The following is a 287,159-nucleotide window of genomic DNA, read 5'->3' on the forward strand; positions in this document are numbered from 1 at the left end:
AAAATAATTTGTATAGCACACATAAAATATATTAAAAACATGTAATCCGTTAATGATTGGGATCACTATTACAGTACTTAATTACAACTCGCAATATTCCGCTTTTTCGTTTCTTAATTTTAATTCACGACAATTTATCTTTTAATTACTCACCGCGAGAAACTTGTTCAACAGTACTTTCACTTGTTCGATAACATCAAGTCATGAGAAACACCGAAAATGTTTTGCATCTTCGAAAGCGAATATGACAAGATTAATCGTTAATAAATAAATGATAGCCTTGCGATGGCAATAAATTTGTACATCCGGTTTGTTACCTTATAAGGATATAGAATTTCTAATTAAAATGAAGTCGCACAATCTAGCACACATCAGAGACAAAATAAGGAGGATTATGAACCTCGTAAGGAACGTATTATCATCACGAGTCGTATTACGTATTGATTTTCTGAAAATTCGTATCAGGTAAGAGAAACGCAGAATATTTTGTATATATCGATAATATTACGATGTTTATTTAATTGCAGTAGATAGGATCTAAGTAGGGCCTCACATTTTTAATTAAAATCTTTTTTCCATGTAGTTAATAACGCACATACACGTACTTATGGCGTTACAGATACGAGAGAAATAAATATTTTAGTATATTTTTGTAACATTCCAATATTTACGTCATTCAGTTCCACGTTTTGTAAGCGACATAATGTCAAATAAATAAAGCACATATTCTTCGAGTATTTAATCATAGCACTAAATATTTTCAAAGATTTAGTATAGGAAATAATGTGATAGGATGTCAAATTATAATTATATTTATAAATACAAAAATATTGCTTTTTGTAAACATGGGATAAAACGGGGAGGCTTCGTTTACTTGTTATTTTTTATTTACATTCAATTCGCAATTTCAACCGATATACGATAAACATTGCCAGAAACTATTTTTACACGAGTTCGACCGTCTGGCTACGCCAATGTTTGATATCTTCGTCTAACTATTATCTTGAATGGAAAATGGAGAGTTTAGCTCCGAGGAAGATGAATGGTATGGAATAAATTGGAATGCAACATTGCTACTTTGTCGACGAGGAGACGAACGATGTGGAAGCACTTGATGTGACGGCGGGAGGGCGAATTAGGCTCGATCCACAACGCACACTGCAAACGTAACTAACTTCATATCATTCAGTGTCTTATGGTGCAACCGTATTACTGACGTTACCGATCTATGCGATTTCTGAAAAAGCAAAGGCTCGAAACAAGATCTTTTCGTTGCTAAAATTTCTATCACGTCGATAACTTTAACTAATACCATCTGTTGTATGAACAAATCTTAACATGGTTAGAGAAATTCACGTAGAAGGGGCAGGGCAAACGACCAGCACTGCGCGACCAAGCGAAGATCGCATTGGCGTAACAAACTTTGAATCGCTCATGCGGCCAGACGTAATGCTTACCTTAGTGTGCGGTAAAAGACCGACTTATAGTGTGATATATCGAATAGAGATTGCCATTTATAACTTGAACAGGACAGGGATCTGCCGAAGACAAGCTCCAGACATTGAAGGACTTATTTTTTTGTATTTCGTTCGACCGATCTCATCGCTGACGGGACGTGTCTTCTTTCTCGCACACTGATCCTCTCACCTTCACTCGTGTACCATCTTTCTGATACCTCTTTTCGTGCCCTTTTTACTTTGTCGAGTACTCACGTAGCCAAGCCTCTGGTTCCGTCTTGCATAAACGACGATGCACCGGAGCTAACCACTTATCTCAATGTCATTGCACTTACACCTCAAAACCGAAAGGTTCGTTGTCTCTTGAACTTTGATTTTTATCGTCTGAAATTTGAATACCAAATATTTACGAAAGTATGGAGTAATTACGATTATCTTAAATACGTACATGAAGTTAAAACTCGCTGCACTTTTTATTAGCGGATTCAATTAACATTAAATTAGTCTATACGATATGATCGGCCTATAACCTATAGTTTATAATCGATACGATAAAGGGTAGTTCGAAGACTTTCATATAATAGTGCCTCGAGAGCAACTACCGTATAAAAATGACAATAAAATGAACATTGTGATAGCTGAGCAAATCTTATATCTATTTTCACTAATATATACTATCAATAACATTGTCGCGAACAAGTCATTCCTGGACACCTTCACAAATTTTCTCTTTGTCACCTTCTTCGCGTTACTAAGCTATTGTTTTCATCAAATTACACATAAGTGAACTTCCTATGTATAAGCACTGGCTTTCTGTAATAGGGAAGGGATTACATATTCTATAAAAGACTGGTGTGTTTTGGTAAAATCTTTTCTAATAAATTATGTATATGTATGTATGTATATTTTCAAATATACAGACATACATATCTCGCAAATCATATTTCGGTCTTAAGACAGGGTGGCTTGACGTTAACAACAGTCAAAGAAGAAGAAGAGACTTTGTCGCAATCAAATGTTGCAACGTTAATCGTGGAATTAGAGAAATAGCAATATGATTCCTCTTTTGTTTTCCACGCTGAAATTTCATGACTCTAGTCGTCAGGATCCGTTTGGTCGGGTATCTTGCAGGCGATTAATCGCTTGTTTTACGGTCTGTGACCGTGTGTTGCTATTAGAAGACGCAGAGCTACAAACTTTGTGTGTAATTAGTTATGTCACTATGGTACTTAACAAGAGAAAATGATGACTACTAGGGAGTGTAATAAATTAAGCCTTTCTTACAAGAGTAACTAGTAATGCATGGGTTAAGAAGATTGATTGCTTTGCAACTGCGTTTTCGAGGAACTGACATTTGTTATAGTATCGTCGGTGCTGACGAACGAAGACTTCGGGCAACTTTACTATATCTTGGCATTTTTCTTTTAAAAAATCTGTAAAATAAAGGTAAAAACTGTACTAATACCATTCGGAAAGATCTGGACTTTTCATTTTGTAATTACTCAGAAAGAATTCCAAAAAGATAATGTATTCCATTAAGTATCATTTATAAACCGTATCCTATTATTACGCATTGCGCTACCTTCGATTCGTTGACGCATTCGTACAGTTCCGAAACCAAATATCGAATTGCTTCATTTATAAACTTGGCCGCCCGCGGCTTCGCTCGTACAGTATTTGGATTTATGTTTATTACTCATTGTTTGAACACCCTTTAAGAGTTGAATTTTAAAAAACGGTCCAACACACGTTTATTTATTTTTAACGAGGAGTTGATATGCCGAATTTCACGTTCCTAACTGTGGTGGACATAGAGATACGATTATCCTGTAGAAAAGTTTCACCCCTTTTTGTTCCTTTAGAGTCACATTTTTATTTCCACAAATCCTTTCTTATTCCATGTCCAAATTTCACGTATCTAGATACAGCGATTTAGGCTGAGCGTTGATGAGTTGATCAGTCACTTTTGTATTATATATACATACATAGAGATAATTGAAAATTCAACAATTACAATGCAAAGGGTCATACTCAAACCGTTTGTGTTTCACGCGGCTACGTGGAGCGGACGAGAACGAGGCAATCAATGAATGCGAATACCGGAGTCATGAGGACAAAAGGGTAAACGCGTGAACAAGCGGTAAAAAGAGAGGAAAAGAAGGCACGGTGACGGAGGAGAAGAAATACCGGTAGAATTTGTAACCTAAGACGGTGGAAGCATTGGCAAAAACCTCGACGTAACAGCGACATGAATGTGTAAACCGCAGCAAGGTATTTTATTCCAGAGCACAGAACAATTTACGATGTTGCATGCGTGTGTTAACATATGGCTACGAGATTGTTGTATGTTCTCCGATGGGCATTGCGCGAGAATGTATTGACCGAATCGTGCGTATACGTACGACGAACATGCGATCGTATGTGCATGTTTCCCGAAAAAGATCATCTTTGATAACACCTTATAAGTTAGCGAAGCGATAAGTAAAATTATAAATTGAAAGATCAAGCAGTGACATTGATTTGGTCAGGAGTCGATATTTTGTTTCTGAAACACATTTTTATTTTAATCCTTAATCAGTACATTCATTGCGTACATATCGTTCTTTAACGATCTTATGTTGAAATAACTTGATAATTATTAATAATTCGTGAATTATGAAAAATTGTACGAAACTGACAATATCGGCTACAATTCGTTATGGTTACATCGATGGATTAATACGTTCTTTGTATGCAAATTATAAACCAGTTCCTGAGACTACTTTTTTTTATTTAATACGAAAGTAAAAGTCTTAAATAGCAGTAGTGAATATAATCATCTTTTCATGCCAGATTATTATGTTTGAATTATCAGAGACGGTTGACGCGAACGATGTAACCTTAAACTTTGGATATACATCGATGGGACGTAATTACCATTATCGCTTCCTACGTCTCTGATAAGACACATTCTCGTTTCTGTACCACGAATCGTACTATCAATATCGTTTAGTTGGGTTGTTAATTAAATCTTGTTATGCATAGCTTTGGATTAAAATTAGCAACAAACGTAATACTCGCGAATTCAAATAAAATAAAATACTAATTAAATATTTATAAATATATTTATAAAATAAAAATATTAATCCTGCAACTAGGCTATTATACAGATTAACCTTTTAGTAATTATACACGTTTTATTATGGAATCATTTCTAAATATATTATACAAGGTATAAGATATCATTTTATATATTGGAAGAGAAATTTGACCATCTATGGAAGGACTGTATTTTATTCGTTGCTACTCTACGAGAAATACACCGAGCCTGTTACCTTCGGCATTAGAAATTCGAAGTTTTTCTAACGAACGATCTTTGCTTTAAAATGGTAAAACATAGTATATCCGTTTCTATAGATTTCGTCTAACAGTACACTGTATTCTTATTTCGTATAAAAAAGATGCCAAGTAATGAAAAATTTTAAGATATTAAAAAAATGACATTATTTGTAATATCATCACTTCTCTCAATTTTTCAATTTATGGAGTTGATCGTCATGGCTTCTGAACGGCTCAAACACATATCGATGATCGTTATTAGCACCTCTACTTGTCGAATGAAATAAAAATACTTATGTGTAATTGGAGTTCATATAATAGCGGCTCATGTTCAGATAAGTCAATTCGACCAATATAATTGGGCATTAATTGAGATTTCGTTTCAATAAATAGAATTTATACGACTATACGTAATTAATGGTCTCCGGATACGGAATAATTTCGTAAGTAAGTCGAAGAAAGTCAAAATATCGTTCAATTTCCAACTGAAGTCTGACATGTCTAAACTCTGAGTGTTGTGCCTTTCGAGTAACATTTTACAACCATGTGGCGTTCGTTCTTCGAGTAAACGGACACGCTTCGTTTGGAACGTATTCTGCTACCTGCAAAACAATTTATGAGACGCGTATTGTCCCTACACGACGTATATATTAAGTTGTCCGAAAAGTTTCTTACGTTTTACAAGGAGATAATAGATGCATAACATTTTTTGTTTTATATTATAAGTATGTTGTTATAAAATGGATCATACATAATTCAATGAAATAATATAAAATAAAAAATGTTGTGTATCTATTATTTCCTTATAAAACGAAAGAAACTTTTAGGACAACCTAATATATATATATATTACGATGATCCACGCACATTACGTTTCTCGTTCATGCAACGGGTATGTATAATGCACGCTAAACGAATCAAATCATATACAACCAGATCGGCGATCAACTATTTTTGCCGGTATAGTCACAGGTGATCGTCAGCCTGTCCAGTTCAACCGCGACAGAAAAGTTATACTTTCTCGCCGTGTGATCAATCATTACAATCGGCACTCTTTCTTTTTCTTTTCAACCTATTCCTAACTCGCGTTCACGACCCTTATTCATTTTGCAGGAATGACTATAATCGAGACGAAGATCAACAATACGCGCTGTTTCGCGACCATTTGCAGTGTTTGCGTAGCTTCGTGTGTGTCATCGATTCGAATTGAGGGAAACGCGTGCGAAGAAAAGAACAGGAATGAAAAGAGAAGAAACGAAAAAGTCAAACGATGTTATTAATTCGATTGCTACTCTTAAGATGAAAAGTTAGCAGCTTATGAGAAGAATTAATAAATAAAGTAAGATTTCAAAAATACATATCTATGTACTTCTTGTATATAAAAACTATGTAATTTTCGTATGTATTGCCGAAGAGTAGCAAAGGGCTATATGAATAATTTAAATTAGAATATTTTTCTCTAATGTAGCCTATTTTCCCAAATAATGGTGAAAGCAGCTTTTATTTAACGTTACACAACGTAATGACACGATGGCACGATACTGTTTTATCATTGTTCGAGTGACGAATGTGTATTCTACAAACCTTAATTTTATAGAAAGCATGTAGTTTCGAAAAGTCGACATTAAAAGCAATAGACAAATAATTGAGAATGATCCAAATATTCTGGCAACGAAGTGTTTCGCTCTCCCTTTATAACTTCGCTAACTGTGCCAGACATATGCACATGATATAATTGATACAACTGATTGTCAGTGTAAACACCAAATGAACAGGTGACAGATAACGTTGCCAAGTACAGGTTAAGACAGTGTATAAATTTGTTGTGTCTAATACCATACAGTATACAGTGACTAAACTTGGTCTGCGACGTAGTTATGTGCTGTATCTTTATATCATCACGCAATTTTATTTACCATTATCTTAATACACTATTAGTAGCAATCTTACTATACTTGTAATAGTTATTTATTATTTTCCATAATAGCTTCGCTGTTTCTTTTATTATATATCGATATTAAATCTTAACGAACTAGCTTATTTGTTGATAGGACTGTACTGACAATTACATTTTTAATATATGACATTTTTAATATAGTAAGATGTTAAATATGTTATAATTTGATTGTGAGTTCTTTCCTCTAAAAATATGTCTTATGTATTCTTACTTTCTTTTTATGTTTTTGAGAATAATTGCCAAAATAATTTCGAAATACATTGGACAAATTATGGCTATCATTCTCATCATAAATATAATATTTATCAAAAAAATCGGTGCTCAAAAAGATACTAATTAATATAGTAAACAATAAGTAAATGTTGTTTATTGAATTGTTAAATTATCTAGCTAGAAAACAATACACTCGAAACGATAAACTTAAATAACATGTAGCTCATGTCCGATAGCTTAGTATTCCACAGATTCTTGGAATCAACAATGATTCCAATGCACGACAGCAGTCGTCTAAATGCCGGCTTCGTTTAGGTGCGTCTGGTATTGACAAGAATACACGTAAGACACTTGTAATTTCATACCATCTCTACCATGTAACCAATCCACGTTAATCTAAAGGACTTTGACCTCGATTTGCGTAAATTCTGCAGAAAATAAACACTGCCCACACGAACAACTGACGCTCCAGTGCTCGTCAACTTTTTTTCTTTAACGTCGTTTATGGAGATAAAGCGAAACGGCACATCGCAGAGAAATACATTCACCTAGAAAACGTAGTCGATCGAAGGACATATTTTGTCACATTCAACATACTCGCGTGTACATCGATTGTTTTACTCAAAACAAACAATAAAAAAAAAAAAAGAAAAATAGTTTCGATATTTCTAATAACTTGAAATCACATGTGAAGTCGATTAAGTCAGCTATAAATGAATTAGATTATTTGGCAGAATATTTTCTTAGTCAAATCCTTGCAAAAATAAGAATTTACAATTAGGATTGGAATACCACGTTAAACATTCTATATGCAACGAAATACGGAATGGCTGTAAAAGTGATAAAATCTGATAAAAATTCATATTTCCACATACGTAGGTGACAATGCAGTTTATATGTCACCGAAATGTAATATACATTCAACATAAATTACATATAATTGAGAGGGATGCAAAGAGACACAAAGAAAATTGAAATGCACTGGTTCGAAAACGTATCTTTAAGCATCTGTGCGTGCATACGAACACGCATATGTACATAAACTTGTGTAAACGTGTAATACTGCATATACACATGTTGGTTGTTTATGAGTAACAAAAAGCCAAAAGGTAAGACAACATAGTAACTGGAAGGAAGGAAACACGTAAACCTTACAAATGGTGTGTAAGACCCGAAGGGAATGAATAAAACGGAACAAGATAAAGAAAAGAAACAGCATTTCCAAGAAAAAGTAAATATAGAGTTAAGAATAAAATAAAAGGAGATAGAGAAAAGAAAGAAAAAATTGTGATAAATAAGCAAAACAAACACGAAAACTATCAATGGACAAACAATGTGTTTGATGGCAAATATTGTTTGCAGCGCAATATACAGATTACACTTAAAGTATTTCAACGTTAAATATATAAGGTCTTTTCAAAGATCTAAATTCCATTAATATTTGGTCCTCGCTACATCGTGCAATTTTCTATTAAAAGAGAAATTTAAAGGCGTTTGGTTTTTACACGCGATTCTCGTGCAGTTCTCTAGATCGTCAAAATAGAATTGTCTACTATCACGCAAACATTAATCAATATCTTCTTGTACATGTACCTATTTTAAAAGTTATTTTTTAAACGGATTCATACAACTTTCTCCTGACTACGTATCTCATAACTTCGTTTATTAGCGTCATAAAAAATAGGATTGTTATCCTTGATATATCAGGTAAAGATTAATTACTTCGAAAGGTAATGCATTCCTCCAGTCGTAGTTTCTATCATGTACATTTTAATTATTTTGTATTGTAAAATATAGAATCAAATATTTGTATTACTATCTAACTAATAAAATTTATTATACAAGTTATTTACGTTGTATTGTGCAGGAAATTTTTTCACGAATTTGTAAAATACACATTATGGATCGAAAAACGTTAAAATATGATACTATAATAAATTCGAAAGTAATTTTAAAATACAATATTATATCATTAAAGACAATAAAATAATTTGGTAGAAACAAATTTTTAACATGTAAAAAATATAATTTAAAACAATCAAAAGAACACTTTTGCACTTATAATATCAAGAAACAATTCAATTGCCAAATGGTAAAATCGAAAATATGCCACTTTTCAAGTAGTCCTACATTTTCACATAATCGTCGAGTAGCAAATAAAATAAGGTAACTCTCGACTCGCCGCTACGCCCGAGTCTCTGCAGTTTTATTGGAGCCGAAATATCACTTCAATCACAGACGTCGAGATTCTCGTTCTTTTTTTTACAAAAATCTTTAGCCATTCGTATCGCACGAAATATGCTGCGTTATCATTACAGGCACGAAGTACTTTTATGCCGATTTTGCTAACATATCTTTCCTTCACAGTTTGGCCACCAGTAATTTATAATTTCATGGTAATTTATAATAAATTTATAAGTTTAAAACATTTGGTTACACAGATTGTTTCTTGATTAAATTAAAATCTTCCATAATTAAAAACGGATTGAAGATTTTGTAAATGCTAAATCTGATAAAAATAAATATACAGTCGGTCACAAAAAGATGTAGACACTGTACAAATTTAATTTCTGAGCACTGTATTTTCAATAAACGCACAAAGACCAACAAAAATGTACATCATTGTGTTACACTACATTATATAGATAATAGTGGAAAAATCTTTTGAGTGTTTAAATATTAAAATAAAAACTGAAAAAGGACGTATTTTTCCGTCACAAAAAATTTCGAACACAAGATATACATTCAAGAATTTCTTCATTAAGCGTTGCCAGTGTTTATATACAATGATCGTAAAGAATGCTTCGTTCAAGTTTGAGCACGCTAGATTGCAAGTGTATATTAGTTTTGTTTCCAATTTGTTTAGAACGAGTCGCAAAAGCTGGCATATTTACAAATTTTGAAAGACGAAAATTAGTGATATTTCACTGCGAAAAGAGAAAGTCAATTCGTGAAATAGCGAGTATGTTAAAGAAACGTTTGGAAGAAGAATGGAAACAAATCAGTGTTGATTATCTAGAAAATCTTATTTCCACTATGCCAATACGTTTACATCATATCATCAAATATATGGTAGACGCAACTAGATATTAAATATCCGCGAATAATTCTTACTATGTTTAGTTTTATATGTATAATTCAATTGCTTAGTTTTGTGTGTGTAATTACAATGGTATTAGTGTCCGAATTTTTTTGTGATCGACTGTATATATCTATATTCATATTTATTATTTTTCTTATTATAATCCACCAGTATCAGAATTGATTTTCGATAATTTCGATCTCAAAGACGCAGCACGTTCTGGAAGGCCAGTTGAGGCTAACGAACATCAAATAAAGGCACTGCTCGAAGCAAATCGTCGCATAACAACACGGGAATTATTAAAAAATTGAGTTTATATAACTAAATAAAACCGAATAAAAAGACCGTCTTCAATTCTCATACAAAAAAAAAAAAACAAAATTACATTCCAAACAACTCAATGGGCGAACCGCATCATCAAGTATCGTGTTTTTCAAAGCATCATCCCAAACGATAGAATTTAAGTAGTCACACACTCCAGTGTAATCACCACGTTTGAAATCGCACTTATAGGTAACATTATTATTAGTAAACGTTGCGTAGAGTGATGGATGAACGTGCAATTGCATAGTTAAGGCAGAGTAGTATAAATCACATTGGAGTAAGGGATCGACGGATATAGATATCACAACGTCATTGATGTTAGAGAAACTCAAATCCAAACAAGAGGCAACAGAGTTTCACGTATAGTTCATTTGGGCTAAACTGCAGAGATTAAGGTTGTTCACCAAATATTTGGGGGAAGACGCTATCCCTCGAGTAAAATCGAATTCGAATGGAATTTGACCACCCCACTTAACACAGGGCTGGTTGAAATCACCCGGTATAAATACGCAATTGTTAAAATACAGGTCAATAATCTTGATAATACTATTGGAAAAATCTGAGTATAGGGAGAGTGGCTATAGACAAGAATAACGAGAGAAAAGGTGCAGTAGAAAATGACAGTCATTGAAAATTAGAGTAATATATACCCAAACATAAATATAATAGTACACCAATACATACGAGTTGCGATGTTAACAGGGTCGAGAAAACAATGGCGAGTTACTGGAAAAAAGAGTTAAAAGGAAAAGAGCAAAAAAACTGACTAATAACTTGTGATCGCGTCAGCTAATTGGATCAGAAATTCCATTGATATACAGGTATATCAGAACATAGTGCAGACATCTAGAAGATATCATCACCATATTGAAGGGGTAAAATGTATATATAGTTTGAGCACTGAATGGCTATCGTGACAATAATACGTTAATAAACAGTCGTGAACTACCTACTAGTTCAGACGAAACTAATTTCATCTGCCAAATCTTTTGATCCACACGAAAATCGATAATTTTTAATTGCGCAAGATGTAATCAGATTAGTCAGAGAGATTTACAATTTAATTGGAAACAATTTGACGTAAGTGCTCCACGTAAAGATTTTTGTCACTGATCCGGCATCTGTGGAATGCGTAAAATCCGTTTCTACCGTAACGACAACAATTGTCGTGGTTCAATCAGTAAATTTAGTCGCAAGTAAAGTACTATCGGGATATCGCATGTGCACACGTATCTTTCGTTGGCTATCGCACGGTGAATCCACTCGGAGGACGTTTTACGATCGTCATTTCACCCCAACCACTAATCCTAACTTCCAACTCATCTAAACTCCACGTTCACCCCTGCAACGTCCCTATTTTCTCAAGTCAATAGTTAAGAACATTTGCTGTCCTGTCTTAATTACATATATGCATTGACCTATTTAAGTGACAAATATCGTAATGGACTCAAACCAAACTTTGTGATAATTTGAAAATTCTGTATGTGAGCAATGTATTTTGTGGATTGTTATACATTGTATGAGTTAAATTTCATACACACTTACAACGTAAGGTATTCGTTATAATATTTAGTGAGCAAAACAAATTTTTGCCTATGTTTCATTTAATTTATTATCATATACAAACAAAAGTACTGGCAAAGCAGGGATTTTCGTATAAAATTCTTTGTAAATTTATATATCTATGTATAAATTTATATAGACAAACACACAGCCTATATTGTTAGACAATGGATAATTTTTAGTACACCGCACTGTACGATCAATTTAGTGATCAAGTATACTCTTACGATTGCATATCGAAATCCTAGGAAAATCAATATTTTTATAAAATTAATTTGAAAAATAACAATACTGCAAAAAGCGTGTGTTAATTAGATAGACTTAGTTAAAGGATAAGAATCAGAATTTATGTAGGAATTTGTAACGATATTTATCTATTTAATAGTAGAAGAACAGTGGCTCGCATATCTATAAACTAAGAAAAAGATATATAAAATATTTTATTTCACATTGAACGATTGCTATAAACGCTTTGGTTAAGTACATATCTATAAAGCGAGAACGCTAGAACGAATAGAGGTATCGTTTATATAAAACGAAGGAAAGAGGGGTATTAAATATAAAGCTGATATATATATATATTTATATCAAATCGTTTTTGTACGGCAAGATTCGTTTTATGACTTGCAGCTTGTTCGCGACCACATTCGCACGTACGTACTCTGTTTCCAGACTTGCGATCTTAATATCATCGCTAAATAATATATAAAGTTACGTGAAGTGTGTCATTAAAATGCATGTCACGTCTATCGTGATAGATTTGAACGCTGAAAGGGAAATTCATTATTTGCGTTACAAGATGTGAAATACTGCGATATCTATGTATATTGCTTATAGTATATAAACAGAAATATTATGTATAATATATCTTTTCACACAAAATTAGAATATTTATAAATATTTTTAAATAGAAATATTTCTGGTCCCTTTGCAAAACAAAATGAATAGCTAATATTTAGGAAATCAAGTTTTATTGCTTTACAGGAATGTTATTATCCCAAGCTATGAATATTCCCTGTGTGAATAGAAGTAGCAAATTATAATATTTAACCTTTTCCTTGACTTCAGCTGTATTTATTTCGACCGTTAATACATTGCAACGTTTGAAAACGTACAAAGATTTACAGCAGTTGTAAGAAGTTAATGTATTGCATAATTAAATTAATCTTACATTTATGGGGAGAGTAATTATATTGTTACTCACTCAGGCGAATATTATCAAGGTTATGCACAGGTTACTTCACATTGGCTTCACGTAATTACACTTGATTTATTAATAAACTAAATTTATGGTATTATCGAAAAATCCATCTTTCTCCTATCGTGTAACTTAACATACTACGATATTTGAAATTTTATTCTACACACCATATTAACAAAATTTGCTGCGATACTAATCGAAGTTGATCTCGGTTGCGTTCGGTAGATCATCGAGTTCGTTTGCTGACGATAATTGATGCATTTAAAGACGCAACACTCTTCGCGCGCAAACGAGCTTCTTACTTTTTACCGACGACACATGCTTTTGTGCACGTGCGTCAGTCAGATAGATTCAATCGTAAAAACTTGACGTTCATCTAAACCCGCGTGCCACCTCCATTTATCCAACCACCACTCTCCAACGAAAGACCTCTCGCTCTCCTGAGAGCCGAGTGCCCAACGTGCCTCCTCCCAGTGCCAGAGACGTGCCCCCTCCCAGCCGGTACCCGCGGGCTACCATGCACCTCGTCGGCGTGCCGCTGCTACCAGCACTCTTAGTGAGTTACGGGCTGCATGCAAGTGCGCATTAAATGTGTCGGTAGTGTGTCGTATTCGTTCCACTCGCACTTTTCCACGTTTCACCATCTAGATTCTTCTCTCAGTATATTACCAAACCATCGCTTTTCATTCGAACGTATTCCACCCGATGGAGCTACGTCAGCCGGATACTCGGCATGCTTCTTCACGTTCCTGCACGCTGTTGTGCGATGTATCGTGATATTTCTTCGCTATAGTGTCAGAAAACTTTCCAAGAAGAGAAAGGGATTCGCATAAGGCAATACGGTCAATTTTCTATACAATCTCGTAGTCTCATATTTTGATGAACATCATCGACGAAAAAAGGTAAAACAAGAATCAATTGTAATGTATTCCAATGGAGGGAACTGCCGTTTCTCATTACATGAAGGGGAGAAGCAGAAGTAGGAGGAGAATAGAGTAACACACGGGCATGAGAAAGACGACGGTACGGGACGAGACACTTGAAGTGCGCGGCGCGCAGGCGGAAGTTGGACGTGCGTTGTTATGTTTTTTGCGGAACTAGATGTGCGACGTTGTTATTTGCCACGGATTTTTCGATCTGTCGTTTTCATTTCAGAACTAGTGCGTGGTGTTAATGAGATCATGATCTTTGTTTGAATTGTCTTTATCAATCGTTCGAATCAAAACAGAGAGATAATATGAAAAGACTGAGCAGTGCAACAGGCCAGCGAGACAGTGTAATAGAAACAATTAGGAAATAAGAGAAGGTGACAGAAAGAAGGAAAGAATATTTACCAACGAACCGGTGATTGCTATCGTATTACGTAGTTTTGCGTTTGTGTTGTTAATAGCAATGTGCATGCGTTGACGTATACGTGTACGAAAAAGACAAGACGGAATACAGAAACATGTCGGTCTGCTGCGCGCGCATGTGATTGTTCTCCCGCGAAAATGCAATACAAGGTTAGTATTCATCGTATAGTATCAACTAGTATACGTATTTTTATATAACGTGTGTAACGCGTTATTTTATCGAAAAAACTGTCATTCGGTGGACACATAAAATTATAATTCGAGGTTATGTGTAATATAGTGTTTTCTTGACGGTTGTGGTTTTACACTTCAAGCGTCAGCGTTCATTGGTTGCAAAGAACCTGAGAGTATAACAATCTCGTCAGAAGAAAATTTTTACTTCGATAACATTAGGTAAGATCATGGTATTTTGTATTTCTTTTTGATTTGCTTTTGGTTTCTTTTTATTCTAGTAAAGCGTTGATCATATTTCAAAGTAGTTATCAATTTCATGGCCGTTCATTTAGGCGTGTCGCTAAATTGTTGGTTTCTGTATACGGTAGCTGAGTCTTTATACATATTTTGTACACATAACCAGATGCGTTTGAGTTGGTAATAACTTCCCACGAATAATGCATCGCAACCATTCGTTTTCCCTTGCGCTATTGCAAAGTTTTGAAAAGGAGACACGACTGCAATATTATTGTAGCTATGTACACATATTCAAATAGATTCTTTAAGTGCTTCATGTGCAATATACACTTCATGATACGTAAGGAAATTGGGGAAAATTATCATTTACGTCATATAGTAGTATTCTACATACATATAATTCTGCATTCTATTCGTAATTGTAGTTTCAAGAAATTTAACGATTAACTTAAATGTATACTATCCGTAACAAAATTATAAAACATGTTTCGTGTTTCTTGGTATGTTATTTACCAAAAATTGTTGGTTAGTGCTTCTCGGTGTAATAAAGTGACTAAAAAATCAGAACGAACAAGTTACGATATGATTATTTCTTTGTCGACAAAATTTCTTGTGCTTCTAGCACCAGGTACAACTTTTTTCAACTTATTATATAGAATAAATTGTAATAATTATATTGTATAGAATAACGCGAAATTGATAGTGCTATATTTGTCAGCTTATCTGAATGTTTTGAGTTTTATACTACGAAAGAGTTGATTATTAAATACATAAACTAGCTTTAAAGGAGATTTAAAGCATTCGCTACATCGCATCATAAAATTATCAAAATTATCAGAGATACATCCTTTCAGAAGACATAGCGTACAGCCAGGTGTCTCGTTTCTGTTAAATACATATGTATGCTCTCGCAGAAAGATATTGAAATGGAAATAAAACGCTAAGTCGGAAACTATTTGTAATTATTTTATAATTTTAAATAATATCTATTTTCCAGCTGAAATTTTTACAAACCAAAAAAATCATTTCTAAAAATTTTAATTACGCTTTGATAATTTTGCAACACTATGCAATTATGTAACGATATTTATTAACATCATAGATCATATATCAGAGTATTTTTACAGAACTACTTTGCTATCAGTTAATATGTCTAATAAAAAAATATCCCGATACTACTTTTTACATAATACTATTTGTCATCAAAAGTGTTTTTTACATTTGCCACTAATATATTCTTATTTACAATTACAAAAATCATATGCTGCTTTATATAATCGAATTATAAATACAGTTGACCTTTGACCGATCACTCACGAATCGATCTATTCAACTTGTCTAAACTTTTTATCGTGACAAATAATGAGATTGAAAGAAAATGGAAATGTATTACTCATAGACTATTAATTGTAGTCAATTTAGCAGTTATGCTATTATGTGATAAAAATAAGAAAAAGATGCAAGAAAGAATGAAACAAATGAAGAATATAGAAAGATATCTTTCATTTATTATCGTAATATTTAAAACTATCTGTATTCTTAGCCATTTAATGAGTAAATAGAATAAGTAATATATGTTTTCTCTTCTTTATTACTTTCAAGCAGATTTCTTTTTTAATTATGGGAAATATTTTGTGTTTGACTAATTGTTAATGATATTAATAGATAATTAAAAGCAGATATAATGTTAAAATTTAAGAGCAGTTTCACCAAAGATAAATACACTTATCATTCAGTCAATTAATAAATTTTATAAGACAATACTATGTATTGTATATACTCAACATTGTGTATAAAAGTTAATTTGTTTAATAATGCTTTTTTTGTATTTTACTTTACTGTAAGAACACAATATTTTATTAATAGCATAGAAACTAATGCTTTTGATAAATAATAGATTATTTTAGATTCATTTTTAAGGAGTAACGTGTCACGTGTTTAAATCCCGCATTATTCAAAAGTTAAATATAGTTTTCAATGTTTTGAATATCTTAGTGCTAATCATGTGATGCACGTATTTGTTTCTGCAGAAAGCGTTCTTAGTAATCAATATGTGTATGTTACTTATTATAAATTTTAGATACATAGGTTTATGTTGCATTACAATATAGACGGCTAATGACTGTATGTATATCAGAAAATGTATCGCACTAACTGTAGTATATCACTTTTATATGTTTGTTATTCTATTTTATCTATATTTGTTAGCCATATTTGTTAACCTAGTTTGTTATCCATATTTGTTAAGCCATTAACCGAATCATCCTTTAACTAGAAATTTCTGGTGAAAATCTCTTTCGAATAATTACAAAACTAAAAGTTAATAAAAATAAATCTGTTTTAGTTAACAAAAGCGAAGATTTGTTTCACCATTAAATATTATAACGACTATGATATACGTATTTCGAATATCTTACATTACATAGATAAATATAGATAATTCATTTACTTCGGTTAATAGGTTAAACCGCGAGAAAATATTTCCTGATAAACATTTTTGCCCTATTGTTCGTATCGTATCATCGCTTACTAAACGCTATTGGAGCGTAGCTAAGTTGGAAGAGAGCAGGGACGATTAATCATGGTCTTGCCGAAACGAAGCGAGAATCTGCTGAATGTATACCTAACATGGCGCAACATGTATTTCTTGCCTCTGAGAGTGCGGTTTTTCGATGGAGTGAATCTTCACGGTGAAGATTCATTGAGAAACAAAAAGAAAGAAGAACCGAAAGAATTAAACTGGTCGATATATAAAAGAAGAAGAACGAACGAATGAAGTATTCGATTCGCGTTTCGTTCGAAATTGGCCGATACGGTTTGATATTGCAGAAAGAATCAAAGAGGAGCAAAGGCAGTCGATAAGAAGATTGCGACGTCACTTAAATAAATTTCTGTTAATGGTTTTTGATATTATATGATATATCCAAATCGCATGATAACGATAAATTAAAAAAAAAAAAACCGATAAGTAAAAAATTGTAGATACAATTGAAAGAGCATATTCTTTTTTGACAATTTTATAATTTTTTGTCAGATTGAATAATCGAATAATTTATAATTTGTAAATTTTACTCGTAAAGTCTTATTTCTTTTATTAACAAACTTGTTATTGCTACACAAAGATATTTATTAATACTAACAATTAATGACTTGTAAAATTTCGCCAACAATACTGATTGAATTGTGCAAGACAGCCCTGACCGTATAAAAATATACTTTTTTTTATTGTCACTTAATTGTTGAAAAAGTAAAATTAGTTTTTTTTTTATATAAGATTCTATTTTGATTCAAAATTGCACTTCAGAAAAATGTAAATAATGTTGGTTGATACAGTAGAATTTCTCTCTTTATTTATCTGAACGATTTTGATTTTAATTAATGCCCGGTTTACTGAACTACCGATTAAATTTATTTATTTGTGCATAAATACCTATTGAACGAAAAATCATAGTTATTTTCTGTAAAATCGTTGTTTCTCATTCAATAAACATTCAAAGAGGATGCAAATAATGAAAAGCTGTAGTTATACATTTATTTTATATCAATAAATTTTTAGTATCATATTCTTGTAGTCAGGGATATCTCAGAACACAGTCTGTTATCAGAACTGTTTTTTTATGACTGTTGCAAGTAATTTCTACAGATATTTATAGTGTGTTTTAATAGTGATAATTCACATTTTAAGACAAAATCTGGTTAAAGCAGAGTCTTCATATTTTTGAACAAATATATATACATACTTTTACGCGATTGCAGCGAAGTGTACCAACAAGAAACATAGTTGACGTTGGAGAAGACATTGTTTATTTCGTGACCGTTGCAGAACCGTGAAGAAGGTTACTCGTTTGTTTTCTTTTGTTGGGCTGGATCACCGCCGGCACCTTTGATGTTGGTACCCGAATTATGTATCATTTCTGTGAAAATGGAAAGGTTATAACTACGAAGAAGGCAGAGAAAGAGGAAAGAAATAAAACGGTAGTTCTGTGACACTTTATGTTTCCGGATTCTTGTTTTACCGGTCTATTAAAATATAATGTTATTTTCTCCGAAAAACGTTACATCTTAAGGCTTCTTTGTTATCTGAAAGAAATTGTAACGAGTTCGTGCAAAATGTTTATACTATGTCCAATGTTAATGGACAAAATTCAACCAGATAAAATACTCGCGAAAATTCTTTATTACCTTATTTTGTTCTTGCTCCTATTTGACACTCGCTACTTCACGCTTCTTTTATGTTGTTTTTACCGACTAACCGTTCCACTGCGCTTCCTGTCGCATTGTTTTTTAATAGCAATAATTGTAGGTAAGAAAATACGTTCCGAAGTATGACGATTACAAACGTATGAAAAATATGTACACGAACAATTGAGAGAGATCTTGAACTAAAGTGGAATATGTACCTTAGTGTATAGATACACATATAAATTTAATTGTAATTCCGATTTAATTTATCAATTTATCATTACAATTTTTTTAATGGAAATAATAAAGAATAAAATAAGAAGAAATAAAAAATTAGTCTTTGACTTTTACAGACAAGTATGAAATGTAATGTAGCGTTTACTATGTCGTGTAAATTAACGATTAAAATGTCTTTATTAGTTGAACACTCTAGTGCTAAATATTCTAGAATACCTGATTTTCTGAAATCGAAGCACTTATGCAACTGAATTGAAAGTTTTCACTTTTAAATATGGGAGTAGACTAACGTTTATGTATACAAGATACAAGCAGTTATCGATCCATATATGTATCGTGGAAACCGAGACTAGCATGTATTTTGTTACTTTGTCCAATACGATAAGATAACTTTTTTCAAATGATTCCACTATTGATAAAGATTTTTGCAAACGTTATTTGTAGTCATCGAATCATAGACAAATAGAAATTTTCGAAATTATTTCGTAAATCAAGCATAATCCATCATCACTATCCACCAGCATTTCGCAAAGTGCTTCGTACAATATTAATTATAAATAAAATAAAGAATTTCAGTCGCTATAATTATTGTTTAAAAGATTCTACCACTTTCTTTGAAATACAATTTATTTCGCTTTAAAAAATCATTGGTCCTTTTTGCTTTTTAATACTAATCTAGGTAATGTACCAGTTTTAAAAGAAATTACGCAACACAAAATGCTATATTATATAATACAATTTCATCGTTATATTAAATGTGATTTTACCTTATGATATAAAATATATAAAAGAATAAGGAATCAATACATCTAAAAATTATTAAATACTGACTAATTTTGAAAGATTAGTTGGTGAAGTGGAGAGAAGTTGAATATGAAAGTATTATTACTGTAATTTGAAATGTAATGTATAATTGAATTATATATATACATTACATATGAAAAATATAGTTTAAAAATATAAAATTCAGGCTTCTCTTGCATTAGAATAAAGCAAATCTACCAAAGAACTAAGATCAAATAAGAATTTATTTATTAAAGTAGACCTGAATTTTATATTTTTAAATTCTTTACGATGCATCTGACGATACATCTGAAAACATTTCCGAGACGCATTGTCATTCGGTCAGAATAAAACTGAAAGCGGCTTACCTGACTTTATTAACATCTAATATCGTTGCGGCCTTCACCATTTCATCTGATGATTTCCTTATATAAGACAATTTATAATCGTATATTAGACTATATGTTAGATACTTTGCGGTTAATAATTTAACTGTACCTCCCGTGTAAGTTTCCAACACTCGGCTTGTAAATGCCGTACTTTTTCAACGAGTAAACTAACTGCTTAATTGAATTCTGCGAATCTTGCGAATCTTTTCCTCGATACGCGAATAACGGGTCAGACTCGAAATATTCTCTGGTCACTGGGCGATCGGTGCTGACGCGCTGATTTGCAACGAGTGCACGTTGCCAGTCGAATTCGTCGCCAAGCTCTTCTTCGTTGCCACCATTGATATCTTTTTTCACAATAAATCAATTTTTTTATTGCACTATCACTCATCCTTGTACTATCGAATCGTCTAAAGTCGTCGTGCTCGTGTAAGACACCTTTAGCGAAATTAGGAAACTACCAAAGCTCAAATGCTCCTGCTTCGGTCAATAGAAGAACCAGAAATAAAATAAGCGCCACACGTTCGTGGGTTTAACGTCCCTTACGTACTATGGGCACTTCAGTTGACCAATACTGAATCCTACGACGACGGACTAGCTTGTTGATTGGCTATGCTTCAGAATTATAATGTGTATCCTGTGTATGATCACTGTGCAAAAGTCTGTGGCAATAATAGCAACAACGGCAACTTGCACAATCTCTTTTTTCTGTAGATCTTTCTGTAGATTTTTAGCTCGGAGTTACGTTTTATAGATACGAAAAAAGAAACTACTTGTGAGAAACTATTATACTATGTAGTTACACATTGTTCGTAATATATGTAGACATATATGTACATACAGGTCACATATGCTTAATATTCAATAGGTTTCAGATTTCAGTCGAAAATTTTGTTAAAGCCGCTGCTACATCCTCTCTAAATACGTACTTGGTAATACTTTTGTTTGGTTGTATAGCATTAGCACTAGTTTCATTTCCTATTGTATCTTTTCGATAAACCACTGTCTGCCGTTTCTATTAACCATTCATAAATTCTGGCAGGAAGCTTTTATTATGCAAGCATCGAACTTCGCGTTTAGCTTTACTGTATCTTGGCATTCATGCTATCTTTTCTTGTCGATGCTACTGTTTATCTCTTGATACATGTTTCTTTCCTTCAAACGAATTTTCTCAGCTTTTTTTGTTTTTAAACGAACAGCGAAATTACTGTATATATACGATGTCAGTTCTTGATGTTATAATAATGTAATATCAGTTAATGGAAGTTTTCAGGATATTTTTTCATATGGTATATATTATTAAACAGAAATAATAATAATTAAACACAAATATCAACGTTCAGACATAAAAGAAGTACCATGTGTTTAATTTGGCAACATTAGATTGGACGGTTCGGTTGTATAGTCTATCGGAATTTTTATCATTACTAGGTATTTCAGTGAAAGGTAAAGTTGTTCAATTAAGCGGTCCTTCGTTTAGCTGGAAGTAAATGCATTGGTACAATTAAAAAAATATCTCTAGATAATACTATTTGCCATCATCTCAGTTGATGAAGTTTGAACCGTGACCTTTTGAGTCGTCAATTGAGTAAACTTAACTTAAATAATCAATATAATGCAATGATACTGATGCGACGAATAAATTTCACGTATAGATATAATTGAACGAGATTGTTATTATAATCTTTTATAATATTTTATACATTTTGTATTATTTATAACATTTTATAAATGCCACTATCACTGTATGTTTAAGATAAAGTAATCCTTTACATAATACATGTATCGATCGTGGAAAACGCCATAACCTTTCAGAACTCCTAGTAGCTCCCGTAGATAGTAAAATATTAATTTGATTATTTGTGACACGATCTCACTTACTTATATACAAAAATCCTATCTTTTTTCATGTTGCAGAATGTGAAACTCGAATTGGATAGAAACGTACGGTACCGAGGATCGATTCTCCGCACCTCGAACGAATGATACATGTAACGTACATCCTTTCGACAAGCATAAAATATTAGAAGATTGACGAATCGACAGCCTAGCGTAGAGCTGTGCTTGGAACATCTCTTGGAAATTATTCTTTGTGACGAGAAGACTTCGAATCGAGGTCACCTATGTATCGTGAAGAGAACGAGCAAAACAGAACCGCAAACCTGGTTCCCCAGCAGTCAAATGGTGCAAACACGTTTGAGCATCTGGAACATTCGCAGGACAGCATGGAAAACGGGGACGAGGTGGTTTCCACACGGGTCCAAACGGACGCATCGTCGTCCACCAACAGCACGCCAAGACCACGTGCACCACGAAATTGTGCCCGATGTCGCAATCATCGGCTGAAGATCACACTAAAATCGCACAAGAGGTACTGCAAGTATCGTTATTGTAACTGTGAGAAGTGCAAGATCACAGCCGATCGGCAACGAGTGATGGCGCAGCAGACAAAGCTAAGAAGACAGCTGGCGCAGGACGAAGTCAAAGTCAGAGCGGCAGAAGAGGTTAGTCTTTTTCTTTTTCTTTGTAAGTACACTGGCGAGCATATAGATAGCAATATTTTGTTTTCATAATTCGTATAAAATATGTACTGTTTATTCCTAAAGTAATATTATTACGCTATAAGTAAAATATTTGCAAAACTGTAATAACTAATCAAATAATAAGAAGGTGTTGTAGGCAAAAATATATCTGAAATGTATGAACAAAAAATTATTTGCTTTATCGTTAGAAAGTTACTTACACCTATTTATATGCTTGCTAAGTATCATTGTGAACATTTTTTGTTACTCATATTAGTGAGATGCTTTCATTTTTTTGAGTTTTTTTTAACATAGATGGTTTTTGAATACTTTATGAATTCTACGAATATCTCTTCTATGAATTTTACGCTATGTATACTATGAAAATATCTCTTTTATAAATTTTACGAATTCTATGAGTATTCATCAATATTTGTGTATCTGTACAAATTAATTGAATATCTATACAAATTAAGATAAAATGCAGTCAATTCTTCTTAGATAGAATTATGTATTTGATATTCATGAATTCTGCTCAGTTTAGAGTCGAAATGTATTTAATGGCTTTGATCGGAATTTCAAAATTTATAGGTTTCCTATTGTCCTTATAATTTTGTATTATTGGAGTAGATTTAGGATTTTAGATCTTTCACTACGCAGAATTGTATCGATATCCATATATTTCAATATTTTGTGTGTTATTAAATTGTAGAAATTGAAGAAGACGAAAGTTTGGAGATCATATGAAACAGTAGGTACATTTTTAATTTACATATTAGAAATACGTACAGAATTTAAAGTTTACGTTATTATTTAAGATATAAAAACATCAATTTTTTATGTCTGCTTTCTACAATATAATAAACAGTATGTACTTGGTCACAATGTAAATTGAATGTTACACATATATCTATACATGCAATATCTTTTATTTACTTAGTATGTGAATATATCTATTAACCACTATACATATAAGAAAACATATATAGTTATAACTATGATAAAATTAATTGGAATTTCATTAATATCGTCTAATTGATTGTAGTATATATAACACTTGAAATAAAAGTTTCACGCGATGTTTTATAATATTTGAATAAAGGTGGAATTTTCATTCAATCACATATGAAAATACAACTTAAAATCATATATAAATAGCAACTACTTTTTAGAAAATTTACTTTAGAAATATTAACTAATACGTAATTTTGGTCTTTCTCTATTAAAAAGGTTGCACAAAGTGACAAACTTTTACAACAAATTTAAACAATTTAAAGGAAATCGAAGTATTTTTTAATTTTCCTAATTAAAATTAATCATTTTTAACAATAATTTTGTAAATAACTGTATTTATATATATTTCCGTGTTTTCATCTTGCTTCACATATAATAACATTCAAGACTCCGCGTTCCATTTGAAATTGATGGATAGAAGGTATCGTTACTTCACATTCTCGTTTCACTTTTCCCGCCCAGACGTTCTAACTGTTATCACGTCTGACAAAGCGAGTAGGCCAGATTGTATAAATCTCACGGAACATGCATGCCTTTCAGAAATAAATCATCTGATTAAGGAGTACATCATTGGTCTGAACCTTCGAAACGTTGATTTGTAATCGCTGATACTGTAATTGCACGAATAGAATTGCGAAAGGCTATGATTATTTCGTATTTCATCACGCTCTTAACACCTGGTTAGGATACTCGTAATACAAGGAAAATTGCTATTATGTTTCCTGTATATCTCTCAGCTGCTATAATTTCAAACAAGTCGCCTGTATCTTGTCAACCTCCGATCGTAATTGATCTTTCCTTAACAGGTGGATCCACTGCCATTTGGTGCAGAAAACGATCGAGTTTCGTCTATTCCTCAGCCAGCTATAAGTATCGAGGGTAGTTACGATAGCAGCAGTGGCGATTCACCGGTCAGCAGTCACGGTAGCAACGGCATACACACTGGTTTTGGTGGTGTCATCAGTATTCCTCCTTCCAGAAAATTACCGCCGATGCATCCCCATACCGCAACGATCTCCCACTTGCCGCAGTCGCTAACCAGTGAGTAGTAATAATCTTCCTACTATTATTCTATCTTTTGAGCATGCATATCGGTATTACGTACGATGAATTAGTTCCTGATATTGTGTATATTGTATTAATGATATCAACGTATTTTGCTATAAACTTGCTTTCAAATAGAATACGATTAGAACTATGTGCATAGAATTTGATATCAGACATTTATAGAGGTGACTGCATAGCAAAATATTACTGCAATATATTTTATCAAGAATAAACTGCATTTTTAGTTTTTTGTATAATAAAACCGCAAACTTCTTTAATGAAGCTTTAAAAGTTTCATTAAGTATCACACAAACGCGTAATAATCAAGGACTATTGTTTGAGAAACTCGTTTCGCCAATTCATTCGTTCCTCAGCATCTTCCGAATCACAGAACATAAATTACCATTAATATTCGAAAGCATCCATTAACACAATATTTACAATACGGGATCGTAGTATGGTTCACCCTCCATTTGCATTACTGGCTCATTCCCGAGCAGTAATTAAAAATAATTTTCCATTTTTTCTTAATATTTTTGTTTAAATTTTGCTCTGCTTAAGAAAAATAAGGTAACACGAAGGAATAAGAACTATTGGATGATATTCTAGAAACTTGGAAAAATATTCAAGAATTTTTTTGGATTGCATGGACTTAAACGAACCAGTATGCAGATGATGTCAGTAAAAATAAGATTACAGACGAAGGGGATGGGTATGGGAAGGATACATTTAATACGCATGCTCATAACCTATTTACTTCGATGTACTTGCCTGTTGATGAATATACATGTAATGTGTACGTAGATATGTACACATTGAAAACCGGGATTACCTACCTGTTGCTTGCGTTGACTTTTAGCTATGACTTTTAGCTCCCCTCTGCTTCACCTATGAAATTCACCCTCCATACATAGGGCAATTAGTCTCTATTGTTTTCATTATCTCGAGCTCAATAATAAGATTGGGGCCATTACTATTATACATACTATCACACATCTCGTTTCATGAAATGTTAAATTTGTTTATACACGAGTATACATTAGCATACATTACATTGAAAGTGATGGATTTCAATCCCATTAAATTATTGCAAATTCCATTTAACACATTAGCACATTACTGGTTTAAATTGTATGGGGTGTTTTGTTTGTTCCGAGTTTCTTTAAATCTCTTACATTAAAATAAAAATAAAAGTCCCTTAATACATTTTTTATATGGTTTTGATCATTCTGCTGTGCTTCAAGTAATTTCCCGCAGGTTATTTTAAAGTTGTTATAAATCAGACTGTTTCTGCGTATTTTAAATCATACACGTATACCGATCGCTTATATTGTTGCTAATTGTATTCTCATGTTCATTAATTGCGTGGCTGTTGATTAATTTGGTTTTCAATCTGACTTTCAAAATATTCGTAATTCTAACCTGATAAGTAAAATCTATTCTTGGGTAAAGGAGAGATAATTAAGTAAATGAACCGAATCATAAATTTAATTTGCATTTTGTGTTTGATATATTTTTATTTCTATATTTATTATATCGTTATATCTATTTTATTGATCTGAATTAAATTTAAAGTAAATCTGATTGTTTGGTAAAAGATGTTATGAAGAAGTAATGAAGACATTTTATTACTTGAGAGGATGCATAAAGTGTGAATCATTTACTGGTTAAAGAGCAATTGGTACTTTCTCATTGCTACTTTCACATATTTGTATCGCGTGCTTTTGATAGGTAATCTTATTTCGCTTGAAACAGTGTACCTACATACCACTTACAAAGTATAGATGTTCAGATAGTTTGAAACTACTACAATTGAAAACAATCTCAACTCCTTTCTTTCATCTCGCAGTTCCAATGTGTCAATCTTCAACCATTCGAAACTAGCACTAAAACGAAATAATTATAAAAATATTAACGACTAGATAAGGAGACCTCCCTTGTTGGGAGACTTTGAAACAAAGACCAGTATTCAGTAGTCGTTGTCAGAAGACTATTACTTAGCTGTGTATGCATATACGAGCTATTATATCGATTGCAATTACCGTATAAAATATTATTTGAAGACGTTCAGTTAATGAAAGATCATTATTCTTCTCGAACACAATTCGACCACTATATTCCACTTCCTCGAATCGAACGTTTGTTACTGATTACCTATAGCTTTCGCGTATTACGACTTTGACCGACGTCATCTTAACGACGAGAGACATAAAACGGACCAACTGGAGGAAGAATATTCTTATGGACCGAATCTTCAACGACATAACTTCAAACAGACTACTATTAACTCCGTTTTACAAATGAACAAGCTTTTAGAGCGAAAATTTGAGATAGAGTAATCGGTGTATCTGAGTTTATAAATTAAACGGTTCATAACACAAACGATTATTGTCCATGTTTGATTGTAAAAGCAAAATAACGTTTCGTAATATCTTTAATTTTTCTTCGATAGGTTTCGCTATTGAAGAGTTCGCGGCAATAAAGAGACTCAAAAGAAAGTCCAATATTTAAATACATATTCTGTAGATAATTTATTGTAATATCGATTTGCACCATGTTGCGAGTCTTGTTTCTGAATACTAGAATAGTTCTTTATAAAAAATCGAAAAATTTGGCAAGAGTGTTCATTGAAATACGATTCTCTTTAATTGTTAACGAGCTTTTCTAACGTGTTGTGACAAAATTATAACACGTGTCCTTCCACGCATATGTGATAATTTTTAAGTAATAATGTTAGAAAGTTGAGAAATTTATGGTCGAAAGCGATCTTCGATTCGGAGATTCGATGGCTCTAATTTGAACAAAAGCCTCGGAACGCTGGGTATAACCGAACGAACGTACTTATAACGTCGTTCACAGTGATCCCAACGAAATTCAAGCCACTCTTTCACTTGACAACCCGACCGAATGTTAACCCTGGGTTTACGAGCGTCCCCATTGGATGGTGAGTCGTTCAAAGCCGGCTAATATAATACGAACTTATAACCAAAGCCGAAACCTGGGAGCTCGCTCTTGCTTTTACGATCTGGCTCGTTTTTAAAAGTTATCGTTATTTTGCTCGCTTTCGGATGAAATAGTTTGTTCACGGACGTAAACGGTTCGAAGGAGGCTAAAGTCTGCGCGCGGACAAACCACACTAAAGTCGAATTGACGCGCCACCGGCTTGTTCCGATCTGTCTAGACGGATCTCAGCACGCGTCCCCTCGCAATATCTCAACGAGATAATGCATGGACATGATGCTAAAATTTTTTACGAGTTTGAAACAACAATCAGCCACTCGTAACTAAATTATTTCCTTTCAATGTTGTACGTCCGTTCATTCGTGCAGAAACTCCGATGTATGTTTTCTTTACCTGTGTACATATATCGATACTGCGTTCTGTTTTACTTCAGCTACCGATGAAACTAATGGCCAATTTTGTTTTGGTAACGTTGTTTTGCTTATCGAGCTACATTCTGATAAAATGAAACGAATCCTTATTAGAAATAAATTCAAAATACGGGCTTGATCGATATCGCGTTGAGTATTAAAATTGCTTTCTTATAAGGAATGATAAATATCGCTGTTATATTCTTTTACTGTAATCATCGTATAACACATCCACCGAAATTCGAGATCTATTACTTTTTCTCCGTGTTACCAATGCGATTTCGTTTATATCCCTCTTACAACCGGCTTTACGGTAAAAGTATCACGGCAAATAATATAAGAGACCATTTCAAACGCTGTGAAACTAGCTACACAAATAAAAGATTCGTGACTATTCCGGCTCCTCTAATAATCACTAATAATACAATTTTTCTTTGATCTATGTCGTTGTTCCGTGGTCCTTGCATGGGACACGGCCGATCCAAATTTTATGCTAGTCGTTCTCATAAAGAGTCATAAATCTGTTAATTGATTTCCAACTGACACGTTTCCACGGATCCACGATGATGAAATTAATACAAAGGGAACGGCGTCGCTGTATCATAGTTGGCAATGGAAAAGTGGCATGGATACTACAGCGATATCATGAAAAGTTGGGTAGAAGCGAACGGAGCATAGGGAATCGTTCCTTTAGCGCAGGGGTGATCATATGGGGCGAGTATATGGGGTTGTAAAGTCGGTCTTTACGAGCTTGCACTTTGAAGGCATCGAACACGGACTTTTAATAACGCGTGGCTCGTTGTTACGCCGAAGAAGGATATGTTTGGTGAAAACGTAACATCAATTCACCAACTGTACGTGTACAGAGGACGTTGCGCCGTCGCCATTTTGAATCCCATGTGAAGTCGTGCGTCTCGGCCATCTGACGCGTGACACTTACAACTTGCAACTGCCCGTTCTCATAGTTACCTCTCCTTCTTCAAGGGTCCTTTATAAATATTGTTTCTTTCTTTCTCTACTTTACAAGACACGCGTTTGTCAAGTGAGCACGTCGAAAAGCATTTAGTAAAAACCCGTGAACTTCATTGAGAATATTTCTACTTTCGATAGATAATATGGGAGCCCTTTTCATACTAGCATGATGCGCCGTAGAGATAGTAACTTCTACGTTTGTTTTGCCGAATAACCATGTCAAAGTAGATTCTATTAGGTCGTCCCATAAGTTCGTTCCGTTTTTCGAGCGGTTATGTATGTTAAGATTGTTTACATACCTTTCAGTTTCATGGAAAAATGTAATCCCCCCCTCGTTGTACAACTCCTTCCCATTTTTCAAGTGCATTGGTCCCTCATCGCCGTATGTTTATAAATCGACACATGAAATTGTATACACAAAAGTCGGCACGAACTTATGGGATGACCTAATATTTATGAAACAGAGCTTTTATCGCGTCACATCATGAATTCCAGGTAACCCATGCGACACGAAATATATGGAATATTTTAAAGCCGCAAGCAGAATTTATTCGCTCGCGATAATATTTTACAAGCGAGATAATTTCTGTATAGAGTAATTAGTGGTTCCGTGCGTGCAAAGGGACTTGTGAAATGCAAGAAAGAAAGAGGCATAGCGAGTGGCGCAGTATGGGAGAAATAACGTACGATCTTCATAGGCAGCTAGCCTGAGTTTAATCTGTCAATAAAATCAGAGCATGGTTCTTAACGTACAGCAAGCGTTTGATCGATTGTAGTAAAGATTAATGTTCAGTACTAGATCGTGCAAGATCTAGTTGATTGCTTAGCAAGAAATATTAATTCTTCGAATAACATACACGATTTCCACAAAGATAACGCTCGTGATAATAGGACGGATTTAATGCTTTTTTTTAATGCTTCCGTCTTCGTGTACATGTTTCTTCCAGCGTGTTCCAACCATCGTCGTACGATGCTGCCGATCGTGCGGCACGTTAGCATAATGCAATTAGGAGACCATAATATACACTTAATATAGACATACATGTATGATGTTATGTTTGTCGAATATACGTGTACCGGCTTAATTCTTGACCAAACATGCTCAAACTCAATTTTCTCCAAGATAAGATTTAAAACACAAAACTTTTATGCTATATTTGCGAATATAAAATAACTTTTGTCGATTCACTAATCTCGTGTAGCTAAGAATTACGAATTTCGAAAGATTTGGGAATTCACGTTATTTTTGACAATTTTCTAAACTCGATTTTTTTGACAATAGAGTTTCCAATGCGATTCAGTTATTCTTTTAATAGCCCTCACTTTGAGCCATATAATGCTCGAATGTCTCCTTAATTTCATTTGTACTACGATGTACGATTTACGATCGTTCTAATATCGATGGGAAACGTGAAACACGAGTTTACGCTCGAATTACCATCTTTCTAAGAATACGAGTACGATAATCGAAATAGAACGGTTTTGTGGTTTGTCTAAAAAAAAAATTTTCACTTTTGTCACGAAACTCTTGAAATTTTTATGACTTCGGACCTTCGCTCGTAACAATCACCTTCTCGAAATCCTAGCTCATAAATCTTTGTATCGGGCCGGAGTCGGCTCCTTTCTTCTTTTTTAGCTACCGCGATCGATGACGTACACATTGACCACTTACAAACTCTCATCAATTATTACCCTTTTATAGACCTTTGGTACGTTGAACTAAACACCGAAGGGGTAGCTTCTCTTATTACACGAAATAGCATGGTGCAGTGTTTTCAGGGGTCGTGTGGCACTGTGGGGTAGCATTTACGAGTTTCTTGGGTTACCGTTTTGGTGCGTGGTGTCATGGATACAATTGAGAATAGGTCAGGGCATGGAAATCCATCTTAAGCACCTTGATCCTCTCGTTTTACTTGTTAAAACGATCGAGGTTGGTTTTTGCTGTATGTGGTGTGATGAGTCAGTTTTTCGGACGAATTTATTTATCGACGAATGACTCTGTTGCATATCTCTTTGCATAATATCGTTACGTAAATAATAATTACGTTCTATTAAAATAATTTATTTATTTTCTCTGTTGTAGAGAAATGGGTTTTTTATTACAGGACGTAAAACATCTTACGTAAAATAAATTATTTACGTAAATAAAATATTTTAAGCGACCTTATATTAGTTCAGATGAAAATTCTCCCCTTAAGTAAAGATGTAAATTAATAAACAAAAAATGACATTGTATGTAGATACCTATATTCGTAAAAGAGATTAGCGTAGTTAGTCACATAGCGTCTTACTTTGATCGATGATAGTAGAAAGATTTCTTAATGATTCGAGCACGGAACAAGTTATTGTAATACACTTACACGAACAAAGAACGCATAAGACGGATGGTTTATGGCTTCATTGTATAAACACTATTAACAACCAATAATATCACGAATAATTACTGTTCCTCCCTTCACACGAAGATATTCTGTATAAGGGGAATGCAATTTACGATTAACACTTTTGTAATACAATTGGTTTGCGTTACGCTACTACTTTGTACAATAAATTGATCGACGCAGTCTTCATAGATGAATTATTTAATGTTATCGAACAGCTTAGACAACATAGATCCTAGAAGCAAATTTCATAATAAATAGTTAATTAAATTGTTACGAATAATTCCATACTTTCAAAGCTAACAGATGCTTAAGGCAGAATTTTCAACATTTCTCATATTTTTTATACATAATACGATAAATCAAGTATCAATGATTTTCTATTTCAGTATCTGTATATAAATATGTAATGATTATTCTATATACAACATTTCTATTGTTAATAACAAGAATTATGTGAAAATATAAAAGCTTCATTTGTTATGGTAACGGATCGACTGCCTGCGAAATCTCTATAATACAGAACATAACACGTTCTCCGTATGCTATTTTATTGCGACTAATCGGTGACTGTATGGAGAAAACTTGATATCGAATAGTTAGAAAATAGCATTAATAATTGATAAAATAATGCAATTACTGATTGCACATTGCACCATTGCACTTTAGAAAAAAAGCATGATCTTACGAATATAGTACTCTTTGAATCATTCATCTCTCCCCTTTGATATTTTTCTGTAATTGCACTTGTAACGGAGTCATAACATGAAACAGTTACATAGATTACCCCTGTACATATAGTATAATAAAGAATGATTCTTTAATACTTTGATGATACCCTCTATCAAAGAAGACAACGGCTTTATCGGAATCATACTCAATTTTAATACTCAACGCGCTATCGATCAAGCCCGTATTTTCTACAATGTCATTTCGAGTTTGATATCTAACAGGTGCTTAGTACGCTTTTACATCAGGTTTCGTTGTATTTTGACGGACTATAAACGAAGCTATAAGTATGCTGTAACGTTACCAATTCTGCGATATGTTTCTTAAATATATTGCGCTTATCGAATTGATGTAAAAATTACAGAACAATATGAATACCTATTTTGTGAAAAAGTATGTAGAACTTTCAATATTATGCATGCATTTCAATATATCAAATGCATGCGCATTCAACGCGTTAACATTGTCACCTTCGGTTTAAAACTTGTACATTTGATGAGTATTGTTTTACAGTAGCAATTATTCAGTTTTTATTATTATTGCATTATTCAGCTTTCGCAGCAACGTTCTCGATTCGATACCTACTGCATATAATCCCAGCCAAACATCGTAACTGGGGAAAAGGCAGTTTCACAAACGTAACTGATTAGAAATTAGAAAGTAACTATAAAACTGGCAACTACTTGGGAAAGTAATTTTAGTCACTGTCAAGCACAAGTCAGTGAAACAGTTCAGCAACTTCAATTTATAATACTTTGACAATATTTTCATACGTTACATAATTAAATAAATGTGACACGTTCACATTAGTATGGTTTTGTTAATAATTTGCATTGTATGTGATAGCATTTTAACGAAATAGATTTATTTTTGTGCTATTAATATGTTCTAGTAGAGAGAATTATATTTATATTTGAATGAATTTATGAAAGAGGATCAACGTTGTTACAAATAAGCTATGAAAGACCATTTCTACGGTTCTACAAAACTGATATATACTAAAGTTTAATTTTTTTCTATATTTTATACTTGTATTTCTTATATTCTTAATGTCATATTCGTTCAATTACCTGATTTAATCACTACAGCTTGCATTTTATGAAAATATCAGACAATTAAGTATTGATAGGTCCACTTTCAGTTTCCCATTTCGTTTTACACATCGATACTTTTACTATTTTTGGATTGCTTTTTACTTATTCTTCAGCATATATAGACCAACATTAAATATTCCAACGCGCTTTCTATTTTCTCTAACGTAGATAGTTTAACTCGAACGCATATCCGATAAAGCCGATAATTTTTTTGCTTCTGGCAATATGAATGTAGTGTAAAGTTATAAGTAGGAATTAAAAGTTCAAACATAAGCATCTATCTCTCCGGTTGTTTCACGTGGGCCAAGTTTTCTCGTTAACGTCGGTACCACTTTCACGAATTACCCCAAATGCCGAAGGAATTATTCGTTGCCGCATATATCGCATCTCTGTGACGCGTAAATTCGATAGAAAGTTCTTTTATGCCGAGATGATCTCTTTTAATGTTTAGACTCCGTTTGTCTGCAACCACTTTTCCCCGTTTCCTACGGATTTTAGTCCGCGTTCCAGGAAAACGTCCGGCTTCTAACCTGGACTATCCCAGGGATTCAGTTTATAACCGTAGACTCTACGAGGTTTTATTATGCCTCCCTTTTTCTTTCCCTCGGCCGACGCGACGCATTGTTACGTCACCTTCCGATCCTCCTAAACGATCTTCCCACTATCGCGGATTGAAAGTTAATATGTTTATTGATTGTACGTTTTGACAATTATGAGCGAAGGATTTATCGTATTTACGCGATGGAGATTGTTCACTCCTTGTTGATACTTTCAGGGCGGAATCTTTTAGCTTGCGAAAGAAAGTTCTTTTTTTTATTAATTACCAATAATAGACACATATCTCTTCAAGTAGTTTCGCAAAGAAGACATAATATATTTTAAAATTTGACCGTAGTTTTATTGGAAATTTATCGGTCAATTAATTAATCACTCGCTAAAGTACAGTGTTGCGTTTAGGTCAAAGAGATAATATTCGATTGAAATATAAATTGAGATTTCTCATTTTCAAGCATCTATTTTCCAATACATATGTGCTATTTGATAATAATAAATACTTATTGCCGCTTATTTTCTGTTATACTTTTGCGCATTCTTCAGAAGAAACTTTCCTTCATTTTCACTCCGTTCGAAATCTGTACCGATCCACTCCATTACATTCCATTTCGTATTGGTGAAAATAAAGTCAAATTACAATTCACATTTGAGGTTTCTGTAACAGCACGTGCCTAACATAAATGCACTGTGCATGCGTGTTGAATCTCTAATCAGCACTACAATCTGCCCAACGAAGCGAGACTAGAGACATTCGATTGTCACTGATCGGCAATCAATAGCCGCAGCGATTACGTTTTGTTTATGTCTATTCCTTCGTCTCGTTAGACGGTCTTATAGTTGTAATTGTGAAAGGGAGATAACTCTAGATTAGATTACTCGTTTGATAAACTAATAACAACGTAAACGAACAATCTTATTGGTGGCAAGTTTTTTTTATAGAAGAAAGTATTTTGATAAACAAAGATAGAATAGATAAAATTGGTATTTTTAAAATAATAAAATATCCTTTGAATCTCATTTATAAGTTGTACTTAAACATTTTTTCGTACAAACTTTAATATATGTGTGTACCCACATGTATCGAAGAAGATCGTAGTAATAAAAATATTATTTTCAATATATATACGCTATCGCGTGCGAATATCATCAGATATTTACCTGATCTTTCTTTCCCCTCATTTTTCCTTTCAGTAAAGCAAGGACGTTATTTAATAATAATAATAATAATATCAGAGTATCTTAGAATTCATTTCACATACTCTTTCCGACTTTTTTCGTTTGAGCGAAATTTTCCGCTTGCCTGACTCGTTTCTAACTGATGATTGACAGGTATACAATACATGCAACTGCTGGCAAGCTGAGTGCAAAGTGTATAAATAGGTAACTGCAAGTATTTAAATGTAAATAAGAACGCGAAGCAGGTCGAAGTAAAGTAACTGCGGTTACATTTAAAGCTTTCTGTTGCTCGGCTACACAATGTATGTCACGTGATGCTACCGCAGTTACCAGAAAACTTTGCATTAAAATATCGATTGCATGTGTTTCGTCCATTGTACCGAGGCATACGTCTTTTAATATCAGATCGTTTACGTAAATAGTTCATTTTAGATACAACTGCGATAAATCCATAACTACTTATTATATACAGGCAATGAATGTTCATCAAGTTATACTCGTCAAATTGTGTTCACGTCGATTTCTATTCCTTCGAAGGCGTATTCTTTAACTTTAAAAAGAAACGATTCTACGTTTTGTTCTATGTATAATGCATATGTTGTTCATAGCATATATCTTGTTTATTATAACTTAGCCAATTTAACAACATTAGAAGGTAATTAAAAACTGTAATAATATACAATGAATCATACAAGCATTTTACATTAGTTATATATAAAATATATAAAATTTTATTCATTGCTAAACTTAATAATACTGTGTTTTCTCTCCACTGAAACTTCAGTTAATATGAAAATACTGATAAGAATATATATGTATATAGTTAAATTATACTTGTCTTATGTAAATACAAAAATGCTGCCAAGTATTTGCAAAAGCGATTAAATAAATACATACCTGTAGGCTGAAGCTAAAACTGCAATACCATTTGAAATATAAATAAATTACTAATGCTTGCTAATCCCTTAGCTTATAATTTGATTATAACTGATATGAAATATAAACCGATTGTTGGAACAATTAAATCTAAGAACGTAAATAACGAAGATTAAATTTGCTTTGTACGATATCATTATTTTTATATTTCTCGTTGATTTTGTTTTTTATTATGGCAATTCGAATCCCCATGAAGACACTCATCTGCATTAATAGATTAATTTCAGTCATCTTCTCTAGTTACGAATTTAACGGTGGAAAAAATATAAGCTAAATTGCACGAAGAGACAAAGTAACATTTCTCATACGTCAAGCGTTCGTTTCCTGGCGTGACAAGCTTCGCCGTCTTCGATATCGCGTGTTCAGTCAGAAGAATCGATCGATGTTACTAAACGTACTTGGAAATCATCAATACTTAACTGTTCTTGGATTTTTACGCGTAAAAATTATAGGTTGTTTGATATAATTATATGCATACTATGAAAAGTACAAGACTGATGATTCATGAGACAGCTTATGACTTTTTTTTAGTATGTATGCATATGTTAGCAAAAATATACGATATAATAGAAAATATAAGGAACATCAATGTTCTGGGTCTGTTTTCTTCCTAAGTTTTCTTCCTAAACTCTCTTTTGATTTATCTTGATCTTAAGAACATAATGTGAAAAATTTGACATTTATAGTAAAGAGATTGACTATTAATAGACTTAAATATAATTCTTCACTCTTTTGTTAAAAGCAAATTAGTATCATACAGAGCTTCCTACTTGCTGTATATCGAAGGTGACTTTAAAATTTCAATTACTTAACAACTGTAGCTAAATATAGTATAATAGGATATTCCTAGACTGACATTGTAACGAATATGTATAACTTTGTCTTTCTCTGTTTCTTCAGATGAAACTGTCGTGCCAATTAAATTAATCCTTTGGCAGTGTAACAAAATAACGGGGAATTTAAAATGTATGACTTAGATAATACATAATTATACGTTTTTTTATCGTCAAGGTTGCTTGAATTTTTCCTTGATATTTGTAAAATAATCTAAAAATAATATTTTTATAAAATACTTAGTTTCAACCTTTTAAAAATATTAGTAACTACGCTACGTATTATGACACTTCAGATATGGAACTTACGCTACTACGCTACTTTATAGTTACAATGTGAATGAGTTAAGCAATTAATTTTAGTTAGTTATATATGACTATGCGATCATCATGCTTTAAATGAATGAATAAAATTCGTAACTTTTTATATCTTTCCCTTTATCATTAACATTGAAACAAAGAATTCGAAAGAAACACTTATTCCTAGTAAAACTATGCAATTTTTATCTGTTGGAACCTTATAATTATACTTTCTTCAGAATAGAGAGTGCGATTAAGTTAACAAGAGAATTTATTCCCTTCATTGTTTTTACAAGTTATATTAAATGGAATATGTGCTTGGAAACACAATCGATCGGAAGTGGTTGTAGGATACGAACTGATGCTTTTGCTTACCGCTTATACATTTTGTAGTAGTATAGCACAAACTGTTCATTGATATTCAAAGTTGTCGTAAATCAAGTTTTTCTAATTTGGGTACATTAATACGAAATATTATTTAATTAATAATGAAGTCGTATAGATTTCTTATACGGACCGAAAAAGTACTACAAGGCATATAAAAATATTTTTAGAAATGCTATTGGTATATTAGATTAGAAGTTAGCTTCAATTTTGTTTATTGTATATTTTTTGTTAGCTAATCAGAAGAAAACTACCTAAATAAAACCTTATTTTGTACGGTGATTATATGTCGACACATTCGAATTGAACATACTATTTGATAAAGAGAAGCTATTTGTAAATATTTCAAATTATGTAACAGATAAACTCGCGCAAGTTGCAAACTAGTGCTCACTGGTCACTTTTCACAAAAGTAGATCCATCTATTAAATTAATTGCCAGTAACACAGACGAAAAATAATATCTCACGAGAAAAATAATTAAGAAGGTAGTACTCCTGCTTTGGAAAATGAAATAATTAAAAAATTAATAACGTCAATCAATTTCATCGTCAATTGAACAATGCTCCTTGTCAATAGTTTTAAACTTGATATTAAAAAACAATATGTACGAATAACGTGTGAAATATCCATACGTATGGTCTTTTCACGCTATACATAGATCTATCCTCAATATGCAATAACACCGTTCGTAACAGTATCTGTTGCAATGGTACTTTTGAAGTTTCTTGCTTTTGAGTTTAATACATAGCTCAAAGAAAAGTTATTTACGTGAGCTTTTTACGTTATTAGACAGTTGTTTGAAATGTCGAAGTAGCGTTTCAAGCGAAAGTTTTACGATATTCAAACGTGTATGTGATACCACCCAGTATTTGTGCTTGTTGTTGCTGTTATGAGCTTATATATGTATATATACGCCCGTTATCACTGCCAACTATTCCACAACTAAGTTAACGCTTCTATTTTCTCGGTACTATTACATAGGTGCACACTCATATTTCGAACTGTGAAGTAGAATATTACTCTCGTGTTATTTTTAGAAACTAACTACATAAATACAGTTTCATTTCACTTATCGATAATTCTTATACGTTTCTAAATGTTACAATGTTTGTGCAATGGATAAATTATAAATATTTGTGGCTGTTAAATAAGTTGGCAAAGAACAAAAGAATTGATTCCTGTGTATCTTAAACTATCGACTTTGGATCTAAATCAGTCTTAAAAATAGCGTGGTTGTAGTTTGCAAGGTTTTGGTCAACCCGGCTAAAGGAAGGGTGGATTGTAAAGTTGGTCACAGTCTAGTGACTCGAGTCGGATCTCTTTTACGACGCGACAGGGTTAAATGATCTGTCACTTTCACCCTCGCTGTATCTGCTCTGCTCAGTGGGCAGCTTACTACTATCGCAAGAATGCCATAAAATATTATAGCTCCCATCAGTGTTGGCGATCCACACTTGCACATCAAGCAAGTAACTTACGACTCGTATTTCCAGGTTATCACTCTTTCTTTTCTGTGAATGTCTTCCTTTTATCATGTTGTCCTTTAACTGTTTTTATTCCTTATTTGTACACCTACTTACGTGTTAAAGCGAATTAAGATATCTCAAGTTAAACCTACAGAGGTTATAAAATTTTGAAGCCTTTCAATAGGTGTATGCCTTCTGCCATATAGAGTATCAATTTTGAAAGCTCATTTTAATTTATCATATCATAATTTTGAATGTTTTTACTGTCCTCGCTTTTATGATGAGATTAGATCAAGCCAGGAAGTAGGTAAAAGTGTAAAAGATAGATATATGATTTTTAAAGGGGACTACTTTCAGGATACTTCCAAGGCTTCAAGCATACAAGATATATGTATATATGTATATATATAAAAGCCTTTCACTTGCTCTCTGAGATAAATTTTACCTTTACTATAATTTCGATAGCGGTTATAATTTGTTTTACTTATACTTGTCGTTTTATAAAAATGACCTCAAATTCTAGTGTACTATATCGATAGCGGTTATAATTTGTTTTACTTATACTTGTCGTTTTATAAAAATGACCTCAAATTCTAGTGTACTATATCTTCTTTTTTCAAATATATGCGACAAAATGATTCAATTCTTCTCCAATCTTCTATAGTGATCAATATATCCCGGTAAAATTCCAGCGTTTTGTCAACGAGTGTTCCGGTAACCGAAAATCTACTGTAGTTACATCAAATATATAGACAAAATAAAATCTGATCACAGAGATCCTCGCGTGCTTTTACTAATTCTCTGATAAAATCGGAAGAAAAATCTCGCAGAAGGGTAGAGAATTCCAGTGAAAGGAACGCGGGCAAGCCGAGTCGGTTGATTTTCGTTGTTGCATAGCGCTGCCGCCGCGTCAGCCAACATCTCATGTCCAAAGAGTCCTAAAATCTTTACGGCCTTCTACTTACTTCTACTGTGCACCCGGAGGGCAACGATCTTCACGGCATCTCGGCCAGCCTTCACAGGGGTGTTTATGGTCTTTCGCTCTCTCGACTTGCATTGTACGTGGTGTGTCCGCGCAACGCTGGTATGTCTGCGTGTAAGATCGCTAGTTCGTCGCGACGCGGGATGTCGGGCGTCGCGTGACGTCATCGTTTTCATTTCACGAAACTGTTAATCCAGCCACGGAGGTGTATGCTTACTTATTGCTAACTTTTTTATCGCGCGTGAATTATTCGGTACTTTACTGTACGCCCGGACTATGCGTTTAAAATGCAAAAAGTTTACTATTTGCGAGAATTTTGCATTGTACGTACATATGTACCTACCTTCGAAGTGGCAGGAATCGAATGTTTCCAAATTGGGATAGTAATTTGTATGGTTACCAAATTTTCGAGAACCAAGTACATAACTATTTGGCAAGAGAACAAATCGAATATATAAAATAAGCTAATGAGAATGACGTGTAGTGTCACATATTTTATCGCAGGTGTACTGCGATACAGATACAGTGCAAGTCAGTTACACGACACTCACGCGAATTTTATATCTAAGTATTCCCTATATTCATTTTAATTAATTACTGATTGATTATACAAACAATAGCTAAAACTGAAGCTGTAAATAGTTTCAAAGAAACAATTATATACAAATCATATAACAAAGTCGTTATAACAAAGTGAAAATTGTCTTGCAAGTTAACAAAAAATAAAAAGAGAACTAATAGTAAATTACGGTAAAAAGCAACGACAATAAAAAATAAAAGGGATATTAGAATAACGAAAATTACTTTGCTAACTTATTCAGAAGAATTTACTAGGTACGTACATTATCTAAGATCTGTTTTAACTATCGCACAAACATCGCACATGCGTATCCCAAGTAATTTTTTAAAACGAACGAGGAATACGTTCGTCTGTTTGCAAGCAATGGCCAAAAGCGAGCAAGGATTTTATGCGAACGCTTGACAGGATAGAATTTTACTGCTTCCGAAATGTCGTGTCTCGTAAAAGCTGCCGCGTTCACGACCGTTCCTTCATTCGGCTCTTTCCACTGGAACTTATTGCGATTTCACGTTGACTATTTTTATAGGCGAAGAAGAATTGTTGCAAAGGGTTTCGGTTATACCGTTTTTATTGAAATACACGTAAAACGTCAAGTACAAAGCTTCCAGTGTAGCGAGGGGTTGCGTAGGCGATACGTCTGTAACTTTCCTTAGCTACGATCCTCTTGTCTTTAAAATGTCGATGGATACGTTAAAGTAGATATTAAAGAAGTTTCTGTCATGAATGAAGCGGGTGTGTAGGTTCTTATTCAGAGTTAGCAATAAGTATTTTGTTTGAGTGGTTGGCAAAATGAGGATTTTACAAAATTCTTTTATTCCTTATACTCCTCTTCGAACAATTTTCATAAATATCAATTAATTAATTCCTTTTACTTTATGGGTACCGCTAAAACTTCATGTCTCGCGATTTCTCAGTCTAAACTTTCAATTCAACGATCGTTTTCCCATTTTAGAGAAACTTAATCAACGTTGGGAAGCGATAGTGAGAGAGATTATTTTCATACGTTCGTCTATGTTAAATGAAATAATAAAAAAGATTTTTTTTTGTAACATGATCAAAAGGCGTCCCGCAAGGCGTAAAAGAGTGCGGAAAGTCTAAAAGCTTTTGTTTCGGATGGCAAGAGAACATCGGCCCAGTGAATGATATTCGGTGCGATACGACGTGTCTTTTGTCATTGAAACGGCCCCTCATCGGTGTACAGGCCAGGGTTTCAATTACGTGGCGATACAACGGTATCATTGCTACAAAGCCCGTTTCTAAACCATCCCTCGTGAGAGCTATGTGTGCCGCGACGTATGTCCATCGAACACACGACCAGTGGTCGAAATGTAGACGGGGGTTTCGCGTTCCTCTATGTAACACGAGATCCTCGCAGGGATCATCAAGCTGGAAATTCGCGAAATCTCGTGTTTACGCGCTTGTATGCGATCCCTGGCAAAATTCTAGCTCGTAGTTTTCTTTACGCATAGGCACTTGTGTTAGTTTAGAAATAATTTCTTTTCGTCAGATAATTTTTTTCGACAATTTTTTGTGCGTTCCCAAGCTCTTGGCGTATTCGAGCGATTTTGGCTTTGTGCTTTGGGATATCGAGCAAACTCGTCCAATGTGATTTACACAATGACATTTGAAAATGCATTCTACAAATATTTTTATTCGTGTCACGGGTTAAGTGAGCTTGCTATACAATTTATGTGGGATTTCTAACAATGTCACGGTTATAGCCTTTGTTCTTCGGATACCAGAGAGGATATCGAGTTAACGACCAATTTCATGCAATCAAACGCACATCTATAAAATGATATAATCGTATTCGTGTGGTCAGAATTGTCCCGAGAGAAAATTCTGTGTTAATCGGTTATCATTGTCGCTGATGGTGTTTGACCTTTGACATTGATCACGAAAGCCTTATTTCTCTTCTTTATTCTTCGGTTCTTACGATGATCGTACGAATATATGTATTATTAATCTCGATATGCTTGTTATTCTTCTAAGAAGGTAATAGCAATATTATTTTCGTACCTATTTTGCGATTTTTAGCAGTATCATTCACAATTAACGTTATTCTTCCATTACGATAGTTGGAATAATAAATGAATATATATAATAAGGTATAATATGAAAGTTTTCTTAACCCTATGATGATTGGTTAACTCGAAGCAACTTTCACGGCAAAAATTAACAAAATGTGGATTTTATTATGTTTGTAGAAAAATCTAATAGTTTCGGATATTTAAAATATGGAAGAATAAGAGTAATAAATAATAGAAGAATATGTTTGTAGTTAACACGTATATGACGCTAGTGTCGCTTCACTAGTTATTGCAGAGCTAATATATTCGATTTAAATTGCAAATAGAGAAGGAAATTATTCTGAAGAAAATTGCATAAGGATTCCGGGTTATTGAAGTTAGTTTACTGAACATCAAGATTTCATGTATACACGTTTGTGTCATCTCTAACTTGTTATTATTGGATTCATTGTCAAACGTGTCTAAATAGATTTTAATTCTTTTTTAATCTGGTAATAAAAAAGTTTTAATGCTAATCATTTTTTCCATTTTATGGTGTAAATATTATCCGTGCATAATAGGAGTTAATCCGATCCCGTAAAGATTGTTTCAATAGGTTACGATGTAAGAGAAAATATATTTTGCGAGTTAGTGGTGGTATAAACAAATTTGTTTCTCGTTTTAACATTTTGTGGATACTTCGCAATAAGTTGCAAATAAATAATGCAATAATACAGGAATTAGGATAAAAATTTATATCTATTGGAATGAATTTATTTGTATTCATATTTTCGAAGAAAATTCAAATAGACAAATTTTTCCATAACTATCCATATGTCATCCACCTCACCGATTTCGATGATTTGTATTCCATACTAACAGGTTTTCCACATGTATAAGTTACTAATTTTTTACAATGAACACCACGACAGGTTCATTAATATGTTAAAAAATGCGTAGTTCCATTAAAAGAATAAAACTGACCTTTGTTCGACGTCGCGCGCAGCTCTTGGCAAGTCGCGCTACTAGTTACAAGTGGAAAAGGGCCCTTACGGCACAGCGACCTCATTAAACAACGTCTAACCCAAACCTAATTCTTATCTTTTGTTTATAGCTTATATATGTTTGGGTTAGGTGTCGTTTTATCCAGCCGTCGGCAACCAAACTAAAGAGTATGCTGTCACGGACGCAAATTATTGCTAGAATTCGCTATAGTGGTACCGACAATATTTTACGAATATCTCGGAAACTAAGGTCGAGCAGCACATACACATGTTACATCTATAATTATGTTGAAAATGTCGATTTCTACAACATATTTAAAAATCATCGAAATCGGTGAAATGGATGAGATATCGATAATTACCAATTTTTGGATAGAAAGATTTCAATGGTACATTTTTTTATAAATCGAGCAGGAAATAACCAGAAAGATAATGAAATATCTATAACACTTAAATGCGGACTAAAGTGATCTTATTCTATTCAACAGTTTTTCTGATTGTAAACATAGATGTATGCATCTCGAAGACCAAACATTCTTTTAAGTCTTGTTTATTATTTATACCTTTCTCTTTATAAGTATACGAGAGTTTCTGTCGAAGTATGCTGCGTATGTAAAACAGTATTATCAGTCGGCATAATACTACGGGTGATTGGCTTCAGCAGTGTCATATAATTCGCGGACTCGTATCAAAGTTTTTGTTATCGGATATCGTTACGATCACTACCCCTTTCTTTTCTTTTATTCCTCTCAGACATTTTGCGAATTATACCCGCATGTTTCTTTTACGCCGTGTATATTCCAGCGTGGATATACGATATTATACTTCATATTACTGTATTATAATTCATGTTTCGTTGTATTCTGTGAAGCAGTTAATTGAGGGAGAGTCGTGCAGTATCTACTGGTATAGAGTACCAATATCGTTATATTTCTCGACTTTTTCGCCAGATATTAGTATTTTTATTCGAATAAACAAATGAATATAACAATTCTGTGCACTATATTTCAGAGGCATATAGTTTATTCCGTTGTTCGCGTTGTCCTGATACTTGTTTTTAATATTTTAAGCGTTGAAAGTTATCTTCTAGAGTTGATTATTTGTTTCTCAGGTAAGTGAATGAATTTTTTCTATTATGTATACTATATCTAGTCTGTTTAATGTAATTATCAGCTGCAGACTTGCAACTTCCTTTGTATATTATGAAACCTTTCTACATGTTTGTTGTCCAGTACTGACCAAATTAGTCGTCGACCGGTATAGACCAAATATTTTTTTTATAGGTTTAATTCGTTGGCAATTGCTATTCAATTACAGGATGTTTATTTAATCTTTTCTTCTACCTTTTCCCCGCAGAGAAACTGAAGTTCCAAAGTAGAAAAAAGCAAATGCACCTTTAAGAACGGAGCTTTGAAGTTACTTGTCGAAAATAAAATGATTCAAAGATACGTCGTTGAGGCTTTCGGAGTTCCAAAAACAACGAATATGAATTCTGAACACACAGACTGCACAGACTAGAAATATTAATTGTTTTACTTGTGATATATGTAAAAATAAAATTTGGGCAAAAATGTGTATTCTAATATGTAAATGTCTTTCTTAACATTGTTAATCAAATTTAAACCGAAAAATCTATTAATTAAATAATTAATCAGCGTTGGATGACGACTTTCCCTTTCCTACAAATTACAACACCTTTACTCTTGCAAATTGTCAATTCCTATTATTGAATTCCATAAAATTAATCTCCCTCCTTTTATTTTAAGTTTCATTTTTACTGGCATCTTACTCAAGATTAGACAAAGAAGCTTCGAGCAGTCGGTACTGCACGACATTCTCCTTTGACGATTTAATAGTTCATTCGTTTCTTTCATTTTGATGTTCAAGAACATAATCGCATTTTTATATTAATCGTATCAACGTTATTCATTGGTGTATGTTTATGATACTGAATAGTTAAAATACTTTTTTTACGATAAAAAAACGTTTAATGACTTGTTTCATAATCATTTCGCGTAGTAGACGATGACAAATTGGTTTTTATTAAAGTTAACTGAGATAAAGAAGAGTGAAGCGAAAGAAACTGCTAGCGAAATGACAAAGCAAACAATTTGCCTGTAATTATCGTAATAGTATACACCGATCTTAGGACAATTCTGATGATAGCACGTAATATTGATAAATATTTCTCATTAAACTGCCGTTTATTTCTTTCTGATAACAATGCATTTGCCTGAAGTTTTTTTTTATTGCAGACACTTTGGATATAAACCGGAACACTAAATTCTTGAATAAACTGGTAGACTATTATATTTCCGTGGTATTATAATCTTTCCCAGCGATACCATAAACTAGATATCACTATTACGTTTATGAGATGCTGTAAGCTTCTAAGTTTCCTTATTATACATATACAAGGCCAGAAGAAGGAGTATACTTATAACCTGTTATTTATATTCATTTATGCAAAATTGACAGAAGTCGTTAAAGTAAAAAAGTTACTGAATTAATTTATCTTGTAGCCTCGTAGTATTCTTAAATGGAAAATTTGAACTGCACGCAATTATTATTTAAAATGATTGTAAAACAATTTTATTACAGTAAATACTAAATACGCCAGGGAAGACAACTATCGAATGATTTTTTTAATATCAAAGTCAGCGTATCAAAATCGCAGCAAATGTTATAACTTTTTACTTAGATTTCATATTTTACTTGTACTTTGCTTCTTGTTCAAATGTAAAGTAGCGCGATCTTACGTGCCATTATGAAAGTTAGTCATTAAATTATGTGTTTTGAAAATCAAAATCATTCCTCTTGTTTTAAGGATCTCTATATAGATTAATTGCATGTATATACGTAGATACATACATTCAAGTTGTAATATGTATATGTTGAATTTAAACAATTGTTATCTTACAAATTTTTACTGAGAAATGATACGAAAGTAGCTCACAGTTTCGAGGATAGTCTGACTTTTTTAAAGTTCTGTTTCTTATTTTTGATTCCTATATTTCAAATTTATATGTGGGAAAGTTGTCTCGCACTGGGTATGAAAAAGGACGAGGTGATGGATCAGCGTCGAAAATGTGAATAGTTCTGCTTCAATCAGCGGTTTTCCGGATACGTATATGGAGATTTGATGAGAATGTGAAACATTTAAACAGGAAGGAATAAGATTAGCTTACTTGAAGAATTGGATACACAAGTTTTTTCCAAGGGTCGTGGGAACACGACGTAGTGATGTAATCGGAGCAAAATTAAACGGTATGGCGATTGACAGGATGCAATCTTATAAACTTCTTCTGTCCCCATGCGTTGGAGTGTGTTTACTCTTTAAATTCTTGGTACCGATTTTATCGACAAAGACTTGTTACAGTCCCACTCGTCGGTTCCTGCTCACGAAACTATTTATTTATCATTCGATCAGGAATAATTGTTTACGATGATTGAGCGGATTAAGTAACTTGGAACCTTTCACCACTGTTATATGAGCACTGTGTGTATTCGTATGCTGGCATGTGTTTCTTTTCTTTTTCAACCGTGCGACTCATTGGTGCACGAGTATGAAGCGAAATTATGCGTTGTCAGTTGTTTCTGATATTTTATGATTGATGACGGTTTAAAGTTACGATACTACTTCAGTAAATACAGTAAATGCTATGTGCGAATATTTTATCTGTTGAGAGGGTTGACTATCCGTAGATACACATTACACGCGTTTTCTCGTACTCCGTTTGCGAATTAGATCGTTTATATGCATGTGAAAATTCAATTTTCTTCTAAGAACACTTTAGAAGAACTGGAAGAAGCAAGTGTTTGAAAGCTTTTGATAAAAGTAAAAATCCTTTCGAAGAATTTTACTTGTCAACGATCTAACTTGTTTATGGATTAAAATCGTGATAACATGTGATGGGTGAAAATATGAATAAAAATAATAATTGTTAAAGTAGTAGTACCTACACCGATAGATTTGTTATGCATGTTCAATGCTCCAATTCATGTTGGATTTTGGAGAATTTTATAATCGTAGATTTTTTTATCGTAAACTTCAATTTGTTTCTTAATAAACGATAATTATGTTGTTATATGTAATTTGATAAATTTAAGATGAGAATATAATGATAAAATTCTTAAGAATTATCTATAAAAAGTTATTTAAAGAAGCGCAGAAAATAAGGAGATGATAACATTTCAAAATTGATCTATCGATTCTTTTATGTTTTCTATAATTTTCATCTTTTAATCGTTAATCCTCCATGGACTAAGGAAATAATAAGAAAGAAAAGTAAAGTGTGACATTCGCTGCAAACTCACATCAAATTTGGAGTCGATCAATTTTGCAGATCTTGTTACCAATGAATGCTAAACAAACGTGCACCTTCAGTAATTGTCATGTCCTTTGAACACTTACAGTTTTAATGATCCAGGAAATTTCAAACGTATGATGTATCGCGCGCAAATCAAATAATACTGAAAATTAGTAACGAACAAAAGACAGTTAATTCGCGCAGTAAATTGGAATCGGTATGGACGATAGTAACATCGATTTCAGTACACGATTATAGTAATTTTTCAAAAAGAACGGTTCGGTTTGCCGAAGTTAACCAGACATACTGACATACAGTTACATATTTATCTTCACTTGCACGTCAAAATATAATTAATCTCGCTGGATTTTAGTATCGAAAACTATCGTTGATTATCGCTATAGTTTAAACCACGAAATTTGCATTATTTTCCCTACTATATTAGGTATTATTGAACAGCGTGCTTTCTCAGACAGCTTTTAATTCCTCTTATATTATCGATTTACATATCATGGATCAATCGATGGAATGCTTTCGCCTTATTTGCATACGCCTCGCTTATACGTGTTTCAATCGCAAGTAATTTAAATATAAACCGTCTTGTGATAGCAAACAATCAAGTATTAAATCCGATATTCTCTTTAGCTGCTTCATGTACACGTCGTCGTGTACGTCTCGATGCGACACCATTATTTTGCAATATTAAATTGCGACAGGGAGAGCCTTCTGCATTTACGAAGTGTAAATACAGAGTTTCTGACGTTCATTGCCAAACTCGGCTCGTTAAACGGTAATTGTGCTTTTTAACTATTTTGGATTAACTCGTTCGAGCGAATAGCCAGAAAGGGGAGGGGGAGTTTCCCGATGATTTCTCGAAGGGGGACAAGAATGACCGAAACGCGGGACGCATCGTCGACTCGCCAGAAAACAAGAAGCACCGACGTGAAAACTAACGACCATAGTCGGAGTTCTTCTCCGGTCAGAGGGCAACCCCTCTACTTCTTTCTCACTCTTTTTCCCCTCTTTCTCTCAGTGTCTCTTCTCTTGCAGAATTTCATCCTCTCTCGCTCGCCCGTGTTTGCGTTCGCGTTCTCCACTCGTGTCTCGCTCTCTAACGAAGGCAGCATACCTCTTCCAAAGAGAGTGAGCACGCATACGCCGCGGGTACGAAGCTGCAGCACCTGGTTGGCCGGGTTCACCTGTGCACAGAAAAGGAGGGAACCAACGCCTGGCGTCCGGGTGGCGCGGCACCTGTGGTCCGCGTCGTGGTGTCTATCCGATAGAACGCCGGGGGATGGCAATACGGGAGAGGGAGACTCGGGTTTGCTTGGAAAAAGCGACAGACAGTGTAGTAGAAGGGGAGACAGCAACGGAACGGGGCAAAAGAGAGTGTACAGCGCAGAGCTATAGCGGCAGGAGGGGAGAACCATTTCCGCCTTTTAAAAACGATCCAGAAGGCCTCTTATATAGGCGGAGCTGTGGCGAGCGGACGCGCTACTATTGGCTGCCTTAATATCTAATATATCATGTCATAACGGCTGGAGAATTATTGTCCTTGTACATGTTCGCGAACGTTATACTCCACGGTTCCATTTCTCTTGCAGGAACTAACCGCCCCTCTACCGAATCGCTATTTTCCCACCCCTTGCGCGCAACGCTGTTATACACTGTAACATCAACGGGAGAAACGAGGCCGTTGTTCGTTGTTTAAAATCGATATTTACTTTACACGCGTCTACTTGCCGGTTACGTACGCGCACGCTCGGCTCGCGCTTTTCGGCGGCTTCCGGTCGGCGTGAACCGAAGACCACGTGCGATCACACAGATATGCATTTGTGTGCATGTACGTATATATATGTACTGTGAATAATGACTCGATCAGTGATGGAGAAATATATGTATCATGAAAATAAAATCATGTCAGTTCGCAGATTCTATCGAATCTGATCAAGTATAGCTAATAATTAAATTATATGTATCACGCATATACGTGCATTTTATTGAAATGTTCCAAAATATGAAAAAAATCATAGACACTTTACATTCGTACCGTACCGGTTTGTCTACATTTCAAGCAGAATTACCTGCGGACTTGTTTCAGCATTATCTTATTAACTTGTTGATATTTGCTCCGAAAAACGTAGAAGGTCGTAAGATCTTGCATAAAGAATATGTGTGTTCTTTTCTGAAAAATCTACCAAGTTATTAATCCGATGATAAATAAACTGCGAGCGTTGTCAAACGCGCAACGATGCATTTACATCGATACGTTTATTGCCAATCCGAAATTCATATAAATAGCAAAATGGATTTATACATGTGCATTAAAAATTAATCACGCGTGTCGCAGATTGTGCAATAATGTTTATGCTACAGTTTGCGTTTGGAATCCTTCCAAAACAAGGATTACGTATTCTTAACCTTCGTATTTCATATCTTTGTTACGTGTCACTATTTTTCTTTCTTTTTTTGAAATTTCTTTTCACACCTACAGGAATTCACATTAAGCGAATTCTTTGTTGACTTTTATCGATCGACAAATGGATCAAATAAAATGTATTTACAATAATGTACTAACATATCGTTACGTTGCTTGGTATTGCCGGTGGTATAGCTAAAAGAATTTCAAATATGCTTCTATTGAATGATAGAACTATTTATAATTTCATTAGTTTTATATCAGAGGACAAAATTATGATGCACTTACGCCGCTATTACCTTGGCCTTATTTTTACGATACTGGCTCATTTTCAGTTGTTTTGTGACGCTATAAGTGGAAGATCGTATTGCTTTCGCAAACACGCAGTGACACATCTCGCGTGAAGTCAGCCTTCTAACGTCCTTAATTTTCTTTGTAAATTTTAAAGAGCCTCATCTTCGCAACTTGAAGTTTTTAATCACCTATCAATCACCTATCAATGCCAAGTAGCGATACGATGTTTATTATTATGAATATGATCGTATATAATATGTCCGTAATATATCACAGGTATATGACATAATTTTGTACAATACAATATTTCTTAATCTTTTCAATGTTCAAACTTATAGAATAAAAAATTTAATTCGTTTTAACAATGTACGATGTTTGGATTGTGTCGCAGGTGAAAGCGTGGAAATCTTGCTGGAACATAGTACCAAGCTCGTAGAACTCTTCCAATATCCTTGGGAAGCGATATTGTTGATGTACATCAATTTAAAATATGCAGGAGCTAATCCCGAGGAAGTCGTGAGGCGCATGGTCGATGGTAAAGTATACTTTGTTCTGAACTTGCCTTCGTGTTCCGGTTATAGACGCGTTAAAATCATGGCATTTTCAATAAATCATACAAGTATATTATCGAATGTACAGAAAAGAATTTACCATTATAATACAACTTTATCTTTATCTAACACTCGACGATGGAAAGTAACAATTTCATCTTCTTCTCTCTAGCTTCCATAATCTTCTGTCCGAAAATCTACAAATTCTTTTTGCTCTTCGTAAATTTATGGCCTACTTGAACGCGTTATGGCAGCAGAAACATTTCACAGGCTTTTTTGTATGATTATTTGAATTTCGTAAAGTTTTCTTAAAAGCGATATCGAATAGAAGATTCTTTCCCCGAGTTTGTCGCGTGGAAACGAACCTTCTGCCTTCTTGAAGTTTTCATTGGAGAAGCGACAAAGATAAATTTAACTGTGATTCAACGATTGGAAGATAGTTTTCTTTTCTCGCACGTGGAAGTTGCAGGCTGATGAAATTGGCAATATTTAAAGCGATAAACTTCCTACACTATCGTGATGCTACATCGTGATATCATCGTTCAGAATTGATTTCATCGTTACATTGATTTCCAAATTTTTTGTTATTATTCTACAAAATTATGACATGCTGAGTTCCCCGAAAAATAATTCAGAATCGGGGACATGAACCTTTCAAATTGTTACGATAAAGAAATATTTCCGGACAAGATAGGATGAACAATCCGATTTAGCATCGCATAACGTATTATAGCGTCTTCGTTCGTTTTCGCGATATTTACGCTGCCAATCTCCTGCTGCTAATTTCGTTACGTTCGCGGTTCTCCACTTGTCACTAAGAAAATTTTCCACGTATGCGTCTCGCTGATTGAGCTACGAAATCATCGTTTTCGAAGATCCTTTATGGCCGAAAATGGTCCTTCGATGATTTCTATATTTGGTCCAACACCGCAAGATTCCTTATGATTTGGTCTACATAGGAAGATTTGGTTTAATATCACCGAGAAGATGTATGTTGAAATATGTACACTATATACATCTGCGAATAAGCCACGTAACATGATTTGAAATGGAATTCGAAGAATTTAAAGGTATGTATGATATTCACAGAAATGAGTAGATCGAAGATGTTTAATAATTAATTCATGTCCAAATCAATTTAAAATGCATTATTTCTGATTGAATAGCGTCAATTTCTGATCGAGGTTACATTTGCAATTTTTATATATATATATATATATATACATGTATTTGGTGTCATTTTAATCAGAAAACTTTCGCAAATACGTTAGGAAAAGTATAATTTAAAAAATATCAAAAATATCAGAAATAAAAAAGTTACATTATTGTCTTATGGAATATTACCGTTTCTTTAATGGACGATTGAATTTAGTTTAGATGTTACCTTTCAAAAAATATCTCTTCTGGAATTACTTTATGTCTGCAACATGTAAATTATGTTATAATTATAGGCAGAATAAAGTTCAAAAGGCATATGTTATTACAAATACTTTATCTACTTTTACGAGTACGTGCGTACAACGTGTTACTAAATTTCCAGATCATTTTTAAGATTATCTGTTATACGAGAGATTAAGTTTTTCGGTGTCATCGCATCGTAATTGATATTTTCTGTGTTCGTCGGTATTTTCTGAATCATCGTATAAATCAGTGTGTCATTGAAATATAATATTTTACACGCGAAGATTTGAGCTTGAGAAATCCCCGATTCAGTCAAATGGAATTTCCGACGATTATCAAGGTAGGATTTTATATATTATTTTGTAATTTGTACCTATGATTAATTAGGCAATATAATTATAAGAGTTGACGACGACGTATTATACAATATGAAAGGAAGGTAAATTAATCTCGTTACCACAGCTTTGAATTTAAATATTTTACGTGAAAATGATTTTTAATTGTTGAAACAAAGCACAAAACACCTAACGTAAAAGAACATACTGGTCGTAGTTAGCAATAAAATGTTTGATCTTTAATATTTCGAAAAATCTTATACAAGAGCGTCTTTTGGAATCAGAATATTTTTCGTTATATTACGAATAATATATTAACTTCATATTCTGTAATTTAATGTATTCTGATTCACTAATTGGGATAGATATATCTACGTATAATTAAGCTAACGATATAGATAAAATATATACGTACATTATAATACGTAATAATTTACAAACATCCTTCTATCAAAAGAATATTTCTCCAAAAGTGTCTCGTGATATATTTGCTGAATGAGTTACCCTGACAAGGGGTTGCTAATTAAATATATCCAAAAATTAAATCGCTTCTATTAAGATACGTGTTAATTCAATTCGCGAGGAAACTTGGACACATTAGCTGGATGGATGAGTATTTTCCAGATAACACGGGGTAGAATACCATGAAATGCGACATAATAACCGGTCGGGTGCGTTCACCCTCTACCTTCCTCTGTCTGACAAGAGTAGAAAATTATAAAGATGGGGCGATCAAGCAGGCGTGAAAAAGGTTGAGGCAGAATTTATTAAGTAGTTTACTTACTTGACTACTGTTTGCTCGAGCCAATCATTATAAATCGCTTAAGCGTGCGGTCTGTAGCTCGTAAGTCATAATATTGCCATCAGAAACCTGTGCTGGCCTGAGGCACGTATCATCGTTGATCATCGTGCCTCTGTCTTGTACACGAGCTCTTCCAAATAAGCTGCAAATAGACTGGCCAAATTGCCACTTCATTGTTTATTAAGGTGTCTTGATGAGTGACGTGAGATGGCTTCGCTACCCTGATGCGCTTTTTTGTTGGGCTTAACGAATTAGGTTCACGTTGCACATTTAGTGTGATAAATTACCACTCAAAAAGCATGTTATAAACTCAAGTAGAAATTGGCAATGATTAATTTTAATTCTGATGTTTGATCTTTTATTTGGATTTTTGTTAAGACTTTGTCTGCTGCGGTTGAAGCGTGGAACCACAGCAACATTTTAAGACATGCAAGGTGATTTTTTGAAATGGTATTTATAGTTGCCTCTATCGCTTACATAGGCTATCAGAGACACGCACGAACGAAGAAATTACATAAAATTACAAACTATGTACTGGGTAATTTAGAGTATTTTCACCTATTAAGAATCAAAGATGTGCGAACGCAACGTTACCTGTGTAATCTCTTTTCAATTAGTGTACATAATTGAATTCTATCGAATTCACATTGCAATTATGAAAAGGAATTTCTAGAATTTCTCCAACATTGTTTTGATTTTAGATCCTATAATACATGCATATTATGAAATTTGAAGAAATAAAACTACTTTATATAAATATGATAAAAAATTGCTCTTTTTGCATTATGGAAATCCTTTTTCTCGCTTTGATTTGTGTGATGGATTATTATTCCAATATATTTATCTTTTGCGTTTTGACAAACCATTAACATGTCCTACTTTATTAACCCTTAGCCATATTGTTGCGCTCGTACAACATTTGTACATTGTTTCACTGGTTGATGTTTAATGGATTAAGTAACTTAATAGCTCTCGTGCTGATTTTTATCGATCGCGCTTGTCTTTTTCTTTTTCTATATCTTTGCTTATTTTCTTTGTTCTTTTAAGGATGCGCATTCTTAATTTCTCTATGTACAGTATTCCGTATATAAGTACAGATACAGAAGACTTTGATAGTGGATGAAAATTTTCAATGGTTGGAGAAAAAACAGGAACAGAGCGAAAGTTTATTAAGCGAAAATTTATTACTCGCTATTGAAGCAAACGCTCGCGATCATTCGATTCGTAATACTTCAAATATTTCTACAATTCTATCTCTGTACACAATTTACTATTTAAAGATCACAATCTCTGATAATTAAGACGGTGAACCGTATCAAGCGTCTCTGAGACTTAATACGTAGCAACGACTAGTAGTAGTTCACTCTCAATTATCGGAATCGATATGCGCGAAGAAAGACTATCTAGGCTATCAATTACATTCAATAATGAAACAAGCCGTACTCGAATGATTTAAAGCAGACATAATATGGGACTGATAAATAACCGGTAAAAATCTCACCAGTTTACCACTATGTTACTATCATATACCCGAGTGCCATTAATTATTTCATTTGAAGCGTGTTGTAGATTTCGCGTATTTGTTCCCCGCGATACTACAGAAATAGTAAAAAGGAAAAGTTACAAATAAAAGTTGCATGCAACGCGTTCAGCTTATCGGTAAGAAAAATAGACTGCGCCTTGTGGTAGCTGGAAATAGATTGTACGCGTACTACGCTATTAGCTCGAATTGCGGTACGAGGGAACAGCAATTATGGTGAAGACGTCGTGTTTCATGCATGCCAACACCGTTCTAAGCTAGATATATATATATATATATACGTTCGCGCGGAACTGAAAGTCGGGTTGAATACTTTTAAGTCTACGTAGAAAGTCGCATTCCTGCCAGTTTGTTGGAAAACAGGTAGACGATTTACAGTTATAATTTGCTGCAGGTGGTTAAACTGTTGCTAAATATGCCGTTCGATTCACTCTCGAAACGTTTCGTCGTTTTCAATTCCGTTGGTTCGTTCATTCGCACCGAAATTAGTTTATCGGCCGCAATTAGATGTGCGATTGTGCCGTTGAGTTAAAGATTGCTTTATAGTTTAGTCGCTTAAACACGTTAAAGAGATGGTCAGACAAGGACACTTACGATTAGCAGTTAGCAGAGATTTTCACACCTGTGTATTACTTTATGCGTAATAGTGTTGGATTATATCGAATTATTTTATAAATAATTTCGTGTTTACGTATAAAAAATATCTTTGCACAGCTTAATCGCATACAACTATGCACTCTTCGTATCGAAAGAATCGACGAGGCTGTTTCCATTTTACGTAACTTCATGAATTCAACATCAACACTGAATTCACATATCTGAAGCACATATCTGTACGTACGAGCATTCTTATCGACTCGATTATCTCCGTTTAAATCCTCACTTTCTATCAACTGAAAAAAACATAACACAACTTTCAATATCTTTCGATACCACATATTCTTCACTATTCCGTCCAGTGTGTTATCTACGAAATCGCGAGACGTTAGTTGAATACTCGTGTGCGTGAAATACATGACTTGTGTGCAGTCCAGGACGCGCCAACTGAATGGCGAACCTTTACACCTAGCCACTTCAGGCAGAGATTAATGACGCCCGGTAAAAAGAAAAATGTTGTTGCTGGCGCAAGAACGCAGTTTGCGGTCAGCCTCGAGCAAATAAATATGGGCGTGTAACGTCGGTGTACACAAGTTATACCTTAATTATCCCGAAGCATTACCGCGACTAATGCCTTTAAAGAGAAGAGTAGAATGACGCTTGTCGTCACGCTGCGCCGGCGGAAATGTCGTTTTGTTCGTTGCTCCGTTCTGTTTCTCGTCCTGACGAGAGAATGCGACAGGTTGGATATCGAATTCGACATTCGCCCGTTCCAAAGAAACCAACGTCGTTCAAGCGGCACGAATAATTTCTGTCCCGAGAAATAAAAGGATAAGATAATTCCAGGAGTTACAGTCCTCATTTTTAACCTTTTCAAGGATGAATCTTTCAATGCCAAAGAAATAATTGCCCTCGCTCTTTTTTGGAGATAAGTAATGTATAAGTTATGCGCTAACATTAAATTCATATTAAATCATATTCCCATCAAAGGAAAATTGCCGGTGATGTGCTATCGTTTATTATTTTTTCCAGCGACTTCAATAGTCGATGGAGATTGTTAGATTTAAACGCTGCTCATCAAGGATCAAGCATACAAATAATACGTCAGATTTGCATAAATCTAAGGCTCATTGTCCATGAAGCGTTAGTCTACTAGACGTGACTATATGTCTATGCCGGTGTTCAGAGTACAAAGCGTACAGTAAGATATATTTTATCTCATTACTGAAACGTCGAGCCACGAGGAAGATGCTTTCGTTCTATATCAAGAGATTCGTTTATAGCTCCAACGTATACCTCGCTACTGACAATGTTAGCGCCAGTGATCACGATGAAAACGCGTAGCGACGAAAACAGTTCGCTGCTGTTTCGTGGACAGATGTACAAAGGTCGCTGCATAGAAGCATAGAGAAGCGTCTAATACGTGTCTATGAAGCGACGCTTCGTCGACAGTGAACTCGAAAAAGGGCTATCAGAGTGAGCTATTAGGATACGTAATTAATTTAGGCCTTGCTTTGAATAAAATGTATTGCTTATCACGGTACTACGATATCTCAATTTCTTTGTCTTCCATAGAACTGTAGGATTATTTATATAGAGCTAGATAATATGAATCGAACGAGAAAAGATTCTAAATGAAATATTGAGTTAAGATAACGTCAACTTACTTAACTTTTATAGTAGAAGTGAAGTAAGATATAGAACTCGTTCTTTTAAATCATGTAATTATCATAACATATCTTTATAAATACCTGCGAAAATGAGTAAAAATTTTGGATTGTGACTGTCCACGCTGTTACATCTAACACGTATAGACGTTAGACGTAATGGACGTTATTTTGTATTATGATGTTGCATACAGTCACTTAAGTGTATGTTGGTAGTAGATTTATGATTTCTTTGGAACGGAAATAGTTAACGTTGATACAACTTCGCTTAGAATGGAACGTTAAGAGTTAATTTTCTATGCGAAATATGTCTGTCGCGTGGGTCGTGCATAGCTAGCTTCGAGATTAAGTCACAAGACAAATTTATAAATTCACGTTCAAATCAATAGGGCGTAACATGAATATGGCAGGTTACTATTTTCTTATTCGTTGGTCAATTGAAAAGACCGATTCGATCTCAATTGTACATATTTCATGCAAACTAAGCACGTATTTGAAGTGGCAAGATAGATCGTAAGATTGGAAGCATTTTCTTGTTGGCTGTCATGTAAATTTATTGGTTAATATCTTCGTTATTTCGAAGAAAAAAATAAATACGGAAATCAAACGTTGCTTTTTCAAAAAGGAAGGTTAATGTTTTAAGAAAATTATCGAACCAAATGAAAATTTCTTTAGACTACTTCACCTTTAATATTTTATATATTCTTGTATATTCCTGCACATTCAAATTTCTCATAAGTGCATAAACATCTGCAGACTAATTATTACTCCCATCATACTTATTCAATTGTTGTCTTACAATAATACTAGAGATATTCGATAATCGCACAAAGAGGTCCTCTTCGTAATTACACGGTCGTCATCCCTACTATCAAGGTGAGGTTCACCTGACTCATCGCGAAACTCGACGGCTCGCCGCGATCGAGTAGTATAACATGATAATGTTTCATTTATTCCTTAATAGATTATCTCTTATATTCTTATATTTATATTAATCAATTCTGATGCATTGCTCGTATTTTATTTCTTTTGTTTTATATTCATCGAAGATTGCGAAACACCAATTATTGTTTCACAACAACGTGAATATTAATCCGGTGCTTGCATATATTATTTTACGTAATTGATTTAATTACATCTTTAATTTAATTTACCTACTTGCACAAAAACCAGGCAATGCTCCGCTCCGCATCGACGCGTTCGCCCATTAGAAATCCTATTTCAATCGACGTAATGTATTAAGGGAATAAAGCAAGGTCAGGTAGCGTTTAATAACCATCTGAAAGACCAGAACAAAATCCTTGGTACTTGTGGTATGTGAACAATATACATACAGTTTCTTCTATGTTCAAAATGATACAGCATCAGCTCTATCCAATTTTACGCTCTTAAGAAGAAAATTGAATGTCTAGACATATCTCTTTCGATACGTTCGTCGATATAAATAATACGGTCTAGGTATCGACTTGATTTTTAACATTATAGTGTTTTTAAACATCAACGAAAAGTGTATTATTTGCGGCAAAAAAATTTTAATGCGTCCTCTCCCGTGTTCCGTGAAATGGAACAAGTTGAAATTATTTATAATAAACATAAGAATTGTTTGTTCGATATAGAGTACTTTCTTAAGCTGAAGTCAATATATATAGCTTTTAGCTGTTATCAATATTTCTAGTTGTTCATAAAAAAATTGTTTCAAATAGATAAAGTATTTATAAAAACGTAAAAATAGCTCAATAAAAAAGCTCCAGCTTTCGTTCAATCTTTATAAATATGTAAAAGACAGTCACAAAATTCACATTGTGTACCAAAATTGTTAACACTAGCTCGGATTATAATCCGACAGAAACTGTTAACTCACTTATTTTACAAAATAAATGAAAGATGAAAGTACGAGAAGCTTTTTGTACCTTATTAAATGATCAAGTTATTTATTCAAACGAATCTTTAATTATCTCGATGAAGGCATTCGAATTACTTTGCAATTATTCACTCCTACATTATCGTTCATTTGAAGTATGGAATCTCTTTTCTTATCATTGTTTTTGCAACAATTTTACATCTATCTCTCTGTACCGACTCTTTCTGTATTCTTATACCGATATATACACAATCACGCGTCAGTAAGACAAATGTTTTATTTGTATTTGCTTATTTTTTCGTCATGTGTGCAATTGGCAAGTTCGCCGCTACTGACTATGGTAATCGCGAATTAAAAAAACCAAACGAAGAAGCACGATTAATTAAGATTGCTACTCGTGACTTAGTTACATTGTTAGAGGAGACAGGCCTCGCTGATCCCTCGCGTGTTGATCTTTAAAAAACCTACATATACACATATAACCTTCTATACATAGCCCTGAAAGTCTCTCTCTCTCTCTTTTCAATTACTTCGTATGCGCCTGCATTGTTCTGCACTCTTAATAAATATACGAGGCGTATGCTGTCAAATTTATTGCACTTGAATCTCCATGATAATTATATTGCGAGAAACCAGTGAGTCAAGGTTCTACTTTTAGCCTTCTTATGTCCATTCGTTTTTAATTTGTAGTACCTCGATGTATTTGTATTTGCAAGTTGCATGCAGTGATAGAGATTTTAAATATACTATATCATTTGATATATTATAAACTTGATTTATCATATTTCACGTACATTTAGTTATAGAGAATTAAATGTTAAACAAGGAGTAATAATAAAAAGGCTCATAAAATATACGTATAATATATTCTAGCTGAATTTTAACCAACCTGTTATTACACGAATTAGTCACCATGAACTCATTCTAATAATTTAACGCACAAATATTCTAAATAAAAGCTCATTGCACCATATATTTTTTTATCACATTCTGAAACTGCAAAAGAAGACATTCGCACTGTTTTGTATAACACTTGAGTCCAATTTCCATTTTCCTATTTGCTACATTTTCCAAAAGTCTGTGCTATTTGGCTACTATGAATAATTTTTATTTTTTTCTTTCGATATATACATTTATATTTATCCTTTTTTTTTTGCTAGAGATAATATATATTTTTTGCACACCTTATTTCCTCCTACCCACCTCTCTGTGCATCACTATCAGATTATATCAATATCAGCATTTGCGACTCAATTGTTTAAACACTCCTTTCGATTATCCATTGAAAGGATGCCGCTTCAAAACCATAACAACAAAGCAAACTTGATATTCATTTATGCAGGATAAGAAAAAGGCGATAATGATAATGATTGCGGTTAGTTAATTAAATTATAGAACGATTAATTAAACATCCACGACTAGTATCATATACAATACAATGCATACGAATGTAACCATATGTATAGACTTCTATTGATATTAACACAGGGATAAAAATGATTAATAATACGTCGTTACGGCAAAGACTCGTTTTGCAGACGATCATGACTGATGGCGTTCCTTGAGCGTGAACAACCGTATCAACGATAGTGCTTCGTGTCTGCTTAAGATCACTCTCATTGACGTTAATTGTAAGCATCGATATACACTATTGACTATAAGTCACTGGACGCTTAATAATGGAATATTAATTTGAAAAAATACAAAATGTGATTTGAAGATTGTTATCGTAATGTTACTTTAATAAACATTATGGTCGAAGTTTACAAGTTTCTGAGAATGTACGTATTTCTGGGAATCTATGTGAGTCATGCACATCGTTTCATTTCTTTCAAAAGGCTAACCTTTTCTATTGAAAGAACGTGCACGCAGATATTACAGTTGTATGTTAGTATGTCACACGCTATGAAGAAAGCAAAAGTTGCTATTATGTAAAAACAGATCGTTTTTGTAGAAGGTGAGCTTTTACAATGACCAAGTTAAAAGTTCACGAAGAGGAATCAGTTAAGTTTTGTATATATAAATACGATATTATTTATTGTTAATATAAATGAAACGAGACGTTAAAGAATGAGGAATTGCTAAGTAAAAAATGGTTAAGACCAACACACTGGCAATTTGATTTAACTTGTCTTCTCCGGTTAAAACTAGAAATACCCAGAAATAACTAGATAAAGATTTCTTTTATTCTGATATTTTTTTAAACTACACTTTTGCTATTTCTTAAAAACAATTCGCTAATATCTTAAGCAAAACACAGAAATGTACTTAAAAGACAAAAGCTTTTAGAACAATTATATTTGCTATCTGACTTTAGCGCAATCTTCTTCTTGATGGAATGACTGTCGACGTTTTGCTTATGCACTTACAGGTCGCTGTAGTTTATTTACAATTATAATATATATTTTAATACTTTACACATAGTACCTAATTGTAATATCAAAAATGTTGCGAATTTGACAAATATATCTCTTTCTTTAATTTAAACGTTTCAATTGATCCCGGCGTAGTGCCGATTCCTGTTAATTTTCACATTATGCAAACTGTTAATAAGTTGATACATTCGCTACTATTAACGTATACGTTGCGTTGTCTTGATGATCTAAAAATTTCTTAGCTACTTGACTCTGACACGATTACTGGCATTTCGAGTTATTGCGTTTTAACAAAGATATTGAGGAAGGAAAACAAGACAGTCCAAGCAGCTTACTGTCGGAGCCTATTCAAACTCTTTAAAAAAATGTTAAGCAAACGCCTGCATACCATATTGGATGAGACAATGTCGCTTCCAAATCATCAATTTGGATTTCGAAAATGGCATTCAACAGCTGAATAATACAGCACCGTATCACACGTAATATTAGCCAAGAATTGTAAAAGGAAAAATATTGCTCAGCAGTATTCTTGAACGTTAACAGACTTTTGATAAAGTATGGCACCTTGGACTGCTATACAAGGTCAACAAAATTTTGCTTCGTCGATACTATCGAGGCTGAAGTACTATAAGACAATGTACTTGGACCAATCTTATACTCTATCTATACGACAGACCTATCCACTTTGGCTAACGTCGCTACAGCTGCATTCGCCGATGATATTGCAGTTCTAGCAGCGGATGAAAAGCCCGAAGTAGCTTCTTCAGTCCTTCAAGAGCACTTGGACAAAATTGTGAAATGGTGCCATGAATGGCATATTAACATAAATGAAAGCAAATCAACGCATGTTACGTTCATCTTACGCAAACGCACATGTTCATCGGTAATACTAAACAACGCAATAATTGCAGCTAACATTGAGATCCTACAGCGATTCTAACTAAAAACGCCAAGGCTTATCTGCCATGTAACCAACGAAGCCATACATAGAGACTTAAGAATACCAACGGTTAAGGAAGAAATTTATAAATTTAGTAACCGCTACGACACACGCTCGACTAAGTATTCCAATCCTCTAGTCACCCAGTTTCTAATTTATTAAGATATGTATCGAAAGAAGTAACCTTACCGTAAGGTTGCATATCATGCTATGGAAACACGACATCATAATTATTCAAGATTCTTCGTGAGAATTGATTGTAATATTTTTACCCCTCCCTCACCTCCGAAAAAAGAAAAAAATATTTAGATTCAATTCTGATTTCTTATTGTTAACGATTTTTTTTAAATCGAAGCACAAAAGGGTTATTGTTAATACTTATTATTTACTGTCGTTTCGTATGTTTATTTTATACTGCGTGCGTGTCGATGATTTTCATTGCAGGCTTGTGACACTTGATAATAACCGTGAGCTCATTACACGTGGCCATATCTAGATTTTGTTGGCCGGTAAGCGTGGCCATTATTACAGATGCTTTGAGAGCTTGCCGCTGATTCAGAAGTTTTGCGCATAATTTACCGATGCGAGTCTGTAATTACGATCGGGTCGAGAATCGTGCGATACGAAGAAAACGGCCCTGAGCTCGCAAAGTGGGAGCAGGAACTTCTTGTAAAAAAGAGAGAACACACAGGGTACAAAACGGCCCCTGGAGTATTTTCGGGACAGAAATCGAGATAAATTCTTACACGACCAGGCTTTATTCATGAAACAAAACTGAGAATTAGCTTAATGATTGGTTGTTACCCTGTTGAGGATACTTTAACCTGTAAGCTGCGAATCTTACACCTGTCCACGGATACCAATTATACCGTTAACTTAGCGGACCGGTGATGAGGTTCAGCTTTGAGAATATTCACTGTCTTTGAACGGAAAAATTTTCGGAACGAACCCATAAACCTGTGAACTGCTTAATAATGTCAAGCGTAAAGTATATACCGCGGATTGTAAATCTATCGTATTTAATATATATTCGATGTTTTCCATTTTCCTTTTAGTTTCTAGTTATTTCATTCTAAAATGTTACTTCAATTGCATCATGCGATGATCCGATAGATCTTTCGCTTTATATTCCAAAAGCAGCATTTGCAAAAACTTTAATTAACAGTTATCTATCATAATATAACGTATTAAATAACGTATTCGTTAGAGTTTTCCTGTAGGTATAAGGAGTATATAGATGTGCTAATATATTATTATTATAACAATTATGACGCATAATTACTGTTCTTCTTACGATCAGGAGAAGTTATTTTCTTCTTGAAATTACGGACATGGTCTTACATTGAACTCGATTAACAGTATTTGGTGAATTGTTGCTCAGTTGATCGAAGAAACGAATATTTGCTAGCAGTATTATCGTGCACAGGACAGCAGTCGAAACCTGAAATCGGCATCGAATTTTGCATCGCATCGGTGTGAAAGTGACTGCGGCGAAACCTGTTTACCACGCGACAGGTGTCTGCTTATGATTTATCGAAGTGCTTGCCTTCTCTTTTCTTATTTTCTCCCAAATGGGGTGTGGCGGCAGAGATGTCAATTGCGTCATATTTTATTTTTACGGCGACCAGCGCATACCTTGTTGCTCCGTTTTAATTAATCGCCATATCGGGACCTGGTGTAATTAATTAGGGTTTCCAGCAATATCGCATTTCGAGAGACCAAGCTGAGACTTAAATCGGTGGTCATTTTAAAAAGGCGAGAGATACTCCTTTTAACGTTTACATACTGTAAACTTATTAATGTTTTTATAACCAACTCCATTATCCCATATATCGTAGAGTGCGAACAAAGTAGAATTCGAAACAAAATTATTTTATAAGAAAAACTCGTGTTCGAGAAAATTGAATTTGGAAATTTAAAACCTTACAAAATTGAATAATTTATGACGCGATTATCTTTCCTTTCATTTGCGTTTACTATACTTCGTTTAAAAAAGTTCAGTATATTACTGCATTTTTTAACAGAATGTTATTGTTTACTGAAATTTTGCAGCAAATCAGGGCTAAGAAAAATATTCATCTAGAGGCACAAAGAAATTTATTTTATCTTCTAGTATCTACAACTTTTTTATTCGTTATCATATTTATAGTTGAATAGTAGTCACGAACAATTTTCTTTTTGGATCATTGAAGCGTGTTATTTTTAAAGCGTGACTTTTTTACGGCCGAATGGAAGAATAATTTGCATATTTCGTACGTGTTACCTTATCGTGAAAAAATTATCTCCAATGAATCTACAAGTCCATTCCACAATCTCTTCGAATATTTTCCTACGAAGGAAAAAGTGCTCGTTCGTTGGATAAAATATTCTTGTGGACTTTTCTATTCGTACAATTTCAATATTGAATGCAATCATATGTTTTACTAATATTAGTTAATATTTTATTCATAACGCGACATTTAGCCAACGAAGTGTGAACTTGCAGAAATTTTAGCGTAAACATTTGATTTTATAAAACTCGTAATTTTCTTGAATCACGTCAGTCGCATAAAAGTTCGTATACGGTGTAAATTATTATTTTTTTTTTTTTATATTAAACCTTATAAATTCCTTGCAATTTGTTCATTCGACAAGTTGCTATGATATTGGATTGGTAACATTTAAATGCTGGTAAATTATTAGCACCGTCAAATTTTACTTCGTAAAAGCTTAGAAATTAGATTCGATTAAAATGTGAGCATTATTCTGTCGTTTCTTTTTGTGCTTATGTATTGAATGTTTTTCAAAAAAAAGTGTGGTACACGTTAGTATTAAATAAAATTAAATACTCGTGATAGAGTTTCACTCATAATTTTATCATAATCCGTCTTATACATATAAAACTTTTATCACAAAAATCAAAATGAAAGCTACAGTAGAACTTCGTTTATCTGAAACCCGTTTCAATCAAATTTTATTTAATATCTGGTTAACTGTACTCCCATCGACTAAATTTACTTATCACGGTGTAAATGTCGATACCTCGAGATTGATAATGTACCACAATTCTTTATTTGAATCTAATTGACTACATGCAATCATTTCTCTATCAATTGCGTTTTATCGAACAGTACTACAAGGTGGATATTTGCCGGAAAAATACCAACCGAATGTAAACACGGTAATTAGCATTACCATTGGGATTAACAATCAATTTCTGTCAGTGAAAATAGTCAGGTAAAAGTTAAAAATGTTCAAGCGTTTAAAATGCAAGCCGGTAATGTTACCGAATCAGGTTCCGCCGTTGAAAAATATCAGTGACAAATTTAAACGTGTGGATTCAGCGGCAATATTAAAATTATTCGACTTGCATACAGTACTTTCTACATATAAATTCGAGCAAACTCAATGACATTGATAGAGGTTGATCGCTTATCGACCTCGAGATGTCCTTAACGGAGCGTACGTTCGAGCTTGCATAAAAATCGATGCTTTTTGGAAAGCGTAAAGTATCTAAATTTAAAATTCTTCAAAGATTCTTGGAACTCGTGTATATTCTATCAAAGAAGAGTCGATAATATCCTTAGTGATACAGAACGATATCCAAATGTTCTTTGACTGTAAGAGCGAGCTATATAACGCAATCCAGTGTTCGCGTTTCTACTAAACTTCAGCTTTCTTACATGATACTGCAAGTGCAAGGTTACAGCGTACGTTCGGCGATACGAGGCGGTTAAACATTCAACCCAGCTCATATTTTTCACCGAATAATTGCAGCTATTCCAGTCGTTTCGTATTTCATAGGAATTCTAAAAAGATATTTCCAGCAATAATTAGTAATTAATTTCTACTAATGAATTGCCATGCAATTTGAATATGTCTCATACAAATAACTTAGGAATTGCGTTATTCGTTTAAAATTTCCATATACAGAGTGTGCCTCATGATTGGAGTATATATGTATATGACTATAAAAATGCTTCGCGTAGAAATTTAATTAATCGTAAAGTCTTGTGTCTATTTCTTTTCTATATTAATTCAACATTTTATAAAGAACGCCTTTTAAATTTTTATTTCGAGCAATAATTACAAAGTAAACTAAATTAATTTGGTACGAGCAATTTTTCTATGTATGTGCTTGTCACTGTATATTCACTTAACTTTGCCTAATGCAAATTTTCGCCTATCTTCTGTCGTGTTAAAGATATTTAGGTTTGATTCGATGCATGCGACGTTATCTACGTATGCAAATCTTATGGTACAAATATGATATTATCGTCACCATCACGTTATACTTCTCTTATCCAAGTTTTACAACAAATTAACATTCTTTTCGAATCCAAACGTAGTTGTTTTCCCTGAAACGTCAGGTTCTGTCAAAATGTTTATTTTTGTCGAATTATATAACGCGTTAAATAAGGCTTTCCGTGACAGAGTAACTGGCCGTTTTACAATACCATTGCCTTTGTTTCTGTTTGTATTTCGCTCATATTTACACGTAGTATAAACTCAGTTCGATAAATCTTGCTAAGATATTTAATCAATTTATCATTGTTATAGCGGTCGACACGTCTCTTCGGATAAATTAACCTGGCATATGTCGGTGAATTCTATTTTTAATCGTAGGTGCTGTATGCAATACAGTTAGTAATTCATTTGTTCGTAAGACTGACGTACGTTTGCTGGGTCGCCTTTTGCTTGCAAGCGTTGTGTGTTGACGCGCACCTATATTTGCATATGTATCGTGTGTAACAAGGAAATAAGTATCTCTTTTAATATCCATTTTGAAAGATTCAAATTGTTTCAAATTTCTGTTTCAACGAATACCAGAAACTATAAACTAAAGAGTTTCAAATAGCCGTAGCACACGGCTCGTCGAGTTAACGACTAACCTGACTAACTCGAAAATCTCTTCGCGTATGACAATAACCGCTTATATTAGTATCTGTATAACACAGATGCGACGAAAGTTACACCGGCACGGCGTCACGTTGCCACAAGAAGATGATGCATATGCGTGTCCGCGTATCTAGAGGCCAGCGTAGTGGTTCACGCCACGTATAGCCCAGCTCTGACTGCTGGCAAGTCTTCATCAACGTAACCATTCGTTTCGCTCCTTTAACGCACGCGCGCGTACACAGATACGTGGTGCACTTTTGCAACAGTGTGCAAAAGTTACAAAAGTTACTCATCGTTGGCTACTGCACGGAACAGAAAAGTAAAGAGAAAATCCGAACGGACGAGAACTCGTTGGTGCAGTCTGACAAGAAAGTCGCGGTCAATTCTAATTTTGTCAATGACGCTTGGCTAGACAAGAACTGCGAAACATAGCCGACAACTGTGACGATTGTGCGGGAAACGACACGGTGAATTCCTAATTCTTCGGTGTAACTGGAGAATGACTGGATCGAAGCTTTAGAATGTTTCGTGAAATTTCTGTAATTACGCGAAGGAAGACAGAGACTGCTTCAATTATAGATTTCATAGAAATAATATCATAAGCCATGATTTTCTAATTTTTTAACTTATTTAAGTGCTGGAATCTTCTATTCTCTTCATATGGAATTAAACTCCTCGAATTGTAAGGCTTATAAAATAAATTGTATACGCTGATCGATATATGTATAGCGATACATCTTGTTGAGATTTACAAATTTCGTGTCACGTTCCGGAACACGTACCGTATGTATCAAGAGTTCTTTTTTCTACTATTTATTAGGTATACTCACGGAATAAAGGAAGAGATGCGATTTGATTCCTGTAGATAACGCGGAAGGAGCCTACGGTGATCGGTAAGATGATGTTGCATGTGATACCCTAATGAAAATGGTATAAACCGTGAACGAACGAGGAAAATTAACCTCGTAGACAAAGATAGGTGGAGTACAATCATCTTGCACGGTTGTATTTGTTAGATAAGGCGCTCATTCGCGAAACAGCAACGCTTCACCTCCCAGGAAACTTGCTGACATGAAAATTATCGCCATAAATAGTAGAAAAATAATTATGGAAATAAGCGCTTCTAGGTTGATCTATCTATATCCTATGCTATTTTATGATATGATGTATATCTTTGTAATTTGCTAAAATATTTTGCATAAATCAATTGATAAAAGTTTCTGGAATAGTTGAAATATTAAAGGAAAAATTTTCCCCATGCATCTTGAACTTCTTTAAAGTGATTGTTTATAGTTGTCCATAGGTTGAACATTATTATTTTTGGAAAAAATTGCTTTGTTTGAAAAATGTTGATAGTCATAATATTTTATTAAAATTTCGATTATCTTTTTATGGAAGCCGAGTTTTGAGTTTTATAGGAAAAGAAAAAATTTTTACTGGTAAATTCTCCTAACACACTAGATAAATTCCATATTAGTTATGCCATCATGTTTCACATTCGATTGTGTAATTATCAACAAAGTAATAGACAATTTCTGTATTTTCTTACGCGATAACGTTATGCAATTTCACGGATTTCCCCGAACATATCTACACTGTTATTGTTCATAAGTATTAGCACACATATTCGTACATACAATACATTTTTTGAACTGAAATACACTCATACTGGTGTAAGTCAAATTCTCATAATTTTAATATAAATTGTTATAAAAATTTCGTTATATCTTTATAAGTGAAATGAAAGTTCATGACAGTTCATGAAAATGAATTTAAAGACGTAATGCCAACTCGTGAGATTCTACGTGTTAACAAAGAAGAAAAAGAGGAATTATATTTTGTATGTAAAAGATTTCTGTGCAATTCTTATGCGATCGAGGCGCGGTGTCAATGGGTCAGTCGCACGCGTGACACACTTTTAATCAATATGAAATGATGTTTCAGTTACGTGTAAAGGTAGCAAACGCATCTAAATCTAACCATTGTCGCCTTGTAACTAGCTCGCGTATGTATCAGCTATATCGCAAATAGCGACGGCATAAAGTTCAATAAGCGTTTAGAATTCCTCGATTAATTTTCAAAGGAAAATTCCACTTTATGATATTCGATTACTATAGATAAGAGGCGATAAGTAAACTATGTCGAAAGTTAAGTCTATAAATATATTCCTTTAATGTTAGCTAATACATTTAGTTTGATAATCATAATATCTCTTACGGAACCTTCTTCTTTTATAACTTTGCTTAAAAAATGCTAGCAACAGTAGAATAACAGTAGAATATGGCCTACTTTCGGAAAGCATTCAGTTGTTAAAAAGGAGGAACCGTTCGAAACTATAAAGTTAACTTTTAATCTACTTGAAATATAGTATACTTAGTATCCCGTCGCTATCTGTAACACACGCGTGGTCGAAGTAGCTCGTATTTTCATTTATGCAACGTCACTTGCGACTCGCGGCACACGAATACTGAACTTTGATACACTGACAACAACCATCGACGAGCTGTGCATCCAGACGTCGTTTCTATTTCAAAACGTTGTATGCTCTCAGTTGAGTACATAGTTACACACCGCGGCGCGTCTAGAAGACGATTATTTTCACGGTCACGTAAGCAATTTAATGAGCGTACTGAGCTCCCAGAGATAGAACGAGAAAAAGAGAAAGATGGAAACACCGACACCACTATGTCAAATCACTATGATTCCGCGTTCATGGACCAGAATTAGAACTGGAACTGGTTCACTCGCAAACTCGCTTGCTCTTGTTCATTTTAGCGGTGAATTAGTCCCTGACGAAAGCCATTAATACGCGGTCAATTTGTATGCCGCCACTCGATTACGCTTCAACTTTTCTCGTCTGAATTAACGGCTTCGATTCGTCGGGTATTATGCTTTTCTTGTTCTTGTTAGAATTTCGTGTGTTGTTTCATAGCTACCTCGTAATTCCTGCTTCCGTTTCTCTTCTATGTGTGTTTTGCTCGCGTTTATTTCTGTTCCTCGGGATATACATTAATGCTTTTTCTTACTTTTCTTGCTGCAATTCACCGTGCAAGTATGTTTTATACAAATATCAATTTTCGTATGACGCGCGAAAGGAAAATGATAGTTTTTACCATAAGCACACTGTTCTCTTTGACGCGTGTGGTAGACTTTGAATAAAAAATATCGTGTCGTTAGATATCCATAAAATAGCAGAGATGAATTGAGTAATAAGTTTACTCGAGCTTTTTCAATCCAGCATTTACTATTAATATATTTTAGTATTAATATATTTGTATGTCTTACGAATATGTATTTAAATACTTAAATTTGTCCCACGATGTACTTTAATATAACTGCGGTAGTCGATAAATTTTACTAATATGTGTAACTTCAACATAAAATGCCAATCATAAAAAGACAAATGTGCATTAGGTGTTAAACGATTATCGAGATACATTCAAACATTCCTGAAAATTGTATAGCGATTGTTTGCTATTGTGTGAGATTCAACTAGCTGGAATTAACTTGCTAGAATAATATACTATGTTCAATTGGCAAATCGCTTGTGGCTATGGCTGAAGAAGCTTTTCTTTGAAGCTATTCTGGTTGCTGAATACTACCAAGTATTTTGTAGATTGTGCAACTATTTCTGTAACGATAGAAGGATAGATTCTTCCTTTGCTTGCAAAACTATTTTCAAAACAAGCATATTAACATGCTTTTCCGAAGAACTTTCTTTAATCGTAAACGTAAACTTTTCTACGATACTCTATTTCAAGGTGATATTTTTTTCTTCTTACCGATAAGATAAATATTTTATTTATATAATAGATATCTTTCTCGGATATTTTTAATATTTTTTCCGAGGATTAAACGTAGGGGATTAAAATATGGTAAAAGCAATAAATCTTGCTTGTTAAAGAACATCGTAGTACCGACGTATCCTGTTTTATTTATTCGATTTTACCTATCGCTGATACTAATCGCTTTTAAACTCCTCCCCACAGTCTTCTCCATCAGTCCAGTCTCTATCGAACTCACAGGGAATAAAGTCGACTATGAAATAAGGTTTTATTACTACCATGACTATTACAAATTTGAAGCGTTCTCGCGTCGAGGACAACGACTATGCCATGGATCAATTTACTGTGCACAATGCGCAAAAATAAAGTACTCCGTGAGTGGTAGGTGATTTTGTTTTTCTTGCGACACTGCCACGCCTTGCTTCCATCATTCCAAAATGTTGTATTCATTTTACATCGGGTGGACGTCGTTCAAGGCGTTTCTTTGATCTCGCGATTACACTCGTCCCATCTTTATAAAAATGATTATATTACAGTAGTTGGATATACCAGCGGTAGTTGCTTCGTAGCGTTTTTCTCTCTTTTTCTTGAATTAACCGATAAGGTGAATCGTTTCACAATTTGATCTTCGTGTAGTTACGGAATTAAACATTAATGACGACAAATCGTCATTTCAGACGTATAGGTTTATTATTCGTAATAATACAAATTACATTTTACTCCGTATAAGGAATTTAAAAGGAAAAATTGTAGAATTACGACAGGGAGCGCTATAATAATTTAATATTCAATCATATAATTCGATCAATTAGATTAGACTCGTGTATAATGTTCATCGATTGACTCTTGAATGCTTTGAATCATAAAAAAGGAATTTAAAATATTCCACCTTAAGTGTGCAAACATCTAATGTCAACAAATAATGTTCACTTTTATTGAGATCGAATTATGATTATACGTGTAATCCCACCCTGTTTTCACCATACGATCTTAATTATAATTATTTATACACATATAATATATTTAGGAATATGTATACATCGAATACTGATTCTACAATATTGCTGCTATATTAAAAAATAGTAGCTAACTACGCTGACGATTAGGAATTTATTCGATAAATATTCAACAAATGTTCATTCGTATTTTAAGAGTATAATAATTGTTGAGCTATGTTTTCGTATTAAAAAACTAAATTACGTTATAATTTGCTAGATTTCAAGTTTGTTCATTTTATTTCATTTCGTAATTAAATTCTTAGAATGTATCTAGTAACTCGTCCGATTAAGGTTTTCTTTATGGGATTTCCTTATTTATTCCTGGAATTCTAAAGAAAATGTAGCCGGTTTAAGCGAAGATCGATTAAAGCCAGATCGGATAAGTGGGATTTCATGGAATGGTGTAACATACATTTAATAAAAATATAAAATATACGCATAAGTAGACTCGTTCAAAAAGAAATAATCCTTAAAAAAATAAATTATTATTTGAAAAATATTCATAACCGACATGACAAATTGTTTCGTCTATGCGAGTTAATAGGTTGGAAACAAACTGGTTACACGTTATTCATTCGTATCAAGTCAATGCTATCCAAGTAGTTGCAGTGTAGTGATCCTCTGAAAGTTAAAACAAGGAAATCTTCCTTTAGATATGTACTATAGTTCGAGAAACTTTGAAGTAATGTTGTCGGGTATATCTCACAAGCATATTTTTATAATTATAACTGATTAAAATTGTTATCATTGTAAATTATTAATATCATTTGCAATTATTAATTTTAAATCATACCTCAAATTGGTGGTAATTTATATATCTAAATCTATCTAAAATTATAAAGAAAATTACAGCTATTTGAAGATATAATCATTTATATGAAAAATATAAATGTTATCAGGAAAAAATCGTATTAAAGAGCAATGATTTTCTATATCAAACAATAATGCCATGTGTAAAACACTCGTTACTATCAGTTGACAACGTATGCGTTAAAAATCGATTTACAGATAAGTTACAAAGTATTACCAAGGGATTATCCCCCTCCTTCGAGGAAAGAAAGAAAAAGGGGGAAAAAGGAAGATTTCATGTTTCATATAGATAAGATTTTCATATTTTCTTATTTTAATGTAATTAGATACAATCGTTATAATTTCAAGTATTTTCTAAAACGTTCAGCATTCGTGCGAATTATTTCACACAAATGAAATGGTTCTCAATTATACTGTCTATAAAGTATAAAGGTTTGTGCGTTATATCCGATGATGTTTCTCTTACGAGAAGTTGAAGTAGAACGCCCTGTCTTGCAATGAAAAGAAATCGAAAGAAGTCGTGCAGAAATGTAGCTCAGAGTGAGCAAAGATTTGAAAGATGAATTTTTATTAATAAATGATAACAATTGATTAGAAAAGAGAGTAACTGCAAAACGATATAATAACAAAAACTGTGATAGTAACGGCGATCTTCGAACAGTCTAGACGTAATCTGTCTGAGAATTGGCAATTTTTACGGTAGCCTTGCGTAACTGAAAGCTTAAGATTAAACCAAGACGAGTGATAAAGCGAGATACGTTCCGCATCGCGTTAGAAAAAGATGTTACGCGACATGCGCACTGACGCTACGAACGATGGAACTATAGTCGCGCGAGCGATAGTTACTTGCAGCAGGTAATCTAAGCAAATTGATGTAAAATTTTGTCGAGTTTATATTGTTGTTAAGATTTGAGATTTCTGAGAATGTAAGCCTTGTCCAATAAGAATTATATCCCGATAGTTTTGCCAATATTATAGCTACGTAGCTTCGTTAATTGCCGAATGACACACTCCTATGTACCCACATTTATGTCAGTTTTGCGTTTCAATGCGATATTTGCATCTTTTTATGATTCTTAACAATACGATTGTTTTTTCATTCCTTTTTGTGCTTTTTTCTTTTTAAAATACATATTATATATATATATATACACATAATAGTAGTAGCCTTTATATACGTAAAATGTTTGGACAAAGTGTTAAAATTTTTAATTCCAGCTTAGAAAATTAATTTTTCATTGTGATCTTAGTTTCTTTCAGTTTCTGCGTCGCAACTATTTTAACTGCCAACACATTAATTTACAATTGATGATATTATATATCCATATGTGATATATGAATAAACAGAATACACTGAACGAGCAAAAGGTTATACAAGATAAAATGTTATCGCTATAAAATAAAATATTCGATGCAATAATGATCGAGTTTCAGCTATACGAGAGTTAATCAATGCTTACGCAAATTTCTGATTTCGATCGCACCGATCGATATCGTATCGTTCCCATCGCTAGCGTACGGTTTCCTCGGGGCGATCGCGTCTCGTGATCTACTAATTGTAAGTGTATATTTTGCTGTGTGCAGCCGGTTGTGTGTTCTTACTCTCTTGTACTCGCATAAACGCGAGTGTAGAACGTACAGTACATGTATAGAAGAGTTGGATTTCCTTGACATTAGCCGCTACAATGTACGTTACAGTCGCTTATCGCAAATGCATTCGCGGCCAACTATAGTACGTATATTTATCAAGCGAAATATTCAACTGTTCTGTCACAAGCACAATTTGGAGCGCTTTATCTGATATTTTTATCAATGTCACATATGACTTATGTACATCCTTCACAAAGCAATTGATCGGGTTTACGTAATGAACAACACGATCATTCAGCTGTTTTTGTGCAGTTTCACCTAACTATTACTGGAATTTTATTCTTTTAATTGCTAGAATTTTTATTCGAGAAAACAATTATTAAGCGATTACTTTCTTTGTTTTTGGTCTAGAAACATTTACGAAGAAATGAAAAATTGTCTATTACAACTTTTATAAATATTGAAATCTTTGCTTGCTTGATCACCACATACATGCAAATCGAATTGAACCGGTTATACTAGTTAATATGTAAATACCTTATAATTATAAATTAGTAACATTATGCGAAAACTGGTTTATAATATTTACTGCTATATTAGTATAATATGAAATTTGCAACAAGTGTGTGGTGTCTTTCAGCTGTATTTTTTTACATACACTCGAGGCTCTTTTTACACGGTACTCTTTTTACGCGGCTTTTTTCAACACACGTTATTAACTTTTACGCGATTTATTTAACATGTTTTCGTTGTAGTTATACGATTTTTTAAAAACACGTTTTATCGTTTCACTGTGATCTCGAACGTTCTACACAATTTTAAAGAGACTCGAGAACTTCTATCAAAACAAATTTCCATTTAGACTTCATTTTCTCAGCGATATTCTCAAAAATATGAATCGTGCATAAACATTCTCATAATCGATTTCATTATAATAATACAAGTCATGGATGACGCTAACATTTTTACAATTGTAATTATTTACACATTGCATTTGCAGAACTCTATCTATTTCTCAGCCGTGTGGTAGCGTGATTCCCACACCATCTCGTGCTCTATAACTGTGCGTGCATCGGCGCAGTTTGCGTAATAAGGCTGTGATTATGCGAAGATAGAACGCCTCGAGTCAGTATCCGCATATATCAGTCGCTGTGTTATCAGTGGTTCCGTTGAGTTTTATAACCAATTCATTGTTATCGTTTTTTCCTTTTCCGAGCAATTTGTAATACTAGTGAACTTTTTCAATATCGATTATTCGTAGAATAAAAACATCGTAACAAGCAGCGAATCTTTTGAATCGTTTGACTAGGAAAAGAAATTGTAGATTCTACGGAAAATTACGCGCACTTGTCGATTGTTGACCTTATTATCTTGAAGAAAAATCGTTGAGTTTATCAAAATTTTATATGCTTTTTTGTACAAAAGGGAAATGTATTTATTGACATGTACATGTGTTTATGTTTTCTAAAATATATTGAAAATTGATGGAAAAATAAATTTCCCCCAAAAACACCATAGGTAGTTATGGAAATAACATTTCAAAGAGAAATCTTACGTTTGTTGTTTTTTAGTTTAATGTACGGTATCCAGCTATCGAGAAATGAAATCGTATCAAATGAGATTGTAAATCAAGCTGTAACCCATTTCACAGCAGTTCGATTTCTCTTATTCGATCGAACAAGTTATTCAGAGACTGCTTAATAAATTTGACGATTAACACGTCGCTTATCATACACAAGATTTATGTTTTAACGTTCAACTCGATGATTAAATATCCGTTTACGAGGTATGTGCTACTTTTAATCTGACGCCAACCAAATAATACTAGTACCGGTTGTTTGAAAAAAGTTCGTAGCAAAGCTTGGAAAAGATTTACAAGCAATGTATCTCTCATGAAATTGGTATTTTATTAAACAACGTATATTTTTATCGTGCTTATCGGTAACTTTTAACTATCTATTGAATATTTTCACAATTATTTTCACCTCCTTTGAAAAACTTTCGTCCTTTCTGAGTCGATCGTTAGAAATAGAATTTTGCAGAATAATTTCAAACGATTCAATATGTTTAGGAAATTACATCGAATTTTTACATTTTGTTGTAGCACGAAATATAAAAATTAGCATTCATAATTGTGCTCTAATTGCGTTTATCTCGAGAAATGATACAAGAATTACTTTATTAAAGGTCTTTATCTATATGTAGAGACTTCTTCAAATAGACCATGTTTCTCGCACGTAGGTGAAAAGGCTTGATTTATTAAAGAATTATACCATAATTATCTTATTATAAATTTCCTGTGTTAATTATAAGAAAAGAATTAGAAGAAAAAAAAATACGAATTCACTGAGGCATAAAATCTGGTTAGTCCTTGTATATCTATGCACATCGAACGAATCATTTAAATTTAAACAATATTTAAACAAACATTTGTTATTAATGCTCCATGAAACAATGAAAAACCTATTCGTTCGCTTATTCCGCGGTTGAAACTATCGAACAAACATTTTCAGAACATTTACACCTGAATTTTTCTAAGGAAAGGAAAGGACGAGCATTCGCTGGCTTGATTTAAACGCATCTTTAGACGATTTCTCAACAAGCGGCACTAATTAATCGATATTGACGCTTCCTTATACGTAGTTTCATATAGGGTGATCATCGGTGTATCTTCTTTTCTAGGCCGCGTACAACGTACGTGAAGGCCATAACGATACATATTTTATCCATCTTCCGGCCGGGAACAATATACACGATGCGTTGAGGGATAATGATTCCTGCTACCGATACGCACATACCTATTGATAATGATCTGTGCGTCCGCCGAATACTAATTAATTTTGGCTATTGTGCCACGTGTAAGTATTATATGTGTACACTGTGTTGCTTGCAATTAAAGATGAAGAACATTTGCTTTGCCGATTATTAGTTTATTTTAATTACCACCGACGAATGATTAATGAAATGGATAAGCCGATCAACCTATTGGGGAAGCCTACAGTTTTTATACTTGTAATGACTCTCACCGACGAAATTATTTTTTCTGTAGCCTTAAACTGCTACAATCTCCGATCGTTTTTATTCTTTTTTAATGAAACGTATGTTAATTAAGATTAAGTAAGATTCATGTATATCCAATGTTCCTTTTTCCCCTGCCTCCCATTACGAATTTATATGCATAGGTTCAAATTAAAGTTTGAAGATCCTTCGGAGTTAGTAACATTTTTATAAGCGTTAGGTGGTAGCTTTTTTTTATAATAAGTATTCGTAAAATGGTAAAGACAATGAAATTGAAGTGTATGGTATTTCTTGCGATATATCCTGTAGATATAATCACTATCCTTCTATGATGAATTTAAATAAAACGATCGTAGAATTAAATTAGTATGTTACTAATCACCAATTGCTATATTTATAGTTGGGTTACAGGTGACCAGAAGAGTGTGGATTAGATTCAAGTTAAGTCATTTAATTTGAATTCCTTCTAGTCGTGAAATTCAACTTGGGATCATTGGTTTAGCAATTATTTATTATCTATAACTCATATTTACTATTTGCACGTGTATCCTGCCGAGGATTTAAATTAGACTATCTAGAATCATTAAAAATTTGTTATCCTGTGGTATATTATTTTGACAAACTCTTTAGGTTCGAGAGCATTAATTTATATTACACATACGGTGGAATATATTGTTTCATAAATTAAAGGTAACATAAATTATAAAGTTAAAATATTAAGTAACTAGGGGAACTAGTGGGATGTTATAACAATTAGTAAAAAAACTGTTTTGCATATCGAACAATGTGAAATGTCTGTTCATAATTTACAGCTGCGAGCGTTGCATTCAAACGGAAGAGAGGAAGGCATATCGAAAGCTTCTTATAAAAGAGGCAATAACGTATTATGCTTTATTCTGACTTTTAAATGACATTAGCGATATTTGCACTACGGATATTTACGCGAATTCATATTTTTATAAATATATCCAAAACAATGGGACTTTGGTAGAAAATTGTTTGACCTACTGAATATTGCAAAGAGTGTTATACTTTCGATATTTTATATTTTGTACGTATCTTGCTCATTCTATGCATTTTTTCGTCATTAAATTTTTAATTTTTATTCTATTTAATTTAATAAAACTAATGTCGCTTTTGGAACATAAATTGTTGAATCTCTATGCGGTCAGAAATTTTTACACTCTTCTATAGAACGATACGATCTTTGATACTTTCCAGTGAATTTCACGTGACCACCATTAGCCCTTATGTTATTAAGAGTGACTGTAGTTAAGCATCATCGAATAATCGTTTTATACGAAAGATGACTATGTTTATACGTCGTTGAGCGTTCGCTGTGGTTGGAGAATGGTCATCGTTACCATCGAAATTTCTTCGTACAGTAATACAGTTTGGTTCTCTTTTGCTTTTCTTCATAAAAGATACGAGCTCGAGTGGTTGAGAATTCTTGTTCCGTAAATTGCGGAAAAAATAAGGTATGCGCGCTATCGTAAAATCAGTCTTCGAGGAAAGAAAAAAGAATTGAAATAAAATATAAAACCATCTTCCCCGAAATTAAAGCTGTTGAAGGCAAGAGCTTAGGTCGGAAAGGTGAATGTTGCCGTATCGTTCAACGCTCCTTTCCTCCTTAGACTCTTTAATTAACTTTAGTCGTTGCAACTTGTAGCATGGCAATAGCGTAAATTGTGAAAAGAAAATGTGGAAGTGAATGTAAGAGCAACAAGATAAAAAAGTAAGTTGTAAGAACAAAGGAAAAACCTTATGTTAAATGTTATTCATAAAATTGGAAATTCGCACACAAATATAATCGATTCAGAAATCACAATGATCAACTTGAAAATTGGAAAATACATACAGAAGAGTAACGTTACAAGCATCGCTTTTTAAAATTTACCTTCGAATCTCCTGTTACTTGTGTTACCGCTCCGAGATAAATAAACCTATGGAAGTAAATAATTTATTTTTGGCAGAAAAGCAGAGGTAATTAAATCGCATAATTCTAAAGATTACAGTTAAGTTGAAGAAATTCCTTGATAACTTTGCCGAAGCCTTCGCTACTTTTTAAAAAATCAGTTTCTTATTACTTACTTTCTTAAGTATACAAAGTGTCAGTATTTCTGAGACGTAATCGAGGCATACGCCTTTTAACCATTTCAAAGATAGGTACAACGTTTATTTGCATAAAATATCTACTCCAAAAAACGATATCGTATATTCGGACAAAACATAACACTTGAATTTTGCGAACGAATTATTACAAATATAGAATTTATGTTTTTCGAACAATATATTCGCTTCTTGAGTCACTTTGTCGAGTTCTTCATTTTTCCTCGTCAAAGATGATAAGTTTTGGGGTTTCCTTTTTCTCTTAATTTCAAGGAGACTTCACGATAGAAAAGGAGAGAAGCAAAAGAGGGGTAGTGACGAAACGAAGGAGAGAGGAAGTTTAAATGACCCAAAGGCATAAAATGGTAAACGGGCCTTTGCACGCCGGAGACATAACAGCAGGCGAGCCGATTTATATGCATTCTTTAGCTCGTGCACGCACTTTACGATATGTAAAACTAAGAGGGCCGGTATTGTGCGGCGTCGGTACCCTGTCGTAAAGTGGCCGTTTGAACCGCCTCAACTTTGAAAGACTTTCGAATAATATGACAAGTTTTCAGCCATTTCGTGTCGACTTCGGCTATTGCAACTTCGATGAACAAGCTGAAAGGATAGTTTCGTGTGATGCAACCGGTCACTGCTACCTCTACTTACAATTTTATTTGATCGTTTTAATGTTTTCTATTGGTGCATAATTTATCATAATGAAATTAGTACCATAGATTTTAAGAATATTTTCAAGAAGAAGATATATATCTATGTAATAGCCTGCAATAAATTTTCAATTTTTTTTTCTTTTTAATGAAAATTGCAATCGTTATTTTCGATTATCCTGTTTTTTCCGTAACTAATTAGCTCAAATAATCAAGGCTCTACTATACTACGATATAAAACAGATTACAAAGATGAGCAATTGAAATGGAAGTGTACGGCAAACTGCAATCTCCTAGAAAGATTGGAAAATTTATTTCTTCGAAATATTCGATCTCATTTCATAAATTGAATATGAGTTAAGAGGTAGGACAAAAAAGCGCGTAATTTTCTCCTGCATTGCGATAAATCGCTCAACTCGGCTATTTATACAAATGGTTCAATAGTCGCGTGTAAAACATCTACACGGTTGGATACACTGTGCGCGGAACAACTAATTAACCATTGAATCGTAAATGTTCGACGACGCCAATGACCGGTAGTTAATTCAGAGCTTTGAGACGTTTCGCGGCTATACGATTACATATAGTAACACTCTCTCTAGACGCAGTTGAATTTGTTTCTACACTCCGTATCCAGCAGATGCTTCGAATAACATTAGCAGTAACATTATCAGGATCCTTTTGCAAAGTTAAAATAATATTATTTGCAAAGTTATACAATTCATGAATCACAAATTATGAATAATACTATAGTTGCTTATAGAACAGTAACGTGGTTATATACACAGTAATAAATAAACTGTGGATATTTATGGAAATTTATATTTTCAGAAATGTAATTAAAAATGTAATTAAATCCAGGCAGAAATTTCTTACGGCAAGTTTTAATCCGGTCATGCTCGATTTCGTTCTAGCCTCCGAGAAAGATATTTATCGTTTAATTAATTAATGATTTATTACAGTACAATGTTTTAACGACCAATTGATAATTTTTCAAGTGAAGCTTATTCGTCTGTATATATCCTCGTACTTATGAACCGGAGTTGTATACTATATCTTCCAGTAAAAAAATTAGAAACAAAAATATAGAAATCAATGTTATATGGAATAAACAGCGTGTTATTCTTGGAACTTGTCAATGTGACGCACTGGGCCACGTGACGATAACTAGTATAGCTACTTATAAACAATAACACAACCGTGGGCGAAGGGAAAGAAAAGAAAACCCATCGTTTATCGATACATTATATTTAGAGTGGTGCTACTGTTCACGACGAATCGCACTTTAGTAACGCCACACGATTGTTAGTATTACCGGAAGTTATGGCAATTACTGCAAGCCGTTGCAAACGCGGGTGCAGCTGCGAATCCTATTTTCGAAAGCGCTCAGCGATATTTCTACTCTCTTTTTCAGCCGTGAAACAGTATGTTTCGCGTAGAACGTGACAACGGATATCCGTTACAAGGTCAGTGCTTATTCCCGAATTTTTGCAAGTTTGTAACATTAGAACTGAACGTAAAAGGACAGATATGATAACATTTCGCATTTGCTACTATTCGAATCTATATTTTTTTAAGACTATTATAAATTTTATACTTCTGTAACATTCATTTCGGATTTTTCTCGATTTGGTTTACTCAACAGAAGCTCCTTCTTTTTTCAGATCTTCTGTTACGATCGTTTCAGAAGACAAACATTATAACAGCGACTCGATCGAAATTATAAGTTGACCTTTTATATGTTTTGGAAAAGATTGGTTTGCTTAACAAATTTTTAACGAAAGAACACGTAAAACGGAACACAGGACGATTCTCTTGCTAGAGTTTTCCCTTAAAAGGCGGTGTAACCGCCGCTATCCGCCTAATTACGCTTCACTGTACGTATAAATATGCGAAAACTGAGAATGACAGGCTGTCACTTGTGACGTTGCAACGTTCGATCAGCTGCTTTTTTCGTGGTCTCCAGCGAGAGAATCTTCCTATACATTGTATACGTTGCTCGTTATTGAACAATGTCTGGAAGCAAGTATCAGAAGAGGCGGGAGGTTGATAAGTATTAATAGTGTATGTCTGACACGTAATTAGAGAGCGCATGCTAGAATTACAATTCCTTCTGGTGACATTAAATCACCATCCTCGGACAGCCGACCGATAATTTTTCATCGAGGACTAAATTATGAATTATCGTGGCTCGAGCACGTATCGAATCAAATGACGAACGATAAGAGGGCGACAGTCGCGACGCCAGAACGGAATTAACCAGCGACTGTGCATGCGAAGCCACGCTATTAAATATAATTTACGAATGGAGCAGCGTTTTTATGTACGGCTTTCGAACACGTCAGATTCATCTGGCCGACTGGAGCCTCGAAATAAATCATTCGATATTGAACGAAGCACCGATGCCTGGAAAAGAGAAGGAGAGTAAGGAAAGGCGAACCTTCGTCTTGAACACTCCTCTTCGACGAAATGCAATTTTCTCCCAAGTTATCGATGCTAATAGCATTACATTATTTAATGTAATGGCAAAAATTATTATGGCCAGAGATAGCACATATTTTATATAGTTACGATATCTACCGATGCTGGTTCGATTCGCGGTTCCGCGTCATTGTTTATGGAAGCGTTAATAAAGTCGATGAAAATTATTTGTATTATTGAAATAATTGCTCAACAATTTCGTTCGATCGGACGAAAATTGGGGATGAACGCGTATGAAATGGTTATTGTTTATTTTACAGAAATCCTCTGTAATTATAAAAGACAGACGAAAAATTGTGTTAATGTTCATGGTTTACAGTTTTAAAAACATGAATCTTTATCGCTATTTAGTGTATGGTACATACCTATGTCCTCTTATAGTTCTGAACTCTTTTTTTTATCTGTATGTTTAAATACAGGGATTAATGTTTAATCTTCATAAGCTTAAGGTATTCTACTTATGTAAATCGATGCAGACTACGTTTACACCTTGACGAGAATGTGTGCGTGCGCGCGTATTTATTCCAAATTAAGGTTAACATCACGCGAATGAGATGTATGATGCGATTCAAGGTCTTTTTCGTCTCGGTGCACGCAATCTGCAGCTGAGCTTTCAACTTTTCGGTTACGTGGTTCCAATCAATTCTTTCTCCCAAATGCAATCCTCTTTCTTTCTTTGAAGGGTGAGTTGATCTTTTTTTTAATGGTTTCCAGTTCTTCCAAATAAGAGGTCCTTACTCGTCTCTTTTTTTCTTGACCTTGTCAATTATCTAAAATACGACCGATAAAGCGAATATATTATTACTTCGTATCGTTAATTCTACGTCTAGTTGAAATGATTTATAAAAATGGAGGTTAAAGTCTATTAAATTAATAATCAAAATAATAACTTGCAGATAATTTTCAATTATAATTGCGTTGCTGCACGCGTTACTACTTTGGCCTATACTAGTTGGCCAGTCATCGAAACTACGCCTTTTTCGAAATAATAATTACCAATTAAATTAAAACTAAATTATTTTAATATCGCGTTTGTACACATTGCAAGAGTAGGTTAGAATTACAATGTATTCTTGGTTAATGATAATCGCGTAAAATCGGAAGAAAAATTCTGGCCACATGGATATGTCAAATAAAAATAAAAAATTAAGCAGATCCTTGGAATTTCTTTTCATAATCACAATGAGAATTCAATGGACGATATGAATCGATCAAATAGAAATTATAAGCACGGTGTTGGTCCTTAACGAGTTAAAATGAGAAAATCAACAAAAATTCATCTGCTGGCGGATATTACGTAGACGCGTTTACCTTCTGTTATCGTTTCTTACCCTGGAACGAGTCACAAAATTCGGTAGAAATGTCAGAACGTTGTTGATTAAGTCAGCTAACGCGAAAGTTGGCAATAATGAAACAGAAATAGCAGTAATTAAGCGATGGAACGATAGCACGAAATCCAGCAAGTAGCATTGTGGTCGTCGTCATGTTCGTGCCATGGGGTGATAGGTCCTTCCGCAGTTCCTCTGAGTATGTAGGCTGTTAAGAAAACCACGCCTCGAATATCGGCCATTTTGATGCATGAATGGGTGGATTCTTATTGGTTATAACCCGCTGGAATTCAGGGTTCACAGTTTTTAGAATCCCCTTTAGACCCTTTAGGGATGATCTCTCCTTGCCTAAGTTCTATTGTGCCGAGAACAGCTTGGATGGTGAAAGCGGTTCCCGCCTATTTCACACTGGTGTCTCGCTCCGATCCATTTTGTCGGCAGACGTGTAAGAGACGTGGCGTTGCTTTATTTGCCTATTAGATCTTCACGGAATAAGATTGTCCAATCGTTCTTACTCGACTAAAGTCTTCTGCGATGCTCAGGAAAGACAGACACGAAGAAAGGAAGACGATGCTATTGGAGTTTTTTTTATTTACGTGTATTTCTCTGAATAATTGCTTATTTTTAAAATGGATTCTCATATCTTTACCAATTTTATTATCTTTAAATATTTATGTCTGTATGCAACACATACGTCGGATATGATACATGCAAATTAATTATAAAAGGTACGGGATTTATTGGTTACAAGTAATATAAAGCGCATTTTATATAATTTTGTGCCTCTCCAAATTTTACTGCCTCCCTCTATAATTGGGAAGCTTAATTTCTTCTTTAGAGTAGCTTTTCCTTATCCGGACCAAATTTTCTTTTGGCCTTAATCTCTAGTACGATGAAATGTGTAACGTAATACTTTTCTTTACACTGTAATCCGAAGTAAAGCGAAGAGAAGTTGCGTGCATCTTTGACGAGGTTAAACGAAAAGACACGTGTCGGATTATTTCGTATAGTAGCGTTTGTTCGATAGTCGGTGGAGGAACAGTCCATGGTGTCAACGTCGACACTCTCGGTACGAGAAACGTGTAGTTAAGAACAATTTTATTAAACGATTTCGATAGTATTTTATGGCTGCATTCTAAAGTAACGATTCGATTATAAAATTATACTTCGTCTTTAAAAAGATATAAGATATAAAAACATACGAATAATTTTTATAGAATTCTGTACGAGGAAGAGATCTAGTTACGAGCAAACTGAAATGATACGCTTATTTAGCTTATTACTTATTTGACTTATTAGAAAAAATAAAAAATTAAGTACAAAGTTACACGAAAATAAAATAAAGTTATTGAATATTTTAAAAACAATGAAAGCTTTTTGAAACTATCAGCAACGGTCGGTCTGCAACGATTATTTACCGCTGATCGAATATCATTCTCGTCGAATAAGCAAACATCAAGTCCGATATAATAAAATTTGGTATCTCATAAATTTCACTTAGCTTTAATCCTGCTACGGTTTTAAAATCATTGTGTGCTGGTTTCGCTCTCGTTCCAAGAGATAGAAGAACATTTAATATTTTAACAAAATCTTTGCCATAAAATTGAAACGTAAAGTCGCAAGTATCAATAACGATCTTTTCGAAGTACGTTAGAAAATGACAATTACGTGGATAATGATCCGAAGGAAGTAGCAGGATTAGACGATTCTATGTAACGAGTACCGCGGGTATCCAATTTTTAATTCGTTTGTTTTCTTTAATAGCCAGCAACGAAATTCGAAATATGCACTTCTGGAAAGCAGTCAGGATGACACAGCCTAGTCGATCGTTCCGTTGCACCGCAGCATGCACTGCGCCTACGGCACCTCCGACAGGACCGCCAACTTACGAGGGCCACGTGCCTTACATTGGGGTTGTACCACCTCCGAATCCTGTCCACTACAGACCGTTTTTGCGGCCTGAGAATGCTCATATACCAGGCACGAGAATACCATCGAGCCCGGATGGTCCTCCAGAACATTCAACGTAGCCTCGGTAAGTCTCCTTTAGCGTTCATCGTTATCAGTTCTTGATATCAATAAGTATATATTTGAAGAGTTTCTAATTTGTGTTGAATTGTACTGCATTAGTATGATGTAATGTAATCTGTTAGATCAAGAGAAAGATGTTTAGCAAATATGCAGAAATCTAAAAGGATGTAAAGTAAATCTTTTTAATTGCAAAGAAATACGATTAATCTCGCAAAATTCGTTTATTTGTAGAAAACGATCGTAATTCGAACCTACGTTTGGTATTTGCTTACTAAAAAAAATCAGTTGTACTTGTAGAAATGAGATCAGTATCAAAATAGTTATCAAAGAGCGACAAAATTGCGAAGAACGAAACTAGTACGAATTTCCGGCGGAAACTCGGAGTGGGATAAGTTTTCGTTTTAGAACATAAAACGTTTTCTATGCTCTATTCCCTGCTTTCCTCTCGCACCCTTATTTCGTCTAGATCGTTCGAAGCCGAAGTCGTAATCGCAAATCCGGCACACATAAAACTGATTCTAACCTATAAAATGCCCTTTCATTCGAGAGCGAGTCAGACCGCATCGCTTAGACCAGCGAAGTATTTCTCGGTTCCTTTATGTTTTCTTCTTCCGTTCCTTTCTCTTTCTTCTTCATTTTACGTTCACTGTCTATGGAGCTTATTTCCTTGACAATTTCCACCATCGTCGTTCAAACTCGCGTATTTCTTCAACATTGTTTTATTACACCTTCTGAATTTAGACAAATTCTGTCGGATGTAGCGTGTCTAACGTAACGTGTCTTCTATCAGGTTTCTGATGTAGAATTAGTTGAAAAGTTTTGTAATATTCTGGTTTCTTCTGTTAAATTTTCTTTTGGCTCGAACAATTCGAAATGACAAGGAGTACAGAGCATATACTCGTATTTCGAATTTATTTACTTTAATATATTTGACTGACTTTGTATCAGGCAAAAATCATGAACTTCTTCATAACAGAAATAAAAGAAATTCATCAGTCTTAATTTTAGGTAGGTATTCCCATAAGACAATAAAACTTGTCCCTCTAGTTTAAGAGACAAAACCGCTTCAGGACGGAATTACGTATTTTTTTCTCCAAAATTTGTTAAAGAAACTATATTATTTTAAGAAATGTTAAATTTATTGAAATTAAAATATTTCTTTTTAATGGCAGGGTTTAGAGTCGCGTTAACATCGTAGTCTTTTAACTCCTTTCCCAAACCAGTGATACATATATTCGCGGATATTTCGATACAATTTTTTGTTTAAACTCAATGAAATAGCGTCTCGTAATTGGATTTTATCGAGACCAGCAGCGAAGCGATCGCGAAGATAAGTTTCTACTGCGGAACGAAACGAGACCAAACTGCAAGGAAATGTGTATGTATACATATATGCACCGTTTATAGCGAGAAATTTTCGAACCGGGACGATGAATGCATCTGACCAATTTCATCAAAGCGGCCGCTCCAAATGAACCTGCTAACGCGGCAACTTAAAGGCGCGGACTCAGTTTTAACGATGACAACACCATAAAGAATCAAATTTACGAGTACTCTTGACTACTCTTCTTTGGATGATCATCCCCACTTTACCGGGATTCTTAGTTAAGTACTTCTATTTCCTTAGTCTTAGTGCATCCCGGAGGAATATTCGTGTTCCACGATGGGGTGAAAACGTGTCAGTTGTTGATGATTTTTCATATACGTTATTGTTCTTATATGTATGTATGCTACTTAAGTAATTATGCAGTTTAGTGATTTCTCCCAGTTTTTCCTATGTAACTCCAATTCGTACATCTGGAATATCATTTAGTAACGTGACTACAAAAATTTGATACTATGCAAGTGAAACGTAGAATCTGATATGAAAAGGTTTCGTTGGAAGATAAGAATATGCGTAAATATTTCTTGTAGTCGCTGCACTTGTCCAAGCAATGGATGTTTTATTACAAACTACTAAACCACTAAAGTCTAACAAGTTAAATCTGCGATCTAACATGTTTCATATACACAGGTGGATACATCATTACATATATCTGTTATATTACAGAAATACGATCTACAGAATGCTTCAAAATTTTTAGTACTTGCGATAATTTACCGTGATTTAGATTGTACGATGGTAAAAGAAATCTAACAAGAGAGGTCAGGGTGATGTTGCGTCCGCCATAGGAACGGAGAATCATGTGCGTCAGACGAGAGTACCGTTGGACGGTGGCCAAGCTTAAATCTTTAACAGAGCTACTTCACTAAAAGATTTCGCGAACAGATACGATAGGTCAATCTTATCTCGTTTATACATGACATTGATGCTTTGTTTTAAAGAGGGAACAGAGTCAATAAATTCAGCACTATAAAGGATATATCCGGACTGGCATTTTTCACTGCCAGGGATGATATAAAGGTAACGATCTGGGTATCGTAACTAAGAAACGAAAGCAAATTTCTTTTCGCGTTTCTCTCGATAATACCGAATTCAGAGCAAGCTTCTATCTATTCTTCTATGGCAATTGTATTTATGAAGCAGTTTGTTTGGGCTTATTAACACTTTGCGAATGCAAGAATAAGTTGTATGTAAATGTCATAGGATGCAGAACTTCTACCGAACGAATGTTTTGTGTTGTAAATGTATGTACCTACGGTACTGTGCCGATATGTTAGACTTTTATAAAGAAAGATAAAGATACTCGATATTATTTTAATTTCCTTGGCAACAAGAGTTTTTTCGGGAAATCTTGTCAAACAATTTTTCAATATTTTCATCTGCTACCGTCTGACGTATTCCTTCTTTGGTATTTCAAAAAATATATTTACGTTCCCTTTTCTTCTCGTCTAATCAAAAGCAAATACAACTACAAACAACCATGAACCATAAAGGACCAGAAAGAAGATTATCCAAAAATTCACTTCTGCAAAATCCATTTTATGTTTGTGGAAATATTTCCTAAAAATATGATCGTGCTGTCGTTATGAAATCATTACTGCAATTATGGATACATGTATGTACATACGTATAGACTGCATTTATGGGGAATTTAAAAATATTTAGAGCAAAGTATCGATACGATACTTTGGTAGATGAAACAAATCTCCTGGCTAGGAGAACGTACTCTTTTATTATTATCAAAAAATATTTAAAAAAAGGAAGAATTCTACGACAGGGTTGAATCACCATTGTACCTTTTGCACGCAGAACAGATCAATGAACAATATGTTCGTAACATATGTCCACAGGGACAATTCTTTCCATTGCTGATTCGAATCGTCCGAGGCGTTTACGAGCGGGCCAAAGACACGGGGACCGCGAACCCTGGCGTATCCTCGCGAGGATCGTGTTTGTTTCGTGATTCGCGAGACGATTTCGACTTTGCTAGTGTCTGTCACATAAACTCTGCTAGTTTACTGCAGCCGAAGTAAAATAAGTTGGAGTCAGGGGTGCGCCTCGCTTACGACTTCGCGGTGACGGATAGAGAGGAAAGAACGGGAGGACAGACAGAGGAAGCGAAGCAAGGGGAAAAGGAGAGGAAAAAATACCGCGAGTTGTAAAGCAAACCGCGTTTACGACCGTCGTTAAATTCGTTCTGAGAGACCTGTCCGATAACATTGACGCTGCCAGCTGCAGAAAACAGAAGTAACCCTCTCTGCCGCGATATGCTTGAAATTCTGATCGAATACCATGATCGATGAGCTTTTACTGCCTTTTATTTTTAAGACTTTTATATTTCTTCATACGTATATTAAAGTATACACGTCTTATGAATTGGATATTGTAATGTTACGTTTTAGCGTGATATAACGTCAATGCTATGCAAATTTTATAAATATTTAAACGAATGTGAAATGAAAATTAGTCGTTATCGTTATATTGTCAATATCTAGTTCGAAGTAATCGTTACGATATCTGAATTTTTTTAAGAATTAAAAACAGATGAAAGCTATACTTTTACATCAATTTCAGTAATAGGTGATTATAGATAATGTACAATAGTTAATCAATTAATAACTGAAGGTTACAATTGATATGTTTAATCATTAATTGCGATGTAACGTTTAAATTAGCTATTTATTTATTAAAATTCTCTTTCTCTCGTGAAATGAATATTTGAATCTTCCCTTAGATCTAACAGATATCGAATGCTTCTTACATTTCTAAACTCGATCAGTTAATAATTTCATGATGCTGAAAATTGTTTCAAAACCAACAAATTCGATAAATTTTCGATGAGAATGGAAACTAGTAAACGGTATCTGAAAACTGTACGATAACATGGATCTCGGCGAGGGAAAACTTTATTGCTCGCATAAATTCTCTCTTATAATTTAAATAAGCGTGCTCAAGATTTACAACTGGACGTGTAGAAAATATCCTGTAAACGCGTTAAAGGGTTATCGACGCGCGGCGCTATAGCCGACGAAACGGCTTATATATTTTATCTGATATAAGTGTGCGACAATAAAGATCTAATCGTTGTGTGCAAGTACAAGACAAAACCGCTGACTATGAGCGCATATCTTTTTCGTACACGGGTAGTAAAAACGCACAGATTTATGCCCCATTCATTGACGAATACCTTCGATGTTACAAAATATTCATTACGATCGTTGAATGCTTTGGGATCGCTTTTTAATTTGATATACGATTGTGCGTTAAATCTTTTTGTCTTTTGTTGGGTTGAGTCGCCGTCAGAAGTGAAAATCTTTGCATCAAAGAATTGCAAAAGCATTAAATATCATGCTGCGAATGTTCGGTAAAGATCTGATAACTAACGAATAAGGACTGATAGCTGATAAGAAGAATATGACTTTTTGAAGATGTAAAAATAATTTGGACTTGAACAGTTAACATTTTTCATGTTCGTCAATGACAGGCTTGTAAATGCTTCCACGGTTATAAAAAATTTTAAGATGCTGGGATATGCGGAATACACGTACATGGCATATAAAAATATATTACGTATTCGAAGTAAAATATGCTCTATAACATTTAATATTAATGGATAAAGCAAATCCTTATTAAAGCTGTATTTCATTACATTTATAAAAATATTAAGTTAAATAAACATAGGATATAGGAATGATCTTCTTGTAACATTTTTCTTCCTGAAAAGCACAAAGAGCGATTAATGCCAGACGTCGCACGTTTATGAAATATAGCTTTTTTTCACGAAAATTTATTGCTGAAATTATGTTCCATAATATTTCTTCGGCTAAAAATATTAAACTTTCGAAATATTTCAACACTTTAACGAGCTATGAAAGGGGAAACTACTTGATTGTACAACTTGTAAGAAAAACAAAAATCCTGATTGCGTTCCTTGCCGTGGATTATTGAAATATAATTTATAGGTGCAATAAAAATTAGTTTCAAATTACGCGTGTTGAATTACCTATATTCCTAAGAAGAAATGGAAATGATCGAGCCAGTTGTTCTGCGCTAAATAGTTGGTAGCGATAAAAAATTGATATTGTAAATCACCTGTAATTAATTATTATATGTTATTATATTTTCTAAATTATCGATTCTAAACTTCTCGTCATCTTATTATACCGACAAAAGACAATGAACCATTTCTTGGTCGTCGTATCTGAAAGAGTTAGCTCCTTCATCAACTCAAGGGAACCCTGGTCGAACTAAAAATAGATTATTTAAATTCTGCAACAAATTAAGAGAAAGATTGGGACGGGTATATAATAAAAAGCAAATCTGAAAATTGAATTCAACTCGTACAAAGTAATTAATGTGAGGGTCGTGAGAGAAAGGGAAAGAAAGAAAGAAAGAAAGAAGAACGGAGATAAACGTTGTGAGACCTTGACGGCGATCGTCGGCCCTATTCTCTACGAATGGAGGCGCAATTCCCAAGACAAAGCAATAATTAACAGCAGCTAAGTGCGTGAGCCGACGCCGGCTCTTCTTCATCCTCATCATCGTCGTGTCTTCCACGTACATGCGCCAAGAATCAGGGAGCGTTAAGCAATGTAACAGGCCTGACTCTGCTGGCAAAAGGAGTTTTACTACTTTCTAACCACAGTCGCGGGCTACAATTAAACCCCCATAAAACCTCGTCGTAACTTTTTTAAAAGCGACCGACCATTCTCTCGCGCGTATCCAAGCTCCCTTCGTTTGCTGGGCAAAAACCACGCTATATTGCATCCTTAATGAAGCCTCGAGACGTTATGGGTATCGACGTCTTCCGGTCAACCCAAAACCGCCATGTTGCAGCGTTGCGTTGCTTTGTCTCGGCCTTTCCTCCCCCGGTAAAGTCCGAATTTTACGAAAACCTTAAATTTCAGGAGCTTGGACTTTATAGCGAGTCCAAAACAGGAATATAAGATTGCGCTACTGTGCTAGATTCAATGAGCGGAGGATTGAACATTCCGGCTGTTGTCTAATGTCGCGTTGGCTTAAACCTTCCCATTTGAAGAGATATTTGACAGAAATTCTTGATAAATAACCCCCTTGCGATTCTGCTAAATAGAATCGAATGTCGATAATCGAACTTTTATCACGCCATAAACCTTTAAAAGGCTACAATTTTATTCATTTCGTCTCGCTCCGCTCTGAAAACTTTTACAGGTAATATAAGCTCACTCTATTTCGAATTATTTTCCACGAATTTAGGTTATTGTTACTTTACCTTCATAAATCGAATTAGAAGAAGTTCGATCGTTGCGAGTCCAAAGTCAGTGCTGCTTCTACAATTCGAAATACGTAAAACGTATACATATATGCAGATATACACCTTATAACGAAAAATCGGAATCAACTATATTCCTGGTCCTCGCATCAGCATCCTTAGTGTCCTTAGAAAATAAATAATTCACCTGTAATTATCGCATATGTCTTCCTTTAAGTTTGAACAATGCGTAAAGTATTGATCTTTGTACAAAGCCACCTTAAATCGTTCACGTTCGTCAAATCTTTTATTTGACAAAATTTCCATAACTCGAACATTTTATTTCTTCTCTCGAGATTCGAGTTATCGAGGTTCGGCTATTCCAGGATATATTCACAGTAGGAAACGCAACAAAACATTCCGTAAAGCATATTTTTTTCGAAACAAAACCTGTTTTTTCGTCCGCGGTTAGAAGCCTGGCGCTAAACGTTCGATTCGTACGATTTTCATCATACGGTCATTTGCAGCGGGAATCGTTCGATCGCCACGTGATTCGTCGACACATTGCACGCTTAAATGAACGTAGATAAGAGAGGAATCGCGGGATGTAGAGCCACGAGACGCTCGCCACGAAATTAGCCCCCGCAAGAGAGGACGCGAAGTAGAAGAGAAGAGGGGCTGTTCTTTAAGACTATGGCTAAGCAGGCTGTGGAGAACTTCGAAACCGGCCAATTTCTCGGGATCTTGAAGCAGACAGCGTGCACGCAGTGGCTCGACGTGGGAGCTGGCGGTGGGCGGGCAGGGGACGTGTAAAAAGGCGAAGAAGAAGGTTAAAGAAGGAACCTGACAAGCAGCCGTGCGGGGCTTTAGCGGGGACTGACGTTTACGGCCCGGAGCGGTCGACCTAACGTCAGTAAAACTTAAGAAGAAATACAAGCGAAGTCCGCATCGACAGTTAAAGTCATACGCGCGAAAATACAACCGGGCTTCTATGAAATACGACGTCTGTTGAGCGCCTACCTTTGGCCAGCAACAGTCAACCGAGGTCCACCCAGGATACGCGTCTCGTTAATGAAAAGAACACCGCCTCCTACCGATCCTCTCATGGACGATAATCGAGTCCTATGACCCAACGAAATCGAGTGGCCACCCGCGATCAAGAGATCGTTACAACTTTCGTTGTCAACGTGAAGAAATTCTGTGCTCGGTTTTTGAAGTCAGAGGAGAGGAGGAGAATGCAAGAACTGTGATCGCGTCTGTACGTCAAGGGAAACGTAAAACCAAAGGGTATTGGAGCGAAGCGAGTAGTTGATCGCTTCCTCGAGGCCACCTCTTTACTTCGTTGTTAGGATTTCGAAGGAGACCGTATAGAAAATTGGACGCGCCTGTGGCTCTTCCAAGAGGCTGAGGACTGCCATAGATAGGAATAAATTGGTATTAGTTGATCTTTTATCGGTTTTTGTTAGCGTATTGTCATTTTTACAAAATCATCCGAAAGAATATTTTTTCGACACTCGTAATTATTGGAAAGAATTTTTTAGTCTGTATAAATTATATACCTTACCTTATATAGCTTACCTGTGAAAGCTTAAAAATGCTTAAAGTAGCAATAATGTTCGAAACAAGATACATATGTATATAGAATTTCAATGTTCTCCTCAACGAGTAATCGTTCATTCCGCCATAAAGATATCGGACAGGAAATATGACCCAGCATTTGTTGTGAATTAAGAGGTTGGTGTTCTAAATGTGCTTTTTAGAATTAAATAGGCATGATCGAGAAGGCGATACATAATAAGAGCACGTAAATAAGAATAGTAAAAGACAAATCGAAATGATAGATCTCGCTGTTTCGCGATAACTCTTATTCTACAAATTGGAGTAAAACGAGAATTTCATCATGATAATTACAAACGTACGCATCCTCGTTACAAATGTGCAAATACGTACATGTAAGATATCGCATCTGCTGATAACGCGTATTATTTATTACTAGATTAAGGATCTTTATGAAAATTCATATTATTACGAACGTAACTAGAGCAATAATAACCTAGTAATAAAGTAATAACCTAAATAGAGGTTTGATTTATTTTTGTAAATATTATCGTAGACATTTCGTATAGTTTTGCAACTTGCATGTATCCCATGCACATTTGCATCTTTACATTTGTCATAAACGAGTAAATATCCGTAGTATATTTATTAGAAAAAGAAACTAAGAACGTCACGAAGAAGGTTGAATCTGTAGCCGAAGTGACCGGCGATTCGCTAGGATAGGTATTATTTGAAGCATTCGTGCTGATTTTATGGTCTTCCTGCCCCTTATGGAGGACGCGAACGGGGTAGAAGTGAGAATTCGCGAAGCACTTACCAGCAGACGATAAACTTCCAGCCACCGACTCCACAACCGCCGTAACCGTTTCCATTTTAGCTACGTGCCTGGATGTGTCTTCTTCTCCTTAGATCTCCTTTACGACCAGCCTCCTCTGGTCCTGAAATCTGCCTAGATCAATCGTCGGATGAAAGTCTTTGTCCAGGAACCATTCAACCGTTCGGTACGTTCACAGCTTACGGATCATCACGATTATTCCTTTTCATTTCTGAGCTAAACTCCTTTTAAAACTATGTGGTACGTTGACACACGGCACATAACACCCGAAAGCAATTTATTTTTATGCGACTTTTAGTGTTGCTATGCAGATAAGAAATTCCTCCTGATGGTGTATGTCTAATTACATACTCATACACCGCAGTGTTATTGCGACCGGTTGATTCCAGTGGAAAATGCAGACGCGATTCTTGTCTCTTCTTTAATTACTCGCTATCAGAGGACAGGCCAGCGGTGATTGGATTTAAGCATCCGCTACTGAATTATCGAAACAAAATGTAAAAGGCGAAGTAACTGCCAGTTGAATCCTTTTTTCTAAGTAGTGAAAGGCAAGATCGTGACATGGTGGATGCTGCAAATAACTTGAATATAACTTGATGATTAAGCATAGATAGGGTGTTCATATGGTTATAATGGTATTATGATGGTGGAAATGTTAGGCTGGCTGAGTAATACTTTGCTGTGAGTTTCTTGACTTCTCTATGATTCAACTCGAATGACTTTTCGTGTCAATTACGAGAAGGACTTTTAACGCTTTGAGGAAATCTTTAGTGTAAAATTGAAACAAGAGATCATGCTTATTAACAACGATTCTTTTATATTTTCAACTTTGATGGGGCAATATGTTTTGAAATGGGATCTGGCGAAATGAGTAGATAGTTACAATTTATAATATTATCGAGACCTTTTAGGATATAAGATACCATTATGAATGGAACTACATGATCCATCAAAAAAATTGTGATTAGGTTATATGTCTTTGAAAGTGAGTTTACTATAGTCTGTACTATTATATTATATTATTTTATAATAATAAAAAAGTGAAAAAATTCGCTGGAGAGTAATCCAAAGAATGTAGCGAACCAAATATGCAATTATTTAAGTAATTTGAGTGGTAATTGGAGAAAAACATGCTTCGTCAATTTGCAGGTTATTGCGCTCTCATGGTGTCATTAGTACTAGAACTCCGGATGCAGATATTTTGACTGCTGTTACTTTTCTCGGCGCTCAATATTTTGGTCCTCAGTCTCAAAACTTTGGTGCTTAACGAGTTTCTCACATTTTTGCTGAAACATAATGCATATCAAATTCTATTTTTATTTTTTAAATTTCATCTTTATAAGTAGGTCCAACTTGCTTTTTTAATATTAAAAAAAAAAAAAAAAAGAATCAAGTCAAGTTGAATTTGATGTAATGTCTTTACCTTATTTACATATCTCCTTGCCACTGTATGTTAAATTGTTGTTAAATACTCTACTATAATTTCTTAAAATTTTGCTAATATTAAAATGAGATGAGTCGCATCTGAGATATCGCATTGGGTAAGAAAATTAGGAGTACAGTTATAAATCAAAGTTTTATGAGGCACTTCATGGCCAGTTGGGAGAAGAAGGCCACTCTACAAATGAATGGAACATGAACTGTGAAGCGAGATATAATCGCAGGTATCTCGGTTTCTCTGCCACTCTTTCTATAGTTCTGTCTTCTTCCGATCATTTTTCGATGTTCTCGTGGCTTAACTGTTTCATCTTAACCCGCAAACATCGATGGAGCTTTTATGACTTTGTAATTACGAGCAGGGTTTGAAGTTAAAATACCATAACTGAGAAGAACCCTTTCTTTTCTTTCTTTAAATCGATGCCAAGATGATTCGTCTCTTTTGCGGATCTATCATTTACTCGTTTAATTGAGAGATCTTCTTCCGCTCGATAAATCGGTTAATCCAACGATAGTCAAGTACGCTAGGGAAACGGAAATTATTTAATATTTATGCTATTACGAATGATGGTATCATGAAACAGTAATTAGGTAGGATTCTGTATCTTTTTACTTATTTATTCATAGAAACCAAGATAAAGATATCTACGAATTAGGATTTTTTTAAATAATTTCGATAATGGCAATGCTGTCACGTGATTTTCTCTTTTTCTCACGGTAACCAAAGAATATGTTTGGTAATTAAAGGGATTTGGAAATTAATTCCAACGAATAAACAATTTTTTAATTAGCTAATTAATCTTTGTTACAACAGATTTATATCAATGGAATGTAAATTAGCATACGTAAAAAAATTGTATTTTTGTGTTTGTTAGACAATTAAACGTAGAAATTAATCTATAATACATTCAATTCTATCTCTGAAATTCTAGAAACTATTTTCATAATTGTACATATTTATATCGTATAATCCGTAAATAAGATTTGAATTTTGTTTAAAAACACATCGAATTAATTTACACGTCTAATACATTCACCGCACATCTCGCGCTCCGTTTTAGCGCTCAGACTTGTCCCGTGGCTTTACGATTCGTTTTCATGACTTTTCAGTGCAATGAGATAGCGAAACCCTTCTTCCGTTCCATCTTTCCTCTCTTTTCTTCTCTTCACAGCTGCGAAACGCTAGAGATACTATAGTTGATTTTCTTTTATGACTTTTTCAGTTTTACTCTTTCTTTCTTTCCTTTCTGTTTTACCCCCCCCCCCCCCTCCTTCCCTCCTTTTTCCTCTTTGCTCTCTCTCTCTCTCTCTCTCTCCCCTCTCTTCCATTCCCCATATTTTTGAAGCAGTTTTATTAAGGCACGCGTTCCGCGGAGAAAGACACGGGCAATGGGCTATATAATTTCTTTTTCTTTAACGACGTGTCGTTGGAGGCGTTGTTTAAAAAGAACGACACAGTGTTTAATACTAACGAGACAGTGTCGTATTTCTTCGTTGATGAACATAGAAAGACAAGGAGTACGTATGTAAATGATTCTGTTGATTGATGTTTGTAAAGAAGTTAAACGTCAAGGATTCATTAAAAGAGAGAAAGAGTCATTTTCTTTAGTGACGTTGTTCGATGACGCACATAGTCGGAGATATTTTAGAACGAATTGGTCTAATCAAATTATTTATAAATTTTAATTGTATTTCAATTAAAATCATATATCACTCGGTTAAATTATAAATTCTAGTCTATAATGTCGTAAAAAATTAAAATTAAATTATATTGGAAAGTCAAAGTGACACTAATTCCACTAATTTTAACGTGGATATTTATAATAAATAAGAAAAAAGAGTCAAATGCAAACACGCACACGTATAAAATATTAGACATTGTTACGTTTAAAACAGATATCAATAAGACAAGAAACGTGACATGAAAGAAATTGTAATTGAATGGTGCACATTACACAAACCAGGTTACTAAATATATTTCTAAACATCAGGCACTATTCACAATCTTCGCGTTCTAGATTGAAAACAAAGTTCATCAAAATTGATGATTGTACTTTCTACGCATCCTGTCGCAAAATAATGCACAACTAAGATGTCAAATAATTCTATGCGAAATTTTATTCAACGATAATAATGCTTAACATCAACGATTGTTAGTTCTTAATCAAAATTTAATTCGAACGTCGACTCTACGAAATTATAAGATGTATTTGTATATCATTTTCGTAAATTATTATGAAAAGAAAGATTTTCGGAAATTATAGTACCACTTCAGAAATGACAACGAGAGAAAACAATAATTTCGTTAGCATAAAAATTAGGGTTTACATATTCTTTTACAAATATTCTAGTAAGACAGCTATTCTTTTATAGACTGTTTTACCTCATGTAGATTTAGATAGCCAGAATGAGTCGGACACTACAACATTTGATATCTAATCCTCCGTCAAAAAACATTTAATAGTTTCTACAAGTAGAAATAAAATTTTGAGCTACGTAGGTGAGTTAAAAACGTGCAACAATTGATATGTTCGTATTACATAAGCAGTACGAGTTCCATTAACCGGTTCTTGTTTTCCTTCTATCGTTCTTCATTCTTCCGTTGACTGCCATTTTACTTTTTCCGTCCAACCCGTGGTCTTTATCTGCTCATTTATTCACTCTTCCGAACAATTCTCTACCAACTTCCGATAAATACTGCAGATTGTGTTGGTTTATATTCTAGATTTGAATGATCTCTCCTTGTTCCTTTCAAGGATTGAATTCATTGAATTGTACGTTTCTTGTTGGTTTCTTTTAATTTTAGCGAGTGCATTATGATTTCCCGTTGCATAATCTTCCTTTTTATTATCTTGCCTTATAACAGATAAATGTAATATATGTATATATATATATACACCTATGTATAAGACGACAAACAATAAACAGAATATACCAATATCTTTCTACGACAAAAAGTAGGATATCATCTGTACTTTGTTCAACTTCTAAAACCAGTCCGTATCTTTTAATCGCTGCGTAAAACTCACGAAAGACGCAGAGAACAAATTTCAGTAAATAACCTAAACATGAATTTTGAGTTTTTTACGTGCGGTAACGGCCGACCCGGTTCCCAAGAACGCGGCGCGAGATTTTGGTGTCAGAATGTTCCAGGAAGGACCGTGGAAATTATTAAATGGGAGACGGTAGTTAACACGTATTTTGCTTCGCATATTCATTTTCGGCGTCTTTATGCAGGATCACGGATTGGTCTTAAAGACCACACGTTGGACACGGTTGTTATCGAACGGACACGAACGACGATTAAAATGACTTCTTTAAAAAAGGGATAAGGAGCGTCTACGAAAATCCTTCAAGCGTCTATCCGGTAGAAGGCGGTCTTTATCGGTGTGATGCTTTTCCAGACGTTATACGTCGACGAGATTCGTTTTACGATGCGGCCAAGTTTTAGTGCCGAACGAGGTTCCGCTTCTCTAGCATTTTCTGACTTTCGCCTTTTAGTTTATTCCTTCGCCATGGTATTTTCGCGAATACTGGCACGAATCCCAATTTACAATATCATTGTATGATTGTAATCTTTCTCAAGGTATAGAAATATTTAAAGGCGGATGGATTTTTGCTATGACGAATGTACGGAATATTATGTTTGCTTGTAATTATTTTTATAAAGTATTTTAGATACTGTTTGATACGCTATTTTACAGAAAGCTAGGTATGTGATATTCTGAAATTGTCAGAAAATATTTTAGACATCGTTTTATAGAAACGTAAGTATTAGATTATATACTAAAAATTGTATTTTTAATGTGCTTTCTTTATTATTATCCCATGTTAAAAGTCTTTGTTTATACTTGCATGGAGTGAAAGAAGTGTAGCTATATATTATAAGCTTCAAAGGAAGCCAGATATGTGGTAGATAACATATAATTAGTAACGGTAGTTATAGTAAAAGAAATTATAAAAGATTCTTCGAGCTTCGTATTGCAATATTAAATCGTTTTACGTACAAAATGGAAACTTTGATATTAATTAAGCGTAGAAAACACTGGATGTATGTAATTAATTCGGTTGTACATAAAAAAGTCCCATCGAAGCGCAAAATTATTTGACGTACTCGGTTCATTTTTATGTAAACATCATGTGGAAATCGCAATTACTTATATTATGAACGCGACTGGTCTTAATTCACTAAGGTAAAGTAAATTATTCAGTTTACAAAAGACATTTATCTTCCACATATAAAAGGCATACTTAAAATTCTCTCTACGCTCTACTTTGCGCCGACTTATAACTACATCGTCGTCGTATTATATTTCTATCTACTATATAACAGTCAAAACAGTAATCGCGAAACAACTGACGATATTCGGTTAAAATTATTTAATTATTTCCGTCAGCTAACCGAAACTTAAACGTCAAACAAAACTCTGCATCATCGCATTATATCTACAAGCTGCATGAAAAATGTATCTACCCTCGTCGTTTAAATTCTCGATATGCATCTAACCAGTCAATCATTCCCTGTGCCTACTATCAACCAAACATATCGAAGTTCGTCCATTTATCGCGCATCGGATAAAAGAGAGGAAAAGACGAAAAATCTTAAATTGGCATGATGCATCCTGAAGAGGAACCAGCGTGTCTAGACTTTCGAAAAAGTCAGCTACGATCCTTTGCCGCTGGTGTGCCGAGCAAGAAACCGAGTCTGGTCTGGCCGGGTGAATGGCGGGTGGGTGCACGTATGAAAACTAAGTCCGGGTTTCATTTGACTGGCTTTACGAGGGAGACATAAAATGGATTTTACTGTCGGCTAGTTCGCCAGTTCTCAAGTTGGTAACATTGCTTTAGCGAGCATAATATAGCCCCCATGCCTTTCTTCTCCTTCTCCTCCAGTTCTTCCTCTTTCGTCGCTATTCCTCTTCTCTTTCTCTTTCCCCTTTCTCTTGTTCGTTTTCTTCTTTCCTCGTCAGGACGCACGTCCCTTTCGTTGTCGTTCCAACGTGACTCTTTTCTCCCTTTTTCTTTTCTGCCCTCTTCTTGTCGGTACCTTTTTCATTTTCTTTCTCTTCACCTCTCATCCCTGTCTCATCCACACCGGCCCCGTGTATTCGACCAGTCGAATCTTTAAAAGTCATGCTTCGCGGTATGTTTCCGCCCTGCTCGACGGAAAGTTTTCGCATGAGAAATGTCTCGCCGACGGATTTAATATCCGCTGGATAAGACGGCATGTTGGTCATTAAATTTAACTTCGAATTCATTTCCTGTTCTGTTTCGGTAGCGGTTAAGGACCTTACGGCATTTTGTTACCTTTTCTTCGGTTACCAGACGCCATTATCGTTCGTTCCTGGCCCCATACAGACGTTTAATGTCCGCGTATTTGGCCGAGACACTTATACATGCATTAATTTATTTCTAGCTTTGTTTATTCCTTATTCCTTGGTTACCCTTTGCTCGTTATCGTTACTTTTACGACTAATCCAGGATTACCGAACATTCCTAATTACAATATAATTCTAATAATTCTTCTTGGGATGTAGCAATCTTGAATCTGGATTCTACACAATGGAATATCACTTTATACTGTTTTATTCCTGTAAACTTTTATCGTTGTTGAACAATTTAATCTGGCATTTGGAAACGGAAAATGTTAGAATAAATAAGAATAAAATCTCTATTTATTTATTTACTAAGTACAAACAATTACTTCTTCCATTTCTTTACTCAGAGTGGCTACGAAAAAGTATATATTAAATTTGCTATCATTTAGAGTAAGTACATGCTTCCACATCGTCGCAAAAATTTGATACTGTGAAAGTCAAGCGTAGAACCTGATAAATAACGCTTCATTGAAAAATGAGTGTACGTGTAAATACTTTTTGTAATCGCTATATGTTCGCAAAAATATGAATCTGCATAAACATCAACCATCTACTTACTACACAATCTAAAATTAGCGGTAATAAACAAAGGTAAGATCCTATTGAAGATAGGCATCGAGTATTCCTTCTGCTTACGTTGAAATGTAACACATCGCTAATCTCGGGCGAATTTTATTTTTCTGATTCTAGATCGATAAACAACCAGTGAAGTAAAACGTTTGGAAGAACAGATCGAACCCAAAGAGAAACGAATATGGCGAAGGAGAAGAGAAGAAGAAGAAGAAGGGGAATAAGCGTACGTAAAGGATCTTTGAGGAGGGAAACAACGAGCGAGTGGAGTCTCTCCTCCATCTCTTCTCAATGGAGAATGTTCTCCATTTTATTCTAATGTGCATTCTCTGAACAGTCGGATTCGCCAATCCACCGCTCGAATGCCGAGTTCACTATTAAGTGGAACCTTCATACTTTTTGGGAATAGCCTCCGGCTATGTTGTTTGGTTCTCTCTTGTCGATATTTATCCGTAGTATAATACGCGAGAAATTTAGTTGTTCGATACCACGAATGGATCGACACGAGAAAGTCTCGCCGACGGTAAGGCGAAATTAGGATTAAGAGAATTAAATTTTCTTACTGTTTCGGAAAAAAGGGAGGAAATACGAGAGCCTCCGAACGATAGAAAAGGATGCGTATCGTTCACGGACGATCGATAAAGGAAAATAATGCTCCATGGTCCTTCCCCCGTTCGAACAACAGCGTTGCGATTCGAGTGCCGTGTTCCGAATACGAAAGATATTCAGTTGCAAACAAAATCCATAGAGCAAGAGAGCGAGAAAAAGAGAGGAAGAGGGAGAGAGAGAGAGAGAAAGAGAGAATGGAACGCAAGAGAATACGTTATGTTCCGCAGGGTTCTTCCCGTTGTTGTTTTTTTCTACACTGACCGAGAGAACAAGAAAATCATAAAGGTTTTTGCGAGTGGATAGTGGGATGCCGAGGTTCATGGACAACCTATACCTCGGGCACCCCTCGTCCTTGCACGTCCTTCGGTTCGTTAATCGAATCTTGCTCGCTCCTTCTTTCTCTTGTTATATTTCATTTTCTTCTCTCTTTACGTTTTCCTTTTCCTTCCCACTTTCAATTTGTTTCTTTCATTAAATAGTTTCCCTTCGAGTTATACTGTTCTCTCTTGCTCTCGGCGCAGAATAACAGAGCGCAACATGTTGTCAAGACAGGAAACGAGAAACGCATGTTGGAGCATGTTCATAAGATTACGAGAGACGACCATCGCCGACCGGTTGCTAAAGCTCAGTCGCCCGTGAACGAGATCGCTCGACAGTCTTTTCGATGATCAAGTGTCATCGTGTGCTATAAAACTCGCATGTACGGCCGGCCGAGTTCCTCTGGCTTGGGCTACATATTTTGAAACTCTTCGTCGTGCTCGGTTCCGCCTCGTAGTTTCCCTCATTTCCACAGGAAAGTGCTTTCGTTCTGTTCGCGGTGGATGACAAGTGTCGATGATCACGGTTCTTGCCGGCCCTTGACACACACACGACAACGTGATTCCAAAAAACATACTATCTTCTCACGTTCGCTACAATCCTTACCTCGACAAATTTGTAACGTGATATCTCCGATTATGTTCCTTTGATAATCATGTCAATCTTGGATGCTTAATATGAACTACTATGGTACCAATCGAACGGAAGACAAGCGAACAATGAGAAAAGAAGGTGAGGCAAGTGACGCGTTGGAAGATTCGTAGCGAATGATAATACATACGTGCTCGCTTAAATTTCAATAAATCGCGAGTGCGGATTTGTAGCTTTCAAAGTATGGATAACGATTTTATCCTACGAATATTCGTTCCTATTTCAATAACCTCGAATCCCTCAGCTAGAAAAAGGAATAAATCTAGCGAGAACAAGCGAATCAAATATATTTCTCATTTATTCTCGCTATTTTCTATTTGCTTCTTTCACAGATAGATTTAGATTACGCGATTGAAACAGTTTGATAGAGTTCGAGTAACGGGCAGTAGCGAAACTGGCTGATTTGAATTTAGGCGAAACAATTCTATTGGAATCTAAGCGAGCACTGTTGTACAGATGTGCGAATGAACGACGTAATTAAAAACAAGGTAGAAAATGGTGTATTTGAGAGTAAAACGGGTGGATTGAAAGGAGATCGCGCGATTAATTAAATGCGTGCGTGCATGTTCCCGTGACTTAACCACGTACATATGTAAGCAGTAAGGTCTCATTTTGCGGGCGAATCTTGCGATCTTGTCGCGTGATTTTCGTTCCATCAAAGAGCAACGATCGTCGACGAATTTCAGCTAGTCACACGCTTGGTTGGAGTCGGATCTTAAAGAAAACCGATTCCGATGGGAAATGCTGACAGAGCGTTGAGAATTGCTTTAGAACTGCCGACAGATATTTGACATGTTATGGTTTAATTGCATCGTGCGATTCCAGTAATTCCTTTGCTCGATTCGGTATAATATACGAATTCTCTGTGTTTATTCGAATCGGGCAAGTTTCGAAGTATGCGCAAACCTGGTTCAGTTGTGTTTAGCCACAGAGCTTTCCGTTGTTGCTAAGCGTGCTATTATATGCGAAGATCGATCATAAACGTGTTTGTATTACGCGGAACAGAGCAGCACGTTTTCTACGAAGCGATAGATTATATTAACGCGAATGTTCGTGTCCTAAAGCTACGAGTAAAAAGATACACGGACGCGCAATCAAGAAATAGGTGGACATTTTAGTTGCACGGACGTGATGTGACAAAACGTTGGCTGAAAAACTGGTCGTTCCATTTCTCGGCAAATTAATTTTCAAATAAGAACACCGAGAGCTGTCTCTTCGATATGCTGTTTCATTCTTACCTCCCTTTTTTCCTCCGCACTCCGCCTCGCGTCGGTTGGTATCCTCCTCTTCTTTCCTTGTGAGAGACACACCGTGATCCTTCTTTCACCCCTTCCTCCGTACCTTCGTTCCTTCTTTCTATTTTTGCTTCTCTTGCTTTACCTTCTTTTTTTCATATCCATACCGCGGAGAACACGTTCCGAGCAAAAATCTGATGTCGAAACCTAATTGGTTGTTATCCGTACAGAGCTTAATGACTTGCTCCGAAATGACTCGCATTTAAACGAATTTGCGCTCCTATAACGAGTATGCGTGCCATTGACGCTTACCACTTCAGAATCAATGCGCATCATCGGTCTGTGCATTTCATTTACACGCCAACGCCTACACATATTTTTCTATTTACTTCCACGAAATGTAATTGCACCCACGGACAGAGAATTCGATCAAAGAGACGGTCTACCGATAGATTTTGCATTCGATCTAGTTGAATTATTATTGAACAGATATGCGGAATTTGTTCGTAATCGGCAATTGAATATGTATATCGAGCAAAAGAAATACAGATCGAGAATATAGAAAACGAGAATAATCAAAGCGTATTAATGATGTTACGAGGATTGATCATGGATGTACGAGCATTGGTCACGTTTCGAATGCGTGTGCATGTATAAAATTACGCCATGAAATTAAGAAAATGGCGTGTTTCGTGACTGGTATACCGGAAATGACACGGTCGTACGCTCAAAGTAAAACGAACGGATAAATCCAGCCTTCTCTTGCGAATGAATTGTGGGGAAGAACGATTGCGGTTAAAATATCTTGATGGATCTGACAAAAAGCTACGAAGGTGGTCGATATCGGAGGAAATATCTTAATTTCGCAATTTTTTCTTTCTTTCCTTTTCTGTTTGTTCTTTTTTTTTTTCAAAGAAAGGAATCCATACATGAAAGTCACTGAGGTGCAAAATGTATTCAGGGAATTTTGTGGTCGGTTTGTAAGCATCGTTTATTATTTGTTTGTGTTAATTCGGCTTTTGCGAGACTTCTGAATGATTTAAATTTAACAAACGTCGGGTTCTGTTTGACAGGATAGTCCAGTAAGAAAGAGGACTGTTTAGAAGATTGAATTTAGAGACTACAATAAATCTCATCCGATTTGAAATCCTTGAAATAATTATCTAATCCACACATTCTATTAATCTGTAAATTATTGCGACAACATTGAATTCTATAGATAAAGCATGAAAATGTTTGTGTCGTTACGAATGTTACAGAGGTGGTTGAGCTTGTATTCTAGTAAAATTATTTTTACGTTGAATTTTTTAAGTTTTCCCTGTAGGTAATATTTCCTGTTTTTTATTTAATGCGCACTTGTTTTAAAAAGGATTTTTAATACGAAGCTTAAATTTTTACATCTGGTATACATTCATGTAAAATGTTTAAACTGTTAAAATGTAAATGTAAATGTAAATGTTAAAATGTAAAATTTAAAAACCTTCAAAATTCTTAGGCATTTCTTTATGTTTAATAATCATGATTATTTATATTTACTTGTTACGATTTTTCGTGACATTGTTTCTGCGTTAATGAAACTGTTAAAAATACCATTCTCATGATTTATGAATAAAATAATTAATTAGTATGGTTTCCTCAGTCGTCGACATAAATTAATTCTATCGCAAAAAATGTTTGCAAGTAGAAATTACAGAAACAACGCAAGATGCAGGTTGGCGTTATAATATATTCACTCTGCAGTTTAATCAAGAAAATATGCATATATAACACACGTTTCCAAATCCATTCTGTTCGAGTAGTTACCGTCATATGGAAAGTTATGCGATGAGCTATGTTATAAGTGAACGTTATAAGTGTCAATTTGATTTGGCATGTATCATTGAAAATACCACCTCGAGGCATTCGTATTGGTTTCTGAATAAAGGTGGTGTCGCAGGTACGACACGATACACCTCACGATTCATACATCCTGCTGTTTTGCTGTCTTAATGCTTCTTGTATCTAATGATATGTCAGATGTTTCATGCACATCCGAGCCCAGTAACGTTTAGCATAAACGATCGGGAACGAACGAGGGGAAACGAACGAATGCCCTGTAATTTCGTACTTCCGACAGCTCGTTGCCTAAAACCGTCAACTTCGATGGAAAACTTTTGACATCGGCGCGGTTCCAGGTGTTGAAAGAAAAGTGAAAGATATCGAAGAGAGAAAGAAATTCGCTGCAGCGCGCTCGTTCAAACGGAAATATGCCTTACGTTCACGCTTTCGGTAATAAAATTTTACGTGTTATCGATGAGCAAAAATTACCATGGTATGCACGGAAAAGCGTCCAGATAGTGTTACGTATATTATAGCGTGAGGGAAAGGCGGGAGCTGCAGACTCAATATGAAGATACGATGATCTAATGGAAAAAATATACGTTACAAAGGAATATTATTTAATACTATATAGAATACTATTTAATACTATACTACTATAAGAAATACATTATATATAATATATATAATGAGAGTGTAAAAAAGTTTCTCTTCGGAAATATTTAGTTTATTAAGGAATACACTTGACCTCGTTATACAGGATAAGAGAAAACTCAGCGAACATTGACTTGAGTTTCGTTTTAATATGTAAAGCGTGCTTTCCTTTAATTTTTCTTTTGTCAAGTAAGGTGGATTGTTTCAGTTTTTTTGTAAATAGGCTATTTAATTAAAGTGATCAAGATCCCTTAATACATATCTTTTTGTTTCTGTGTTTACTTTATTTCTGTAATTCGTTTCATCGACGATTTTTAGTTATTCTTCCATTAAAATAGCTCAATCTTCATATTTTATTATAATTCAATTCTTGAAGTATAAATATAAGTCAGCTTGATTTTTCTTAAAAGCAATGTTACTTCTAGCAAATTCATTGTATTAGGTCGTGGTTTAAATGATCAGAATTCATATAATTGTTATCATTGTCCAAAATTCTGACGATTGATGAATTTTCAAAGTCTGAATCGATATCTAAAGCCGCAAATAAATCGACGTGTTACTCTCCTTCGAAAAATCAGTTACATACATTCTTAATGATTTTACGCTGTAAAGATAGCGAGCGAATATATCAGCTACTCGATTTTCATAATCTTGATCCAAGACCAGAAAAGCGAATTTCTAAGATTTCTTTATCGAGGAGCAGGTCAACCTATCTTTTCTCGCAATCATCATTATAAGATCAACGTATTTATTTGTTATAAAGTGTTCGATTATCTTTCACGTTATCGCGAACAACTTTCCCTATATATATATAAGAAAACAGTTTACACTTACATTTGATGCGCGATTTTAAAAACAATCGCCGTTATTCGGAGGTGGTAACAATCATTTTTACTGAAATATTATTTCTTGAAACAAATACTAGACAAATTCCCAGATGTTCCGCATCGTATTCAATTCCTAATTGACCGAGTACTGTTTATAGAACAAATTTCAAAGGTTCCGTTTAATAGTCGTCATAAAGGAGCATGCAGTGCGCCTGCTTACATTAATTTCTCTTGTGAAATGTGAGTCCGTTGCAATGATCATTTTCCCGTACATTTTCCCCTCGAAATACACGTGTATCTCAGACACACATTATTTTTGCAAGGTTCAAACAAATCTAAATACGCTCTACGTCACTTCAATTATGAGAGTTATTAAATAAATTTCTATTTTTCCCGAAAAGTGCTGATAATTTGCACAAAGTGATATAGGTACGTTTTTCTACGTACGTAAGTACGTTGACCTCGTGGCGTGTCTATTGCCACCATATCCTTGTTTTCTTTTTAATCTTGATCATACTTATTTTTATTGTATCATGTTTTAACGATGTACGATGAATCAACAATGGATCGTTCGCTTTGAACTTGAAATTAAAGGGCAATTAAATTCGACAATTCGAACAAATTCGGCTCGACGATTTCGACCACACATTAATGTTCCCAGTCGCGCAATTGTATCAAACGAATGTTACTAAATTGACGAAAATATACGTTTGAAGAATGCAAAAGAAGATCGACATAAATCGTATCTTTTTTTTATTTTATAAGAGAGTGACTTTCATATTTAATACTTGTTCAACTAATTCTATGTTACCAAAAGTTTTTTATTTAATTTTTATGCTAAATTTAGTTTTTTGGTCACTATAGGCGTATCGAATATTTTTAGAAGGTCGTTTTCTTTATATTATATGTGATTTTCTCTTTATAATTACGTCGCATTAAAGTATTTACATTTGGATATAAAATGGCATTAATGTCAGACAAATCAATAGAGGTTGACTCATAAAATTTTCTCCTGTGATCTTTATTTGTATTGCGTTTAGAATAATCATATTCTACAAATACGAATCTAGAATGGTTCAAGCAGCGCATTATTATTGAAATGTTATTTATCTTTGTAAATATTTATATTTTTAATGTTATTCATTAATTAAGTCTCAAATTTTACTTTCAACTTTTATATGTCGGTAATAACTTTGCCAATGTTTAATATTTCATATTTAGAAAAAGAAAATGCTGTTAGTCTGTGACCCTTTCGTTACTGACGATGACTACATAGTCATTCGTCGCTGGTGCGTTCGACGAAATTTACGATGTTTTATGATCTATAATATTTATTTTTAATACACTGACTGGTTATCTTTGTAAGTAGCATGTAACTATAAATAAAAGATTATGAGGTAAATCCCGTATTTTCTTTAATAAATCGAGTCGAGTATTAGTATCGACAACCTATTAATTAGTGTTTTATCGCGTGTACATACGAAGATTTTGCATCGACTAGGTATATAATTATTTCCGTAGCGAAAGGGTTAGCGACAATGTATACCTTTAATACAGTTACAAAGTGATAATAATTTAATATAATTGTAAATGCAAAATTGCACACAATGCACATAATATGAGAGAATACATGAAATATACAAAATATACTGCTTTTTATAATATTTGATAGGTGAAACGATTCTCCATCGAGGTCCTAATTGCTTAACAGCTTACGCAATAATAGTAATACGTCATTTTTGTATTACATTCTCGAAAGCATGAATTTCCATACAAATTCACAGTTCGATAATTAAGTATTTACTAAGGAAAATACTAAAAGAAGAAAACTGCGAGAGCAGTGAAAATGGCTGTATTCACAGTTCTAGTGTGAGAAACATACAAAAAGCTAAATAAGGAAAAGCAAATAACATGGCTCACTATCACGGTCGTATACTATGTATTAAATCATCGCGGAAGCGGAGATTATAACGGGGCGTAATGTGGCGACCGAGTACCAATTTCAAAGCATAATGTCATCCACATTTTTCCTTGTCCATCCTTTCTCCCTCTTTCCTTCATAACGTTTACGTGGATGTAAACGACAGCGTGTACGAGTGGATGAACATAACGAGAATTTTATAACATCGTGGCCGGTGACACTTTTGTTTTTACAGCTTGTAAGGTATCGTGTAAAAGTGCCCGGAACGATGGCCACCAGGAGTAGCGTGGAATAAAACAACACACGAGAAGAAGGAAGAGAGGAAGAGAGACGATAGCCAGAGACCGTATTGTATCCAGTTTATCGGGATTTATCTACTCGTATCGATCAATCTGACCATTGTAGTTATTTATCTAACGATGTATAAATGAAACGAGTGTTGCGCGTGCATCGTGAAATTCAAATTTTTACGATTTGCTTTCGATAGATCGAGAAAAGGGACAAACGAGGTATGGTGGAACTACAAGTACCCGAGGTGGGACATCGCGAGCGCAATTTTCGATAAACAACGAAATCTCCGAAGCATGCACGTATCGTTATTCGTGAACCCAGTGTATTCGGCGTATTTAATTGTTATACCATAAATACGTTAAATAAATGCTGATACGATTCATGGCGTTACTCAGGGTACGTGAACTTTCTACTCCTATCCTCGTCCTCCTGTTGTGTTATTATAGACGGTATATGCGGTTTAAATATATACACAGTATCATCTCGCTAATTACTAAAAATGTAAAGAAATATTTTATATAAAAGAAGCTTAATAAAATATTTAGATCTTTTTTTCAAATTGTTATTTATACAAGTAACAATTTGTTTTGATCAAATTATACACATCGATGAAATGATCTTGAAATATATAATAAAACGCGTGATTGCATTAAGAAAATTTACATTAGAATTTTCACAAATGATACTTCGGAATATTTCATGTTTATTTCATGTAGAATATTAATTGAAGTTTCACGTTAACGAGGAAAGCTTTAATCGGAACATGAATCGGTATGCCCCGTTGTTTTTATCGTGTATTAAAATTTCGCTTCAACTACGATATTACAGTCTCCTATTTATGTTCGTAAATGTAACAGATGTAGATGTAACAGATTCACCAAATGCAACACCAATATCTGTCCAGTTTCTCATAGAGAATTGCAAGATAGTTGGTCTGATAAAAACATAATTAGTGAAATATCGCGCTTTAGACTCGTTGAAGTCTAGAACTATTCGATATTGCGTATTACCATATTCATTTTCATTTCAGTCTAGTCATTTTACCGTAATTTATAAAAGTCAGCAGTGTGCAGGGAAAAAATTTCTCTCGTAAAAAAATTTAGCAATAAGGAACTGGTTCAATCTGACGCGCAATGTACATATAGGTCAGCCGGGGTAGGATACAAAAACTTAAAAATATTATAAAAAGCGGTTAAGAGACGAAAGGCCAGATCGATTAAATTCTGATCGGCCAAGACCCGAGTCCGCATCCTTCTTTTATCCAGTCACTGTGCTACAACTTATTGAGAAACATAGGAAGTACCTTCATCATATCTTTCTTCTTTTCAAAACTTGGATTTATCAATACGTCGTATACAGTAGCTTAAAACTGGACAGACGATTAGGAAAATTCACATCATTTTGTCTGTAACAATCCTACTGACGATATGCTAAAATTTAAAACGTGCTTAACGAAATTTTAATTCATATTCAGGAAAATATCGTGTAGTTCAGTATGTCAATTAAAGCTTTCTTAATATATTTCAAAATTTTGATAAATTTAAAAGATACAATCGTTAGGCCGACAAAGCTTTAAAATCATTTGCATAGATGTGTCGAGTACGTTTCGTAAATACTTTTGTCGCATTACTTTGGACGCGATTGAAGAGGAAGAATGAACAAACGCATTGAACAGAGTCGTATACGCATACATAATGTACAGAGTGTACGCATACAGAGTAACGTATGTGTACCGGTTCCATTTCGCAATGTAGATCAACGAAGAAGATGCGAAGAAGATGCGAAGAAGACGGCGAAAGCTGAAGAACTGACTGATAGTACGATTTATGCAGATTACACGAGACTCACCGGTCTGAATAATGTTTGAAATAAGTCGAAGAACTCGTCTTATCTTTCTCCCGATTGCTTCATAGTTACGTATATGTTTGTCGTTGCATCATGACTTGTTAAGCTAGGGCCTCATTGAAAATTAGTCATTTTACCTGCACATATTCTCTCCTCGTGTCTTCTCGCATTAATCTACATAGAGATAACGTTTACATAGAGTTTTTAATTAATGCGTCTTTAATGATTACAAAGTACTTCATTATCTTGGAGATTATTTACGGGAACTTTGTGTAGTACAATTCGATTGCTTAAAAGAGAAGCATCGCGATATAAATATTGTATCGTTGTATTGTAAATATTTGAATAAACGTATATATTAAGAAAAACAATAATTTAGGCCTGTATCGGACAATGTAATTATACTACAGGTATGCTACATTATACTATACTATAAATATCAATTATTCGATAACATAAGACACATAAGAAATTATCTGCTAATAATCTAAGTATTTCAAACAGTAAATAAAATAAAAATATAATAACACTCTACTTCTTCGTTAGTCGTGTAAAATTAACACTGGCTATACATTTAATAGAGTCGTGATGAATTATCAGTTGAAATAAAAATTGTGGTATCTTCGAACCATCTAATAAACTCTATCAGCATCCTTCCAGGATTATTATATCAGTACGTACATATTTCCATGCAATTTCCTTTACTTTTAATTTCCTACTAATTGATTTACCTGCGTTAATAATCCATAATTTTCTGTTAATTGTTTCATTTAATCGCATTTTTACACTTTCTATTTTAGAGTCGGATCTTCTTCTAATAACTCATCGCGCGTTGCATTATCTCACCAGCGTAACAGTATCATTCCCCACCAATCCTCTACATTAATTAACAAGGTGTTCCGCTTATTCTTCGACAGAAGGTACAGTTGTTTGTAGCGTAGATGATTGTTTCTACGAACATTGTTCTCGCGTCGTGCTAGAAACAAGTCCGACTTGTTGCTCGTTTTAAGATCGAGCTCGTTATTATTACATTCTTTGATTTCACATTTTTCGGTTTCTTCCTTACACGCGATCAATTTTTTCTAATTCGTTTCTTCGAAGATGAACGATCATTTTTCGTCAATTAGACTCTAGCTTTCGCGTGCACGAATGTCATTTGTGAGTAATAGCGTGCATGGAGACTTCCGTGCGCTGTAATTTATTTAAATGTAACTAATCTGTAGCTAAAGCTAGAACGATGATAATAACACGAAGGAAAAGATCTGTCGGCCCCTCGGAATAAAAGCTTCGAACGTCGATCGTCCTTTTTTGACGTTCGAGAAAGGATGGTTCGTTGTTCCTTGCTATTAACCCATTAAGAGAGTTAGCATTATCCCAACGTTGCGTGAATGCAATTTACGTCACCGAACTCCGTTTTTAGGTTACAGTTGCGAAAGGCAATTTCAAGAATTTGTTTAGTTCTTTTCTTTTTTTCCTGTTTCTTTCTCCACGTAAATCCCGTGGTTTCCAAAAGTTTGAAGCAACTGAAGTATTTATAGCGTTATGATTTCTAATAATTCGTTTATCTAAATTGTGGACTTTTACGCATTTATTAACAAAATTAAAGATGCAAAAATGCATAAAATGTATACTTACAATACGCAAAAATATATAAAATACGCGAACTATAGTATTGCTTATGATATTTAGCGAATACGATGAATCTCTGCGTAACAATCTGTAGCCTAATAACAGTTATTCTTTTTCTGAGATCGCGCAAATCTCTGTTTTGTACATCTAATTCGTGTCTGTATATTGCACTAATACATCTTCCATATCTTGAAGAAATAATGTATTGGGTGATTGGGATATTCATATTTACCAGTAATGGACTAATCCGTTCGAAATTTCAATTTTTAGGTACATGGTATCGTTTTATTCTGAAAAATGTATAGTATCTATATCATGTTAATCAGACACGTGAAACGTACATATTTTTGTATACTTTATTTTGTACTTAACTACTTACGATTTATATATACAGTTATACATTATCAGGGCGTTACGCACGTTAAATTATTATGGAAATTTAAATTATACACCAGCTGTAATTTATTCGCATATACCGCAGTATTTTAATTATAGCGATACTAAGGTAAGACCATACATTTTACATATTTTCTATCCTAACAGAAACCGACACTGTAAAAAAGATATTGGACATGAATGGCTTGAACGGGAGTTTTAAATAAATGTTAAATAACAAAAAATCTTCTTTTAACACAATTATTTCGTTAAAAAGGAAAATACAATTTTCGGTTGCACGAGAATATCTAAAATTTCCTACATAAAGAAATTTAGGATAATAACAATATTTTATTTTTATCGAAGCAATTGGAATCTGCACGAAGAGATTACTTTGCGGTACAGTGTACAATTTTATACATCAAGAAACGAATGACATACGATGAAACAATTTTAAAATGAAAAATACGCGTTTTATTTGGCTTCTCCGTTAAATTTGTTCTACCGTCCTTAATACTTAAAAAAAAAAAAAAATATCGAGTATAATATTTTTACAAAATCTCGCGAGTCTCTCAACTATTTTTACATTTTTATCACTTTTGATTTAGAATTGTTACTATCAATTTCTACATTAAAACTACTATGCTTATTTTATTAATTGGATTTAGAATTCGAAATAACATCAATCAGTATGTAAATATGTATCTTATATTTCGTAAACAAAGTCCTCGTATCTTTATTATAAGACTTTGCTTCTTTCTTATGATAAGAGAATTAATTTATCCAGCAGTGTTCACTTTTTTTAAATTAAATGCTTTCAAACTTTTCAGTGCATGAAGAGATAAAAATATGTTGATATAATATCTGGATGCAGCTTCTCACTCAAGGTTGCTTTACTTTTTTTACAAAATAAGGCGCGGTTAAGCATTGTCATGGTGAAAGGTAAACCCGTTGCAGTTTACCAAGTATAGACGCTTGTTTCTTACGGTTGAATATCATCAGCAAGATGTCTTACATATAATTATTTATTTAAAATTTTCAATAATGAATTGAAAACGGCCAATAAAAAAAAAGACAGTTTCTAAAACATCTCACAATTAATTATTTTATCACTATTCACCCAAGTGCTCTAGAAAATGAATTTAAAGTTATAATTATTGTTTCTGATCGATAATATAAAATATGAAATATCCCTTCAACGATCTGTAACGATAGAATGCAAAAAACGACATATATCTAGTGAATAGCTGCAGCGATATAATATGAAACGCGAGATGTCTCGATACTAATTATACTAATTGTAATAGGTGTCTAATTTTGATCCGACTACATTCAACCTATTACATCACGTAATCTACATGTATACATATCTCATTAATATTTGTCAAGTATGCGTACGTATTTGAGACAATCGTGATATTACAACGTTCCATACTTGCAGTGAAAGATAACTTAAATGTCATGATACAGAAAGGTGTACATATTACAACTTTAAAAAAAGTAAAATTAACGAAATAACAGTATGAATGTTAATTCATTCCGAGAGGGAGTGTTGAAATTTTCAGCAAATCGTTTTTGCACAGAGATCATCATTAACAAACTGTACATTGTTCTTACCTAAGCCATATTTATTTATCTATTTGTACTCAACTCGCTATATCGCGTTATATCAATTGATAATATCAACACGAAGATAAGAAAGTGAAACGCAAGAAACTCTGTACCTTGGACAAGGAGAGCGAGCAAAGAAAATGTTGATAGTGGAAGGAGAGACAAAAAGCAAATGGAGAAGCTAGGAAATTTCAGTGCAGGAAAACCATGAGTGTTGGTCGATCGGTACGAGACGTATGAAAGCGTTGCATCGCCTTAGCCGCAGTATATTTCTGCATTATATAAGCAATATAGTCCTTAGTTTATACCTGGGACGCCGCAGTTAAACGTTGCGAAGACTTTTATAGGCCTATACGTGAATATTCTCGTGCATATACCGGTTACAACGCCTGGCGTGTTTCCTCTTCAACGCAGATATACACATTTATACACGTGCGTCCTTGTGTCGTCGTTTCTTGTCAGCTTCGATGGGAAACGTATTCGCTGTGAGATAGGTGATTGCTCGGTGTCGGATAACGAAGTGTTAACCCTTCACCGGTAGCATATATTTTTTATGACGACCAAACCTCGGATTCCCACGTTGTTATCTTGATAAAGAGTCATTTGATTTTCAGTATCGCGTAATATCTCCGTTCCCCTCCGACTATAAAATATTAAAGTTTTATCAAAAATTGAATGCCTGGTATTCGTTCTCCAACTCCTTTAGGAAATGAATACATCTACGCAGAAAATAGCGTTCCTAGTAATTATCTATAGTTGTTTAAATATCTACAGGTCGATTTTTCGAACAATTCGTATTATTCCATCTTTCAGAATGTCATTTCATATTTTATCTGAATTAATGGTTTCTCGTGTTGTAATAAATGTATGCGAAATGTATTAACAGATTTTCTTTTTTCCAGTTCATCCACTATAGTGGCCAGAACCGCTGCTATCTACCATCTACATCATCCGTCATGGTATACTTTATGATAATTAATTGATTTCCGTATCCGTAGTTATAAATATAGATTTTATCAAGTTTCTATGCATAATATATTATGATATTTTATTAGAATCGGCGACTCGCGTATGCGAATGCTATATGCATATTGTCTTGAATCTTGAATGAGAATTGTCTTAAGATCTGACTGTGAGTGTTACATTTACGAGAAGCACTTTTCGTTGCTTCATTTTTCATGTTGTTCCTGTTTAATATAGTATAACGTAACTATTATATAAACTACGTGATATAATATAGTATAGTATAGTATACTATACAATGTAGCCATTATAACAGAGATGCTAAAAGCTCTGAAATTACATTTTTTAAGAATATTTCGTACATCTTTTTATATTACCTATATCTTGTAGATTTCTGAAGATTTAAATGTTCCATAAACGAGTAAATATCCGCGATCTGGTTATCGTAATTAACGACATTACTGATCATTACGGTACATAACTTCTAATTTGTACAATAACTTACTAATTAATAATGCCAGCGAGTTGGCAAGTGACAAGTTACAATTAACAAATACATGTCAGTATATCCTACGTAAAGAACGAGAGAAAAATATTAAATGGCTGTTATCAATTGCTCTAAATAGTTAGTTACCAATAAGATCAATCTTCCTTGTCTACGATTTCATATCCCTAAACGATAATGTCATCTCTAAGGAAAGTAGCCCTTCAACTTGGTTATTATCTCAATTTCCTTTCCGTTTCTATCGCCTTATAATTACGTCGCTCGATGCTCATTCCCATTAAATTAGCTGTCAAAAGTACTCTGCCTGTAAAATGTACCATGGAGACCAGTACATATTGCTAATTCATCCTTTGATATACCGGACGCGATTTTACAGCGTACACTTTGCTTGTAACGCGTGTGCAGTGTACACCTGCACTTACAGCTATTTAAATATAAATTAAATATCGAAAGTAGTAACGTTATTGAATATACGAAAGCAGACAAATCCATTCATTAATGAATTTAACGGTACTCCGTACACTTTGATTAATCCAAGATTAAATAACAAAATTAGTCTTATACGCAATACGATAAAATTACATCGCACGTTTAAAAAAATTGTACATTCCAAATTCGGTTTTCTTATTACGTATTATGATTCACCCTATAGTACGCCGAACGCGATGTTTTGAAACTCCTCTATAGCTTGCTATTTAACCGACCCTCATCCTCGACATTGTCAATAAAACGATTCATTCTTTTACCATTGTGAGTATCTTATAGTCACGGTCAAATTCAACACAATATGCGCATCGCTTATTTAAAAAGGAAACAGCAATCTCACCACGATATAACGGAGACTTCATTTAAAATTTATTTGTCATGCTAGCAAATTGCTTCGTGAATTAATTAATTTACTTGAAGCTGCTTGATTGGCCTTCAAACCAGAACTCACAACAGACCTTTTATCGTGAATGCCGAATTATTATCTTTAAATATATATTACGCTACTTCGTCCTTTTTGTCAATACACGATTATGCTCGAATCTAATTCTACGTATAATTCAAAGTGTAATTCTGTAATTCTATAGCATTAGCATTCAGAATTTTTCGAGTATGTAATTGTATAATTAAAAATTCCGCAAGTCCTCAATTTTACAATTCAAAATCCTGTTCGTCTACAATTTACACTCGCACGTTCGTCCTGTGCATAGGTTAAATAATAAAACGTACATTGCGATCATATATCCTTGGTCTGAATTTTCGAAAACTCCGACCCCGGTGAATTACCGCTTGACTTGTCGAAAAAAATGGATACATATCCCGATACAAAAAGTGAACAAAGGGTAAAGTTATCAATATGCATAAATGGTCCTTATTTCACCCGAAGGTGATCAAGATCCATGCAAGTTGGTTCAGCTTAGCACGCTATTAAGTTGATGGAATTTCTCGAGAATCGATGCTTGTTCGCCTCGACGAAGGCTAAGTAATGTAGGAATACCGTTTAAGATTAAACAAGATCAAACAAAGCATTTTATAATGTGCATCTTCGAAATTAAGAAATGTTTTTACTCTATTATATCGCAGTATCTCTGTTCTCGAGCCGATATTAGCCAAAATCACTGGATTATGGATAAACAACACGTGGAACAACTGTTGCAACATACATTCGTATAGGATTCCTAGGTGAAATCCGTGGCTGTGGATACGCACCAACGCTTACCAATCTTATACTGATACTGCTATAAGATTAATTTGACTGTTTCGAATCTCGATAGCCTCGAAGAATCTCAGAAATATTATAGCATGCAATTCTTCGTATCAATCATCGTTGCGGAATGCGGTTTATTATTTATTATGATTCTTCCGCTATCAAGATTGTTGCAGAAGGGGAGAGACCATTCTTCTGTCGTTTGAAGCTTTAAAGAACCAACTAAAAGAAATATTTTGCGTGATGAATAGACTGTGTAGTTTTATGCATTTATGGACAATCTAAAGGTACAGAAATGTACAGAGTGCACGTATGATACAAATATATTGTGCGATATTAAATATTCAATGTAGAATATTCGTTCTGATATTTAATAAGTGAAATATATCTCTGCTCGTGCTCTATTTCCCTACTAATAAGTTTGGTCGCCAAGACCGTTGCGAATTTATGCAATTTTATATGCTGATGGATACAACTGGAGAAATAGAAATTACGCAAATATTTATTTAACACATTAAATATCATAACAAGTACTGTAGATGCGTGTAGGCTTGCTGTAATTATTTAAGAAGCTGCCAGAAGGTGGCGACAGCTTTCTAAATAATTACCAATAACATTCTACGCGAATGTTCATTTTATTTTAAAGTTGCTAAGATTCTCCCGATGAAAATGAGTCTAAGAACAATATACATAAATCAGACTAGTTTTAACAGTATCAGTACACGGAATATGGAAATGAACAGCTTCTTTCACCGCTCCTCCATAGTGTTTTCTAAATTGCTGATTGTAGGAATTATCTGCGCGTGACTGAATTTACAGTACGATCAGATGGGCAAAGGTAAGCGTGATCGCAGCGCGATCACCGGCAACTATGTTAATTTACATCACGTGCTATCGCGCAATGACACCAAACGGCCATGGCACTCCCAGATTATCGAATTATCGAGTCAATTAATAAAATACTAATATGGTGTAATGGTGGCAGCTTCTCTTTGGAGGTCGAATCCGAATTATTAAACCTTCGTCCCGGTCGATTCATACATTTTAATGCAACCCAGATATGCGCGCACTATAACGTCTACTTGCGCTTTTATTTGACAATGATAGTGTCTTTAACGGCACGATAATACGCATCGAGGATTTCCTGGTGATTTTTCTATTTCCTAATTTGACGACAAGTGTGGCATATAGAATCCTGACAAATATTATAATTAACAAATTTAATTATTGGAAAAATTGAAATCGTCTAATTTGTAAATATTCGTAATTTAATGTACTGTAAAATAATTTCTATATGGATGATTCTAACTACAAATTTAATTATGAATAACAGGGTTAATACGATATCGAACATGAATAATTCTAATGTTATTAAAAATAACCATTTTCTACTTTAATTTGTCTTAATCTTTTCTGTAAAAGTTATAAGAAGTATTTTGTATAATTTTTTTAAATATAATTTTCTTATTTTGTGGTAGGGACCTGTCTTACCATTGAGACTGTAAGAGTTCCCGACATCTTCCGCTAGAAGCACATTTGGCGCACTTTCACGAGCGTATAATTAGATGTGCTTTGCAAATAATAAAATAGTGTATTTTATTCGAATAATGTGTATTTATATGATTTTTGTGTCTCCGGAATTTTTGGTATAAAATGCTGCATTGTGTGCGCGTAATATAATTCGCAATTGTTTAAAATGTTGGAATGAAAGCTGCTAGTTGATTATTATGCGTATATTAACCTCAACAGTCGTCGATATTTTATTTCTGTATGCGATTAATTGGTCATAAATAGCATAAAGTGAGTGTTTTGAAAGGATCTATTATTTAGATTTATTTGTAGTAAGTGCATCTGATAATAAATTGTACTTTTTGTGCATAAAAATATTCCATGAAATTATCATAACCTATATTCTATATACTTACGCTATTTAGTTTTCTTGATATTATGAAGTTTATAATAATATAGGATGAAAATGGAACATTTTTATAATTTTTATGTCGTCCAGGCTGCTCAATTATGAATCCTGATATTCAGGAAAAGATTTTCAAGTTTGAAACTTTTGTCAATGATGTGTTGAAGGAGGATCTTGCTAAATTAGAGCAGAAACTCGATACTAAGAATGGAGAAATTGCAGAGTTTCTTCAGTTAAAGGGTATGATAACTACCCTCCAAAACAATGGCTTTGATAAAAGTGGCTTTAAAACTCAAGTAGATATTGGACAAAGTTTCTTTATTGAAGCACACATTCCCGATGCTTCTACAATTCTATTGGATATTGGTTTAGGGCATTATATGGAATTTTCTTTACACGATGCTCTGGCTGTTATCAATGTTCGAATTAAGCTACTGGAACAGCAAATTAAACATTTTCGTAAAGAGATAGCCGATACAAACGCTCATATCAAACTAATTCTCCTAGGCATTAGAGAATTGCAAGGGTTTGATGACTAAGTACAAAGCATATTTTGCCTGTGTAATTTTATAATCTTTCATGTATACATATTTCTTTACTAATTTTTATACATATTGAAGTTTTAAATAAATGTCAAACGACATTGAAACGCTTATTTTATTTTTTGAAACTCTTCATTTCCAAGATCGATGACGTTAGTCAATCACAGCGAGGCTAGTTTGCATAACGTATTCGCGCATTTAATCCAATGCAAATCGTTCGCTATGTCCCATCAACTTCGTACCCCGAATACCACTCTTTTGTTTCCTTGTTAAGCGCAATTGCGTAAATTTGCGAGGACCTTGTGCCTCGCTTATATATGATAGGGGCCAATCGCGAGCGAATCAGTACGTTTTTCGCTTCAACTTTGTTTTCTCATTTCACTACGTTTTTTCGGCGTGAAGCGTTCATTTTAATGTCTGATTGGCGGAGCACACCATGCGTCGAAAGGCACAAAGAATTTCTCGAGAATCTTATCACAACCTTGATCGATTCCATCTTCGAAAGTGTGTCCCGTGAAAATCCTGTGTTGAGATGGAGAGAACCGGGTCATCTGCAGGATATTATAAATCTTAATCTGCAGGAAGAGCCCCGTAATCAAGATTGCCTTCTGGATGTCGCGACTAAGGTTTTTAAGTATAGCGTTAAGACAGGCCATCCTTATTTTATGAATCAGTTATTTTCTGGGTGAGATATCGATAAGAGCATAAGTCTCGTTTCGAATAGAAATCATTTTAAAAATTATTTATAATTTGCAAAGAATTGGATTATTTGACCAAGTGCTTATGAAACATATATTCTAACGTCTGAAATTCATTAATAGTACATATTATTATTTGTATTATTTTAGATCTGAAAAATTTATGAGTCAGATCTGAATAAACAAAATCTATTATCATCTTTTATAAAGTGTTAAATTATATTACATTTATGATATTTTCTTTTTTCCTAATGAAAGTTCAGGTGCAAATAATAAATTAATTTTTAGTATTAATTAAAATCTGTGCCTTTTGTATATTAAGATTGTATACTAGAGAAACAGAAAGTTATGGTCAATGATTTTTAAGTATATCTACTTCCATATTGCATGTATGTTAACGATACTTTGAATTTTATTTTTAATATTCGCAAGAGCACGTGACAAATCGACGTGTAAAATAATTTTATATATCTCAACATTAATATTACGATTTGTTTTATTTCCTATAAAATATGATTAAGACTTCAAATGACATATTTCGCTAAGGTTTGATTATTAACACGAATAATTAAAAAATTTTGAACGTAACTTTGTTACTTGCTGTTGAAATTAGGAAATGTAATATATACGCGTTATTGGATAAAAATTGATTTAGATTGGATCCATACGGTTTAGCCGGACAATGGCTGACAGACGTGTTGAACTGTTCGGTGTATACTTACGAGGTGGCACCGGTCTTGACATTAATGGAAAGCACCGTGATTACAAAATTATTAAGCATGTTTTACAAGGAAGAAAATGGTACTACTATTGGAGACGGTCTTTTCTGTCCAGGAGGTTCCTTCGCTAACGGTACCGCCATTAACTTAGCTCGATTTTGGTTCAAGAAGAAAGTTCAATACGTGAGTAATTATTACCTTAATAAACAGCGCTGATATCGCATCGTTTGGTTAATGTAGCAATAAAACCATATTCTAAATTATTTAACAGTATTGCTTGATAATAACCGTGGTATCCATTGGAGATGCAGATTATTGGTCATAAGATTGTATGATAAGATGGAATAAATGGAACAGGTTTTTTCACGTCCGTGATAATCACTTATTTTGTAATAATAGTTGGTAAAAATTATAATTTTTTTGTACAGAGTGAAAGATGTACAGAGTGTCTCAATAATTCTGCTACAAAACCATATCTCCGTTAATTGTAACGAGGAATTAATTAGCTGATGCGAGACATTCTTTTTCATGATCATATTCTTCATTAGGTATTATGTATTTATGTCTGCAAATGCTTAATTTAACAAATACTTTAATCTTATAAAGTTTTGCATGTGAGAGACAAGGAAAGATACCGAATAGTTTATTATGTCCCGCTGTCTTTCAAATTTGGTGAAATTAGGACTAAAGTAACTTTTGTGGTAAGCATTTCAGGCACAGGTAACCCTTGTTACGAGACACCCTGTATATGTATTTTTATCTTCGACATTTCATTTATTTTATATAATTTAGAATTTTTATCTTCGATACATGTAAGTTATAACGACGTTTAATAATTATAATTAATAGTTTTAATGCAATAAAAAATAACATAAAATATATATTCTGAAATTGTTTTACGTATTTATGAAGCTTTGTAACTAACATTTCGGATTTAATATCTATACTCTGTAATAACTAATATTCATTATCTTTTTGTGTGTTTTAGAACAAAAATATACCATCTATGAGGCTAGTGCTTTTTACATCCGAAGACGCGCATTACTCGATTTCAAAGTGGGGAAATGTTTGCGATGTAGAAGTTGTTCTCATAAAGACTGATGATTATGGCAGAATGGATGTCAGCGATTTGAGATTTAATATATTGGAGGAACAAAAAAAGAAAAATTATCCATTTTGTGTTACTGCTACTGCAGGTTCGTTGAACGATAATGTAATAGCGATATGTCATATAAATACACGGGTTCAATCGCTAATAGATATGTTTATTTTTAGGAACGACGGTTTTGGGCGCGTTCGATCCATTGATCGAGATTGCAGATACTTGCCAGGAATTCGGTATGTGGTTGCATGTAGATGCAGCCTGGGGAGGCGGTTTGGTATTTAGCAAAAAGCACAGTGTACTTTTAAGAGGAATACAAAGAGCAGATTCTATTCTATTTAATCCGCACAAACTGTTGGCCGTTCCTCAACAATGCTCCTTACTTTTGTGTAAACACAAAAGCATTTTTAAGGAAGCTCACTCTAAAGAGGCTCCTTATCTTTTTCAAAAAGATAAATTTTATTCTAGAGATCTAGATGTTGGGGATAAGTATTTGCAGTGTGGACGCAGACCAGATGTGTTGAAATTTTGGTTCATGTGGCAGGCTAAGGTAATTCAGGAATAAAATATCTGGTTTAACTTATCTTTGTTTTTATAAAATCATTTAGTTTATATCTAGTAGATAATTTCTGTTCAGAGATACTCTTTCTTCGAACTCCATGCAAGGTTTCACATGCACCGAACACAACATAAGTCCTACTTGTACGATACATAGGTACCTGTTCTTCCCTTATTAATCTTTAAGTGTTAACCACTTATGCAAATATGTGAAAAACTAGCCTTGGTAGCACTTTTTCCCCCGATCTTCCTATAATTGTGCATCTTGTACTTTGTGGTTTAAGCAAGTGGTACGATGCACTCCGTATGAGATAAGGGTCTGTATGCTATGTTTCAAGTGTTTACCAGTATACTTGTGCATATATTAACTTCCCCTGTTAGGAATGAAGAATGTTCATACTGCATCTATCTCAGTGCATTTTCAAGATCATAAAAGAATCTCCTGAAATTCTCAAGAGAATCTGACGATAGCAGTGGATTTAGACGAGTAACTTTCAAAGTTTCCATCCCTCACTCACACATATACATATTAAAATATTCTTAATATATATATATATATATTAAAGATTTGTATAATAAATTCTTAAATCATAATACTGATGTTTGATAAATGCTTAACAAGTAGCATTCCAATCTGTTTGTAATTCAGATTTTATTCTCAGTGATTCTGTCAAATTTAACATGTCTTAAAATTGAATCACAGATAAGACTAAGACAGAATGTTACTATAGCTTAGTGTAACAGAGTTTTGAGTACTAGTATTTTGTGTTTATTCACAAATGAAGTTGTTTTACTGACTCCTATGACATTCACCAACATACATGTCAATAGAAAAACTAACGTGTATCTGTACTCTTATTTCTTCTTTGTTGGAAACACGTAAAAGTTTTATTATTACTCTTTATTTGTTAATAGAATATTATTAATGATAATTACTAGAAAAACGGAAAACATTACTGGAAAATATATATTTTATTTCGTTAGTTATTTTGAGATATGTGTATAGTTCCTTCTTTTGACACGCCACAAGAATTAAATGAATTGTGATTCATCAATACATCTATCTAATCATCAGAAATTTATCAGTAACAATACGAATTTGTTACTAATAGTAGTTACTTTAGATTGAATAATAAGGATATCCAAATTTTTATATTCTATTCTTTTAGTGCATGGGAAGTCACAATTTAATGCTACTACCATCATGGTTTAAAAGTACCATGCATAAGAAACATTTTCTAATATAATCAAAGAAGAAAAGTTTAATAACTCAGTAATTCTGACTTTCTTGATATTTTTTTATATTATATAAAATCGAAATAATTTCTGTCATCATTTATTTATTTCTTGAGAATCGAATATATTACTTACAGAACTAATAGCAAATTTGTTTCAGGGTACTTCAGGATTTGAAAAGCATGTCGATCATTTAATGAAACTTTCAGCTCTCTTCAAAGAAGAAGTTGAGAAAAGAGATGGCTTTAAATTAGTGACGGAACCGTGTTTTATAAATGTGTGTTTCTGGTTTATTCCACCATATCTAAGAATTCAGAATTCAGTTTACGATTATAAGAAACGATTAAACGAAGTAAGTTGATTAAATTTTTGATATTTTCATCGTAGTATTTAAATACTAAAAAATGGGATGTTTTAGAACGATGAAATATTCAAATATAATGTATAGAAAATAGTTATACATATTATACACATATTTGTAATACATTTAAACAGTTTTTTAAAATATACTTGGCGTTTTAAGAATGTTTAGAATTACTTTAAATGTGCATTTCATCTAAATTCTAAACCTTTTTTTATAATATATAAATTAAGTCGTCGGCAATAAATAATGTTAACAAACTTCAATTGTATAAATTCGTAAAATGAATTTTTTAATTTTACATACAATTTGCAAATCACTTTCTACAAAATGGAATTAATACATCTTTTTTTTATGTATATTTTATTAGTAATATATCTATAAGAACAGATAAATTGCAACTATGTTGTATGAGATCATTAAGTACATATTTCGTATTTTTATAATTTAATTAAAAATTACGACATCGATGGTAGGTACAACAGAAATCTGTACCTTCTATGGTAGATAAGCAGTCTTATCCTTATCAGATAAGAGATAAAAATTTCATTTTATAACAATCATTTCGCCTCTACTAGCAGTTAGTAACTGACAACTTAAAGATATGTATGTATCTAATGTTGATTACCATTCCTATCGAACAATGTTTGTTCTTGAAGATAAATCAATGTATAAAGCTTAAAATATTACAAGGATGATATATCACGAAAATATATTTAATAAAAATTTATTTATTTTAACAGGTTGCACCAAAGTTAAAAGAAAAAATGATCAAAAGGGGTAGTTTGATGATCAATTATCAACCACTGCACAAAAAACCGAATTTCTTCCGTTTTGTTATTCAGAATTCAGGCGTAAATATAGAGGATATTCTCTACGTCTTTGACGAAATGGAAAACCTTGGAGAGTCTATGTGATAATTTACGGTATATGCATAACTCAATGTTACGACCTCCTAAATGGTTTATATATAGTTCTTATTTAATTATATCGCAATTCAAACAAAAGATTGTGCCGTCATATTTTTATTTCCATTTCACCCTTCAATTTACATTTATATAATACGGTTCACTATAGCGCCAAAAAATTGATTCTTTGTACGCTGTAATTAAAAATGTTGTATTGTGTTTGACAAATATTCCGACGACAGATCTTTATCAAGTTGCCTCCGAAAGAACTAATGAATTCCAGCCACGAAAATCAATTCGTCTTGGTTAAATAGGCGAAACCTAGTAGCCGGTCGATCTGATTAAGGAAGGGACTGCTACTAAATTTCTAATATCAAGATACGAAGTTAATTGGCGACTGCCTTCGTTGTAGATCGTAGAGCCGCGACGCACCGACTAATCCTGATTCAAGTGACAGCATATCGAGAAGCCCTATGTGTATCTATAATACTAAGTTTGTACTATGTGGAGCATACGAACTACTGTTTGCAACCATCGTAGCATAGTTTTTCCTTTGAAAGCAACAGAATCCTTTGACGCTTAATCTCGTCGAAATGGAACGCTTATTAGTACTGCAAAACTTTTCTAATGATATTTTCATGTAACGTCGTTCGTGTAAATGCTTTACTATGTCATGCCAGGGAAAGAAATGGACCGGTAATTTCATTAATTCCTTGGTGTATAACATTTATTTCAAATGCGTTTTCATTGTTCATATTTACGTTTGATTCGCAATAAGCCGTGTTAATGAAATAATGTTTAATTACCAGTATCATTGAATCATACTGGGCAATTTTAACAAACAGTATAAAATATCTGTATGCATAATTAATTATAAAAGCATGTGCAACGATTAATGGTCATGAAATTTTGCAATACCGCGGTAACTTATAAATTGTAAGATTAAACGAACTTGTGTTAACATAATACTGACAAAAGCCTATTAAACACGTCAACGCTGGTTCATTCTTTAATTTATCATCTCATTTTCAAGGAACCATATGAAATAACAGAAATAAATTTACCTAATATACGTATAATCGTAATCCATCTTTATCCTTTTACATTACAAATACTACTAACGTTATTAACTTAATATCGTTATTAAAGTATTCATTAGGAATGCATTTTTAAATCATTTATTTTACATATTCATCTCGCTCTAGATTTACATTCTTTAATTTTACATTAGCTACAAAACATAAAACTATCGTTATGTTATTATAATTCTAACAAAAAAAAAAAAAAAAAAAAAAAGAAAATCAGAAAGATTTCTTAGAACTATAAATTCCATATAACTTACTAAATGTTTGTTTAAATTTACTTCTATCGTAGTTTCCACATTTTATTTTAATGATCTTCCGGCAAGTCTTACATTCAATTTGTAAGCAATATTTCCTGTTCTACTAGTCTTGAATGCGTTTCTTTATCGTATTAAAATAGGGTGTGCGAGAAACCCTTTGCAGGGAACTGTGCTTGTGTGTTACGTTCCTGTTCCCGAGTCACTGCTAGGGGTGCTTGCCCTGCGGATGAACTTAGACAGTAGGTTGCCGCCACGAAAGACGGTGTTAACGTCGATAGTCAGTCACTATTCGAATCGTTCAGTAACCCGAATGTCAGTCGATATTTTCAAACTCGACGGCCAAGATGGGAAGGCTCTCCCAATTCATGTGCCACAGGTATTGTTTTTTTTCTTTTATTTCTGAAGTTTAATCGACAATAAAAATTTTTCAAAGCCAGTTACACTTGTCAAAAGTAGCAGTCGTGGAAAATTTCAAATTTATTTCGAGTGAAATAATATCGCATAATTTTGGATAAAAGTTGTGTGACGATTTTTAAGAAATCAATCGCTCAAACCAAGTGTTATTATTCGGATTATAAGTAACAAGTTGCGATTCGTGGCGAATTTAATTATCGTTGTTGGTAAAACAACGTATTTAGTTTTGTATTTATTACTGTGATTTTCGAATGTATTTTGACTTTAAAGGTAAGTATAATTCGATATGATTAATTTAATATGATGATAGCAGTAGTGATAGTAGGTTATTCGATCACTGACGTATAACTACATCAAGTACAATCATATACGTACAAATATATCATCATATAATGCAAAGTCATTACTCTATTTAATGTCTCTTAGCTCGTACTTTTCTTATTTCTCTGATGTTGTTGATTGTTTTTCTAATGTTTGATTTTTCTAATTATTTGTAAGATCGTCTGGGACACTTTCTTTGTTATTTGCAGAATGTGGGATTCCTAGAAACGTATCGTTACATCATGGAAGATGCAGCAGGTTAGCTTCCTTCGATTTAATTGAAAACGTAGAATATTTTAAATACCGTGGGACCTCGTTTGACCGACTTGGTTTGACTTGAGACCAAAGTAACCTGGATATTGCCTGGATATGCTAGAAAATTGCCATAAATGTTCTTCATTTTATGAAATTTCACTAGCACTATAATAAAACACGGTTGTCGTAATTATAGCGACAAAATTTACATATAAAACTCACAAGGCATTTATTTCAGACATGTACTTGGCAAAAATTAGTATATACGGTATGAATAAGTATTTTAAATATATAGCTAATGTTAAAAAATGGCTCCATTAAATATCGAGTATTACTAATGCAATGGATAATTGTCTGAATAATTATTTATATAATTGTGTGACCTCCGCTCAATCGAGGCTCCTTTTAGTTTGTAATTATTTCTAACTTGTTATTAAACGTGTCTGAATAGCGAATGTAGAATTGGAGAAATCTCAAGTTGATATTTTAAATTTGTTAAATCTGTATTTTATAATATATACATTCTATAATTAAATAGCACTGTATATTATATTTTATAGCCTTTTTGAATCCTCCATTTTAGATTCCAGAGTAGCAGATTGGTTCTTAATGGGCAGTCCATTTCCATTGCTAGGAATTATATTTCTTTATCTGCTCTTCGTTCTTCGTTTTGGCCCTTTATTTATGAAAAATCGAAAACCATACAATCTAAATAAGTTTATGATTTGTTACAACATCTCTATGGCCATCGCGAGCGCAACTGTATTTTACGGGGTGAGTTCATCCGAAATAACTTACTATATCACGTTCTATTCATCCGAAATAGTCTAATGTAATGGTTAATTGTTGTTAATTAATAATTTTCATATAATTTGAAAAAATAGCCTATTCCTTATCATCGTTATGTTACCATTACTATTCTTCGAAACGATTAATATATTTTTATATTTAAAGCTACTTACCTCGGGCTTCACCACTAAATTCTCTCTGGGATGCGAGACTCATGTCATTTCAAACGACCCTGACTCTTATCGCGTAAGTACCATAGTCATTAAACAAACGCGAATTTCGATATTACGAAAGTTATGTCGTATTTAATAGACGGCTCGATGGGTGTGGAGGCTCTTAATGTTGAAAGTCCTCGAGTTGAGCGACACCGTTATCTTCATTCTCAGAAAAAAATACAATCAGGCGTCTTTTCTTCACGTTTATCATCACACGTCCACCGCTTTCCTTTCGTGGATAGCCTGCAAATTTGTCCCAGGTAAATCTCTAGACATACGCGTCAATTTGCCTTTAACTTCAATTTCATACAAACGATTATGCTCCTTAAATATATTATAGCGCTTAATACTTTTACAGTCGACGATTTCTTTATCTCGTTTCACTATGGTTTCGTATCGCGCGAATCGATAATTTCAATATGTTTAAATATACGTATAACAATTGAAGGGTTCGCAACAAAAGCGATCCTGTCAATGTTGGCTTTTCCTCGAATCTCGTAACAGTAAGAAAATTAGTAATAAAGCAGACGAAGTATTATAAGTAAATTGTATAAATTTCGAGTCATCTGACTAGTCTATTTGGTTCAACATTATAAAATCGTAAACAAGAAATCTATAATCTGCAATTTGCAACTCGTCAGTTCATTAATATCGTTAGGTGAGAAATTACTACGCAAACGTATCTTAACACCTCTAACTATATATTATTTGTCGATTGTAAAAAGAGCTAACAAATATTACTTCTAGTCATCGTAATTTCTTTATTATTGTTACTACTGTATAATTGGCAATCTCAGAAGATCTCATTATATCTGCAAAAATTACGATTCCCGTAGTTATCTCTCATAGCTTTGTAAATGGTTCGCGCAAACAATTTCATTTCAACTATTACAGCACACCGAGCTACCCGAAAAAGACTCGTATGAGTGGAAATTAAATTGCGCCGCGACGTATCAAATTTACCTATTAAGCCGATGCAAAATGGCCATGGTATAAAACACAGAGGAACATGTACGAGCGAATTTCCAACAGTCGTAAATAAAATTCTCCTCTTGTAAAAAATTCATTGCGCGACCATGTAACTTTGTTACAGGCTTCCAACTATTTTCCATCCCTTTCTTCCGAACGTGTTAAACGCTCCTTGTTATTTACAGGTGGCATGTGGACGTTCACGATTATGCCAAACTGCATCGTGCACGTGATTATGTACACCTATTATCTGCTCGCCTGCTTGGGCCCACAAGTGCAAAAGAGGATCGCGCCTTGGAAACAATATATTACGGGGTTACAAATGGTACGTTCCCATTTTCTATCTGACTCCGCTATCTGCCATGCTACGTACACATGGCCCGCGATGCATATATCGTCGGCTGTGTTTCGTTGCGCTCGCTGAATTGCCCTGCTGGAAGCGTTATTCGCTCATTTCACCGTGCACCGTCGCGTATCGCGTAATCGCAAAATTACATTCGCTGTCCTGCAGCGAATTTTTTAAACGTGAAATTGCTATTGACGTTCGACCGTCGCGACCGGTTATACGCAACTGGCTAAGTAAATTAATCTATATAAGCGAATAACGCGGTGTAGAAAATCCCGATCCACCGTGGACAATTCGTTGATCGATTGGTGAAACTGTTTGCGAAACTGGTCGATTGGATAATGGTAATGGTATAGAGTTGGCGTCGGTGTGACGGTGAGTCAGTGAGAGCAGGGGGTGGAATTTATGATGCGTCGAGAAGCTGCGAATCCGTGTCATTTGAGGGATTCGACGTTAGTTAGAATTTTATGATTCGGAATAGTTTTCACGAAACAGCGCGTTGTATCTCGAGCTTATTTGAAATTCCAATTTATATTTCGCTTATATCGAAGCTGCAAACGATTCTCTATTTTGCTTATTTACGAATGTTACATTTATTTCGCGTTTCCTTACATTTTTCTGTACTTTTTCTACTTTACCCGATTATTACGCCATTATCTTGTCAGAAATCATGTTCTAATCTTTTGCTATTTGTTATCCACCTTGTTATCGTCATTTATGAAGACAAAGACGTACGTATTAATCGTAGTTGTAGCTTAACTCATGCCTTTGATATTTATTAACGAATTTTTATTCGACTTCCTATATTTCTTCTCTATATATTCTTCTTATTATAAATTCTATTATAATACAATATTTCATTCTTTTGAAGTAAACTTTGATTAAAATTTTAATGAATATTTAACGTTACTATTGTCACGTATTCTACGTGTTATACACATCTCTAAACACTGCTTAATTATTTAACGCATAAAATTATTATTCACGTCGCGTCGGTATAACGCAAAAACAATTACTTTTGCTATAATATTTATGCGAGAAACGATATATTCGTTCAGAGATGTATAACAGTTTTAAAAAAAGATTGATCAACCGGTTGAATGGTAAAGAATTCAATATGCTCTACCCAAACCAATCGTTATAGTTACACTGAAATTATTCTTTATATTTTCATTGACGTGTCAAGAATCATAGACGAAATGCATACAGTCGTAAAATATAAATGTCAAAAAGGTATACAACGCTTGCAGAGTAAGGAAGTATCGGAAATAAATCACGTTTCTATGCAAACCTTTCTGTTTTATCTCGAATTCATCTGAATATCACGTTGCATGAGTTTGACGAAAGCAATTTTGTATAATAGTTCTAACGTTTCATATCACAGATTTTGATTTTTAAATAAAAAGGGCAGGATCATTTCGTAACGACCAACTCTCTTTGCAAAAATTCCTCTTCGTTTGCTCGTCCACTAAATCAGTTTTTTTAAATGGAATATACGCGAAAATAATGTGATTAAAATAACTGTTTTCTTTTTTTATTAAAGTCTGGAAAATCAGCCACAAGTCATCGTTCGACATGATTGAGATTATCGATTGTTTCGTTTCTTAGTTATCGAGCGATATTTAAAAATGAATTTGATAAATTGACATTTCAAATAAATTAATATCCGTTTGAGATCGAGTGAAGTATTATGGAAATGCATAATTTTATCCAATAATCCTTTTAGTAATTTTTTTCAATTACATCAACTTTCATGATTACGAGTTCCAAATAACTAAATAGATAATTACGAGTTCTAATTTTCTGCAATTTTCTAGTTTCACATCAGGTTCGTTCGCACTTACATTAGAAGATTTTCTTAATCCATTGGGTCGATTTATTCAACAAATTTTATTCCAAATTTATCATGTTCGTTCGCGAAGTTTCATCCTCCTGCGGTTTCCAGGTAAGGCATCAGTTTCGTCAGCACGTGAGTCTATTTCTAAAGATTTTGTAATAATGCATCAAGTTGGTTTTCTAGTCGTCGATATTTCCAGCGATTTCTATTTCCATCCATTAAATTCCGTGCTCCATAATTTTGGTCAAATACTTTCGTAATACATTGGCAAACCGTACGAACTGTTTTAGAAAAATGAAATATCCTTGCGCTTTTAAATATTTTAGACCAATTTATTTTAAATACTGAAAAAAGTAACATTTATAAATGTTGGATAGGTTCTAAGCATATATCTTTTACTATAGAATTTTAATAGTGGTGCTATCTATACGGTACCGTTATATTGTAAAAGGTTAAACTATTTTCAGGGTCCTCTTTCACAGTAATTTATAAAGCAATAATATTAGTAAATTGAAGAGTTATAATACAAATTATTTGTCGCAGTATTCTATTCTACAATAATTTTACTTCTTAATTTGCAGCTTGTACAATTTCACGTGCTTGATTAATAAAGTCACTATGATTCAAGGGAATTTATTAATAACTTGTAACTTATGAATTATCAAATTTTGTTAACGGTATTATGTTAGTTTAATTGTACAGGAATTTATAATATAATTATAATATTTTAAAATTCGAAAACTGATTTAATTCTCATTTATTGTCAGTGATAATACTTGTCAAAGAAAAAGAGACGACAGCTGTCAGATCTTTCATTGATAACATTATTATTTTCGACGAAGTTGTAAAAAGAAAAATTCCTAGACACCTTAGTCGAACAATACCGATAGTCAAATACCGCGTTGTTATCTGTTATCGGCGTGCTCTTAGCTAAAGTGATCGTGCAATTGAAAATTTCATTAGAGTCACCGATTAAACCAGAAATAGTGGAAAAATGGATAAAAAGCTGTTCGAAGCTCGTTCGAGTACTTTGGCAAACAATAAAACGCGGCCACGCCTTCGACCACCGAATCTCCATTGTTAAGAGATGCAATATGTTTTCGTGGACGAGAACGAAAAAGAAAAAAAACGCAGGTATTCGTTACGAACAGGTTGTCGAACTAGGTATACATATGTATAGGGTGTATCAAAATAGTTAAGCAGAAATTAGAATACGGAATGTTAGACGGGAAGAAAATAAGAAATTTTTACATTATCGATTCTAACATCGATAATTTTGAGATACCCGCAAAAATTATAATATTCGGCAAGAAGAATATCAGAATTCGAAAACTAATCTAATATTTCTATAAATAGTCGATAATAAAGTACTCATAAAATTCCTATCAGAGTGACAATGTCTTGTCAGAATGACAGGTATACGAAAAAATAAACAATGCTTATATGAACAATGAAATATGCTTTTACCAATATATTTTGCAAGAAGATCACTCAGATCCCTTAAAAAGTATCGTAGCAAGATTATACAATCGTCATGAAAAATTACAAATTGATCTTAATGAGATCTTGATCGTTCTTATATAGTTCTAGCGTTAAACATTTCTGTCCAACGTTTTTGACGTACCCTGTATGTATGTTTCGCGTTTAGTTCGTATATTGGCTCGCATTTGGCTTGCCTAACTCGATAACCGAGTTTTTGCACTGGGAGTTGAAAGGGTTGTAAGTGCCCAATGTGGAATTACACGTGTACTGGCGGTGATTCGATTTGCGTTTCGAGTCCCGGCAGGAAACAACGGGTTAGGCGCACGGGAAAAGGGGCGACTGTTGGGGCTTTTTAATTAAATAATCCGTTGGTGAGCAACTTTTATTTCTCCGCGAGATATCTACGCGACGATTTATCGGGTTACGCGGTCATTTAATTTCGAGTTGAAAACGTTTCATGCTGCGACGAGTGGAACTGCAGCTACGAATAATGAGTAGTTTTACTTACAACACGATGAGAGGCCTTATTAAGCTTTGTCCAGCATGAACAACGTTGTTTTTGTTTCACGCTACTACTTCGAAGCGGCGTAGGATTCCTTCTTTTCTACCTTTCTCGCCCTTTACATTCCAAATTTTATATTTTACTTGAATAGAAGACTTTTAGCAAAAATCTTCAATATTAGATCGTCCTACACATTCGTGTCATGATGCTAATACATATACGTGATATCTTCATATAGCTTATACGTCTAATTTATATATCTAACATAGTTTACGAACGCAGTGACAAGTAGGCTGCAATAGACTACAAAAATAAAGAGATATGTTTCATCTATTAAATATTACAATAAGTACACTAGTCATGTTAAAGTATACTTGATAAAATTTCAAACTCGATTTTTCTCGAAAACTAAATCTTAAATGAACAAATTTTATTCCACATTTTCTTCTTATTTTTTCATAAGGAATCACCTCGTGCCCGTTTGTACATGTTATTCGGCCTCAGTCGCAGCCTGTATATAATTCTTAATTATGTGTATTATGTCAAAAGTAAAGAACGTTTTCTTTTATGATTTCAGTTCCAGTTCGTAATCATGATATGTCATATGTTCCAAACATTGTTACCTACTTGTGAGCCAAATCGGAAACCAATAGCTTATATCTACATGTCGCAGATTCTTGTAATGTTTTGCATGTTTTGCGATTATTACAAGAAATCATACCTCCGAAAAAAGACGCAATAGAGATTTAGAGTGACGCGAAAGTTGGGGTAAGTTACAATATATTGTATAATACGTATTTCATTTTTCTTTCTAAACAGAATTATTCCTCCATTAAAATTTTTTGGATCAACAAACTATCAAGCATTTACATAAATTTCTCAAATTGTATCATTTACAAATTTTACATATTTATCTTAATACAACAATATATTTTAGAGAATTGGATTCATTGCTGAAAATAATTAGTTTTAATAGGATTGTTTCAGTAATTATACAGGAATACCATTTCAATCGAATATTCTTAGTCAACCAGAAACATATTTACATTATTCAGCCTTTGTTTCACGTGCCTGTATTACGGCTCAATTAAGCATAGAATTATAATTATTCGAAAATGATATTCCAATCGTTATTATGGCAATAAATTTTCACCAAATTTGCCAATTATTACTCCATATATCGATTACCGCGTAATTCTTACAATTATTTCATTACCACCAATGTATCGATTACGGTGTTTTAATTTTACTAGAGTATCAATTTGATATCAATTAATCGCCACAATAAATTCATACGCATGTACCATAATGACCATTTCATTTGAATAGCTACCTTTTATGCCGGCAGGTGATTTCGGATTACACGCTGTTCGAATGCTTCCTTCAAAATCGTAGAGTCCATCATCGAAGAGGCGTCTCAACATAAACATAATTTCATGGAAAATTAAAATGGAACAATCACGGGCGATTACGTTTGATATACCGCACTGGTGGAACGTATTAGACAGAATATATTAGCATAGGATACGATATAAGATCAAAATTCTTTCTCTTAAATGTTGCTTTACAAATATGTATACTGCTTACTGCGAAAATGATTAATTATCGTCAAAATTAATACACTCGTACGTATTTTAAATGAATCCTTCGATATATCGAATTTTTTTGAAGAAGTGTAATGTAATGAAATACGTAGACATAAAGAATTTAAAATATACAAAATTTTTAATAATCACTTATGTTAATTGTTATAATTAGTCAAACATAGATGGATTTTATTAGTAGTATGCAGTTTTTCAATAAAAAAATAAACGATATCTAAACACTTAATTTTTTTTCCCACTCGATAATGGGCGAGCAAGTGGACACGTCGAAAAGTAAATTTTCTAACTAGTTGTTAAACGTACGATTCAAGCATATACACAGATTTTTAATTACATTTTTCGTTTTCAAAAACAACAAATTAAATACAGAACGTGTATGGAAAGATTTGTGTTTATAATATTGTTGGGTATAAAGAGATTGATATAAACGACGTTGCTCGGTTTTGTTAGAAATAAAAATACTTATGGATGTTTCGATTAATTAAAGCTTAATTATTTGACATTATTTTTAAAAGAATAGACACACCAAAAAATTGATCAATGTATAGGACGTTTCCATCAACTGATATTAAAGTGTAAAACGAAGATACGACGCAGATGAGCAAGTAGGGACAGACTACCAATTGTCAGACGTAACCTGTAATCAAATAACGAGAGCTATAACTTCTGAAGTTTTAACAAGTCTAACGAGTTGAACGCATGTTTCGATTAAAAGTTACTTAACTTAATAAGAAAATATAAAATTTCTCGGAAACAATATCATGTAAATTGCTCAAATAACTTTTAATTCATTCCTTCGGGAAATAGAAACTTTTCTTTATCCCTTGCAGTAATTCAACTACTTCTCCATGCCACTAGAAAGTTTAATGAATGGCCCAGTACTACTAACGCAGTGTTATCAATCAACTTTTAATAAGCAACTTTCGTAATCGTATGTGAAAATTGAAATCGATGTTATTTGTAATTATCGCAAATAATACCTCTCTTTACTATTTCGTTTAATATTGAATAATAACGAAACACTTGCATTTGTTGATTTTATTGGTTTTCACGATTAAAAAACTGCACTGGAGTGAAATTTCGTTCATGATAGCATAAACGTGATTTCCTTTAACAACAGTCTTTAAAAGTTAATATTAATTATCTCTAAATACATTAACAAATAGATTGACGGTATAATATTTTGATAATGGCAATTTATTAGTAATAAGTAAGAAATAATATAGATATAAGACTATGTAATATATTTCCAATAATTATATTTTTCAAACTTGTTTTTCGCTAACTAATTGAACGTATGATTTCAGTTAAAAGAGTGAAGATGACCTTAAAATCTCCGACATCCCTGCAGATGTGAAAATATTATTATTGCCACATTATAATCCCCTCTATACCGAACAATTTTTATCGATACAATCTCTTTCATATCTCCAAAAACAACGTAGATATTCAAGTGCCGATTCTTATTCTATCACCCTGTATATCTGTTTTCGTGCATAGTTATACGCATCGCTCTCGTATATGGCTGCGTTCCCTCTGATGGACACGCGTGTTTAAGGGGATGGTATTACAGCCGTCGTTTTCCTGTTCGACCAAAATTAGCATAGAGGATTAGCGCGTCTGTGGCTTAAAGTCGACACGCATGGTTGCACGCCGATAAGAGTTTATTAACGCCGGCTGTGTTTATCTTGCAATTTTGACCGGCCGGAAACCCTATATCCTACCCTCGACTTTCTCTCAGCAGATTTAGGCTAAGCTGATTCAGTGTCCCGTGTTAGAAACGATTATAAAAATCAAATTTATTAAAGGCGATGGACTATTTCGATCAACAATTTCTTTGATAGTGGATAGAGAATAATAGATAGAAAGTTGACGGCAATAAAAATTGAATCCCATAAAGATCATTTTGACTTGTTTCTATCTGCATAGAAATGAATCAACTGTTCGTATTCATTTATAACATGCATTAGTAATCTATCTCGTGCATTTGTTTTTAGCCATACGTAAACGTTCAATGTAGTATGAAATCGGGCGATATTGTAGGTCTAGCAAAAAGTTCGAGTATTATTCTTTTCATATTTTCTATTTTTTTTTCCTAGCTTTTTAATAAAACTCCAAATATACCGGCCATTAAAATCTTTTACAGAAATAGAACTGCACAATATTTCGAAATTTTCAACAAAGTTATATTAAATGGAAAATACTAAATTAAATAATTTCTCTAGGAAACTAGTTGAATGAATTGCTTTAAAAGCAGAAAGAGCGATGTCATACAGCATAAGCAGAATTATGTTTTTTTTTCATTCTATTGTAATGCTTTAACAGAGAATCGCTATTCCTTTTACTGAATTAATAATATCAAAGAGCCGCGAACGCATTACTTTTGCTGTGAAGTATTAAACGCGGGTGCGAGAGTCCTTCGTGTTGGCATGCAATACTTATAACTATAAAAGAGAAAGGGGCAAATCCTTTCGTCTGAAATGTGTGACCGTACAACCAGCTACCTCGCCTTTACTCCATGAATTTATTTTTTAGACCTCGTGAGGTTTGTTCATGTCCGACACTGTAAAGCTTTTGTCGTGCCACAACTTCTGCGATTTGCAAATTTCAAGCAGTCACAGGAACCATCCTCTTTTCTACGGAAAATATTGGCGAGTTCCATATAGCGAGCTGACGTCGAGAAATAGTTTTATAATTTCAAGTAATTTTTGAACTTTTGTTATAAGTGCTCAGCGCATAAGTATAAGACATTCTGTGTATCTTAATATTCGCACGAATATGAACATCAGAGAAGAAAAACACGATGAGCATATCTTTGTTGATTTTCTGAATTTAATGTAATCGTATGATTAAACGAGAGGAGTATTTTTATCTAACATAATTGGAAATGAAAACAATCCGTTGGATTCAAAGATGTAAATCTTTTACAAATATATGGAAGATTGACAAAATTTTGTATTATATTTATTCAGAAAGTTCCCAAATTTTGTCATTCATTATGACTGAAAGTATCTGTTCCTCTTTTTGATATGCTTTTAACCGTTTTCAAAGGCTTCATTTTTACTACGTTTGAATGACGACGGAAAATCTGCACGGTTCTCATTTTCCAAAAAACTAAACACAAAATCTGGGTAGACCTACTCATTGTTGCTTCAGCCCAGTCTCTCGATCATTACGGTGTTTTTTCATTTGGAAACAGGATCTTGCTAGTTTAATGTCAGTTAGCTGTTTGCGTCGTGTAATTTCTGTGCCATTTTAATATTTAAAAATCACCGTGATTATAAGAGAAACGACGAACTAGTAGAAATTTTCGTTTCAAATTAAAAAATTCAGCTTAGAGATTTTTCCTTGTAATGTGTAACATTTATACACAAATATATATTATACATAAATGTATATTTATAGTAAAAGTTTAATGTTGGTGATGGCAAACTGTTGTTATACAATTTGTAATATCGAAAAAGGTGGACCATGTTTTTTAGAAAATGTTTCAAATTTAAATATTTAAAATTGTTCCATCGTTAAAACTATCAATAGCCACTGCATGGAACTTGTACTAAATTAAAACGAAAGATAAGTATATACATAGATGAAGAAATATATAATGCAAGGGGAAAATAAATCTTTATCGACGCATATATTTTGCAAAGAATCATTTAAATCCTCTAAAATGTATAGAATAAAAAATAAAGTATAGAATTTACAGGGATACACGATTATGTAAACTTCTTTTACGTTTCTTATCAAAAAATAATCTTCTCGATCCTCATCCATACTATTTTAGAAAATGATAACCAATCTTCGTATTTTATAAAATTGATATCTATTCGTTTTTACGGACACGCTACATATTTTAGTTCGCAGGTGTTGCTCGTTCCTGCAGTTACAAACTTATGTATGTATATACATATATGGCTGAAATAAGTAATATGCCATTTATTTTCTGGGTGTGACGTCACCCACCCAAGTGACCTCCACTTCTTTTCAGGCATTCGCATCTGCTATGCGCTTTATGCATGAGATGCAGTATATTTTTAGAAATATTACAAATTTCTAAGTTCTTCTACGTCAAGTGAGCAGTGCAGGTTATACTTTATAATTTAATAGTTTTCCCCTTTGTTTTATAAAACCGAGAATGTATCACGAAAAAACACGATTTTGCAAGCTTTAGATTCCAGAAATATTTCACGTTCGCGTGAAATCTTCGTATCATCGATTAGCTGTTCTTTCGTTAAAACTATCATTACCATAAGCATCATTGTTTTTCACTTCCATTTTTCACAGAATATAAATCATCCAGCCATGAGACCAGCTGCCGTGCAATTGCATCGCGCAGCCTAGAAACGGTGTCATTTTTTATCGTTCGAAAATTTTAATTTTCTTTTCGGACTCTCATTACTGGCGGAACGCGCGTGGTCGTGATTCTTTTGCAGCGGCGCCAATATCGCGAAATTTATAAGACAGTGTGCCGCTACCATATTGCGGGGCCACACTGTGCCACGTTACTGCTTGCTTAAATACCGACCAAACGCATACATACGTCTGGCGGATACAACGAGTCACAGCGCGGCCAACTTCCGGCCCTTTGGCACGATACGACGATTCGAAAGCTCGTTCGAATCGCCCGCCGTAATCGTATATCTCTTACCGTGCCAGGCCGCCACTTCCACTCTTGGATAATTATGGCACACCTCATGAAACAGGCTTTCGTTGTCAAGGAAAGAATATATTAAATATAATATATTCCTTTGTTGTTTATAGCGCTGTTTCTTTCGCACGGCGGTTACTCTACCGTCTAGAATTTAGAAGTACAGTACCGCGCAAAAGTATAGGAATATTTGCCTAATTTTCACAGAAGATAATCTACTTGCAAGATTACAAACAGGAAGATTCGGGACGGTTTTATTCTGCATCAGCGTCGTCGTGAAATATGACGTTAAATTTAGCTCGATAACATTTGATATAAATATTTTTACCTGGACAAAATGTATCTTTAAAAGTTAATATAAAAAATAGCACGATCATAGCACAGTCGAGCGGAATTATAGTACTAGTGAAATTTCAAAATGTTTCCTATAACGCAGCTAATGTATTCATGAAATATGTCCACAGACGTTGGGATACTTTTGTGCGATCCTGTCTTATAATTTGTAAATCCTGTACGCAAGTTTCGCTACAAGATATTTATTACAGTTACGGAATATAGTATCGGTCATAGGAACGCGGATTTTCGATGGTTATAGTTATAAGCGAAACGTAATAGAGTAGATGGTGACATTTACGACAGGATGCGAAACCATAGATTACTTCGAACAAAAGCATGCTTCGCGATAGCATACTGAAATTTAATAACCACCAAGCACCGACTTGAATCCGTTTAGAATTTAATACTAATTTAAAAGAGATTAGTTCCGTATCCGGCTCTAGACAAGGATCACTACTCTCTCAGCCGACCCCCTGCTTTCGTCCTGGGGTGAATTTCAGGGGCCAGCAACCGGGCACAGAAGCCGTGTTCCCATGGGGGAAGCGGCTTAATTAATTGAGCTTAATTTAAATTTAATTTAATTTTCCTCACGCCCTCGTCTGACCTCTTCCGTTCTGCACATAGACACGTGTGTCTTTTCTCGTCTTTGAAAATCTTTTGAACGAATAGAGGCATTATCGAACATAGAAAACTATAGGCATTAATATCGATGGACATTTATAGAAAAAAAATTGATTTTGTAAAATTTGTATAATCATGTAATTTTATCTTTGTAGTTCGTCGTTTTGTTTAACGCTATTTTTCGAATTTATGTCTCACGAAATCATGAAACAGTTATTTTAAAATTAATGCTTTTGAAATACACGACCAGTAAAATTGATTTCCTCGGAGTGTGCTTGTTGTTTGTTTGTTTTCCTCTTCTCTCAAACATTTAAGATAGCATCCATTATATATGATATTAGAAAGAAAAAAGATCTGCTTCATTTTTATTATAAATGTAGCTGGAATTATTTATCCAAGAAGCGTCTCTTGTAGTTTGTCATCTATAATTCTATCGTATTATTCTTCTAGACAGCGATTTACAGAAAATTTCAACTTTCCAGCATCCGCGAACAATAAAATCCCTTCCTGCAACTGCAATTACTCTTCCTTAAGTTTCAGAATGTAATTGCTTGCTGGTGAAGTTCGAGGAAAGAGGCTGTGTAATAAGTAATTGTAAACATTTAAATTCCAACTATTCTGAATCCAGTATCGATAAATTTAGACGATCGTGGATTTCCACGATTGAAATATTATCGAGAAATTGTTGAGTAAAATATCGATTATGGATAAAACTATCGGAATTCTATGGACAAACTTTTTTTAAATATTACGTCTGTCCGTAACGATGGTCTAACAAGAGAAGCGTTAAAAATTATCGCTAGAACGCGAATGTTCGTGCATTTATGGAAAATTTAAACATGTAAAGAATATATAAAATCGTCAGAATATATAAAATATCCAAATTATAACCGTTATGATATTTAACGAATGAGATAAATTTCTGTTTAAATTCCATTCTCTAATTGTAATCTAATTGCGACCATAAATTTTCAGAATTAATCGTAGTCAACAACATAACAATCATTCGATACAGAAAAATTGTTTTCTACGAACAAATTGCCCCTATAAAGCTTCACAATACATTTCACTGGTCGATTTTATATTTCGAAACATCGAAGGTGGGCCAAAGGAAAGTTTGAAGCGCGTCTAACCTCGAATGATTTACTTAGGATGTAAATCATTTCTCGCGAAGGCTGTGTCGAGGTGTGCTACGTCCCCGCGTGAATTTCCAGAAACGATTCGTATCTCGTTCGTTCCACTTAGCTCGTTGGGATATCGAAGACCCTCTCGAAAGAACTTTTTCCTCGTTTTTCCCGGCTCCACTCAGGCTCCTCCCATTTTCCACGCGGAGGAATTCATCTCGTGGAAAACTTTCAGTTTTGTTCTTCCCTCTTGCGCGCGTTCCTCCGTGTGATTGCTCGTCCGCGGAAAAGAAGGAAGCGGAGAACCGATGCCAAGGAAAACTTTGAATATTTACAGATAGGGCGCGTTCCGACATTCAAGGGGGCAACCTTTAAAATTTATTAGCGAATATCGATGAAATTCCAGCACGTTTTAAGGTGAGGGAGGAACGAGAAAGAGCGAGAGAACGAATGTTCGAGGTGAGCGCGTGCGGCTAGAAAAATCTCACTGAGGACTATTTTTTGCGAAGGAAACGCTGGAACTGGATAACGGAAGTTTAAATTAAATTTCGAAAGGAGAAACGTAAGTAAATTATCGTAGGTTTTCTTACGTGAATTAGAAAACTCAAGTAAAAACATGAATTCTCTATGATATTACTATTTATCAAACGATTCAGAAATACAACTGGTTACTAAATTATTCCCCTAGAAATTGCTTTGGACGATCAATAGACTTGAACGAATATGAAAGTAAAAAAATAAAATTGAAAACGATTTATCGAATTCTTGCAATAAGAAACACACGATCTATATAAAAAGATATTAACAATTCCATATTCTACTTTTACAAGGTACGCTTTCTCGAAAATGATAAGCATTTATTTAAGGAAAGTTAGGTTTAAGGAAATTGAGTCGAGAATCCTAAAGAGTCACTCGAGAGGTAGAAAATTCCAAGTTAAATTTCCTAGAACGCAAAGAGGGAAGATTCTTTAGTTTCTTATGCAGATTGTGTACAATTTATACAGAACGGTTTTGTAATTCTAACGAACACAAACATGGAATTAATTCTTTCATGCAGCAGCCTGGTCGTTTCCTCTCGTGGTTAGAAACAGACACATTGTCCTTTTAATATGCCACGGAATAAAACATCATTCGGTTAGGCGAACTTCCTCACATTTTTTCGCGTCGACTTTTACACACAGAACCCTGAATATTCATCAGTAAAGTACGATGAGAAAGTTCAATCTACAAGAAGTGGACGACCGACTTCGTTAGGGTGTTCTCTCTTTCAGTTCAAAGTTTTGGTCTGGACTGGAGCTTCGGATAAACTTTGATAAGGTAACATTGTTACCGGTACCTCTGACAAACGAATAGCTTTTTACTTTGTCAGAGAACATACCCGATATCGCTTCGAGGTAGATAGATCGGATACAAAATTAGGAATGTTGTGCGTAAGATGAAAACTTTTGATAATTTCATTCGACTAAAGATAAGTTCGTACTTTGAGATGAATATAAAAATATGGCGAACAAACATTAATAACAAGCTGATTGGTTATTCGACTACTGAGATTGGTTGGTCAAATGTTGTGTTCGTTCGGGGTTGGTTAGAGTTTGCATGTGGTTATTATTAATATTAATAAAAAATAACTAGCCGATTAAGAAAAATTGACTAGCTCGAAAGACCACCCACAACTGTGGGAAATACATATAATGGAACGGTTGCTAAGGACTAAAAATGATAAAGTAAACTATCGATGACGAGAGCCAACTGGAGATGACAAGTAACGACAAAACGATGAGTAACAACTAAGGATTACAACTAACTAACTATTAGGTTATTGCAACTCGCAGTCGACCCCTCCCACTAATAAAAGGATAAAGGAGCTGGGCGCTGGTGGACGACGACTCGGCAACAGGATGATCCCGACAGGACAAGACTGGATATTACAAAGTATCGAAAACCGCTAGGCTCGGTACCAAGGATCTAGATTTCAGAAGATCCTTTGGTATATGATTTTATGATGGTTCGCTAGCATGGACTGACCTGTAACCAACGAATTTGTAGGCTGTAGACCGGCTTGCCAAGGAAATTTGTCGATTGACGAATTAAAAATACACGACGCTTCGCTGTATCATAAAGTTGTCCCATTGTATTTCAATCATTGCATGATCATCGTGGTTTCTCCGTCGAATTATAACGTAACAACTTGTGCGCACGATAAACGGATTACACGCGCCTGCGTGCATCGAACCGAAATTAATTCGGTTATAGTCATGACGCGACGTCGAGGAGAAAGTAAGAGCAAAAGCGCGTTGGAATTGGCCGTAAGAAGAAGGAAGAAGGTCGATAGCGGAAGGGAAAAGAAGAAAGATTCTCCTCTTATCCGCGGCGCTGTTCGTTGTTTGTAACGGGCGACTGGCATCAAAATGGGAAAAGAGGTGGAAGGAAGTGTCGCTGATGGGGTAGCTAATGAAGAACAGCCAGGATAATGTCGTTATAATAAGTAGTTGCGCCGTAGATGGTATGGTAGTGTTTTATAAGTCAAATGGTCCGCACGCTTAAGGATTTTAAATGTCCTCACAGACGTTAAGTGACTCGGAGTGGAAGTCAGATAGCGCTTTATTGTCATCAGCCAACCGTGCTCTTCTTTGCACCAACATCGTTTTCCTTTGCCTCTGCTAGACCATAGCCACTTATTCTTTTGTCGCCCGTACACGCCACGTCCTCTTTTCATCTTTCTTTACTCGAACCAAGATAGATCCTCGAACCGCAAGTTTCTTAGTAACACCGATTAAACAAATGTTGCATTTCCAGGTTTTCATGATAATAATCGTTATTTTGTAATACTAAAAAGACTGCAGCATATCTTCTCATTTCATCAATTTATTATTATCATGAATACAACGCAAGTTCTATTTATATCCAATATTTGATTATCCAATCTTGTAAATATTAATATATTTATAATAATAATAATAATAATATAAATTGTATTATTATAATATTACTATCTTAATATTATATATCTATAACACTATAAATTATAGTCAGCATCGATCGATTAGTATCTAAAAAAATTATTTCATTATTTTTCTAGAAGGATAAAAAATATTTGTTTTCTCAGAAAAAATACAAAGTCTATGCGCCTTGCTACTCATTAAGTAAGCGACACGTTTCGTTTAATAAAACCGGAGTAATAACGACAGTAATGACTAGAGTGTGAAAGAATAGTCGAGAGTCGCTTGCAACGGAAATTCTTTGGATGAATATGCATGCGTCGAGTGTGTGTGACTATGGAAACGCTGTTGGGAACGGTACGCTCTCTCGTTGCATTCTAACCCGATGATTTGTTTCTGCGTTTTGCGATGAAAAATTTCCAAAGCCTATAACCTCCTTCTCGTAAATTCTCTCCCACTTTTCCAAAGAAAGAAGAAAAATCATTCGGAATATTTGCGTTCCTGTAGATTTTTTGTCTGCTCGCGATAGCTTTATGATTTTAAGCCTATAGATTTTCTGGAGTATGTCGTTTATGATAACGTGGAAATCCATCTGGCTGTTCGTCCAACAATATACGGAATATACGATGTCTGACTTATTTCGGTTTGTTTCCACTGCGTACTCTATTCATTCGAATGGAAAGTTATTTGCTTAAAATTTCATTGTATATTCTGTATGTTTTATTGTATTTCACTGTATATTTACAGTGGCATGACCGAGAATTTGTATTTTATTTAAGAATAATTAATATAAAATATAAAGAAAGAAAATTGTTTTAATAGCAAGTAAATCGTGTAAAGTTCGTATATACGAAGAATCACGATATTTGAACACTTATCATAGAAAACTTTATACTGTAATTTGATAACTGATAATTTGATAACCGTAATTCGATCGATTGAAAACAATCCCGTATACGCGAAAGATTAATTCTCCCATGTCGAGGAACGCTTTACCTTATTTCGTGTTATTTACTTTTCCGTTCTGTTTTCCAATTGCATTTGAAAGGAATGGTGTGCCAAGCCAGTTTAGTTATCAGCCACAAAAGAATGCACTTGGGAAATTGAGCTAGTCTATTCCTCATTTAACGTCGCAAGGAATACGGCTTGTGAGGAATACGCGGGACGTCATTCTCTATAGCAATCGTTAAATTTAATACTTCTGTCCAAGGAGGTGAAATAGTCGGTCAAGGTGTTACGCTATTCTTGAAAGCTTCAGCTATTTGCCGGGCCGGTAATCTTCTGGGAAAAATTCTCCATGCGACGCGCGATCAGAAAATGCGGCACAACGATCGGCGATTGTGAGTTCACGTGTGCCCCGATCAATCGTTCTCAGGGCCGTGGGAAAGCAACTTTTCCCGTCATACGGCAGAAGAAAAATTGTCCGAGCGTTCCGCAGCCCGATTTAAGCAACCGAGACCTTTTAAAGCAACCTTCCACGTTTGTTTGAAATTTTTATTCACTTTCGTAATCCGGTCATTCATGGTCAGATACATCGAGCTTGACGGTAATTCCTTACTACTATAGTCAATCATTTTTTATATGTTGGACGATGTTTGATGTTTTATATATATTGGAAAATTACATCGTATTAATTTTAGAATTTCGAGAATTTTACCCTACGTAGAAATTGATCATTAAGGATATCTATGATCGTTATTTTCTCGATTAATCGAAATCATCTCAACAAAACGATCAATCAATGAGAATTTGGTGTTCATGTAATATTATGGTTTAAAATACATATGATACATGATATATAAGTAATACGTAGATACAATAAAAATACAATTGTTAATCTCGTCCTTTCTCCTACTTTATGTCTTTAGCTATAAACTTCACGTTATAATAATTTATCAAATTACACCATCTACGTTGAATCTTTCCCATTCAATTTTTCGATCCTTTCATTTACATTTATCCACCATTGATGAACCAAAGGAATTGAATGTCACACGAACATCGCAACAATCGATAATTCTCGATTATTCAGTTAAACAACCAACGAAACTAGCTGGTATAGTTGGATAACGGGTTCTTTCTAGACGCAAGACAGCTCGCTTTGAACGGTTCAGGACGATACATATACGTAACATAATAGAAAACGGAAGGAAGCGGCGAGTTGAAGCAACTGAAGCGAACAGAGGGGAGTTGAAGGTAGGAAGCGGCCATCCAGTTTCTCTACTCCCTCTTCGTCATTCCATGGGTTGCCAGAGACAGCCGCAGAAACTTGAGAATTTATGGCCCTGTGGCTTGCGGATTTTCGTTTTCTACCGAATACCGCACGATCGTTGTTGGAAATTCCGCGCCTTCGTACGACGACACCAATGGAGACTCAATTAATATTTATGGAGATGCCTCGATTTCATCTCTCTCGCTATTCCTTTGGGTCATACGACGTCGGTTAAGCTCCGTGGGACAAAAAGGAATATCGTTTTTCCGATCAGCTGCACGTTTAACATCGATTTCAACCGAGATCCTTACGGAACTGGCCTTTCAACTGATAAAAGAAGATCACGGGGCTCCGATTTGGATGAAACTCTAGAAGTTCGAAGAACAGCCAAACCATTAGATTTCTTTGTTTTAGTTACAATAACCTAAGTTTAAGTGGAAATATTTGAAAGATACCTTGTTAGAGAATTTTCACACTTTGTATATTCCATGAACTTGTGACGAAATAAAATTCTGCGATTTTCTATTGAATTTATAGTACAATGTTTAGTTTATTATAATTATTACGGAGAAGTAGATTTGTTTATATTCTCACATTTTGATAACACTTCAATGGTTTCTCATACAGAAACGAAGACACATTAAATCGAGAAAAATATCTGTTGAAGCGAAAACAGGAAGATTTTTAATTCTTGAAGCCAACAGATCCGAATATGTGCTATACAATTTCAATTCACATAATAAGGCTTAATTGGAAGGCTGAGAACCATAGAAATGTAAGTCAATGCAATATTGGTTTCCATGAAAGGGTATTGTCATAAAAATTCCATTGTATTTGATCAGATAATAAAATAAATAATTATTATAATTATGAACCTAAGAAGATCAGACTGTTTTAGAAGTCGAAGCACGACTTCTTATGATTTGAATGAATTCTTAATTTTCAGATCATGAAATGAACGTTCATGATAGTACTTTGTTTCGTATCATATCTCCTCTTCCTTAAGCTTCTCGCGTCTAGACAAGCAAGAGTTATTTATGGTCTAAGTAATATTTATGCCGCCCTTCTTCGATAGTAGAGCATGAGTTCATCACGACCCCTGCCGTAAAAGAAGCGAAAGTTTACACGGAGATGAGCATAGTTTGTTCAACTATGTTTTGATGAGATCCTCGTCGAGGATACTCCAAATCCGGTTAAGTCGCGCTTTCGCCGTCTATTTTCGCTCATCTTTGCACGGATCTCCGCCATTTTATGAATTGAATCGTTCAGCGACGTAAACGAGCCGCGCGCTGACCAACGAGCAATAAAAAGAGACACTGTTGAAACGTGAAATAAAAGCCGGAGGAAAGGCTTTTGTTTATGACCCCCTCTATCCGCTTAAAGCTAACACTGTCTTGTTCAATGAAATTTTTAGAAGCTGTCATAAAATGATGTCTATGAATTTTTAAAGAAGTCGAGGGTTGTTTTGCAAGCCGGGATGTAAATTTAAAAATTCCAAAGGGGCAAAACAGGAGAATTATTCAAGAAAATTTAACTGTATCGGAAAAGTCACCAAATGAAATTATATACCTAAATATCATCTTATATATAGTCAATAAATATAATTTTGTATATTAATTCATTTCTCCATAATTATAATAAATTACCGCAATTATTTAATTATAGGATCACTTCACATTTGAAAACAGTTCTTTGGTAATTCCAAGAAGAGCTTTGATAGCTCTAGTTGTTAGATATTCTCCGAAAAACTATTAGATTTACTAAATTGAAATTTCGTTCCCTCCATCCTCCTTTTTTCTGACACTTTGGTAATGTTCTTGGAACTACCTATAAAATTCGGGTTTCTTTTATCACATTTCTTTTTATTGATTGACTCGGTACGCTTTGTATTTTATAAGTATGACGGCGCGGACGATTGCGTTGCTTGCTGCGACATTGAGAATAAAACAACGGATAGTCGAGTGGCGTATCTGCGAAAGACCATTTTTCCGGTCAGGAGTGGTGGCTAGTTATGAACCTCTGTAAAAACGGAAACGAAAATTCCCCGGACGGAAATAAAGGTAAATTAAAGTACAGGTGGCAGGCTGTTTAAAATGTAACAGCCAATTACTGACCCTCTGGCGTTGCTGGCTCCGTCGATCGTGCCAGCGGTTGTAGCATCTTTTCCCACTGATCTTGCTTGACCTTGGTCCTTTACCAGCTTCTTGGTGTCACGCGAACCGGTCCTTTTCCTTAAAAAATGTCCTTATTTCAATATTTCAGTGACAACATTATTTATCGAATAGGAAACCGTCCAATAAGGCTATGTTTGTTTAAACGGATACAACTTCACTTTAGGTAATTACACTGATTTGTCTTAAATTTGAAGTAAATGTTAATTAATTTCTTACGATAATGTGACAATTAATTAAAGTAGACACGTACGCAGAAAATTGCGATATAAAATTTTCTACATAAGTGTCTAGATACTTTTGTGGATGTATGCTGTGTCATAAATGTTTTATTTTCTTGTGCCATTTTTTTTATAAAAAGAATTTAAAAAATGAGCGAATAAACCACAATAAACTGCATTCCATGTGTCACGTAAACGTTTTTAGGATTCGTTTCGTCGTATCCGGATTTGCTTGTAACAGAGAGAGGAGCCAAGAAGCAGGATCATAGCTGTTTCTTCACTCGATCCGGACACACAACATTAAATCTTTATTGTTGGCAACAAATGTTCTTCCCTTTGCATTTCCCTCATTTCCCTTCCTCTGTAAACCCTATCTCCTTCCTCTTTACCTTTTCCCCTTTTTTCTTTTTTATTTTTTCCTCCGCATCTCGTCACTGTCCTCACGTAAGAGGATCATTCTCGCGTAGTTTTTATCTTCCACTTTGTTCCCATCCCTTACGCCCCTTTTAAACCAGCCAATTCGCCTCTCGAACGAGAAAGTGGTCTGGGACGAAATGCAGGAAGAGCGTGGAATTATCTGGTTTCTAGCGGATAGCCAGTTATCCAGGGTACGATTACGCCCGAGTTATGTCCGGATGTCCTGCCGACGTCGAGCGCCACTATCGTCTCTTTTTGCGCCAGTCGCGAGAGTGAGGAAATTGTTTCGCTCACGGCCACTCCACAGTACATCCAAGAACAGACGATAATCCGAAATTTCATTTTTCGTTCTTTCCCTTGATCGTTTCGTTGTCGCGTCGGATTATGGCCCAAGTGAAAACGCCCCACGGTTAGTCAGACTATATTTAACGCATCGTATGTTTGAGATTTTCCAACGAGACAGGGAAATTGATATTAATTTGGATAAGTAACACGGGCATGCCGGATTAGAATTTATTGTCTTATAATATTGCCAGAGATATTTTTAATTATAACTATATTTATTCTGAACACTTTATTATTAAATTAGTAACACGTATATTTTGCGTGGATGCTGAAAGTAGAACGTATCGTGTTTGGTCAGACGTTAGGTGATAACATCATTTAAGAAGCTGTTGTTGTTCTTAATTATAATTGTATCGGAGAGCATTAATTTTATGTTCAATGATACGATATATATATATGGAATATATCGTATTTGATCAAACAATAGATGTTGTTCTATCGTATAATATACATTTTATTTCAATCCAATATTTTCTTCTAAGAAATTTTGTTTCATAATGTTGTTACACGTGTCATGAGCCTTCCACTAATAAAATTTTCTTTCTCTTCGTTTTTCTACTTTTTGCTTTAATTATTAATAAAGTACCAAACTTTCCCTTCAAGAAAATATACTTGATCTTAATCAATCTTAAACTAGCAATACTGTAACGAATGCCTCTACTATACATTGCTTTGTTGAATTAATATTTTGCAATCCATGCAAGTAGATCTGTATTTTATAATGTGAGAGGCGAGCTTTCCCAGAAGTTCAAACACAGCGTTCGTTTATTTTTTAATACATCGACAGAGGATCAGGCAATAGCATCGTTATCGGTCTTTTTCCACTTCTTTTAACTTATCGTCTTCTAGCAACGCGCATTACGAAGATGCTCGAGAGGATGAATGTTCGAGTCGATGGCCCTCGATGTTGAAGTGGATGAAGGCCTGCGGTACATAAGCCTGGTCCATTAATCAGGTCGCAAACGGCATTTCGCAAGCTCAGAGCTTGCGACTCGAGCTCTCGGTATTGGCTAGTCTGCCTTTTCAGAATTTATAGAGGCCTGACGAACGTTGATCTTCTTACGATAAGATACCGTGTCCCTCGAAATGTAGTCATTTTTTCCACCGATTCTTCGTTATTGATGTTGGGAAAAATATTACTTTGCCCCGGTTCGACTATTTATCGGCCTTTATCTTTTGATTCGATATTGTCTTCCGCTATTCGGTCGCCAGGGCTAAATAACTCGACGAACGAGTTAAAAAAGAAAGAACGTAAATTATGGCCGTCGGTATGAAACTACATGGGATTTTTAATTCTCTGTTCAAACATAAATACGCCAGATTCTGATAACAATGTTTTGTCAGTCTTTGCGTTATGACGAGGTAATTAAATCTGTTTTATGTCTCTATATACCCACAGTATGCTTCGCAGTATCATTTATATTAAAATATAGCCGCGAATAGAATTCAAACGGAGCCTAAATCGAGATTTCTTTCACTCTTTGAATATCATAATGAGAGCATTGGAAATTTTTATGTGTTATGTGTATCACGTACACTTTGTATATTCCGTACATTTAAATTTCTCATAAATGTATAAAAATCCGCAGTTTAATCATTACTTTTGTATTTAAAATGTTTAAGTATATCAGAAATTATAGATAAATAATAAATCGTTGTACTGCAGTATTTTTGTTACGATAGAAATACATCTGGACAAAATTAAGTAAGTGTCCAGGCAGTTTCGAATACTGCTCTACCTCTGTGCACGATTGAACCACATTGCATCACGCAATAAAAAGCACGCCACCGTTTTCATCTGGCTGTCTTCTGCGGTTTCATTCATCGCACATAAGCCCGCAATTTGTTAGTCTGCGGGTGCAATTTTGTCCTTTCATTGCGCTACTCTCTTCAAGACGGTGTAGTAGCGACCGTATTCCTTTTTTTTTTCTCTCTTGTCGACGAAACAATTTCAGGCAGGGCTTTACACCGATTTACGCGGTTGAGGGACCGGCGCCTCTCTCGACGGGTTCGGCTCGGCTATTCCGCAGTGCAGTCCAATACCGTGGATCCCCGGAATTATACGAAGAAGGAGGAACTATTTATCAGGCACGTATACCGGGACAGGCGTCCTCTGCGTAATCCAGCAGGGAACACGAGAGAAGCGGACAAGTTGCCATTGTTCCAACAGCTCGAAACTCCGCGAACTCGTGGATCTCCGACTCCGCTTGCAGCCATCGTCCTTCCATCCCGCTGTTTCCGTTGGCTTTGCCCAGTCCCATTGTGTCCCATTCCTCGGATGGCAGGACCAATAGACTGAGATATAGGGTCGTCGTACGAGCAGCTTGACACGACTAGCCCAAACGGAACCAAAGACCGCGAATCCAGCTGATGTTCTTGTTTCGAGGCTACCGCTGCTGAATACCGCCACTTTGCCGCTTAATCGTGGTCTTCGTCTTCATATTGTCTTCGCATAAATGGCAGATTCCTCTGGTAAACCTTCGAAATGCCACGCAATTCGTGATACCAGATGTCGGCAATCCCGATTATCACGATAAATCGCGCAATTGTCTTTTTAAAGAGTCGCCATATCGGAACAACGAGCAATGGCCTGGCCATGAAGGAATTTCGGGGCAAGCCGCTTCTATTCCGACGAGCAGGCTAATAATGTTGTCGGAATAGCTACCGGCACGGGTCGAAAGATTTAAGTAGTTGGCTACTTCGGATTGATCCAAGGCTGGTAATATTTTCTATCGTTATTAATTCAGATATCGAGAACAGATCGATTTAGTAATATATCTTAAATCTTTTAGAAGAAACGAAAATACTTTTGAAAATTTATTTTGAAAGCAGACATGGAAGAAATCTAATCACATCACCTTGAAGATTCTCTCAAACTATATCGTCTACGAGGAAAATATTTGTTGATTTAACAAAAACCATACAGGTGTCTTATTCGCGTCATTGTAATTTCCTTATTCCTATTTTGCCTCTTAAAACTTTTGTCGAAATCAATATTTTGAGTTTTTATAAGCTTTCTCCGTATTCCCATCGAGGAAAGCTTTACTTTATTCAGATAATAACAATAAAAATAAACAATAATTCTATTATCTAATCGTTCAATTACCATTGCACGATATAAGAGTTTGTTTCAAGATTTATTACCCAATTCGTCCAACTGGCGTATGTATCTTACTGAATAGTTCCCTGAACAATCCAATTTCGCCAGTAGGTCAATCAATTTACATGATTTGTTTCGAGGAAGATAGCCTTAACTAAATTGTATTGTACTGAAGTTTGCTCAAAATGTAAACACAAGTGCTTACCTTGTTAAGGTTTCCGAGCCATTGATTTATCATGGAACCAACAAATCTTATAATTGCTTTCGCTTATAGCAGGTAATTAGCAAACATATAGCGTATAGTCGATACATTTCTATACTTATCAGCAAATTTTATTTTTTTTCATCTGATTTATTTTCGTATCACGAAATATAAATAATATAATAATATAATATTAGAATTTAGTATACACGTAGTACACATAAAAGTACAAGGACATTGATTTTAATATGTCAGATATGGCAAAGATTTAATGCCATAGAAATTTAATGAAAGACTGTAGCAATTTTAGCGAACGATTGTCGCAACCTACGATTCAAATGGCTTTTAAGCGTACTGCCGTAATCATAAGCGCGACTATATCAATGGCTGTTGCCGTTTAACACGTTAATTCATGACTGTGATATATATTGGCTACACCGCTTCCACTTACAATTACAGGCTTCGAATAGTTAACAGTTAATACCGCTGTGAAATAAGGTTATTCTGCAGTGCAGTGTTCATGTTAGAACACGTGGAAAAATGTATTCCCAAAGGTCGATTCGTTTCACGCAAAGCTTTTTCCACCTTAATTGTTTCGAACGTACGTATCGTGTGCTGTTTTGAAAATACACGCGTTCCACGCGATAAAGTAACCGAAGGTAGGAACATTCCCACCGTGTCTGTTCCCATGTCGAATACACGCACTGTCGTTCGTTTGACAAAGTGATCGTAAACGTGAACACACTTTTATTGTGCGTACAAAGCAAACGCGTCAAGTTGGTGTGATTCCCAAAGGTCTTAGCCTTCCACTAATGCATACCTGAACTTTACCGGTAGGGTAACGAGAAACGTCAGGGAAACGGAGCTTTGTCAGCGATCTATTTACTCTGATCTTAACATAAACGAATGGAAGTCGAATCTTGTCGATGTTAGTAGACAATTCAATATTAGAATTCGTATAGTTTCGTTTTCATAAATAAAAGATCGCAAGAAGATCAATATTTCGTTAATTAAAAGAAAAATATTAAAGTCAAGTATGATACAAGGTCTTTTATTATTATTATTATTATACTGATGATACCTTTACTATTTTCCGTATAATCGGAAAGTTTAGAAAATCTACGTTTGCTTTGATTCAATTAATTACGACAAGAGATTTCACAGATACGCCTGTAAGAACTGTATGGGATAGAGGAACTTCAGTACGACTGAGAAGAAACTTTTGCCGCGAGAATAATTGATCTTGCTAGACGTGGAAGACGAATGATCGTCGAAGTCCGACTATTGAAAAACCTAAGAAACGCTGACAAAGGAGGGAATTTTTCAATGAAATTCAATTAGTCCGACAATTCGAGGATATCTTCGCACATCTTTCTTTATAAATGATTTGAGTGCCCAATAAAACTCCTTGAATAATGATTACATTAAATTCAAGAAAACATTGCATTAAGTAAAAATAGAAGGAATCAACTCTATCATAGATGATATTCGTAGCCATCGTATGCAGTGACTTTCAAAATTGTTGCAACATCGTTTGAGACTGAACAGCTTCTTAAAAATTGAACCGCGTGACTTTGGTCTTTTTTTGAGAAGTTAGAAGCATTAATTTACTAGACGACGTATATGACAATGTTCTAAAAATTACAATTGGTCGGAAACGCGAAGAAAAAAGTAAAAATAGCATTTTCAACTTTCGTTATCTGAACTTGTAATGAAAATTTCAACAACGCATTTTCCACAATTATATCAATTATATATTGCTTGCAACGAATATTTGCAGGTCACTGGGTTCGACGAAGAAATTATCATTTTAATTCTATATTTTCACATATTCCATCTTACATTGCGATCCTTAATTTTTTATATTTTCATAGGATGAAAAAAATGAAACTCTAGTTCAAGTTAAACGATACAGCAGGGTGAGCATTACAGAACGAAACTTATCTCGGGGGAATAATCGATCCTAAGTAGAAACAAAAGGTCGTACGGTGTTCCGAGGTCGAGATCATGGAAAATTATTCCACGTAGCGTCTGGTAGGACGAAAGATATTTCAAACACGACGACCGACTCTTGGTCAAGTTTTTCAATTACGAAATACACGTGTCCAGGACGTGCACGGAAGAGATATAATTGAAGGAAGACCAGGCTGGATGAAATGATCGATTATCATGCGTTGTTGAGCAACCGTCGCTCACTCCGGAGTCTCCAATTACATCTTTATCGGACAGAGCCATACCTACGCGCCATCATACGATACATCATCTTTCCGCTGCTAACTCATAAGACGAAGTTTCGAGGTTGAGCAAAGATTTATGCCAGTTGGCTCGAGCGACGGAACGAACTCGCAACATGTTTCTCTCGAGTTTTCCTTTCTCGATTCGAGCATCGTGCGAGTTCATCGAAGAAATCATTCCTCGCACAGTTGTTGGCTGAATAGCCTCTCCTTGGGACCATCGACTATTTTTCGTTGGAATTTCTTTCGTCGAGAGGAAGTCAAAGATTGTTAAAGTCACTTGATCTTAACGATAGCTATTGTGTTTTTGTGTCTTCCTTTCTCTTTGATATGATAATTAGAAGTGGAGCTTAAATGAGAGACGATTAATGTAAATGAAGTGTAACTGTTGAATAATGGTGGTTACTAAATTTAAATAAATGATTATTCCGATTTATTTCGCTCATTTACAATCTGATTTTCTCCGTTATATCATAAGAATACGCGCTATATCGTATATTCTTAATAAAAAGTGGAAAATAAAAAGTTGATGTATTTTTAGGAATCACGACAATCGATACGACGATTACGCCATACAATTGATTTCATTCCTCATTACAGTACTTCTAAATGATTCTTCTTTCTTTAAGTCCATTGTATCAACTTTCATTTAAACGGTAAGTCATACTCTATAAAGGAACAGTCGCGCGTAATTTACCAAAATTCCTCCACTAAATTATGAACAACGACAAGGTATCGTAAGAAGATCCAACTACTTGATTTTTTCTAAAAATATCTCTTCTTTACACTCTGCGTGTCAAACAGGTTATCGTACACGAAAACGGCTATTTTGCGATTGTTGTGCATCTATTTACTGATTGCGATCAGTATGCGTAGAAGAATGATGTACATTACCATCGAGAACAAATTAAAGGAATGGCAAGGGGGTCTGGAAAGGAAAGTATAAAGAATCGCATTCAGATTTCATTTGTTTTTCAACACGATTTCTCCATGCTGCTGCGGCCTGTGCACGATTCATTTTCCTCTGATACGAAATTCCTTCTTCCCTCTGTGTCGACAAAATGCACCACGAGCAAGATATTCGTTCAGGAATTTGATAGATGCGAAATGTACGAGCAACGTGAACCAACGAAGAAGCGTTTTGGTTTTACTTTTATTCGCAACGAATTCTCGTCTCGGCTGTGGTTTTAGTATACAGGAAGCTTCGAAATTCTAGATGTGGAATTAGTTAGTGTCGCAGAAAATATGAATTACGAAATGATAAATAGATGGAATTCACATAATAAAAATACTAGTATATTTTTTATAATTTCTTTTATATTATATTAGGTGTAAGGATCTTATTCGTATTTCTTTAAAAGAGCGTCACATTCGTATGATTTATTCAATCAACGATGTATACATTATTTTGTTCTACTATCCTTTGCAAATGGACTGAGTAACTTTTTATTCCATCGTTTCCAAAAGTTTGATTTTTTTATTAGATGAAAAATCCAATATGTATACATATATTTTTAAATTCTTTAAATTATATAACGATTATTTGCTGACAAAATTTTCTAAATACTGAAATAATTGATATCCCAATATGAATAGTACAGTAAGTATTTGTCATCAGATAATATCAAATATCGTAAACTCCAACGAAATATTATAATTATAGTTAGGATAATAAATATTCACTAAAATTTTGTCAGTCCTTTTATCGCCACTAGCTACCATTTTCTCTATTTGTAATTCTAAAATTACTTACATACGGCAAATGAAATTTAAACGTTGGGGAAGATTTCATACTGTATGCAACACCGGTTGTTTGAAGATTAACGTGCCGCTTTCAACAAGTTTATGAAGCAGGATCGCCCCAACAGAGTTTCCCTGTCCTACAAGGTAAAAATATATAACATACGTTTTCCACTTTACCAGAACGAAATTTTACTTTTCTCTGTGTCGAAGTTAAAAGATCACTTTAAATATTATTATCTAAAGCAAGTCATTAATAGGAAGAAACTTGTTAATAGTGCATTGAAATTGAATATTCGACTCGCTGATGTACTCGTCTATTAAATATTATTACTAGAATTAATTACGATAGTTCCCTTACATATTTGGAAAGAGTTTCCTAACAATTACAAAAGCTAATATTAAGCCAATATTTCTAAAATAAAACGATTCCACCAAAGTTTATCTCTTACGTGATTGCACGATGGCTTTGAAGAACAAACTTTAACGATAATAAAAACAATACTCTCTGTCGATCTTTTTATTCGCAATTTTCTAACTAAACGACATCTTACTAAAATTAAACAAACTTCTATCGTATATTTACGAACTTTAGAGTATCTACTCATTTTCCATTTATAACATCATGTACATGCTTTAAGATGAGTCTGCCTCGACTAAAATTTCCTGACAAACTCTTTTTACTGAAACTGTTCGATGAACCCTCGTTGTCGTCAAAAAATTGTCAACGACGCTAATTGTGGCGCGATTCAACGCACGAGGCGGCTCGTTCACGCGCTCGCTGAACCACGTCGAATCCGCGAGGAGAGTAGATCAAACGAATGGGGCTACCGCGTCATTTTGAGTCCGTCTAGATGCATGCATTTCAGATTATGCACTCCGCTGCAACGCTGCCAGCGATCGTCGGCACAGAGGTGCTTCCATGACTCATCTTCATCCATGATGGGCGACATTTTCTGTGGCTTCAATTCGCCTTAACAATGGCGGGTACGCGTGAGCACCGCTGAGGTAATCTAGACTCTATTGCTACTATCAGGAGCGGCGATCAGGGTTGCTTGTTTCTCTTTGAACCAACCGGGTCAACTGGTTGCAGTGTCAACACGCCGGAAGTGCTCCTATAACGGTCCCCTTCACGAGCCTCATACTCTCCTTTACGTCATCCTACTCTTGCAATCTCCTTTTCTTCATCCTACCGCGCCTATCGTCCAATGCCGAGCCATCATCGTTGCACAGACGAAGCTTTTTTGCCGGGATATTTTTTTCAACGAACCGCCGCATGCCTTCGCTCAGCATAAATTTTCAGTAAGCGTATTAAGCCTTTACGCTTTTAGGTTGCGTCAAATTTACAGTTTTATGTCTTCTATTTTTATTACATGCCATATGCTCGCGAAAGTATTTGAGTACATGAGAAGCAGAAATAAAAGTAAAATTAGAAATAGAGAAAAGAGTGACAGAAGTAAATAGAAGTAGGACTAGTGTTGTATCGATATCATAGTGTTGTATAAATGTACTTGAATATAATAAATAGTTCTAACGAATACGATTTATACAATAATTTATGTGAAGCTCGTATAATGTACCAAGAACGTCGGAAATATCACAACAAAGGTATGTATGGATAAATTACACGGTCTGAATAATTATTTGAACACGTAGGTAACTCGTTATGGTTAGGAATACCTCGAACCGACGCGGAGGCGTTGAAAAATTTACGGACTGCAAGATTAATGTTCGCATAAATGGGAAAAAGAAGTAGGCGGAAAACACGCTTGTACAGCGATGCGAAGTGTTTTATCAAGTTGTATGCTTTTAGACAAGGGATGAGCAACCGAAGAACTCGTAGTAAGCTCTGTGAGTCTGAACGATTCGCTGGCAAGTGTTCTTAGACTATCTCTGTTCCCAGTCCCCTGTGACAAGCGATTTGACTTCTCGAAAGTAAATATCCCAACAACCGGACGATGCGGTAAGTTAAAAGTGGCTATCTTTATGGTTGCACCGCACCAACGATTCAAGATCGTATTTATCAAGAAATTTAATGAATTTTCCTTTGAAAATCTACTTATTTCGTCGAATCTCGTTAAATGCAAATCAGACGTTTGTATCGATTGTCGCGAATGCTGAAAACTTTTTGAACAATCTAATATTTTGTTTGAAACTGGTCAAAGCTGCTAAAGAACAAAATTCTTCTACAATATCTGTTAGTAACGAAAATAATGATGATGTTTGAATGGAAGGTTTTTTTATATCGTTCCTAAGATTATATGATCTCATTAAATGAATAATTTTATAAGGTATTAATGATAAATAATTTCAAAGAACGTGCGCCATTTAGACAAAAGTTTAAAGGTCCGTTGTAATTGCGAATTGCTTGCTAAAATTACGCGAACTGAGAGAGAAATTAAAGTTTAGCTCAGCCACGCGAAATAGAAACCGTAAGTATCTTGTTAATGTTCCTTTTCTGAGCGTTCCTCGCTCGAATTTTTCATTTCTTTTCTATTACCGAGATGCGCCCAGTTCCAGAAGGATCTGTATGCAAATAGGAAACAGAACGTGTTATATTCTTTGCACTCCGTTCTGGTTCCTCGTGGTTCTTCCATTAATTACTCGTTCTTCCCTTTCATTCCCTTTTTACTTCACATTGCACGAAAGAATATTTTTCTTATATCGAAAATTATAAATTATTTTATGTCTCGCTATTAATGTATTTTATATGACACATGTTTTCAGTTTTAATTAAAAAGAAGATTAATTAAGTTCTAAATTACATCGAGGAAAAGATACGTGCTAGAAATTAATGTATTAATAATATAAAGCTCGCTATTTATTAAAATTATATACCAGTTTTCATTACCCAGAATAGGATAATTATCTTCCATTTAATTTAACATCATAGAAAATGTACAAATATTGTTAATTAATTGAATTATAATTATTTACAGTATTTAAATTGTTGTTTCAAATCTTACCATATCTCGAATACATAATACGTACCTTATCTAATAACATAGAAATGCTTTCACATATTTATTACATTCTAAGATATCACATTTTAAAAAACATCGCTTTACCCCGAAGCTAAATATACCCAGGCTACGAAATATCTTTCATATTTCATTTTGTTCAAGGAAATGCCCCAATCCTGTCATAAAATGGCGCTTATATCAGAACGCACGTATCTACGTCATAGCTTTTGCAAACGCGCTGTCGTCGATTATTATTCAATCTGGCTGTTCAACCTCGATCATATTATATCGAGACCTTTTGTCGGCTACTGATTCGTGTTTGAGAACACTGAATCGTAGCCAGAGTCTGATAGTAATTCATTTGCCTGTTTTCCAACCCTAGCCTCCAGGCTATGAACGAATGGAAGCACGAGGCCTCGACCAACGTCCAACCAACCAATCATCTTCCCAGCTGGAGATAGCTGCTAGTTAGCTGGATGTTCAAGCTCGTCTGGTTATTCATAGAATGTGTAATTGCAGGGCCCGCGGACGATTCAACGCGGGGACGTTTGTCCGTCATTTAGTTTGCTCGGCTGGGAAGACAGGGGCCCCTCTCTGCTCACCTGGCCGGCTGGAATGGAGCTTGTCGTATTTGCCATCTCTCTTTGTGACGTTTGCTTCGCTTCATTTCCCACTTTGTTGAACTACGAAGACGATGAGCAAAGCTAGAGCGAAGCTGAACGCTCCGAGGAGGCACACTACAGGCTGGACCAACGGAACGGGTACAGGAGCCGGGCTCGTTTCAAAGAAAACGAGGCTAGCATTTTAATGAGACACCACTGCCAGGGAGAGTAGCTCGCGAGAGACCGGCAAATAGATTCGCTGATATCCTTCTTTTTCCAGAAACCCTCTCCTAACCTTCAAATGCCTCGTTTTCATAAACGGACGCGCGGAATCGCGTGAATCGCTTGCGTCTCCTCTTCTTCATCCTGCTCGTCTCTCTTTTTCTTTGCTTCTCGCGCCATACCATTTCCTCCGAGTCTTTCACCGCGTCTTAAATGCACGCCCTTCCTCTCTATACGACCGACCGACCAACCGAACCAACGCTTCGTATTCACGTGTCTTCTCGTGTGCCCTCCGAATGCTTTTCCGCCTGTGCACCGTTAATGATTAATGCGAATTCTCGGATATCTTTAGAAAGAGAAAGAGTGTATGTATGCCAACCGAAGAGAAATCGCACATGGATGCTTCAACTTTGATTCGAAAGCCGTGTCCCTCTGAGAGATCGTTGCCTTTTTCTGCCTCCCCTGGCTCTTGCCGATTCGAACACAAGATCGATGGAGTACGGAGTACATGTTCCACGAAGGTTCGCTTAAAGCGTTTCGAAGTGATTACTTTTCGTTTCATACAGGTGAAAGAATTCTCTGAACGGAAACGTGTACGAGGCCAGTTTGAAAGAGTTCTGAGATTTCTTGGATCTTTATATCGGAGTATATCATATTTATCGATAACCGATGAATGTTGTTCACTATCTTCCATATGTATCAGACTACTTTAATGAATTTCCTATAATTTTATTACAAATTTATGGTAAATTTTGTTTGTCATATTGTTTGATTTATTTAAAGCTAAATATATTAATCATGATCAAACTAAACGGGATACTGTCCATATAAGTGTAACCAGTTAGAAATCCCCGAACGTGGAATTCCTGTATGATAGATGAGATCAGGATGCGGAAAAACTTCCTCGAATGGATAAATTTAATAGCGGTGCTGCCGCAAATGCAGAGTCAAATAACTCATTCCACAACGAGCTGAAAACTCCGTTGTGATTGCGTTGTACGAACAACCCGACCGGAGCTTTTCGCCAACGGAGAACTGAATGGAATTAATTCAACGGAATCGGGATCGTTAAGGAGGATTAAATCGTTTTCACGACGACGACGACGACGACGACGACGACGACGACAACGACGACGACGAAGAATCCACTCCATAATCTCGGCGATGGTCGATATCGCGATTTATTTGATAAATCAATGAGGTGGTTCCTAAATTGTTCGTTCACCTTGATGTGGGTGGCCGTGAGGCAATTAAGAATCATGATTAACGATCGTGCCTGTAACTCTTAGGGAAGTTCGGTTTGACCTGAGTTTCGTTCAAAGTTGACGATATTTTGTCCGACTAACTATACACCAGTGACCAGTTACAGAAATTATAGAATTATGTTTCGAGATCTTCTAATTATACATCAAATATTATATTATTATCGATTTTCATGATTCAAAGAAAGATTAGCTGCTTAACGTTTGGAATAATCAATTTCTGACTTGTATCGAAATATTTACGCTATATAAAAATTACGATGTGTAAATAAACTAGTTGAGGCAATCTTCATTTTGCTAAAAATATCTACATCAGTCAGAAAAAATTTCCTTTATCTAGAATGAAAAAAAAAATATTGAAATTAATGTTTACAGTAATTTTAGAAAAAAGAAACAATTTCACTGTAAGTTTACCTCGATTTTCTGTTTTCTTTTTTCGCTGCTTTATAGATATAGTGTATTGAATAAAATGTAAGCAACTCTTACAAATTCTTAAAATGATATAATTATAGAGTTATATTAGTTTATTATAAATGAAGTAATTTTTCAATCGTTTATTCCATTCGTAAAATACAATTCCAATTCAGGTAAACACGCACAAAGGCATTGTTATCTCGCTTAAGTCAAACTGCTAACCCAGTAGAATTATATTATCGGCATTCCAGGCCGTTAATAACATTTTCAGGGCAATTAGTCCGTTCAAGGTATCTCACGACAGTTATATAACGTGTTAATAACCGCTAATTAAGTATTTGGCAATGCCATTATAAAGTTAACAACGTTCGAGATGTCGTCGTTGACAAAGAACATCGTGAAAACTGAAAATGATTCAGTTTGGAATATCGCGGCCTGGAAAGCGACCGTCCAATCTAAATTGCGATATTTCCCGCGAAACGAGACAAAATTCACTGTCGGCTTGTTGCTGAGCTAACGAAATCTACCGTGGAAATTCGATCTGTTTTTGAGTGATTTGAGACAAAACAGCAAGATACAAAGTTTGTTCCATTCCACAGAGATTTAGAGGCTGGATCCACCTGAATTCTCTCTAAAATTCGAGCCACCCATGGACGCGAATATATCTCAGCTTGGTTCGCAACATGAAATCACATTTCGACAACTGTGAAAAGTAGTAATACGTGGAAATTTGTTTGCCTTATTGAAAAAAAAAAAATGCTTTATGACAGAATCGTGAGAAATAAAATCTGTGACAAGATGATTATACAGATTTTTTCCATCCGTATTACACAGATTTAAATAAATAACCACAGAGTTAAATAAACATATTTATCATTTGATACGAACTTTCGTACGTGTTCTTGAGAGTAGTCGAATTGTATTAGTGGATGGTTTAATTCTCCATGATTTTGTAATTTTTATATTTTTAAATAAGTTGCAATATTTGTTCATCTTTCTCCTCAGCCTTTCACTGAGTACAGACTACAATTTATTGATCTATTCTAGTTATCCAATATTTCGTGCTATTGGGATTAATAAATCTACCTAGTCATATATTACAATTATAATATAATTCGTAATCCAATCCCGTATAAGCTAACAAATTCATTCATTTCTTTTCTTTGCTTGGTACATCTCGAATAAACTAAATATTCTTAAGGAAGGTTTAAAAAAATCCAATATATCAAACAATGACGCCGTCGCAACGATTGAGGCGCGGTGCTCAGAGGCAAGTAGTACACTCAAGTCAAAGCCATCGGTAAATACTCCCCTCTCCGTCGAATATTCCATCTCTTATCAGATGATGCAGCTTCCTTTAAACGTTGTATAACTGCGCTCTATCTCAAATCATAATTCCCAGCCTCAGATGAAGTCGAAGAAGCACCCCCTTTGCAGATGGAATAAAGATGGGAAGCTATTCGGCAAACAGGAAATGTCTGCGTTCCCAAGAGTTTCTATGACTTCTCATCCGAGTCTGCTTCCGGCAGGCAAACGGTCTCTGATATCTTCATCTTTGTTAACAAACCATTAAAGTTGTACCGCAGTTTGCTCTTGCTCATTAAGTGAACCTTCTTCTTCACCCTTTTCTAATCTTTCATCTACCTTCGCCTGTGTTTGACGCGCTTAACGACAATCCATGGCCCTTAATAAAAAAAAACCATCCCTCGACCTTCGATTAATAACTCAAATATCAAGTTTCCATTTTTTCTATAGCAAAAGAATCAATTATTGGATCTAATCTAGCTGTTTCAATAAATCTCTAGATACTCAAGATTTATATCGATTCTTTTCGTTTGTACGAAACGTCAGACAGGTTTCGTGTGAAGCTTTCGTAATATTAATTTATACAAAAGGGATTTGTTATGCTTCTGGCTATACAAGGTGTTAAAGAAACAGCAGACGATGTTTATAAAATGTAATTTGAAATAATGAAATCAAGCATACCCATAAGGTGTCTTTCATATTGCGTCTAAGCTGAAGATATTTTTTAACGTTAGAAAAGTTTAATTGGGTCGATAATGTGCAAAAAGACATAAGGCGATTAAATTTTATTACCAAATTTTTAGTGTTATTTGTTTTCGTAGGCATTCTCAGGGTGAAGAACATGAAACGTGAATACAATAAAGATCTGTCATCTGATTTATTAATTTGCACTACTAGCGTAAAATTACATCGTCTGCTACTTGAAAAATACTATGACTGTTTCATTGTGTTCATGTATGCAATTTCATTACGCCTTATAAATATCCCTCACTTTTCTACAGCTCTATATAACATAATCGAACCGGATTCTTTCTGGGATGAAGATCGGAGAGTACAATAAATGGAAAACCCGAATGTACCGACGAATTATTACATTCTTGTGTAAAGCACACGGTCCATTACCGTGTCTACGCTTTTTAACGAAATTGAATGCTCCAATCCTCTCCGATGAAATTTTTAAACTGTACATTTTGAAGTAAGCCGAATGACCAATATTTGTTGACCCAATTTAAGTAAGTAGTACAAGAATTATTAAACGGAATGGTTTCAATGATCAATGGTCGCTTTATTACAATACCAAAAGATCGATCTCCCTAAGAATCTGAGACACGTAATTTCCTATGACCCCTTAACGTTGACCAGTGACCAACTGGAAACATGTAAAACCAACGTGTAGTATACAAAAGGAGGTCGATACAGTTAAACAGGAGGAAGCTTTCAGCAGGGCCACCGAGGCCACCCCTTTTGGTTCAGCGCCCCGGAATTCAATAAGCCGCTTATTCCGGCACGTAATGCGGTAAGCCACGCGGAAAAGTTTACGGTGTCTGCTAGTTTCGGTACAGCAGTGCCTTAAAAGTAACGTAGGATATAGGGAGTGGTTCTCCAATGTGCAGCGCCACCCCTTTACGATGCACCGTGTAGCAGTTGATAATATCTGGTAAACCATTACTTCCGTTTTCCGGGCGGACCCTGTAGCTTATCTTAAACTGGGAAGGCGTACGAGGAACCATTTAGGAGATTTAAAGTAAACTACAGTCGGCTATGAGCCAGCACCCACTGCTTTTCGTTCTGTCTTCTATCATTCTATTCTTTGGTTTTTTCTAGAGTCCGCCTATCTTTCTCCCCTTTCTCCCCCCCTCCCCCGTTTCATCTCATTTCTATTATCTTTTATAATTTACCATGGTTTCGTTCGTAACTGAAATAATTTCACTTTTTGTCGGCTAGGTCTCGATCACTTTCTTGTTCCGCTGTCATTGATATACAAATCGGTATTGCAAGTCTATAACAAATAACGCCCACGTATTATACCGTAAATGCTTCTGCATATTTTGGCTCAATGCTGAAACGGATAATTAAAGAAAGTTTTGGGCGCTGTAAGATTCTCGAGCAATATTCATTACATTTATTACACATAACACGCTAACATTATAATTTTATTTCCACCCCATGAACACTCTTACACATATATTACAAATAAAAAGAACTACCCAATAGATAGGTATAAACAGACAAATAGACATCGTCGAAGTTTCTTCGGTACGATACAGGAATGCAGTTCTAGGCAGAATCCTGACAGTTTCTATATAGGGTGCACGATAAACGTTCGACAATTCTTCAAGTCCAGTTACGAAAGACGACACGAAACATCCTGAGGGTTGTTCGATTTAACAAACAGATGGAATTCGTAGCAGCATCCTAGCGAAAATAGTACCGACAGGGAAGCTTCTCACAGGGGTTAGTCCTTAGAGATTGAAGAACCTCCCTCTGAACAAGGGTCGCTATCAAGAGCCAAGCGAAACGCCCACTTCGTTCAGTGGAAACATAGTTTATTTGGGTAAACAATATCTGAGTTGGTGAGTCACTGCTATGATTCATCGTAAGAAGGGAACAATGTATTTAGAAGATAAAATGTATATATATATATATATATATTCGAGTTTCTCTATTTGCAAGTATAATAGTTTGATGGGAAGTATTAATTTCTTTTTATTCGGTAACTTCTAAACCATAAATAGCTTGCTACGTTAAAAAGAATATACTTACATGCACATACTTCTTAGACACAACAAATCTTTCACAACTACAGAAAATTTTTGAATAGTTTGTAAACTTTGCTCAATACACTTAATTCAATATTTCGGTATCTGATACCTGAAACTTTGATCAGGAGGAATCATGACGCGTGGGAGTAAACGTTCGATCCTTAGGATGAACACACAGGGGAATCAAACTGCTCCTTGCCACTACCTCATTTCATCCTACCATATCCCCGGTCCAAGTTTACTATTTGCATAACTAAACTGTTCCAACAGCCGTGGCTGCTGTTGGTGCTCTTTAGTACGGATGCAAGCACTTTCTCGGTTCGGCTACAAAGTCACTCGATGTACGTGCACATGGATACAGGTGCACATGGATACTGGTGCACACTGGGGTCATGTAAAGTCCCAGCAGTTTAGACTTCCTCTCCTTTTACCTGCGTCATCCTCTCCCTTTCTTCTTCGTCGCGTCACCGCGGTAAATTGCATAAAGTACACGGCAAATGTTTAGTTGGGCAATGCGCATATTAAACGTGGAATTATTATACAATGAAGATATTCGTAGCACAATGTTGCTGAATATCGATACGTAAGAAGTTTGACATAAGATCAGTTGAATAGCTTCAGCGATTGAAAGTATCGTATGAATGGATAGAAGCTGATTTCACATAGAAAAATTGATTAAACGCAATACGATAAAATGCTTTTATTTGAAGCTTGCTTTTTCAATTGAAAATTAGTATGATTCGAGACCTTTATCCTATCAAAGTCTAAAAAGTGCTCTTAACAGACATAAAGAATTATTCTATAGGAATAACGAAATCGTTCTGTAAAGTGCCAATTTATCCGATAAGGATTGGCTTCGTAATAACTCCGTAATTAAATATTCAAATTCCCATAAGGCTGGTTGCATTACCGTAATTTCCAACGCGAACGTTCGTGTATCACCGTGCGCAACCACGCTGACCGATTAAGAGAACACGTCAAATTTAAACTCGTTGCCCTACCATAATTTCGTTCGATCGATTCCGAAGAAAAGAAAATCAACGACAACATTTTTATTTGCGACAATTCTATTAACTTTAATTATTGAAAGATCGCGAAATTGAGAATCACAGCAGCTTTTGTTTTTATAATGAGCAACATCAGCTCATTATGACAAACTCGAACGAGGCTGTTTTAAGCTGTCTGGTGTAATCAAGGCAAACAATGTCGGATATTGCTCTATCAATCTAACAACGTCCTTTCTCATTCTACTTCCTTAAACTTCTTGTAACTTTAGCCAGTCTTTAGCGACGAACGTTGAACAAATGACTAAAGAGGAGATAACGGATGCTTCCAGATGGTCGTTTGTAAAGAATTGATATTGAAGGGTCAGGATAAGGAAAAAGATTGCGATGCGTTTTAAGTTTGAAAAGTTTTGTAAAAATTACCATATACGTACATAGGCATAAAAATGAGAATCTAGAGAAAGAAATTAATTTTATGAACGTTTATACTACGCTAAAAAACACAACAACTGTATATGTTACAATACGTCATGTTGCAAACGTAAATTTGTTCGATAACAACTTTCTCAACGTAACAAAAATCAAATCCCCATTGGATTCTATTTTAAAATGGAAACATAAACCGAAAAGTAAATTTACAAAACGGACTGCCATGTATTTATATTACATTTCGGAATTACACATATTGCAGATGCAACGTGTTCTCACCGAATCATTTAACGTAATTAAGCATCAAGCGTGAATATCTCGTATCGAGATAAGTGAAATACAATAAAGATGCAGGAGACTTATCGCCTGTTCTTGTAGAGTTAAATCGTTTGGACTGAAACTGTGGGAAATGGGTTTGGTAGACAGAGAGAGGAACGGCCGCGAAAATGAATGGTAATTGGAGCATTTTAAAACTCATCACCATCATTTCCTGCAGCTCGTCCATTGTGGCCGTAGCTTGTTCGTTTTATCCGGAACGTTCGTACTAATGAACGACTCGGATCCCGGTTAAATTCGTTTTAAATACCTGATAGCCGCGGCTTTCGCTCGGCTAGGGCTCAAAACAACAATGTTAACAAGCTCCGGTCGACATGTGACGACGCAAAAAGGTCAGGTGGTTTTGGAACAATCGCGTTTTCGCCCATTTCACGCATAGTGTTTTTCTCTTTCTCTCTTTTTTTTTCAAATGTTTCGATACTGCCCAATTAGTATTCGTTCAATCCATGGAACAATTCGTGTTCACGCGAGCAATAACAGTGTTAACGTTCCAATGGCTTTCATTGAAAAGCATGCGTGTACCGACGATTTGGATTAAATTTCAGTACAAACTTTCCCAATTTTTTCTAACACGAATATTTCTCATTCTCGTTTTCTCATCTTTTCTTGGAAGTCCCTTCCTCTTAGAAGTTTTTTGTTAAGACGAGAATAAGAGAGAACTGTCACGTAGAATTTGTTACGTAATATAAGTATAATATTTTAAATATTTTCATGCGTCTACGTATGGACAGTTTGATTCTATAACACTGCTCCGTTTATTTCTTAATTGATTAACATCTCCCGCAACGATTCTTGAAGTCTGTGTAAAGTCATCGATAGTCCATCGTAACGTGAATGAGAAAGCAATTCTATTGATAGATAACTCATAACAGGATGTTTGCATTCATCTAATATTAAGTACTTATCATATTTTTGGTTAAATTAATATCACCATCCATCCGTTTCTGTTTGCTTCCTGTTTGTGATTCGCAAATTCTATCATGGAAAATACACTATGATCTCGGAAAATTTTATGAGGCTATAAACTTGTCTTACGTTGAATTCGTGACGACAATCGCAAAACTTTAAGAGACATAGAGTTAACAGAAGAAACAAGGATTTATGTGTTAGGCGTTGGGAATTATAAATAAAGCTACTTGGAATTGGAAAATAGTATCCTCTTATTTCTAATATTTGTCGACAGAATTCTTTAATTTGCTGAGGCTTATGTGTGATTATTAAACATCAACAATATGTAGAATTTTCAATAATTTGTTTAAATTTTAATAAACATTTTTTGTGTATATGTTCAATAAGAGTAAAATAAAATAAAATTTAGTGAGTTTCATTTCACTCAACTTCTCAAAAATTTAATTTTTAATCCTTTTTATTTCTTTAGAATATATTTAGTAGCTTCTAAGCTACTTATAAATTATGAAGTAGAAGCTCTGACAGTATCAAGACACTAGTCTTATAAAAGAAGATAAAAGATATATATTTATATACAATACCTTAATTTCTAATTTAATTTTAATGTTCATAGCCTTTAAGAATACTATACAAGTTCACAAGCGAACTTGTATTTTACTATTTCACTCGTACGAAACAAGTATAAATTTTTATTAAACAGGCACATTGATTTATAAAAGGTTCTACGTGACATCGCAGTTTCAATTCACTGTTCGAAGCTATCGTTTTCCATTCTACCATCGACTCGCAGAAGATCTATCGGGCGGGATTGTTTAAAAGCGGCATTATTTCGATTGGACCAACGGCGATCTAATTTCTAGTTGGACAATGGTCCTCGGGTTCGATCAGAGCCTGGTCCTTCCGTTTCGGCCTTATTCCATCTCACCCTACGGAAAACCTTTCGACTCTCCAGTCTCACCCCTGCCCTGTATCGACGATAAACAACGCAGAGGGCTGTTCGATGTCAGTCGGCGGATTTTAATTCCAATTTCGGACGTAAATCTGTAAGGGTGTTTACAACCGCGGAATCATAAAACTCGGAGCGACGTCATAAATTTAATATGGAACTTCCATAAAGTATAAACATAAACGGAAACGCAAGCAGGGTTGCGCTATGAGAGGGACGGAATTAGTGGCAATTGTCGAAGGAGGAGAGCAAAACGGAAGTTTCAAATGGGTGGAGGTAGCTGACCTCGCGACCGAGGTGGCAGGTGACAACAGTAAGCCAAAACGGTGTTTGTAGTTGGCGGTAGAACAGAGAGAGAGAGAGAGAGAGAGAGAGAGAGAGAGAGAGAGGGAGGGAGGGAGAGAGAGAGACAGGTATTGTTAAGGGTGTCGGAGGCCACAGTGAAAAGTTGCTTTGGAAATTAAAATTCGAACAACAAGCAATATCGTAGGAGCGATGGAATTTTCTGCAGCGAGTGGAAACTGAAACGGAGTAATATACACTGCCTCACAAAAATATTTACTTACAACCATAGAAAACTTTTATGTACGTATTGTAGATACGTATACATGACATACATAATTTTTGTGGGTTCGTTCTATTTTCTTTTTTCGCACATTCCGATTCGTTCGATGGTTTCTATTGGCGGCTATATATCTCTGTACAGGTTGTAATTTCATTTTCAAACTACTGTGTATTCTCTTGGAATGTTCGCAAAGATATAGAAACCACGTTTTCATAAAATATGAACCTTTTCTTATCGAATGTTAGAAAAGTTTATATTTATTCCAAGAATCCAATAAATTTATAAATATTTGGTATTTAATAGTAATTTTACTAATAGTGGAAAATAGTAGACGATTACTTAATTCTGCCCGTGTTTCAGCTCAGCGATAGAAAAATCGCTGACAGGGCTAAGGCATTCGGGTCGAGTAGGTTGTAATTATCGGTGGATTTTTGGGCAGCGCGATCGAACCGTGAGAACGCGCACGCGATCGCTCGTTAATCCGTCGTTTGTATCCGATTAACGATCGTTTATATCTGCATAAATTTTCGAACGCGTACAAATCAGATTTCACGCTGGCGATTGTTTAGGAGCGACCGACGGATTCAGCGAAGCGCTGCGGGGTCTCGATTGTTGGAAGTAATTCAGGGATACGCTGTTCGGATAATGAGCCTCTTTTTCAGGCACAGTGATTAGATTCGAGCGACATGAATAGCAATTAATTGGGTAACAACATAGGTAAGTTTAGAGAACGATCGAAACGCGTGCAACGAAAGATTCTATTATCTATTTCACGATGATAAAATTATGGAAGAATAAAAGCAGAGAAACGTGATTTCCAATAAAAAGTAATCGAACCTGCGAAATAAATAACTTACAAGATAACGCTTGCTGGAAGACGTTCGAAAATGATTTTTCCGCAAAGATAGAAGAATCGTCGGTGCTACTTCAAGTGCAAGGAAACACAATTCTTATCGTGGTGAGGTTCAAAGGGCTTAACGAGTTTCCAAGATTATCTTCTTCTAACCGGACTTCGTGCACGTGTGTCAATCCATTTCTCGGTTCTCGTTATAGTTTCCCCTTTGTATGGGGAACCAGCTTCTTTCAAAGTGATCGTACCACCGCGTAATTACGAGTTCCTTTCGCGGGAAACGGTCTCTCTCGTGTGTATATATCATCTCTGCTAACGAGTCCGTTCGTTGTAAGCGCGTTTGTATCGAAGTCGCGTTGAAAAATCGACGATAATCCTTTCCTGAAAAAGCACCGGCAATTTTTTGACATAGGTACATGCGCGCAAGTCACATGCCATCGGTTTTTCCCTTTTTTTCCTTTTGTCTCGCTCTTCGCCTTTTTTTCGCTACCGGGAAATCGTAGCGAGTTTGGTTCGACGGGAAGTGGGTCATCGGATTGCAGTACATTCAACTCCATCGACAAAAATTGGTAAAAATATAGTAAAAAGTGAATTAAACGTAACAAACTGTGTTACATGGTGACGGCGTTTACGAAACAACATTAGATTATTTTTTACTTTTTCAACAGACCGATTTTTGGGTTTGTTGTGAAATATCTCCTGAATGTGCAAATATTCGTGTGTGCGTGTGTGTTACGGACTAAAGTTGGGTAGAATATTATCATTATCTTATTCAATTTCTGTCTCATCTGCCTAGTAATGGATATGGCTCACAATACTTTCCATTCATCCTTCCGTACTTATACTACCTGTCTGATTACCATCGCTCCTTAACTAATTGCCTATTTACTTAATTTCTTCTACTTCATTACTATTTTATTACTAACTAACCCTACCTTCGGTTTTCTTTGTCTTTCTTTTTCTTTTCTAGTTCTTTGAGCCAATTTACTGTTTTCTCGAGTCTCCAGGTTAGATAGAATACTAATCTCCATAAAATTCTGCAGAAAGAAAATTATTTAGGAAACGAAACATTTTATTATACAAATATTTATATTTGTAAAAAATTAATACAAAATATGAACGATATTTATTAATAGTAGAAACTGAGAAGCCACGAACTAACTGCTTTCATTGTATATCATGCTAGAGGAGAAGAAAAATCCTCGAGTCGTACCTCGCGACAGGAGCACAAATTTCATGAAATTTCTTCGTCGTTTAAGCTAGCGCTCTGCCATATAGTGTTCGCAATTTCTTTGCGAGCGTTGTTGCGTGGACTAACTCTGTCAAGAACGATTTTCTCCAAAGAGTCACGTGTTTTTACGAGGCGAGAACCTAATCGTTGATGTAAGAAAGATAGAAAATGGTTGAAAAATTAGCTTTAAGACGAAGAGACAAGAAAGCTCTCGAGTAGCGACGAGTTTCTATCATACATGTCCTAAAATGTTCATCTGTTTAATTAATGCGATACAGGACCGGTCATGGAAAATAAACGTTGCGAGTTAATTCTCTCGCGAGTCATTCTATCTCGTTTCTACTGATTTTCTCTGTCTTTTTCGTTCATTCTTTGTCGTTCATGGCCTTTTCCTATTTTTCTCCTTTCTCTCGTTTGTCGTTTTCCTACTGGCTTCTACTTTTTTTCTTAATCCATGGCGAGAATTATTCCGAGTCGATGAACGCGCGCACAGATAATCGGATTTATCGACCGAGACAATGAAGAATACACCTGGAAATAGCGGTGTCCACTTTCCATTCGGTTCGTTCGCCCGTACATGATTTGGTTTACGTTTATGTCAGCATGCCCGTGGCCTAAATTTTTGCCTCGACTCGCACGATGTGGCTACGCGCCAAAGAATCTAGTTAATGTGGTTTTCGTCATGGTTTATTGAAAATGATCTGTCCTTGCACGACAACGAACAGCATCAAACAATGCTCGCAATTCTTCACGTAATCCCTTTCATTATTTTTGTTATGTTTGTTAAATATATTTAATGTTAACAAATATGTTTTTAATTTATTTATTAAATGGCCAGTTTTACGGTATGGTGTCCTTATCACGAGGGATATTTTTAATCTCTCTCATATTCCTCTGTGTAATTGGTACCCTTTTTTGCTTTGGTCATATTGAAGGATTGTATGCTTTTGAAATCTTTCTATTTTACGATCATTGCGAGAATTATGTTACCATTACACGTTTTCATGCATATGCGCATACACGTACCATGGTATTCGATATTTCGAAATATTCCAGCAGATATCCACTAAAGCCTATCCCAAACAGATCAAAGAGACATTATTTTCTATTGTGCCTTTCGATGCAAATAATCTGTATTGGATTTTACTTTATTTATCGCAAATAAAATGAAGCGTAATCCGTGTGAGCGCAAAACACGTGTAACAGAGAGAAAGAAGGGGCGAGAGAAATAAAGGGCTTCTGTACGGTTTTATCGGGTATTTGGTGTATGAAAAAATAGAAGGGCGACAGAAAAAAAGTTGGAAAAGTCAGAGAGACACCGATTATCGATTCACCGCAAACAGAAAGATCTCAATAGTCCATTCGAGTTCGTGATCGTTATGGGAATGCTGGGGATAACGCGTTTGCAAATACCAACGGACACGGTGTACCTATTCGAATAAACTGCTTCTCGTCCTAGATAATTTGTCACTGCGAAATCCACAGGGATTATTTGTCGAGCTAATAATGTGGGTCCACTGTCCCTGCCCGCTGTGCAAACGATAAAATCAGCGAAAATGCGCCCGCAACGAGTAATTGCACGCGCAAGTATCCATGTTCGCATCTTCCTGTATAATTATCAATGAAAATCAACAGTTATATCGACAATAATGCACGTCCATGTGCTTAACATTTATTGTCATCTTCGTTCTCTGTTATTTTTCTTTCCTTGCTCGAAATAACAGTCCACGCGTGAAATGTGTTGTTAGTTATGATTCGTTACTTTCGTGAAACGTTTATCGAAGAGAAGCGAAGAAATGTTCAACCATAATGAAGTTGTTCAAAGTTAATGTACTATAATAGATCAAAGCATAAATATAATTCTGAAATGACAATTGGTTTTCGTGGCAATGTAGCAAAACCTTTAATGATTTTATCGAGCGCAGTGCAATTCTCTGATGGCGACTAAGACCGTGGAACAGTCAAATGACAATGGCTGATCAATTTAGAATATTCACATAATACAATGTTGACGATTTAATTCGGATAATAATTAAAATTGTAACGTTAAAAAGGAAAAATACATTTTCGACCACTTTATGGTGTACAACGCACTTTCTTAACTATAATTGGGACCATAAAACAGTCGAATTTGAGAGATTTGGTATACTACGCACAAGCAGGCAGTATTAACCTTCCATCGAAATAAATAGAAAAATTTCGTCAAGAAATTTTGTTATTCTAAGACAAATAATTTTATTATCATTATTATTTAGACAATGTGTATTAATAAAATAGCTGAACATTAATTTTTCTATGAATATCTGAATCGATATCAGTTAGTATTAGTTAACTTTTTAAAGAAACATAGTTTTTTTAAATCATATTTATTATTGCAGATTTTGAAATTTTCCTAAAAATAAACTACGAAAAAACAGACGAGTAATTTATTGTTGAATAAATATTAATATCAATGTTATTATTCATTTACTTTCAAGGCATAAAGAAATTTCATAGCAACTCTGTTCGATTATTATTTTATACAAGTTTCTACATAAATGCGCTATGAATAAGATTCATGAATTTTAGAGATCTTTAATTTCATCGTAACCTCATCTATCATTTATAATCTTGCGAATGCGTCCTCTATCGTAAAATGGACTACGATCGATTACGGATCACTTTTATCGTTTCTATGTATTTCGACTCCAATGCATTAATAATAATGACCGAAACCGTTGAACAATGTATCAGCCGAGCGACATACCGGGTAATTACACTTTGTCGGCTCCGTTAAATTTGTAATCACAAGTTCCACGTTATTACCACCGATAACGTCGAACTGTTCTGTTGACTGAATCGGATTATTTTAATATGTTATTCATGTTTTAGTACCGCAACAATCGCGCACGGGGATTCGAATATTCAGTAACAGATACGCGCGATACCATTGTGGAGCTCATGCTAATTCGAGATTATATCGATTATGCTCGTGTTATCCTTTATTCCAAGACACACGATCGCATAAAGTGTCGCATTAAATGACACAATTAACCCAAATTAAACATCGTTTATTCGATAACGCTCGATCATTTGCATACGTTTGATCGACGACAGGCAGAATAAAAAGAACCAGCTGAAACAGCTAGGCAACTGTTCCGCGGCTAATCGGATGCGAGCGAGTTCGAGCGCTGGGTTATAAATCGTGACGGTTGAATATTTCTTTCTGCCAACCATCGATATATCGTCTGTTCTCAGGGCGTATTTAAATATTTCACGTTCAATTTGCGTGCAAACTATTCACCACGCCCTTCAAGTTGTCATCCATTTTTCCACGTCGTAACAATGACGAGAAAGCTTTGTTTAATTCATCGCTTGTCCTCTTCTCGTATTTATTTTAATGGTTTTCCACAACACGTTAGGTGACTTATTATAAAGAAGATTTTGCATTGTCAATATCGTACAACATCTTTTGTGTATTGACATTGGTTAATTGTTACCTTACGATGTAATTCCACTTATCTCAACTCCGTTTCTTATTTATAGAGTTTTAGTTGCTGCTCGATTCAAGGAATATTTACAGATTAAAACCATTTATCTAAACGTGAATTGTTACACGAACGAGAAATCACTTTCAAAAACACTTTCACACTTACAATATCCTGAGCGATTCTCAATTTATTTCATGGAACATCTTCCACCTGGAATTTAATTCAGACAATATTTATTGTTAGACATGCAACGATACATAACACCGTTCAAAATACGTATTATATAATCGTCTGTAGTTACAGAACTGTTTCTATGTGGTGGCGCACGAAAAACTATTCTCGTTATTTCAGCTTGATTTCCAGCGCTTGTATGTCGCTGTTCGCTCTGTACCCACCCTTTCCACCACCGTTAAAATGATAAATAGTGGACGAGAAAAGTTATCGCGCAGCGTTCATACACGAGGTGGTCACTGATCGATATTATAGGTCAGGTTTGCTCTCTGAATACTGTGCCATAGGACCAAACGGCAGTGAGTTTGATAGTGATGATACAGTGACGCGTCACAACCGAGTACTGTTAGCTATGTTCTATCAACTTCTCGTGTGAAATTAATTTTTTAAAAACATTAAAGTTATGTTCTTCGTGTTTTGCGCCGATCGATTACACTAAGCATATACATATATGTCATTTTTCAGCAGATATCCGTTGTGCGTATTTTAACGAATAAAACGTGAGTTCGTAATAAACGAATTGTTTGCATTTATATTCGAATGTCTTAGAGAGAACAGAAGAAACATTTCAAATTCTAATCTCGTGCTGAAGTTTCTCTCAAAATATTAAAACGCTCCCTGTTTTACTGAAACGAGAACGAGCTATCCGTTTTTCAGCGTGGACACCGAAACATCTCTGCCATCGACGTTTATTCGCTTAAAAAATTGATTGTACAGCATGCGACGAATCAAGCTCGAGTGGCCAATAGCTGGTCTAGTGCTTTTCAACCTCCCGCTAAGTTTTCCCCCTTCTGTCCCTGCTTTGTCTCGCACTCAACCTGCTTTCGACCTCTCCAGTTGAGCCGGCTTCCTTCTTCCACCGATTAAGATTACCCACGTAAACATACTCGAAAGGAGGTAAATGCGAATAGCTTGTGCTCCTAGTGAAAAGTATTAACTGTATTCACTTGACCTTTCGTTGAGTGTCGATCGGCCAAGTCCTGGCCGCCATCTTGTCGACCGGTAAATTGTCTTTACGGAGTTGACACGGAGAAAGACAAAAAATGAGAAAGAGATCGATGCCGAAAGCTCTGCCCTAATTTCTTGCTCGTTCGTCGCTCGTCGAAGTGGACGACAACCGAAGAAACGGGATTAAATTCTTTTCAACGATCGTTACAGAAAATGTTACGGACTCTCAAGACCGTCCGTCGTTTTCAACACGAGAAATCTTCGCAATGAGAATGCGTTAATTCAATTGTATCTCTTTCTCAACGATCCCTTTCGCGTTTTTGTTCCATTGTCATTCGATTAATCTTCGCTTGAATCTCGATGTTACCGTCACCCGTAAGAAGCATTCTTGATAATATCTAGTTGGATGTTTTTTCAAACGAAAGAAAAGAAGATGATGACAATGCATCGGTGCTTTTAGTATAATTGTCTGTATATCAGACGTGCTGTGATCGCGATGCCGTATACTTTCAATTAAGTTTTCTTTTCGTAGAGAGATATTTTTAATCAAGATTGATCGTTAGCAGCAACTTTTAGTACACCATTTTCTTATATCTATTAGGTTCACATTTTACGAATTATACTTTACTAAGCTGGCTCTTTTCGCGTTTCTTTTTAACGCTATCCAGACTAATGGAATAGTACGTTCTAAAATAGTACGTTGCCAAAGAACTTTTAAAACGTCTGCTGGATAGTTACAATTTTTCTAATATTACCGAGACCTATCGAAATGTACGATCCCATGATAAATGAAATTATGAATTCTATTCTGAAAATTATGCTTAACTTATTTTATTTCGAACCATTGAAGTGGATTAATATCCATTTTATTATATTATCTGCATCGAGAGGGGTTAGCTAGCTAAATAGGTAAATAAGTCTAATAGGTAAACAAGGAAACGGACAGATTCGGTGGTCCAGGACCTCGAGATTCGCTAGAGGATCTCAAGATCCTGTTCATCCGTAAGTTGGAGGAGTGGTGGCGAGGAATAAAGCCAGGGGGAGCGAACCCCCCCGTCAGCGGACTCTGCCGCCGCAAGAACCGTGCAAGCAAGGTCGCGGGCAGCGAGAGACACCTCGCGGTTGACCGTGGAGTCGTCGGCTGACGAGGTAGGATTCACCACCGTCATAGGAAGATGAAGAGGGAGAGCGAGGCGAAAGAACAGGAAACCAGCGGCGCAACCTCTTCCAACGGTCCATGCGCCGACCGAGGGCGCGAGAACCGAGGGACGGGTATCGTCGTCTTTGCCGTCGTCGACGCTGCCAACAGGAGTCTCGGTACACGGGACGGCGGCCGCCAGTGGCGGACCAAAGGTAAGGACTTTCGCGGAGGTGGCCGCTCGGCCTCCGGTGCGTCCCCGCACGGGGAGAGAATCCATGCGGGTAGCGGGTAGCAGCGGCCTGGTGTCCGTGCGGATTTCCTCCACGTTAATAAAAAAAAAAAAAAAAAAAAAAAAAAAAAATAGCTATAACTACTATATTATCTTCATCAAATTATGTTGCAATGTAAAATGTCAACTTTCATTATTTCGTCAGGAATATCCTTATCAATATTATATCAATCACTCGAAATTGTGATAGTTTACGTTCATCATTTCACCCTAAAAAGGATGGAGGGTTCACTTTCGTATACAATCGTTCACATTAATAGGATTTAAGAGTAATACTCTATCAGTAGTATGAAAAAGTGCAACAGACCATAAATAAATAAAAGTTTTACCGCTATCTGGGAAAAAATGGCTGGCGATACTTCAGCTAGAATATCGTGCACGAATATTTGTGTACGTTATTTGTGTTTTTTTAAATTTCATAACTCAGATGCGTATAATCCTGTACAATTGGTATTTGTCTGTTTTGCTTTAACTCCAACGCGTAACACTTGAATCAATATTTTGATAATCCTCGTTCCTAACAAAAGAAGGACAACATGAAACAAAAGAGCATAAATCGGCGTTCAATTTTATACAAAGCATATTGCAAACAGACTATATATTTTTAGACACAATGCAATCAGTAAGTGACAAATCTGTAATGTCTGCAACTGAAATTTCATATATTATCTGAAAACGCGTATGCGAGCATGTATATCGTTACAGATTGATAATATTATCAGAGACGCATAAATTTCACAGCCTACCGTCACTGAAATTGACAAGTTAAGCTATCACGCTTGTAATAAATACATTAACAGCCGCATTTACCTCGGAGGATAACAAACAGACCTCCTATACAATTTTACGATATTACTAAATTAGAGACATCTGACAATAAGCTGACAAGACAGCGTGAACCACATTGCACCTATGTATAATACATTCCAGTAATGACACGGCATTTTCGTGAAACAAGCTATCATCCTGGTACGAATTTTATCGCATAAGAATATACCAGAAGAATCAGGGTAGAAGTAATGGCGGTGACGCAACGCGGAGAAAACGGCTTAGTCGCACTATTATTAAGCATTTTGCGTAATCACCCCTAACGTTGTCTCTGGCTGACTACGGAGTTTCCTTTGTCCCTGCCCCTAGGATTCCCATGCGCGTGATCGTGGTCGTGGTCGTGGTCGTGGCCGTGGTCGTCATAAGTGTGGTGGACAGGCACGGTTTGTCAGAACACGTTAAGCCCCCGTCCTTCTCATTAATTACGTGCTCCGCTTCCTACCAGAAATAAACGTATTCCTCTTATTAATTCCGGCGTCAGCAATTAATCTTACACGACAATTAAATTGTTTACGGACAGAAAAGATGCACGTTCGTTGTCAAAATCATCGCGCAAATAAATGGACAAACGCTTGGTTCGGCAAGAGCTGCGGTTTCAACCACGCCACCTCCTCTTTCTTTCGTTCGTCGAAATTATAGCGGCGAATACTCGATCGTAATGCTACCTCCGTCGCCCCTTGGTTCTTAATACATCCTTTTTGGGTTTATTTTTCGAGAAGTAGGGCTGTTTCTCGTTCCTCTTCCATCGTGTTTACTTTTGTAAGAACCTACGTATGTATATGCATCACGTACGCTCGCTTTTTAAATATTAAATACGACAGAGGAGAGACGGAGCTTTTGAAATCGAGCGTGACTTTAGGGATGAATAATTTTCACGTTATTTGCTCCCTGTTCATTGGATTTGGAAGTCGAGCATGAGTGATTTTTGTATCATCCGAAAGAATATAGTTTGCAGTCAATTACATCTTCGAATCTCGAAATTTTCACAAATAACTCGATATGTTATACACCTATCATAACCTGATTTGATTCAACTGTCTCAATGCCAACATACGCCCTCACAACTATTAGGTTTATTTTCCTCGAACGTGAAGTAAGGAAACCTCTTGGCAAGCGGCTAGGTAGAATGTAGAATGCTACAATATCGCTATAACTTGGAACCTAACCCAGGCACCGTGCCATGTATATCCTGATTTTCCTTTATTATGCATCTGCTTGGGCGATCCCAAAGAACCCTTCTAAAATCTTTCAGCCTCATAAACCGTAGCGGCAGCAGCAGCAGCAGCAGCAGCAGCAGCAGCAGTAGCGTTACTAGATATCTCTGTCCTGTTTCCCTCAAATTTTCACCTTTGTTCGCCACGAAATATTCCTCCATTCTCTTCGATCCGTGCTTATTCAGTTTCAAAGTCACGAATATCCGCGTCTGAGCGTAATAACCAGCTGTACGTCTTCTGCTGGAAAAATCGTCCAGATAAATAATAAGAATAACGTCTACGAATTCGTTTCGTTCGAAACGAAAGAGAGCGCAACTTCGCAAACTTCTCTCAGGCTGAATTATAGCTCGTATTATGCCTACCCTGCGAAATGCTTACAAAGAAATGCAAATGGCAAGAGTTACGAGGGAAAAAGAATAAGCAGCCTCGAAAGCGGGCAGGCTGCGAAAAAATATTCGTGGATCGGTTATAGACAAGTTAGAGGAGGGTCTGTCAGTCGCAGCTCTAACTCGTTGGCTGAGTGACTCACCGCGCGTGGAAAAAAGTGAACGTCCTATCGCCTTTTCTTTCCTTTTCCACCCTCTTACCATGGACAAGCGAGCGTAGTGTCGCGAAAAGGCAGAAAAGGCACGGCGCGCCTCGTATTTGTCACTCGGTGCTAAGGGGTTGTCGGCTTGTCGCCACATAACTCTCCGGATACCTTATACCTCACACGGCTGTTGCCTTAACTTCAACCCTCTAACTCTGCCTCGTCTTTTTCCTCGTCTAACTTGCGTCCTCCGCGTTGTCGCAAGTGTTTGTCTTTCTCGAATCTCCTCCCGCTTTTCACCGTTTCTCTCTCTCTTTCTCTTTCTATTCTCTGTATTTCCTCTTTCGGCTAGGATCTCGGTACGTCTTTTTCTTCCTTGATTCTCGCGACACGCGGTTCCAGAGCACAGCTGAAAATTTACATTCGACCCGGAATATCTCGCTCAGTGCCGGGCGAGGTGCAATTTGTTTCGTTCCGTCCTCCGTATGTACAGCCTGTTTTTAACCTGTTCGTGCTACAACCGATCCACTTTATGGAATATTTATGCGCCAGTTAGGCCTTTGCAGCGGAGGGAACAAATTGGCAGCCAGTCGTGTTCGAAGACGAACGAGATATTATGGTCAGTGATATTCTAAACTTCGTGTGATTTGTTCATATCTAACGCGAATTTCCACTTTCAAACGTGTTATTCCGATTTATGATTTCTTCTGGGCACGTAACTTTCTCCAACCAATAAACAAATTTTTAATGTTTTGTTTTAAAAAGCGATCATATCATATTTTCAATTCAAAAACTCTCCATATTCGCTAAGAGGATCACGAATCGATATGTTTTACACTCGATTCGCGCAAATCGGAGCAGACTTCCTAAGAATTTTCCATTTCCGCGGATTATTCAAGACGATTAAAGAACTTGGTGGTGTCAGTCAGATAGATTAAGATTGACTCGCAAAATTACAATCTAATTTCAGCGTATTTCAATAAATTGGATCTGGACATTTTCACCGAACTGAATATCTTTGCCAGTTGAAATCCTTGACATTTTGCGATCAATCTTCGCGCCAATCGAAATCCACCGAAAATCGTGCACCAACCGGCAGCCTGAGGGATGTACACGATATCTATATACATCATAAAGATTTCAGGAAATCGAAAATGACAAATTCGATGTACGTGGCTATTTCGTATTCGCACGTTTCGGGAAAGCGGTTGAATTTGCGCTCGGAATTGCGATTCGAGCCACTCTCGTTTCACGGACCACGAATATTCTGTTTGAATCGGATTCGACTTCGAGTAAACGCGTGTCGACTTTCCTTAATCCGGCTTGGGAAATTGTACGGCACTTTCACCAAGTGAAAAATATTTTTCGAGTTATTCATGCCGTAAAAGAGTGTAAGTTTTCTCTTCTTTGATCTTCTCGTCCTTTCGATTCCATGTTTCTGCGGTTCTTGCGATATTCTGCTGCAATCAACATCGAACAGGGAATAAAAGGAACAGGGATACGAGACTTTGGCAACTATATTCCCTCGACATTTATTTCGATCTTCGGCAAACTTTCTTTACAATAAAAATTTCATTCGTTTTAAGTTGATCAAACAGCCCTTGCGTGGATCCTTTTTATCGGGAAACTTTTATGCCGGTAATATTTTTGAAATGAAACAGAGAAGCGGTCAAGAGAGGTTCCCAGAACTTTATTCGAACAAAGAATCTTTCTCTTTATCTTTTTAATATTTTCTCGTACTTGGATCGTAGAAAGTCAGGAATACAGGGAACGTATTTATAGTGTCTGTTTCCGTCGTGAAATGTTATTTCATATATAATATACAAATCATTTCTGTGTAATGCCTTTTTATAGTAAGATACGCAAATATCTGAAAGCTTGTAACAGCTGTTATTGCGAATTGTATCTCATTTACTTCGTTCGGCACTACACGAACCTATATATTGTACGTACTATGTTTTTCCTACTATGAGAAGAATTTTTAAAAACGCTTTTATTTTTATGGTCTTCAAATTGTTCAATGATTTCTCGTGATGATGAAACTCGTGAAATGTTCCAAACTTTGCACTCTCTATGGACACAATCTTCTTTCTTTGCGTGGAACAGTTTAACTTGAAATAGACCTAAAATATACCTTTTTCCTAAAATATACCAAGTGTGTCTGAAATCCTTCATCGAGGTTTCCGTTTAATCCGACTCAACAGTTTGAATAAACTCAACGATTAAAGTGTGCAAAGCCTAGGTGTCAAGAACGATCCGGTCTCTATCCAGCAAGCGTCGAGTCGCCGCCGATTATTGGTGAAACGTAAGGAAGAGGGTTTCTATAGTGAAAGGAAGTAGCTCGAACGAAGGAATATTTTACGAAGGAAAAATCGCGAAGTTGACAAGTGTTGGACATCGGGCATAAAAAAGGGAGGTAGGAAGATAGCTCGAGATTATGAGAGGAAAAACTTTCATAAAACATCCTTCGCACGACTAGTTTTCGTCGACTTGCGACCATTTTGAGCGTCTGCTGGGGAAGAATTTGAAAGCGTAGGACACAAGGATACGTGGGTCGATAAGTACGTGGATATTACACGAGTTTGGGGACAGCCGTCCCCTGCGAATTACGCTCCTGACTATTCAACTTTTAACTGCCTGCAGAAGAAAAAAGTCGCTCATCGGATCAAGAGATTGGGGGATTGCTGCCAAGTGTGGTAAGTTGATTTTCAAGTATCACGTACCGTTGATGCTTTTGTTCTTAAGCAATGGAAATTTTTATAGCAGATATGTTCAGATTGCATTGAGATATTTTTACGAAATAGGATCATTTTCCCAGGCAGCTTTCATTTACGATTTAACATTATCCATTGATATTAAGAAAAGTATCGAGAAAAATATCGAGTTAAGAAAGTCCCGATATATTTGCGTGCACAAAAGAAACAAAATGTTATAACAGGAATACAAATATTCTTTTATAGTGTACATATTCATACGTATAGTTCTCAGGTTTGAAGAAAAGTATGGCGAGCAACGGTTTGATTCTAAAAAGAGACAGCTATATGCAGCCCTTTTGAGAGAAAAGAAAATACGAGCCACTTGTGCAGCTTGGCCTAGCTTTCTTTCGGGATCGCTAAAATATTGACCGTCTTTTCCTATACGAGTTCTTACACACATTCGTATTTTCGACCAGAAAGGAAATTTAAAATTATGTTTGAAGTTAAACATTTCACGGACGTAGTTCGTATGACGTAACCTCGTATTATTTCCAGAACATCGAAAGAAACAGGACATGTTTCTGCAAGTTCGATGCTTCTCCCTGAAATGACGAATGCCTGTGTACTGTACATACTTCTGCCTGAAGCTATCTTTTCTTATTCACCTATGATCTCGAAATATGTTTTTTTGAAATGATAATTGAACCGTAATTCGAATACATGAGATTTTTATTCGCAAGAACGATGATTTGATAAACTTTTTATTATTCCATTTACGTGTTTATTTCGCGTTTGGCGGTAAATTAAACCTGTAAAACTATAGAGTTTTGAAATACGATGTAATACGATAGCTAAGATCTAGAAATATCAAAAATGCTATGTACATGCTGTATATTCTACTGTATACTATATTATAATATATATCCACTCTGGAAAATGGTTCGCAAATAGCATAATATACTCATCGTGGATAAAAATAGCTAACGGGAGGATTATTTATCGTCAGAAGTATTTTTCTCGAATGATCGATGCCGCTTTTAATTTAAGGGCACGATCGATTGTTGTTTTTACGATGGGTATGTAAAGAAGAGTTGTAGCCTGTAATTTCATTAAATTCTTTGTTGCCTCTCCAAGACTCGCTTGCGCAACGAACGATTGATAAAGGCGTGGCTCTCGTATTAATTTTAATTAAGGGAAGCCTTCTTCGCTACCATCGACTGTAACTTATCGTACTTCTTTTCTGCAGCGAGTGTTTCTTTCGAACTTGCGAGAAATTGCCCCGGATATTCATTTGGAGATTGTAAAGAAAATTTATCAATTCCTTTATCTAATCAAAAAGTCTTGCCAGACATCTTATTCATTTTAGATATATATATATATATATAGATATGAAATATTGTAACATCGCTACATGCATGGACTCAAGTTTTGATCAACGTGTGGCAATTAACTTTTGTTTTAACATGTTTTAATAACATGTTATAACAAGGGTAGAATATGCAAAACAAATTCGAAAAAATTCAATTCGAAACTCGCTTTTCTACGTTTGCGTGAAATATACTATTCTATGTAAAAATGCTTGCATTTTTTTTACAAATAAAGGAGTTACATTAAATAATAATCTATTATTTAGATCCACAATCTCAGATATTATAGTACGATAGCCGCTAACTGCGCGATTACGATAAATAATAAAAATGCAACTACGGCGCATGATCTGTATGCGTGCATTAATGTTTCGGTTTGATAAATATGCAAAAAGAAATTGTGTTTCCGCAGCCGTATTATGAAAAGTAGATACAATTTCGAAGTGCTATTTCAAACAGATGAAAAATATTTTCGAAGATTTATTTCATTCGACCGTGGACCTTGTTTAATAATAAAAAAAGAAACGTAGTTTATTGGCGGTACTGCAAACAACATATACCTAACCAATTGACACTGTCGTACTGGGAATTTTGGAGAATAATATGCATTTATTCGGTTTGTACAATCAACGGAGAATAAATTTTATACATGTTTTCCATTCAATATTTTTCGAATCATTCCGTCCAAATCCCTTTCATGTTTCTGTTTTATTCGCAATTTTATATTTACTCCATATCAAGGTATTTATTGGAAATCGCTTAAATTACAGAAAGGATTGTATCATTTAAATTTGATTCAGAAAAATTTTTCATATTACAGCTAAGGTTGAAATATTTTCGAAATAAATTTTTCGTAGGAATGTTGCATTGCAGACAGGCTTCTACTCAATAATGCCGTATAAAATAATGAAATGTATATGTAGTAATAAAAAAAAACGACGTTGCGTCTCAGAATAGTAGTCTCAATTCTCTCAAAATTCTCTTAACATCTCCTTTGACTCTCTAATGATTCTCAACCTTCCATCAACTATTTACACAAAATTCTCTCGCTTCTTTTTATAAATCTCACGTGTGCAACATGCATTCTTGCCACATGCAACAAAATGTTCACATAGTATTATGCATTCTACTGGTCTACTTGTACATTCTTCGAATCGCTTCTCACCTGCTATCGATACTCCAATAGAAGCACTCGCCACGGTCTCATTGTCATAGTATGGTAAATTGTTGCGGCTAAATATACGCTAAACTCTATATGTATTTATAAATTATATCCGTAAATTATTACATACAGTTTAAATGTCATAAATTCAAACAAATACCAGGGATAATCGTATACTCTGATCTTTGTATACTCTGATGATTCTATGCTTCTAATTATTTATAAAAATACCTCAATTTCATAAGGATCGTATTCAAGGTAAAAATCTTAAAAATGTGAAACACAGAAGAAATAAGCCAAAATAAAAGATTACAATCTACTTGCTATGTAATATGCATATATTGACTTGCTCGTATACCCACTTACGATTTTAAAAAAGAACTGCAGCTTAAAAATTTAATTTTCCGTTATTTAATTATCATTTCACGATATCTCTGTTACAGCATCGAAAGCATAAAACATAGTATTTAAACGTTTCGAGTACGATATTGAACAGAATCTGAAATTACAAACAACACGAAATGGTTTTTTGAAAATCACCTACCATTGCGCCAGTAATACAATACTTTATCAAATATCAAACACGCTTTAAAACCTAATACCTCTCTATCCTACGTCTTTTTCTTTTTTGTGTGTTTTTTTTTTCTTTTTGTTTTATCATGTCATCCTAGTGAATTAAAAAGCACGACAGGTGATAATGCAACGCAAGAATGCATGAACGTTGTAGAAGCTAAAGCCTTTCAGCAAGAGGTTGCTTAGGCAATAGCTTATTTGAGGTTTTAATAACGTTTCATTAGCGATGGAATTCTAAGATGCGGCTTTACGAAGATAAGTTCGTGTAATCGTTTCCCTTTAACTCAGCAACTTCAAATTGTTCGTTCACCATGCGTGTATCATCCGCCTTTGTCTCGGCTTATTATAGTAGCGGGGATATTTTATTAGGAATACGAGCACAGGCTTTTATTGCCATATACATTGAATTATGACTGGAATTTGCGAGATTCCGCGAAATTTTGCTTTTCATAATTATTAGTACACGGGTTCACAGAAGTGTTTGAACACTTGTAAACATTTTGTTATGAATATATTACATTTATACAATTTCATGTCCAGTATTACGATTACCACTATGGGACTAAAATAAAAAATTTAATTAAACTGACTGGAATGAAAATGAACGAAGCTTCGGATTAATTAACACATAATTTATTATTTCAAAATGTTACTGTTTATTTTTATTTCGAGTAAAATTTCTTCAAGTTTGATTAGAAAATAAGATAGATATCAGAAACACAGATGGATTATATTAGAACTAAGTTAGAAAAATATCATTAATACAATTGCTGATCATTTTTACGATAAAGAATCGACCAATGTTCGCGACTACAGATAATATTTTAATGCAACAAAAGTCTCTCATTTGCTACTGGTATTTTCACAGTCTATTATCCTAGGCAGCTGTTCGTTTAACGATCTTCGAGAGACCATACTTCTAGGTCGTCAGCTTTACTGAATTCTCCTCTGCTCGTTTAGCAATGCAGAACGCTGGAAACTTTCCGAGCGATTTCTTTCGCGAACCGGAGTTTCGTTCGCGATCCCGCCGTGATTAAACAGAATCTCAAAGTTCGATGCGATGCTTGCTACCGTTGTTTCAGTTCAATAATACTTCTACGATGCTCGGTAATTAACACTACTTATTTTGTCTGTGTGAAACTATCGACGAGAGGCTTAAACAAGTTTTATGAACATCGATTCTGTCTTCGAAATTAGCGCGAATAATTGTAATCAACATTTTTTTGTTTCTCAAGTATTTTTTTATTCTTTGAATATTGGATCAGATACGTACAAATAAGGTAGATTTTAACGATATACAACTGAAATCTATCTCAGATATTTGTAAGACTAGAAAATAATTTGCAACATTTAAAATAATAAAAATATTGGCTTAGGTAACAAAATACCGACGGGATGCACAAAAATTTCGCGATATGTGTCGTTTTCCTAGCAGATTTGTATACAATATTCCAAGTGCGTTAACCATTTCAAGGCAACGTTAAGTGACTTTACCTAGTTCCGAGTGTTCTCCGAGAACTTTGGAATATTTCCTTCATAATTCTTCTACGACTATTACCCCTTCGCGTTTATTCTTTTTATGTAGTTTAACTTGGGGTTAGAATCGAGTTCGGATACACGTTGCAGTGGCTTATGTAAGTTACACATGCATCGACAGACGCGCCGAAGAGGATTATGCGATAGAAATTTTTCTCACCGACGCACGCAATTTTATTTTGAAGTAAAATGTTATTAGTCGACACCGAGAATTACGCGGTTCATTCTGGTTTTGCGTTTTACGATTCCTGAATGATATAATTTTCGAAATTTTAGTATTATAAGTTTTCAGGAAAATGCTAGCAATGGGTGTTATTCTTCTAATAATTAATCATCTTCTTTTCGCTTATAAATCTCTCTTTTTCAGTTTTCTTTAACATTAAAATAATCCTACGTAATAAATTAATAGCTTTTTTTTTTATTTTTGGTATTTATACCAAAGATCAAAATTATAAGATCAAAATTACTTTGACGTTCGAATATTTCCACGATCGACTATAATTAGAAATTTGGAAATTCGATGCGCGCTAATCTCTGCTTTCTGATGATATACCGATTCAAACGTTTATTCTCTCGTATTTCGAAAAAGAATTATACCGACGTCGAATGAACGTATCCAGCTGGAAATCCTTTCAGCAGCCAGACGTCGTCAGAGTCTGACTTTATCGTTTTTGCAGCATCACCGACTTTTCGTTTAAGAAAAACGAGATAACGATGCGGTATATAGTATCGCAGCGATGTTTAATACTGCTCGCGGAATTTCGCTTTTTAAATGGTTTCTTCTCTTTCTCTTCTGCTCAAACTTTTTACGTGCCCGTCTGTGCATCATTTCGGTGGCCCCCCGAATCATAAATTACGCCTTCTTTAAAAATTGAGACCAGACATCGTGGTAAAAAGTAAAAGTTTCAAGTACTACGGCTTTTCTTCGAGTTGCACTTTACGCTTCGAAGTAGTACACGAAGGGAAGAAAATCTAATGTGCATCGTTTTTAAAGTAGCCGAAGAAAATGTTCGAACGCTTACCATAGAAAATTTCTACGCACGTATACATGTATCGCGTGTATTATATTGTGTCTTGGGTGACGATTAATTGATAATATTCTGAATTTGGTAAAAAAGAAAACGTGACTTATCACCTTTTTCCTCTCTAGTTTTCATATGCATATGCACGTGGCCGTCTTTGATGAAAACATTATTAATTCAGAAAAATTAAATATATCCATATTCATAGAGCATCGTCAAATGATATAAGGGACTTTAAAAATATTTTCTAAAAGCGCCGACTTGTATAATCAACTAAATCAAAGGGATTTCTCAATTTGAATAACATCACACTGGGATTCTACCAGCATCATTTTTAAATTGATGTTTGATGCAAAGCAGTAGCTACCATCTGAAGTTCATATTTTAAGTCCCACTTTTATGAAATACACAAAATAAAGCATTGTTATTTTTGAGATTATAAAATGATTATGTAAATTGGTTTTTCTGTACCAACCAGTCGAAGTTACATGAAAGTAAAAGATAATAAGATCGGTGTCCTGAATAGTTTTACTTTAAACGTTTATTTTAATTATTGATATCAGTGGCCGTAAAACCTTCCATCGCGTTATTTAAGTGAAACTGAAAAATTATAACATTTAAAGTTAAACGCACGGAGAAGTAGACTCAACAAGGTACATTTATCGTGAATTATCCAAGAACATTAACTTTTAACGACAGCTTTCGTCTTAGACCTAGATAGTGAAACATAGATACGTATTAAGTTCAGCTAATAATTGTTAAAGTTTCAGAGTCGTTCCATTATTGTATCTACAGTTTCTATTATCTTATCAGTACAAGATTATGCAAAACACTTTACCTCTACAATTATACGAAGTAAAACTATTAAAGCATTTCCTTCGTATCGGAATACTGATTACGGTAGAAGATTCTCTTTACAAAAGGAACTACTATAGAATTAAGTAAACCAACTGAAACTATCGTAAATAATCAACGACGAACAATATCCACGTCAATAATTTCACAACGCTCTTTCAACATTTTCCCATAAGCTTGCTAACACTTATGAACAAGTGTGCACATCGTTACGTACACGCTGTGTGAAATCATTACCTCTGAGGCATTACTTACATGTGTAATACTTACACTAATAACCGACAAATCCAATTATTCAACAACGTCTGTGTCATAAACGTGAAGAGGGCTGCTCCACACGGAGGCATCTTTCACGCATCTGGAGGTCTCGTAAATCCGCTAACATACGGAGCTTACTGTGAGAAAATCGTCGTAGCGTTTGGCCGTCGCGTCTTGTGTCACGGACGTTTATGACTTTCAGACTACTTTAACTGTGACATACCACCTTGTTCTCGCCAATGTGCACAAATAAACCGTATATATACATGTAGAACCATACGTTCTACCAATATTGTACGTATTTACACGCATATACATATATACTCCCGTTCATAAGTACTGGAACACTTACGCGAGCTCCATTAAATCTGAAAAATGATTAAGAAATCATCCGAACCCTTAGAGATTATTACTTAAGATTATTATTTAAGAAGAGTACGTAGGCGGATAATCGCATGTCTCAAAACCTTGTAACCTCTTAACCTTCAATGACAAAAATAAGTTCAAGTTTAAAGAACATAACAAGAAAATTTTCCAGAGGCTTTTCTCTAATAAAACGAATTAAAGGAAAAGTCTGCTTATTGGACGATATTACGTTTTATGACAAATATTTTCAACGACACAGGGAAAAGACGAGCGGAAGGAACAGCCTAAAAACACAACGTGTAACCCGTTAGCTTGACAAGCTAGTACATCAATCACAAGCATTGGTATTTGACGATCCGTGAAAAGCTGAGAGTTTAAAGGGCGCAGAAGGCTGACCTATAAATTGTAAGACGGGCTATACCATTACGTTGCACTCTAAATCCATAATTCAAGGAGCTCTTTGCTTAGTAATTGTCAACGATACATAAAGTCCCGATTGTAGGTAGGAAATTTCAACAGACAATTGTAGTTTTCGTATATCGCGTTTAAATCGACTGCGAGCCCTATTGTTCTAAATTCCGCGTACAATCTTGTTTACATTGACAGAATTCGCGGAATTAACGCTGTCCTAAAAAAAGGCACGATATACAGGATTCGAATATGAATTTCACGGTCCAAGCAACTATTTAGTGAGGCGAACAAGTTAATCGTGAGTTTGTTCGAAGCGAAATCATTAAATCTGCTGCAGAGAGTATATTTAGGTGCAATTAGCATTAAAAATATCTTTACGTAATGGTTGATGAATTTTTTAATAGGAACAAAATGAAAATAGTCGAAAATTAATATTTTGTGTTGGATTTGTATAATTCTGTTCTGACCTTATTCGCTTTTGGTGTTCATATTCTTGTTAATATAATTCTGTACAAATATGTACATTATCGCTCGTAACGGTATATGAATTTCAACATTGCGGCATTAAAAGGATCAAAATTAAATTAACGCAACGTTTCATTTGTAATTTTGTTCTGTTTTTTTTTCAATGTACACCGTAGCGACTCTATTCAATTGCGATTATGAGAATAAATTTCAAGAATTTACTGGATATATTATATCAACCTAATACATTCACTGTCATTAAAATATAGTTGTTTCATAACTTGCATGCATCGATAGCAGCAAATATGTTACGTAAACATCTTTCCTAACTCCTTTCAATTTTCTGAACAACATTCACATTACTCTCTTAACCCCTTGTGTCGTTTATATCGCAACAAGAGACGAAGCAAAGGAAAGGTAAGGGAAATAGAGACGAAGTTTTCCAGTCGATTTTCAGAGCCGCTCCACTCATCCTCGAAGTAATCACACGAATCTCGTACACGTAATGATTGTGCAACGAACAATATCAATTCAGTCTCGGCAGACAGGAAAATCGGCGAAAGTCGAGAGACGCAGCTCCGAAAGGGGTAGACGAGACGAGCTGCGAACAGGAGGCTAATTTTCCCCGGAGAGGGATTAACCCCTCACGGACAAGGAATAGTCCATGGAGAAACGTCAGCGTGGTAGAGAACCACGAGGGACGGAAGAAAGACGAAGAGGGGATCTTAAGGAAGAGACTCTTACCAGTGGTAGATACACGTAAGAAGAACTTGCGGTCTTGAGAGGGTAAAGATGGTGGCGGTGTGGTAGAGAAGAGCACTGTGGTTGAGGAATAGCCGGTGTACAACTCGCTCTTACCAGATCTTCTACCGCTATCAACTATTTTGCATTTCGTTGTTATTCAGAAACAGTCGCAAACCGCGCCGTCTAGCGAACCTGTTGTCTTTCTACTATCTTTTCTCGTTTCTCGCCAATTCTCTATCCCTGCCATCCCTTTTTCCATGGAACTTCTTACCCAACGAGATGTTTTATTAATGAAAATGAAGAAGCACCCTATATTTTCCTTGATCCTCTCATTCCTGCCCTTTTTGTCGCTCTTGCCTTTGCTCTTTGCGATTCCTCTTCATCTTCGTTCTTCTATCGTCCCGTGTTGTCTTCCAATCCGTATCTGGCGCCAGCTTTGTGTCGATTGTCTTTCGTTCCTGCAGCGTCCGTTTTCCCATTTTCCGGGATATTCTCAGCGACCAAGTATCTCGTTCGAAACGATTTCGACGCTCGTTCCCTCTTCGTCCTTCGGCTGACGACTCGCTTTGTCCATTTTTCCTTTTTGCCTCTCTTCTGTCGCCATCTTGCCGTCACCCTTCGTACCGTCACTTCCGCCGGTGCTTCAAGTAACGATATTACTTTCCGTACAGCGCGCCACGGCGGTCCGGTCTCCGGGGAATGCGACAACAAGCTATGCGCGAAATTAATTCAGACTGGCAACAAGCACGCCTCGGTAAGCCGACGCGAAGCTCGCGAAAAAGGGACACATCCATTCTAATACCTACTAAGCAGATGTAATAAACACGCGGACATGTTCTCTCATCTTCAATTTTATTACTCGTGAAGCGCTTGTTTCGATCAACTAACTGCTTAAAGAATCGTCGTATTTTGAGTGCGTATACACTGAGCCGGCCTACACCTTGAAATCAACATTAATTATTTCGAAATATATCTTCCTGTCGCAACTGTAAAGAGGACCTGATGTAGATTCGGGTATATTCTCTCTAATACAATTTGATGCGCTAATATAATAAATCATAATCCTAACAAATCAATTATACACAATCTGCACCAAGAAACAATTTTATTTCACCCTAACATTGCCAAATCGTAACTCTCAAAACTTTCCTAACAATCCCAACTGGTCGCGTTCTAAAAGGACGTTTATCACTGGGAAACACGAGATCACACGTAAATCAGACGTGCTACACGGAACCCCAGGCGAAACACTTTTCCCAATAGTAGTCTCCTTGCGTTGTGGTTGTAACGGTGTGCATTTATGGCGTGGAAGAGGAGTTCGAAGCGGATGACCGATGAAACTGATGACGGGCGGAAGGTAGCGCAGAACCGGCTGCTGGTTTGGCTAAGCCGTAGATGCATAAATGCACAGTCGAGCGAACAGAACGTTGGTTCGGCTTGGTGGCGTAGTTTGTCGGGATGTCGTGCAGAAGCAGGGTCCAGTTGCACGCGGAAATGTAGGTTCGTCCTGTTTCAGCCTTCAGGCTATCTATATCCCTCCCTTACCCTCTCTCTCTACGCGTGTCTCTGTCCCTTTTCCATGGAGGAATTCCTCTGTTCTGACCATCCCATTCGCGAATCATGGTTTCATACGCTAATGCGCCGGAACCCGTTGCTTTATCAGATTATGACAGATTGAATGACTCTAACGAATCATTCAAGTTCGATATTGGTTTTCATTCCCTCGTGTCAGAGGAATGTGATTGATTAACCCTTTCGCTACTACCGTCGACTACAATCGCTCTCCGTAAAATGCCACTGACGTATTATTACGGGCGGCTATAGGCGCTCTACGTAAGATGCCGCGTTTTGCACATACGACGAGTATTGTACATCCTTAAGTCTTTTATTAAAAATAAAATGGTGTGACAAGAGGGCAGTATATATGTTGTTTTCTTCTACAATGAAGAATTTCTTGACACGAAACGCCATTATCGCACGCAACAAATGAAAAAACCGAAGTGTGTTGTCGATTATAATCGATCGATGGGAACTGTGGAGCGAATCGCGATACCAGTGTCAAATTTGATGTTAGCCTATGTGTAACACCATGTTTCGAAAAATACCACACTCAATACCATTATTAAAAGCTATTAGTACTGTACAATTAATTCTATTATATCATATTATTATATTCTGTAATCTGTTTGTTTTCAAATTGTAATTAAAAGTGACTGTATTAAGGAGTTATAAATACTCTATTTTGAGGAAAGTATTTTTCTTCGAAAAACACCGTCAGAGCAGCTCGGTTTGCAGTGAAACATAAACGCGGCCGCTGACGATCTTCCTCGCGCGCCGTGCAATGTTTTGGCGCGGCGGAGAAGCCGCCCGTAGCGAAAGGGCTAAGGGCTAAATATCTGGGAATTTTAGATGCTTAAATCTACGTTTGCTGGAATGTAATTAAATCTTGGGCAGTTGTGCTATTACAAGCGAGGAAGTATTCAATTGTCTATGGTGAAAGCCTATATAGGGTGTCTGATTCGAATTGAACGACTAAATTGTCTTTGTGGATCACTGATCGTGTAGATCATTTTGTCTTGTTATTTACTGTAAGATTAATTACCGTAAAATCAATTGAACTCTTTTCAAGGCTCGTTCAATGTTTCTCTTTTTGTTCTTTTTCTTCTTTTTTCTTATAGTAGTCTTTTCGAATTCTTCTATCTTGTAATAATATTCAACGTTGTCGTGCGTTGATCGGTGGAAGAAACGTGTATTATGTTATACATATTATGTATAACGTTGAAGTTTCTCAAGACACAAATTCTGCACCACATATTTAGAGAAAAGAAAGTTTCACGTTATGTTTTATTCAGCCAAGAATGTCTTTAGCGTTTTGTTGTATGGTAAAATATACAGTATTATGCATACTTGTATAAAACTATGGAAGATTTCTTTTGAAAGATTTCAGTGCATAAAGCATTTTAAGAGATAGTCTCTTCCTGTATTTTTTCAACTATATACTTTACATTGATAAGTGTAATTTCGTTAAAACTTTAACCTACACAAAACTTGAAAGTATTGAATATTTATGTAGGCTTACAGAGGGCATAAAGACAAGAGATATAAGCAAGAGAGGCTTAAAAACTATAATCACATTTCATAGTTGAAAATCAACAAACAGTTAATTGTACATCGTGCTAATCGTAAAATTTGTGTAGTTTTTAATCTCTGCCATGTAAATGCAGTTTGTAAAGGATTTCAGCCGTAATATGGTTGTTACACAACATTTACCATCAATGTAAATGACACGTGCTCGTGTTTCCGAATAAAACTCACTGTCTTTTATTACAAATCGGTCAATTACTTTTAGCGTAGAGCGAGGGCAATTTTGATCACGCAATCTGACACACATATACGTACACACAAGTAATTAAATCGTCTGCGCGGATCATCGTCGATGAGAAGATCAGTGGAGATGCGATCGTAATTTTCTATGCAATAAATGCCTGTTTATTGGAGAATATTTTTTAGCAAAGTAAACAGATGATCTTGTCAACTAGTCCAATGAATGGTAATCGTTGTAGTAATTGTTGCGATCAAACAGCATAGCCACAAATAGCGTTTGTCCCTCCTATTTTGTAGCAAGTTAATTACGAGAGCAGGGTCTATTATTCCGGCGCAATGTCAACTCATAGCTGTGTTATTGGACGTACATTTAATACCTAAATTCTTCTGTGACCACGTCGCTGTTAGCTCTTGTCCTTTGTTAGAACTGCAATTTCATTGAGCACAATTGTTGATGTAAACGGTGGCCACAGCTATTCGAAAACGCGTCTTTTCCAAGATTAAATTATTCGCTGTGTTGCATTGCATAACAGGATGCGTTTGTATCGGTTGTAATTTTAGGTTTGGTGGTTGGATTCTATACTGAATAATTATAGCGTATTATAATAGCATTACTTGACTTCATTGTCAAATTGACGACGAGGAAAGAATTATTGGAATTTACTACAAAATTTTTATTTAATAGCATTTAAAGATTTAAGATTCATGAACTCTTTTATTGAGATTTTCAATACTTTTATAAATACGATTATATTTGTTTGATTATGCCACCAATTTCGTTCATATTTTCAACTATACTTTAATGTAAACGTTCAACGTTTTTCTATAAAGTTTAGTATCTCGCGACAAAATATATAGCCGCGCTATTTCATTTAAAATTGCGTTAAATGATGGAAGAAGAATCGTATAATGTAACATAGGCAGTAATGTTGCCTTCTACTTAAACGGTGAGTACAGTTAACAACAAAACTTCGCCTCTTTACTACGTGCTTATCATAATATATATATCGATTACGGCAAGAACGTAGCACAAAAAGAGCGGGCAGTTGCTAAACCGCGAATTCAGCAGAAAACAAAAGAGCACGATTGGCGAAGGAACGCGGAGCAACTCAAACGGTCACGATTGTTGCAAGTAGTAACAGACGCCGCGAGTCAGCCAAACATTTTAACGATCCCTATAACCCGCTGACTTTACAACTCGCCTCGGCGGCGATCCACTCGGCTGGTTGACTGAGACTTATACAGCAGAGCATCCACATGCTTCTCCGTTGCTTTAAAGCATGAAAGTATAACAACACAATAAACCTGTCCCGTTCTCCACCCACACCGTTCCTGACTCGTTACCTACTTTCGCTCGCCTTCTCCGCGTAATAAGCCTTCAACATTGCACGTTTTCTACCAACTACGCTTCGCCCTCAGCCAACCTCTTCCGTGCTGCTCACCCCGCACATGCGCCACGAAGTCAGAGCTTCTGCCTTGATCGGTGCATAAATAGGTTTGCCAAAAGTTTATCATGGATTAGTCTCCGGCATTGTACTCCGTTTTGGTGGTAAGGAACAAGCCATGGAGAAGACGAGGATAAGCATCGCCGGTAGGCGAGTACACAGGTGGAAGCAGCAGCGGAGGAAGGTGACTCGAGTACACCGAGGGTGTCTACCTACTCGGCTACACACTCATCCTCTCTTCTCCACAGCCGAGCTAGTGCACGTTCGAGCGAGTTCAACGAGGCAACTGCTTATGGCATCATAACCAAGCTTACGAAATGCTCGTCGTTGTCGTCGTCGTCGTCGTCGACGTCGCAATGGCGACGTCGCACCCATTTCACGTCGAGCCAGAGTCTGGGGCCAACGCTGGAGCTTGCCTCGAGGTCGGTTAGACCCGGTTGAAGCCGCTTGATTCCACTCTAGAGTGGAGCGCGCTTCCGCGGGTCATCCGACCGTACACCGCGAGCGGAATGAAGACGTTTACGTGGGTAAACCTCGACGCCTTCAACGAATTTTCCGCGAGGGTACAAGCACGCCGTTAGTTGAACACACGACGCCACTACCGCGGTATCTTCGTGTGCTCCATCGCGTCGCGAACTGTCTGCTGCAGCAACCGAGGACTCCCGCGATTTTAAAGCTTGGTAATGTGAAAACCGGTCGTAGTAGAGGGGTGGCGAGTGAAACTGTTTGCCGAGTGGGGTGTAACGTGCCGGAAGTCGTTTACGGGAGAAACGATACCTGCTGGCAGCAGTTCTGCCAACTTTGTTTAACGCGATACCAGTCGGCACGTATTTTTGTTGAATTTTATGATATGCGTGGTGTGTCTTATACGAAGAATTAAAAATCATCAGATTTTAAAAAGCAGAACTCAGTTCGTGTAAAGTACACGTATACGAGAACACGTTCCTCGAAGAAAATTGAATCGAATAAATCGCTGGATCTAAAAATGTTAATTAAAGGTAAATAACTAAAGAGTTTCGTATGTTAGAGATGTAATTTCGTGGGAGATTAATTTTTTCAACGTATCCGACTCTTCCTTTAATCAATAGACAACTGTATATACTAAATAATACATTTTACATAATGTACAAATACTCCAGGCGAATGATGTTTTACGAAGTTTCAAATGGAAACGATTTGAATAAGACGTATATTCCTTCTTTCCATTAAATAAGCGCAGCACAACTTATAACGAAGGAAATTAAAATAATGGAAGGAAATGAAATATCATTTTTCTTCGCAATTCTTAAAGAATGTTTCTAAAGAATTTTTCCAAAGAAATGAGCGAGAACAAAGAAAAAATAGTTGCTCATATTTTCGAGATAGATTCCGAGTTTAATTTCGATAAACATTATTGCTAGAAAAATAATTGTTCTACGAAGAAGTATTCGTGGTTCTTTTTCCAAGTCCCGGATTCTCGAGACAACGTAACCAACGAAAACCGCTAGAGGATTTGCCAACTCCGGTGTGTACTGCCCCGTGAAAGTTTTCTCATGTTGAATTCAGAAAGCTATTCTTTCGGAAAACGAATACCAGTTAGATACTCCCTTCCAGATTTAATTCAACAACTTCGTCTCTCTGACTCTCTGAAAATGTAATGTCGGCGTTTAATAAAATACGAGTAAAATGCAATTACTGTGAGATATGGCGACACGAACGCAAGTTCGCAACGCAAGAATATCTTTTATACCTTTAATTACTTAATAATGAAATTTCGAATTTCAGCAATTCGTTTGATCTATGCTGGACGACATCTAATCCCACGAAGCCAATCCTTTTATTGCACACACGCATACAGTATGATTCTAGTAATTATGCTTGGCTTTATATGTGTTTCAAATTAGAGAAAGATCGTGCAAAAAAATTTTACTCGTCAGGATCTATCATTCTGTAATGTGAATTTTTTACATTTTAAATCTTCGACGTTTCGATCTTAAATTACACGTAATTATCAAAAATTATCGATGAAAGCTGGAACTATTATACATAGTTTTTGTATCGAGCGATAGAAAAATAATATTTTACACGTCATTCGTTCAAAACTTCTCCTAGTTTTATATCTGATCTCCCAATAATATCTTCAAATGTTATTTGCAATTTGGAAGCAAACGATCTATCAATTTTATAACTATTTTATTGAAAACCGAATCGATTTGAGTAGAATCAGCAGGAAAAAGTAGTTGGAAAGTTGAAGGAATTATCTGCACCATTTTAAAACACGTGGAATAATAATGCAAACGTCGTTACTGTAACAGAATAAATTTAGCAAGGGTGGAAGGAGAGGCACAGTTACCAAGGACGAAACGAAGCGTATTCGTTGAATGTTCGATAAAGCGGGGAACGCTGACGATATATTATTCAAAGGACCTTTATCTTCGAAAGTAGATTCTATCGTGCTCCTTATTTCGGACTCGAGTTCTTGCCTCTATTTACGGCCACTTAGATCGAATGGATCCCACGGTACAGGCTCAATTAAACGAGTGATAGCGCTGTAAAAAATTTGCTGCTTCGCGAAATCTTTTTTCATGTACACGTCCTTCCTTTCATTTTCTTTTATAGTCGATGTGTCGTGGATTTCTTATCACAAAGGTGGGGCCATCGTTTCGAGGTAGAAAACTCGCAGGCAGCGCAATGACAAGAAAGCATACGAAGTTTTATTCGAGTGCACACGATGACATATAAAAGTTTTCTCATGCAGCAGTCAGAGAGTTGTTCTGGCGAATATGCGAACGTGATCGTATTCTGCGTCTGAATTTAATACACTTCTGCGTTATTTATACGCTTAGCTGCAGACTGCAGGAACAATGTATTTCGATAATACAAATTTCATAGATTAAATACGATTGCTTCCGAGGGATATCTTTTTATTTTTTTAATTACGATATCTATTTAGTTTGGATAGTTTTATCGTCGTTGAGAATTCACATGCGTGCAAATAAAAAAATGGTTCGCGTCGCGTTCTGTAAAATTCCTTAATGTGCGTTTCTAATTCATTTGTCCGCATGCTAATTTCATGTTACGTTATATAAAGTAGAAAATCGTTGTATAAGACATGTAATAGAATGACACATTGTTAGTCGGCTAGTTTGCTCTCAATTGTCAAATATTGGATCTTGTCATTGAACGAAGTGCATTTACGTATAGAAGTTCTACGAATTTACACACGAAGACGAACAAGACATTTGCATGAGAGAAAATGTCCGCGTAGTATCTAAAGTGGTGTACAGTCTTGGATAAAATTTCCGTCCAAGCGCTTATACTTGTCATTTATTGTTACAAAGAAAAAAAAACACAATCCTATTTTATTCACACTATAAATATTTTCCTTTCAATGAACATGTATCTTCAAAATATTCATTTTATATACGACGATATACACGATGTTTTAAAGTTCCATTTATATGAAATGTTAAATTTCGTCTCCTCCAAAAATTACGTCCCATCGTTTCTCCCATTGTTTTTCTGCAACTTGATATTAAATAGGACAGTTAGGTGAAAATTACGACGAAGTGGAGTCTTATTTACGACCGCCGCGTCGCGTTGCGTCGTGGAAGCATGCAATATTCGCCCTCTTCGTATTTCGGACTGTACATCGAGGCTCTCTAGGCGCAAGCTCAGGCTTGGCATGAGATTGGACCACATTGCACAGCTGCAAAGTACCGCATTTTCTAAATCCCATGGGTCGAAAGGCGCAAAATTCTTCCTGACGAAGTAGTAGAGAAGAATATACAGGTGCTGAGAGTTATCTTAAATGACTAAGAAGAACCACGAAACACTCTTACGAATGGAAAGTATTGTAGCAGCGCGACAATTTTTCTTAACGGGAACAGCGTAATTCATTTCGTTGTTGATTCAACGTTGAACGAAACTTGTGTACAATATTCTAATGAGAAAGATATAAATTATACGCAATGCTATTTACATTCATTACATTCATTATTCATAAGACTGCTTGCATTAAGGTTAGAAGTCCTTTTATCAATCGAGAAAAATCTTCCTAATCTGACTTATGATGCAGAAATTGAAGAATCCAAAGACGAAGAGTTAATCAATTAACAAAGTAGTTCCATCAGATTTGTCACATACAGACGCTGTCCCGTATTGCCGTGATGATTATAAAGAGTGAAATCATTGCAGTTCAATATACCGGTAATCTCGTAATTAAAATATATTTTGTCAAAAATAAGGGTCCGAATATTTTTGGACAGTAGTGCGTATTACAATTTTCACCTCAAATAATAATTAACTTAATATTTCTATTATTTATCTTCCACTCTTTTCTTTCGTGAATATTCTATTTGCAACACTAATACTGATTATTTAATCCTTTGTTCAGAATCTAAAGCATTATTTCAATTTTTGTTTAGTGTATCCCAACAGTGAAAAATATTGCTTTGTGATATGAGAGTACAAGGTTGAAAGTGGGAGATCGTAACGTGTAAAATGTCGAACACGTAAAATATGAGGATGATATGCCGGACCAAGGTACTTCACGGTTATGTAAGATTTCCTGCTAGATGCAAACCTCAGCAGTATCGGGAGACATCACGTGTCGGCAAACGTGAAAGCAATTTTCTATAGATGGCTCGCTGCTTTGACCTGATAATAATGAAATACTATTTAAAAATAGAGACAGTACTTTAGTTACAAGTATTGTTAATAAAATACTAGTTCGAAGTTGAAACCAAAATTGCAACTATAACCGTACTAAATGTATGATACGTATAATACATGTTAGCGTTCCTTCTTGCCAATATAATGCTAGATAGCCCGTCGCTATTTAACTTTACCGATAATTTATGACTGGGCCAAGGGATCAGTAAGCCGCAGACTCGAATTTGCCGAGCTATAAGATGTCGATGACACGTCTATTCGGAGGATACATGAAACAGTTTGACGAAAAATAAATCGATACAGAGATAGATCGATGGCAGGCGATTCGACATTGAGATTTTGCTTAAAGGATCTGGCAATAGTTTTGATGCTAACATATATATCTAAGTTGTAATATAATACGCGATTCCTCTTGTTTCTATTCTGTTTACGGCTCGCGGAAAATTTTCCAAAAGAGAAGATTGGCTTGTTGCTTCGAAAGCTGGTTAGGGAATGTTTGAAGGAGTTTCCGTGGAATTCCGTGGAGTGGGAAAAAATAGAAGAGGTTAAAAGGCTGACGTTGCCGGGGGTGTCTCTGGTCTCCGTCTCGTCTACGGGTTGTAACAGGTACATCCGGCTCGAGGCCGTTTGTTCTTAAACAATGGTTGTAAAAGTGACTCTCGTTGAGCAACGGCTCGACATGGCACAACGCGCGGTTTCCAGATTCAAAGAAAGACCAGAATAACCGTAACGTGAATCATAATTCATTAATCATACATTGCTAGAAATAAAACTGCAATCAGAAAAAGATATGTAATATATTCAATTACGTATGTCGTTTATATAAAATACGCAAAATCTATGTAATATGAAAAATACGCGCTTGTATAAAAATCCGCGATCTACTAATAATAAATGAACGAATAATGCTCCTGCGTGTAGAGATATTACCTGGTAGTGGTATTTTTTGACACTCTTTTTTTCGAGTATTCGCTTGAAAAAATCTATCATAGAATTTTCTGTTCGTTGTACTCACTACGTTCTATTTTCACAATATACTGGTCGCACTCAATAATTCTTTGATCCCTACATATACAAAAATACGGGTTAGGATTTTATTCTCTACGAGCCTCTACCACACTCAATATTTAAGAAATATTTGTATATCGACGCTTCATTCAGTCTCATATTAATAATAATTTAAAAAATTCTTAAAAATATGTAAATTATTTATTTATTGTTATTTATATGTATTTACATTTTATATTTTTCTATATTTATACACGCATTGAAAGATGGTGGCATCGAGATATAAATAAATATCTATCGAAATAAAAACTTCGGTGTATACAAATGCTTGAAAACTGAAAAGGGGAAATTCCATATACCTTCTATATTTTCTTTTGTATACTTTTACTATAATACGATTAAATAAAATCTAGAAATTTTTAAATATAAAAATATTTCCGAAATTTAAAAGAACCATATATTGCATATTAAACGAATAAAAACTCTTTTCATTTAAGGAAATATAACATCACTTCAAATCAGACATCTCCGTCTTACCAATCAATCTTACCAATCAAACATGCATTATATCTGTTTCCTACTGCAGAGAAACCAAGATTCGATTGAAATTTACACGTTTGATTTTCCTGAAAACACTGGAGCAAAGGAGCGATACAGAGATCAACAATTCTATGCAATTCCTCTAATGATTTGGCTCGTAGAATTTCCAGCACATAGATTCGAGGAGGGCAATAAACTTTCGAGTACCACTTACGTCTAAGAAGTTTCGGTAACTTGCGCTAAATTAATTATGTTACGCGTACGATCCTACGTAGTGTATCACGTCAAGCATTATAGACGCGCAACAAGCTAGTGGCAGCGTAACATCACCAAGTATCCCATGGATTGACACGGTTAATGCTACCACTTGCGACAGCTTTCTCAAGGATCAGCGAATCGGCTGTTAATTATCTCAGCAATGTAAACATTTGCTTCCATTTAATTATGGATCTCGAGAAATTACGCTAATCGATCGAACGTATAAACGAACGTGTTACGCATTTACGCTGGATCCGTGGAAAGATCCGTACAAAGAAAATCAGCTTACGGCTTGTTTTAAACGACGCTCGGTACGAAAGGTACGATTTTCTGTTTATCAGGCGTTTAGCAATTATAATAGTATTTCACAAACGATTCGACGAAATTTCGTATAAGAAAAAACTTTTCTCGTTATTTCGCTAAGCGTATTTCAGTCGGTTAAAGGGTGGAATTTTGTTCTGAACGCAAACCATCAGCTTCTTGGTTCCGCTTCTTCGCGGGATTAAATAGGGAGGATTAATTAAAGGTGAAATTCATCGGCGTTGAACGTATCGCGGCGCGGGTGCGTAATAAACGTTCGCCTAGAAAAGAAAAGGGGGAAGAAACGCGGATAAGAGCGGGCAAAGAGAGGCGATGGGTTTCCGCTGCGGTTGATTTATGAACGAAAATAATGATGCACGCTCGAACGGCTTCGTAGGTTAATCAACAAATGATTTTCTCTCTGTCTCTCGGTTTTTCCGTGAAGCACACGGCACCGTTGGGAGGAGAAACACGAGACGCTCCAGTGGTTCGCGAGAAACGAGCAGTAGAAAGGGCCGTAAGGATAATAGGGTCCCGAGTACAATAACGTGTGATCAAAGGGAGAGTGTCTAGTTATCCGAGTGCAACGGCACAAAACACACGGAGAATCGCAAATCGATAGAGGTGAAATCGTGTTGGCGAGGGTGCAATGCGGCAATGGCTCACCCCCTCCACCACCCTTCTCTCCTACTCTCTATCCCTTCTCCTTCTATCTGTCTCAATATCTGCACCCTATCTTTTTCTTCATCTCTTCTTTTCCATTCTCACACCGTCACACCGTCTTCCTCTCACCCTATTCAATCCATCTTCTTTTTTCTTATTTCTCTCAGCATATCCTCGCACGTTTTCCAGCTTTTCCTTTCTAACCGGTTTTCTCTTCGTGTATATACTTCTCTGTTCTTCCTCTCCTTTTCCTCCTCTTTCATGCAAAGTTCCTTCGTTTCTTTTGTAGGCGCAGGCTACTCGACACTCTTCATTTTCCTTCTCTCTTTTCCTACCACGGTTTGTCGTGTTTTGCGATGGTAGAAGCGAAATCAGTAGGCACCCCCCTATCAAAACACCAGCCCCGTCCCAGACCACAAGAGGCTAGTTAATGTTCGCGGGGAGATTCTTCCTTCCTCCGTCTCTTCGCCATTTCTTTGTCGATTCTATAGTCGAAATCTTTCGTTTCAATCAGAAATTTTGATAGAGCCACATCCTAGCCATATTGAATTATAATTTGACAACGAAGGCAAATTGATAGTGTGAATTCTTCCTCCAGGTCAATATTAAGCGTTAAATGAAGTTGATATTTTGATTACTTTAAACCTGTTGCTTGAATACTATATATCTGTGGCATGATAAATGTCTTTTTGAAATTTGTTTGAAAGCAAAATCTAGAACACTTCAAATATAAATACTGGAATCATATTAGATACATTAGATTCATAAATTTTACTCCTTTGTATCTTCCTTTGTTTTAGCAATTTCACAGACGAAAAGCATAAGGAATAGGACGATATGTCGTATCATATGCTATATCCTCACCTAACTGGTACAAAATAGTTTAGCTCTTTTTAGTTCAGACTACATACGTTGCTTCATTTTCACTAATCCACTTACTTACTTGCAGTCGTATTTCTCAATTTCCTGCTATTCGCACACGTTACTACTTAACAACTAACAAGATATCCAGCCAACGCAAAACATACACAATTACTATTATTTATGACTTAGAATTGTCTACTATTCATACCATACTATCGATGCTATTCACACTATTCAAACTTACTACTATTCATAACAAAAACCAACATATAGTCAGACTTCATACAGAAAAACTTCGTCGATAATTAAATCAATAAAAGATATAAAAACTACTCGATTACCGGGATCCTTTAAAGATTGGAAGAGTGTTTTATATCGTTATTCGCTTCCCTATAGTTTGAATAGTCGGAAAAATCAATCTATTCACTTGGATTTGACTGAGAGCGATCGATGCAGCCATTCGCGAAGGTGGAAACCGGAAGGAGGCCTCCTCCATAAGCTGTGAGACACGTCCTTGGCGTGGCGGCGAAGACAATGGGATATTAGATTGTAGCCAACGACGTGATTTGCCACAGGGGAAGGATTTTGGCTAGCCATTTCGCGTAATTACTGCGGTATCTGAGAGACGTTTAATCCCGTTTACAAAGCATTACCAGTTAATGGATATGTCGGGTCACAAACTCGCGGTGCAGTAACGGTGTTCAAAGTCGGGCTACTCGATACTGGCCACGGGGATTCATTGAAATTGAATATACTTCCCTTCGCTGGTGCCACCTGACCGTAACGAAAAGAGCCTGGATTTGTTTGAAAGCGGTAAACATGGTGGCGAGGTGTAAATACGTGTACCGGCTGAATTTCAAGAGCGAGGTACAGTCAACTGTGAAACGGAGTTTTAGTCATGGTTTACGGAAATTGTTACGGTCTCCATTGTTCCTGAACTGTTCTTACTTCAATTGCTAATGTCTTAATGCGTTAAAAGGTTGTTAAGTTAAAAGTTGCACTTTGAATTAATCGATAACGATGCACAATACTTTGACAATTTTGTGTTCTCTTACATTTACGATATACCATGCTAATTTCAATGATGACAAATTTTTCATTAATCCGAGCTCTATTTTCACCATGCATTTATTACCACGTGATATTTAAAAATCTATAGACATATTCTTATTCGTTTCTTTTATATTATACCTTCTATAATATTTCCTATATTATCCTAATTTGAACACCACCAAATTTTCCAAGATCCAAATATCTCTATCTTCGACACAAATACACTACTTTCATTATTCTCTTACGATCTCCATTTTGCAATAATTTGACGATGGTTTGAATTACACGGATCAGTTTCCCATGGGATTTAATAGGATCAGCCGTGAAATCCTTGACAAGATTCGAGATGCACAGAGGGAACTCACCTAATGGTTGTTCACGATCACCGTCGTCGTCTAGATCATCGTCTTAGGTCCGTCATTTGCGGACGCCGTAGAAACTTGGTCTCATAAAATCAAACGGTCAAACTTGGTCGTCCGAGGTAGCACGAGATCAGCCCCAGTGCCGTATAAAATAGCGTAATGCCCGAGGTACGTCGATCGGAATCAGGTGCAGCCAATTTGGCCGCCGTCCAAAACCCTTGGCATGTAAATCCAGTTTGGAGGCATCAATGCTGATGGTACCGACCGGAGATCGAGCGGAATAGCATGCTCTCGACGGTCAGGGCCGATCAGCCGTGCTACACAGACTTGTTTTTCGTTCGTTCCACATACAACACCCAGTCGAACCTTGAAAAATTTCTTGTTGAACTCGATGATTCGGCCAGTTGCATTAAAATTTTCGCGATCCCACGGTAACTACATAGTTTCACTATCGATTTAACTATTATGTACTTGAACTGGGCTGATCACCCGAGTAACTGCAATTGCGTGTGCTCGCTTCTATTTCAAATCGAAGCATATGGAATTAAGAAAGTGTCAGAAATGAAACGCGTACGTATACTAAATTTATTGTAATAGTATAACTGAACTTTCTTTGACTTGAACGTAAATAGAGCGTTATTAGATCGGTGCATATGAAACGTCGTTTATTGAAATAAAATGTTAGCTGTTCTTTCAGGACATCATGCACAGCATATTCCTAAAGAAACCATTTGCATCCGTGAATCGAAATACGTTAAAAATATAAACTTACGACAAAGAATGCTTTTAATCAATTTCGTTACTTCCATTCACTGAATCCTTTCGCTTATCCTGAAGAAAATTTCTACAGATGTCTCGTGCGTATTCTACGGAACGCATCAGTGACAGAGCAAGCAAACGTCAGGCTCGAAGGATTATCATCGGCTGTAGATCGAAATCAGAACAGCAAGTTCAGGAGAACCTGCGGATTGTTCGTAGCTGAGTGGCACGATAATGGTATCGAAAGCAAGCCTCAAACCGCATCGAGGTTCGATTTTATTTCCCTCTTGCTTTCCCATCGCATTTTCCACGAGCTTCGTTGCGTGCAATTTCCTCAGTCTTACGTAACTTCCTTGTCGCTCCTTGGAGCTCCTCACTGGCCTCCGCCGGCGTTCTCACGCGAAAGTTCCGTGCCACGACAAACGGTTTCCTTTTATTAATGTTCAGTGCCGACGAATACGTCAGACGTTCCTTTATTTTCCGGTCCGCGTCTGAGGCGAATTTCCATATCGAGGCATTAACGACGGAAGTGCAAGCTGCTCAACGGCGATAAAAGTAAACGTCTCGAGGAAAGTACCGTGCGAACCTCACAGGCGACGAGCACGCGATCTCTTTGCCATGACCCCGCTTGTGTATGGTGAAGCAACGTGCTTGTTGCTTCCCTTGTGTGCGTCCTTTGTCGATGATTCACGAACGTATGACGTTTCCAAAGAACGAACTCACTTGTGCAACACAAATTCAACACACACTCGTTTCAACGAGCATACGCTTTTGTGCGAGTCTTGAACAATCGGAAAAAGCGTGGCGTAGGGAGTACAAGATTTTGAAGCAAATCTGCGACGAATTTTAGGTGAAATTTTCACCCGAAATCTGGCAATTTTTGGCTTACGAGATGATTATAATCTTGCGAGGATGATCGAATGGTTTCTTCGTATAATGACTTTTAGACGTGAATGTATATGTTTGTACCGATTTGTCTAAAAAATGTGTAGTGCAATTTGAGGAAATTTGTAAGCCAATGTATTTTTATGGAACCAGTATTTTATTGAATTTTCTTTCAATGATTTTTTCATCATTTGTTAAACGCTAGTACCGTGCTACTTTTGCAGCCTTTTATCTTATTCTCGCACCTTTAATCAGTGTCAAAACGCTGAATTACTCGCAGCACGACGACCAAGCCTCCCCTTTTCCATGTAGGTATTCTCATCAAGCGTGCCAACCCTCGCACGATGGCACTTACATACGTGTCAGCAGCTAGCTCGACCGGCCGGAGGAAACTCGGTGCAAACTATATCGCGGCACTGAATAGCTCCGAGCTGAAGCGACCCTTCCACGAAACCGCGGCATCGGCCTCGGTGTTTATTAACCCCAGCCTACGCCATGCAGCTTCTGCTTTGGTCACGACTCTCTTTGTCGAATCTGTATCAACTGCGTGACAACGCACCTGAGGACCTCTAGAGTGTGAGATTCTTGACCTAATTCATTGGCCAGTTTGAAGAAGATTGAAGTATAAAAAGGTTTTTTGTAAATAATAAACTATTAAAAAACCGATACAACTCAAAATAAAATATAACATTGTTTTGTTAAAAGATTTCTCATCGAACATTTTTTTAAATGAAAACATATTTTTCAAATTATATCGCATTTGCAACATTCGTTTATTCCAGCGTATTTTAAAAAAGATTTAAGAAGTACTCGCCACTTTAATGAGGTCACAAACATGATTTCAACGAACACTCCGATAAATAATTAAAGCCTTAATTATTTGATCGAAGTAAATACGAATCAACCAGCGCGGAATGTCTAACTATATCTTACAGCTCGTTTTGTATTTTGCTGATTTGTCTACCGAGAACTATTCTCGATCAACAAACTTTTACCCAAGCAACGTCAACTCTTCTCCACTCGACTGGGGGCAAAACTTTCTTCGAACTTCCGAATCCGCCGTTTAACCTAAAGATTCCAGAAACATCTCTGCAGGAAATTCTCAAAAATGTTAACTATATCTCTTCTACTAAAGAGTGTCTAAAATCGTTGCAATTGTTTACGGAATAAGGTAAAAATGTCCAAACATTTTCATCGCTGAAAATAACAAACTCTAATCTCTCCCCAGACAGGATGTCGCTTGTATTTGGTAACGGTTACACCAACCACGGAAACCAAAATCTTCCAGCACGAAAATGCCCATAGCCAGCGATCGTGTCGCATATCCAAGCCACCAGAATTTCCGACAGCGTTGTCGTGCACACGTAGCCAAAGCCAGGCATCGACAAAAGTTGCCTTGCATTGAGCATTCATTGAAGCTGTTGCGGTCCGTGGGATCGCGGCCGTGCACAGAACTTCGTGTGTACGTACTTATCAGCACGTCCGTGACATACCTTTCTCCGTACTTACACGCCGCGACAACGTTTCCATGGAACTTTAAACACGCAGCCAGCCACGTACGGACAGAATGGTCCGAGATTAGAAGCGGCTCGTTATTGCGAATTGCCACATAGTTGAAATTGTACGAACCTCTGGAATTACAGCATATTCGTATACATATGTATATAGGTTACGCCAAACTGTTCGTCAAAATTTGATTGGTTATTAAAATATATAAAAGAAAGAGAGAGAGAGAGAGAGAAGAAAGGAATTTGATAGATATAAGTAGATCTAGATAACAAAGTATTTTTCTTTTATCTTGCTTTATTTTGTTACCTTGTTGAATTTCATGTAACACAGAATTTGCTAATATCCAGGCTAAGATGTGAAATGTATGTTACACAGCAATGAATACAGAAGGAAGCAAGTAGTTACATTGATGGGATTTTGTAAAAAAAAAGAAAATTTCAAGCAACAGTGACAAGAGTATAAGTAGGGAAATGTCCATTTGTAAATTGTGTTAATTTTATTATGGAAAGCGTTACTTTTATTCGCTTTGCAGAATATAAGATTTAAAAATTCATATCTCGTATTTTAGAACATTTTTGAAGAACCCTTCGCGTTTTGAGTAATAATCACAAACTCGTTGAATTTTGGACAAGGACCGTCCCTATTTATATAATCGTCACTGCAGCTTGTAATTAATAAATTTGTTCCTCTATATGTAACGTCTGTCTCATATTTAAAACATCGAACATTATTTTTACTTCTTTTTATTAAAATAAGAAATCTACCCATTAAAAAAAATTAAATATTGAAAGATCGTGTAAATTATCTCTACTTTTCTGAACTTTGTAGTTTCCTTTATTTCCTTACGTTTCTGCAGTCATCGATTATTACACATAATATTATTAGATTATTCGTAAAGATTAACGGATTTCAGTTACAACCACATCCATTACACAGTTTCTCTTGCATTTCAATCGTTCTGCGTCTACTGCCATGGAATGCACGTTTACTCGTTTTCCAGTTATTAAACTCCTTTTACTTGGCAGCTTATCGGGATAGTGCTTTCGATAGGCAACAGTCGCTGATAATGGGCCGCATCCAGTCGATTAAACTCTGATACTAGCTGGAAACTGCTTTTTATGCATTGTGTATACTACGGGCTCTTTGAGCAGGGTAATCGGGTTTAAGATTACTCGACCATCTACAAACGTATTTTTTTAGTTATCTCTTAATGATGTATGATCTTTATGTCATAGTATCGGTATTGGAAATCATCAAACGAATAAAATTTTTAATTCGATCAATCGATGAATACCTACGATTAAAAGAGATTGATCTTAAAAAAAATACAGATACTTTAATATTTATATGGGATGCGAATAGCCGCAAGACCTTTCAGCAAAGAACGCTGACGAAGTTAGGTCATTCAGTTTAATGAACATCGGAAACGTTCTTCCGGTTCTGCTCCGTTTAAATTAAGCTCTGCCAGTTCGTTCGATAGGTAACCTCGGTCAAGTGACTTGAATTCAGGCGGTTTAAAATTATATTCATACATGCATTTAAAATCATACAAGTAACGTCAAGATATTTGATTTCAAATCAAGAACTCTGACACGTTGAATTTAAATAAATTAAGATGACTGTAAGTGAAAATGTACACCTAAACTCGACTTGTTTTAGAAAACTAATATATGCACCAGTCAGAAACAACAATGATCAACCCTACAAACTCTAATTTTTTAGTTTTTGTATGCATTTGAATATTACTTGAATATATTGCATATTGATATGATTCTAATATCGTAATTCTACCATATTACTTCTTCTAGTAGCTTAGTCATTTTTTCATTCTCGAGTTAAACCTTTTTACTACACACTCGAGTAGCGAAATATAGTGATAATATGTAATTTGTAGTAACAATAGTAATAAACAAATATTCTACTTTTATTTCAAAATAGACACTTGAAATACGTCGTTTTCTATCAATAATAACAAAGCTGTATGAAATTTCTCATCTGCAGACATACTGTCAATTATGAGAATAAACTTTTAAAATAAAATTCTGACGTCGTTCGATACATTTCCGATTATACAGAAAATGATGAGATCAAATTCGACAATAACGATCCGTAACGAAGGATACGAAATTGGATCGAATACGCGAAAACCGTGGAAAAATTGACCGTATTTGCACCTCGTAAATGGTTAATATCCAATTCGGGAATAAAAGCGGTGACCGTGTTTCATTAATAAATTCCTCGTGAGCTGTTCCTTGTTTCGTGGCTGGTTTATTTCGACATTTTACTCATGTGCCCATAATAAAAACCGTGGTGGTTAATTTTAAATTATTTTTTATCAGCGTGGCGTTTAAGCGTTGGCCGTAGTCGCGATTCGCGGCCAACGAAGCCACCGTTTTGCAGAACAATAAGAAACGAAAATAACATTGGAAATCTCGGACGTGAAATAGTCAGTCGGTTAAAGAATAACTATCTTCGCTCGTTTTTCGTCTCCATTTTCTATATACCTTGTTTCCCACGGTAGAATGCTTTCCTGAAGAGAACTATTATTGTTCCTCTTGACGTCGAAGATGAGAGAGAGAAAACGTAGATCGTATATACCTGTAACGTAACTCGTGCTTGTTTTCATGAAATGAATTAAACGCGTAATAGATTTTCCGACGTATGCTGGTTAAAAAGGAAAACGCGAAAGAAGATAAGAGAAAAGATCTTACATCCAGAGATATCGGAGATTAAAAAATACATTTCAAAAATACATACATGCGTTTTACACATGTTTTGCGAAAAAGTGATGCTTATGGTGTATCAATTGTTTGTATAATTATAACGAACAGCTGTCTCATTCGAATAAATCAATTTGATGTAATTGTTAAACCGTAGTTATTTTCAAAAAATTAATTTTGCACGAATAAAGAACATTCCAATTGCTGTATGAGATGTCATTTATCATGTCAACTATCTTAAGAGTAATTAATTTTGAAATTTTCTTAAAACGATATCAAAAATTGAATATTAGTCAAGAGGAGCTGTTTTTAAGGAGGGTAACACGTAATTAATTATGCAGAGGCTCTACATAGAAATTTCACGTAGCTATTAAGCCAGCTTTAGTACGTGTCTCTCTTCGTATCCTATTTTTTATCCTGTGTATAACTTGTCTGATGCTAAAATTAACTCCGTAATTTGATAACAACGAAAATTTAATAACATAGACATAATTCTATACAACGTGATTTTAAAATCTTCCGTATACATATTCTATTACAAAATATTTATATATTTCAGCTAATTATCATGGAATTAATCGTACCAATTATTCGTAGAGCACGAAAAGATCTTTCAGAATGGAAGAATGAAAGAATGTTCTGCGAAATACTTGAAATAACCATAAAGAAATTTCTTATGTTAACTTACATTAACAAATTACGGTGAAAATTCACAATCGTCATCTCGAAGACCGACTTATCGCATTTATCCGAAACGCTTTACGTGTGCATCGCGATTTCGTCGAAATACTACAATTTACATTTTCATGTGACTTCTTCGCATCAGAAATATCGTTCCCGGAAGCTGAGTTTGTTCTATATGAAACGAAACACGTCTATATATGGTCCCCTCGAAATAGAAGGGGGAATATCCCATAATACGCTACTGATATACGCACGAACCCCAAATGTAAGAATATATATTACAGGGCAGCATAAATATTTATACGCGGTCGCATATTTAGTATCAGCAGCATCATATATCTATGACAATGTCAGGCATGCTAAGATCTTTTCTCCATGTTAATTTTATTCTTACGGATGCCGTTGGTTCCGGGCGGCGACGATGGCGGCGGTGGTCGGTCGTCGGATTATTAATAAAAATTTTCCTCGTTTTATTCTTTCTAGACCATCTCTCGTAAACCGACGACTCATGGCGAGCTAGCTCCACCTCCGGCCTTTCCTTTTCCGTTGTCTCTTTATGACCACCATTCTCCCCTCTCCCCCTCCCCACCTACTTTCGTCCTTGCCTTTCTTCTTTCACCCCTTTATTCAACCAGCCTCTCTTTCTTCTTCATCTTTTCTATACAATTCCAACCCACCAACCCGCTTTCGCCTCGGTTTATGTCTCTTTTTCCTCTTTGTTCAGATTCCATCTTCCACGTTTTCCTTCCTTTGATCATCCTCTCTTTCCAGCTCTCTCTCTCTCTCCCTCCCGTCCCTGTGATTTTCATCCCAACGTCCGTCCTGTGTCCCTTATTGCCCCCCTCACGATCTCACCTAAAGCCACTATCCCCCCTTTTCATCCTCCATTCACAGCGGTCCCGAACGCGCACCGATGTAAGTGCAGCAAAAATTCGGCTCGCGAGTATCGCAAAACCCGCGCCATTAATTTTAAATCCGAGTAAGTCACCCCTGCGGAGGACAGTGACTAATGATTCATATAATCGGCGCGCACCAGCAGACGGTCCGGCCGTCTCTTTAAGCCACGAGAAGAAGCGCCGAGGGTGAGCTCGGGGTCCTCTCAACCAGAGACACCAAGGGTGTGCTTCGTGATTCATAAAGTCTAACTTTTCTCACACCACCGATGCTTGGACGAATCTCTGCCACCTTTAGTGACTGATTATCATCCGTACGAGAGACATCAGTGCTCTAACGAGCTTCTTGATTGATAAATAATTTTCGCAGAATTTTTTCATTGTCTTGCCACACCTTTTACGATTTTAGAGAAGAAATTGGCGGAGGGATTCTTTGAGATTAAATTGGCAATAAATCGCTGCAAAGGAGTTGTAAAGTACCGAAGAATTTGATGTTTCGAAAAGATTATTTTCTCAATAGAATTTTATGCATTTTATTAATCCATTCAAATTAATTATGTCTCCCGATATCTGGAATCCTATCTCACGGTAAAGGAATGATATATTTGCATTTTTCAAATATATTCCTTGCCTCTTTAAAAAGAAGCTTTTTTAAATTTTCATCTACGAGTACGATATTTTTGTTAGAGAATCATATGCAACGTTTCACGCAAGGAACAGGTTTTATCTTCTTTTATAATACAGTAAACGCTCTCTTATCCGGTCTCGCTTTAATCGGACCCCACTTTAACCGGCTATATTTTCATTGCGAGGTGCGAGAGGGTAAATAAGGAAACTTCATAAAGAAGACTTGAATTGAAAAGACGACGATATAATACGGATTTAATTTCGAAATAAAAGAAGAGGGGGGAAAAAAACTAAAAATTTAAGGAATATGCAGAGTTCTCTCTTTATAGTTAGATATTTTAATCCCATCTTCTAAATCAATTTTTAAAATTATATATAATGTTTAAAAAATGTAATGTTTTATAAGGCAGACCGACGTTCCTTTCTCTAGATAACTTTTTAATCACGAACGATATCTGTATAATCTTGGAACAATTAATAAGTTTTTATCACTAAAAGATCAAAAACATAGAAAAATTTTAAGTGATTCTAATTTAACAAGCAGGTGTATTTTAATATTGTGCTATTTTGAATATTCGTTAGTGCTACAATTACACCATCTGCAGAAAATCCTGATGCTTCTTAACATATTCACCGTGTCTCGTCTCACGTTGTTCAACATCTAACATTTCCCCGTGATTATGGGCGAAATTATTCCGACTCGTAGCAGCCGCTGTAACGCGATAAGCCGGCTTGTCCACGCTCGGCCAAGGATGAGACCAAAAGAGCTTGATGTTTATTGTCGGCCGTAAAAATGTAAAAGCCACAAGTACGGCTTAGGCTGGCATAGTTTCCGGCATCAGTCGTGAAACTCGGGGCCAAGGAAGCAGCGACTGCGTAACTGCTAGCCGCAAATCAACTTAAACTAAGCGGACCGTTTTATCTCGCGTGAAACGGCCTCCTAGCTCGCTCGTGTATCTTTTAGACTCTGCGGAAAATCCGCGCTACTGAGAAGCATACTCGTGCTCACGATTTGGATGCAACTTTGCGTATTTAATTGTCCATCTTTCGCGTGATCCATCGCTTCGTGCCGCTTCCACCCGCACCTTTAGCCTAACTTTGGCGAACAAGTCGACGAAAGTCCTTGCGATAAGTTCTAAGAACTACGTAATCTTTGCGTTCGAGTTTCGAATCTCAACAAGCTCGAAGACGCTTCCACATTTGGCGAGAACTTATCCATCGGACGAATCATCGACGTTATCGAATTTGCATGAATCCATTGCAGCTGAATAGGAGCTGTCCTCCTCGAATCGCGGTGCAGGCTGGTTGCATGGGGCGTACACCGCCTGAATCGGTATAAGGCGATCGAAGAAAAACGCGAACGGGCTGTGCAACGTAAGGCCGCCATTTGCATGGAAAACGTTGTTCGAGTACGGATGTGATTTTACATCTCGTGGTATCTTCCGAGTAGGAGAATATCGGCACCATTTTTGACAATGTAACGACTTTGTTGTATACCGCAGGGCGCTGTATATAAGCGTATTCTGCCAGCAGGTAGTGGGCGATTTTGGGCTAGGGTGCTGTTAATAGATTATGACACAGATTAGACAAACGACACTGAAGTGGAGGCTTCTAAAGTGAGATACGGGACAAGAAATTTCTTCTGTTTCCAGGCATTCGATAAGGAAGCCTATAGAAAGTCGATTTTTACTTCTGCTATGGTATTATTTATTCTATAAAATTCTTATAATTTCACGATATAACGTCAAACACGACAATCATTTTCTTGTAATTTAGAAATTCTTTTTTTTATTACCTAACATCGTAGCATTGGTAATTTGCAATTTACGATTCTTAGAACTTCGCTAGCAGTATTAATTCAATTGCACAAGGTATCTGAATAATCAAAAATCTACTGAATCTAAGATTAGAAAAATGGGCGTATTTAATCAAAATTTACTTACTCTAAATAATCAAAATTTTAGTCTAAATCAAAATTCTATTTTTTATCATTGCAGTGTCACGAAATATCGGTTAAGATAATGCCCTAAAGTATTAAAAAACGTTATATGAAATTGTACATTTCTATAGAAAGATAAGGGAAACCTCGAATTGTGTTTAGTTGCTATGTAAATGTTTTATGTCACGCTGGCGTGTTTATTGAGAGAATGTTAAATAACCCTATGGAAAGGTATCGCTAATTACAGTAATTAGGTACATAGACAACGGTTGTCCTGTGGCATCCGATCATTGTTTGGCGGAAACATGATGAAACAATTATGAAGTGGTATGTACACTATTGGATACTTGAATATTCAATGAAATGTGCTATTAGCTCCTTCTTGTGTTGTTTGACGTCACCAGATGGGCTGCAGACGAGTCACTCTTTGAACTATTCATCACGGTTGACGCGCCAGAAATGAGCATGTCACACGATTTGCAAGCTTATGAAATTTCGTGAATTACTCCTGTCGTTACCCAATTAATCAGAAGAAAACATCATCGATGTCAAAAGTTTATAAATATTCTGCTTCAATATACATTTCCATTATATCGAAATACCTAATTACCTATTCATATATTCTTAAGTCACTTACTTTATTAAGTTAGCTTATAAGTTTTTTTATACTATTCAATTACCTTTAATTATTTAATTCTAAAACTATTAAATGCATCTTTGAATCTGTAAAAACAAATTTTAACAATCTTAAACGTCTAAAAGTAATAACTGATCGAGTTAACTAATGAATATCTAAATTTCGATAATAATTGCTGGTGAACTTAAATGCTTGGCTATTTTTTTAAAATATTAGCATTTAACATTCGATGGATGAAATATCGACAAGCGTAGAACGGCCGAGTATATGTAGAAGAAACAAGAACCAAAGACAATCCTAAAGAAATGAATATTCAAAGTGCCAAATGTCGAAAACACTTGAAAGGATGAAATATTTAATCTCTTCGGAAAAGCAGCGTAGAAGTATTAACGTAATTATACATAGATTCCCTTTGATTCGGTATCCGCTGGTCGGTACTCAAAGTCAAAGGTTGAATCTCGTTACGCGCGAAAGGCTTAACCAAGAATTCCGGCTCAAAGGAAAAGTACGAAAAGTCAGTGGAACGGGGGGACTAGCTTCGTTCTACTCAGCTTCTACTCTTCCATTTCGTTGATTTTCAATTGTATTAGCAAAAACTGAACGATGCAAAAGTTGTAGACAAACCGTATGGGTAATGATTGAAAATATGTATAGAAAGATGAATTGCAAATACAAAATGTAAGTCCTGTTAAAATGTGGATACTTATGCAAATTCGTATTTTTATGAGCGGAATAAAAAAAAAGAAAGAAAATTAATTAGCTACTTTTGACATAAAATAGCAGAAACTACTTCATATTTTTTTTCAAAAAGTTCCCGGGAAGAATATTCTCAACATGAAGCACGTGCATAACAGAAATGTAACATCTTCGCGTTGCTTTCGTCCTAAAATCTAAAGAACAAAGCGGTAAAGTAATATACCATATCAATCCCGAACAATCTTAAAATTATTCGACTAAAATTTGACACCTTTATTCATTCTCAAGTTTCTCTAATACTTCACTTAACACCTTCCTTTAACACCGTCGCTTCTCTCGTTGAATTTCAGCGAGCCAGCGACGGCTGGCAAAGCATCCAAGTTGAAATTCCAAGCGATCCTGGCGATTCCGTCCTCGAGGAAGGAAAGTTCAAACTTCCAACAGGTCGGGTGACACTGAAACTCGCAGAGACTGTTAATAAAACCGAGTTATGAGCGCACGGTCCAATCCTGTATTCTGTTATAATTCCACTTTCCCTTGGCTGCGTGATAAACACGAGTCGACCCCCCGAGATGTATGCCGCATGTGCGATTGCTGCGTGTGCATGTGAACATGTAGGGACGATAATGTCGAAATGAAAGTTACCGGAGCACCTGCAGCCGATGTTGCTCTGAAGATAGTGAAAAAAAAAGAAAAAAGATGGTGAGGCAACGTGGCGTCGCACAGTGTCTTAGAACTTAGAAGTTTTAGACTATCTAAGTACAAAAAAGTCGTCGAATACTACGCAGACTAACATTGCAAGTAGTATAATTCTTTAGAAACATAATGAGCAGATGAAGGAGTTCAAATACCAAATTTATCGTAACTGTTGGAAATCTTAAAATATAAAATTAATCGATTGGTATTACCAACGAAATGCACGGGGTCGCGGTTCCATTTATTCCAAATATGATAAAAAGATGTATCGAATCTTAATCTGATATCAAAATCCTAAAAATTGGTTGTATGTATTATATGGATACACAAAAACTAACATGCAAAATAACGTATCGTCTTTGTATAATCCACAGATAATTTACAGATTGTAGATTAGTATGTAGCTTGTGTTGTAGGGACTAGTATAGTAACTTTTGATACTAAAAATAGTAATAACTAAAGAGTGAATGTGAGTATCGCGCTCAGTGATTGTAAAGTTTCATTTTACTACGTCATTGTCATCCTTTATTTCCGAACAAATACTGAAATTACATGGAGCAAATACAGAATAGGAAACGCGTATGATCGGTTCTCTTTACTGAGATTTGCATGCAGCTAATTTATCAGATGATAATTATCATCCAGGCAAACTTTTCAACTAAAATATCTCGCTTTGTGAATGAATTACGAATATATGGATCTGGCTTGAAAGCGTATGTTGGAAAAGTGAACGTAATTTTTGAATGCATACGTATAATACGAAATTCGCGAGGACTTTACGAATATGTCCGCACATTACGTACCAAAACGTTGAGTGGCAGCTAAGCAGACATTCATGCGTGCGCATGGCATGGTGAAAATATTTCAAGAATAAAAAGAATTTTTTAACTAGGAGATGAAGATAGGGTATAAGAGCTTAACGGCTGAAGCATATTTGGAGAGAAAGAATTTTCCTTATTCTGTACCCATCTTGCTGTTCTTCTTATTAAACGCATAAATCTACTTGAGTCTTGTATCTTTTGGAATAAGGTATCTCTACCATCGGATAAAAAGTATTGATTATCTGCTTACTACGTGCATCTTAGTCGTGTTTCTAATTCGTTTTCTCTTTTCTCATTTTAACCGTGCGTTATACGTCGCACAGTGAATCGTTCCTTAGCAACGATTGCATACGTACGTAGTAGATTTTCAAACTCGATTTTCTCTAAAACTAAGCCTGGGTCGAAAAAATTTTGTTCCATATTTTCTCCCTATTTTTTTTATGAGAAAACATTCTATGCCCGCTTTGTACACGTTATTTGGATGGATTCCATATAGTATTTGTCATTTTGTTTGAATCAATTTAAGAATCCTTTTTAATAAGTGAATTTTTCAATACTATTTATACTCCATATCTTTATTTGCAACATTTAAAAAATGTTATTTCTCAAAATATGATGGTGTATAAAATTTTCAATTAAGTAACAGAGAGTATTTGCTTATGGACATATTTCCAACACAAATTCATAAATTTACTAAGGCATTTAACGTAATAACCATTTTTAAAGAATTTTAAGGTATCTTTATTTCTAAATTACAAGTTTCTGCCTTATTAATTTTCCAGTTTCCCAAGCACGCTTTATACTTTATTCGCTCAATGTCGCTCGTGACCAGAAAATATTCTTTCAAAGTTAAATGGAGGATGTAATCGCTTCCAGACATAACGAATCGCGGAGTTCTTTAACTTGTTGGAATATCTTTCACGTTCGCAAATTTATGTTACCATAATATGTATGTTACTCCATTATATACGTAGTCCATCTCATCCACCATGGTTTATACGCATAAGGACAGCTAAACCCTCTTGCACAATAACCTGACAAAACCCAAAAACCAACGAACGATATATAAATTGACGAGTTACGAGTTATACATTATAGACTTCTGTTTTATAATTGTGCAATTTCATATTGATGATTATTTAATTTTACATACCGCCTTTATGCCGATTTATTTGTTTATAAATAAAGAAGCAATGGCATAAGAATTAATGGAAATAATCGATTCGAGGAAAGAAGTGGTTCTAACAACACAGCGTTCTAATAATACTTATATTAAATTATAACCCCTATTTTCTAAATTCTATATTTAGTGGCATATTTTTCATGATGATTAATTCTAGAATTTAATACTAATCATAAGGATGCGATCTATTTCTTGTCGTGTATAAAACCATTTTAGCTTTCTATATAATATTTTTGCTAACATAAAAGATATCAGAGATGATATAACGTACAATATCATACTTGTCTTTCTACAAGTCAATACAGTACTTTCCACGTCTACATCAGTCTTGTTTCACCGACAAAAATTCTTCCACGTCTACCATTGCCGTACCACGCCATACATTCTGAATGCCAGAATGTATTCTCATATTTTACGAATCAGTTCTCTTTATTGGTGAGACGCCCTCTTCTAAATTTCCTTGTTATTTGCGTTCTGTTTCGCTGTTTGAACAAAAGTTTAAACTGTCAGTAGAACAATTACCTGGCAAGCGTTCTTATCCGAACATGAAGCGGAATTTCAACGCCATTGGCGGAAATGCAACATCTGACTGTGTATCTTGCGAAAATCCTGTGATTCCATAAAATCACGTCTTTAAAAGAACTTTAAAATTACGTAGCTGAGGATACATGTTACTGTAGGTATGTAAGTAATTGGATTACATTGTCAAGCTCATCGTAAATAGATCTCTTGCAATATTACTTTTTCATCCTACCGATGATATCGGATAGAGATGCCTATCTCACAGTCAGTGATCCTTTGATCTCATCAGCTAGTCGACCGTCTCGCCACTTCTAACATCGCTACCATTCGAGCACCGAATCGAATCCCCTGCGCCTAATATACTCTTGGTTCCTGCCGAATCAGCGCGTCGCAGATGTCGTTTCGATAAAATGTCATAATTCATCGTTCGCGGAGCACGTGGCTGGGTTAATACGGCGGCATGTCAGCACGGCGACTGTCAAAGTGCACTCAGCACCAGCGAACCTCATGCATAATCATATATTTACAGTAGCCGCCCGAGCGATCCCCTTGCCAGCTTCGAGCCACCCCGTCGGGTGTAGACGCGCGGACACAGCGGGCACGACCACATATGCCACTGCCACTAGCGCTGCTTTAATTAAATATTTGCATGCAAGTACGCATACTTCCAAGCGACGTAGAAGCCAGCGGCCGGAATACGTATGCACAGACATCGGCCGATTTCGCGAATGTTCTTCACGGTTCTTGCCGTGTGTCGGTCTTCACGAAAGATTAATCGCAAAGTCGGTATTTATAAACATTCATTTGCGATTAGGACATTTCTGGATAGCATCTGTCGGGAAACTGTCGTCGTGATGCGAGCGAGAAAAAGATACTGGCAGATATCTTTCGTTAAAGTAGAAATATGGTTATAAGTCGACCGTGGATGTTTACGCAATTGTAGATTTTTGTAAACATAACTAAAGAAATAGAATTTGAATAGAAATTTGTTTCGTGTATTAAATATTGTAGTAAGTATTGTACTTTAGATATTTGATATATTTTTAAGACATTCTGTAGGCTCTTGCGTTGTTAAATTTCTCAAAAATGCATAAATATCTACAGCCAAATTATAGGGAATATCGGATCGTAGTGAGATGTTTATTCATTGAACATAAAATCAAATATTAAATGCCACGCCTGATAATAATATGACAAGAATAACGACGGTAATTTTATATTTAACACTTTCAGTAATTTTGGATAAATCTCGATGAAAATGATTTTAAGGAATTTCAAAACGAGAGTAGTAACCATCGTCCATATCGCTCCTGACGATTCTAACAGATTCCAATTTTCCTCCTTGACGTTCTGAGCCCAGTGCCATCGTTACATATTCAATCCTCTCAAACTGTGGACAAGGCAATAGCATGTACCAAACTGCGACATGCCGTTGATATCACTACGCAACATACGTTACCATAATCGCATTGAAATAGTCACTGGCATACGAATATCAAATAACTCGTGTAGCAATACATACATTTGTCAACAAAACGAAATGTCTTGCGATTCTTTATGAAAATGACATTAACAGTGAAAAAGGAGGAATGAAACTCGCCACTATGGCCATTATACTAATTAATACGACCATACAAAAATATACATAGGATATATTCACAACATTTGATTGTTAATTCCTGGCACGCTCTCTATATATATTTATATGATGGGATATATTATTGATTATATTATGTACAGGATGTGGCATTTAAATGGAAACACTAAATCTAAAAATAAAAATTTTCAGGATGAAATTAATCTATCGAAAGGAGAATATTCTATAACGATGGAACATGTTCCTTCTTTAATAACATTTTCAAGGGAATTAATATTTCTTCGAATAGACTCTATATCTCGTATACGTATCAATTGATGCGTTTTCTTGTTCTCTATACATATACAAGTATAAAAGTACTCATAGTTGAAAAAAAAGAAACATAAAATCTACATACTACATAAAATGCTATTTTACGTCTTCTCTTACCTTTTATAGTTTTAGCAAAGTTTTACAAAGTTCAAATTTATATATAAGTAACATTCGAATCTTACGAAGTGAGCCTTATGTTGGATATTGGCATTGTAAGTAGCTATCGAACTCGATTCCGTTAGTATTCATTAGCCTATTGCAAAGACGACAAGTAAGAGGCTGCGTTTTAATCGAAACAGTTCACCAAACTCTGTCAAACTAAACTAATTCGTATATATTTATCGACGATTAAACCATTAAGGCGTTCCACGTCGACGTTAAGCCTTCAGAGTAGTTTATCCCCTTGATAGTTTCGGCCTGCATCCTTACAACGCTGATCCTTGAGAATGTGCGATCCCTTTGAGGCACTAAAACCGCTAAATTGCTTGAATCGTTGGGAACATTCGCGTTTGCTGTCTTCCGAGACCCGGCGCTTCGATTACCATTCTCTTTGGGAAAGTATAGCAAACTATAAAGAGCAAGAGGAATATGTTAAGGGCAAATGATGTTAGCGTAATATTGAAGATCGATACATGCATCGTCATAATCTTTATTGGCATTTTTGAAGAGAAAAAGAAGGGATTCTCTATATTTTTAACTGTTTTAAAAATGCAGTTTATCTTAGTTTTATAAATTACTCTGTTTCTTGTCGAAGTCCTTTACTGAAAATTTTCTAATATCCAGTAATAACATATATCGAAGAGATAATTCATTGAAAAATAGCTGAAAACTTAATAAACCTATTCAACAATTTTATTCAATTTATTCGACTACTTATTAAAATGACATATTATAACTCTAGTCATAAAGCTGTTGTATACTGCTATCATCGTTATACGATGGTTCTACAACTCCATCCAAACTCCAGAAATTTAGAGTTTCCAACCTTCTCTGCTATTCTACTGAATAATATCGTAACTTATATATCGTAATTCTATAACGCTATAGAACTGTATGATCCTATTACCTGAAATTTCGCGAATACAGTTCTCATTGTACCTACACTCCCTTTCCCTGTCATAAGCATAAATATAATAGTAATAAATAACGTTGTTCACGAGTTCCTTCAACGATAACGATACTATGTTAGATTGAAAGTTTATTAAGCGCGTTGAATTGTCGCGTCATGATTTACAGCGGAGATCATCAAGACAAGTTAAAGCGTCTCGCCAACAATATCAGTCACAAAAATACTACAAGTACTTCAATTAAAGGGCACTAAATCTACTTGGTAGAATCTTGTTTATCGCGGAAAAGATGAGAATGAATGCGACTCACGTAATATGTGTACAATATAAATCAAGCGTTAGAACGATGTGGTATCAGCTGTGGTTTATTCATTATGCACACATATATGTATGAAACTTTTGACAGACAGACGTATGCTAATTTCCCATACGTGATATCTGCGAGAAGAAAGACTTGTTATGTACGTTAACTACGTTTCGTGCAAGCGGACTTGAAAGTGTGAAATATTCGCTCTGATTAAATTGTACCTATTGTACAATGATCGATTAGTGCATTAAGATCCATCATGCAAATTTTCTGAACCTTCTACTGGAACCTTTTAATTCAAGTATTCGAGGTGAATGACTTTCTCTTGTGATAGGAAATTGCGAAGACGTGTATTAATTAATAATTTGACGAATAAAATAAATTACTTGTAACTAATGTGTTTTCTAAAAAAATACTATCTATTATTCTATATTCTATATCCATCTTTAATCTTAAATTAATTATTGAAAATTCGGACATTTTCCTTCAGGATATAGATCATATCTAAATCTGAAAAAAGAAATGTGTTTCTTACGGGATCACAGCGTGAAAGCAAGAAGATTTCATGGGACGATGCAAAGTTAGGATGAAATCCTAGATTAAATAAATGCGCTAAATAGATCAGAGTCAATTAATTAATCTCGTACGATAAACAGACCGTGTTTTTTGTTTAAAATTTCCGGAATTTATTCTCCGGACCTATATTTAGATCCCGTAAATCGAGTTGAATATTTTTCACCGTGGTCCAACTGTGCAACACAATGTCCGACGATGCAAACCTACGTGACATGCACCACTTTTCCTTTGTTTCCGAAAGAAGGCAGAGAAAAATTCTCCATATGCCCGTTTCATCGTATGAATATAGTTAAGCATGCCACTTTAATCTAAGAGAGGAAGCACATAAAAAGGAAGAAAAGGATGAGAAAGAAACAGGAAAGAAGGTATCTAAACTCTAAACGAAGCTGGGCCGCGCAGCGAGAATCGCATCGGACGTTGGACTTGTGACGCGATGCGCCGCTTATGCATGCAGCATAAACTAAAACTACCGGTGTCACCGGTGATATACCGTTGGTAGACGCTGGACGAGGCCGGTTTATTGTCCATTTGCATTCCGCGTCCCGTATTCGCATAGCGTTCCACTCAAATTTCTAGTTTGCCCACCACCCTCCGTGCTCCAACGCCATTTACCCAGTCTCCATTGCCCGCTTCCCCCCTTTTATCCTTCTCCCCATATCCTCAAGGATAGTGTGTGTCGGGAGAGAAAAGGTGTACATCCTCTGCGCCTCCTCTTTTTCCCTCACGACGGCTATTTTATGAAAGGGAAGAGGAATTGCCAGCTTTTAGTCGTTGGTTCAACCGACACGGACATATAAGTGTTGGTAAAGGATGGTCAACTTTTTTTTTTCATGCCACGTTGCTTTTTTATGGCGGTTTTATGTCGAGCTTGCTAACTTTTTGGAGATTACAGTGAGAAAATTACGGTAAGTATGGAAAGGAAAAGATTCGGAGAATGTGAGGATAAGGAAAGGGAAATGAAGGGATTGGCGAGGTGATTGATAATGAAAGATCGAGATTGAGTTAAACAGGTGGGTGGAATTAGGTCGGTGAGATTGGAAAATACGAATGAGTTGTAGAGAATTGTCACGATTTCGGCTGCTCTTCTGGCACAAAAATAAATTTGAACTTTATATTGTCTTTTCTATTAATATGCTAATGTTTCAGGTTATTTATACGTCAGTTATGTATTTAGATAGCTATGGTAATCCTATGCACTCCCGACCATAAGTATCGAACTGAAAGATTTGTGGAAAATGAAATGAACGTAAAAAATGAATAAAAATTTATCGAAACCTCTGTAATTATTATTTCCTTTGGAATCGTGGGTTGGGAAGAATTCGTATATTTTATGTGATAAGATTTTTCATTCTGTGTCATAAATAATAAAATTAAATTTCTTTTTCGTAGACAAACCATCTACCGATGTATGTAGAATGTATGCATATCTTCTATATAACTAAACTATATAGTGAAACGGAAATAAATTTAAAAAGAAGCAGATCTTTTGTTCTTAAAATTGTTTATCCATATATATGGGCAAATAAAGATTTGGAAGCAATCGAGAGGTAAGCTGTCCGGTGCATCTACCGAGGAAAAATAAAGTGCATGCTTCCAAGGGGTAATAGTTTTTCCCTGAAACGACGAGACCTTTTTCCTAGGTCGTAGACCCGCGTGATTTATCGCTGTGTTCATAAACTATAACGTGTTCGCGCAACTTCTCATTGCTTTACGACCGTCGAAGGCTCTTTTCTGATTTATCGACGTTTACACTTCCGGCTCGTGTACCTACGTTTTAATTTTCCTATCTGTAGCAGGAGCGCGCGCGCCACCCTATTCCCGTAGAATTAAAAAACTTGATCGTCGCCGCTTACGAAATAAATTTACACAGCAAATTCCTGTTGGAAAATCGCGCCACGAAAAAAATCGTTCTCGTACAAGCGACTTTCACGTGTTAATCACCGAGTCGATAAGCATCGCGCGAAAACACGCGCCTCGAAGCAAAAAGTATCTTCGTGACCAAACTACTGGTCACGTTCGCGTGTTACTATCGTTTTTCCCTTTTCTCCTCTCCTTTTACATTAAATCCGATAACTTGCTTCTTTTCGCTAACTATTCCGTGATTTTAGCAACACAGCGTAACGCTTGTTCTTTTGTTTTGGTCCTCCATTTAGCCTCATTCACTTCATTTTCTCTTCTCTCGGTTCTCCGCTTTAACGTGCTAGCTTCTTCTCTTCGATGTTATTTTTATTTTCCGTTTTCCCATCTCCTCTTTCGTTACCTCCTATGAGTTTCCTATCTTCTTCCTTTGCCCTTTCATCTCACCTTTATCTCCAACCTCTACGCTACGTCTCTTCATTTTCCTTCTCATACTCTCTCGCACACACACTTTCCCTCTTTATCCGTGTCAAATGGTTCCTCTTTTTCTCATGGTCTTTCCTTTCTGCCTCTCAACCACGCGCAAACCTTATCTTTATCTGCCTCATCGGTGGCACACCAGTGTCTCCCCATTTTGTCGACTCTTCTCTTTTTTTCCGTTCTGTCTGCTTTTTCCTCTATCGTGGCCGATCCCAGCCAAGTTTTTTCGGGAAGCGTTCTCGTGCGTGGCACCCGCTGCGAACGCGCGATCTGTTGATAAATATGGCGACTTCCGGCGGTCAGGCGGCTCGACACAAAGAGACCTCGCGTGTCGAGCCGCTCAGCACCGTGTATACCGCCCATGGAGCTTTTAAAGCGGCACTTTTCTTGGCTTCTGACGTTTCCTCTATCCATCTCTTTCGTTTTCCCCCGGTTTGTCATCTTTCTTTGTGTTACATGCTGACGTTCGTGTCCTCGACCATCGCCCCGAGAACTTGTTATAGCGGACACGGGATAGGGTTGTTTATATGTACCTGTACACTCGTACGGATCCAGAAATTGATGCAATTCATCCAGTCCTCGGAACCACGCTCGATTCACTAGCTGCTCGTAATTTTTTCAGAGAGTTGTACCTGCGTCAGTTATTGTTTCCATCGTACAATTTGACATCAGGTGCTTCCACGAAACGATGGAAGAGGCAATATTGCAATTTCGCAATTGTAGGCTCCTCTTTCGTCTGTATAAATCTCAGCCGTGCTTCGATGTAAATATATCGGTTGTATAAATTAATCGAATAGCGCGTTGTTCCAAAGATTAAAACAAATGATTGTGCTGCTTCGATCGAGAAATTGTTTTGGAGCATTTTCTTGAGAAACTATCTGCATCAAAATTGATTGCTGCATCTTCCTTGCGTTTCTGTTTTGTTGTATCTTAGAATTGATCATCGTATCATTGGCAATTGTCTTTCCCGTGGAATTTTCTTCTTTCTTTGTATTTATGTCATTTTTAATGCAGCCGAGGAATTTTTAATAAATTAAATTCTTTCATGTTATATATTTAAACAAACCTAAATTAATGAGCAAATGGCCTCCTTTACTTTAACCGTGTAAATAACGAAGAAATTAATTAATTAAGACGCAAAGATCCGCATACGATTCAAAGTAATTTACACATGACATAAAAAATACGCCATCATGGATCTAACAAGGTCATTATTAGCACGAACATGAAAGGTTTAAATTACCTCGTATATCTACATTAGAATCGACTAATTGCTATTTATAATCGCGTCGTTGCAAGTGTAGCATTCTCAGAACTTGATTTTTGAACGGTACACATTAGTTAATTTTTATTGCAATACGTAGTGGACATCAATCGTTCGTGTAAATTTGACACGATTTTCTGATAAAAGATTATCTTATTCGGCCATTTATAAAACAACTTTCTGAAATTTTTTGTCTTTTACTTTTTTTCTTTCTTTGTGAAGAACGCGATATCTCAATAAAATAATTTTCAGGATTAATTATTTATCTCTTCATCTCATTGATACCATTGTATTAAATTGACATCGAGGAACACGCTAAGATGAGAAACTGAGAGGCAGGTGAGGGTTGAACATATTGAAAAAATTGTGTAACTAAATGATGGAGAAAATTGTATATCTAATTAAACATGAATCTATCTACATTATATATATATATTTAAATTACTGTGATACCTTTTTAATTTATCTTACTTAATAAGCCAAGTTCTCGATTAATTCGTCTTCTTCAATTAACAAAGTGAAATTGTATATAACACAAATTCTTGTTAAATTTTAATACAATCGAGACTATTGGATCGCCCAGGCTTTTCTGGCAGTTGAATTAAGATGATTGACCTTAGAAGCTCATGGTTCTCGAGGAAACGTTCAGTACAGACGGTTTATCTCCTCTCTGTGATCATTATAACGGCTTCAACGGAACCCTTCATATTTTCCCGTGGTTGTGGGCGGTTCAATTTTAATCACAACACAGCAGAGGTTGTTGGCTCACGAATGAACAGCACGTGGTATCTCTCCGAAATAGAATTCGCAGAAGAACCACCAACCAACTGAAATCTTTTCAAACCAGCAGTCTTTATGTTTTCACAGTTGCGCCATACGTCTCGTGTCTTACACGACAAAAGAATTCTTCTCCAACTTGTAATCTTAATATATCTTATAACGCTAACAATATCAAGATCGCGTTCTTTTTAATTCCTTCGAAATATTTTCAAGTTGAAGATAAATTTGATCATATGAAATAATTAATTGTACAAAAAATATAACGTACGCGTGTAATGTAAGATATTCGTCATATAGCTTGGTTGTATTACTTTTGTTACGAAATGATTTTACAGAATGGTGTTCAACAGAATATGTCAGAGGGATCGATGTGTACGTAATAAAAGGAAAGGCTAAATAAACTATTAATCCCAACTAAATAAAATACTACTGAGATAAAAATTCGCAATAATCTCCTACAAAATAAATTACCTGCATTTTTCGTAACATTGAAACCCAAACAGAAATACAGAAATTTAAATCCGTTTTTACATAAAGACAATATAACTAAAGAAAAAATATAAAGTCGATACAACTGCATTACCATTGATTTCCTAAAGTTGTTGAACCGTTTTAAATCCAAGTGTCTTCTATAAAGATGTAATGTTATAAAAACGAACGACCCAAGGAGCAATTAGTATCTGAAAGATGCAAAGCTAGACTGCGGTTAATGGCATTTGTAGTTCTTTTGATCGCTTGTCTTCGGACGTTATCGATAATAATAGTGTTGCGTTTCATTGTGAAAGCTTAAGTAATTGTAAGTAAGATTGACGTGGCCTGGGTGTTAAGAGGTTAATAGTCGGGATTGCACACCAGCGGATGCCTCCGCGAATAGATTGATTTTTTTTTAAATGCATCTTCAACGACTGGTCGTCTCAATCGTCTAACTCTACTGGTCATCGATGTAATTAACGCTTTCACCAAGAAAATGTCGTTGACTAATTACGTAGAAACACAGAACATCTGTTTTATACATTCATTCGCGAGCCACAGTTTCCTTTCCATTGAAATCGTTTATCGCGGTTTCGTAGTATTTGCTTAATCGTGCAGTACTGTGTACAGAATTCTCACGCAAGCATTAGCGCACAGTATGAATAATGTTTCCATCAGATCTATCGCATTTTTATCTACTACTAATATTGCTAATTCCGTTTGCACCGATGGAAATTAAGTTGTAAACGTTTTGATAATTCCATTGTCTAGTTTGATAATGTTTGTTCTTATTAAACTGCGGATGTTTGAGTACTTATAGAAAATTTATATACGCAGAAATGCACAAAATGTACACAATATGGAAAAATATATGAAATATTCAAACTATTTAGGTTGTTTATTTAGTTATTTATTTTATTCCTATTTCATTAGTTCAATCCCTAAAAATATGTAATTACATAAATATCCGCGCTTTAGTTGTTCTCTCAACGTAGATATCAAAGTATTTAAGCCGATAGTGAGTGTTGTTTTATTATTGCTTTACACGAGACGAATATTATTATATAACGCTATATATATTTACATATCTCACTTAAGCAAGAATGGCCTATTCGTAAATGTTTAGAACGCTGTGCAGAAGATTTCTTTGAGTGAATACGCCTACATCTTGTAAATATTGAAATGAATTATAAATTGACGCGAATTTTTGTTATTCGTATGGGATATATCGAACAGAATTAATTTTCCTAATTTTCTAAATATATAAAAACGACGTTTTAAATTGCTATTAGCTGAACCTAACAATACGATATATTTGCGAGTGATCTATAAGGATTTACAAGTCCACTGGGAAATCTTATTAGTGTTCTCTTGCACTAGGTATTAAAGCGCATCAACATCGATAGAAGCACTGTACACGCGATATCGTCGCAGTGTCTCCTGAAAGTCGGCGATAAGTCGCTCGAAACTTTGCTGGAAATATTTCTCCAGGTTCTACTGGCAATTACATAGCACGTGTCATTGCTGGAATTTGATAAACTTGGTTGAGAACACGAAAGAATTTTCCGTTTACAGTAAAGTAAGGAACTATCGAGTTGGAACAAGTCGTGTTTGAAAATAGAATAACACAGCACGAGAATTGGTTGCCGAAACTCTGTAATTTATTCTGTACCAGCGAAATAAATAGACATAAATACTAGGTAGTACATCTTGTATAGAGAGTTCTAGTAATTATAGTATAATCGAAAAGGAAGTAATTCTATGTGGAAAAATAAATTGAAAATATAGGGTTAACTTTCTTTCATTTTAGGCCTTGTTTTTGAGAAAAATGTGTTCAAAACACATATATCGGATTATTTTTTAACTAAACATATTCATACTTTGTTTTCTCAAAATCGGAAGCTTAAAACATCCGTTCCTACTGATGTTTTATGATGAACACATAGCGTTATTTCAATTATCTAATATATTTTTGACTTTTTTCATGTAAGATCATCATTTTACCAATTGTACCATAATTATTAGGAAACTCTGAACAATAACTCAAACACGAAACTGTAACTTGTGTCTTTATAATTTGCAACGTTGTTAAAATTGTGTATCTTGTTTTGGAAACGCAAATAGTTTAAATGAAAAAATACACGGTTTTTAAATCGTTTCTCTTAGATTCGTAATAATAATTTTGTTCTACAGTGAATGCATTTATTATTCAACGATGTGATTTTCGGTTGTTTATTGGAAAATTATAATGCTTCTGATGTATAGAATTAGTACTGACTATTATAATAATATGCGCAGCGAGTCATTTAATTTCATGAATTGTAATTACTTGTAAACCACTCAATTTACAAATGCATACATATTTCAAATAAAATCTACATAATTCTGAACGAAACACAACTACATTTGGGTTATCTTGTTTTCACAGAAACCTGAGAATTGTTCAGAGTATTTTAACAAAATATTCAACTACTTTAAAACGCAAAAAATAGTTTATTCAATGGAATATATAGAATGGTTCACGCAATTGTTTTGGTATAATTAGAAAATTAGAAATGTGTAGCTTTAAAAAAAATTTCAGAGGAAAAAGGTAAATAGTTCAAAAATAACGATAATGTGATATACTATAATAAAATAAGTTCGGATAAATAACGTTCTATTGCAAGCACTAGGTGTTCAAGTACTAGTACTAGTTCATTTTATGTAAAGAATTATTGAAATAAAATTGGTAAAATAAAAATAATTCATTCAAGAGCTATACACACACAGATATGTTTGTCCCCTGTATATGATATGGTAATAAGGATTGTATCAAAAATAATTTCATATGATATTAATTAAATTTACAAATTTTCATCGTTCTGCAACTCTTCATTCGGTTACCTTTGGTTGCTTTATTTACAGAAAGATGTAAAATCAAGTTCTAACGGCTTGGATCTTGCCAAGGTAAATTTCCAAAGTATCGAGCAAGATTACGTCTAATTCGATGCATTAGCGTGGAAAGTTATATTAAAGCGGTAGTAGAATTTTGTCGTCGAGACAACACCACTTGAGAGCCGTATCCACTTTCAACTCGACTTTGTAGCTTCGATCTACTCTAGTTTCCCTTTAATCCGCAACGTGGCTGTCTACACAGGATGTGTCGGGTTATTGAACGTTCAAAAAAACGCTTTATAATTTCATCGCACAAGTACACTTTACTTTAAATATCGATCACTCTGTTGCAACTTTCATCACAGTTTGAATATTGTTAAATATCGGCAACGTAGAAAATGATTGTCTTTGTATTTTCTCGTCAGTATCGTGAAAATGTTATCTCAGCTCAAATCAATAGCATTGTCTTAGCAATAATTGTTAAATCATGAAATTACTTTTATGTTGTATAAATTCGTTTAGTGTAACTCTGGATTAAATCTGGATAACAGGAAATTTATAGAAGAAAATAATAGAAAAAGATTATTTTACAGAGTTATTCCAAGTTACAAGGCCAGAGTTACAATCGCAAAGTTATTTCCTCATATTATTTTATTTCCTAGTAGATATTAGTATGGCTGGTTGATTATATAATTTCATGTACATCTCTCGAGCTCATTAGCCGCCTCCGCAATTCAGTCTTTGAAATTCGTCGAATCGTGAACAACCACCACAACCAGTCGTTGACAAAACAGAGAATATGTAAATTCTTGTTATTTATTTTTGGAATAAGAGAGACATGGGCACAATCCACAAATTCTTGTTTACCTGTCAAAGAGATAAACCAATAGAGTCGAGAGACGAACACGATACGATGAAACGAAGGAGTAAAAGAGGGAAAGGAACACCGACGGAATGACCTCTTAACCTCGTTTCGAGGCCGGTTGAGTTGAAGTAAAGTCGATAAATCTATATAGCGGGAGTAATATCTCGTTGAAGGTAGTTCGGGATTATAATCAGGAATGTTGCCCTTAACGATAAGGTTGGCTTTCGCGTACGATGCACGGTTTAGTGTCGGCGTAATTCAGGATAAGAGCGTGCTGCGTGTCCACAAGGAATAGGCTGACAAGCGTCTACGTCACCAGCTGATATTAATTTTATTCAACAAGGAAAGTCAAAAGTAAAGCCTAGAAGTCGTAAACGTGTCTACTAGAAATTGCACATAATATTCATTAACAATCTATCGAATATCCTATTCAAACAAATTATTAATATCATAATATTCTCTACCAATTGATTGCCATCGAACATTTTGTTCAAATAAATTGTTAATTATAATTAGGTAGCCATGTTATTGATTTTACGGGAGAAATTGTATTTTATATCCTGCACCGACATTCCATAGTCCATAAATTGTAGTCCATTTCTTCCAAAGTCCAGACTTGAACAGTTTCAGGTCTATTTACTTTCGCATTAATTATAAAAATAGTGTTTTAGATTCATCTATTATATATCAGTTATAGTTACACTTTGCAAATTATTAATTTTATTAATTGCCTTAATTGGCACTATCGCTCCAGGAAGACTGATTTAAGGATTGTTATCGCACTGGCATGGTACAGCGGCATGGAATGCAAAATAGTATATCACGCAGCCCGAGGCTGTGGCCAAAGACTCGCAGAACGATGAAATCTTACGTTCTAAAATTAACCGCAACCGTTAGCCCGCTCTTTCGCGCGGTTTAACTGCTCTTCTTCAACCGCGTGGAAGTTTATGGTAGCCCCGAAGTTCTCGATGAACAAAGCGTTTAACGTCCAGTCGGTTGCTAGTTTACTGAACTGTGTTGAGTCGACATGAAGAGAGCTACTTTATTACGACGATACTGTTTACAATGGCTCATCGTTTGTTGTCGGCCGAAGGAAGGAGTTTCAGCAGTAAGCTGCGAGTAGATTTAAATTAGATTCACGAGACTGTGCGTATTTGCCGACAGTGATTGAAAGACTGAGAGTTTTTTGAATTTCAACATCTTTTTAACGTTGATGCATCTTTATGGAATATTGAATCGTCGGTGAATATTTTATTGCTCCCACGAAAGAAATCATTTTCTCATTATTTTCTATCACTTCAATATTATAATGTATTTACGCTATAAATATTATAACGCGTATCTGAATGGATTTTTTATACCAAAAATATAAAAATATTTTGAGTTTGCAGACATTACTAACCCTGTCACCTTCAATCTGACATATATGCAATATCAACAAACTATCAACTAACTAAAGGACAAGCGTATTTGTTTCCACTAAAACTATTTGTAATTTTAATGTATGGTGTCTTTTTTCTATAAAAACACCAGAAAATATATATTTTTAGTTTTTATTACTAATGCTTGATATTTTGGAATTTTTCTCACAGCTTGCAAAGTATTAACGTGTATAACGTGTAACGTTTTTATACGTAGCATACAGAACGTGAAAATGGATTACAGAATGAGGTCAACCAACTTATAACATTAAAAGGAAAGTATTTCTCCCTTCTGTTATATCGACTTCCACTATTGGGGTTTACCACGAGTTTTTGCTGGGATCAAAAAGAAAAGCTTCGGCACGCCCTAGCTTTCGGCCCCTCCTACTACATGCGCCCTTGTCAGGATCATCATTGAGTTCGTAACCACTGAGGAATGCTCCCCACGACCTTAATTCCTGGAACTCTTGTTCTTCGTGCGTCGTGTACAACGACCTGTGGATTTCAACCAAACTACGTCGAAACGGACATTGTTTTACCGGAAATTTATCGTCTTATTTTATGGGATATCCATGTACATCTTTATAAAAGATACATCAGGATAACTGTCTCAATTAACGATTCCATAAAATGACACTAAAACGTTACGACATTCATTTTGTAAGGCGCCGGAATGAAGACGATACTGTCACTTTCTGTTCTTAAAGATTATCTGATAATTAAATTGACCTTTTTACTTAGCTAAATAAGTAGTACTACTTAAATTTTAGATATTATATGCCATAGACATATTAAATATCACAGTTTTTAAAAATTCTCTTAAGCCATGCTAGCTAATATATTGAACTAGCTACATATATTCAGAAATTAAATCAAAATAATTTTCTTTCCTTCCGTTCCTCCCCTAGCGTTCATAGTCCCCAACAATTACATTTGAACACTAAATCAGTAAAAATAAAAAATTTAAATGATGTTTTAAAAAGTTACATAGTAAAGATTTTAAATCTAAACTCTAAATCTAGCTCTGTGCTTTTAGAAAATATTAGTACTTACGTTAGAATGGAAAGTTTCAAATAAAATGATACTGTCACAAACAGTATCCAGGAAAAACGAAATTGACTCAATTGTGAAATGGCGGTTCTCACAGGCTCGTTTTCAGCATTCGTTGGTGTCACACGTATAATGAGGCATGGCGAGGGCTTGACATCGAATATAACAACGACCATCAACACCGATGAGCGTGCTATACAGGCTTGCGAATGTAGAGCTCGGCTATTTGTCTTCATTCGGTCCCACGTGGCACCCAAGGGTGGCGACCCCTCATTATCACCTCGCCATATCCATCCTGATTAGACCTAAACATCCGGTAAACTCTCTAGCCACACCCCAGCTATCCTTCAACCGGATCTATTCAGCGAATTAGCGGCAAAATATTCGTCCCGTTTAATTACCAAGCTAATCAATTATGTATCTTCTTACCTCTATTGTTTTACAATTGTAACAATTACTCAGATAATTTGTACATATCAGTTTAATTAACATTCAAATAATTTTCTTTAATCTTTAATTAATGACTAAAAGTGAAAATTCTGTGATTTGGAAAATTAGAAGGTAATATGTATCGTATTATCAGTGCAGTCAGAGTTCATAATAATTTATACAATAGTTTATTTCTATCGTATTCATTTTAAAGATTTTTCTTTCGGAATGATTCGAAATACTTGAGAAAAATATTGAATGTTTATAAATCAAATTAGATTCACTTATATTTTGCAACAGAAAATTTAGCTACATGTATTACTATTTATGAAATATAATAAACGTTATCAATTCCTAAATCGTAGAACAAAGTATATCTGCTGTGAAGAAATGAAATTTTAATATGATACATACAAACGCTTTAAGTAGTATAGAGCATTATTGCCACATCATTCTTATATCTCTCTGAAGCAATTTTTAAAAATTATATTTTAAAACATAATACAAAACAAAAAATACTAAAAATACTCCTAAAGCAAGACTAAAGAACGCTAATACGTTAACAAAAAGGATTCCTTAGAACAAATAATACCTCTTGGAAGAAAATTCCACTGTTTGAAGCTTGTGGGATCAATAGAGCCGCAATGAGCAGAATATCTAACAATTTTTTCCCTTCCCGTTGCAGCGTTCTTTAATTATGGTTCACCGCGTCTAATTAAAAACGCGCTCGCGGTTTTTCCGATACACGGGATTCAAACGTACGGCTTTTCAGAGGGAACGAAGGTTTAGGTCTCTGTAGCACACCTTGTAAGAAAGTTCTAACAATATCGCGGCTACGCCGCGCCAAAACTTCGATGCCGCGAAGGGAAAAGCAGGATTTGCCGTGGAGTTCCGTGCTGCCCGAACTCCCTAGGACCCCGAATACTTCAAAGCCTGTTTGAACTTTGAGAATTTTTCTGGAATATTCGACGCCAGACGGATTACAATAAATTCTCGATCCCGTTCCAATAGACGTACGGTTGCTCCGCACCGCTCTTTTCAAAGTGCTTAAAGATTTCTATGAGATTTTCTTCCCGCTCTATCGTTTCCATATTTCGTAACACGACGAGTATCGGCTGCAATAAATTAAGACATTTATGTGCAAGGAATGCGTTAGGGTATTTAAGAAAGGTATAAGAAATATTGGGGAACGAGCGATTATTTAACATTTGATTGAAAACGTTGTCTTGTGATTAATTACACGTAAAATTAATTCGTTGAATATAATGTTAAAGTACAAGCAAAATATTTTAAACTATGTTCTCTCTATATTCTCCCTCTATTATAACGGACAGTTAAGTTAGAGATCCATTGCCAAGCTATGCCAATTCGAGGCTATTTGCTTCAATGTAGTTATGTGGAACCGTTCCCATTGACAAGATAAACTGGCCCAGCTATTTGAAAAATCGACTCTGTACAAATATATGAAACCATTTCCGCTAAAGCCAAGTTCAAGCTATTTCTCTCCGCATCCATAAGTCTATGCCACAATCGGCTGATCGCCATTGTTTCTATTGTAGTTGTCAGTCGTCAATTTATAAACTTGTTACGATTAGTAACAAAAGTTTATTCAAATGACGAATAACAGAAAGGAATAGATACCGCTCCCGATCAGCTGTATATTGTAAAATCGGCGACTTGCACTTCCAAACAGATCTGTACAAAGGGTCTGTGTCAAGAACTGTAGCAATTCAGTGTGACACAGCTTCGACTGGCTGAGCTTGGCTTGGCTTGGACTCAATGGATCTATAGCCTTCCACTCGAGATCAATTCAGTTTATAAATATCTCTGATTAATTGCTTCAACAGGATGGAGCACTTAAAATTCTTTCTTTCGTGTTTGGATCAAAGTATCAAGTGAAAGCTTCGGTAATGTCTTTGAAATAGAGTTAGAATGTATTCTTTCAGAATGAAGTTGACATTCTTGTTACCGAGAGAAGATACAACAACTTTGACATATATTCTTTTATGCGACAGCAATAAAATAACATTAATCTGTTTTTAATTATTTTAATTTTCTAAGGGGCTATATTTTCGTATTTTAGTTATAAACTAAATATAACATTTACAGTGTACTATCACAATCTCTGGAATTTCCCTTTTTTATATATTCCATTGGTTTAGTTAGGTATATGTAATACTTCATCGCAAAAAAAAATTCATGATAAATCACCGTAGATTACAATCGGATATATGTCGTTTATTGAAATTGTTATCAACCCACTGGTTTTTGCAGCCAGGCATCTATATCTGTCGATGATTTTTTTCTCACAGTGCAGACGAAGCGGTTCTAAATTTTTTTTTAATGTTTTTTAACGTTACGTTTTTTTACTCAAATAATTCATAGGATTTGTAGAAAACCCATCAAGATTATTGATCTTTAATCGTCTTAATAATCTTATTAATCTTTATTCATCAATTCATTACCAACATACAATGACCAACAGGAATATAGCTACAGTCTCTGTATTTAATTTTGTTATCATTTGATACAAGCTTTTATAGGAATATCTAATCAATCCTGTGCTAATATTTTTATTCATTACCGTATATGACATAAAATTCTTCGTTCTAATTTCACGGCAATTTTCTAACTTATCAAATATGGAGGTGCATATTATTGAATTTCTAAACAATGCCTTTTTTCATGCCTTTCGCATCGTTCTATTAATTCAAGTTTCTGGTCTTGGCCGTCGAACACATACGACGATTTATTTTCATGGAAAAAGAATTTCACTCATTTATTACGAAGCAGCTCTTTGTGCAGCGCACTTTTCAAATGCTCTTTATCAGACGTGAAACTATACTAAACTGCACATCATTATCTTTGATACCCCGCTATCATATTGTCATTCCAGGCTTGATAAACATTATTCTCTGCGACGCGTGTTTTAGACAACCACCTAACCCGTGAAGAGGAAATAATTACACGGATTCAATTATACGGATGTTTGTTTATATACTTCCTTCATAACAGACATTTTTATGAATAATTAAAAACAGATGCATTCCTCAAATTCAGATTCAATCTTTCCCCGCGCTTATTTAATTTCACATTTATTAAATGAAAAAGAGAGGAAGTAAAAGCTGATCTGATTTTAGTTATGAAAATTTTATTTACATATAAGTGGTTAAAATAGAAATACGCGATCTAAGAGAAAGCCGAAAGCTACTACTTATTGCGTAAATATCAGAGTGGAGAATTTTTAATAAAAATCTGTATCATAAACAATAGATAACAGAAAGCAGACTTAAAATTAACAAAACTAAATTTCTAAATTGAATCAGATGAACTCCAACTTTGAGTTATCGTCACACAATATCACAAATACTTCGTAAAATATGTTGGCGAGTCTGCAGACACTTTCATATTAGCAATAGAATCACTGTCATGTCACCGCTTAATCGTGTCAGTCATGTTCCTAATTTTATTATGAATGTCTTGTACAATCCGGATGTCTATAATACGAAGAACTGACAATAATTAAATTGACTATCCGAGTTCCGACAAAGATAATTAAATTTATTAATATACAAGCTCTCCAATTTCAGTAATGAAATGCTTGGAAACTTTATAGATCATCAATGACATTGTAGGTTACTTAAATTATCATCTCTTGAATTCCTCGTTCCTTTTCCAACATTAATAATTAAAACAATGAAAGAAGTTTGCTTGCTTGTTTTTCCCTAACATCGAAAGGCGATTGTATTAAATTTGGAAAGCAGAGCTTTGAAGCACAAAGAGCAAACACAATTCCTACATGGCAAAAGGCCATTCGACAAGAGGCCAAAGGCAGGTAACCATAGACTAACCAGCGTATAAACTCCTCGCAAATAATACATCACGTTCCCGTAGTTACAGCCATGAAGTTCCACGGAAGGAGGAGAATTCTCTTGGTCGCTTCCTGAGAACGTGCCTTGGTGAAATCACGGTGAATCAATTCTATTTGTGGTTATAGCTATAAGGTAGCCATTCGATTCCAAGGTTCGTCAAAATCTCCACGCCATCCACCCTATTATATAATCATGCGGTCCTTTGTCCAGAGAATCATAATCGTTTCAGTTGAACAACGTTGCTTGCCAAAGTAATAGAAGAGGACATTTGATGAAAGTTATGAAAATTTCACACATCCATCGGAAGATTGTTACAGATACTGGCTCACTTAGACAGCGCGCTTAGGTATATTTTAATTGAAATAAAAATAAAATGTCACAATTTGAAGTAATGAATCGCTCTACTTTAGTATTTTAGTAAAAATGTACAAATTGCATACAAGATTCTACAAAGTACCGAAAACTACTGGAAATAACGTTTAAAGAATTAGAGAAATCTCTATTTAGATGTCGCCTATTTACTAATACATATGTATTTATAAAAATCTAAATTTGCATAAATACCCACAGTCTACTCATGAGGGTAAAAAGTAGCAAATCCAACAGTTTCCCCTTGTTATTTCTTGTCACACGTAGTTTCAGTGAAAACGCGAGAACCAAAACGCGCGCTCAAATTCCTCTCGGAAAATTTTAATAGGAAATTTTTTAGCAGGACGTCTGTTAATCTAGCACGGACGGGCGCGTTGCATCCAGGAACATTCATCACCTCGCGCCGCGGCACGCCAGGAGGATGATGTACATCATTATTAAATACGGAAGGTTCGGGTGATGGAGTTTTTTTCGACAGTCCACTAACGTCATTCCGCAGGATTGCCTGACGTCATTAGTCGTTTTTCGCCGCTCGTCCTCCGGAAACTCATTTCGCCTCTTGCCCCTGCGACCGTTGATTTTCACGTTTACGGACGGCCATGCTATCTCTTCCGTTGAAAATCCATGATGCATCGCGCGTCGCTCTCTCACCATCGACGAGAGTGGCTAAGTACAAAACGAACGGGCCACCGAGATCGATTCGTCGATTTCGTTATAGCCTGGCGATTTTTAGCCAGCCGCTAGCTAGAAATTCACGGGCTCGATCGTGGAATCGGCCCGCGAACGTCATTTCGTATAAATGTTCAGGGCTGCGGATAAATTCCAGGGAATAGCAGCGACTCGATTTCGTGAAACGTTTAGATTGTAGATAAATTTGGATCAGGGATAATCTACCGAAAGGGAATTGAAAGTTTGTCCAGATACGTATACAGGTATATTTATATTTGTTTGACGGAAAATGTATTAGGTCGTAAAGTGAATTTGTTCTATTTTACGTTTGGTATAAAATCTCAGGAAAGTGCGAAGTCGGTCATCAACGTACTCCCATTCACGTTCTTCGTCGCTCTTTACTTTCAGGAAGTACCTGTCTTCTCCATTACTGATTAAAATATCCTTATGCTTTAATATCTAGAGAAATTTCCTTGAACTTTTCAAACTCTGAACTTTCTTGGCGATTGTCGCTGCTGTATCACGGCCTGTTTTATGGACATTTTCCTAAAATTTTGTATCATATTTTTAACTAATTTTGAACGAATTTGTATGAATGAATTACAAAGTTTTTATAGATCGCTGCTAACTTTGGAGATCAAATCGATTAAATTAAATTCGTCAAGGATAGTTTAATAACTGCAAATGAACTAACCTAATATGTGTACATATATTTCGCAATCATATTCCCCGATCTTTGTGTAAAATTTATTAAACGATATTCTATAAATATTATACATTCGTAAATTACCTCGATAATAATAAAAATTCTCAAACTCAAGTAGAATCGCAGGAACGCTATCAGATATTGGCATCTATTAATTTATCGCTAGATCTAAATCACGATCCATTCTTATTATCGGTAGCAGAGATCACGATGTTCAAGAAGTGGAACGTTTTGCTGTACGCTTATAAAACATATTCACAAAGAGGTCTATCGGTCGTGGAGGAAAAAACTCGTTATCTCGAGGGTTAGATTGAGTTATTCGAGCTCGTTGGTCTATCCAGTTGCTAGCACGAGGTGTTGCTGCTGAAAGCTTGCGAAACACCGTACGCGTGTTCAACACGCACACCTGCGCTCGCGTGTACCCACATGAGAGGCTGGTAAACCTCGTTGCGGGGCCGTACCAGTTAATATACTCGTGGACATAGGAAGCTAAAGGGTGGATGTTAATAAACCAGGTGGATACCAATGTCGTCATTCTCACCATATCACCCTCCTCCAGAATTTCAGCATTAGCTTCTGGATATCGAGCATAAGAGTTAACCGTCAGTTCCGTTAATAAGCTATATACGCTACCGGTTTTAGGAATACGGACATCCCTGTGGCTTTTAATCCCTTCGAGACTCATTTTTCTCTTAAAAGACAACACAATGATACTACAAACAATAATAGGTATAGTCAAGTTTGAAAAAGTATGAGATAATCATAATTTTTAAGAAGATCGGAATAATCATAAAATACATATCCGTGTATACGTTGAACGAAAACATTTATGGTTGAATGGTCGAGCGTGGAAGTTTCGCAGTAAACAAGCGTAGATCGAGAGATTCGGTCTGATAAATATTAGTGTCTAGAAATTTTATCCGATTGTAAGAAATGTAAAAAAGACATAATATATTACTTCTTACTGTAAAAAATACATATAACATAGTAATTTAGAAAAGGTAAATAAAATATGAAGTTATATCACATTGCTAAGATTATACTGTTCTGTTGTGCAAGAATCAAGAAACTCAAGACTGACCAACCTTTACATTTCCTTCATTGTATTTCCAAGAAAAAGATAACAAGGAAAAGCAAGGAAACCATAACGTAATATCACCGCGTTTACAATATCATCAACGATGTGAAACGCTTTAAGGTATCCAGTTGCTTGCAAAGAATGGATTATGCGATGTTCAACGCGAAACCATTGGAAAGTAAAAGAAAAAAGGGGGAAGAAAACTGAAAGCATCAAGTCGAGCTAGGAGCTACGTGCTGCTCATACGTGAAACGATCCTGTAACTTGATCGTAAACGAAACGAAGCCGGAATTCTGGAAGAGTAGTGGATACCACCGCGCCTGTACAGGCCGACAGGAAGAGCCCCGAAGGAAAGGATCTCCGGTTCACTGTCCTACTATAGGAACATCCGATCTCACGAAACTGTCCTGAGGGATAACTTAACAGAAAGTTCGTGCTTCCTTGATGCTACTGCACCTAGATCTCGTTGCAGGTTCAAGGGCTGATTTAAGAGCTTACGTTCGTATCATTCGTTACTGCTTAAAGCTTCAAGTATCAGGCACTTAGTATTCTTTTGTTTTAAATGTACATTGTCGTTCGTTTTCGTGATTTTGTAACCATTATACAGACTGATGTTTTTATTACGAATTTCCATCAAGCAATGAATTATTTCAATAAATACCGCTTTTAGTTGGATATTAAAGAGAATTAAGGAGGAATATGCAAAATTCATTCCATTTGCTAAAATGATACAAGGATACTAGCGAGAGAAAGTGAGACTAATGATACCTACTATATAAATAATAATAATTAAGTTACAACTGATTAATTTAGCTCTTAAACGGTAGCGTAAAGAGTTCCTGAGTAAAGAAATGTTAGATGGTTCTCTAAAATATAATTTCTATAACATTTATTATTCGATAGTTTAAAAAATGAAGATAGAAAATAGCTATCCGAAAGCTCGTCATTGTTTAATAACGGTAATAATAATTAAACAGTTTCAGATATTTCCACTATCTACGGAAGCTATTATAGAGCGACCTGAATATTATATTTCCCGATGTCTGGTGTTTTATTTCTTCGGAAATCGATCATGTGTTAGGTATTAATTGGAAATGAATCGTATTGAACAGATCGGTCCTCTAATTGAAACCCACGAGTGCTGGTGTAAGTTAAACAATGACATTGATTGATTTTATGCGCAGCGACGATGATTCTTTTGTGAACTGTGATCGATCATTGTTGACCGGGAATTGTAATGGAAAAATGGGGATGTTAATTGACAAGTGTGCTTGACATATTGGATAACGTATAATATAAATAATTCTAAGAACAGTTTTTATATATGTATGTGCCATTTTGACGATCGGTGAATCAAAATATTTTATCAATATTACGTTCAAATAAATTTATTGAATCTAAATAATCTATTATAGTTCCTGAACAATAGATTTTGTATTTTGCTCGACAAAGATATAAAATATGGTATAAATTCCGATTAAATACTCCAAAATTAAATAATCTAAATCAACTAACTAGATCTTTTGCAGTTACTTACTCACTGCTTGTGATCTAACTATAGCAGTTGAGGATTAAAAATATTCATATTCCACATTGTATTTATGTTTTAAAACTATGACATAATGGTTTTACATTTAATTTAATCACTTTCATCGCAACATCTGAAAAGCGAAGTAATATTGCAATATTAATTCGTGAAGTACACGCCCGTTTCCTCAATAACAACTACTTTGAAGAGCATAATACCAGTGCTTTCTAGGAAACGATTAACGATAGCCTGAGGATTAAACGTGTTTCACGCAGACAACACGTAAAGCTTCTTATCTTTAGGAAATCCGCGAAAAACCGTTATCGCCGCGCAATTTCTTGAAAAGAGAGTTTTCAATTGACACATGGTAATTTATACTTCTCATCTAACTTTCGATAAAAGTCAGCAACCAGTTAGTGCTTTAATGAAGATAGTTCTACATTTTTATATTTTACCATATAAGTACTTGAAGGAACTAAAGAATATAATGTAATTTTAATTACGAATCTTTTAATTAAAAGCTACCTTACTAATTTTAATATTATAGAAATATACATTAAATATGTACATCTTCTTTGCTTTCCAATGTGCTTTTCTTTAAAATTTTTCTTCTAAAATTTTATTTTCTTTAAAACGTGTTCTTCAATGACCCCCACTTTCCAAATATAATCTTCCGATTTTAAATAATCTTTTCTTATTAACTTATTGATTTCCTCTCGTAGCTTCAAAATATTCTGGTTAAATCAAGAGACCGTGCATGAGTAGTTTATAAATTCTGCAATAACTTCTTTAGATTGTAGATATTTTTCATGCAAAATGGAATAACAACGTTTTATACATCATCCTACTACTACACTTAAAACGCACAAACCCCTATCTATCTTTTTCTGTGACCTGCAATATATTTGTATATTTACATATATAAAATCTCCTCGCAAGATAGTACAACGTGAACTAAATTCACTAGATCGTTTAACAAGGGTTTCGTTACAATAGACCCGTTCCATCGTTGTCAAAGATGATGCAAATTAGAAGACAAAGCCTAGGCGTGTCTAATCATCAAGCAAACGGTGTCTCCAGGTCAAAGAAAGGGCTCTTTGACAATGTCTCTGCAACAGGGAGAGGTCGAAAACCACCACCAGCAACGTGGTTTATGACAGCATTGGGTGACTATTCCGCCGCATAAATAGAATATGAAAGGCAAAATATCTCCAGAGCGATCCTATAGCGACGACACTCCTCCATTTCCTTTGACATCGGCAATAGCCCTCTGCGCTGTTGCACTTCAATCACCGCCCCGTCCTCTCATCGATTGGAACGTATCGTAACATGATTTCCCATATGAAATAGTTTCCTGCATTTTTCTCTGTGCCGCATCAACGCACTTCCCACCGATCGTTCGTTCCCCCGCGCGAAACAAAGCGACAGATATTAGCATCGTTTCAACGGTGCCTCTCATTTTTCTTTCGTTACTTTTTCACATCCATTCCCCATTTTGCTAGGTTCCACTGTTTCCGATTATTATATACATCATCACTTATAGTGCACGTTATTCACGCAAATTTTCCTAATTTAGTACTTTATTCTTCTTTATAAATCTCTTTTTGTTATAACATGTACTGCACTGTTTGCTATGATAAGTATATCATGTTGATTTCGTTTTCTGTAATTATATTTTAGCAAATACAATAGAAATTTCGGGCATTTCTAACTATTCCAACAGGTTTACGAATCGCTACCAGAACCATTTCTAATCCAATTCCAAGTAAACTAAATTTAAATTTTGCTCCATACTTTCTCTTTAAACAAAATTCATCCTGTACGATCCTGGCATGGACTAGTGAAATAAATTCAACCAGTTCCACTCGTTCGAGTCACCGTGTTCCCATTGTCAACGATCTTCGTCATCCCTGTATCTGCATATTGCATTTAAGGATTTCGCGTGGGCAAATGGTCAGACATACTCGTGCTGTACGATCGCGTTTTACAATTTCGAAAACGCGTCGATAATACCGGCATTCGATAGTCGTTGTATCTATCGTTTCGGGCAGCACACTGGCCGCGTAAGCTCCGTTATCCGACAAAACCATTTTGAGAATGAAGGTACTCATATCGGCGAATGTCATTTCTGCCATGTGACAGGATCAGCCCGGGGTAACGAATGAACCTGTACGTTGCATGATAACGCCCCGTTAAAATATTACTACGAACGTAGGCGCTGATGCTATTCAGTCCTGTATTAACAAAGGTGTTCGTTAACCAGAGCGAACCGACGCCGATTCCTGGAATGATTATTCAAATGTCGCGCGAGCTTGCTTCGAGTCAGCAGGTGACCAGGTCGCGTGCACCATGTAGAACGTCTTGTTGACCAGGAAATGTCGCAGTCGTAATGTGAAATATTAGCTACTTGTTATTTGTTCACATTACATTACGGTAAGCACTGTGATATTTTCCCTTCATTTCTCATTTGTTTATTTTCGTTCTTATTACTTTTTGTGGTAGTTTCGCTTGATTTATAAGATAGATGGGAGTTTCACGATAGGAATAAATTATTCCCTTTGTAAATATTCATGATGTATTTCTGATGTTCTGATGATTTTTTCTGTTTGATATAAAATCGGTGCGCAAACTTGTGTTTCATAACTCACTTTAGTGCGTTAACTATCAGAATCGTTTGACAAAAAAAAAAAATTGCAACGATAAGAAACATACATGGACCAGAGACAAAAGCTTTGTAAAAATATTTGACACGCAATGATTTATCTACGTTCATATTGAGTTCTATCTGTGATCGTTCATATCAGAAATATACGTTTCAGAATATTTCAGAAACTTCAGAAGCTATTTCATTTGTTTCAATAATACACATATCAATTTAGAATTTTTCTTGTAATTTCATAAAAATTCGTGCATACGCGTGCAATTAGTAACGATGAATATTATATCGAAGACTAACTATGTAATATAAATTATAGTTAAAACAATTGAATTCCTTTTTTTAAAAAAACCAAAACGATAGAACGTACAGATCAACTGGAAACTCCGGAAACGTAATTACATTGTACCAATATAATCAATCGAAAGTTAAGCTATTTTAATCCTCAGCAGTACGATGCTGTTCGTTCTCGTCGAATGCGAACTTGGAGATTACGAAGCGATCGTGAGTACAGACAGATCGATCGTAATCTGACGACGAACTTCTGTATTCGCCGCATAAATCTAGCTTATCTACCAAGCCGCGGTAACCTAAACTATCCTTCTCGTAGCCCGGAAGCATCGGCAAACTTGTTATTGTTATTAGGCTCTCGAAACTCATCATGATCTCGCGCCGACGTAATTTTCACGACACGTCGAGTAGATACCCGCAATTTTGGCCGCTTGTACCGCTATTATCGCGCATCTACTTTCGAAATAACTATTTCCGTATCGTTAAACAGCACCCTCTCTTTATTTTCTAACCAGCCTCCCGGAGTCCCTATTTTCTTAAACGTCTAGGATCTCAATTTCCTCGACGCGATCCGAGATATCGCAGCTTTACGTACGAAATATGTAATTTTTTTTTAAATCAAAATAATCCATAGGACCAGCTATTGGCCCCTTCTTCGTGTCCTTTAACTTTTAATGGCATAGATAAACTTTCATTATGTTTGAAGACCGATAAAGAGGAAGATCGATGTGGAAACACTATTTTTGTTTTTATTAGAAATGTTCACTTTTGGCATTTACCTTCGTTCCCTCGTAACTTCAATTTTTCAATTATCTTCAAAACTGGCTGAACAAATACGAAGCGGAAAAAGAAGCGAATCATTATATAGCAGCTCCTAAAGCTGGGAAGACGAGGGAAGTAATCGAGTTCAATTCCACGTTCACCGTCTCCGTTTCCATAGAGATCAAAGCTCGAGATGTTTCGCGCGCTCGCGGCAAAATGAACGTTACGATGCTCAAACTTCTGTTCCTTTCACTAACTAGAAAGGGTGTCAGGCAGGGAGAGGGAGCAAAAGGGAGGGGTTGAAACGGTGTCGTAACGAACCGAGCGGGCTGTTAATCGCCCGCACGTTTTTTTCTACTCGATTCCAAAGGGGCTAAAAGAAACTACGCGATTGCACCGCTCTTTAAGTTCCACGAACCGCGAACATAGGACAAAATAGTATTGCAATGACTGTAGCAGGGTCGGACAAGGAGAACGTGAACAGGAGCGGTTGTAACGGCCTCTTTAACCGTTTCCACTTCCTCGTGCAAATTTTAGTGAAATTGTCGTGCACTCGAGGCTCTTCCCTTCGAGATGGGCGAACCTATTCAGGGACCACTCGAAAAACATTCGAGTGCCCATTGTACGAGTACGTCCGTCTGTTCAGGATGCTTTACCTCGTTGATGCACACCCCCTACAGTCCTTTGCAACCTGGTAAATACCCTAGTAAAATTACTCACTCCAAGTATCGTGTTAATAGAGGATGTAAGACTTTAATCAGATTTCAGATGAATTCGATTCCATGTAGTTCTGATGCCAAATGAAAATTCGTATGTATTTGTTAAATTCGTGCATGTCGTTCTTTATGATAGTTGATTTTGTTCGATTAGAGAGTCGATATTAAAAATTAATTCGAACTTGATATTTCTAATCTTCCTTTTTACAGCCAAATTGCTCGAGATTCGCCGAATTTAAAGCGACAACACACAATGAAGCACATATGTTAATCATGATATGTTATAGAATAAATTTATAATATCTACTATTCTGTGAATAGAGCTAGCCTATTTTGTTGTTAGATAAATAATCCTATCGATGACTTATTTTATGGTTACGACACATGATTCTTTACAGTCTTTAATTAAATTTGTCACATAGTTTCGTTTTGAATAATAGAATTAACGAATATATAGTACATCTACTTCTATTTTCATTGGTAAATTAACTTCATCTTTTTCAAAATAATAAAGAAAAATCTCTAGATATTCATCGAGTATTCTACTAATTGCATTAATCTCCTCTGGAATTTTTACAGACTCGGTGCAATAGTAATACACGTAACCAGCAATATAAAGCAGTTTACTATGCATTATGCGATTGGATTTACGATTTACGATTTCCGATTTCAAAACGCTTATGCTTAATGAAACAGTGGAACAGAAAGCAGTCATTTACAGTTTGCTACCATGCACTCGCGTTTGCTTCAAATTGGAATCATATTACAGTCAATGATTAAAGTAAAGATACGATTCAAAGGGAAACCAGCAATGCGCCATTGGCACTGATAACATTACAGAATGCATTATCGATTAAATCTTTATGTATAAAAAAAATCTTCAATTGTAATGAAATTCATTTTACATATTGCATATCTTATGAATGGAATAATTTAACGTGGATTTTAAAGAAATTTGTTCTAGTGAATAAATTGTTCTAATTGAATAAATAAAAAAATATAGTCTTAGAATCGTCAATATCGTTAAAAATTTTACCTAATAAATTAGTACAAAAATCTGAGCAAACCAATAATCAGATTACCCACTACTAAATCTATCAACATTCTATTCCTCAGAAGTTCTCCCAGAAAAATTTAAGTATAAGCGTCGTATCCTTTTAAAACCTATCACATCATTGACCGCGTCTCACCGCTAACAGAATCTCCAGTACCGCTATTTGCCAATTTTCACTATCCCTTTTATTGTCATAACTTGAAAGCGTATAAATGCCAGAAAGAATATCTCCACGTCCCGTAACCGGAGGCTCTTCATTTTCCAGCATTGTTGAATTTCGCGCTCTACACCTGGAAAAGGGACGAGAGTACACGTGCGCGAGCCCACTACGATTAATCATTCTGTTTTTCGATGCTACCTCCCCCAACCTCGAGCTACCTCGTTTTTTTTTTTTTTTTTCGTTTTCGGCCAGTTTTCACGGAGGAGTCGGGGGTAATTGTTCGCTCACGGTACGAACAACAAGCGCGTCAAAAGCCGGACGAGCCAGCGGATTCGTTAGGCAAGCATTTAACGAAAAACGACGCGGCGTTTCCCCGAGCTGTCTCCACCCCTTCTCGTCCGGCTAGTTTTTGTTTTAACCCGTTACGTTCATCCCTTTCTCCGACGATACATACGAACACTTGTCAACGTCGCGTGTGTGCACCAGGAACCGCGGAATTTACGTGCGATTTTGCGATCCGTTTTATTTTTATCCGCCTTTTTTTTCTTTAACATTCTCCCTTGTACCGTTTGGTTCTTCACACCTTCTCAGTTTGTAAATTTTTCCGATGTTTTGCTTGTCGTTAACTTTTTTATTCTATCTTTTGTGTCAACCCTCTTCTCATTTATTTTCTTTGTCTTTTCATTCTTGTTCCCTTCTCGCTTTTTCACCTTTTTTATTCAATACATTTTTTCCATTTTCTCTTCGGCTCTCTCTGTTTTCTTTTTCCAATGTTGACTTTTTAATTATCAAACTCCTATCACTCTCTTTTTCTCCGTTTTGGAACAAGAGTATTGTATCTGCTAGTTTTCTTTTCGTCATATTCTAAGATAGTAGCTATATGCATTTTTCTACAAATATTATATTTTATAACAAATTTATAATAACTTCTATAACATTTATAAATGTACACAAGTAATTAAAGCTAAGATACTTCCTTTAAGGGAATAAGAATCTATGTCTGCTTTATATGTTTCACAGAAAAGTAGCGTTTGTAATAAAGTTAATTAATTCCAATTTTAAATCATATTTCTAACACGTTATTTAGCAAATCATGTCATAAAATCTTCATCAACGGCCAGACTCTCAAATTACTCCAACATTTAGGCGTTTATTACATTAATTAATTTCGTTCGATCCACCAACTGATTCTAAATTATTTAAGGGGGCATTGTTTTAATGGCAACTCAAATTTCATCGCCCCAAGCATGGTCTGATTTACGCTATACATACTCGTGGTATCCGATCACTACGATGCACACACCCCCTAGCAGTTTCCTAGAATTTAATCTGCGCTATTATACTGACAGTTAATCTTGTTGAATTGTATCCTGTTCTGCTCGTAAATGTGTAATGTTATGATAGTTGACTCTATGAAGTTCCCAGATTTAATCGTAAAGAAGAAAACCATGATATTCAGAGACGTAAACAACCCCTCACGATGTTTTGCAAAAGAAATGGTAGATTATTATATTATCATACATTAAATCTGCTTACTCATGGAAATTACATGAAAATTTTCGACTTTTATTGCCGTGGAAGTGAAAACTAATTGATTACGGTTATAATAATTATGATTAACAGTTAAATAAAAAGAACAAGAGAATAAGATGAAATATGTGCCATATAGAATTAACTGTTACATAATATATACATTCTACAATGCCATGCTTTTACTACGATGCCATACTTCTTACTACTATGTCAAATATTTATTACCTACAACTTACCTACTTACTTAGATTACAACCTCAAAGTAGCCTAACTTACTATAAATCACGACTACGTAAAAATCTAAATATTTGCTTACTCTATCCACGTAATAATCTAAATGTACAAGAATAAAGGGAAAGGAGAGGAATATTGTATGGAGTATGAGCCACAAAAGGCTCTGAAAGAAATTCAATCTGCGAAAGGTTAGTAAAATTCTATAAAATATGTATAATTACTTCCTGATTGATAAAGGCCAAATATTTCCTAATATTTAGCTTCTTTCTTTTGTTCACCTCCTATATTTCTCTCATTCTTTTGAGCCTTTGGCATACATATTTAAGAATTTCTGGAGTTTCTTCTTGCACATAAAATTTCACACATTCTTGTACGGAACAAAATAAATTTTAATTCATATTTTAAATTCTACTGACGTTTATAATGCTTTGAAGTACTTGAGCCTACTTGCGCGCCACCTCTATGAAAAAGATATAAGTTACGAAGTTGCAATACATGACGTTAACTATAGCGAATTCACATAATATAGTAAAATAATTTGAATTCTATATGTGAATGTTATGATCCCTATCGAAATAAGTCAAAGCTATTGTTATTAAAATTTCTATGTTTCAAACTGTCTACATGGAGCTATCTTTAAATTATCAAGAACTCTATATCGCGAATTACATTGAAACAATAAAATAATTCCTTACAAATTTCTTTGAAATAAGAGAATGATTTCATATATCCGAAATAGAACAATGATTAATTTAATCGTATTTGCTTTCATCTTAGTATTCCAAATAATTACGAAATTATCTATTATGAAATATGTATCAAATATATTTCAAAATAAATATAAATTGTATATCAAATGTTACCCATGCTCGAATAAAAAGACAATAGAATTGCTCATGTACAGCTGTCTTAGTTAAAATGAATTAAACATTACCAAATTTCCACGAAGACTCGTCGTATCCATCATTAATCGTCGTTGCGTCCATATATTGATATTTCTGATACTTCTACATTATCCCTGCTATCGATCAATAACCTGCATAAAAAATAACTACAAGTCAAAACAAATATATAAAATAATTAAATGAAAACACAATCAAACTTAAATTTTGTTACGAAAACTTACGATAGAAGCTATCGATAACAGTACTATGTAATAAATAGGCGATCGAAGAAAAAGTAAAACATAAATTTCACAAAACTGCTTAATTTCATTAGCTGAATGTTCAATGAATCGTTAAATAAATGTGTATTAATTAAACGATATTAATATCGAGATATAAACGATAGTAAAAAATATAGCAATGAATAATGCGAAAAATATACTAATGACAGTAATAAAAAATCGACGCCACCAATAGGTTATAATACGTTACAAACCTGACGCAACGTGATCCATGTTATCTGTACGAAATGAGACGACTGAATGACTCCTTGTACCTTAGTTTCGCCGAGAAACTTCCAAAGTGGTGGGGGAAGGGGCGGGGGACATACGAGCCGGTGGCACAAGCAGATACACAGTGAACGATTACACGCAGTTACAGATTAACGATCTAGACAAAAAAATGTATACATCAACAAAAACATTCATCTTCTACGCAGCGCTTACACGAATCTTTCTCTAAATCGATATTTACAAACATCGTACAATAATTCGTAGCCCTAGTGGCAGCATTCGTATCATAGACACATTTGTCTGATTCGGAACGAGGAAATGAAACTCATCTGGTAAACTCGCGGACGGGACAATCGCAGTATACGTCTCTGAATACCATGGTCTTCTCTACGATTTGTACGAGGTAAGCTACTGTCCATGTATCGTTAGAATTGACGATCACTGTGCGTTTCGTTCCTTAGACTAACCTCCTTTCGTTTGCGTAAGATTTTCTCTCGTGCAGGAGTATTTTTAACGATTTTTAATTGTCTATATAATTAGAAAGAAAAGACGAAAACGCAATTTTTTTATGCTTGATTTTCGTCTTATTTCGGCTTCAAGAGTCTTCCCTTAAATTTCCTGACACCTATATAATAGGAACCCTATGTGATTATTTATCTAAATCATAGTCAAGTATTTATTAAAAAATCTCTTCTTCTCAAGATACAATTAGCCAATTATATTCCTATAGTGTGCTCATCGGTTTTACATTACACTGGCACACGCAACACTTTGCAGATGAGCCTTTTTCATAATGGCTGCTTTTAAACTACACCATCGTGACTTCCTAGCATTTGCCGTAATTGTTCCTTTGGATTGGATATCATAACGGTTCCACCATCCAGCTGCTTTTAAATTAAATTGTTTTATGCAATTCTTCTAAATTTAAATGTATATTTAATACGTCATATTTTACATAGGTTATATATGTATTTTACATATATAATATAGTAATATACGTAATTATATACATATATATAATATTACATATATTAATACATATATATAATATTACATATATTATATATATATTTGGATTTTGCATCTACCATATTTTTATTATATATATTTATACAATGAATTTTTAATTATGTTTCATAGTATGTGTAACAATATATTTTAATGTTTGGAATCCTATTGATGTTTGCATTGCCTCTGTTAAACTTAATTTTTTCGAATTAAAAATTTTATCACATATACTATTTTTCTTTTAAAGACTTCATTTATATTAAGATTACATTCAGCTTTTCGTTATAACTACTGAGATCAAATTATGAGAATGCAACGCAACTTACGCAGGTTGCGTTAATAGTCTCATTGTAATTTCTAATGGAGTGTTTTTGTATGAATGCTCAACGATATCCCGGAATTTTCGAGACTCCTAGCAGTTGAGCAATTTTGTTAGAAGGGAAACTTTAAGATGGCGTATCAGGTAAAATTTCATAACAGTTTCCATTGGGACGGAATATTGCGAACGAACATTGTGCGAAACAGGTTGCGTTCAAAATCGTGCACAGGATTAGTATGGATAAATCCAATGAGAATTTCTTTAGTTTTTGTGTCACTTCGTAAGTACACTCCTTGTTATTGTTGTGAAAATTGTATATGGCGGAATAAAATAGTTCGATATGACTTCTTTTAATATTTGGATTTAAGCGTTTTTAATAAATACATATTTGTTCTTGTGATCTACAATGACAACATTTTAGTAACAAGTTAGTAATACTATTAACTGATCAATTATTGCATAAAGAGCTCAGATTATAGAAATCGCTATGCAAAAATATTATAAACGATCGGATATTTCAGAAACCATCAAATTTATTTCTTACATTCTGGTCTAGACATACATAAGTAAATAAAAAATTATTCAAACTCTATTTATACAATTAATTAAATTATTAATAGCTGGAATTCTTAAACGCTAAAGGACACCACAGAGTGGAAACTAAACAAAACATATCGCAGTTCTCAATCGCGTTTCCTATTCGCGACCTCAACACACCTTATCGCGTAACAAGTTTACTCTTATCGCAATCAGTATTTCCAGACATTTGAGCGGATCTCCTTTTACTTCCGCGCGTTTTATCTTCCACGAGGGCGCGCCGGGGATGACGTGACAAGAATGTTGAACATGACCCGTCGAGTTACATCGACTTTGTGTCGGTTCGACCGGTTTTATTGATCTTAAAGTATTTCTCCAACGTGGAAAAGAAAAAAAAAAAAAAACAGGAGCGCAACCATAACCGTAACTAATGTAAGCTTCTTTCGGGGCTTGCGGAGAACTCTTCGCTGTAAAGTTTCCGCACGGCAGGCGCAGCCGCGAAAAGTTTCTGCTACGGTGTGCATTTGCACTCGGGTGTTTCTTGAATTTGAATATCGCTATGGGCACCGTTTCTCCCCCACGTGAATTTATCTCGTGAATTATCTCTCTCAAGTGTGCTCACGCTCACTCAGCCGCATTCAAACGCGTACACGCAGTGCGATTCATTCGAGTAGAATCCCGAAAGAATCCGCCTGAAGAGATTGAAACCCGTAATTACGATCAGCCGTGTCAATTTACGAATAATTATAATTACAATAACGATGTACAAGATAATAGCACGAGAACTATTGTTGAAACAACCAAATGATCAGTGTACACCAATTACTTTCACAGTGGCGCAACTAGCTTCTAATATGTAGCAAAACAAGCAATTATTAATAAAAAAATCTATAATTATAGATACTTTGATGTGAACAAAAGTTGATGTTAACTTCGTTAAAAACATTTATACTAAAGACTACCTCCCCAAATGCTAAATTTATATTTCCAACAACTTTCGTGGCATTTTATTAAAATAAGAATATTCATGTTTTATGCGACGTGCTTTTTATTTCACCTTAATAAAAAAATTTACATTTATTTTTTTAAATCCAAAGTACATCCAAAAGTATCTACATACATAACATAATATGATAAGTAAATGGTATTGCGCGTGTCGTGTTTATGGTATCAGAGGTGAAATACGGATTTCATTCGGTGCTCTGAATTGAATGCTCAGTTAATGGAACGATACGATTGAATTGGTCGCCGCTATTGTTTGAATTTTACTCAGATGTCAATGAACGAATTGATATGTAAATGAGCTTCTCCGACTCCCGTCGCTTCTCTTCGTATTATTCTTTTCGTGCAGCCCCGTTGGATTATCAAGACTCATCGTGGTGTATTCGCTGGTACAATCATTCAACGATATTTATTGCCTTGGCGTCGTCGTCGAGATAGGAAAGTTTATGCTGTCGTTTTATCGACGATCACCACGATCGTTGATATCAATTCCACGCATCACGATTTTTCGCTAAGATCGCGATTGTATCTTGCTTACAAGTTCGATACTTAAATCTACATCTCATGAAATATCAACGAAGAATTGGACATTGAATTTGCTTAATACTAATACCGACTCACTAATGATTTATATTTGCAAGTTTGCAGATTCGTGTTAAATAGAAGATAAACAGCCTTTCCTGTTTCACATATTTTTAGAATGAAGGAATTTCTTACATGATGGAAATACTTTGCAAATGTGTCTTCTACAATTACTTAATATAAATTTTACCAACAACTTTCAGTAGAAGGAAGTCTATTAATTTTCCTTACATATATAAAAATTTGGTAGTGCGATAGAAAGGAGATACAAATAAGTATTATATATTTTTGACATTTATAAGGCATTAATACCTTCCTCTGGCCGTTCGATACTCCATTGTCGATGGCTATTCTCGACCCCTTTTTTATCCATCGATAAAAATGCTATCCCTGTCCCGAAAAGCAGCTTACGCGGAGAAAAAGGGAAACCGCGGGATTGAAAACCTTACCGCGCATCGTATCGTTTATTTGGAAGGTCCACTACACGTAAGCAAGTGGCACGCTGAGATAAAGTTTAAATCACTGGAGTAATAAAAATGAATACGGGGACAATATATCTCGCCATGAAGTCTTTCTTTTCCCTGTGCCAAACCGCTAGCCCATACAACTATGCATTGTCTGTCAAAGATTCGTTCATACACGTAATTTTTATCGTCATCCGTTTCCTTACGAAATTGATACTTCTAGATACGATCTCGAATAGTCTTAAAAGTTTCTCATACTTGCGTATTTTATTTCTTTTTTCAATATATTTTCCGAATTCTGATAAAGTCAGTTCTTTTATTATTTATTTATTTATTTTCACCGATAATCGATTTTACAAACGAGTCATGCAGTAAAATAATAAGATAAGATAACAAGTAATTCATACTTAAAAAATAAATTCATACATATATTGTATAAGTATGTGTACTTTTCCGAGAAATGACCGTGTTTAACAGAAACACCATTTTTAGAAATATTATAAATATTTCTGTATAATTTTGTTACATGTTATTATTTTTGTTATTTCTTTTCTTTCATTTCAAACGAAGAAAGAGGTAACAGACTGTCGAAGGAAACCCCAGAGGCAAAAATTACGTTGCAAATTATATTGGAGAATAAATTAAATTTTCTTTATAACCCAAAAATAATACACGTAAGAATAATACAGCTTTAATACACGTATATGTATAGGGAAAGGCAAAAGAGCACAGCTGAGGCAATATTTCATAGTAACCACGTTCGTTCACTGACCTACTCTACGCATCAGCTTTCAAAAGTATTCAAACTGGCCGAACAAGCAACAGTTCTCTCCACAATCCCGATCGTTCAAACCCCTTCTCCGTCTTTTCTTCTCTCTTCGTTCCTCTGCATGGCTCCTTGACAGTCCCGGGCGACAACAGTGTGGCAAATTAAATTAAATCCGCCTACAGGGCAACGCGATCGATAGATTTTCATTTGGCGTGGAGCGTTTTCGATTGGAGCGAGCAGGACAAAACGTGGGAAGAGAGGAGAGAAGGCTGCAACGACGCCGTAGAGACGAAAAAGAGAAGGAAAGAACAAGGGCGAAGTGAAAATATTGCCTCGCGGCCCTTCCGTCCCCATCGGTCTCTCTGACAATCGTCACCCTCTCTTGCGGGTGCCACCCATCCACCCACTCTCTCTCTCTCTCTCTCTCTCTCTCTCTTCGCTTCTCTTCTCTTCTCGATTCTCTTTCGCCGCCGGTTGCATTTTCAAAGATTAATCTCCCGATTTATTCACCAAGCACGCAGCTAGTCGTGAATGTTTTCTACACCCGGTATCATAGCAATAGCGTGTAATAAGCGAACCAGATGCCACGCTGAAACGAGATTCGGTCAACGAATTATGTATTTATTGTGCGAAGATAAGGTGGAAAAGCGAGAATCATGGACATTGTGTTTATTGTATTACTTAAATATCAGTTAAACGATATTCTTGTGGGTGTATGCGTTTATTTATTGCAATTTTGGTATTCAGTCATCGAGATAAACTAGTGGATGTTCAGACGATGAAAGTGAAACGTAATGTGGTAAAGGCGTTGGTTGGACATTTATTAATAGACAAGTAGTACTCGTGATATTTAGCGGACGCAGTTTCAATTTCTTTAGATAAGTTCATGAAAACATAACTTTGTATAAATAGTCTATTATACATAGTCCAGCATCAAAATATTCTAATCAAATTCCGATTCGTTTAATTGTCTATATGTTTGAGAGAAATTTTCGTTACCATATGTGCCTTTCTCACCGATTTCTATCAATTAATGGAAATATTCCTAAAGGGAGATTTTGAATTATTGCTTGATGTTTATGAAATAAAAGCTGCCGATTTAAGTGGAATAGGAAAATACACTTCAGAGACAATTATACGATCTATCAATAACGCAGAGAATATTGAGCGAATTTTACAAAAAGAATATGTACCCGGAAAGTCGAGAAGAACTCAATAAGATTCACAATAAGTGGGCTCACAAGAAATTGAAAGAAAGGAATATAGACTATAAGGACGTTATTAGTTTCAAATGTTAATTGAAGTTATCGATTTATTACTGAAGGAGGCAACAGAATAATTAATGCATGAAACCTTTGTGATAATAACCAATCGCTCGATATATTAAAAGGCAAAAACGGCCAATAAACGCGACCAGCTTGATTATGAAAGCATTTGAGAGAAGACTTCTATTTGATTGAATTTTAGCAATAAGTGGACAGAGCCATGTTTTCTACTTATAAGCGGCGAACTATCCATACCGATCAATGAGGTTAAGTGTCTGCATGGGTTTATTTCGAGCAGTTTCGATAGTAAAGTACGCCGCACACTCCATCAGCCGAATAGTATTACGAGCGCTATTGCTACTAACCACTCGTTATTTCCCTATCGATCGGTTCTAAGCTTTATTTCGGCGCGCGTGTACGACTAAATTATAATTCCGGCGGGCTATTACAATGCAGGCAGTCCTAGTTTCACGATGGCATCGCTTGAAAATTTACTACCTATTTCTTCGTACAATAAAGAGAATGTTAGAATATCTTTTTTCCAATCTCGATATAAAGTTATTTTACAGTATGTTTATTATACATTATATACCATCGAACAAATTACAATTATAATCATTGTATATTATTTTCTTGCATAATTCGACTCGCGTAATTATTAACATCCTTGGATGTATCGACGTTAAAAATTAATAAGAACGAGCATAGAGATCGAAGTCGATACACCAGCGACTACATCATTACAGATTTCATATAGAACCTAAAGATTTTTTTTAAAAAGTTAATTTAGGATTCTGTTTTCTCGAAAGACTTTATGATTCAGAATTTATTCAAAGAAAGCAATAAAACAAAATGAATCTTGCTTTAGTAACTAAGAGAAAAGTGAGAGAAAATCAACAGATACGAACTCTTCATATTCTTCGCGTGTGGTCTCCAAGTCAAATAAACATATAATACGATTATGTGGTAAAAGCGATATTAGTTAAGGTAACTTCACTAATCTGAAGGTTTTATATCGTTTCTTTCTTAATCGAAGAGTCACAATCAATATTATGTTTACGTTTAACGTTTATGATAATCCAGCGATTGAGATTTGTCATGCCTGATTACCCTTGCAATGTAGCAATATCCATTCGTGAAAGCAGCTTGATATCGGAGCCAATTTTCTCTATCGAATACAATAATAGATCTGAAAGGATCTTTTTATCAGATCTGCTTCGAGCGAACATATCGAGAGGGATATTATACGTGTACACCTCTCAGCTTGTAAAATTAAATTACGCAGGTCGTTTCGCGTTTGTGGCTCATATTGGAAGAAGAGGGAAATTTTCTCCTTCTACGTTCAACGCCTTGCACATAACGTTATTCACCTCACAATTTTGTTTCAGGTTATTCGACAGCGGTTCGATGCAGAAGTTCAAGATTCTTTTCCACGATATCGAGGTAAAGGTGGCAGCATATAAATGTAAACTCGCAAGTAACCGAGAAGTTACACGGAGTTCGCAATAAGAAACTCGCTCCCTTGCTTACTTGCGCTGCGTTACGCTGCATTTAGTTCTATGGATTTACGAAAAATTACTTTCGAAATTAGTTCTTATAAATTGCAAGATATCCTTCGAGTGTAAATTCGAAAAGAAAATCCTTCTCCGGGAGAAATTCTGTCAGGATAGTTTTACATTTTACATTCTTTAATTCTTGTAGAATATATTCATATTCGATTGATAAATAGGCTAATTATTAACTGTTTTATAATTTGTGACTTCTTTATACATTTCGAGATCAGTTCCAAACTTTTGCAATATCACCATGATAATTGTGCCTCATGGCAATGTTAACGATATTTCAAAAAGTTTCGTATAACACACATAATATGTTCGTAAAAGTTTTCTATGATAAATGTTCAAGTACTCTCATAGGTTACTATATAATACAATTAGGATAACATTAACGGATCCTGTCAATTAAAGCTTAAATTCATTTTCAGATATCAAATCTTGATCGAAGAGAAATTAGATCAAAAATAAGGAAAGACTTGATTTCTCAAACGGGTATTCGGGAACGATGAAATAGGACAATAAAGCTGGTTCCTGGAGTTAAACAAAACGTATCTGTTAAACGGAATACTGTTACGAAATCTGCTCGCCAAACAAGGGCACTGCCGTACTTCCGAATGACATCGTAGTCTGTTCTCTGTGTAACGGATTCCCGGACTCGAGATTGTCAATCGAAACAGGACTTTCGACATGCTTGTTACCACGTGACTTAAGCGTGTTCTAAGACATGCCGAGTGGAGGCAGGGAGATGAGGAGAGAGTTGGAAACTTTGAATCTTGCAAACAGCCTCGAGGACTTGTTCGCCACCCTCGTGAAGACTAATAAAGCTACGAACTGCGAATACGGACGGTAAATGGCGGGATTGCTAGATAAGAAGTGGTCACCACCCGTTAAAATTATCCGGTTACTTACGAGAATGAAACTAAACTAAATATGGAAATAATTAAAAACAGCTTAAAGTGTACCATTGGTCGCAAAAATTTACACACACACTCGACGAATTTTACGTATCCGACTTATCAGAAGAAATTAAAAATGTAGTTTGTACAACATTATTTAGAGTTGTACGCAAAATGATCTTGCTCGATTTATTACGGTATTTCTAAAAAGAATAAAAATATAAAGCATTTATGAACAAAGATCATGCTCGGAAAGTGCTTCGGAAAGAACAAAACTTTTGGTTCTATCGATGTCAAGAATATTGCGGGTCGTAGGCTGTTATTGAATCTTATTAGGATTTCCAACGTGTTAATATTAAATCTACTTGTTTCGTGAATTCATGTAAGTATAACGAAGATATTTACACTTTTACGAAATTGTATTCTTTTATTTCTTACGTTATTCGTTCGATACGTATAATATTGTGTCATCTTTTATTTATTTTTTCATGTACCATGATTACTTGGACACCATATACGTACGAACGTTTTAGTAGCTAGGATCAAGACGCGTTCAAACAAATGAGGAAGGCATTTGAAATCCTTACAGCGAGAAAGCAATTAAATTGGCGCCCCGCTGCTCTCTTCTTTCGTGGAATCAGCCGGTGAGAAAGCGGTAAAATTCGATTATTACCGAGCTTAATGGCGCGGCTTAAACATCTTTAGTTCATCTTTGCCAATGTCCATCGCGATTTTCGGCTTCACACTCGAATGCTTGGCAATTTTGTGATCGTCAACGACTCGAATGGAACGGTAGTTTTCACTGCCACGCATTTGCGACGAGTTCCTTTTAAAAGGTACGTAGATTTATCCCAAGCCTTTTTTCTTGGCTTAAGAATTTTCATGGAATTCAGGATGAAAAGACATTGTTCTTTGAAAGCGTTTAAAAGGGTTTTATTTTCTTCTTATTTTAGTCTTTGTGTTTGGCTTTATTACCATTGCTTTGTTCAGGATGTTCATATTTTGTGCTGTTTTTATTCAAAGTAGTAGTTGTAATGGACCGGATTATACTTCTAGTTTTAAATTAAATTTTTATTTAAATTCAGAAAACTATATCATATCACATATTCTCTACTCCAGAGATCATTTAAAGTTTCGCAAATTTTAATTTCATTGTGTCTGAATCCAACGAATTTATAGTTTCCATGGAGCAACTGGAGTAGAAAAATCTCTTTATGTTCGATATATAAAGGGAAGGGTAAGAATAATCGATAACTTTATTCCTCTGCCACTATACGATTTTGAGGAGAAATAAAAAACGTCTAGTGGGCGATATAAAGGCAATAAAATTAATTTTTTATATAGCTCCATAATATGTTATGCGTTTCAGCATATTGCCATTTTTAATATCTGTGCTAATGACATATTATAGTTTTTAGAATGGTATTTGCGTTTATAAAATTATTAGTATATTTGAGGAAGCCTGAGGGTAATGAATAATAGGAACAGAACTAAAAGGGATTGGAAATAACAATATGTTAGCGTCGACTCTTCTATAGAAATGATGTCAAGGTCGACGCATCGCGCGGTGTCGAATCCATCTCCAAGCCGGAACCATAAATGTGTCATCGTGGTTTAGGATCGATCTCGATAGCGGCTTTCAATGGCGATACTCTGAAGGACTGTTGCGGTTCTAATTCGTGGATGTTACAGCTATAGTTTCGGGGTGCCGACTGTCAACAAGAAGATCAAGAGGATCAACGCTCTCTGTTGTTCCACGCGCCGCGCCGCCGATGACTTGGGGACACTCGGGCTCACGGTGAAGAGGGATAAGAGTTTTCTAGAAGGATCTGATCATGGAACGCTGGCAAGCTGATAAATCCTCTGACAACAGAACTGACAATGAGTGAAAAACCTCAGCACTTACCTCACAATCTTCACGAGATTCCCATCGTCCAAGATGGATATATCGTCGAATTTCGAGATACGTATTATTTAACAAGTAGAAGATAAAAATTAGTCAATTAAACAATGATGATAGGATACGTAGAAATTGAATTGAAATCTGTGAAATTATTTATTAAGTTTTGTAGTTAAGAATTCAATTTTATCAACAATGAAATAATTAATTTAATGTTCTTGGACAAAAAAAAAAAAGGATTGATATTTAATGAGAAATCTAATATACTTCAATACGTACGTACATACGTTCACATGAAAAATTTCTCACAAAATCGATCCATAAATAGATGCATTATTTCATATCACAATTTTATACAAACGAATAAATAATTTCACAATTAAAAAATAATAGTTGATGGAAAACACGAAGTTATATTGACCAACTATTATGTTTAGTCTGTAATTAACACAGGTTTTTTTTCACAGCGCAACCAGACAATCTTATGATAATTACGTACGATTCTATAACGAACGCGACGCAACGTCTGGATCGACTGGATTCAACGAAAGCAGCCTGAATCCTGAGACTTCCTAAACTTATTACGCTTCCTTGACGTTGAAAATAAACGATGAAGAAGAGCGGCAGACGGTAAAAACCGGGGAATTTTTGTAAAACAAGTGGCTGCAACTCAGCTTGACGCCGCGCCGTGGAAACCGACTTCGAGGTTGCATTAAGAGCTCCGCGGTAAAGTGTACTGTCAATAATTTAGGAACCCTCCGATGAGGTTTTCTTTTCAAGCCAGCTACCGTACAGCAGAGACCAATAGAATGGTAATAAGATAAAGAAAATGGGACGGAGGTAAAAGTTTTTGTTGTTTAATGTAATTTAAAGAGGCAGAAATCCATATGGAAATCAGAAGTAGTAATACCTTTTTGCTGTTTTAACGAAGTAATTTTGAAATCATTCTTGATTAAGCAGCCGCTTTATTATTAAAATACATAGAATTAAAACATGTTATATATTTCTTTTTTCTAAAGTGGATAATAAATTATTTCATACAGTACAATGTAAAATACTAATCGCAAATAAAATAAAATGTTTGTTTTTCGTGACAAACTTTTATTTTATTCATTTATTTATGCGAACAGGAAATAAGATATCTTTTGGCATACAGAGTAAATGTAAGGAATACTAAATACTTAAGGCCAGCAACGTATATCAGGTCTGTAAGTATGAAACCGGAATTTGCCTATAGATGGCTTTTTGGCGTGGCATCCACCAATTGCCAGACAGGTGGGAAAAATGTATAGTTAGCCTTGGGCAATACTTCGAATAAAATATTTTTAATCATTTTCATACAATAAACGTGTATTTTCTACACAAAAATTCCGGTTTCATATTTACATACCCGGTAAATGATATTACTATGTTCTGAAATTACTAGCATGCACTCTATTTTAGTTTTATTAGAAACTTTTTATAGGTACTCGATTATTGATTGATTGGATATGAGAAGGATGATGTGAAAGTACGGAAGTTACAGATATATGATTGATCGGTGACAGGCTGTCGAAGACAGTTTGTAAAAATAGAATGTGCTAATAAAATCGAATGGATGTCAAGTGTTTTTTTAGCTCTGGGTCGAGCTTGTTCTGCGCTTGAACGCTAATAAACTTCACATTACTCAATCTGCCATTGACGTGCTGAACAAGTATCACATCATATCTACTTCTATGTTCATCAAATAAAACTACGTCAATAGCACTCAAAAGGTTATCAGTAACATGAAATACAAGTTATTTATACAAGTACAAAATCAATGGATTGCAGTTCTAAGTAGTTCAATCACGTTCTTATAGCCGTGTAAGCAAAAACAGGCATACATCTTATTGATTCATTGACAACTTGATTCATTGATTCATTGAGAATTTAATTTTCGCACGCTCGATATTGTTCAGATAAAGAATAACAAATAATCAAAAGTAGTAAACACAGCACGCATAGGAACGATATGGATCTCTGTTTCAGTGAAATCGTCGTGCTCTGTAATTGTTTTATTACGAATAATATTTATCGGAACTCTGTGGTAAAACCCCATCTTGTACCGCGGATGTGTCTACTGGCTACATGCGGTACAAATGCCCATGAGGTTCCGGATGGGGTTCGTTTTCCCAAAGCTACCTAACCGCCAATGCAATCTCGTATCTCACGATGTAACATTCACCCTTACCACCATCGAATTTAGTTTAGGCAAGTTAACGAGTACGTATTTTCCACTCGCCACCCTGTTCTTCAGTTGACTACAATTACTCTTAATATCCGATACTGTATGATTATTCTTACAATTATTACACCGTATAATAACTTTAACAATCATTATTGTATAATAACTTTCTCAATTATTGCATTTCACAGTTACTATATCGTAGTAGAATAATGAAACAATGAGACATCGCTCAATCGCCTTCATATATAATAGAATGCATTAATTCCCCAATTAAATTTCGTAGCATTTTATGTTAACAAGAACAACTTCGTACGCAGTATACGAAAATTTTTGTGGGTTAACATACATCTATTAAATACTAAACTTTTAAACTTTTTCGTGAATCGTATAAATTCGGATAATAACATCCTATATTCAGTTCCTTTTTACTTAAATAACAGTGACCCAAGAATAAAAATATTTCCAAAGTCTAGAAGGATACTCGCGGCAAGAAGCGCCGTAGAACATCGAAACTGCCACTTCTGTCCGGAAAGCAATTCATGCTTTCGTTCATTCTTATCTCTATCCCATTCGAAAATTTCATTTCCCTCCAGAGGCGATTTCTGTCCATTGTAATTCAAGAGAACTGCAAGTTTACGCCTCGGTCCGATTTAATTGCCATCGCTGTGGCTGTTTCTATTGGCATCGGGACGATCGTAGAAAGAACGTTCCAAGTTCTGTTATTGCAGTTTCGAGTTTCTACGCGAATCTTCCCTGTTTTTTTGAGTTCATTCGGGATATTCGCTTGTGGCAAGCAGGGACCAATGAAATCCAGCCATTTCGAGGCGACCAGTCGGCGGCTGATCTTAAAGCTGCTACGCCAAATATTTGCAACCGGATCGAACGTTGGTTGCCCATCCGACTGAGTTTCCGTCGAATAAATTCGAATGGCCACGAGGGTAAGAGTCGTGGGGGACACGATGCTCGTATACAAGGATTATTCAAATTTCCGGCAACCCGTTCCCGTGGAAAACTGTCGAGACGTCCCGTGACCGAAGGGATTTGCTCGAAAATATAAAATAACACCATCCAAGCAACGATTCAAAGAGATTTCCTAAGACAATGGCCTCTATTCAGAACTCGCTTAGGATGCAGAAAGATGTTTTCCTGGTCTGTTTGTTCTTCGTCCGGGACAAGTCCTCGGGCTTGTCCTTTCCTGGTACGGACGTTTTTAAGGGAATCGTTCAGGCCGAAAGTACAGCGTGGTACTAATATGAACACGTGCTGGCAGTGACTACTAGAATTGTAGAAATAATGATGGATAGAGCATACTCGAAAGCACTTGGGAATAAAGAATGTAGTTTGTCGAGTAATGGAAAGAAATATCAAAGCATTTCTGTATTATTTAGAAAAATTGCATGTAAAGACTATGCAAAAATAATTAGGTTCTGTTCATTTTTGTATCACTTGGTGGGTAAAATAGAATATATACACGTATACAGTATAATTTAATGTTATATATATGTCGGGGCGGCGTTAAGATTTGAGTTAGGGTTGAGGGCGTGAAACGAATCCCTATTGGCGCTAGACGTGATCATTATGCAATAGAGGAGATATTTACTAGTGCAAATATGACTATGATGGAATTGGACAAGTAATCGGATAATTAGGTACTCGAGAAGCTAATGACAATGATCCTAGGCTCACTAACGAATCCGCGGTCAAGGGGATGACGGACTCTACTTTTCCTCAGCGTCTAAGTTGTACTCAATGTTAATGCACGAGGCAATCACTACGTATCCGAGAGTTACTTGAATCGTCTTTTAGATCGTACCGGAGAGTGGTTCTCCATCACGGTAACGCTGTCGAGGAAAACTATGATGGGTGTGCCCAAGGGCACGAAATCATCGGATTCGTGGAGAAAAGCCTTCATTCGGAAAGTGAGGGAAATTGGCGTTACTGTTAATTGGTCAATTTCCATGTTGGTGGTTAGGGAAGGGTGCTAGCCGCCCTTAGGAGAAAGTTCGAGAAGAGGAAGCGTCGTTGGTGAGAAAAATAGATTTCTCCTATTTTCTCGTAGCTGGGACGAGGACTGTTTGTCGGTTTGAAGGACTTTAGTTAAACAGACCTTAAGATTTATAGCAGGTCCTCGGGCTAGCTGAACATGTACTGTGGAGACGCGTCGACATCTGGTAATCATCTTACTCAAAGAATAGAGTCTGCGTGTGGCGAGCCACGGGACAGAAATCGTTGAAATGCTTACCGTCGTGCCCCGTCCTAAGTATTTCTTTTAAGGAGAGCTATAGGGTTACTTCATGCCTTTGTTAGACAAAACGTTCATCCCTTGACCGCGACTACGTTCGGCGACTGGTTGTCGCCTCGAGCCCGAGCTCACTATCATAAATCTCAAATAAGTACAGTCGAATCGAATGACAACAGTTTCTTAATTCGGCTATGGTGAAATCTAAATTACAATACTAGGGGTCTTCCCAAAGTTCCGAAGGGAAGGTTCCAGTATTCTTTCATCTCCGACATATATTTATTAATAATTTATCATAATTCATTATTTAATGTTACACAATTTAATGTGTATAACAGTGAACTTAATCGAGGAATTGCGGAGTGTATGAATAGCTGTATATGTTTCTACGTGGTTTATAACCCGTTTCATCTGTTAACTGAAAGTAATTAGTGTTGTACTAATGTTGCGAAATATGTGGAAAGCATAATTTATCAAGACCTTCCGTACGAATTGTGCCGTACTCCGCGAGTTTCGTAAGCGTTAAGAGCGAAACACAAGCTTGTATCTCTTTCGTGCCATATAAATACTAAATAGCGTCAAGGAAAAGTGATGTATTCTGCGAAATAAACGATCGGAAACTTAAAAATAAAATGTAAATAAATTGTCAGGAATTTACAATATTTATTAACGATACATAATAGGAATGTGAAATGTTATAAATAGTATTAGTAAGGTCAGCAGCATTTGTTACAAATATTCCTATATCGATCGCAACGCCGTTTTTACAGAATCTTGACGCTAACGCAATATCACAAAATAAGAACCATAATTGCCAAGCATTTATGTTCCATTTCGTCGTTTTAACCATTGTCGAACTCCCATTTTTGTAAAAGCAAGCGAAACTCGATAAAAACAAAAACAAGAGAGCAAAAAAGAACGGGTCTACAGCCTCTCTGTGCGCTTTTACGCGACCGTACACCTTCGTGCATCTCGCTTTTCTGAAATATTACCGTCCACGCAAGCTCCACACCCGCCTCCGCTTTTAACAGCACCTCGACTGTGACACGGTTTGTATCTTGATACGATAGTCTAGGCCAGTTAGGACGGTTCCTCACGTAAACCTGTCGCAAACCGTTGGCAACCGGTCTCGACAAGCTACTGCATTTTGTAGGTCAACGCCGGTTCCACCGTGAGGGTGGTTGACAGTTTCTGAACGGGAGAGGGAGAAGTAGGGGATGAGCGGCAAAGGGTGAGATAGTCGAGAGTCGACGCTGGTTGTACGTGTCGCGAACAATAGCCCCGAGGGTACACGGCAACCTGATGTCACTTCCTGCGTCGGTGAAACTGCCCTAATTGTCCCCAACTGTACTCACAACGGCCACCTTCACCTCTATCCTCTCTCACCATCGAGCGTTGAGAATCGTTCTGTTACTTTGTCCACGTTATACTTTCATTCAGATAGTTTGCAATAGAAGTAAGAAGAGAAAACGGAAGCATGTAAAGACATAAAGGTGGAGGAACATTTTATTCGTGTGAGGCAGACGCGTGTGTTGGATGATTGGTTGCAACTAGTATTTTTGCTTTGATCGTTAGATCGCAGTAAAATCTCTGTAGAGTGCTGTGTTATATTTGTAGTAGAGTAAAACTTTTCCTTTCTTATAAGCCGTTCTCTGTTTCGGGAACATTTACGAACGTACCATTTAAAAATGAACAGATTAAAATGGCTTCTTTAACTGAGATACTAATGATTTTTGGTTTGAGTCAAGTAATCGACAAGAGAGGAATAATTTTATATAGAACAGGCTGTATACGTTCATATGTTATGTATGAACTTGTTTTGAGAAATTTGATGAAAAATCTGACAACGTAAATTTATAATATTATTCCTAACTATGATTGAAACGAAGTTTATATCTAGCCCTCGTCATAGGCTCAACTCATTTTAACTTAGCACTCACTCCCACATTAGACAATGAAACAGTCAAGTCTCCTCTCTGTTACGTCGTAGCTGATAAATGCTTTTGAGATAACAAGGAGCCTAATCAGGGAAGGACAATAGGGGTGGCCTATCTTGCGTGGAAGCGAATTTTGCTGCCGTTTCATGCCATAATACGATATTCATGAGCCGATTATGACAGCACGTAGCCGTATAAGTAGGGCGCGCTGATGAGTTATTAACTTCCATAATTTAACAGACGAGCGTGCGACGATAGAGTGAGAGAAGAGAGGGGGGATACCGTGATGCATTGTCAGTAGTCCTGAGCACGTCGATTACGGATTAGCATCTACGATTCCCTCACAGAAGATTCGTAATTGCTTTGCCAGGGTTTCAACCAGCCTTTGCCCCGACTTTTCATTAGGGATTCAATTATAATTTGCCCGATTGTTACTGGAAATCTCGAACACGCTGGTGATAGAGAACGTCGTCAACGGCGGCTCTCGAAATATAAGAGATTTGAAGTAATTAAATCTACTCTTTGCCGGCACACAATTCGATCAGAAATTTCCTTTCATTTATTTTGTTACGATTGACCGAAATTCTTTTGTGGATCCTATCAGGGTGAATTAAAATTCATTTGGTTGTAGTACTCATCGTTCGTTCCTTTTTTCTAGAATAAAAGATATAAATATTCTTTTCCACTGGATACATTTGATTGTTCGATAAGCTCATAGTGAAATTTAATTAAGTATCCATAAGCGAGATTTCCTTTTCCCAAATTCCTTTTCACTCTAAATTAATGTAATTTAATTTGACACTAGTGAATTAAATATAAAATTTACATTTGCTTTTCCGAATCCCTATAGCAATATTTTACTTATTTATGTATATACACATTGAAATATAGTAAACTTTTTTAAACGATTTCGGCATTGCCCATTCTTCGTAACCTAACTAATAATGCATATGTTAACAAATTTTCAGAAATAGAGGCGAAAGAAGTATACATATAAGAGGGAGAAGCATTATACTAGTAGTACGCAAGTAGTAGCAGCCTATCATTAGTCAGACTGAAGATAACAGGCACTCCTCAAACTTGGTACGTATAATTATCGTTCTAGGAACTTCTAACGAGTCATCTATTTCAATCGATAGTTTGAAAGTGCGATCACATTTACTAACAATACTGTATAACAATTTAGAGCATAATAATTTTAAAGTTTTCCTTATTTTCAATCGCATTCCGCTGAGCCAAGTATCAGCGGACCTCGACACGTACGACACGTGTCGATTCACGTCTTTAAAATGACCTATCCATCGTTTCGTATGTTTCCATTGAACCTGCGGAGAGATTAAAGGTCCCTTTTTACACCTCGCATCTAAAGATGGGATCACGATCGTCCCTAGGAAAACGGTATATCTAAATTTGAGGGAGTCGCTCCGACGTTATTACATCGTCAATATCAAACTTATGTACGAACGTGTCCTTGAAACCTTCGTACATAAAGCAGATCTCTTCGAGTATCGTATCAGGATACACGTAACGGCTTAATGCCGCCGTCAACTTTTATCACGTTCGTTGCAACAATAAGTCTCCTGAGCGTGCAGAGAAAACGAAAGCTCGTTACACTCTTTGCTTAACTTAATTATGGTCGCTTCGTTTGTGGATGAAGCTTAATTTTTGGGGGTAAAAATAAGTCGCGATGTTAAAAATGTTTCGTAGACGAAAAAATAAAATATTGAAATTATGATTGCGGATGTTTTTACGAATATTTGTATTTGTGGGAAAGAGAAATGTATAAGAGAATATAGGATGTTCATAATATGCAAAAATACGTGAAATTTTGAAAGTAAGGTACCATTTATCTACTCTTTATACTATACATAAAACAAATTCTCTGTAGTATTTTTTGTTTGTGATTACTATATTTCTTTGTTATTTTTCATATGCAAGCATTATTGAGATATAATGTAGCTTTAAATGTTACAGATATCGGATAATTTTATAAATGGATAAAATTTGATTAGTTTACAATGTTGGTTCTTCAAGCTTTTTATAATTAAACTGAAATTCTTTCCCTTCAAAATACAAATTAATTAACTTAAAGCTTGGATTTTTATTTTTCAATCTTTCTATAATTTGATTAAAATTCGTTAAATTGATAAAATTTGTTTATTTTACAATTTGGATTTCTTCAAGCTTCCCATGATTCAACTGAAATTTTCTGTTTTCGTAAAGATTCAATTAAAGTCGGTTATTATCTGAATTTCGATCTTAATAAAAGTTAATTAAAGTGCCCATTGGCAGAGAGTTTACAACCCATTGGGTACAGTCTTTGCAGATTGCACGATGCTGTTGGAATAGAACCGGAGTACATGCACGTGTAAAAAAATCATTCAGAAAAACCGTTATTTAATTAAAGGAATTTTTCAAATATTAATATGTATAGCGAATTGAATTTTTAATAGTAGAGGATATATATATATGTATATGCATTTTAAGTTGAAAATAGTTAATTTTCGTTACAATGTTAAGACAGGATATTTTTTATCTATTTATTAATAACAATACATGAAATGAAAATACATTTCCGAATCTTTTAAAATAATATATTTTAAAGGTTAAAGTTTAATATAAACTATTCACAAAAAAGATGTACAATTAAATATGTCGATGGGCTAAAAATATTGCACTCGAAGCTGCATTATTCTCGTCGATATTACGAAAACTAAGCACTTAACATCGAATACCTTCGAGTAGCGCTGAAGTGATATGCGATGCTCGCGTACCGATATTAATAGAAACCCATTAACTCAATCGTATTTCACGGGCTTGTTAAAGTGAAGCATGATCAACGTTAACGATAAAATTTCACGATCGTCTCGAGAGGCTTGTTTGTACGCAATTTTCTTCGAAACTTATCGCTGATACAACTTCAAATACGTGTAAGCCAAGATACATATTGAAATACAGTAGTTCACAAGAGTGTTTGAACTGTTATAGAAATCTTTCATGAATATATTATGCGTGCTGCTTACAAGTTTCTGAAACTTTTTGAAATTATATCAGCACCGCTTTAAGGCACAATAATTATGATTATACACGTAGATATGATTTCAAATCAGTCTGGAAATGTGTATAGTAGCTACAAGATTATAATCGCAAATATACATTTGTTATTAATCAAAAATTATATAACAAGAATGATCGTACTATTGGTTTTCTATAGCAAGTATTGCAGATATTTTTGTAAATCTTTCTATACCCTCGAGTGTATTGATCAAATTGTGCATTCGAGGTTTTTGTTCCACTTTTCTCCAGGGAATGTTGCATGCTCTTTCTCACTGCGTTACTTTTTTCCATCTCGTATGGAAGATATTGAATCTAGCAGGATTCGTGTCTACGCATTCGCTGAGATGAAAAATGGCGAACGAAGAAAAGAAGCAACGTTCCTTGTCTTATGACAGGAAAATGTTTTGATTCCACGACGTCGACAGATTTGTCTTCTTCTATTAGTTGTTGAGATGTGGGCAAATAACTTTAAGACCAGGCGAACGATACGCGAGTCTCAACCACTTATACGTCCTCGCGGTATAAAGATATTGCTCCTGGGCGTTTAAATTTTTCAACTCGCGTCTGTCGGGTTAGAAGCGAACGAATAATATTATTTGCGGATTTGATACAAGAAGAGAATACGTTGCTGAGTTGTTTGGAGAGTTTGTAGCATTTTTGATAGCCACGAGTACTGCAAATTGACAGGATATTTATTTTAAATATCTTATTATAGCATTACGTGATTTGTTGTTTTATTACAAGTATTAAAATGAATAGAATTTGTTTTCCTTTCTTCTGTATAATGCACGTTAATTATCTGATACGTATTATCGTTTGTAATATCAATATTATTATATAAAGCTCCATTTAATAGATTAAAATTTATCAGCTATTCTTCACGGGCTTGGCAAAAGACCAACATATCAATTTAAACAATTTCAAAATTAAACCTCTTCATGCGAATTTCAATTCTGCTAGACTGTACGTGCGTATCGCGCATAAAATCGTGTGACGCGATAAAAGAAAAGCGCAGCAGGAGATATGAAATGAACTGCAACATCATCGTAATGCAATTTATTCCACTGTCGCTATTTCTAAATGAAAAGGAAAAAGAAAACAGTAATTTAGCTAGTTTCACGAGACATTCGTATTTATTAGAAAATCAAAGGATAACAGAGCGAAAAAGGGAAAAGAAGATAAAGCGGATCATTCGTATACTGCAGGTTCCATTTCCATTTACAGTAATCAAACGTGCCAAAAGGACGTAATCGTTCGACTATCTCACCGTGTCCACGCCTACCAAACTTCTTTTCATTCTTCCACATTGAATAGTTATCTGTGTTGTAATCTTCTGTTTCCCTTTCTTCGATCCTTCTCTTTTTACATTTGACTAATTTCGATCGGTCCTGCTCGCTTTATCAGCAAACTTATTTGATCAACGAATCGACAGTAACTACGAATATTATCCCATCGATATCCATCGTTGGAACTGCTTTCGAATTTAAATAAATCGAGACTTTGCTAAAGCCGTGAATAAGAGAAGGAATACAAGAGATTCGTTGAAAGTTTGCTAAAGTAGGTTCCGCTGTGAATATTCTATTTGACCGTTGCGTGACTACTTCGATTAAAGTTAGTTGTAATTAAATAGGAGCGTTAAAAGTAGCTTACAAAGTGTGCAGTGATGAAATGTAATAAGATTCAAATTAATTACCTTTGGTGTCGCTAAATGTGATTGAATAGCAAGATTTTACCAGCTATGACATTTTTTCCGTGATACACGAAACATAATTACAAACATGGTAATTCTGTTCATCCTTTTTATTCTATCTATATAAATTACACACCTTTAATCAAATTTATTTGCTTCTAATTCATTAACTACCTTCGATGGTAGCAGTGAAAATGAACGCGAATTACATCTTATATTATCTAAAATATATTTCCTAACTCTATTTTATTTCTGCATATATTAAATTATACCATCGATTTATTTCTATCAGCTTTTAATTTCGTAAATATAGAAATTCGTCACAGAACTCACTGACCATTTTCGCATTCTAAATTCATCACTAGCAAACGTAACAGCGTTGCGGCTCAGATTTTACAAGCGTAATAACTTGGATAAAAGCGATTTAATTACACGTTATTCTCGTACCGGTTTGAGAGATAAAAGTGGCAGTGTTTGGTCGATCGAGTCGATCTTCGTCGAGCTGGAAAACAAAATCCCTAGCGAATACGGAGCAACCCAGCCGGAGACCGAACCAGCTCCCGCTTGGAAAATTGATGAAAAGTGAGATTTGACACAAGCACTTCGCGCTAAGCGGATAACTGGACTGCTCTCATCTTCCACTATTTTCGCGTTTGCATCCCGAATTCCGGCTTAAATTATTGCGTGTACCTAGTTACCATCTCCGTCAAGGGCACATACATTCGACCCTCTAAGCTTTCAATTACCAAACCTGAATGCGACTTCGCATTGCGATTGCGTGTGTCGCTGCAAAATCTCTTTCTTTCTCCCTCTGTCGCTATTATCTCTTTCTTTTACACCGCCAGCCTCTTCTCTGTCTCCTGGAGGACGCAGCGAAACATGGGCGAAGTAAATTGGAGGATGGTAATCGTACTCGCGCAGTTTTCCCTAATTCAGCAACCCTTCTTCGTGCCATCTCTCTCCCATCTCTTGGTCCCATCCGGGTGCAACGTACGGCCAGAGCGCGAAATAATGAATGGCTACCAAGTTTCCACGGCTCTGAGTTCTGCGGATATCGTTCCCTACTCGCTCGTTTTGTCCACCTCTCGTCCACCTTCCGCTCGTACCGAATATTCAACCGAGACTTCTGAATTGCGCGCGCCCGTTTTAAATCCCTTTGTTACGCCGTCACGTTATACATACTGATGACGCGAATTAGAAGCGTACCAATGCCAACGGGTTATCCATAAACGGAAGTGAAGTGTTGCTGGGTTTGCGTCGCGCGCGAACACGCAGAATTATTTCATCGCCGTGGAAAAGTTCAATACACGGCGATTTGGCCTCACTTTTTAATACTACGATTTTATTAGGATATTAATAAATATCGTTAGTAAGAAAACTAATTCACGAACCAATAGTTTTTACAAATAGATACAATGGACTAGTTAAAATTATGATTCCTCGTTTATAGAAATAAAAGTTACGATTCAACGTACTTTCGATCTTTATAACCTATAAATTTCTTTCCCACTTTAATATACCACACGCATGCTGTTAAAAATTAAAAGGTATGATAGAAGTAGTAAGAAGAAGAACATAAGACAAGAATATGAGCAATTTGTGTTTGATTTAATAAAACGAGCAGTAGTTGCCCCTTCCCCATTTCTTTAAATATCGTCCTCGCCACCCGGTCGTTCGGTGAATCTTATTACGGGCTGCAAGCTCCACTACTACTGTCCAGCTTTTTCTCATTTGGAATATGCATTCGAGACTTCTGAATTGCGTCACTTTAAATCCCTTTGTTCCACGACTACGTTATACATACTGATGATAAGAGGTGAGCGTTGTGCGCAACGTGCGAGTATACGTACGAATATGCTGGGCCAAGCCGCGAACAAAGTAGAAGCTTTTATTTTCTCTTGCTATGCTAAGAACGAGGAACAACCAAAGGCAAAGAGGGAGCAAAAACGTCTTTTCCAGTGAAAATAACTCTTAACGAGCTTCCAAGGTTTCTCATTACAGAAGAAAATAACAGAAAATATTGTACGAACGTTTATTGTAATCATTATTTATGTAACGATTATTTGTATATTAATTAGTAATTAAGGACCAAGCAATGAACTAACGAGAAATAACGAAACTTTGTATATTTTTGTCATTATTTTCAATTCTCTATATTGTATGTATTCTGTATATTTTTCAGATTAAAATTTCCCACGATTATGTTAAACATTCGCGGTATAGATATAATCGGAAGTGTCTAAAAACGATACAGTAGACAAACAAGTGAATTTAATTAATCCGGCACGTCGTTTGTTGCTTGCTCTTCTTCTAAATTTGAGAAAGTAACGAGTCACGAGAGTCCGTAAACTTTTAATAATAAACAATGTAAGTAGCAAAATTAACAGAAGTTTTTGTATCTATCGAAGATTTTCACATCTGACATTTACATTGTTTACCATTCCAGCTTCTCAATTAAAAGAAAAAAGAAGGCATCTTGTCTATCGCCTATACATAATATTATCTTATAAAACAAACTGTAAAGTAGACTATGTTGTTGGAACTAGCGAACGTCTTTGACATCTTCGATGTTCGCGTACAAGTAATTTCATTTCGTGTATATCAATTTTCACACTGGCTAGCCCTAAATCGTCGAGGCGAAATGAAAGAAGCTGGAGATTAATTCCAGGGCAAAGTTTGAACGGACGATAACCTCCGATAACATTGGGTCACCTTTCTCACCGCGTAACAGAACTTTGATACGGAAACGGTCGGATAACGGCGAGAAAAGGGAGAAGAAGAGGGTTAGAGAGAAGTGGAGGCCGCGTTCAGAAACTCGAGAAACGCGAGCCGAGCAACTATAACTTAGCCTCAGCCAGGGTTAATCGTCGTAATGCCGTGATTTAATACCCAGGCGAGACGAATATCCTCCATTTCTAGAATTAATGGCAGGATGCACTTTGCAATGACAAAAGAAAACGGAGCTGAATTCGTGAGACATTCGTTCGTAATGCTTAATTTATTATACATTATCTCGTCGCACTGAATAGAAAGTCGACGATCCTTAGACACTAATATTACTTACTGAATAATACATGTATGTACAACAGAATATGTATAATAGATATGCGTAATGGGAGAGACGAAAGTTGCTTGAAATGAAAGTTTTGTAACATAACGTTGACAAATTTGTATTAAAACAGTATCATGGTTTTCGATAATATACTCTAATTTTTTCCATTGACTGCTTACAATCACATCAACTACTATAATCGATCAACAGTATGAAAACTTATGATAAAGAATTGTCAGATCTTGATTTCTCATCATCGTCTTTTAAATCACTACATGCAGATAATTCTTTTTAAATGTGCACGGATTTCCTATCAATCCTGTCAAATTGTTATAACAATTAATCGAACACCGGTCGAAGTTTCAAACGTTCCGTCGTTCACGAAACTAATTACAACCGTCGGCAGCAATGCACGATCCTAGAGATTAGGGCAATCATTATTCAGATCAAGGTCTCACGTGCGCTCGAACCGGAAACGGATCTCAATAAATGGCCATGCCAGATGGGCCAATCCTTTCCGAGATATATAATAGAGGCAGGAAACAATGTGCTCCCTGTGTGCCGCAGGCATTATCCTTTCATTCTCCTTGCGGCTTAGAATCTACTCGACGATCCGTGGTTGCAGAACCGTCGAGTTTTCTGCGTTAATATCCGAAGACTGTTTGTATTAGAATCTATAGGTAATACAATGGCTGCTTCATTCGTGGCTGCGATTACTTCAATGAAAATCGATTTCACGATTTATCGTTGAAAGAGTTCCCATTGGCTTCGAGTTTAATATAGAAATCATTTGAAAAATTGACAGAAAAAAATTGACAATATACAGATTGTCCCAGCTTTCTTTTACAAAATGTTGGTACATTCTGTGAGTAAAAATAGGGAACTTTTTTAAAAATTCCGGGAAAAATATGAAAATCTCTTGATTTTTCGTTATGGTTTATTTTTGTATGGTATATCTATTTTTTTATTTTTACTTGTAAAATGTGCTAACCTCGTTTCACAGGAGAAATATGGGACATTTTGTATATGAAAGCTACGTACTGCATGATATCGAATAAGTTTCTTAATCAAATTTTTCATTCGTATAGGGCATCTTTTTAACTTTACATCCGTTTCTTTCCTATTGTAGTATGTATTAATGTTTACTTTTGTATATTAAGGATATGTCTTACAGGACTAAATGTACACATTTTATGTTCTTCTTTTCTGTCCCTTATGTCGTGTTTTTCGATATATATGTAGGAATATCGATCTTTAAGGAAGTAACATCTATGTATATTTAATTGATGAATTTTAAACCATTTAGTATAAACTGCTACTTGAATATTGTATATTATATACGAAACAAAAATAACGACAAATTGCAGAATGAATATTGAATTAATTTGCAGAATGATTATTACTATCTGTTAATTATTAATACTTTTGCGAACACAATGCTGCTTCTACAAAATTTTCAAACCTTTTCCATCTGCAAATAAACATGATTTAATCTCGCGAACGGAAGCGCTCCCACTCGATAGCGAATTAAGTTTCCGAAACGTGCAAATATGTATTCTAACGATACACGAATATCGTAGATCACTCGTGCAATTCGCAAGCAGTACAAAGTGAACCGACCAATACATAGACCGCCGCAATCTTCATATATTTCTCCTCGTTCGTTCACTCAGGCAGTTGCTTCAACTTTTAATTTAACTTGTATTCAAGCCGAAATATGTTGCCACCGGTAAATTGTATAGTCCGCCGGTAACAATATCTCGGAGCGTTTATGCGAGAATCATGGTTTCCGTTGTGGTGTCCGTACAAGGTAAAATATGCTGGCGATAATTTTACGAAACGCGCGAAGAAAATAAGCGTACCGATATCGGTGGATCGTTCCGCCGGAAAGTGTTTCCATAGCAATTTTTTTATTGCTTTTATTTTCTTTTGTTTTTAGTAACGTATCCGGCGTGAACAAGAAATATAGGTGTCGTGATTTTAATCCAAATCCGACCGGAAATGGAAGTAGTCACCGAATGTATCGACGCGTCAACTTGTCAAACCGATCCTTTCGGCCGTTTATCTACCGGCGTGGCCAACGTTTGTCACTTTTTTCACTCTTGTGCGACCGTGGGGAATGAAGTTATTATCTTAAACCTTCTTGGATCGACGCGAAGCCTCGCGTTACAATTCGAGTAGATTGTTTTTAAATTAATTATATTTTTACAACCAGAATGATGTCTAGCGTTAACAACATAGTATCGTGTCCTGTGATATTTATTGTATCTTTAAAATAATATTTAGATTGTGGATTTTTATGCACTCGTGGTATAAAATTTATGCAAAAGTATAAATATTAATCGTAAGCGATTATAAAGACTAACTCTGCGATTTTGACTAACTCCAGATAATATGTGTATAACATACGAAGATATATAAAATATCTAAAATACAGTTTAAGATCCAGTGGAACACCCGTTGAAAGGAATATTCGAAGATTCATTTCCTTATAACAGCATGTGCTGTAGAACCGTATTGTAAAATATACGTATCTCGTCGCTATTAGAAAACCAATATCGTTCAAAACTTTCATAGAACTTGTATCCATCACTTGCTCCTGATTCAAAGAGATCAATACTTGAAATCCGAGAAAGCGATGTCTCCGTGTCAATGACGTTTCCTAGTCCAAAAAAAAAAAAAAAAAACGGATCGTGAACCACATAAGAACTCAAAACAAAGTTGCCAGGGGTACGAAACTTCGCGGCTACTCTCAAGCTAGGTCAAACTCCCACAGGGTTTGCATAATTAATTCGAGAAACCAAGATTATCCCGTACGCTTCTCTCGACCCCCTGTACCAGGATTGGAACTTCTGTTACTATTCCTGTTTTCTTTTTCAGTAGATGCTATCCCTTTCAGCGCACGTATAAAGCCGAAGACATCGCATCGTAATCATATTTATTTCATTGGCCAACAGAAGCCAAGCCACCGTTGGCCGCCATGCCTCTTAAAAGCAATCCGAAAAAAGAAGTAACGGCCTAGGTTTTCACAATTCTCTTTTTTTTCTCTTTCGTCGGACTATTGTGCGTCTTCGTCGAATTTGCTTGAGTTTCCGTTCTCCGTCGCAGTCTCAACGGTCGTTATTAAAGGCAGCGAATTGCGACGATGCGGCACCGTGCCGTGAATAAGAAATTAATTTTCTTTTCCTGCATCCGGATTCCGGCGTGTCTGGCCTCCACCCACCGATCCTCCTTGTGATCCATTCCTTCTCTTTCCCTCGTTATCTCTCCCCTTACAGCCTTTCCTTTTTCTCACAGGCTAATCCAATCGCTAATAGGCAAGGAAGCCGCTCAACTTTATAGTTACAAGCGTAAACTTCATTAGCAGCTTCCAATTACTTTTCTTTTCCCTTCTCTCAGCTCTCTTTACCGCGCGCTTTTCTTGGACCGACTTCATCTTATCGTCTCCAACGCCCGTATTATCTTGCTGGCGCAGGAAATGAAAGGGCGCTTCCGTTTTAACGAACGCAACGGCGCCTGTGTGAGACAGCTCTGCAACGTGGTGCGTTGTCGAAAAGAACGTTGCCCACTTAGCGTAATTATAGTGAGATTTAATTAACGTCGTTCACAAGCAGCATATTTTTCTGTTCCTTCTTCAGTTTTGCTCGGGATGACTTAACAATGAAATTATTCGTTATAGGTTTGTTTTATGTTTTGACAAGAGACTGTAAGAAGTCGAGGATGTGATTAACGGATAGTGCTTCTTTCTTTAGGTGTCACAGTTTCTCAATTTACTGGTTGATCTCAAACTGACACGTTGCTTTCAGTATCTATGATAAAACTGGTATAAAATATCGATTTCGAAGCACGTTATACTTGCATAACCCAGAAGTGTGCATCCATTACTCGGCAATTAAATTTTTAGAATGAAAACTGCTACGCGAGTATGAACTGACTCTACACCATTCTGCGTATAACAGTATGCTTGCAAATTTTGGATTTAACAAAAAGTTTTGAATCGGAAATGTGATGGTCCCTGAATATAAATACTTTAATTAATATTGATATTATTGTATACTGTATATTACGTCATATACGTATATTTCATGCATTTATTTGTACCATTAATAATGCATGCATATATACCAGATGTAAAAAGCGTATTGGTCATGCTCTCTGCAAATGAATCTACGATAATGGCACGATAAAGGCTATGCCGTTATTACGCATAATATCTGAAGAGTAGCTGCGAGTACATAATAATTGTGGATTAATTCAAATAACAAGAATCAATATATATATATATATATATATATATATATATATATCTGATGACTGACTGCATAGTATTAAATTTATTTTGCGATCTTTCAGTACTATTTATACTTGCAATCATTTTCGGAAGTGATTATATTATATGCGATTATTATATTATATCATTTGAAATATCAACTGATTCAAAATTTAACGAATACATTCGATTTAGAACTGTAATAAAGGGATGACGTTATTAAAAAGAAATTATTACAAAAACGTCGAATTCCTAGATGAGAAAACATCGATACATCAGCTTTAAAATGTTTAAAAACGAGGTATTAGCGTGATTCTCTTTTTCTTTCGTTTTGAGATTTGATAAACGCGTAAGAATAGGAAAAAATTACCTATTAATAGAATGTACTGATTTTTAATTACAGTCTCGAAATGACTCTGGCATACGGCCGACAAAAAGAACCATGACGTGATACATTTCTTTCTATTGCTTTCGTCACGAGTATACACGCAACTGAATCAAATGGATACCTTCCTACATCTTGGCCAATATAAAAAAAGAGTTTACGAGTTCGATGAACGTCGCCGATTATGTCTGGAGCTGAATTATTTAATAAAAATGAGAAAGTATCGCGTGTTAAGTTGCAGTTCCGTTGTAGCTTCCGGCAGACGTGTTACTACCCTTTTTCATGCTGTTAACTCGTGGCTGAAGAGTGGTGTAGAAAAGGACAACGCGGAAATGGAGGACG

The 287,159-nt window shown here is 35.4% G+C and overlaps 4 protein-coding genes and 3 long non-coding RNA genes across 17 annotated transcripts; 6 read left to right on the forward strand and 1 right to left on the reverse strand.

Moving 5' to 3' along the window:
* Nucleotides 1–484: 484 nt before the first annotated feature.
* On the reverse strand, nucleotides 485–21,209 carry LOC126921686 (uncharacterized). 3 transcript variants are annotated; one of them, XR_007712510.1, is made up of 4 exons: nucleotides 20,579–21,209; nucleotides 20,449–20,505; nucleotides 18,619–18,792; nucleotides 485–1,841 (listed from the first exon to the last, which is right to left on the reverse strand). It is a non-coding gene; the product is annotated as an uncharacterized LOC126921686 (long non-coding RNA). The 3 variants fall into 3 exon arrangements; XR_007712509.1 differs by having other exon boundaries at nucleotides 485–1,237; nucleotides 1,458–1,841; nucleotides 20,449–21,209; XR_007712508.1 differs by having other exon boundaries at nucleotides 20,449–21,209.
* On the forward strand, nucleotides 13,552–119,469 carry LOC126921671 (doublesex- and mab-3-related transcription factor A2). 6 transcript variants are annotated; one of them, XM_050733419.1, is made up of 8 exons: nucleotides 13,553–14,617; nucleotides 14,782–14,860; nucleotides 22,387–22,973; nucleotides 23,704–23,742; nucleotides 24,812–25,046; nucleotides 51,241–51,384; nucleotides 86,333–86,603; nucleotides 103,111–110,747. In XM_050733419.1, exons 3-7 carry the CDS (start codon nucleotides 22,593–22,595, stop codon nucleotides 86,596–86,598), a joined length of 1,065 nt encoding a protein of 354 aa, XP_050589376.1. In that variant the 5' UTR covers nucleotides 13,553–14,617; nucleotides 14,782–14,860; nucleotides 22,387–22,592; the 3' UTR covers nucleotides 86,599–86,603; nucleotides 103,111–110,747. The 6 variants fall into 6 exon arrangements, with proteins under 6 accessions (XP_050589379.1, XP_050589376.1, XP_050589375.1 ...); XM_050733422.1 differs by lacking the exons at nucleotides 14,782–14,860; nucleotides 103,111–110,747 and adding an exon at nucleotides 117,677–119,469 and having other exon boundaries at nucleotides 13,552–14,617; XM_050733418.1 differs by lacking the exon at nucleotides 14,782–14,860.
* Nucleotides 119,470–121,473: 2,004 nt separating this feature from the next.
* On the forward strand, nucleotides 121,474–122,499 carry LOC126921680 (protein UXT homolog). 3 transcript variants are annotated; one of them, XM_050733437.1, is made up of 2 exons: nucleotides 121,474–121,735; nucleotides 121,870–122,499. In XM_050733437.1, the coding sequence occupies exon 2, from the start codon at nucleotides 121,955–121,957 to the stop codon at nucleotides 122,387–122,389; it is 435 nt and encodes a 144-aa protein (XP_050589394.1). In that variant the 5' UTR covers nucleotides 121,474–121,735; nucleotides 121,870–121,954; the 3' UTR covers nucleotides 122,390–122,499. The 3 variants fall into 3 exon arrangements, with proteins under 3 accessions (XP_050589394.1, XP_050589396.1, XP_050589393.1); XM_050733439.1 differs by having other exon boundaries at nucleotides 121,904–122,499; XM_050733436.1 differs by having other exon boundaries at nucleotides 121,477–121,735; nucleotides 121,944–122,499.
* Nucleotides 122,500–122,719: 220 nt separating this feature from the next.
* Nucleotides 122,720–128,073, forward strand: LOC126921668 (cysteine sulfinic acid decarboxylase-like). 2 transcript variants are annotated; one of them, XM_050733406.1, is made up of 6 exons: nucleotides 122,720–123,077; nucleotides 123,746–123,992; nucleotides 124,798–125,005; nucleotides 125,085–125,461; nucleotides 126,866–127,057; nucleotides 127,810–128,073. In XM_050733406.1, the coding sequence occupies exons 1-6, from the start codon at nucleotides 122,806–122,808 to the stop codon at nucleotides 127,981–127,983; spliced, it is 1,470 nt and encodes a 489-aa protein (XP_050589363.1). In that variant the 5' UTR covers nucleotides 122,720–122,805; the 3' UTR covers nucleotides 127,984–128,073. The 2 variants fall into 2 exon arrangements, with proteins under 2 accessions (XP_050589363.1, XP_050589364.1); XM_050733407.1 differs by having other exon boundaries at nucleotides 122,720–123,018.
* Nucleotides 128,074–128,204: 131 nt separating this feature from the next.
* On the forward strand, nucleotides 128,205–138,261 carry LOC126921675 (elongation of very long chain fatty acids protein 1-like). Its single transcript, XM_050733428.1, has 8 exons — nucleotides 128,205–129,692; nucleotides 130,261–130,309; nucleotides 130,890–131,080; nucleotides 131,261–131,341; nucleotides 131,408–131,570; nucleotides 132,465–132,604; nucleotides 137,024–137,214; nucleotides 137,795–138,261. The coding sequence occupies exons 1-7, from the start codon at nucleotides 129,543–129,545 to the stop codon at nucleotides 137,186–137,188; spliced, it is 939 nt and encodes a 312-aa protein (XP_050589385.1). The 5' UTR covers nucleotides 128,205–129,542; the 3' UTR covers nucleotides 137,189–137,214; nucleotides 137,795–138,261.
* An 18,457-nt stretch (nucleotides 138,262–156,718) lies between these two features.
* On the forward strand, nucleotides 156,719–159,056 carry LOC126921689 (uncharacterized). The gene is made up of 2 exons (XR_007712512.1): nucleotides 156,719–157,314; nucleotides 157,551–159,056. It is a non-coding gene; the product is annotated as an uncharacterized LOC126921689 (long non-coding RNA).
* Nucleotides 159,057–201,125: 42,069 nt separating this feature from the next.
* Nucleotides 201,126–269,619, forward strand: LOC126921695 (uncharacterized). The gene is made up of 5 exons (XR_007712519.1): nucleotides 201,126–202,032; nucleotides 265,015–265,069; nucleotides 265,611–266,460; nucleotides 266,612–266,914; nucleotides 267,771–269,619. It is a non-coding gene; the product is annotated as an uncharacterized LOC126921695 (long non-coding RNA).
* Nucleotides 269,620–287,159: the final 17,540 nt, after the last annotated feature.

This window comes from Bombus affinis, chromosome 11 (assembly GCF_024516045.1).
Source record: "Bombus affinis isolate iyBomAffi1 chromosome 11, iyBomAffi1.2, whole genome shotgun sequence".
In the NCBI taxonomy this organism is placed as follows: domain Eukaryota; kingdom Metazoa; phylum Arthropoda; class Insecta; order Hymenoptera; family Apidae; genus Bombus; species Bombus affinis.

What these genes read in the sequence shown, in the direction of transcription:
- LOC126921671 (XM_050733422.1), top strand. Translation starts at nt 22,593, where the DNA reads ATGTATCGTGAAGAGAACGAGCAAAACAGAACCGCAAACCTGGTTCCC. An exon ending in AAGTCAGAGCGGCAGAAGAG is followed by an intron (nt 22,974 to 23,703) that starts GTTAGTCTTTTT and finishes ATTAAATTGTAG; the next exon opens with AAATTGAAGAAGACGAAAGT. An exon ending in TTTGGAGATCATATGAAACA is followed by an intron (nt 23,743 to 24,811) that starts GTAGGTACATTT and finishes TTTCCTTAACAG; the next exon opens with GTGGATCCACTGCCATTTGG.
- LOC126921668 (XM_050733406.1), top strand. Translation starts at nt 122,806, where the DNA reads ATGTCTGATTGGCGGAGCACACCATGCGTCGAAAGGCACAAAGAATTT. An exon ending in ATGAATCAGTTATTTTCTGG is followed by an intron (nt 123,078 to 123,745) that starts GTGAGATATCGA and finishes AAATTGATTTAG; the next exon opens with ATTGGATCCATACGGTTTAG. An exon ending in ATAAGAAACGATTAAACGAA is followed by an intron (nt 127,058 to 127,809) that starts GTAAGTTGATTA and finishes TTATTTTAACAG; the next exon opens with GTTGCACCAAAGTTAAAAGA.
- LOC126921675 (XM_050733428.1), top strand. Translation starts at nt 129,543, where the DNA reads ATGAACTTAGACAGTAGGTTGCCGCCACGAAAGACGGTGTTAACGTCG. An exon ending in ACGACCCTGACTCTTATCGC is followed by an intron (nt 131,342 to 131,407) that starts GTAAGTACCATA and finishes CGTATTTAATAG; the next exon opens with ACGGCTCGATGGGTGTGGAG. An exon ending in AGCCTGCAAATTTGTCCCAG is followed by an intron (nt 131,571 to 132,464) that starts GTAAATCTCTAG and finishes TGTTATTTACAG; the next exon opens with GTGGCATGTGGACGTTCACG.
- LOC126921680 (XM_050733437.1), top strand. Translation starts at nt 121,955, where the DNA reads ATGAATCCTGATATTCAGGAAAAGATTTTCAAGTTTGAAACTTTTGTC.